Source organism: Homalodisca vitripennis, chromosome 5 (genome assembly GCF_021130785.1).
Source record: "Homalodisca vitripennis isolate AUS2020 chromosome 5, UT_GWSS_2.1, whole genome shotgun sequence".
Taxonomy (NCBI): Eukaryota; Metazoa; Arthropoda; class Insecta; order Hemiptera; family Cicadellidae; genus Homalodisca; species Homalodisca vitripennis.
The window spans coordinates 173,069,168-173,347,085 of record NC_060211.1 but is presented as its reverse complement, the minus strand read 5'-3'; the positions used below and the strand labels follow the sequence as shown (position 1 = coordinate 173,347,085).

The following is a 277,918-nucleotide window of genomic DNA, read 5'->3' as shown; positions in this document are numbered from 1 at the left end:
GCTATACACTATCATAAAACTCGATATTACTTATGTATAAATTAAGCATTATGAGATATTTCAAGTCTAATACTCAGTTCGTTTTTAAAATATCGTGCGGAAAGACAGACAGAAATTAATTTTTCGAACTACTCGAGTGATACAGGTAGACCTCGCTAACGCTCAGCCAATAACATAAATAAACTAATTTGGATGTATCCATCGTTAATTTAGATCATTCCAACTAATTGGTGAAACGATGAAAATCATTAGCTATGATTGTAAGAGAAGCTGTTCTTTCCCGTGTGGTTGTTTGTCTTTTTAGAGATTGTAAATTGAATTGAAACAAAAACTTATACGACCGGTTACGTTTCAGCACTGCTCCCGCTTCAGTGACCGGTGCTGACGATCGTGTTCAGCATGCTGAGTGAATTATAAATGGCGGCTTATTTAAATGTTGACGAGACGATGGCTTGGTTTGTTAAATGGAAATGCAATTGTCTGTGCACGCACTTTGAGTTGGTCATTACCAAAAAGAATCGCGACCGAAAACACGTCTTTCGCATTTTAGTTCGCATTTTTACCCACAATAAATCCTTCGTGGTTGCATTTGGATGTTGCTCAGTGTATTTCAGCACAACGTCAAAGGCGTCTTTAGCAGCAGAATGACTCACTACGTTGTTACTTGTGGTGTCCTCTTCATCCGAGTCAATTTCTTCTCCCTTAGATTCGTTTTGCACAAGAGTAATCATTTGGTCATGGCACTGATCTTCATTGGCTGTTACTTCCGGAACATCACCTTCAACAAGCCACTCTTCTACATCTGTCATCTGGAGATCGTGCTGATACACTTGTAGATTTTGTAATGTTTCTGTTTTGCCTGTCCTCAACTTCTGCTTCTGTGGAAGTTGGCTCATGATCGGTCTCAGGTTCTCCTTGTTTCAATGATGGCCAAATGTTTTTCCAAGCCTTCTGAAGGGCGGTTTGTTTAATTTCATTCCAAGCTGCAGCAACGATATATATGGCATCTTTTATATTTAACCTTTTCATTGCCTCAAAAAGGTTACATCCATCTTCGGTTTTTTCCACAAGAGAGCAGACGTATTTTCTTCTGTCTCTTCTCTTCAGCCACTCAATGACGCCCTGATCCATAGGCTGTATTAAAGGTGGTCAGACACTAGACAGACGGTCGAACACTAGGTCGGATATCAGGAGGAGTCGGATGTGGGAAGATCGGATATGAGAGGTCCTATTGTACTAGAAAAACCATGGATTTATCAACCAGCCCTATGCAGAAATTCAAGACGCTTAAAGGTTGTGAAAGTCTGAAAGAATTGAAAAGAAACATGACATAACCACATCTCTATATGTACCTAGGGACACAGTACTAGTCCAGTTTCTTCTTCAGTAAGATATACATTATGTAATATAAAAAGACATGCTTTTCTAAATGTCTTTCTTTATCATCAAGAAATAAAAACATCTCTGAATCTATGTTCTTATACTTAAAAACATTTTAATGCCTTATGTGTACTACATTGGACATAAACGCCACAAAACAATTCTCTTGTGGAGACACTTATATGTTTTAACGGCAACAAGCTGAAGAAGAACGTATGAGACTGGCTTGTAGACCACCCCATATGACTATGGCTGAATTCTTTTACCTATTTTAACAGTGTCCATGAACATTATTGTGTTTTTATCCAGCATGCATCTAATTTGTTTTAGGTATAGGATTTGTAGGAAATCACTTTAAACCTGGGTAAAATGTTTTACAAACTTTGACTTTATATTTAAACATTTATATTGTTTATAATAGTAAAATTAATAATAATACTGTTAATTATCGATTGCCTTTTAATTATATCAATAAATTTATATTTTATATATAACAAGAATGCTTTTACTAGTATTGTATATGACGCAACTGTCCTTAATGAATATGTGTAAATTAGATTTTTGAAGTGTCTTGAAGTCCAGTGAATAAAATGTACTGTTGTAGATTAGACATAAAATCTGTCATAAACAAAAATATCACGAATCGTTGAAGAATGTTAGTACTGAAAACACTTAATCTGTTAACAAGGTCTGACAATCAATGTAAATCACTTTCACAACAACATTTTTGATGGGCAAAATCAATACAACGCAGTATCGGAGGACACAGCAGGACCCATCATAAGTTAACGCACAGATGGACAACAGACAGAGAGACAGACAGACTGTCCTTCCACCTCCTGACTCCAAAATTAATAGGATATTTTCTTCAACCAAAAGGAACCTATATACGAAATTTTCAGTTTCTAGGACCTTATAAGGTCGTATCGGACTGACAGACGGGTGGACAACGATACGTTTTTAAAAAAACTTCATTAATAGCTATGCCAAGTCTTAATAAATACAGTACAAAGTTATAAAATTGATTGAACTATTAAATAGTATGTATTAAATACATTTCCTACACATGTTTTAATTTTTAACGGTATAAAAAACAAAAATGTAATGTTAGATATCGTACATGAAACACGCCTTTACATAGTATAACTAGAAAAATATAAATAAATGTATAAATTGTGTAAAATAAAAATGTCAAGTTTTCCAAAAATTACCATGTTCTTGTTGCAAACCATTCAATTTTTACTACCAAAATAGTATGAAAAATTATTTTTAGTAGTTAATATTTTTTGTAATTAAAGTACAGACCTCCCTTATTTGTGGGTTCCTCAATACCTTCCTCTAAGTAAGGGAAAGGTACCATTCACACGAAAAATAAGAGCCCCCATTCGTTTCTAGGATTCCTGACCGCCCTTGACTTGTAAATGAATTGCTTTGATTATTTAAAATACAGTTTACACCTATTAGAATAAAGTAGGTAAGGGGCAACCACTTATTATGCAGCACCATCCTATTATGTCTAGCATAACCACATCTCTCTCTGCACCTGGAGACGCAGTTCTAGTCAAGTTTCTTCTCCAGTAAGATGTACATTATGTAATATAAAAACACATGATTTTCTAAATGTCTTTCTTTATAGTCAAGAAATAAAAATATCTCTCAACCTATGTTCTTATATGTAAAAACATTTGAATGCCTTACGTGTTACAACTTTTAAAATTGTATCAAATATTGCGGTGCATACTAATCTTTATTATTTAATGGAATAAATTCCAATAATATAAAAGCAATTTATTTTATGCCCTCTTGTGTGACCAGGACTATTTCTATGTGTAGTGATTTTTCTTGAACAAGTCGTATAAAAAAAAAGAAAAGAAAAAGTAATTCAATTACTTTCCTTATTATGATATAATGATTTGGTAATGTCCCTCGAGCGCCCCTTCAAGGGCAATGGGCACCCGAGGGTGAGCACACATTTCCCGAGCGAATTGCTGCCCAGATGTACTGGCAGCCTCGGGAGTTCGCTTGTCGCCTGAGCGAATTGATGGCCGTCGTCAACTGTCCCACAAGGTGGAACAAAACCTTGGAACCTGTGCTCAACAGGCCCCAAAGTAGGGAGTCTTTTTATACTCCTCGACAGACCATAGGTAGTTTAAATATGACAACTGTGCTGTCAATCGTCAGTCTTATCATAAAACTCATACGTTTCTGCTTTCGAGAATAGTGTTATTTACACAACTATAAATGCATTCTAGAACAGTGTGTTTATATATGGTTATTTATTAAACATTAGCTATATTAAATGCGATCTTAAAGTGGTGTAAAATCAATGTTAAGTAGGAAATTTGTATATTTAATACAATAACTAACTACAGTTTTGGGTTGTATGAAATCAATGAATGAGCGCTGGACATAGATTTAATGTTTGAAGTGTTTCTACGAATTGGCAATAGAGAGCGAGAAAAGCTAAAGGACGGCTGTGCATAGTTTTATCTCATGAAGCCTAACCTTATACTCGGGCTGTGTGCATTATGGATAAGTAATAATAGTTTTCATGATTTATCAGCCTTATAATCAAGAGTAACAGTAGATATCATCTCTAATGGTAATATATTTTTCGATTGAAACGTTCTCCATCATGCGGCAAAGGTTAGAAACAGTAACTTTGTGATTAATATATTAAAATGTATTGAACATGTAATTTTAAACTTTGGAAAGAACAAAAATACTCAATATTTATATTTAATTTATAAAAATTAGATCGTTATTAAAATATAAAAGAAACTTATTAAAACTTAAAGAAAATGTGCTCGTTTCGTACAAAATATCTGTCACGCAATCCTCCAATCCTTGTGTGTGTGTGTGTGTGTTTTATATCTTGTAAAGCCAAAGATAACAGGTAATGGATTGCTATTTAATGGTATGAGGGTAAAGAATTCGGTCTGGATTGTTAAAATTGTTATGGTACTTGACCATTGTGATTTGTATTTTACTAGCCTACTGCAATTAAAATTTTAATTTAGAGAGCAACCTAATAATTAATTTTTAATTGCTCTTTAACAGTACTATATTTAAATGGTTATTATCCTTCTCCCGGCTTGAATATCTCATTGCTGTATATAAATAATTAATGTACAGTAGTATAGTGCAACTGAGGGTTATTTCAATACTTCCGAAAGAAACTAGTAGATGAATTTTTTTAGCTTCCACATCTATGATGCATTTGGCTTTGGTAGCCCTCTTGCTACCATTTGCATTCAATGCAATAATTCTGTATTGTCGTTAACTTAACAATTATACAACATTGCATGACATGCGTAAACTAATCCTATTTTTGACGTGACAACGTCTTAAATTAGGTTGCGGCTCGGAGTCACTCATGAAAAAGTGTAACGCCCGGTAACGTTACGATGCCCGTCCAGTGGGTCCGCCGCACGGGATCCGCACGGGATAAAGCAGATAACTGTGGGTCCGCCGCACGGGATAAAGCAGATAACTGTGGGTCCGCCGCACGGGATAAAGCAGATAACTATGTTTATTCGTGAAAATGTGGAGTGCTTAGATTCGTCATTTACAACAACTACAACAATAAAGGTAAATAATTGTACACTGATATTTCATTATCGTAAACTATGATTGATTGATTAATTGTTAGATTGACACAAAAGTTGAGAAACTGAGTTTATAGGTTATGTCATACTATTGACAAATGTTGATAGTGTTAAGTAAATTATTAGTTTAAATCACTCTGCAATCAATCGTAATTCAGTCGATTGAGAAGAAACAGCGCGTATTGCTAGTCAAACATTTAAAATAACAAATTATAACCTCTAACCTGTCATAACAGTGCGACCAAACAAACGAACTAAACCGACCAATCACCACGCGCGGAGTTAGAATTTAACTGTGTTTAGCAAGAATTTCAAATTCCAATTTTAGTAAATGTTTTATTCAACTTTACCATTTACAATAACAAATTTTAATTAATTTCAAATTATGTACAATGTTTTAGTAAACAAAATATATTTCTATAGTTAAAATTTGTGCAATTCTTATTTTCATTCAATTCCTTGTTCCTATTGTGCAATTTAATAATATTCATATCAATAAATATTCTACCGAGAAAAAGACGTTGTCACGTAAAATCTTCGCCCGTAAAACCGACTTTACAGGCAACCATAATTTTTTTTTGACAATATCCTTAGTCATTTATGCGAGTAAAATATTTCAATAAAAAAAAATTAAGTCTCAAACTAAAAGATAAAGGTACAAAAATATAAAATGTATTCAATGAATTTCACAATTACACGTATACATTATACATATATTTTAAAATCTTTCACATCAACTGAGTCGCACACCTTTCAGCTCCCCACATTGTTTATAACGTTGGTTGCTGTGTTGCAGGAACTCGACCACAGAATAAAATGTGTGTTTGCTATTAAATATTCCTTCCAAGCCTTTTTTGAATTTTAATTGATTTGTGATAGATCTGATTTGTTTCTGGTAAACAATTTAGGTTAAAAATTTGATACCCATCTGAGATGGGAGGTACATTGCATTGCATGTTCACACGTTATCGAGTTAGGAAGAACGGAACATTTGTATGTATTACAGTGTGTGTGTGTGTGTGTGTGTGTGTGTGTGTGTGGTGTGTGTGTGTGTGTGTGTGTGTGTGTGTGTGTGTGTGTGTGTTTTATATATATACATTATACATATATTTTAAAATCTTTTCACATCAACTGAGTCGCACACCTTTCAGCTCCCCACATTGTTTATGAATATGCCGATTCTGGCTCACTTTTGGGACAGTCAGAAAATCAATGTAAAATACTGTCCATTGAACCATAAACAAATCTAAGAAATCTAACAGGAAACCACGAATGGAAAATAACCGAATCTATAGCTGTTTTACTGTTCATTGTAGGCTTCTACATTTATAAGCTGTTTTAATGAAAAAATCCAGAAATCTTAATGAAAAATCTATAAACGGAAATAATGAAATTTGCTAACAATCACTCGAGAAGTCGGGGAGAATGTGAGTAAAACCGCATTCTTTTCACGAGGTTCTTCATTTACTTTCTCCAAATGTACTATAAAATCATCAAAGATTTCAGGTTTAAAATCGTAGTTAAATTCAATGTCTAAATAGTGAAAGATTATAGGTAAAATCTTCTCATAATAAACGTGTGTATTTAAACCTAACAAACCTAATGTATTCTTTGAAAAGGAAAATAATTTTGTCAACGGTTCCAAGAGATAAGTAAAAATTTTTGTTCTTTTTTCTAAATTCTGAGACAAATTTTGTTTGCTTCTTATCTCCATATTGTAATTTTCTAAGCAGATTATTCAAATGTGTTAGCTTATTTCGAAATTTCTTAGGTTTAGGTCTTTCATACAAAATTAAATTACAATCTCTACAAACTAATCTTTTATCAATAATTTCTCCTCTATTATAACACTTGTAACAGTTGGCATTATACTCTTCCATTTTTACAAAAAGAATAAATGGAAGCTATGGAACTAAGTCTGCCGAGATATAAATTTTTCAGCGCAAATGTTTATGTTTATATTTCAACTACCGAGATAAAAAGAAATGATTTTATTTTATTATTCAACTATTTAGGATATTTTGTCTATGATTACAAAGATTATTACGGAAGAAATCGAGATTTTTCATCAGCGAAAGAGTATATTTTTGAAGTTTTAGAAGGAATGAAAGAGAACAATATGAACATCATTAACTACTGAATTTCTCTAATATCGTTCTTAATCACGTCATATGATAAAAATTTCTCAGAAACCACAACCACATAACAAATCGCGTTTGTAACAGCATTTTGAAAATCCATATTGATAATTATATCGTTCTTTGAACTAGAAATATTTGTCAAACTCTTTGTTGTATCAATGACATAAATGGGTCTATTTGCTATAAATTCTTTGGGGTTGTAATACATTTCCATATTTTTGTAGTAAACTTTCTTAAAATCTTGATACATCTGATACATGATTCTGAAAAGACCACCGGAAATGTTTAAATTTTGTAATTCATCTGGATAATAAGAACCATTCAATTTTACTCTGATATTTTTCACATTCAAACTATCGAACTTTGAAGGATTTTTTTCTTGATTATTCTGTCTATCTGTTTGAAAACCAATGATAACGAACTTGGGATTGAAGATATTTCTATAAATATTTGTGATATCGAACGAATAAGTTGTTCCGGAAATACCTTTTTGCTCAATACATTGCCAATCTAGAAAATTAAACGTGATGTTTTGAGATTTTATAATTTCATCAATCAACTGAATTTTACTCGTGGTTTTGTAATCAATCATCGGAACTCTAATGAAAAACTCGTTAATTGTAATTTTGCCATCAACAGGCATAACATTTCCAGTTGCAGTCTTCAGAATCACATCATCGTCTTCTGCTCTTATAAAACTTAGATAAAATCCTCCTTTATAGATCGGAATAGTAACATTTTCAAAAAATCCTAAGCCGAAATGTGCTAAATCACCGACCGCTTCAAATTGTCCAAATTTAAAAGTTGATTCAAAACTGTTTGAAAATACATCACTTTTGGAATAACAAATAGTTTCCTTTAATTGTGCTTAATTGACCACAGTTTTCGACTTCTTCTATCAATTTATTGTGTTTTCTTACTTCAATCTTAGAAAATAAAAACGGTATAAAATTATCGATTAATCTAACATTATCAGTTCCAAGATATGCTTGACCATCTTGTTTTGTTAAAGTTCCAGAAATATAAAACTGGAAGTTAGACGAGCAAAAGTTATCTCCAAAATCAATATTAAACTCAGTTCTTTTATTCGGTTCATTCAAATGTTGTTTACTAATTGGATAGAAATTTTTAAACTCCGCCCTTTCAATATCACTAGCATATTTTTCTGTAGTCCGCCATTTAATAAGAGAAATTTTAAACATCGTGTATCATTTTTTCATCGATCTAATGTACGTTTTTATAAGAAAAGATATAAATTTTAGTAAAATAATTAAAAAGATTAGAGTCATTTTTAATGATCTACTTCGTCATATTCGGGATTCTCTTCCTTAAATTTTGCGATCTCGGTCACATATTTCAATAAAATTTGCACAGGATAGTAACCGCTATCTATAATATTGTTCCAATCAACTGTATCTTTATTTTCATCATCCAAAAATTTTATACTCAAGTGTTGATAGAGACAAAGAACAGACATTTATGATCTTTTAATTGATAATGTATATTTTCTTGAATGAACTCTGGGGACAGATTTTTGATATTTTGCAATGTTATACCAATTCAATTTGTTTACGTATAATCTCATCATATCTTCGGATAATTCATATTTTTGAGAAATGTCATCCCAATGTTCTTTTTTCAAATCTCTTTCGTGTTGCATTATAAAAAGATCGAAAGCACTGTAATGTCCCGCCATCTCTATTTATTAAAGAAAAAATTTCAAGTTTTTATAAATTGACTCTTTTTTTGCGTTACATTCAGCACATTTTCCAGAAATTCTCTTAACTCCATTGATATTTGCATAGTATTTTATATCATTTGTTTCAGTTTTTGCCTTACACCTCACACAGTATATGAGCGCCATTTATATAAGGAAATTTTATCATGCATAAAACCCTACACGAATACCTATTTCAGTAAGATCTTCCTCCATATTATTAAGTTTTTCTTGTAATTTTTGAAATTTGACAGCATAAGAATCATTGTATTCAACAAATTTATGACCAATATTCTCAAAAGTTTTCGTAGCATCTAAACTAAACTTATCAAAAGACTCTTTAAAATTAGTAAGTTTTTCATTAATTTCACCAACATCGTCTACTGATCTTCTATTTCTGGCTTCTAACTTGTCATAGACTTCTGTTGTAAAATCTTTAACATGCTGTTTATGATTCTCATAATTTTGTTTTAGTTCATTAAACATTTTAATAGGATCTTCTAATTGAATCATTACAACAACATCAAATGGATTAATTCCTTTACTAACACCGCTAATTCTTTTTCCTTTAAAAATCTAAGGCATTTTTAACATTCGGATCATGTAAATCAACAATATCGATGTTTTCTGATAATTTTAGAGGTTTTAAAATTTGTTCTTTAACAACAACATCATGTTTGTCAATACCAGGTCGAACACCGACAATTCTTTTCTTATTAGCCAAACTAACATAATTCTTTTCAACTTTGATCGCTTCAGTAATTTCATCAGCTTTTTCGATGTGAGACATTAAATTGGTAAATAATTTTTTTACACCATCATCAAACTTCTTTTTCCAATGTTTTTATTTTATCAGCAACTTCATTTGAACTCATGAAATTTGCAAGTTTGTTATCATATTCTGCTTTAAAATCTTCAATCTCGACAGCCAAACATATCTGAATCTGGAAGGTTTTGTAATAAATTTTCTAACTTGTTATCAAACTCATTTCTCAAACTATCAAAATTCAAACTATTATCTACATTTTGAATAATTTGTGTTCCAAATACGTCAAAAATTATTTTTGTGAATCCATATTTATTAAGCAATAATTTGTTAACAACTTCTTTAAAATCTTTACCATTACTCAGTTCATTCAAAACAAAAATACACAAATGACCACAAATTGGGGGATCTTTATAGTCTTGAATCTGAGAATCATTGTAGTAGACGCTTGATTTTTTCAAATATTTAATCAATTCTATAGGTGGTTTGTCCTCAATTCTTCCATTACGAATCAAAATAACATGCATTCTTATCATTTTTATAATAACAAATCCAATGCGTTCCACTTCCCATAATCGAGTCTAAATTCACAATTCCACATTCAAATTTCTTAACTTTTTCAGGTAATGTATCTCTCATGAAGATTCCTCTAAAATGTTTAATATTTTTGCAGAGTTCTTCCAATTCACCGAATGTTAAAGGTTTAAATTTTTTTTTCAATGTTTGATTTCACGTAATTCAAAGTTTTTTCATCTAATCCAGATCCTGTAACATCTTCCAACTCTTTATCTAACCAATTTAAAATGTTTCGAACAATAGGAATCACATCTTTTTTAACGATTGGAGCAGCTTTACGAACATAAGGAACAACATTTTTAACAACTGGAATATTTTTTCCAAAATCTAATAAATCTTTCAAAAGTCCACCATTTTTAAGTTCTTTCAACTGATTATAAGAAAATTCTATTCTGGTTCCTTTATTGTTTTTCTTATGTTTTTCGAGTTTATTGTATTGTCTATTTGTTAAAAATATCTTATCTTCGCCATTTTTTAGTTGATCTATTTTAAATTGAATACTAACGGGTATTTTTTTCTTAAAAGCGGATTTTATTTTTTCTTTCTGATTTTTGCTGAAATTTACGTTCACCTCCATTTATATAGTTAAAATTTCAAATTCTCTTCAATTCCCATTCCTAGTTTTCTCTTCAAAAACATTGCTCCAACTGTTGGAAGTGCAACAAATCTTTCACCTAAACTAGCATCTTTTGATAAAAATCTATCCATTGCCTTATCTTGCAAAACTTTATCTGCTATATGTCTGGAATTTGTGTCACTATGTTTTGCATAAAAAAATATCGTGTTCCATAGCAGCTTGATCTAATTGATTTATACCAGGATCTCCTCTTTGTAGTCTTTTTTCGAGTTTTTGTGCCAGGCCCCAGATACTGATAAGTTGGTACGTGTAATTCAAAAGGTAAATTGTTGATAAAATCATTCAAAAGTCTGCTACCTTCAATCATAGATGAACTTATTGCTGGCAAAACTCGCTTTAAATATTTAATTCCATCAGGTTTTTCAATCAATTCATCAAGTTTGTTCGAAATAAAATATTTAATCGCTTTCTTTTCGTTCAAAAAATTGTTGTTTCCAGCCTTCTCTTGAGCATAAATATAATTTATAATTCCATCGAGTTTTGTCAAATCGTCGATATATCTGTACTCAATCTTATTATCATTGTATTTTCTTACACCTGATCCTTCGATTCGTTTTTTCCCCAAATTGGTTTAATCAAATTGATATATTTTTTTACCTCTACTTGACTTAGGCTTCTTAGTAGATGGATCATTATTTTTGTAAATTGAGTCAGATTCCCATAAAATTTCTGTATACTTTTTCAAATCTTCTTCAGAATATAAACCGTCTTTTGGAACGTCATTGTCTGTTAATAATCTCCATAAACCTTGAGTACCTTCGTACATTTTTTCATTAATAATTATATCATTTTGTTCAAAATTAACGGGTAAATTTCCAATCATAAAACTTTTCTTTTTTCTATCCCAATACAAACCAAATTTATCATCCTTCGCTCTAGGAAGGAATTTTTTACCAATTTCACCAATTATTATATCCGTTGTTCCAGGACTTATTGGTTCAACTATGGTAGAGTCTTCAATGATTCGAGGTCTAAATGGTGTCGACGATGGTAATTTTGGCAATTCAAACTCAGATTCTGGAATCGAAATATCGGCAAATTGTCGTACAACTGGAACCAAATTCATTAAATTTTGATTATCGCTTAAAACATTTTCAATTTTGCCCTCAACATTTTTTATTGCAGAAGTTACAGGTTGATTAATTTTTTGAATAAGTTCTTGTTCTTCTTCATCAATTCGAATCTGTTCTTTAAATTCTTTGATTAATTTCTTTTCGATTTGATCAAGTTTTTTCGCTTCTTCAGAAGTTACGTTCACCATTTATTTAGGAAAAATTTTGAAACGTGGAACACGAAACGTGGAACGTAAAACGTGGAACACGAAACGTGGAACGTAAAAACGTGAACAGATTTACCGTTTTTCAGTTGTTTTCATAATGTAAATAAAAAGTAAAGATAATGTAAAAATAATTGTAACGAATATTTTATCGAGACCACTGAGCAGCATTTATATTAGAAAATTTATTCAAATATTTACCATTTTTAGGCTTCAAAGTTAGATTAATAGTTAAAAATCCGTAGTCTTCCTTCCAAATTTTATCACACAGCTCATTAAATTGGTTAAAACTCATATCAGATCCCACATAATTGTTATAAATCTTTCTCGAATAGTGATCATCTTGCTTAAAAATACACAACATATTCAGATTATTTCTTATAACTTGTTTATCAACCTTTGAAAAGCATTGGGAAAGATAGATACAAGATATGTTTTTGTGACGAGACATTACGAAATATTCCTTAATAACGTCCTGATTTTCCAAAATACAATCATCAAAAACGATTAACGAATTGGGTTTACACTCGCTTAATGGAACTATGTCCTCAGAGGCATTATAAAAATGTGATACCTTTTTGCTTAAGTTTTTCTCAATATTTTCAAATCTTTCTTGCAATTTTTTATAAGCGTCTTGTTCTAAAGATTTACTAAAAACATACAAATTGGAATAAGGAATCAACCTATTGTAGATAAAATTCAATAATAAAGTTGTTTTTCCACATCCACTTGAACCAACAATTAACAATCTGATTGGTTGATCTTTCTTATTTTCTTCAAACGTTTGAAGTTTTATCTGATCTTTTTGCTTTAAAAATTTCTCCATTTAAATAGCTAAAATGAAGCTGTTCAAGTTGACTTCAGAAAGCTCTAAATTAGTTTTAAACTTGGAACATCCTATACACTTAGAGGAAGAATCAAATTATTTTATCGGTTTAAGCGGTTTTTATTCTGACAATTTTGTAATAAATATTAGTGAAAGTTCTCCTTATTGTATAGGATTTAGTGAGAAGAACATAACAAAATATTATGGTTTAAACAAAGGATATTATACTTTCGATCAAATTAAAAAATTCCCTTAAAAATTATCTGAAAACATTCAAACAATCAGATAAATCTTTAAAACTTTGACGAAAACAAGTTTGAAATGCAAAAAAATTATCTCTCTAATAAAATTCAAATAAAATCACCAATAAGAATAATGTTTTCAGCAATTATTGTAGATTTGTTAGGGTTTGTTCAAGAAACTATTGAGCCAAATCAGGTATATTTAGGAAATAAAACGCCAAAATTTAGACCTTTCGATGTAATTGAAGTGCACTGCAATCTCGTTGAACCTAGTTTTGAAAATCATACCGAACATTTACACAAAGAATCTGAAATTTTGTACACTTTTTCCCAAATGTTGCTTATGGATCAAAAATCAGTGAAAACCCGAATGAAATCGATTATATTCCAATTAGAAAAAATATTAAAAGAATTCAAAAAATCGTTCTAACTATACAAGACTCTGAGGGAAATTTAATAAATAATGAGAGTAAAACAACAATATATTTAAGATTGTCGAAAGAATGATGAATCAAGGGGGAACGAATCGTTCTTACCTTCAAACTTTCAAAACGAGTTGATAATGATGATAAATACCAATACTTTTATCTAAAAGATAAGGTAGCCCTCGAGGGCCACCTCACAAATATTCACAAAAAATACGAATAAAGACAATGTTAAAGAAAAATACAAAAAAAGCTTTGAAAACATAGATTCTGACAAGGGCGTCGATTCGACGCTCTTACAAAAATTTTAGAATATGAAAACACGAGACAAGCAATAATATTAAACGTTGATGATGATAAATCAATGTTTAAAGACATAAATCAAGGGGGTCTATTGAATAGACTACCTTTAAACTTTCAAAATAACACTGTTTTCGTTAATGAATCTGGACTTTATACTCAAAATAAAAAATTGCTTGTTAAATTTTTTCTATCTAAATGGAGTCAGTTGTAGACCTACTCAATAATCAACTTATATTCAATAACAAACATATCTTTACGATTGTTGACGAAAACAATGTGATCTGGTTTAAGGCTAAAGACGTAGCAAAAATTCTAGAATATGAAAATACTATGCAAACGATCAGAATAAACGTTGACGAAGATGATAAAAACTTCTATTTTAATCTAAATATAAGGGGGCTATAAATAGCTTACCTTCAAACTTCCAAAATAACACTGTTTTCGTTAATGAATCTGGACTTTATTCTTTAATTTTGAGATCGCATAAACCAGAAGCGAAATTGTTTAAAAATTGGGTTACGAAAGAAGTATTACCTTCCATTAGAAAATATGGTGAGTACAAACTCAAAAACGAAAATAAGCAGTTAAAAGATGAAATAAAACAGTTACAAATTAAAGATGAAATGAAATCATTGAAAATAGAGAATCAAGAATTGCGAATGGAGTTAATGAAACCAGATCTTGTTTGTAAAGATTTTGATAAGAAAAAACACCATGTTTTTGTGTTAATTAAGAAGAATCACATGTGGGAATATCCTTATTACGTTATCAGAGCTCAGAAACGAGAAATACCAAACCGATTAAAACATCTAAAAATAAATTATCCTGAATTAGAGATTTTGTTCATTGATGACGAACCAAATTCTATCAATCTGTATAACCAAATGAAAGAATCTTTGAATATCTTATACAACGGAAATCATTTTACCACAAATATGACTGAATCTCGACTGATTTATAGAATATCTAAATTACACGATGAAAATGTTACTCAATTTTACTAAAAACTCTTGAATTATGATATTTTGTTTGTAAATGTTTTTGATAATTATTTAACCATTTTATAGTTCTTCCACATTCACATTGAGTATCTTCATAATATAATCTATGGTGATTCTTCTTTACACAATCTTTACAATATGAGTCTTTCTTATCTCTACTATAGTGATGACTATTAAACTCTGAAATTTTTTTAGTTTCTTTACATTTAAGACATTCTTTCTCTTCCAAAGTTAATTTTTCTATTTTATCATACAGCTCTTTATGATACTTCCTATAACAATCTTTACAATTATAAATAATTCCATCTTTTCTACTTTTATCTTTATAAAAAGCTTCAAAACCTTTTATTTCTTTGCACATTGAACATTTCTTTTGAGCCTCCATTTATATAGAAAAAATCTTTGACTTTCTCAATTCATATTCATAAAACTTTCCGGTTATTTCTTCATTATTTAAATCTTTTATACTATAAGTTACAGGATCTGTGTTATTAATTTGATAAATCACAAAGATTTCTCTTGACCAATTGTTCTTATATTTGTTCGAAAATGTTTGTTTTTTACTAACAATTCTTACATGATCATTGACTTTAAATTTAGTTTTCGTGTGAATTTCTGGTGGAACATACTTGAAAACGGTCTCTAATAACTCCTTTTCTGCATCCTTATCTACGTCTTTGGGCTTCATTTTGATTGTGCTGTGAACTGTATCGTTATAATTGTTTACGATTTTTTGAAGAATATCGATCCATTTAAAGTTTTTATTAATCTCAAAAATTACTTTCATTCTCTCATTTTGAGTTCTGTTATATCTCTCTACAATACTTGATTTCTCTTCGTTTTCAGTATGATAAATCTTAATGTTGTATTTTCTCAAAACTTCGTTAAATTCTTTATTTTTAAACTCTAAACCCTTATCTGTATGAAGTAGATTTGGCGGTTTGTGATTGATCTTTATCGCGTCTTTTACTATATCTTCGAAAGCTTTTGAAACATCTTTACCGTTTTTTCTTTTGATAGCTCTTGACCAAGCATATTTTGAGAAAGTATCAATAACATTTAACATATACTTGAATCCATCATTTTGATCCGAATAGTTAGACATTATAACTAAATCTGCTGCCCATAAATCGTCAATTCCTAATGTTATAATTTTTCTCTTTTTAAACTTTTTTCGTACTGGTGCATGAATTTCTCGAGCTTCAATCTCTATCTCATCTTTAGTCTTCAATTCTTGCTTAACAGGTTTTGGATTTGGATTCTTTATAAACTTACTCTTGTTTGTCTTACATTTTGAACATTTTGCAGCAATTCTATACAACCCGTTTTGAGTTTGAACGATTTTTGAATCTATATTTTTCGTTTTTTTCTTGCATTTGTGGCAGTGAATCAAATCATCTTCCATTTACATGTCAAAGTTTCCAAGTTTATTTAACTAATCTAATATATTAGATTTTGCTTCGCCTTTATATCCATACGGTACTGTATCGATCTTATTTTCTAGGACATTTCTCTTATCATCTTTAGCGTTCAGTGCCAGCTTGTTTATGGTGATGGTATACAAATCATGTTTATAGCTTTTGATTACTGTCATCTCTCTAAATTCTTCTTTATCTTCAAACAAACATCTCTTCAAGTTTTCGATATTTATTGTTTTATTTACAACGCTTCTCTTAATTCCTTTACACCTAACTGGATTTTTGTCTAGATATTTGTACGAGTACATCTTTGACCTCAAACCACAAAATTCTTCTAAGATTTCCCCATTTAGTTCGTCTTTGAATTTCCCTATTACCTTCTTGTTTTTAGTAGCGAAACATTCGTGATCTTTTGGATAATCGCTCGTATCGAAATCATCTATATTTTCTTTAATAATTTTGTAAGGATCACGTTTCAATTCTAGGAAGTAACTGTCTGTGTCCATGTAACACAGATTCAAATCTGGATCAAACTTCTTTAATTTGTTGTAATAAAACTCGTACATTAACAATTTTGAAAGGTCAAGAACTGAAAAACCTATGTAGATTGGCTTGTTAAATTTAACTTTCTGCTTGTACATGTGACTTGCTATACAGTTGTCGTCAAAGATGTTAAAGCATTTGAAATTTGTTTTCTTAGCTTGTTTCATTGAAAATTCTTCATTTCCTAGTCTAATATCACATCTGTTTTCTCACATTTTCCATAGATTTTCCAAAAACAGAGTTGTTCATCAGCTTGTAAAAATCTTTCTCAAAGTCGCTTGTAGCTTTGGTTCTCATACTAGTATTAAAATCGATATATTCTTTCATAAAAGGCTTCTGATCGAATGCAATAACTCTATTCACATGTTTTAACACCATTCCTTGTTCCAGATAGAATTTCAAATTTCTCGAATGAACAACATATTCTGTTTTGTTTAAAAGAGTTGTGCAAAGTTTGTTGTTATAATGTTCTGGAGCAAGAGGCAAATCTTTATGATTTTCATGTAAATTCTTCGGATATTCTAGATCGACTTCGAGAATATAGCCATAATCTTCGTCGCCAGTGAGTTCCAAAATTGTTTCTCTCCATTCTGCAGTAGTGTAAGTTTTTGGATCCATCCACTTGATTTCGTTATATGGTAAATTTTGCATAAGTCCATACCCATAAAGGTTGTTTGCATCGACGTACAACAAATAGTTTTCGGGCTTTGTCTTATCAAAATCTTTTAAATATTTGTTATTTGCTTTCACATATCGTTTAATACATTGAGAAATGCCTCCGCGAATACCTTTTTCGATCATCAAATACATGTTATAATCACTAATTAATTGTAATTCTATCTGCGTTAATTTTAACATAGCATCCCAAGCAAGACTGGGAGCTGTTAAATAGTGTGCTGGATCAAGCTTATAGCAATTCAAACAAATGTTTCTGAAATTTTCAAAGATATCAGCGAGCAATAGAACATCTTGAATGTTATAGAGATCGGAGTAATTTCCTAGATTTTTTACTTTTAATTTGTTCCATACATTTAAGTAGTGTTGAAAATCTTTCTCAGATATGCTCTCGTCTGTCAAAAGTGAATAGAAATCTTGAATTCTCAATTCTTCTGTGTAATCAAGTTTTTCAATACTATCGATAAATTCATAGGGAAATATTCCTTTTCCAGATAGAATTTTAAAGATTTCTTCTTCGTCATTTGGTTGTCTATCTAGAATTGCGTTCAGACCATCTTGTATAAAATGATTTGTATGTTTGAAGTCTTCTCTCTTTAGATTTTTAGCTAACTTTTCAATAGACGATGCCATAAATCTGAACGTGTCTACGAAAGAAAACTTGATGAACTTTCTTGGTTTATCATCTTCAAACTCATACCCATATCCTGAATTTACTGAATAATTTATATATTTCTCATCGGTGTTTGCGATCAAATCAACATTACCATACTGTTTTGCCAACTCTTTTACGTACAAATGAGTATCATAACTTGACATATTGTGACAGAAAACTGGAATATTCTGAGGAAATTTGAGATTCAAGTTACAAGATAAATGAGCTGAACCTCTAAATTTACCTGTTAAATGACAATGATCTCGTACTTTTTTTCTTGTTTGATTATCAAAACCCTCACATTCACAAATATGGCAAAGATTTGAATTTTGATATGCAATTTCTTCTTCTTCGGTCAATTTCATAGGTATTTTATTCTTAGAATTATACTTTTTAGCTATGTATTTCGATAATTTATTAAGTTCTTCAAACAATTTTGCAGGAACATTTGGCAAATCTTCTTCATTTTTTGCTCGATAACATATCGGCTTGTACATACGATTGGTCACATTAGACACTAAGTATAGAGTAAAACCATATGGAATGTGCTTCTGAATCTTGGTTGTGATCGATTTTTGCGGATTGTTTTTGCATGTGGGAATCTTCTCTAATATGCTTTCAAAATCCATATAAATAACGTACGGATGGCTAAACTTCTTTTGATAATTAGTAAATTTAGTTGTTTGACCTGGAAATGGCATAATTGGCTTACAAACTTCGTGATTTTTACAAATTTCTAAATGGTCTGCTAAATCTACAGATTTGTAGAAATGGCTTAAACATCTCCTACATAGAAAATTTTTATGTCCATGTTTGGATGTTTGAGAACTCACTAACCTACTTAAATCGGTTATCAAAACAAAATGAGATTTGTCTTCTTGTTTTACATACAGTAGATCAATATTTAATTCTGCATCATATTTTTCAGAAATTTGCAACGGAACAATGTTAAATTTCTCATCATAACTGTAGATATTTATTGACATTTTCGGATACTTGTACTTAGAATTGTAACTTCGTTTTTCAAATGATTGTATATCTTTTAAGGACATTGGATACTCGAAACCTGAAAATATCTCGTCATTTACAAATTGTTCGTATTGTTTTGCTCTATCAGCATTCTTTTCAGGTTTTTCAATAGCACATCGGATAGAATAAATAAAGCAATAATCATCTTTATTTTTTATATTTATACAAGCTTTTTTATCTTTGATTTTCTTTGGTAAATCGATATATGATCCTGCGTTCATAAATTCGTGTTTATTAAGGCTCAAAATCAGTTGTTTACAGCGTTTTAATGTCCATCCAGAACCTCGATTTGGATGATTTGTCTGTTCTCGATGTGTTAATTGCTTAGTAATAAAGTCGTTTATGTCAAAGATTTCGTCTGCTTTTATAGTAAAGTACATTGGACAAGTTTGTGTTTCACCGTTCACTAAAGTTCGTTCGTATTCGCATTCTAAAGAGAGATATCCTTTACTATTTTTCACAGTTTCTTGAAATTTTTCGATTAAACTTTTAATTTCTGGGCGCAAAATAGAAAGATATTTGTAAATTGACATGGAATTATCGTTTAAAATTTGTTAAAATGTATTGCTTGAAAAGACCGTGTATTGAGGATAAAACTTCTACATCAATGATATTTTCAGGTTTCTCATTAAGAGTTTTGTCAATTTCTTCGATCATTTCAGACTTAGTTTTATCGTTTGTTTCAATGGACAATTTCTCAGCGATTGATTGAATTTTTTCATCTTTAAATAGATTGAGATCTTTTTTAATTTCCTTAAAATTTTTCTTTAGTTCACGCAATTTTTCTATATTGTACATCTTTTCATGATCGACAATTTGATTTTCTTTAGCCCAATTCCTCAAATAATTTAGTTCATTATCGTAAATTTGCTTGTTTTTTTCGTGACTTTTAGAATTATAATGTCGGGTAAAATGATGTTCGAAAACATCTTTTTTGCAGTACGGGCAGGATATCTTTTTCCTCTCCATTTAAATAGGGAAAATTTGAATGTGCCAAGTTTTACTATTTAGTGAAATATCTTTTTATTAAGCTGAAAAATAGCAATAATTCAGTAGATTTCTAAGGATTTTTATCAAAATTTGATAAAAATCAGCACAATTTATGGTTAAACAGCCTTTGATTCTTCTATTTAAAGAAGAAAAATTTGTTTAACTAACACTTTGAAAAGTGGAGAATTTTACTAGAATTTTACACAAATCAGCACAAATTGTAGTAAAACAGCTGTAGATTCTTCTATTTATTATAGAAAAATCTGTAAACTAAGACTTAAAATTATTGAAAAAATAGTATAGTTATAGTAATAAAAGTACTTTTATTACTATATTGGTTTGTAGGGGGTAATTTAAATTCTATAATACTATTTTTTCAATATTTTTTTCTTTAACTTTTCCAAGATTTTTCATTAAGATTTTAATATATTTACAACAGAATTTTCGAGAAATATCGTTCACATTATCAACTTTAAAGCTAAAAATTCGCAATAATTAGAGAAATTCAGTAGATTTTCAGGATTTTTCAAAAAACTCTAGTATATGCACCTTAAGAGCTGTGGTTTTGACCCTAAAAAACCGTGTTTTTAGGGTCAAAACCCCGGTTTGTTTTGTGTATTTTGGAAGTATAGTTTTGATTTTTCACCTTAAAAGTGTAGAAGTATTAATTTTTTTCTATGTAAATGGCGCTGTTACAAGAGTTGAATAAGGTTGGTGATTTAAAGTTCAAAGAATACAAGAGATTAATAGAATTAGAAGAAAATAAGAAATACAAAATTTTGAATCTGGAGAAAATGAAAGATAAATTCGGGTTTACAATAATTGCCGAGTTGGAAGATTATAAAGTACACTTACCGAACAGATTTTTGACTGTTTTGGATGAAAAAAAAGATTAAAGAATTGAATAAAAATGAAAAATTACACTTGGTTGTTACTGGAAAGAAGACTATTAAAGATAAAGACTGTGTTACAATTAACTTTGTAGAATAAAGATTTTTCATTAAGATTTCTGGATTTTTTCATTAAAACAGCTTAAGAAATTAGAAGCCTACAATGAACAGTAAAACAGCTATAGATTCGGTTATTTTCCATTCGTGGTTTCCTGTTAGATTTCTTAGATTTGTTTATGGTTCAATGGACAGTATTTTACATTGATTTTCTGACTGTCCCAAAAGTGAGCCAGAATCGGCATATTCATATCTACTTATATATATATATATATATCTATATTATGAAACCATTATCAATCATAGTCAATCCAATATATATTTCTCTACTGTGTATCATTGAATAAAACGAAATGCTAAATACTTCAAATAATATCAATACGGGACGAGTTGGCCCTTAAAAAAATACAAACACGAATATCTTCTCTATGCCCTACAACACAGCATAGAGGCAGTGAAGGTAAGATTATCCACCCATTATCCATCAATCAGAGTTTTGATCATTCGTATTCGTCTACAAAGTTCACGTTGAGTTTCTGAGATCTGTGATTAATTAAAATTGTTAATGGTTTCTAGTGTTTATTGTAATAGTATTTGCTTGAATACCTTTATTTCATCATGGGTAAAGCGAAGAAGGGAAAGAAGTTAGACCATGAGGAAGAAGTGTAAGTTTATTTACTTCAATCTGTCTCATTGGGGTCATATTCTAACCTAAAAATTGTACTATTTTAATATTCACCGGGTTTCAATAGTTACTTTAGGTATCTATTTAACTAATAAGGGTGATTGATCATTACTAAAATTTCATAGGAAATTAGACTAGGCTATGTCTTAAAATCTCTATTATTTTCATGATTAGAAATTGCAGTATTGTTCACTTTAAAACTTTGATAGGAATGTTTAACAAAACATTACTTTTTTTGGTTAAGTAGGAATGATGCAATAGTAATGCAGAACTTATTCACAGCTTAGCTTAAAACTAACAGCTACCATCAGGAGTGTCAATCATAATACATCACTACACTAAGTTAAAATAACAAATCTAAATATGGACTGTTGAAACTAGTAGTCTAGGTATCAATTTACATTCACGTGACCATGGAAAGGTATGTTCATTTTTTTTCCTAAAAACAATAATGAAGAAAAAATTCATCGGCAACGAAAATCAAAGGAGCTACGATTTTTTTTAAATCCTCTGAAAACTCAGTTTTTGACAGTTTCCTATAACTCCATGTCTGCTCAAACTCAGTAAGTTATAGCCAGATTTTAAAAACCGATTATCATACCAACAACGAGAAATTATCGTACTTTTATATAAAATAATCGTACCAAACACATTTAATGAAAAAGTATGTTATGTTCGTATAATAAATTATGTTATAATTAACTTTTGGTTTGTTACTTGTATAAATTTGTCAAAAAACTTTCATGGTACGATAATAACTACCCATCTTGTATCTTACCGGCACATAAAATCAATGTACCTCTTGCAACACTAACCATATTTGACAGTTTGGTATTACTCCGCGCCTTCTCAAATAAAGAAGGGGAGCCATTTTGAATTACTGTTGTTCCTCCGCGTCTATTCTTAAACTCCTAGTTCAGTAGTGGTAATGGCACAAACTTTGTGTTGGATGTTCGGTATCTCATGTGGAAGCAATTCGTAAAGACGATTCAACGATAATTCAAAAATTAACTCGAGCTTGCAAAAGTCGAATCCCAGATCACGTGATGCCCCTACTCCTTAACGCAATAATGTCCGAAAGGCATCAATATAATACAATAATATACTTTCCCCCCAGTTTCATATGCACCTGTGATAATAATACTTGGGTACTTAGGGATTATACCGACCACACCCAGACATGAATCATTATTTGACATTTTGCTTCTACTGATTACTAGATTAGCGTAGAACAATATTTCGTCAATATATAGCAGGAATTGTCTTATCGCAAACCCCTCCCCATCCTCAGACAAAGGTCAAAGTCGAGCGGTCTAGTAGATAACGTGACTGCAGAGTCTCGCCGCCCGTTCAGCTGGTGCCATCGATACAATTTTGTCGACCCGGAAACTGGTGCTAATACTCAACAGGTTGAGCGAATGTGGGGTTCGGCTAAATGGCGTAATAAAAAACAACGACGAACAGCACGACACCATCTTGACTCAGTCCTAGCTGAATACATGTGGCGGTCGGCAGTTGCGGAAATCCACTACACTCACTCATCCCTGATATTGCTGCATTCTGGGCATTACAGGAAACCCAGAATTGATAATCATTGTAATTTTGTAATTAAAGAGTTGCTTTTCCGTTTTATAATGTTTGTTTTTATAAATTTATATTTTTGTGTTCCTCATACTGGTGTGGTCGGTATAATCCCAAAGTACCAATACTTGGCTATAAATGCCCAACCCATGAAAAAAAGTCCATTTTCCATGGTCACGCTAATATAAATAAATACCGTAGTCTATTCACCAAAAAGCATTACCAGTATTTAAATTATCAGTTTGCACTTTTTCAGGCAATAACACTAGAGTTTAGAGCTTCAGAAACAACTAGTTTACAAGACCCACTTCATATAATTTATAAATGGAAAGTGCAATGAATGACTAGCATACCTTAATACATTCTTCTTCGCCTTTAAGCAGCACTGTGGGATTAGTTGCGTCAAACTAACCTAACTTAATTAATATTTTTAGTTATCAAAGTAACCAAAAGTACAGTGTGGTTCCAGAGAATTTATGATTGGTATTTATAGTGCCACCTCACCAAAAATAAAGAAACGCATACCTCAAGATAGTACATAAATTAAAGGTCAGATCATGTAAGCGCTACCATACAATTGGCAAACAATATTACTTAATCATAACCATCGATATAATCAATCGATACTGATTAATTATTTTGAACAATAAAATAAAATAATCTATATCAACAGCTCTAAACACTTTAAAATAATACACTTAGGGTAATATTTCAATTTCACATAAGTTACATTTGATTATTAAAAATGGCAGTCAATTTTATAAAACTACACGACATTGCATTGAATGATGATAAGACGTGTTTTTCGTGGCGTCAACATGTAGGACTCATACCGAAAACCCTATTATGTGAAATTGTGGGAAAGAAACAACGGTACTTTGGGATTATACCGACCACACCAGTATGAAGAACACAAAAATATAAATTTATAGAAACAAACATGATAGAACGAAAAAACAACTGTTTAATTACAAAATTACAAGCATTCCCAGGTATTGTGATCGGTATTGTTGTCGCTGTTACCTTATCTTTCTCGAGAATCCCGATTAGGGCAGGGCGCGGCATCACATCATTTGCACGGTACATAATTGCCTTTCCATTACAATTCAATTTATATTTCTGATCAGCCCCTCTAGAATTTGATATTTTACTGATAGGTACTATCTCGAGGGATGTTTTTCTTTCGTCGACATCACCTTTGGTGCTGCCCCGCGCTGATGGCCGGAGGCACTCGCATTTTGGCTGGCGGAGTGTGATCAAGAATAAAAACAAGTTTTGAGTGGTTTTTCAATAAAGAGTTTAGTTTTAGTTTGGTAATGTTTGTTTTTGTTGAATTTTTGTGTTTGGAGAAATGTAGAGGTAAAACACGGAAGTACAACAAAGCGATGTACCAGCTGAACGGGCGGCGAGACTGCAATCACGTTATCTACTAGACCGCTCGACTTTGACCTCTGTCTGAGGGTGGGGAGGGGTTTGTGATAAGACAATTCCTGTTTTATATTGACGAAATATTGTTCTACGCTAATCTAGTAATCAGTAGAAGCAAAATGTCAAATAACGATTCATGTCTGGGTGTGGTCGGTATAATCCCAAAGTACCGAAACAACTGTAACTGTGAGAGGAGCAAATATGGTCATCTTCAGTTTCCCTAATTTTGGTGATAATAATGTGTTTGATCACTAAATATTAAATTCATATTTTAATTTAAAACATATGATTGAGGACTATAAATACTTTTATATCAATTGATAGTCTAGGATTTGAGATGCGATTAATTGGTATCGATGATTACATTCTTCAATATAAAAAACCGGGTCCGCTTAGCGTACCCTTAGAAGGTCCTTAGTCTAATTCCAATAAAAAGTAAGCACTTTTCAGGCAACATTAATAAAGTTATCTTGGAAATGCTGTATTATTCTAATCTTTGGCTACCAACTCTTTAACTCACTATTTAACACTTTTCATATGGTGTAAGCATTAATAAAGATTTAGCTTCAAGCAAGTAACTCTTAATTAATTTTGTTAATATACGACCTTGCCTAAACCATTAGGCATTAAGAAACTTTGGCTATTCAATTCCGTAATATATGGGCGGAGCATTATAAAACTTGGGTAGAGTACTATAAGCGGACCCGGTTTTTATATTGATTAGTATAATCATCGATACCTAATATTCATATATCAAATATATGAGTCTATCAATCATATCAACTTATCTACGTTCGTAATAACAATCATATTTGAAATTAAAATAATTAACTTTAATATACATAGTGTTGATAATCTCATAAATAATAAAGGAATAACGATCAAACTTGCAATTAGAACTGAAAATAGGAAAAGTCGTTAATAATAAAGAACAAATGATAATACTATAGCAAACATGTTAATTAAACTAGTAAGATGGGAATTTGTACTTGCAAATCGTTCTGCACAAGGCGTGATATTCTGGCAGTGCATAATAAGTTACCAGTTCAATTGCATGATTACGTCTATGTCCCCAGATAGAAAGGTTGGATCAACCCTGTATGGATTTGCTGGGAATACAACTTTGCTTTCTGTTGTGCCAAAAAAGAATAAGGCAGTAATCTTGGTGTCATCAATGCACCACAGCATTGAAACCGGGGACAGAAAAAACAAACCTGAAATTGTATGTTACTACAATAAAACTAAAGCAGGGGTTAACCTACTGGACATGAAATGTGCAACTTATTCATCTAGCCGGAGAACAAGGATGGACCCAAACAGTTTTCTATCAAATGTTGGATATTAGTTGTGTCAACTTTTTGTTGAAAACGTTGTTTCAATTTCCATTTCCATATACATACAAACAAATTATTTTAAAAATTGTACAAGTTAAAAAATGTTAAAGCAATTTTAATGATCAATTCTAATTCACAGATACATGTATTATATGCTACATTGAAGTAAATCTTGAGATTCAAGTCAAAACTAAAACTTAAGTGTATAAAAGTATTTCCGGCCTGAGAGACCGGATGATACTGTTAGTGAATGAAAAATTGATACTGTTAAAGTGTTAACAGAAAATATGAAATACGCCAACTATTTATGTTTTCTCCTCGATAGCAATAATTAACCACTTTCAAGAAGTATTGAAAGCATTCTCTGTAGAAAATCGTACTTCACTTCTGTACAAATAGAGAGATGATCTGCAAGCAGGTTAGCTGATATGCCACTTTTTAAACTTCATTTCACGATCCGCAACGAGCTATTTTATACTAAAATAATACTTTAAATTAAAGTATTGGTACTTATGCTTTATACGGACCTCCCCAATTTTTTTTACAAATTGGGCATAGTTAGGAGGAAAAAACATGTGTAGCATGAATATGAATATATTTACAACAATTAACAGAGAGAAAAAGACGGTTACTGTGTATTGGCGTCATCCCAGAAGTCCACGATGTCCGCTAGCAACGTGTCAAACCTATCGCCTCCGGTCTCAACTACTGCCAACCGCCACATGTATTCCGCCAAGTAGATATCCATATGATGCCGAGCAGTTCCCCTTTGGACCTTATTGCGCCACTTCGCACTGACCCCCACATTCTTTCTACACGCTGCGTGTTGACCCCAGTTTCGGGATCTACGAAGTTGGTGGTTGACCGAAAAAATGTTCAAATCCAGCTCACCAGTTTTTGTATCCTTTCCAGCAGTCAGACATAATCGTACTACCTGGTTCAATATGCTCCAGAATAGAAGCCATAAATGTAGCTGCACAACGGTTCAGTACCTTAACCAAAAATCTAGTATTAGTTTCCCTGCAGAGTACAACAGGTTCAACACATACATCTCTCATGTAATTGTTCCAGTCCACTACTGTGTGAATAGACATTCCCAACTGTCAGCCACACCACTTATCTGAATTTAGTTCCTCGCTCCAACAAGACATAAAACGCAAATTTGTTACGAAAGGTAACCTACTGTGTCCAAACCACATACCGACATGAAACCCCACTTTCTTTTCGCACAGTCTGACATTGCATTTCCAAAAAGAGTATTGTTCGCCGAAATACAACCTTATAGCATGTCCTCCTTCGCATAATTTCATCACGGGCAGCAGACTTCGCAATTAGAAAAAACCCACGGCTTCTTCTTCTGTAGACGGCAGCTCCCAAATCAGCATAGCAACGGCTATGGAATAACTACTGTTGCTGCGTGCCGGCGGCTTGTCAAGCGTCTGTCAGACAGTGACAGGACAGTGGCTCACGCGCCTGCTCTGCATGTCCACTCCCTAGTCTCCTGACCTAGGTTAGGTCAGGTTATGATAGTAATTTAACATAACATAACATAACCTTACTCTACCCGTTTTGTAAAAAAAATTGGTGGGGTCCGTATAGTGCATAAGTTCCAAAGTATTTATACAAGTTTTTGTAATTCAAAAGCAGTATCGGTTGGTTATATTGATAGTTATAATTAAGTACCTAATATCGTTTGTCAATACCAATATAAATAACCGGTTCCACTTATCGTACTCTACCCTAAAACTTGATACCTTGGTACTTAAAACTTGCTCAGGGGTTGGTAAGGGTTTATGTTTAGATACGAGAATATTATTTATATTACTAGTGGAATAGTTATGAACATCACTTTGGGTTCTAAGACAAGATAAATTGTCTTAACATATAAAATTACATTTATAAACCATATATTATTTAAAAAATTCTAAAGTAACGAGGTTTACAATAGTCATGATTATGCAAACATATTACAGATCATTCTAATTGCTCCTTTTGCAAAGTAAAGAGTATTTGCTGTCTGGGAGTAGCCCCAAAAAGTGTTTCCATATGTTTAAAACGTTTGTAAAAAACATTTCTTTTGTTCTTGTCATACACTATTAGTTTAATACTTTTTATGTAATACCTTGCAAATAAATTAATATTGATTTAAGTAACTATTGTTGTATTTTAGCCATGGAAATTTCTTTTAAAGGCCATGGCTTCTTCGTCATCTGCTACTTCTCTTTGGGTATTGTGACCTGTCCAAGATCTTTTATTCGGACATGTACTTAAGGCAGAAACTATAACAGCTCACTGTGGGTGCATTTTCCAGTTGTCTTAAACAGAAACTGTTTGATATTTCTAAGATTTCAGTTGTTGGAAGTTTCTCTGCGATTATAGGTCAACATGTTTTCTGCGTCTGTTGGTATTTTAGTGTTACAAGCACTCATTTGGTTGACCTCCACGTCTATTTCATGTTCCTATAACTTTGTTTAAAGCTAATAAATGTATAATTAACTAGGAAAATGAAGACGTTCAGTCATTAAACAGGCTGTTAATCATATACCTGAAGTGATATTGTGTAGTGTATGCATTGTCTCTACTATACAGTGTCATCGAAAAATAATACCTAGATTTAATAAAATTATAACATCAAAACCTTTCATGTTAAATGAGTAATTCTTTCACTGGACGATAACTGGTGAACGCAAGTTTTGTTTTTAGTTCGTCTGATTGTGTTTCCCTGTCTTTGTGATGCGCAGACAAGCTGCGCAATCGTCAAGGTCAGCCGGCCACAGACGCGCCGCCGCCGCTCAGTACGATGTTGACCATGCAACAAAAAGCACAGTGCGTTATTTGGTACGCGGAGTCAAAGTGAATTGTCAGTTTACAGCGGCTCTTTCAGAGAACATATCCGGGTCAAACAGCACCTGATAACAAAGCTATCGTTCGATGGTTTTAACCAGTTTAGGGAAACAGGGACCGTCGGCAAAAAATCTAGACCAGGCTGACCAAGAACATCAGAAGAGAATGTTAAGCGTATCCGGCAATCTTGTGTTAGGAGCCCAAAAAAATCCATTGCTCGACGAAGTCTTCAACTAAACATTCCAAAAACAACAATACAAAATGTACTGCACAAACGGCTAAGACTTCATGCGTATAAAATTCAGATAAAACAGCAAATAAAACCTACCAACCGCCCTAAACGAACTGAATTTGCAAGTTTTATGTTAAATGAAATTGATGATAATCCAAATTTTCTACAGAGAGTGTTGTTTAGTGATGAAGCTACGTTTCACATAAATGGATGTGTAAATCGTCACAATTGCCATGTATGGGGATCGCAACAGCCAAACGAAATCCACAAGTATGTGCGTGATTCTCCCAAACTCAATGTGTGGTGCGCGTTATTTCATGACAAAGTTATTGGACCTTTCTTTTTTGTAGAAAAAACCATTACAGGCCTAGTTTACCTGGACATGCTTGAACTGTTTGTGTTCCCAATTAGACGATATTGAACAACAGACTGGACACTGAATCATTTTTATGCAAGATGGGGCTCCACCTCACTACCATCGCGAGGTACGCGCTGCACTAAACGCACGCTTCCCAAACGGTTGGATTGGTAGAGCAGCCCCCATTTCATGGCCTCCTAGAAGTCCTGATCTTACCCCTTTGGATTTATTTTTCTGGGGGTACATAAAAAATATAGTTTACGCAGAAAAGATTCGGGATTTGGACCATCTTCGGGAGTGAATTTCTTCCGCAATCTTAACTGTTACGCCAGATATGATTGGACGCACGTGGCAGGAAGTTGACTACAGACCTGATATCTGCAGGGCAACGAACGGTGCTCACATTGAAACATACTAAGGTATGAGAAAAAAAATTTATTTCTTTCCGCACATTTTAAGACTACAACCTTTAAATTACCTTTAATAGTTTTTTTTTATGACAGTTATTTAAAATCTAGGCATTATTTTTCGATGACCCTGTATTTATCTTCTTCCAGAAGGTGTTCAATATTGGCAAGTTAAGTTATTTCAGAGAATTATTGGCCAAAGAATGGATCACAAAATTTAGATCAGATATATGAAATTGAAGAGTTACAACATTTGGAGAAAACATGGTGAAATCATTTCAATAAAATATTATAGACAGCATTTATTGAGGTTAAGTGGTAGAGAGGACTTTTAGGCCTAACTTCGCCTCTAATAAAGACATTTTTCATTTTAGTTAATTTCATTTCATTATTAAATTCCCTCAAAAATAAAGTAGTAATAATTATGATTGAGTTTATTAATTATGTGTATTTTTCAGTGATGGAGATGATATTGAAGTTCCTGAAGATGTCAGTGCCAACAAAACAAAGGAAACGAAAGGGAAAACAAAGTAAGTTTTTAGCTTGTGAATTGTTCCTATTTTATTAGCACTGTTTATAAATTAAACTCTGAAGAAACCTAATGTACAGTATTCATGGTCTTAAATTCAAGAGAGTTGAGAAGTATTCTTTGAATGCCCCCCAAGAACAACAACTTTTAAAAACCAATACATTGGAGTATCGATGGATAAAACAGAATGTAACAAAAGTCTAACTAATCAATGCAGTAAAGTAACTTCAACAAGTATGTTACTATGTCACGTGATAAAATGTTATAAGATCTTCTGTGATTTTCTTATTATCATCAAGAATAGTGAGTTACCACTAAGACCCATATAAAAATGTTAGAACTTTTTATTGCACAAGTCTCAAGTCTCTTGGATCTTTCTATTAAGAGTTATCGGACAGACTGACACACAATGACACGATTTTAAGAAGGCCTTGTCAAGTCCGTAATAGGGGAATCTGTTATGTCTTATAAACACTTAGGCTACATAAGTCAGTAGCCTATCTTCTATTATATCCTGGCGACAACTGAGTGTCTTCAGTGAATCACTGTCGAGTCCGTAATAGGAGAATCTGTTATGTCTTATAAACACTTAGGCTACATAAGTCAGTAGCCTATCTTCTATTATATCCTGGCGACAACTGAGTGTCTTCAGTGAATCACTGTCGAGTCCGTAATAGGAGAATCTGTTATGTCTTATAAACACTTGGGCTACATAAGTCAGTAGCCTATCTTCTATTATATCCTGGCAACAACTGAGTATCTTCAGTGAATCACTTTTGAGTCCTTAATAAGGGAATCTGTTATGTTTTATAAACACTCAGGCTACAAAAGTCATCCTGCCTTCTATTACATCCTGGTGACAACCAAGTATCTTCAGTGAATCATTGTCGAGTCCTTAATAGGGAAATCTGTTATATCTTATAAATACTCAGGCTACATACAAGGTCTGTCCAAAAAGTATCCGACCGCCAACCAGTAGGCAGCCGCGGCTTAACCGACCGGTACGAACCGGTTATTGGATGGGAGGGGCGAGCCTACTCCTTCCCATATTAGGCATTGAATACGATCCGGTCACTCATTGAGTCACAGCACTTTGTTCCGTACAGTACTGCCGTGTGTGTGTGTTGCATTTCAATATGACTGAACGTGTTGAGCAGCGCATTAAATTTTGCCAAAAACTTGGCCATTCAGCATCAGAGACGATTACTATGATACGGAAAGTTTATGGTGACGTGTGTATGGGTGATACACAAATAAAAGAGTGGTTTAGGCGGTTTAAAAATGGCCGCATATCAGTGGAGAGTGATGACCGATCTGGCAGGCCTTCAACGGCCAGAAACGCTGAAATTGTAAAAGTGTTTGTGCAGCAATTAATGAAAACCGTCGATTGACTGTCTGAGAGCTGGAAGAAGATTTAGGAATACCAAACTCGTCAGTTTGTAATATTTTACATGAAGATTTAAAAATCAACCGTGTTTCGGAAAAATTTGTTCCTCGGCTGCTGAAAGAAGACCAAAAGAACTGTCGACGTGAAATCGCACAGAACAATCGGGATTTCATAAAAAGTGACCCAGAGCTATTTAAAAAAGTTATTACTGGTGATGAGTCATGGGTTTATGGCTACGACCCTGAAACAAAGGCTCAATCTTCACAGTGGAAAACTCGCAAAGAGCAACGTCCGAAAAAAAGCAAGACAAAGTCGAAGCAATGTTAAGACAATGCTGACAGTTTTTTTTGACCAGGACGGTGTTGTTCATCACGAATATGCTCCAAGAGGCCAGACAGTGAATAAGGAGTATTATCTTGAGGTCCTAAGGCGGCTACGAGATGCAGTGCGAAGGAAACGACCTGAACTATGGACAAGCCATGACTGGATCCTGCACCACGACAATGCACCAGTTCATTCCTCAAATCTTATTCAGTTTTTTGGTCAAACACGACATCAACCAACTACGATGTCTAATGTTACTGTAAAAAGTACCATGAGCTAATTTTCAATTATTTCACAACTTTGTAGAACTACACAGCATATTAGTAAAAAAATTCCTTAATATTTTAGTCTCTTACAAAATGATTTTATTGCTTAGATAGTTGTGATCTAATGCACTATCAAGCTTATTAATTCATTTCTCAACACTTTAACTGCGACTAATTAGTGCTACAGACTTAGTTCTGGAGATTAGTTCCATACATTGCTCTACAAAACATGTGTCAATGACCTTAATAAATGTGCACTGGAAAAGGTGGGCTCGTACTGAAAAGGTTTTAATATTTGAAAATACATACTACTGAGGTTAAACTCATATGGAAAAGATTTGATTTCGCGAAAATACTCCAGTAGAGGTTAGAGTTTTGACCTGAATGTGGGAGAAAAATACTCTGTGCTATTGATGTTTAAAACAAATAAAAGTCATGCTTTAAACATAAATTGTTATGGCGATTTCAAGGGAATTAGAAAAATGCAAGTGTTATCAAGAAAGTTGTGCTGTTTGAGGGTTGTTTAGTGAAGGTCAACTGTAGTAAGTAAAAGAATTCTTTATTTCAAAATCTCCTCTACAAAAGTCACCAAAATACCGGTCTCTTAGTTGGAGGATAGCGTTATACCCCTTGGGACTGCTGACAACTGTTGTTAAATCTCCAAAACTAATTTTTTATTACATAAACACTGATAAAATGTTGTGTTCTACCTTTCACAGATATCTTTTCGGAATAGTTCTAAATATTACTATAATTTAACCAGCAACTTTAATCTGTTATAGGATTATATTTAAAATCCTTAGATTATATTTATTGTTATACTGGAAATTGACTGAGGTATAATTTGAGAAGTGTGTGAGAGGAATCTAGAATACGAGTTCACAATACTGGCTGCCTAAATTGTATTATCTAAATAATTAACTTTTTAAATTCTGTGATGAATGTTGTAAAGATAATATTTAATCTTAGCCAATTTGAGTAAACATCGTTGCCTGATGTGAGTCTAAGGAAGCCATAAATATGTCAGTAGCAATCAGTAGATTTTTGTGTCACGGTTGCCGCTACAATTTAAAATGTCCACTACATGGTTAAATTGGCAAGCTTTATCATATTGGCAATGTGAGTCACTGGTGACTTATAAAAAAGCATCAGTACGTTACAGTTCACGGGTGACTTATGGCAATGGCTTATTTTGTCATCTGATAGTTTAGTGTAGGTTAGCGATAAAACGCTCTAGGTCACCCATGACTCATTCCGCATATTATTTATATTAATTTAGTTGAATATTGAATTACTTATTAGGTAAAGCTGCAAAACATGACGAAATAAAGATTTGCTCTTTAGATTGGAGGCCGATGATTAACGTAGGAGACAATGACAGCAGCTGAAATGAACATGAACAAGAAATACATCTGATCATGTCTAAAACAATAACTGTGTAAGCAAGATAAGTCATGTGGTACTTATTGCCACTTAAGTGTCCAATTAAATCGTTAGACAATTGTTAATAATTTACGTTCTGCGAAATAGAGTATGTTACATGAAATCTGGTAGGGTTCTCGATTACAATTGTACTATGAGTCATCTGTAAACATGACTCATCTGTTTTGGTAGCGTAATCTGTTCATGGTGTAGTGAATGTGCCAATCCTTGTATTCATGCCAATCAGATGATATATCCATTTCATAGCTGTCATAGTTCAATTAGTTGTGGTTATGTGTGTATAATTATGTGTATTCATTTGATTTGATCCTTTCCTTCGGAAGTTATAATGGGTTCATTGTAAGTCTTTTTATTTAAAACTGTAATTGTACTTTTCATTATGTAAAAAAGTATGTACTGGTATCATGAAAACAATCTTGGTAACTCTCCAATGTGGATGTCATTTTATTGTATACAAGGTTGGAGTAGCCACATCTTGTATCTCGTAACAGGCTTCGCTAAGGTTGCATGCAAATTTCAAGGCTATAGCTCATTTTATTCTCGATCATATAGACAGACAGACATCATACAGAAAAGAAATTTCTACATTCTCTTAGCCTACAAGAAAAGAAATTGTGTCAGTAAAATAAGTGATAAGCTTCAATGACGCCCAGCCAAATTCCATGATCGGACGTGAACCATCACAGACTCATTTTTTTCTACGTAGAAATGAAGTTTCTTGCAAAGTTTTAAGTCTGCTCATGATCTGTATTGAGATATCTTGCCATGTAATACATTCACATTTTTGTTCATTGAGTTAGTTTTCAAATTAGTGTAAAAGTACTACAACGAAATAGTGCGGTAAAATGAGATCTTGTTACCAACTTTTAACATTGACTTTCACTTTATGAATGATCTACATTTGTTAAGGTGTCAGATGTTAAATTCACATATGTTTGTACTCAGTTTGTTTACAAAATTATTTATTCTGCAATTTTCTTGTCGCCATCTAGGTTACGTATAAGACCAATCCATAAATATTTGCTAACACTCAGCCAAATCCTATGGAGTGACAAGCACCATCATCAAACTCAGTGTTGCTAATAAAGTATATAAATGAACCTTCATGGAAATTTTCAAATCTGTAGGTCAGTATGTTTTTCAAGATATCGTGTGAAAAGACAGACAGACAAAAATGAAATTTTTCTAGCCCCACGAATGGTAGGCTTCACTAATGCTCAGACACTAACAAACTCAGATATTTTTGTATTTTATTTTATGGTGTCGGAAGGATATTCCATATCACTTCCTGTGATGTAAATAATCTTGAACAGTGACAACCATGCTTTAACATCATGCAATGAGCAAACAATTGATTGTGGATATAAAACTCTTATCAGAACATGCAAATCATTACTATTGTTTCAGTTGAATTTTACTGTTATCATCTCAATGTCTTATGACAATATTATAATTGCTCCAGTATTTTAAAATGTTCAATCCAATAATATTAACCTTTTCAAACTAATTTTCAGAGGTAAAACTGAAGACGTGGAGAACAATCTGATTGAAGATGAGGACGACGTGCAGAGCAAAAAGAAGAAAGTAAAGAAAGAGAAAAAGAAGAAAGGTGATGATGATGATTATAATGAGGACGTGAATGAGGTTTCAACAAAACTCCAGGAAATTTCAACAAAGGGAAAAAAGGAAAAGTTGAAGGTATAAGACCTGGAAGGTTTATTATGTTAACGAATTTGCTAACATAGGCTAACCATACTGCTGGTTTTAATATTACAAGTCACAGTACTATTTGGTATCTAAAATATTAACCCTTAAAGCGCTAATTTAAATTACTGTCAAACGCTAAGACATAAAAAAATATTTTTTTTAAAATTTCCCAATGCTAATTTTTGTTTCATATTCCTTGGTATTACCTTTATAAAGAAAAATAATAAACATGTCATATTAAATTTTTTTGAGAATTTTATTAACGACCAACACACACGTAGTTAAACAGCTGAATGAAACGAACGCGTCTGTAGGCGTATTCCGCGTCACGGGCCATACAAAAAATGGCGGCGAATTCTTTCAATCCGAGTAGATACCGTTACAATGTCCACCAACGGTGACAAAGCGTTTTGTCTAGTCCTGACTGTCGAAAGGAACATCGATCTGCTCTCTTACGATAGCTTTACTACTAATTCTTCGCCATTTCAAAAGTAAAGCTTTTGCGTTTGTAGACGTAATCCGCGTTTAAAGCATCGGCAGTTCCGCGTCTACAGGCGTAAGCCGCGTTGGATAGGGTTTAATGATCAGCTAAAGTTCATTGTAGCTTAGATTGTTCTTATATCTGTTAAAGTCAGTTTGTGTGAGAAGGATAACTTTTTTGTACAGTTAAAAACACTATATGTATTAAAAATGTATACATTCTCATGTAACGTGTTAATCCCCGGTGACGTTATGCACATGTTACACCACTAGTACTGACAACGCCAGCCACACTAGCGTCAATCAAGTACAGGCGTATTTTAAGCTGCTGAATTGTTTACTATTTAATAATAAATCATAATTATCACTATATCAAATGTTTATTTAGATTTCTAAGAATACCAAATCGAACTTGGTTTTCATAAATCAGTCTTCAAGGTATTGATTATTTTTTAACCTTTACCACTTGAGTGACAGCTGATTTTTAGTCAGCTGTTCTGATTACCAGATTGAGATTCCCATTATTCTCTCACTATTATTATCTGGTATAGATATTTGATAAGTATTTTGGATGTCATCACCATTAGTACCGATGACGCCACAGTGTTACCAGGATACCGTTTATTATAAAAATACAATTTATTTATAAAAGTGATTATATTCCTTAATTATGGGGCTAAATGAATACAATAGACCAACAAAATTTGAATTTCGAGTACTATATTATGCCGAAATAGCACAGAGCTTGAATGTAATCATTCTTTCCAAGAAAAGTCAAACTTCAATCTATACTAGTGTATCCCTGCAAAATAAGTGGCTAGAAATATCACAGGCCCCAACAAAAAAAAGTCTTGAAATAAAATATAAAAACAATTCTATTTATTGCTTATATTTTTAAATCTCTGCTATATCTATGTTTTTGTAGTTTTTAAATTTATAATGAGAAAAAAAGTCAAATTATTTTTCATTTTTCTGTTCCCTCTAACTGAAAAATGTAGTGTTTGTAAATATTTTAAGTAATTTATATATTATAGAGACAGTTGCGTTTCAGAGAGATTTTATTCAGTTGCAGATTTTTTTATTTGTTTGTTCATTTTTCTTGATAAGGAATGGATGCAAAAAATGATACTTTTTAATAATTTTTTTGTTCAAATCATACTAAAGCTCAAAATGAGTGTATGGGGATATACAGCAGGGTAAAGAACAAAATACTCATAATGTTTTATATAAAAGGCTGTTTTTTTATCATAGCACTATGTACTTCTTGTAGAATTTCTCTCTTCCATGGAAAAGGTACATTTTTATCTTCAATTAAGACTTGTCATTTCAATTTTTCTTGAGTTATAGTATCTATCACAAAACGTGTTTCAAATTTAAGCTGTTCAAATATAGTTGAAGTTTTGAAGATTGTTTGATTAATTAGTTTCAATCAGATAAAGTAAAATTTTAGATATATATATATATATATGTCTACAATTTACTAGATTGAGTTTTTAGATTGTACTTTTTTATTTACTTTTATATTTGATCTACTGTTTATAATATCAGTACTATAAAAACAATTAATGAACAGATGTATATAAGAAAATATAATGTGTATTTGTTTGTTATATTTTGTATTATGATAACATATCACAAATACCTCAGTAAAAAACCAGTTATATGTGTTTCAGAAAAAAGGATCTGTTGAGTCTGAAGATGAAGACGGTGCTGAGGAAGGAAAAAAAGTCTCTAAAAAGGATACTGAAAAGAAGAAAAAGAAGAAGAACAAGAATGACTCTGATAGTGATAGTGAAATTGTATCTGAAGTGCGGACTAACAAAGGTGCTAAAAAACCGGGTTTTGCATTGTTAGCAGTGTCTGATGAAGAGGAGGACAAGCCAGAAATAGATGTTAAAGAAGATTCGGAAAGTGAAGTAGTAGTAGAAAGGACTAAAGTGAGTAAAAAAGGAGAAGGATAAGAGTGGTAAGAAAGGCAAAAAGAAGAAGAAAGATGAGGAGGATGATGAAGATATCGAAAAAATGTTGGCGGAGTTACAGATTGAATACTCAGGAGGTGTTGTGCCAAAAGAAGAAAGCGTTGAAAAAGAAGCTCCAGTGAATGAAGAAGTAGAAGATAAAAAGAAGAAGAAGAAAAAGAAGAAGACGGAGAAGGATGTTGACGAGGAAAAGATTGAAGAAACAAAAGATGAGGGTGATGGTGATAATTTTGAAGGCGGCACTGTTAAGACTGCTGCTCAGAAGAAAAAAGAGAAGAAAGAAAGGGAGAAACAAAAGAAATCAGAAGCTAAGAAAAAAGGTATGTGACTGGTCTAATATTTGAGCTTCTTAAGAAACATATTGTTATATTGCCTGCAGTAATACCCTTGTTAAGTAATTGTAATCAAAGTCGGTAAATCGTAAGATCAGCGACACTACCGCTCCGATCACCGTAATTTTTTGCACACTAACACAGGTTAACGTAATTTCACCGCAAAAAATAGTTCCAATTGTCGCCGGGGCCGTTTACCCCCTCCCCCCAAATTGAAAAAAATTAAAATTAAACAAAATTTTAATAAAAACAATTAAAATTTAAAAAAATTTTTACTTACCTTAATGGTATTTTTTTATATTTCTGATCAGCCCCTATAGAATTTGATATTTTACTGATAGGTACTATCTCAAAGGATGTTTTTCTTTCCTTGACATCAGCGCGGGCTTTGGCAGCACCACTTCGGCAAGCCCACGCTGATGGCCAGAGGCACTCGTCTCAACTCGATAACAACTAATTAATTTGTAGCTTGTCTTCGTTGGAAGCACAAAACACATTAACCCTCTCCCACTCGCATTGTTTCCAGGCGCTCACGGTGCTTCTAACCTGAATTAATTCGCTCTGCCGGTCGCGCTCGGTCAAAATACGCTGCGTCTCAACTTACATACGTTCTGTCATTGTAATTAACTATAATTATATATATTAATTATTTCACTATATATTGATTCAATGAAGTTAATTGTACGAGACCAGGGAGGGGGCACACGGACAGCTGGGCGCCGGGTTGTTTGTTGCGCAGTTACTTGGTGAAGGTCATTGTCTTGCTCGCCGTCACTGCCACTGCCACTGTGATCACTCCGAACTACATCCTCAATGCCAGCAACCACTTCACAAAGCTCTGGTACATTACTACACTCACTTGAATCGTCGCAATCACTACTAATAACGAGATCGATTTTTACTGTCACAAAGTGCACGACTACAACCCGCCATTGTTTCCGCACAACTAATATAAATAGCAAAATAATGGAATAAATCTACTGTAAAAGTAAAGTAAATGGTCCTCCTGATAGCAAACAACCCGTAGTAGTACAAACTATTGCTACTCGAGAGCAGCACTTATCGGCTCTAGTAGATAAAGCAGTGCGTGCCGATCTGTGCCGTTTAGGCTGCAGTGGCTATGTTGTGGCTGTGCCGATTCATGCCTTGCGAGCGGGAGAGGGTTAATAACACGCTTTTCATCAAACAAACATGCTTCGAAGTATAGCGTGTGACAAGAACCATCGCACGCCATGTTAACAACTTCACTAATTATTCATTGTCCATGTGGGTTTGTTTTTTGACGTCTGGCGGTCAATTGAAGCCGTCCTATAGGTCACGTGATCTGCCCGGCCAATCGGAAACTTTCCTGTTTGTCACGTGACTACTGTCAACTCATCAAAACGACCATGGTCGGCCATTATTTTTAGTTTGGTAGTCGAAAATCTTGTTATTTATGTGTTTTGTATTGCCAACATTGTACTGCCGAAAAAAACGGTTTTTATATGTTAGCGACAATCGGGACTATTTTTTTCGGTGAAATTACGTTAACTTGTGTTAGTATGCAAAAAATTACGGCGATCGGAGCGGTAAGTCGCTGATCTTAATATTTAACTTACCTCAAAGTCATTTTTAAATTATCAATTAAGAGTCAGATTTTGTTTGATCTTAACCCCATATGAACAATGTTAAAACTTGTGCAATTTTGAGTATTATTTTTAACTGTAGAACTATGTGACGTCTCATTGTAAAGATACAATTAATTGACATCCAAAAAGTATTTTAGAATATTTTGGTAGTTTATTTAGAAAAAAATAACATTTTTTGTACTTCACTGTTTAAACATTAAGACAAGTAAACACTTTACCAAAAAGTCTTTGAGTCAAAGAAGTAGGTGTTAACCCTGCCTGCCTGACTGTCTGAAAGTATTAGATGTTCAGCATTTAGATCTTTGTGTGATCCTTCTGGTGGATTGCTTTCTGCTTGGAAGACTGTGGCATATATCCTTGAGAGCATTACCAATGTGGCTCCTGGCCCAAGTACTCCAAATCCTGCCCTGAAGTCTAGGCATGAGCGATCAGTGTAAATCTTCAGAGCACCTTTAGTAAGATAGGCCTCCTTTGTATTACTTTTATCTCTACTTTCTATGGAGACAAAATATGGTTTAATCAAAGGAGTATTTGCCTGACGATGGAATGTTTGATTCTGAAAGACGTTACAAAAATAAAATTAATATTTGAACATTTGTAGTAATTACTAGTGGTATTAAAAAGAGTATTTCTTTACCATGCACTCCATACACATAAGTTATAAGCCTTAGAACATTCTGTTATTATTGCTATGTATCCTTCTGAAGAAAATAGGCTTTATCTCACCTTTCTACTCAACAGCTTCATAGCACTTAATGCAGCTGGCTTTGTCATCTCTGCCCCAGAGGAGTGTATCCCAGTATCACTTTCAGCAGTGCCAGAGTTGGACAGGAGCTCATTCCTCTGGTAATGCTTCTCTTACACATGCTAGCGTCTAAAGACTAGCCTCTTGGCTGCTGTATTTTATTTCTAGCTTTGGCCACTACACAAGAACTGCATATGCTACATTGCTTTTATTTCGGCTTCATAGATTCAATATATCATCCTAGGTTTCAATCTCCATTTATATCCAAAGAATCCTATACAAAGCACCTTATCGTTGCTTTAGATAAAATAATTTTTTCAATATATACTCCTCGGTACTTGACCACATTGAAATTCATTATTCTATTACCTTCCAGAACAACTTGAGCTAGTGTAAAGTTACTTGTTCTGTTGAAGGTTATTATACATGTTTTTGATGTGTTAATCCTCAGACCCTCCCCATGACACCAGTTGCTTATAAAGTTAAGGGCTTCTTGAGTGAGGTATTTCGAAATACCTGTATTCCTTCCCCTCACCATAGTATTCCTCCCTGGAGGGGAACTCTTTTCGGATCATAACTGTGGCCGATTTCTCTCTGAGCTTTGCTCTTACTTGGCAACTTTTTTAAGAGGGCTACAATCTACTTGATGGTATCTGAGGGAACTCCAATCCTTTTCAATGCTTCCTATGTGGATTCTTGTACAACTCTGTCGAAAAGCTAGTTCAATGTCCATAAAGAGACTAACTAGGGCTTTCTTTTTCCTTGAAGACGTCTTTCAATTCCTCCACTAAACTATGGATAGTGGTAGTGGTTGACTTAACTTCAACATGTGCATGTAGAAATAGACTGAGTGGGCTAACCAACAAACTTTTCATCTCTTATGTGTCTATTTATTATGTATTTCATTGTTTTCACTATGAAAGAGGCTAGGCTGATCAGCCTTATGACTTAAGAGAATATCTAACCCTTGTCTCATAATAGGGCCGGAAAGATTCCGTTCAACTCCGATGATTTAATGGGCTTTATAAGAAGTGACAACACATTTAACCCTTTCTGCTGAAAAGATTTTTCTTGTTTGCTATCTGGACCTGGCAACTTCCCGACTGGACCCCCTCCCCTGCCAGAGGAGAATACAAATTCTTATCTCGAGGCGAGAGTCCGCCCCAGAATGTGCGTCTCCAGCAGCAACTCTAAAGTCTCCTGCCTATTCTTACTTAGACTACTGTTTGCCTTATCAATAACCCCAAATGGTTAGAGTACTAATTTTGGGGACAGTGTTATAGAGGCTGGTAGCTTCTGGTAAACAGTTTATATTTTTACAGAAGTTTCTCTCCAATTTCTTTCTTTTGTTAAGGGCTTTTTATATAGGTATCATTCACCCTGTTCTTTTTACCCATAACCTCTTTGTCCACCAAGGCACATTTTTCTTAAGCTCATTGCTTCTATGACTTTTTCATAAGGCTTTATTTTCTACCGTTTTTTCCAAACTTGTAGCTGTTTCAGGGACCCCCTGTTTTTCAGCAGTTTAGTTCACAAAGGCACAGTCTGTAGCTAAGAAAAGAACACAAACCTACTCTTGTCACTCCTACAGTTTCACTCGGTCCCACCAAAAAGTCTTTACTGTGCTTTTAAATACTTAAGAATTGGAGTCGTTTGTGTTGTTTGGAAAAGTAGGTAGGCAGTTGCATTTCTTGCGTGAAGAATCTCTCCCTCTAACACAATCCTCAAAACTTGCCCACTCCCAAGGCCTGAGAGTTTCCTGTGTGTACAAGTGATGATCAAGATCTCTTTTGTCTTGTTGATCACTGGAATTTTGGGGAGTTTGGCTCCTCTTCTTCTTCCACAATCCCTTCCAGAATAGCATTCTGAATTGCGTCCATTTGTTCCAGTGTAAGGAGGGTTTCAGAAAAACCCTGGAGTCCAGTATTCTTACCGTTATTTCCCTCAGTAACCCCTGGCCGGTAGCTCATTAACCCCTGTCTTCACAGGCAAGGATTGTTGTTAATGACATCTCATCAACAGTTTGTCAAATGAAATTTTAAAAAAATCTCGCCTATGTTCAAAGCTCTTAAAAAACTCATTTTAAATAACTGTTTAGTACTGAACGTACTTATAGCATGGAAAAATAAAACTTGGGAACTGTCCCATTCAAATCATTGGTACACAAACTTTTTTGTGTTTCTGCCAAAGCTTCAAAGTCAACAAATATGTCCATAACCTTAATGATCTTGTCTAACTTATTTATTCATCATCACAAGTATTTTTGTACTATAAATATAGTTTTTTAATTATGTTCAAATGTTTAATTATTTTAAATATTTTAAAAAGAGTTTCATCACCATTATCACAATATGAAATTGTAGTTTTTAAGTAAGTAAATTATATTTAGATTTGATACAGTTGCATAAAATGTGAAATATAATAATTGTAATGATATTGAATTGTTTTTATTGATTCATATAATGCAGGAATTTACCGAGAAGAAAGATGTTGATGAGGCACCTGAGGTTGAGGAGGACCATCCACCTGCACCTGTAGAGCAGAGGGAGGACAAGGCTGAAAGGTAATGTCTCATTTATGTGTTTTATTTCTAGATCTTTGAAACACTTTATTGTAGGTTGATATGTTTGTCTCAAATATAAACAATAATATTAAAAACTTTAATTTGTTGTCGTACAAATTTTACTGTGGTTTTTTTTTCAGGAGAAGATGACGATGACAAAAAGAAGAAGAAGAAAAAGAAGAAGGGTGAAAAAGAAGAGAAAGATTCAAAGGATAAAAAGGGGCCCGGTAAGAAAGCACTGGCAGCAATGAAAGAAGCTCTGCAGAAATTAAAAGAGGAAGAAGAAAAAGCGAAAAAAGAGGAAGAGGAAAGGTTGAGAAAATTAGAGGAAGCTGAAAAGCGTAGAGAGGAGCAAGTAAGTTGTAGCAGACATAAGAATGTATGAGTATAGAGTGGCATTTTTGTGTTATTTACTGATTTGTTGTTTTTCACTTCAGTTGAGATTAGAACAAGAGAGAAAAGAGAAGAAGAAGCAACGAGAGAAGGAGAGGAAAGAAAGACTGAAGGCAGAGGGGAAACTCCTGACGTCAAAACAGAAGGCAGATAGAGCAAGAGCTCAGGCGACTCTGGAGGCACTGAAGGCTCAGGGACTGGACGTACCTGATGCGACTGTGGAACGCAAACCCAGACCAGGCACCAGGATACGGCCTAAGAAGGCCAAACCTGAACCTACAACCCCAGAGCTAGGTAACATATCCGATTAATCTTGGTTTTTTTTATTTGATTACTCATAATACAGCCTCCAGTACTTTTAAATCTTTTTCTATATCATGTTATTAACTCCACATTATAGGGTTATCTTTATGTTAGAATAATGAATCGTGCACTAAAACCCTTTTTGAAAACTATTTTATTTCAGACACGTGTTTCGGTATAAACCATCTTCAGTGTAAACATTTACCTCTAACTAAATAATAAACAAACAACTAAATACACACATGTGGACCATTTACAACTGATGTTACATTTATATGACACAGTTGTAATTTTGAGTAGTATTCTCGGTTTAATATTTTTTCACAGATAGGGATTTGTCTTATTTTTTAGATTGCTGTTTAATATGTTGTGAGATTTATTGGCCTTATGTTAATATGCTATTTTCTATATATTCATATTTTCCTGTCTGAAACTGGGTGGTATTAGTCTAATGGAATATTTTGGGATTCCAGAGTTTATCAGAATGTGTAAATAGTTCTTTAAGTTAGAAAATGAGTTTCAATTAATAATTAACTATAAATAATAAATCTTCTCTCCAGAATCTATCTAAAAAATTATGAAAATATGCTTAAGTTTTTAGCATTAATAATATTCTATATTTATCAAAAAGTTATGACTTGAAAATTATTCCATCTTCATAAGACATAATCTTTGTTGTCATTTCCATACATTATTATTTAAATACTGTGTACTGTAAAAACGAGTAAATATATGTTAGGTGTTCTTTTGCTGTATGGATGGAAAATCAATTCCAATAAATGGGGGGGGGGGTGGGGGGGGGGGGGGGTGGGGGGGGGGGGGGGTGGGGGGGGGGGGGGGTGGGGGGGGGGGGGGGTGGGGGGGGGGGGGGGTGGGGGGGACTCTTTATCTCTAGGAGAATACATTTAGAGAAGACACGTGATGCTAACGACTCCCGTACTATTGAGCTGCCCCTGTTGAAGTTTTGCATGCAGTTTTGTTGACGTAATGGTCCCTGTATTCCATCTATCTGGAAATCGAATTCTGAAAATGATTTGCGTTTTAGATTGTTCGGGACGAACCCTCTTTATCAGGAGAATAACATTTAGAGAAGACACGTGTAAATGCTAACGACTCCCGTACTATTGAGCTGCCCTGTTGAAGTTTTTGCATGCAAGTTTTGTTGGACGTAATGGTCCTGTATTGCATCTATCTGGAAATCGAATTCTGATAATGAATTTGCGGTTTAGATTGTTTCGGGACGAACCACTCTTTATCAGGAGAATACATTTAGAGAAGACACGTGATGCTAACGAACTCCCGTACTATTGGAGCTGCCCTGTTGAAGTTTTGCATGCAGTTTTGTTGACGTAATGGTCCTGTATTGCATCTATCTGGGAAATCGAATTCTTGAAAATGATTTGCGGTTAGATTGTTCGGGACGAACCTCTTTATCAGGAGAATACATTTAGAGAAGACACGTGATGCTAACGACTCCCGTACTATTGAGCTGCCCTGTTGAAGTTTTGCATGCAGTTTTGTTTGACGTAATGGTCCTGTATTGCATCTATCTGGAAAGTCGAATTCTGAAAATGATTTGCGTTTTAGATTGTTCGGGACGTACCTCTTTATCAGGAGAATACATTTAGAGAAGACACGTGATGCTAACGACTCCCGTACTATTGAGCTGCCCTGTTTGAAGTTTTGCATGCAGTTTTGGTTGACGTAATGGTCCTGTATTCCATCTATCTGGAAATCGAATTCTGAAAATGATTTGCGGTTTAGATTGTTCGGGACGAACCTCTTTAATCAGGAGAATACATTTAGAGAAAGACACGTGATGCTAACGACTCCCGTACTATTGAGCTGCCCTGTTTGAAGTTTTGCATGCAGTTTTGTTGACGTAATGGTCCTGTATTCCATCTATCTGGAAAATCGAATTCTGAAAATGAATTTGCGTTTAGATTGTTCGGGACGTACCTCTTTATCAGGAGAATACATTTAGAGAAGACACGTGATGCTAACGACTCCCGTACTATTGAGCTGCTCTGTTTGAAAGTTTTGCATGCAGTTTTGTTGACGTAATGGTCCTGTATTCCATCATCTATCTGGAAATCGAATTCTGAAAATGATTTGCGTTTAGATTGTTCGGGAACGTACCTCTTTATCAGGAGAATACATTTAGAGAAGACACGTGATGCTAACGACTCCCGTACTATTGAGCTGTCCTGTTGAAGTTTTGCATGCAGTTTTGTTGACGTAATGGTCCTGTATTCCATCTATCTGGAAATCGAATCCTGAAGATGATTTGAGGTTAGGTTGTTAGACTCAGGACGTGCCTCTCTTCATCTGGGGAATACATTTAGAGAAGACATGCGATGCTAACGGATTCACGGACTAAAGAGCGCTAATCTATTTCTTCGAGCGTCCCAAGCCTCGCAAAATATGGTGGTGGACTCTCCGTCCGACCGCTAAAACAGGAAAGATCTGGTGGTTTTACGATTTGGACTCCTAGTCCTGACACTCCAATCTACCTGCTCTGGTCCCGAGCCCTCGTAAAAATGTTGGGGAACTCTGTCGATCCGCTAAAAGATGAAGAAAAATCGTACGAATTTGGACTGTTAGTCCGGATTTACGATGCTAATTGAAGCGTGGCTCTATTTGAATTGAGTGGCATTGATAGGAAATTCATGTTTTTTGTCGATAGTATGAAATCTTTATAAATAGAGATGAACCCACCTAAGGTTCAGCTAAAGAAAAAAACGTGTACTTTCAGCTTTATATGTGTTATTTGTATAATATGTGCACACATTCTCTGGGGATGGGAAGGGTCTGTGGTAAACTGATTGGCATTTTTTCAGAATCTGAATACATGCTTGTATTTGAAATTAACTTGTAAAAAGTTTCATATTATACATAAATATTTATTTGTTAGTATTAACTTTTCTCTAGGAGGATTGTTTCTGTGATATCCACCTACCTCATGGTTACGCCTCTGGTACAGGGCTTCTCCAATTCATAGGAACATATCATTAGGGATAAAATAAGAGGTTTCTCCATTTTGCTTTCAGTTCAACTCCTAGATGGTTCGTCTCTGCTTACAAAGATTGCATGGTATCTACTATACAAACTGGAATTTCGATTCCAATATTCAATTTGTGCCACGCTGCGGTTACCATCGTTTGTCCGGACTAAGAGCCCAAAATCGTAAAGCTACCAAAAATTTCCCTCAGTTTTTCAGTGGTCGGACGGAGAGTCCAGCACATTTTTTACGAGCTTAGGGACACTTGAACAAGTATATCTGAGGGGAATCGTGAACTTTGCATGTCTTCTCTAACCACAAAATGTATTTTCTAGTATAAAGTTTAAACTCAGACGAAGAAGAACGTCTAGATTCTAACAACCCTAATCTCAAATCATCTTCAGGACTCGACTTCCTGATGAATATAACACAGAAAATTTAATCAATAAAGCCATGTGCAAGACGTCAAAAGGCCAGCCTAATACAACAATTCTATAACTTTATCTGTGTATTATATTTCAATATGATAGAAAAAAGAGCTATAAAAAATCTGTGTGCAAAAATATTACTATAGACCCGAGAACATAACGCAGCTATGGTGGGAAAGGTTGATTCAATGCGAATGTAGTGTTTAGCTCAAGTTCACCTTCCTCTTACTGCAGCATCTGAAATCTGATGTTGTTGCAGACTTGACTCCTGAAATGTAAAGTCATGTTCGTCTGAAGGGATCCAAAAACAGTCGGCGACGAAGAACGAAGACGCTTAAAACGAAACCCCCTCGTGTCGTTTCGACATCAGAGACACCCAGACTATAAACAATTGTGCAATTCAGGTGAAGAGGTATTCTCACTGTCACATCAGGTGCACAAGAATTTGAGCTTGTTCGTCGGCATCTATTTACGGATCTCTTGAGACAAACATGACTCCAGATTCCAAGAGTCAAATCTGTGACAGCATCAGATTCCAGCGGCTGAACTAAGAGAAACATGAACTGGAGCTAAACTCAACATTGACATTGTATCAATCTTTCCCACCATAGCTGTATTATGTGTAGAAGACTCGGTTGCTCCACCGTGCTTTGGGATCGTCATCGTAGAACTTAACATTCGCAGAACCAAGGAATGTATGTCATTTCAGTGGTTTATTATGTGGAAGTATTTACATTACTATACGACCTTTTTTTGTTCAGAATATTACTTTATTAAGTTCGCCGTCATAATTTGTTGATTTGCTATTTTTTGTATACAGTTCTAGAGCATAATAGTCTACAATCAAGAGTGGTAGACAGTTTTGGATTGGGACATGGTGGGATTTGTTATTGGAAATTGGATTTTCAGCAAGCTAGTAAAGCACGATGGTACGTGGTTTTAAGACCTTCTTTGTTGGCAACAGTAATTGGTAAATTGATCTGGTATCGGCTTGAGATTTATTGAAGTTTGCCTATCACTCGGAGGTTAAAAAATTTCATTTATGTCAGTCTGTGCCCACGATATCTCGAAAACAGACTTATAGACTTGAAATTGTGCACGAGGAATACTGTCGTGGAATTTATATATGAGGAATACTGAGTTCGATGATGGTACATAGGACTTGGCTGAGCGTTAGCGAATATTTTTACATCACTTTTATGGGTAATCGATGATGGAAAGGAGAAAATAGCTGAAAAATAAATGTAAACAAACTGTGTTAAACCATATGAAATGTTAACAGGTGAGACTTTTATTCATTGAGTAAAAAGAATACATAATAGACGAGTCAATTTTAAAAGTAATTTTCAATATTTCACATCAGCGCACTCTTACCATTGTTATCTTACCGAAACTTTTATTTGAAAGCTGCTATAAAACATAAGTTAGTGAATAAAAATGTGAATCAACATGTGGTAAGATACTTTGAGAAAGATTTCATCTGTACACTTTCAATTTTGAACCAAACTTCTTTTTTTACATGGACAACAATGAGTTCTATGATGGTACATATCCAAACAATGGAATTAAGCTGAGCTTCACTGATGTCTTAACACAATTTATATTTTGTCTGCCTGGAGGATGTAAACATTTCTTTCTGCATAATTTAATTAGGTCTTTCTATCTACTCGTAGGACATAAAAATTTAAAGACCTTAAAGATTTCAAATTTTTTCACGCAACTTCAGCGAATCCTTGGTGTGGCGTACTCTTTCATTGTTAATAGCGCTTTGTTAAAAAGTAGTCAATTACCATCGACGTCAATTCATATCACAATAAAATAGAACCGAAAAGAAATAATTATCCGATGGCGCAGCATTAACGAATATCAATTCTATCAAAGAGCTTTGTCTCGCTATGTACTTTCAACTTACTAATCTGTGTTTATCGGGCGATAATGATTTCATTCATGAAATTCGTCAGCACAATGTCAGCTTATCTTGAGTTGTATGACGCGGTGATGTAATAATTGAATCATTTCCTCTGCTTACATCACCGCTCGGACTTCCTGTTCCATATCCCTGACTGAGAGATCGATCTGACATCAGCGCGTGTCCATGATGTACACATCCTGCCGCTCCGTACTCGTATATCTCGTGGTGTCACGCCTGTCAATAGACACTGCGAGATCGCCTGACATCAGCGCGTGTCGATGATGTAGGCTACACATCCTGCCGCTCCATACTCGTATATCTCGTGGTGTCACGCCTGTCAATAGACACTGCGAGATCGCCTGACATCACCGCGTGTCGATGATGTACACATCCTGCCGCTCCATACTCGTATATCTCGTGGTGTTCACGCCTGTCAATAGACACTGCGAGATCGCTTGACATCAGACATCCTGCCGCTCCATACTCGTATATCACGCCTGTCAATAGACACTGCGAGATCGCTTGACATCAGCGCGTGTCGGATGATGTAAACATCCTGCCGCTCCATACTCCGTATATCCCGTGGTGTCACGCCTGTCAATAGACACTGCGAGATCGCTTGACATCAGCGCGTGTCGATGATGTACACATCCTGCCGGCTCCATACTCGTATATCCCGTGGTGTCACGCCTGTCAATAGACACTGCGAGATCGCTTGACATCAGCGCGTGTCGATGATGTACACATCCTGCCGCCTCCATACTCGTATATCCCGTGGTGTCACGCCTGTCATAGACACTGCGAGATCGCTTGACATCAGCGCGTGTCGATGATGTACACATCCTGCCGCTCCATACTCGTATATCCCGTGGTGTCACGCCTGTCAATAGACACTGCGAGATCGCTTGACATCAGCGCGTGTCGATGATGTACACATCCTGCCGCTCCATACTCGTATATCCCGTGGTGTCACGCCTGTCAATAGACACTGCGAGATCGCTTGACATCAGCGCGTGTCGATGATGTACACATCCTGCCGCTCCATACTCGTATATCTCGTGGTGTCACGCCTGTCAATAGACACTGCGAGATTCGCTTGACATCAGCGCGTGTCGATGATGTAAACATCCTGCCGCTCCATACTCGTATATCTCGTGGTGTCACGCCTGTCAATAGACACTGCGAGATCGCTTGACATCAGCGCGTGTCGATGATGTACACATCCTGCCGCTCCATACTCGTATATCTCGTGGTGTCACGCCTGTCAATAGACACTGCGAGATCGCTTGACATCAGCGCGTGTCGATGATGTAAACACATCCTGGCCGCTCCATACTCGTATATCCCGTGGTGTCACGCTGTCAGTAGACACTGCGAGATCGCTTGACATCAGCGCGTGTCGATGATGTACACATCCTGCCGCTCCATACTCGTATATTCTCCGTGGTGTCACGGCCTGTCAATAGACACTGCGAGATCGCTTGACATCAGCGCGTGTCGATGATGTAAACATCCTGCCGCTCCATACTCGTATAATCTCGTGGTGTCACGCCTGTCAGTAGACACTGCGAGATCGCTTGACATCAGCGCGTGTCGATGATGTAAACATCCTGCCGCTCCATACTCGTATATCCCGTGGTGTCACGCCTGTCAGTAGACACTGCGAGATCGCTTGACATCAGCGCGTGTCGATGATGTACACATCCTGCCGCTCCATACTCGTATATCTCGTGGTGTCACGCCTGTCAATAGACACTGCGAGATCGCTTGACATCAGCGCGTGTCGATGATGTACACATCCTGCCGCTCCATACTCGTATATCACGTGGTGTCACGCCTGTCAATAGACACTGCGAGATCGCCTGACATCAGCGCGTGTCGATGATGTACACATCCTGCCGCTCCATACTCGTATATCCCGTGGTGTCACGCCTGTCAATAGACACTGCGAGATCGCTTGACATCAGCGCGTGTCGATGATGTACACATCCTGCCGCTCCATACTCGTATATCCGTGGTGTCACACCTGTCAATAGACACTGCGAGATCGCTTGACATCAGCGCGTGTCGATGATGTACACATCCTGGCCGCTCCATACTCGTATATCACGTGGTGTCACGCCTGTCAGTAGACACTGCGAGATCGCTTGACATCAGCGCGTGTCGATGATGTACACATCCTGCCGCTCCATACTCGTATATCTCGTGGTGTCACGCCTGTCAATAGACACTGCGAGATCGCTTGACATCAGCGCGTGTCGATGATGTACACATCCTGCCGCTCCATACTCGTATATCCCGTGGTGTCACGCCTGTCAATAGACACTGCGAGATCGCTTGACATCAGCGCGTGTCGATGATGTACACATCCTGCCGCTCCATACTCGTATATCCCGTGGTGTCACACCTGTCAATAGACACTGCGAGATCGCCTGACATCAGCGCGTGTCGATGATGTACACATCCTGCCGTCCGCTCCATAACTCGTATATCCCGTGGTGTCACGCCTGTCAATAGACACTGCGAGATCGCTTGACATCAGCGCGTGTCGATGATGTAAACATCCTGCCGCTCCATACTCGTATATCCCGTGGTGTCACGCCTGTCAGTAGACACTGCGAGATCGCTTGACATCAGCGCGTGTCGATGATGTACACATCCTGGCCGCTCCATACTCGTATATCTCGTGGTGTCACGCCTGTCAATAGACACTGCGAGATCGCTTGACATCAGCGCGTGTCGATGATGTAAACATCCTGCCGCTCCATACTCGTATATCCCGTGGTGTCACGCCTGTCAGTAGACACTGCGAGATCGCTTGACATCAGCGCGTGTCGATGATGTACACATCCTGCCGCTCCATACTCGTATATCTCGTGGTGTCACGCCTGTCAATAGACACTGCGAGATCGCTTGACATCAGCGCGTGTCGATGATGTAAACATCCTGCCGCTCCATACTCGTATATCCCGTGGTGTCACGCCTGTCAGTAGACACTGCGAGATCGCTTGACATCAGCGCGTGTCGATGATGTACACATCCTGCCGCTCCATACTCGTATATCTCGTGGTGTCACGCCTGTCAGTAGACACTGCGAGATCGCTTGACATCAGCGCGTGTCGATGATGTAAACATCCTCCTGCCGCTCCATACTCGTATATCCCGTGGTGTCACGCCTGTCAGTAGACACTGCGAGATCGCTTGACATCAGCGCGTGTCTATGATGTAGGCACACATCCTGCCGCTCCACACTCGTATATCACGTGGTGTCACACCTGTCAATAGACACTGCGAGATCTCCTGACATCAGCGTGTGTCTATGTTGTACACATCCTGCCGCTCCACACTCGTATATCTCGTGGTGTCACGCCTGTCAATAGACACTGCGAGATCGCCTGACATCAGCGCGTGTCCCATGATGTACACATCCTGCCGCTCCATACTCGTATATCTCGTGGTGTCACGCCTGTCAATAGACACTGCGAGATCGCCCGAAATCAGCGCGTGTCTATGATGTAACATCCTGCCGCTCCACACTCGTATATCTCGTGGTGTCACGCCTGTCAATAGACACTGCGAGATCGCCTGGCATCAGCGCGTGTCTATGTTGTACACATCCTGCCGCTCCGTACTCGTATATCTCGTGGTGTCACGCCTGTCAATAGACTCTGCGAGATCGCCTGACATCAGCGCGTGTCTATGATGTACACATCCTGCCGCTCCATACTCGTATATCTCGTGGTGTCACGCCTGTCAATAGACACTGCGAGATCGCCTGACATCAGCGTGTCTATGAGGTACACATCCTGCCGCTCCACACTCGTATATCTCGTGGTGTCACGCCTGTCAATAGACACTGCGAGATCGCCTGACATCAGCGCGTGTCTATGTTGTACACATCCTGCCGCTCCGTACTCGTATATCTCGTGGTGTCACGCCTGTCAGTAGACACTGCGAGATCGCTTGACATCAGCGCGTGTCGATGATGTACACATCCTGCCGCTCCATACTCGTATATCTCGTGGTGTCACGCCTGTCAGTAGACACTGCGAGATCGCTTGACATCAGCGCGTGTCGATGATGTAAACTTCCTGCCGCTCCATACTCGTATATCCCGTGGGTGTCACGCCTGTCAGTAGACACTGCGGAGATCGCTTGACATCAGCGCGTGTCGATGATGTACACATCCTGCCGCTCCATACTCGTATATCTCGTGGTGTCACGCCTGTCAATAGACACTGCGAGATCGCTTGACATCAGCGCGTGTCGATGATGTAAACATCCTGCCGCTCCATACTCGTATATCCCGTGGTGTCACGCCTGTCAGTAGACACTGCGAGATCGCTTGACATCAGCGCGTGTCGATGATGTACACATCCTGCCGCTCCATACTCGTATATCTCGTGGTGTCACGCCTGTCAATAGACACTGCGAGATCGCTTGACATCAGCGCGTGTCGATGATGTAAACATCCTGCCGCTCCATACTCGTATATCCCGTGGTGTCACGCCTGTCAGTAGACACTGCGAGATCGCTTGACATCAGCGCGTGTCGATGATGTACACATCCTGCCGCTCCATACTCGTATATCTCGTGGTGTCACGCCTGTCAATAGACACTGCGAGATCGCTTGACATCAGCGCGTGTCGATGATGTACACATCCTGCCGCTCCATACTCGTATATCACGTGGTGTCACACCTGTCAATAGACACTGCGAGATCGCCTGACATCAGCGCGTGTCGATGATGTACACATCCTGCCGCTCCATACTCGTATATCCCGTGGTGTCACGCCTGTCAATAGACACTGCGAGATCGCTTGACATCAGCGCGTGTCGATGATGTACACATCCTGCCGCTCCATACTCGTATATCCCGTGGTGTCACGCCTGTCAATAGACACTGCGAGATCTCCTGACATCAGCGCGTGTCGATGATGTACACATCCTGCCGCTCCATTACTCGTATATCACGTGGTGTCACACCTGTCAATAGACACTGCGAGATCGCCTGACATCAGCGTGTGTCGATGATGTACACATCCTGCCGCTCCATACTCGTATATCTCGTGGTGTCACGCCTGTCAATAGACACTGCGAGATCGCTTGACATCAGCGCGTGTCGATGATGTACACATCCTGCCGCTCCATACTCGTATATCACGTGGTGTCACACCTGTCAATAGACACTGCGAGATCTCCTGACATCAGCGTGTGTCTATGATGTACACATCCTGCCGCTCCATACTCGTATATCACGTGGTGTCACACCTGTCAATAGACACTGCGAGATCGCTTGACATCAGCGCGTGTCTATGATGTACACATCCTGCCGCTCCATACTCGTATATCTCGTGGTGTCACGCCTGTCAATAGACTCTGCGAGATCGCCTGACATCAGCGTGTCTATGATGTACACATCCTGCCGCTCCATACTCGTATATCTCGTGGTGTCACGCCTGTCAATAGACACTGCGAGATCGCCTGACATCAGCGTGTCTATGAGGTACACATCCTGCCGCTCCACACTCGTATATCTCGTGGTGTCACGCCTGTCAATAGACACTGCGAGATCGCCTGACATCAGCGCGTGTCTATGTTGTACACATCCTGCCGCTCCGTACTCGTATATCTCGTGGTGTCACGCCTGTCAATAGACACTTTGAGGTCGCCCGACATCAGCGTGTCTATGAGGTGCACATCTTGTCGCTCCATACTCGTATATCTCGTGGTGTCACGCCTGTCAATAGACACTGCGAGATCGCCTGACATCAGCGCGTGTCTATGATGTACACATCCTGCCGCTCCATACTCGTATATCTCGTGGTGTCACGCCTGTCAATAGACACTGCGAGATCTCCTGACATCAGCGTGTGTCTATGATGTAGGCTACACATCCTGCCGCTCCATACTCGTATATCTTGTGGTGTCACGCCTGTCAATAGACACTGCGAGATCGCCTGACATCAACGCGTGTCTATGTTGTACACATCCTGCCGCTCCACACTCGTATATCTCGTGGTGTCACGCCTGTCAATAGACACTGCGAGATCGCCCGGCATCAGCGCGTGTCCATGATGTACACATCCTGCCGCTCCATACTCGTATATCTCGTGGTGTCACGCCTGTCAATAGACACTGCGAGATCGCCCGAAATCAGCGCGTGTCTATGATGTAGACATCCTGCCGCTCCACACTCGTATATCTCGTGGTGTCACGCCTGTCAATAGACACTGCGAGATCGCCTGGCATCAGCGCGTGTCTATGTTGTACACATCCTGCCGCTCCGTACTCGTATATCTCGTGGTGTCACGCCTGTCAATAGACTCTGCGAGATCGCCTGACATCAGCGTGTCTATGAGGTACACATCCTGCCGCTCCATACTCGTATATCTCGTGGTGTCACGCCTGTCAATAGACACTGCGAGATCTCCTGACATCAGCGTGTCTATGAGGTACACATCCTGCCGCTCCACACTCGTATATCTCGTGGTGTCACGCCTGTCAATAGACACTGCGAGATCGCCTGACATCAGCGCGTGTCTATGTTGTACACATCCTGCCGCTCCATCCGTACTCGTATATCTCGTGGTGTCACACGCCTGTCAATAGATACTTGTGGATCACATCGCCTGACTCGTGACGTGTCAATAGATGCGAGATGCATCATTATGATGTACACATCCTGCCGCTCCATACTCGTATATCTCGTGGTGTCACGCCTGTCAATAGACACTGCGAGATCGCCCGAAATCAGCGCGTGTCCATGATGTACACATCCTGCCGCTCCACACTCGTATATCTCGTGGTGTCACGCCTGTCAATAGACACTGCGAGATCGCCCGAAATCAGCGCGTGTCCATGATGTACACATCCTGCCGCTCCACACTCGTATATCTCGTGGTGTCACGCCTGTCAATAGACACTGCGAGATCGCCCGAAATCAGCGCGTGTCCATGATGTACACATCCTGCCGCTCCATACTCGTATATCTCGTGGTGTCACGCCTGTCAATAGACACTGCGAGATCGCCCGAAATCAGCGCGTGTCCATGATGTACACATCCTGCCGCTCCATACTCGTATATCTCGTGGTGTCACGCCTGTCAATAGACACTGCGAGATCGCCCGAAATCAGCGCGTGTCCATGATGTACACATCCTGCCGCTCCATACTCGTATATCTCGTGGTGTCACGCCTGTCAATAGACCACTGCGAGATCGCCCGAAATCAGCGCGTGTCCATGATGTACACATCCTGCCGCTCCACACTCGTATATCTCGTGGTGTCACGCCTGTCAATAGACACTGCGAGTTCGCCCGAAATCAGCGCGTGTCCATGATGTACACATCCTGCCGCTCCACACTCGTATATCTCGTGGTGTCACGCCTGTCAATAGACACTGCGAGGCTACAGGGCGTAAACAGATGCAAGGCCAAGAATGTGCTTTCAATAGAAGGGTGAGGACAAGCCCACCAACTCCTATTTCAACGTGGTGGATGGGGGAGGATCTAACAGACTATGAAACATACAGGATGTTTGAAAAATATAAACTAAAACTGTACGAAATTGTCTTTATTTAATACAAAGTTTTCTCTTACACTATATTTTTTATTAAAATTTCATTACTGATGATTTGAAAGGTAATATAATAGAATAGACTAGCTGTTTCCCGCGGCTTCGCACGCGTCTCTTAAGCTTTGCCCGTATATTTCTTTGCCTTCAAATAGTGTTTGGATATTTTAATATACGTAACTACTGTGTTGTAATTGCAGTTTATAATGTGCAGGCGCTTTGATAACTTTTATATCTTGCAGTACAGCCTGGTGGTTAGTTACATCAATGGGCATTGCGTATAAACCTTCTACATAGAAAAAATACAAATTTTCATAGTGATCGGTCCAATAGTTTCTGAGTCTATAAAGGACAAACACACAAACATTCATTTTTATATATTATGATTGCAGAAACAGTTTAAACAAAATTTGTCGTTTCTCTTAAGCTTACTCTATGCTTTAAAACTATAAGTGTAAAGAAATTTATATATAAATATATTTTTTGTCGCATTATATATGTTTACAAAGAACAGCTGATTAAAAATTTGAAAAGACTCTTTCACTTAATAACATATGTTTGCTGCAATGCATTTCTTACGGGTATTTCTGTAACCAGTGGGGCGGAATCCTGAATCGGGAAAGGGATAAAAAGTATCCTATAACCTTCTACAGATCAAGACGAACAAATTTAAAAAAAAAATTAGGCGAATCCGTCCAGCCGTTTGTGAGTGATGCTGTTACACACGAACAGTTTCATTTTTATATATATATATAGATAAAAGAAGGCACTTAGTAGCCAGGGAAGCCTCTCCGTCCCTATCTACTACTCGTTATTACGCGATATAAGTAGGTTTAGATTAGGTTATCACAAATATGGTACTAGTAGTGCCTAAGTTATAATTAACCTTTACAACCGCTCACGTGATCTGAGCTTGAATTTGGTCGATGAATGTTATTCTTTATTTTCCAAAGCCCGCACTGATAGCCAGGGGCTTTTCCAATCGGTATTTCTCCGACGTCAGATCACGTGACAGATACTGCAGCGTAACCCTGACATCGGAGAAGTTGTACTTCTGGTGAAAAAAGAACAACATCCCTCGAGAAAGCACCTAAATTTAAGCTCAGAACACGTGAGTGCTTGTAAATGTTAACTTTAACTTGTATTTGTAATACGTACGTGTGCATTTACGCAAATATTCATTTAATCAAACATCTATTCGCTTCCTGTGTACTTTATTTACGCCATTTTGTTCAGGATAAAATTTACTACAAATTTTATTAGTAAATCTGACTTGTTCCTGGTGAAATAACAAAGTTATTATTGTCCAAAGTTGAAATAATGTGTTTTTCACTCCATTTTTTGCATTTCACGCTGACTTTCTCAAAACCTACTAAGTTACAGTTCTGGGACCCGTTTTATTCAATTTATCTAAAACCATGAGAAACGATTGAATTCGCCCCCTAATCTACTTTACCAGATTTCAGGAAGACCTCGTTTTACAGGGTGAGCTATAATCCAGGCGAAATCATTCGCTAGTCGTAACTCGCTAACGAAGCATTTCCGGACCCTTGTTTATATAAACTGGTTTCATTATTTTTGAATATAGAATGAATTCCCACAGTTTCTGCATATCTCCGTGAATCTCCCTGTGTAGCCTTATAACAAATAGTAGATAGGGACAGAGTGGACCGGTTAATGCAACAGTACCGGCATGGCTACCAACTCCTATGTCAATGTGGCGGAGGGGGCAGATCGACCTCATCTTTATCAATCCTAGTTAGCCCATTAAAGATACAGGAAAATATAAACCAAGGCTGTATTAAATGCGCTAGATGTAACGAAACGGGTTCGTTAACTATATACGAGTATTCCTTTTTTAAAGTTGATTATTGATCGTGGACGATTTAAAGTAAAGTTAGGATGTCTTGTTTTACCAGGCGAAGTTAGGGATGAGAAGCGCTCTCTAACACTTAATCTGAGGACCTACGGCTTAGAGATAACTTCCGAACCACCACCACCAATGGCCGGACAGGCTGGCTGCTTGCAAGGACAGGATCGCTCAACGGTCACCCATCCAAGCAGCAGCCACGCTCGGCGTTGCTTGATCCGGTATCTTGCGATAACCGTTGTACCCGCTACACTACGCCATTGGCATGATTTGTAAGGATAATGGGTGTTCCTGAATTTGCTGTCGTTAAAGTTACAAAGATAAAAGCCTATGTTCGAGGAGTGAAATCCTGTTCTTTAAGTGTCAACTACCTTAGGGTATTAGGTTAAGAGCATAGACATATTTAAAACAAATTAATATGTGGCGATGGATTTACTCAAGTCATGATCAATAACAGAACAACTTGTATGTACCTTCAGATACGATGGAAGGCTGAAAAAGTATGGTTTATAAATGTAAGACTAGGTAAATTGACGCCACGTAAACTATACGTATAAACAAATGTTTTGTTTTTGACGATGGAAAAATTATGAAGTAAACAGGAATTTCCGGACATCTACAATACAAGTTCAACAATACAAAATATCAGTAAGACCACGTTTAGAGATCTGCAATCTGATCTCTTCCTCAGGTGAATGGCTATCTTAATAAATAGCTACAATCTAGGTTTTAAAAAAAACCATACCAGAGCATAAGGCATCACAACCACAATGATGTGTGTCAACTCCATGCAAATTGATCCTAAAATATGCACTTAATACAAACAAAACACTAACTATTATAACTGAACTACAGAATACAGGTGAATATGTCTGCATTAACTTGATCGTAGCTTGTGTTAGGTTAATTGTTTCCCTGATGAAGAGATTGCAGATCTTGAATTGTAGTGTTACTGATTTTCTTTTTGTATCCCCAATCAATGGAAAATGTGCGGAAAATCGTTTATATTTTTTTGGTTAAAAATGGATGAACGAATTTGTTAAGAGCAAAAGTCACTTGTTGAATTCAATGTCAGAAAAATGAATATCGTGAATTTAACCTGAATCATTTGATCTTGATCTTAAAATGTAGTTTAGATGTAGGCCTATTATATTCTACAGTTGATCTATAGAGGTTGCTCTTAAATAATTCTTATTCTTTAGCAGTGTGTCCATTGTACAAAGATGATACACTGTTAAATAATGAATTGTTGTGAAATAGATACAAGAACTGTAGTAATGGCTCGACTAGCCATTCTTAAAGAACGTGAAGTTAACTGTCCGTCCGCCTATTCGATAACTTGTTACAGATAAGCTCTATGACTTAAAACTTGGTACATTGATTCCTTAAAGGAATTTAATTGGAAAAAGTCACATAAGTTCAGTAAAGATTCGTTAAATTATGTCGGTCTTCGTTTAATTGTATCGGTTTCTTTTAATGAAATAAATTCAATGACCTTTTCGGAAAACACACGTTAGACCACATGTAGCAAATTAGCGATCAGAAATATCTCTCTAGCTCATTTTTACGAGTAGAACCTACGTTTGAAATGTTTTTTATAATCTCTGTCAGTCCCTTAATTAGGCCTGGGACATATTTTTAGATAACGATCCAATAATAAAATATCATATGGCTAATTAAACAACCATACGTTTAATTATAGTAATTATGGTTCGATAATGAAAATAGAACGCTGTACTTGGACCGATATGACGTTTCGTTCCATTTTGGGGCAGAGTTTTCTACCATGGAAAGGAAAGAGGGACTCTTCTTAGATCTTTGGAGGATGTCTATTTAGAAAAATATGATTAATACTCATCGAAACGCTTTTTGGGTTTTCGATATTTCTATGTATTAGACAGAAAGATGAATTACTATTAATTACTTATAGTGCCGTATATAGAAAATTATTTTGGGGGGCTAACACACTGGTGGTGGTTTAGGAGGTATAAACCTCCCTCCAAGAATAGGGACTCTGGTATCTTCCCCTAGGGAATTGTTGAGCTTTAAGATCTCATAAAGGTGTTCTAGCTTAAAACGAAGTCGCCTACTGGGCGCAATTTAAGTTTTTGTCTTTCAATATTTCTGGAGGGGTGCTGGCACCCCTGAGTCTCCCTTTATACGTTATATTAGTATTAATCATATGTTTATTATGGGACATATCACATAACGTTACGATCAAGGCCATTTTACTACAGTTCGTAATACTCCTATTGCAGCGTACACTTGCCACAAACCGAGTAAAAGTTTTTGAGACGATAAAATCTGCGATAAATGGAGAGCAAATGTCACCTTAGATACCCTTCGTATTGTGCGAACATTCGAATAATTACCAGCAGATCTCGCATCGACAATCTTTGCGCCTGTTGCGCCACCACGCTGCTCCAAGCACTTGGACTGTTTGCCACGATAGCAGACAGGAAGTCCAAATTACGATATCTGTGTCCATTTCCTGTTCTCGCCTCCGCGCCATTCATGCCCTCTCCTTTCATTCATAACGGTCACTTACACTGAGCGCTGCAGCGTACATCCATACCACGTGACATTTCCCGTTATATCATTCATTTTCGGTTTAGCGTCAGTTCATCGCTTCGCGCTACTTTTTCTCTCGATCGACTATCGAATGGAACCATACATCGTATATAAGGTGTGGGGGGGGGCTCAGAGGGCTCCAAATCGGTTTTATGCTAACAAATTAAGAGTAAATAATGAAAAACTGAGGTAACTGTCTTTAGTTTAAGCTCCAATGTGGGCAGTAAACTGCTTGCCATAAAGCTGAATTCTAAACTGAGCCAAAATCTAGTTATTGATCCTTAATGAAGAATCTTGGAGCATTGTAAAAAGTTTTACTATCACTGGTAAATAAATATATATTGTCCATCTTTTTTGTTTGTTTTTTATTCAAGATAACAAACAAGAATTCATTTGTACAACATACAGTAATATTTCAAATGTTTAAGGTTATTATAATATATTTCACACACTTTGATAATCTAGCGAGGAATAAGAACAAAGTGCACTCTAAGTAATCATAATGGTGTTATAAAAAGGATAAATTATTACGAGGGGCATAACAATTTTCGGAGTACCACAAGGATCTGTATTGGGACCAATTATGTTCATTATGTAAAATATAAAAATTTTAGTATAGTATGTAAATTGTTATTAAACGTACACCATTTTTTACAAGTGGTTCCAAAATTATTATTTGTATTAAAACAGTTGTCAGATTATGTTTACGAAGAAAAAGTCCATTTAAAATGTCTAAAATGTCTTAATCGATACTTCATATAACTTTGCAGTGTATCCGTATGGGATAGTACGTGGGAAGTACATGGATTAGTGGTTGTTCACAGACAGCTTAGCCTTCTCTCTGATATACGCCGCTGATTTGAACGAAAACTGAAGGATCGTTGAAGCGATCGCAGGATTGAGCCCAATGACGCTCAGTTACAAGAAGTGGACGCTGAGTCAGACTGGAAGTCGGCAGAAGTGTAAAAGGCTGTTCTTGGTATTGATGTCACGTGGTAACTATGGCCTGTCATGTGATCTATATAGTACGGTTGGTAGACCTGGCCACTTTGTGAATCAGGAGTCCCAGGTAACTGAAGGATCACTCACCACTTAGAAGCGTTTACCTCACGCGAAACCGCAAACCGTTCTTGGGATCGTGGATAACACATCGGATGAGTACGACTATCTCCAAACTCAATCAAACCCACTGACACAAACTTCCCAGATCCGGGTTCCTGTTATTTTCTTACGTGGTTAATTAATTGGAATACTAACTTATACAGGGTTATTCACGAAGCCATGCAGAATTTGTTATACCCAGGGCCGCATTCTTCGCGGACCCGGGAAAATATATTCGGCCGGGCCCCGTCACCACCCACAAGCTCCCTTCAAATAGAGCGGTCTTCAGGGGCCCGGGACCCGGAAAAATGTCCTAAAAATGGTCTGAGTACGGGCCTGGTTATGCCATAATGTTTATACCCTTATGGATGAGAAAATTTAAGACATTAGATTTATAACTTAGGTTATTTTAGGTAAAGGTACGCTACAAGCCATTGGTAAGTCAACAAGAAAAGTGCAAGTTAATATTAAGTACTAATGAATAACTCTTTAGCCATAATGTACTATATATCATTTTCACTCAGTCACTCTTGCCAATTGGTTTCCGTCTAAGCTTATCCGCAATGGAGCCGTTTATGATGTCCTCATGGTTGACTTGTCTCAGAATGTCGTGTTTTATACTAAGCAAGGCCGTTTAGTTGTATTCTGACATAGAGGTCCGGAGTCTGTTCTTGATCAGCTTCAGCTTAGAGAATGATCTTTTTGCAATCCCAAGGAAGAAACTTTCTTAACGCCACTTATACATTAATAAAGCAATCTTTTACATTGTTTTCCAATATAAATTTATATATCCACCTTTTTTTACTAATGTGCCTTTCACTTTTCTCATATTCATTTTGAAACTGTTTGGAAAAAGTCTTGAATTGTAAAGGTTCGTTGCCCAATTCTTCGTCTAGATTTTCGTTGTAGCTGTCTACTACCGTTTTACTTGCTGGTAACGCCTCATCATTAGAGAGCATGTCCAATTTGTTAAGGAACTCAAACCTCGTATTGATAAGTTCATATGTTTGAAGATTCTTTGTCAATGCACCTTCAAGTTCATCTATGACAGTAATGAAGCTTTGGGTCCAGAATATATCAGATGGGGTTAGGTCAACTTCCGGAGCTTGTACTCAGTCAATAGGAGCTACATTTAGATAGCTTTCTGTTCATAGTCCTCGAAACTTTTCCGTTTACCTTGAATCAGGTTTCTCAAAGATTTCAACAATAATGCGGCTGTGTTCACGTCGATTCTAGGGCTTTGTAAAGAGTCACTTGTTTTATTTACTTGACCTAAAAATATATCGTCCTAAAAACGGCATATAGCCCTGTCTCCGACTTGTCCATTTTTAGAACTAAACCCAGAACAGCTAGTTTTGATATCCCTGAATTCTCCATATATTCTAAAATCTTCACCAGTGCCTGCTTTATTTCTTGATATCCTTGCAAAAGAGCTTTGGTAACATCATATCGACATGACCATCGTGTTTTCTAGTTTCTGCTCGTTAAAAGCACTCGGTTAGAGTACGGTATCTGTTGGTTGAGGAAGTAAAATATTCAAAAATCTCTTCCAAAAAATCAAAAAACTTACAGCTTTAAGACAACAACTGGCAGCAGCTAGTAGTACCAAAGCTCAATAAATGTCCAGCGCAAAGCACTCATGCTGCTAAACTGTTTTCTTCTAAACGAGCGCAAGTACCAACATGAACTCATGCTCACACTCACGCAGGTGCGACACCCGCTGCCCGCTCCTCGCACCGGTGAGAGATACTTCAAACGCACGCCAACCCGCTACTCTGCTCCCAATATCACCATACACTAGCCCTGTACATTCACAATCATGGTCTTCAGCAAGCAAGCATGATCGTACAGCAGAGACAGCTACCGAACTGGAAGACACAGAATGGTTGCTTATGAGCATTTACCCTCATTGTATTTAATCAACAGATTGCCAGATTCCATCAAAAGTGCCCCAACGCTCAAAGCATTAAAAGTTCGCCTCAAACGCTTTTTAGCGTCAAAATAATTTTATACTGTTTTTGGCGAAATTATGGCACACAACTGGGAGACCGATCACTTACAAGACCTGACCTCGAAGTGGATAGAATTGGCGTATGAATGGCACTGAAAGAATGCAAAAACTGTATGTAAGAATGGATATTGCGGGATAAATGACAAAATTATTTTAATTTGCATTTTAGGCTTTTGATATACATGTTAATATGTTTTCGCAATAAAAAAATTTGAATTTGATTTTGACAACCTACTATCTACGATAGTAAAACATGACCAGTGACTTTATTTTGTGATTCGCAATTGTACTTGTGGGGGCCCCTAGGCTTGCGCCTATGTCGCCTATGCATTCAACCATGATCGTGTCCTTTCATAAGAGTTGACAAATTTTCTATCCAATATCAGAAGAGTTACAAAAGAGAAACATATCTTAAAGTATGTGGTTTTTTGTTTATCGTTGACAGCAATATCATTCGTTTCTTCCTTATGTGAAAGCGAATTATCAGATTATGACGAAAGGACCCCGATTACTGGCTTGAGCCCCGGGCCTTTGATTGGGAAACGTCCGGCCAGTGAGCTGGCTGTAAGGCGAGTAAGCGATGAATGCGCTAATGGGGGTTAGTGTGATAAGGCTATCAGGCTGTGACCACCGATAAGCTAATTGTTGAACTCGCTTCCGGTTCAGAGCGGAAGTGAAGTCACGGCCTACGCGATTGTCCACCGTGGCGTCGCGTAGCCGTCCCTTTCACAACCCCCACTTCCGGCCCGCATCAGTTATCTAATTTATAAATTGGGGACATCTAAGCGTCAATAAAAGGGGTCCTGAGGAGGAGTCTCCGCCTGACGCGCCTGTGACGAAGAGGATGCTTAGAGAGAAAATGCTTCAACAATTTCATATCTTTCCCTTACTTTGGACCCAACAGGTTCCTCTTAAAATCATACCGCTGTCTGTCTAACCGTGTATGCTTTAACTCTCAATAGGAAGATCCTAAAGACTTGGAACTTCGTACACAAGATCCTTTTGGTCAAAGGAAGAACTCTGTTGATTTTGGGGTAAAAAGATCCAGTAGCTGTGAATTTTTAGTAATCCCGCAAAAGTCAAAATCATTCGGTGGACTTTCATTGAATTCTGTTGTGTCCTTCGGTACCCCGTTGAATCAATGTGTTTAAATTGTCATTTGAGTTGCACTACTGATAAAAGAACATGGATAGACTTTGCTTAGATTTGTATATTTCTTATACTCCGCTACAATACGATTTGTTTTTTTATTTAAAAACTCGTCCGATTTAGGATCAAGAAGATGCAGAGATGATAAACAAAGGTTTCTCGGAGGAGATGCACGATGCTGGGCTAACAATTCTGTTGCATCTTATATCACATTGCTACCTTATAAAAAGGACTTACTATTAGAAGAGCAAAAAGGCTATATTTTTCCTTAAACTTGTCATTCAAAATGCAATAAGCAGGTTGTATAGTTTTTTTTTTGAAAAATATGTATATCTGATAAGTCAGAAGACGTAACAGCTGTCAGTCTTCAGACTTTAATGCTCTTAGTTTGAACTTTTACTCTGAGGAGTTTTTACTTTGAGTTTCAATTGGCTCTTTGATTGAGGGATGAATCAATCGTTTCACACTTTTGGACTATCCTACGTGGTTCTCCTTTCCTACGCTATTTCTCTTCATTTTCTCCCCTTTCCTGGATACCCAAACTTGGGAGTTCTGGAGTCTTTTTGCGGGATGAAGTTCCATAGCTACGTTTCCCTCTTGGAAAGAATTTTATGAATCCTGCACGAGCACAGCTTTTAAATGATTACTTGACTTTTAAAGCGTTCCAAAGGAACACTTTTTTAATAAATAATTCAATGTTTTAGTCTTGTAAGATTATTTACAACTCTTGTTATTCATTCATAAAAGGTGATACATTTCAAAAGTAAACGTGTATGTAATTTACTTATATGGAGTACATTATTCCTTTGTAATTAAATTTAAGGCTTTTTTAATCACGGGCGGGGCATAAAGAGAAGGCTCAAGCCCCCTCCCCCCCCCCGACATTTTGAAAGACAAAAATTAAATTGTACATTTACGAGGTCGTAAAGCTCAATAATTTTCCTGGGGGATATTCCAGAGTCTCCATTTTTAGAGGATATTTTATACCTTCCTAAACAATCCAGTGTTTGCCCTCTTCCCCAAATACGAGTAATTGTCTACATGCCACTGGTTTTTAATACAACTCATCGATGTTCGAGAACTTGGTACGAAACGTTTATAACAGGTGTGATTGTCTTATATTAACAGATAAAGCGATAAATTGTTTACTTCGTGTTGGAAATCGATGTCCGTCAAATATTTTGTTACTACTATCGTTAATAGCAATTATTGTTCTTTATATTTCATTTTGTTTTAACCGTATTTGTGGTAGTCGACGGTTATTCGCTAAAGAACAACCGCTGATTCTTTCAATAATTCTTACAGTGCAAAATGTATATCGATGTATTAAGTGTATACCGACCTGATTGATACACCGTTAGAAACTTCATGAAACATCCTAACGTTGTCACCTATATTGTTCTCCTCAGTTGTTTGTATACCATTACGTCATGACCTGTTGAAATACAACATTGTTTTGCAAGTCAGCTGTTTTTGCCAGACGTTTGTTGACTTGTAATTCGGCTAGCGAATTTAAATTGCGTTTATTTCTAATTGCGTTAACTAATTACAAAATGTACAAACTAAATAAAATTGTGTCACAAACAAAATAATTCTTTCCAAATCATAGTATCTTCTGTTTACATGAAAATGTCTTTGTTTCAAAGATTTAGAAATAAATTAAATCGCCACCTCTCACAAAACAAACGATATATTTTTCACAGTAATTTCTAAAGATTCATTGAGAAAAAAGTTATACACCACACGGAAACAATCTAGAAACGTGGATTATTGTTCAGTCTTTTATTTTTTATACGTGGACATTTTTGGAAGCCTAAAATCATCTACCACGATGATTGTAAAATTAGATACATTACATACGTCTTATTGGTCGAAAGGTTTATTTTACGCGTGGGCTGCTATTGAAGACTTGATTACGTCAATTTAGTAACAAGAACATTACTGGCAAATGTAAGCTCATAAAAAGACTAGTATTACAAGTAGACAATTAAAACGACTGACAGCTACGACGTAGGTACACAAGAGGCCTGGGATTGGCTCCGTGCTCGTTGATCACGTCCCGAATAGATATGACGTATTGTCGCTGGCTAGACGAGGTGTGGCGTGAACATTACAGGTATAAATAGCCGCTCAGGTTAAATGGCAAAGTGATCAAGTTAAAGTCTGGCACAGGTCGACGACTAGGCCTTCATTCATCCGCCCTTCATTGACTGGCTGTGATACCAGTCTTCTGGCACTGTGTGGCTATGATTGGGGACTGATTGATGCAATCGATATATTCTACCCTGAAAGATACAGTAGAGAGTGCAAGTAAAATGGCAAAGTGATCAAGTTAAAGTGTGGCACAGGTCGACGACTAGGCCTTCATTCATCCGCCCTTCATTGACTGGCTGTGATACCAGTCTTCTAGCACTGTACGGCTATGATTGGGGACTGATTGGAGCAATCAATATACTCTACCCTGAAAGATACAGTAGAGAGTGCAAGTAAAATGGCAAAGTGATCAAGTTAAAGTGTGGCACAGGTCGACGACTAGGCCTTCATTCATCCGCCCTTCATTGACTGGCTGTGATACCAGTCTTCTAGCACTGTACGGCTATGATTGGGGACTGATTGGAGCAATCAATATACTCTACCCTGAAAGATACAGTAGAGAGTGCAAGTAAAATGGCAAAGTGATCAAGTTAAAGTGTGGCACAGGTCGACGACTAGGCCTTCATTCAGCCGCCCTTCATTGACTAGCTGTGTACCAGTCTTCTGGCACTGTAATGGCTATGATTGGGGACTGATTGGTGCAATCAATATATTCTACCCTGAAAGATACAGTAGAGAGTGCAAGTAAAATGGCAAAGTGATCAAGTTAAAGTCTGGCACAGGTCGACGACTAGGCCTTCATTCAGCCGCCTTCATTGACTGGCTGTTATACCAGTCTTCTGCCACTGTGTGGCTATGATTGGGGACTGATTGGTGCAATCAATATATTCTACCCTGAAAGATACAGTAGAGAGTGCAAGTAAAATGGCAAAGTGATCAAGTTAAAGTGTGGCACAGGTCGACGACTAGGCCTTCATTCAGCCGCCCTTCATTGACTAGCTGTGTACCAGTCTTCTGGCACTGTATGGCTATGATTGGGGACTGATTGATGCAATCAATATAATATTCTACCCTGAAAGATACAGTAGAGAGTGCAAGTAAAATGGCAAAGTGATCAAGTTAAAGTCTGGCACAGGTCGACGACTAGGCCTTCATTCAGCCGCCCTTCATTGACTAGCTGTGTACCAGTCTTCTGGCACTGTATGGCTATGATTGGGGACTGATTGGTGCAATCAATATATTCTACCCTGAAAGATACAGTAGAGAGTGCAAGTAAAATGGCAAAGTGATCAAGTTAAAGTGTGGCACAGGTCGACGACTAGGCCTTCATTCAGCCGCCCTTCATTGACTAAGCTGTGTACCAGTCTTCTGGCACTGTATGGCTATGATTGGGGACTGATTGGTGCAATCAATATATTCTACCCTGAAAGATACAGTAGAGAGTGCAAGTAAAATGGCAAAGTGATCAAGTTAAAGTGTGGCACAGGTCGACGACTAGGCCTTCATTCAGCCGCCCTTCATTGACTAGCTGTGTACCAGTCTTCTGGCACTGTATGGCTATGATTGGGGACTGATTGGTGCAATCAATATATTCTACCCTGAAAGATACAGTAGAGAGTGCAAGTAAAATGGCAAAGTGATCAAGTTAAAGTGTGGCACAGGTCGACGACTAGGCCTTCATTCAGCCGCCCTTCATTGACTAGCTGTGTACCAGTCTTCTGGCACTGTATGGCTATGATTGGGGACTGATTGGTGCAATCAATATATTCTACCCTGAAAGATACAGTAGAGAGTGCAAGTAAAATGGCAAAGTGATCAAGTTAAAGTCTGGCACAGGTCGACGGCTAGGCCTTCATTCATCCGCCCTTCATTGACTGGCTGTGTACCAACCAGTCTTCTGGCACTGTGTGGCTGTGATTAAGATTGAGTGACAATTCTCGGATGTGCTTTGAATTTTCTCACACGGTACAGTGATGAAGGTGAGGATTTGTTTTAAACAAAATTGTGACAGGTGTTGAAACTTGGGTCCGTCATGTCACACCAGCAGTCAATGGAGTGGTGACACACGCAATCCCCGAAGAAAAAAAATCAAGACGACAATGTCTGCACAGAAAATCATGTGTACTACCTTTTGGGATCGGAAAGGTGTTTTGCTGATTGAATTTCTCCCAAGTGGTGTTAATGCGGCAAGGTATTATGAAACCTTAAGAAAACAAAGGCGGACAGTTCGAAACAAACTGAGAGGAATGCTCAGTAATGGAATTGTGTTGCTCCATGACAATGCTCGGCCCCCATACCGCTGGGGACACCCAAACATTGGTCCGACAATTTCCTTGGGAGCAGTTCTATCACCAGCCCTACAGCCCGGACTTGGCACCGTCTGACTATCACTTGTTCCTACACATGAAGCGCGAGCTAGGCGGCCAACGTTTTGAGACCGACGATGAAGTGAAAACTGCCGTGGCTACATTCGTTGGCGGGGACATTCTACGAAGAGGGTATAGACAAATTGATCACCTGCTATGGCAAGTGTTTGAACATTGGTGGAACTATGTCGAAAAATTTGTTTAAGTTTTGGGCTTTCATGTAGAAAATAAAAATTGTGTTGACAAAAAAATGGTTTCACTTGTTTTATCAACGGTACTTACTTTCTGAACACGCCTCGTATATTCTACTGTGGAAGGTAAAATATTTCATGACAAAATGATTAAATTAAAGTCTTTGTGGCGATAATCGGTTATCGTTAAAAAAAATACTACTGTTGATGGACAAATAATGCAGGCCTCTAAGGTAACGCATAGGGTTCAGTTTAAACGACAAAGTGATGAAGTTAACTGAAATAAATATTGGCCCTTAAAGATTTCTCGGACGTCTCGGGGTACCTTTTATTCCCAAGGTCCGGATGTGGGTTTTTATTAACCTGTCTGCTTTTGTTAGTTGGGCAGGGGGGATTGGAAATTACTGGATGTTGTCATAATAGTTTTTTCTTTAGTTTCTAGATTGGAAATGAGGTAAGCTGATGCAGATTTCTCTCCTGGCCGCCTCCCATGGCATATTTTATTGGATCTGTCAGACTTGTAATAAAAAGCCTAATTTAGGTGCAATCAAAAAATTCCACTCCTCTCCCAAATCCACCCATACCTAATATCGTTAAAAAATCCTCTGTTCTACATGAGTTTTTAATGTCTGAATTATTTACGACCTTTCTCATAAAAATTGTCCAGTGTACAATTGGACAAAATCAGATATATTAAATGAAAACATTTATGTCCAGGAAGGTCCAAAATGTTATATGGAAGAATTAACTTTGATGGTAAGGAAATATACGGTGACTGCAAAGGAAAAAAGTTCAGTTTATAAATCAGCTTCGTTTTGAGATCGTCCCTGGTCAATTCTTTTATGCAATCAGGACGAAGGTCGTGGTAGCAACTCAGAAACTTGCAATCAGCTGGAAATGTGTTCTTTTTCCTACATTCCTTTTCAGAGTCCACCCTCAGTACAAGCACCCTTCAGACTTACTGCATAAATGTCAACTTTACCAAAATAAAGACAGATCTCCTGAGTGGTGTGTCTTGTCCATGGATCTTCTATCTACTATCGGTTGTTTGTGCTGTCAGTTCAAGCTATCTGTGATTAGAATTTCAATACCTAGATGTCTTGTGTCAAGTATGTATTTATTCTATGAATGATCGTTTGGCAAAGAGACAAGGAAGTTATTCCTGCAAAAGTCATTGCGTAACTTTGGGATCTTAAAGGATAATAGGATTCCAGACATTTGCCATCGTTATATCTTACAAAATGTATAACACGTAATAAGGAGGAACTCAGGACTGTAACAATCCTTGGGGAAAGATCATATAGTAAAAATCTTACCCACAGACAAAAGAAAACGCTACTGTTGTACTAGACACAGTAACGTTCAAAGGGAAAATTGCTGAAACTTTGAACGCTAGCAAATATACTATGCTAAATAAAAATTTGAGTGGAAAATAGCCTAAACCCTTCATAAAACATGGAGAAGATTGTTCACACGAAATTCAGATCTAACTTAACTCCTCATCATTCTAAAGTCCCACACATGCATGGCCTTCTTAGAATTCACAAACCTGCATCCCTCTATGACCAATAATTAGTTCCCGAAATTCACCATATAGGGGAATATCTAAAGTCCTCTTGGACATCCTGACACCACTTGTAGGCAAAACTAGCTCTTTTATTAAAAATGTCAATGACTTCGTTGATATTAAACGAGAGAATAAAACGTACCATCCAAGTAATTATGGAACTGTTAGAGCTATACATTAAATGTTACTATTTTGAACTAAGAGTAAAATTTACTGTCAACGACGAGATCTCCTATGTGGCCCATTTATGCCAATGCCTTTATAGAATAATTTGAGCAAAAAGCCCTGGCTTCAATTCATTTCAAACTGAGGATCTGGTGGAGATACATGAATGACACTTACATCGTCTTCTCTCATGGAAACACTGAAATCTATCCCACATAAGCAGAATTTCTCCCTCCATTCGCCTAACCATGGAAGTCTAAGTCTAAACCATGTTTAAGTCTAAACAAACTCCCGTTTTAGGTACTTGTAGTAAGAGATAAGGACACCATTCAGAGTTTTATGCATTTTGTAACATATGACCATGGCAAATCTCCGAAATCCCATAATTCTTCCTATGATTTTATTTTATTCTGGAGCAATGATTATTGTTATTTCCGAAGTACCATACGAGGTAGAAGGAGAACTGCAGAAAGTTCAAGGATCTACTGCACAATAAAAGCTGATTGGTTCAAAATATATTTGTGGTGTAAATTCCTTACATCAATTAATTTTTATTGCTGTACAAATAAGTAAATTTATAAATTTCTTCCATTGTTAACGTAATTTAGGTTACTGTGACAGGTATTATAAAATATGTATTATGTTCAGATATTGCATTTTTTAAAGACCTAAAAGAGCAGCATTTAGGAAACTGTCTTCAACCCTTTCCACTTTTTGATAATTGCCTTATTTGCACCATTACAAACAACACAAGACATCACGTGGTATTATCTAAAATTCCATTCCAGATAGCACTGAACTCTCGCTCTATTGCGAAAGCTGCAGTTGACTCCTATGAACCTTCATTCTGAAATGGCTAAACTGCAGTTATTTAGTGAAATATATCGAGACCGGATGTGGCTTTTGAACTTTGTATAACAGTGGCAGCGATATGCTGTGTCAAGTTAGACAAGGTTAGTAGACGTACATCCGTATATAATCTCTCCAGATAACGGTACACAATTGTAATTATATTTAACCGGAAAACTGGTATGACACACAGAAATTAAGGTCGAGCGTTGGATGCAGCAAAAACGGTTACATCGATTTTTTAAATCAATATCGTTGTCAGTTACAAAAAGAAACCTAAAAAATCAAACAAAATATGTGTTTGTAATAAACCAATATAGGCTACAACCGTATCGTTTTGCGAAGTTTTGTTTAGAATGAACCATTACGAACACTACTTCCGTTCTCTGGTTTACAGCCATCTTGTCTCTGCTTTGGCGACCGCCATTTAGTATTGGCCACAGGTCAGTTGTCAATGGTTGGTTCGTGCGTGCAGATGTATTGTGACTTGTATTATTTGGCTCAGCTTTGAGTATTTACTGCATTCCTTAGAGACAGTAAGAGACTCGTTTCTTTTTATTTGTTTCTTATGGGTGCCAAAACGCTTTGGTATAATTTGTTTATTTAACCTAGATTGTTAATATATGCTAGGCTAGTTATCCACCCTGAGGAAGTGGTCGGATTGCAGATTTCGAAACCTCGTGTTAATGATTTCTTGTGTCACTGAACAATGGCATATTTGTGATAAAACACTGTTACCTTGACAATCCCCCAAAATTAAAAACTAACTTTAAACGAATGAAAACACCGTTGGAGCTGTTCCAACTTCGAATATTTCTGTCTCGAATGTTCACTTCGATACCGGAACTAGGGTGTACATATTCGCAAAACTTGTTCAATATAAATGATTTTATTTATTTATTTCCAACGGCAGCAGCCAATTTACAAAAGACAAGCATAGATGGTAGAATACAGCAGAAAATAAAATTAATACAATCAGATGAAAAATCTACATAAAGTAACAAAATAGGTATACAAAAATATGATAATAAATAATAAGTATCCAAAGATATAACAAACGATAAATATCCAAAACATAACAAAAAATAAAAATAAAGATTAACATACAACAATAATTACTCAAGTATGGAAACAATCTCAGAAAATTAATTCAAATAAATTGTACTTTACATAAAAAACAAATAAAAAACAACTAAAGTATAGGTAGATATCAACAAAAGTAGAATAATAAATAATTACGTAAAGGAAAAAATATTTATAAAAACTGTCTGTGCAACAGGAACAAGCAATCAACTAGCTAACGAAATTATGAGATTGATAAGAGCGAACATAAAATAAATAGTGCTAATAAATTAAAATATAATATATAACATTTAATAAATAACAGTAGAAATTAAATAAATACAACATATAATACAATGAACATGCACTTAAACACAGCTTAAAGCTAAACTAGGTCCCAATTTCTAGTCTTTCACAGAAAGAAGAAGAGAGGAGGCCTGCCGACGAACCTGGTGAAGTCCATCGAAGAACAGGTCACACCCAGACGCAACCTGATTTCCCAGGCGAATAAACCTTGCGAAAGGACTGTTGAAGTCGAAGTTGGTTGAGTGGTATCTTCGACCCAGCAGATCTTGAGATCTTGTGTTTGCAGGAACTCTGAGGTCGATTTCAGCTAGGAGATCTGGACAGTTTCATGTGACCATTCACTATCTTCCAGAGAAGAACAACATCAGGCACGTCACGTCGCAGGGCAAGAGATGACAAGTTCAGATTGCTGGACAGTTCCTCCACAGGCACATCAAGATAGGCAAAACCCAGCTGGACAACCAATCAAGCAAAGAAAACGCCTTTGTAGAGCCTCCAGTCTCGTCCTATTGCCAACAGTGTAAGGCGACCACACGGGACAATACAGAGAGCGAAGAGCAGAAGGGTTTGTTCGATGCCTCTGGAGAATGCTTGCTATGAAACCAAGCATCTTGTTTGCTTTGCTACTGGAGATGTGGTCCTACTATGTCCCAGAAAATCCCCATGTCGCTGGCAAATATATACGCCTAGGTCTTTTATACACTGGGGACCCGTGGAATTGGGATGTACCAGAAATGGAGATATACGTATATGGACTGGGGATTTGAATTGCGGTTGATAGGTTATACAAGAGCACTTACTGTGGGTGGGGGGGGGGGGGGGTGGGGGGGGGGGGGGGTGGGGGGGGGGGGGGGTGGGGGGGGGGGGGGGTGGGGGGGGGGGGGGGTGGGGGGGGGGGGGGGTTTGTTGTGACTCCTGACCTATGCATGTCACAACACTCTGGTATTATTTGTTTATTCTGACCTAGATTGTAATGATACATGTTGTTGTGACAGCTTGTTGTTGGAAATTGCGGTTACGTGTTAGGTTGGTTACTCACATAAGGGAGACATCAGATTGCAGATCTCGAAACGCAGAGTTTTTAATTTTTTCATCGCTGAACGATGGAAAATTTCCCGAAAAAAGTCAGTTTCCTTTACAATTCTCCCATCGCCAAAAACAAACTGCAAAGAACAAAAAATGTTTTCCATTAAAAATGTTTTTGTCACGTTAACGTTTTATATCGAAGCATTATACGTTTTTAATAACATGTTCCGTATTAGCTTACTTAGAACTGTTTTACATCCATTCGTATTTATTGATTTTACCATTACTTACACGGGTTTACACGAAGGGCATAAACACCATTACTGTATTGATTTTGAAACGATTATATTAAAAAACATACCAATAAGTGTGTTACTAACCACAAACGTTAAGTATTTATATAAACGTTCGGTAAATTTTTTACATGCAGATTGAAAGTCCGAGGAAAAATTGATGTTTTTTTTGGTAATTACTTAATAAATAATAATGCAGAGTAGAATAGCATCTGAAAGTTATTTTATAATCTTGTTGTACCTATTTTAATTATTTCTTATTTCATAAGAAGAGTATACGTATATTATAATTAGCAGTTTTAAAATATATAAGGAATAATTGAAGAAATTTGGTTTTCTTAAATATTATTATTAATATTCAAATAACAAAATTTTCTAAACTTAATAATAATAGTTTAGTAAATTATTAAACACAAATCTACAATTATTATCACACACTAGACCTAAAAGTTTCAATGTCATGGTTTTCATATGAATTCACACACAAAAATATACAAAACGGAATTTGATGTGTGTAATTCTATTATATAAATGTATGTTACAAGTGAAGTTACAATAGCCAGCTTGAAAGCCAAATCTGGACTACACAGATAACATTGTTCCACCGGCTGTTCAAGCTTAGTGCTCACTGTGCCTGTTTTATTCTTCCCTATAACAATTTCAATTTGAAATTTACAACTAACTGATGAAAATTGGATTCTAAAATGATTTTTTAATGATTGTGTAATAATTAAACGTTTGGGTAATAATTATAGCATTGGACATTCATTCATTCATTCCCTCTTATAATGCTTACACCTTTGTTGAATAACCGTGCATTGATTAGAATGAACTGATCGTAAACCTGACCTGTTATTCAAAGAGAAGCAGAGTTGTCACGTAAGTGGTTTTGGATAGTTGATAAACTCAAAATCGTCCGACGAACGTTGAATTATTGACCTAAAAGGAAAAATATTATTACGATAAGGAATACGTAGAAAGTCTGCAATCTTCCCAGTGTAAAACACAAGAGTGTTAAAAGCTAGATGCACTATTTATTCTCACTCTGTTTTACAGTAACGATAGGTTCTTGTCTGGCATATCTCTGGTAAGCTATTAGCAATCATCAGATTAAAGTTAATGAGAGTGTTCAATTATAAGAGACTTCAAAAGTATTAAATAAGTTTAAAATTTTATGAATACCACGAAATATTTGAGTATTCTACTAAATTCACAAAGACGACTATTTGAAAAATTATAAGAATTTACACATTGTCTCTTTCCAAATCAAAATGGACTATTTAAGAGTTGTTTATGTGGCGGATAGTGTAAACGGTTCGACCGAGAAATTTAATATGTATAAATATTGGGTAGAACTAAAATAATACCGGTCGCTGGAGATCGCTAAAATTTTAAAAAATTTCATATTCTGACTTGAACGCGTTCTAGAGGGACACGTATCCAACCAACTTAATCGTTAACAACGAAATATGAAATAACGCCAAATAGTTGGATACGAGTTAAAAATTGATAATGTTGAAGTTTTTTAATTTATGGTATTTATTATACTCAAAATGTAAAGAGTATATTTTAAAGACAGTCATAAACGATTTCCCAAACAAACTTTTTAATTTATTGCAGATCGGTTGTTTATTCTGATTAGGTAACCAAAATTCGTTTACTGACCTATGAAATCTCTTTTTGTGTTGGTTCATAACTTAATTTATAAACGGTTACGAACGGAATTATTTCATTGTAAAGTCGTTAATTATTATATTTTTAAAACCAATATAGTAAAGTCTATGTATATCCATTTTTGGTGCAACCCGACTGTACTATTTATTTCATTATTTATTTTGTATATTCTCATACATACATCTCTGACTCTTACAGTTCTGAATTAGCCAGAAGACTATGACACTTTTGTATTAATGATATATACCAGTAGTTCTTATAATTTTTTTTAATATTCCCCAGTCCATGACTTAAAATTTGTTGTGAAATAAAAATAGCAGTCGTGAAAATAATATCAACAATGTATAAATTATGCATTACCTTAGAAACAACAATAAAAGTATTAATTATTCAATACTGTACGTTCTTGATGTTTGTTAGCTGGCCTATGATCAACACTTACTACGTGAAGACATCTACGAGGATTGGAAATGGATGAGTTACCTTTTTGATTTTACTATCTCATATATTCTATCTTAATATCTCTTGTTGCCCAAGTGTACATTAGTTTTAAAAATGATTAATCACAGCATGTAACGGTAATTTGAGCAGCTTTTATACCATAAATCAAATATTATAAGAAGATGCAACGTTAAGAGATTATTTAAAGTGATTTTTTATTTATTATTGATGTAATGAAAACGTTATGTCTCTTCTGTTTATAAAAACTAATACATTATTTGTACGAAAGCTGCCAAATGCATGTTTAGAGCTGTTTTTAATCCTCTCTGTACCCAAAGTGTACAGGGAGAATTGGTAAGGTGTAATGATGATAACTAAATTCCAGCAGTAAAGTTCAAACTTAAAAATCCCATTGTTAATAAACAATAGCTATATAATTATTGGCGAGATTAAATTTTTTACTTCATTCTCACACTTCTATTAATATACTTTTCAAGCAGTCAAATTAATGCCAATAGTTCAAAATGTAAAGAGTATATTTTAAAGACAGTTATAAACGATTTCCCAAACAAACTTGAAAATTTATTTTTAACTTTTTCTTAAGATGCTAACATTATTCAATATAATGTTGTTCTTTAATTCAGATATTGCTCCATTTGTTACATAAATTTACACAAGAGTGCTCTACCGCCATTCATACATTTATCCCATGACCAGTGAAGAAATCTTATTTCTTCTCTTATCAACACTAGAGTGCCGATATAAATATATAATTCTATTTCACTATAAACCCAGCTGTTAAACCTTCTATTATATGTCCAGATAAACCAGTCATTATAGTGGGGATGGAAGCTTGGGAACTCCCTGAGTTGAGCGACAAAGTTTGTTGAAGACGACCATGATGACTACTAGAGAGCTTGACAACTGATGAAATTATAGGACGAAAATCATGGGGAACGAGTTGTATAGAAGAAATTGCAGTTTTTGAACTCCCGAAGTTGAACAACCCTCTTGTTGAAGACTTTCTTCACGTCTCCTACAGAGCCTAATTACTGAAGAAATTATAAAATGCAGTCAAAATGTGTAATAAATTTAAAAACACACAACAGTATCTGTTTTTGGTTATATATTTTTCTGGGTTAGGCAGTTTACTTTTGAGCAAAAAAGATAAAGAATATATTATTTTAGTAGGTAAAGTTAGCGCCCGAGAACTCTTAATGAATACATAGGAACATTTTAAATTTTTATTTCGAAGCCTCCCAGTAATAGCAGGGCAGGTAGACTGCAAGGACAGGATGTTTGCCATTGGCAACAAGCAAACAAACAATAATCTGTTTTTAGTAACGGTAAAGGCTTTAGCTATGCAAATTCTGCTACCATTTTTGGTACTGAATTTCATTAATAATAAAGTCCAAAATATACAATTATAAATTGCAATAAATAGTTTAGATATCCATGTTTGAAGTTTACGGTATTGATTTCACATATTATTGTAGGTTAGTGTTTTTTTATATTTGTTAATGTTGTTCATATAATTAGTGGTTCATACATAATCACATGATTTATTCGTTCAACCTACATTTTAAAGTCATGAACATGTTAGAAATACAATAGTTGGGTTAAATCAATGCTTGTCAAAATAGACAACATATCAGATAAAAATATTGACGTTATTAAAGCTCCTAATTTGCTAAGAAAAGAGGTATTTTATCGTACACGGTATTTCCATGAAGAAAGTTTTTGATTTTCGTTTAAAAAAAAGGTATTCTTAATATCAGTATGCAAGACGTTATGAATGCCTCCCGTATTGACCGAGTGATAAGACTCACTGACAGTGAAGGGGCTGGGTGTTTTCTGCAAGCAAGCCCACAAAGGTCAAAATGTTAGGTACTTGAAATTGGGCTTGCATGACTCTCTGCTTTTAAGCTTTAAAATAGCTCTATTGCACCATCTCTGCATTCTAAAAATTCTAATAAAGTTTCGTATCATTTGAATTCCCCAAAATATTCCCCCAGATCGTAGTATATATTCTAAGTTAGAGAAGTATACGGTAATGAGCACTCGAAGACTACAGACCGGGGAGATGCGGCCCAGAGTAAAGCACATGAAAAAAAAACGCCGACAAACATGTTTTACGTGGATGTAAGAACTGAGTGACTCGTTCATGTAAATATATTTTTTGACATCACACCAAAAATCTTAAAATACAAATAATGTAGGAGTTTTTATTCATCCACAAAGAATTACGTGTTAAAAGTAGGAGATGTGGGTAATTTTGTAATCAGACCACAATGATATAGTAAAAATGTGAAAATCTATAAAAGATATGAGCTTCAGGAAATGACATTATTGATGTAGGACTCAATTTTTTAAAATTTAAAATATCAAAGTAAATTATGTAATGAAGTAGGCTAAATACAATTTTTTAATTAAAAAACGCCATTGTGTCTAGCCATCTACATCATGTACACTGACACACACAGTTGTTTTCCCCAAGTCTTTATTACAATAAAACAATTTTAACGTAAAAACTCAAACATAAACCTTAGAGTGAGTTTGAACAGATTAAGAACCAACCATGCCACTGGACACAGAACATCTCATAGCCCCCATCAGAGGCAATGAAAGACCGATTAAAACATGTACACAAAGTAAGGATAGAATCTTTCTCAGCAACGAAATAATACTATGCTACTCGATAATTGTACAGTTTAAAGATGTTTTTCTACCATTATCAAGTACGGAATTACCATAGTAGCCTATTAACGAATCCTGTCAGTCGATAAACTGGAAAATGTTAATTACTCTCTGACTATTGAAAAATGTTTGAGAAAGTGTACGAAATGTACTTTAAATTATCTATGAAGCTTAATTTTTATCTATGGAACATCGACTAGGATGATAGTACAAGTCACTCCATGCTATTTTTTTATGATATTGTTTTAGAATAGAACATAATATTTCCTTGGTCTTATTGGTAGTTATGATGGTGAGGAGAAAAGTAGAGAATAAATTAATTTGTACAAAAAGTGAGAACAGTCTCCTGACATTCTAGCACGTCCAAAAATTATATTCTAAATATCCACAAAATATTTCGAAACGGCTTTTATCTTTAAAATATGTAAGCAAGAATTATTTCTATTGTATCTATCAATAGGGTACGACAGGCATCATTGAAGCCTCTCATTTATTTATTTTTCTGTGAAGGGGAGGTGTAAAAATGTGTTTACGTATAGTATAAACATATGTCTGAGTGTTTGTTCGCAGAGTATATTATAAAGAATAAATGAGCTACATACATTTTGTATACATTCTCAAAGAAGTAGTAATTATAATTAATTTCTAATAACGTAATCTCAGTACAATCCTCTACAAACTTAAAGGTTTCCTTAAACTCACTCAATAACTTTATATTATGATAATTAAAAATCTACATAATGTAAAATTCATTCCCTACTCAATCTTATCCTCCAAGAGGCTTCAATTAAAACAGAAGATTAATATTATTGCTGTTTGACGTCAGTGATTAATTACAATAACTTTCATTAGGAAGCGTTGTAAGCTGCACAGATGTAATAGAAACATTACTTATTCAGGGGAAATTCGTAAAAATCTTTCAATTAAAACAGAAGATTAATATTATTGCTGTTTGACGTCAGTGATTAATTACAATAACTTTCATTAGGAAGCGTTGTAAGCTGCACAGATGTAATAGAAACATTACTTATTCAGGGGAAATTCGTAAAAATCTTTCAATTAAAACAGAAGATTAATATTATTGCTGTTTGACGTCAGTGATTAATTACAATAACTTTCATTAGGAAGCGTTGTAAGCTGCACAGATGTAATAGAAACATTACTTATTCAGGGGAAATTCGTAAAAATCTTTCAATTAAAACAGAAGATTAATATTATTGCTGTTTGACGTCAGTGATTAATTACAATAACTTTCATTAGGAAGCGTTGTAAGCTGCACAGATGTAATAGAAACATTACTTATTCAGGGGAAATTCGTAAAAATCTTTCAATTAAAACAGAAGATTAATATTATTGCTGTTTGACGTCAGTGATTAATTACAATAACTTTCATTAGGAAGCGTTGTAAGCTGCACAGATGTAATAGAAACATTACTTATTCAGGGGAAATTCGTAAAAATCTTTCAATTAAAACAGAAGATTAATATTATTGCTGTTTGACGTCAGTGATTAATTACAATAACTTTCATTAGGAAGCGTTGTAAGCTGCACAGATGTAATAGAAACATTACTTATTCAGGGGAAATTCGTAAAAATCTTTCAATTAAAACAGAAGATTAATATTATTGCTGTTTGACGTCAGTGATTAATTACAATAACTTTCATTAGGAAGCGTTGTAAGCTGCACAGATGTAATAGAAACATTACTTATTCAGGGGAAATTCGTAAAAATCTTTCAATTAAAACAGAAGATTAATATTATTGCTGTTTGACGTCAGTGATTAATTACAATAACTTTCATTAGGAAGCGTTGTAAGCTGCACAGATGTAATAGAAACATTACTTATTCAGGGGAAATTCGTAAAAATCTTTCAATTAAAACAGAAGATTAATATTATTGCTGTTTGACGTCAGTGATTAATTACAATAACTTTCATTAGGAAGCGTTGTAAGCTGCACAGATGTAATAGAAACATTACTTATTCAGGGGAAATTCGTAAAAATCTTTCAATTAGTTGTTTAAAGGAATGGTCGTGATTACTAGTTTTTAATTAATTCATCAGAACTACATTTAACAGAACTCGATATGCTGGTTTACAAATGATGCAATCTTCATAATGCTTACCAACACGACCTACTCAGATATACTACCTAAGATTGCAACTTATTGGGTACTGTTGTTATAAGCTCAATATTTATGTATTTTTACACATAAAATAAAAATAAAACTACAGTAATATTAATTATATTAAGTTTGCCGTCTCGTTATTAGTACTGTAAGCAACGCACCCAAAGGTAATTTAACCTTACCTGGTCCCAAACCTTACCTTATTGGGTACACAGTTCCAAGGGGTTCAATATTCATAATTACGAGACAAAATTGCCTACCTTTTTGAATTGTTACCCCAAAAGGACTGTTACAATCTCTACTCTGTAGTAAAAAGTCTTAAAAAGGGCAGAAAAAGACACTTTAGTGTAAGCCTCAAAACTATAACAATATCATAAATATAAAACTCGTTGAATTATATAATAATTATATCTACTTGACATCAAACCAGTATTAAAAACAGATATTAGTAGATAAGGTAATTAATTGCGACGATAATCCAAGGTGAACAAGGAGCAAGTTTAATTGAGATTTTGTTTATTTTCAATTTTTATGAGGTTAAAATGGATGACTGTAGTTCAGAAACTAACATAATCAAGAGAAGTTATAATAAATGTCCTCAAAACAATTCGAGTTAATACAAAGGTAACCCCACACTGTCAAATTAATGTAAAATGAAATATTTTTACGTATATTATGCAATATTATTTAGATATGTACTTTATAAATTAGAAATACAGTATATCAGGCTCTTAAATCATCAATGTGGAACAACATAGTTACTTTTAAGACAGCAATAAAAGATAGCAATGAATTTATTTGTTACAAATATAACAGTTAAAGGAAGTCAATTTACTATATTTTTTCGGAGATTATAGAGAAAGGTAATAAAATAACAGATAAAAATCAATGTTGTTTACCGCATCGTAAAAACGTAGTCAGTCTCTGTTGTTTAACTTTGCTACAATTCTTCCGGAAAGTACGATCACGCAAGTCTTCAAAACCTTGGGCTTCTCCACTTTGTAAAACCAAACCGGATAACCCGGACATCCGGATAAGTGAGGTACGAATAAACGGGGTTGTTATGTAATTGAATCTTTACTAGCCAACTTTAATGTCTATTGAAACCTAAACAACGCCAAACCACATTATTGTCTTGGGAACAGTGTAGATAATGTTATAATAAAACATCCATCTTCCAGAGTTTAAACTCGGTACCACATGAATTACAAAACCTCATTGTGGTCTCACACAAACAGGACCTCGGAACTCGACACTCAACATCCGCTCAGTGCTGCCACCTGTAGGGAAAACTATCGCGTTAAATTACACAACCAAGGTAAAAAACATGAAAATCGTCTAAACTGTTTTTGTACAACTTCTCTCGAACAAATCTTCTTTTCTTGTAATTTCCATTCGGATAAATGTCGATGGCACGGTTTATATTCGGTTTTGGCGATAATCACTTTACAAAGATTAGTCCTTTTAAATGTTATAGATTATCCAGGTTCGTCTGTACAATGGTAGTAGCGCTGTTGAGTGTTGAGGTTATAATGACGGACTTTCCCGCCATTTAATGCTTGTGCAACAACAAACTAAATAACTGTCCTTGGCATAATAGTTGTGGGAAATCGTGTCACAGGAGTTGTAGTTAAGTCAGCGAAGATAGTTTATTTTAACAATTTATTACAACAAAATTACTGAAGCTAGTGCAACTTTGATTTTCTGTACACAAAGCAAATCTCTAACGCTTCAAGGTTATGTCGACATCGCACCCGCGTCCTGTTGATGTTTGACGAATGGCCGGTTGGTACAAACAATCAGCTGATTGTGTACGGCTGCCCGGTGACCTTGAAATATTACTCACGGCCGGCTTAGTATACGCCTGTGGTTAATCTGTCTTCAATAAAGAGAATAACCATAAAAATAAATGAATTTCCCAATTAGATTTTTTTTAAGAGCGCACTGCTTGTTTTATATATAAATATAATTGGACCATTGTTATAAAGCGTACCTTATTAGATATTCAATGTTGTGTCACTTTTTGGGACTTCATATACCAATCGATAAACGTAAAACCTTTTAGAGCTTCAGTATAGATCATGTGGTCAAAAGCTTTTGGTACTCCAATATCAATCAATACAGAGGAGACCTAAGCTCCATTTACATATTGAGTAAACAAAATAGGTACGAAAACAGAACTATGAGGGAGACCATACTTCATGTGGTTAGAAATGTTTATTATATGATCAATTTAGTATTGATCAACCACATAAAAACTGTTCTCTCCATTAAAAAAAATAGTAAAATATTAAAGAAATATTCTGTAAATACAATAATTTTTGTAATTTCGTAAAATCGACCGTTGATCTTTCTCTTATATTGTAAAGCGCTGAGTTAAAATTCAACCAATTCAACAGCATTTATAGTATTTTTATGATATTTTCGCCGAAAGAAAACGAACTTCTTGTGAATTAGGTCGAATAAAAAGTTGAAACTGAGGCTTATAACAATTTAGCCTAAGCAAGAAATTTGTTCCAAAAATTTATCAAAATATAGACAAAAACGGATATCGGTCTGTAACTATTAATACAGGAATTGTGTCTTTTTATTGTATCAGTGTGGTTAGCTTTAGGCGATTTTATATCTGGAAATATTTTGAAAACAAGAGTTAACCTTGTCAGCCAGTGACTCACCATTACATATTATGGATATAGTAGTACTAGGGTTTTAAATCAATATTAATCGATACCATAAATATCACTTGACTTACTGAATGTGCATTTTTAACGTTCGTATTTATTATTTTGTCATCAATAGAGAATTATTTTGTCAATATAGACGACAGGATAAACATTGTTATTTCAAACTTACATTGATAAAATAAATTGGGCGTAACTTATATGTTGATTGTGTAAAAAGTGAGAAAGAAAGTTAAGATATTTCTTCGAATCAATGATGAGACTTTTATTTATATAGGTTTGAAGTATATCTAACAATGTTGCCATACATTTATTTTATATATTTCTTAAGTTTTTATTTTTTGTTTGTATGTTCCAACTAGTTTTCCTTATTGCTAGTTTTTATAATATTTTTGCATTTAATTAATAACACAAATTGTGTATAGCATAAGTGACACTGTGAATGTCAAATTTGCTCCAGTTCACCTTCCTTTTAGTGCAGCGTCTGAAATCAGAGGCTGTCAAAGGCTTGACCTCTGGAATCTGGAGCCATATTGTTCGTTAGAAGAGATCAAAAATTCCTCGACGAAGAAGCTCAAAGTGAACTCTGATCAGACAATGAGAACCACTTGACCTAGATTACATAATATTTTGTAGTCTATGTGTCTCTGGTGTTAAAACAATCTAGAGAGTTCACTTTGAGCTTCTTAATCGACTCTCTAGATTACAGTACTGTTGTACCAATGTATATGATAACTTTGTCTTAATCGGATCAAGCATTTCCGAGCTTAGAATTTTCAGAGTTTGGTCGAAAAGCGCCAAAAACTTGTACATGTTTCGTTTTTAGACGTAAAAACTGGAAGTTACTTTTTAAACAATTTGCTTTATATGGGTAAACGCAGAAATGAACAAGCTAAATTTTAATGTAAATACCGTTATTGTAGATCTACTGGTTAGTTTGTGGATCTATACTTTTAAATCCGAAGTTAAACTGCTGTTAAATTACTGTCACAACATTCAAGTGATTTTAGTATTGGATAAAATGTCTCCACATGATACAATCAAAGGCTGAAGTGTATGTGTGGTAGGCGAGTGAAGAGTAATCAATGCAGGTATACAGTACAAGCAGGCACGCACCTAACCTATTGTGCTCTTATACATTGTGTTGCTCCATTGTCAACACAACGCCTGCAGCTTTAAACCTGATAATTCCAGAACAGTCTTGTCCTGTAGGAATAGTATTTTTTGTTTGAAGGCGCTGTGTAAAATGTACGCTTTATTGAGTGAGAGTTAGATAAGGGGTAGAAAATGTCATTATGGTCTGTCTGTCTGACCGCACGATATCTCGAAAAAACTTACCTTTAGCAATGACGTAGCCAGTGAGGGAGTCCAAGGGGTCTGCCCCCCCCCAAATTTTCAATCGGTTCAATTACTTTTTTAGCAAACGATTATTATTATCACTGACATGTACTGCTGAAAGATCGTTCTCAACATAGATACGGGTCAGGAACTAATTAAAGAAAATGGAACCTTATTTTCTCTCCACTTTGGGAAAATGTCAGTTGTCTTGATCCCCCTCCCTATTTTTTTCTAGCTACGTTCTTGACCTATAAATTTAAAACTGTGCATAAATAAAGCTTCATTTGTATATGACGAACACGAGTTGAAGCAGTACTTAAATTGTGGATAATATACTGATATCACACGAAAAACAATTAAGCTAAGTAAGCTTAGTACTCTATTTTAACACTTTGAAGCCCAAAGTATTATAGGGGTATCACACCTGTGGTCCAAAAAACGTTTTTTTGTAAATTGTATTTATCTAACCTTATTGTCTGAGTGTTAGCGAAGCCTATTATTCGAGGAGTTGGAAAATTTTCATTTCTGTCTGTCTGTCTATCCGCAGAATATCTCGAAAACGAACTGTACTATAGACTTGAAATTTTGCATGAAGCCTTTTTTCTATTAGTAACACTGAGTTAGATGATTAGAATTAGGTCATCTCTTTGGATTTGGTTGGGTCTCTTGAATAATTTACGTAGGTCTTGTGGGTAACTATGAAGGCAGCGAAAAAATATCAGAATAGATTTGTAAAAAAAACTCACTCAGTATAATCATGAGATTTTTACATGTGACATATAAACACATGTAGTTAACTATACCAACACATCTAACGTCATTTTATGGTGACTTGGTATGTAAACGTTTATTATGTAAACACTGATATGAAACCCAATTTAATGAAAAAAATATGATTGTATCATATGTTAAGATATCTTAAGAAATATTTCATCTACAGACTAGAAATTTATCATGAAATTTTATTTCTACATAGACTATAATTATGTAATGGTGTATGTCCAAGTATACTATTTTGCTGGGCATCATTGAAGCCAGAATTTCTCTTTTGACTTTCCTTGGGGTGAAAAATGTCTTTTCTGTATGATTGCCTGACTATTTATTCACAGGATGTCTCGAGAAAGATTTCATCTGTAGTCTTGAAATTTTGCATGAAATTTCATTTCTACATAGGCAAGAATGAATTCTATAATGTTCCATGTATAGCCATATAATTCAGCTGAGTGGTGTTGAAGCCTATCACTAAGTAGGTTGGCACAATTTCTCTTTTGATTGCCGGGAGATGTAAAAGTGACATAGCTCTATGTTCATCTGTCATTCTATCTGTCAATAGTGAAAGATCTATAAACTTGAAATTTTGCACGCAATCTCAGCAAAGCTTATTACACGACACTTGGTACGGCGTACTCCTGCCTTGTATAGACAAGTATAGTTAGATATGATCTGCGATTTCGGTTTACCTTCGTTACAATCAGTTAATAACTACGGTGGACACAAAATTGTTTATAAATTTTGTGATACCAATGTTTGAAATGCAAACAATTATTATTAATTTGTTATTTCTGTTCCAGAGGTGATGGGGTTTGGTTCGGAAATGAATGGCTGCGGCCAGTTCGTCAAGTATGGAATGTTCGTCTCTAATTTTGTTATATTTGTAAGTATTTTGCACGTTATAAAAGTGTATGTAAATTTGAGTACGTACTTAAAATTAGTAAATTTTCGCTTTTGACATTTTAATCAATGATAAGCACAATTTTTATGTAGCAATACTGTGTTATGTCTTGTGCGAATAATTATTAACTATTTTACAATTTTGACTTGTAGGAAAGAAGACAGATTATATGTAAAACTATATTAGAGATGCATTAAAATGTGTGTTAATATATTAAATTAAAATGTAGATTAATCCATAAAAGTTCATTTCTACAATTAATTATTCATAATGGTAAAGATTTTAACATGGCCTTTCAATAATTTAAACTCACACTATATTAAAACTTATAAATAGTGTGTTTTAAATATTTAAGTTCAAAAATACCTTAACTGCTTTATATGGGATTATAACCAAAATAAAAATGTCATGTTTTTGTAATTTCCATAATTGAAAATTTTCTTATTCAAAATACTTATGTAATAAGTTATGCCAGGTAGCAAGTTGGCAAATTAAGGTAAAAATATATTCAATTATTCTATTAATAGGCCTATATCATAGTTGTGTTCACAAACTCATGTTATATCTTAATACTCAATTTTTCAACTGAATATATAAAAGTATAATTATATATAATAAAACTTCGAGGTGGTTTAAATATATTCAATTATACTATTAATATATCATAATTGTGTTCACAAGCCCATGTTATATCTTGTAACAATGTTTCAACTGAGTACCTATATAGAAATATAATGATATATATTATAAAATTATATAATAACATTTTGAGGTGGTTTTTGGAGTGATTCAATGAATACATGGAGAAATGGTTTGGAAATTAGACTACGAGGGTGATTCAAAATCCAATTTCTATGAACTCTATCTAAAACTATGAAATCGTTTATAATTTTAATGTATTGTACAATATCTCTTTATTGACCTCTCAGAAGAGTGTCAGGGACTAAGATACTATAACATGTGAGCTGTCTTATAGTAACAAACAGTATATGAGAGGTACTGCCTTAAATTCCTTAAATTAAATTAAATTAAATTCCTTAATTGCTTAAATTCCTTTTAAGCTTATTAAAAAAAACTACTTTTTGTCTTGATCTTTGGGACTGTTATTAGTAATTTATTCCTTGTATTGAAAAAAACTCTTTTGTACGAAGTTCAAACATTTTTCTTTACTTTTGATTCTTCTTTAGAAAATAGAGTGTGCTGTGGTCTTACAAGGAATTTACAAATTCAGTTTCAGGTGGTTTTAGATCTGTGTTTTTACAGGTGGGAGGAATCACTGTATTCGTGATCGGAATATGGACACTTATCGACAAATCGTTCATCAACGAGCTCCTCGGCACGAATCTTTTCATGGGTGCCGTCTACATCCTGATAGCCACTGGCGCTCTGGTCACCCTCGTCTCGTTCTTCGGCTGTCTAGGAGCCATCAAGGAGATCAAGTGCATGCTGCTTACGGTCAGTATCTTTATGCCTTGCAAGGAAGCATTTTTTGTCCACGACATGAATATTATTAATATAATCAAGAAGCTTTATTGTCATTAAATACACATGTTTAAAATAGACGTAGTCATAAACATAGTAAGCATGTACTATAACTAATATAAACTAGATAACACTAAAATTATTTTCCTTCAAACTGTTCACATATTTGTGGTCTGAAGAAAAATGTTATTCTAGTTGTAAAAATTAAAATTTTATCAAATAAAACACATAATTTATTAAATAAAAATGCACAAAAGAGGAAGATAAAACAATTTAGTACCATCAGTGTGACTAGAAAGCTTCAACACTTAAAATTAAAATGATCACTTAAACAACATTAATAAATAAAAAACAAATTTACAGATACAATATTTTTTTAAATAACAAAGTTTACAGTTAAAATATATTAAGGTACTAGAATCACAGCCAAAGAATTCATTAACAGCATGTAAGGAAGCTATTTTAAGCCAATTCTTAAGAAATATTTTTAATTTATTGGTACTTGTTGTCCATCCACTATCAGGCAACTTATTAAAAAGTTGAACCTCCATAAAGCAGTGACTTTTTTATTTCTCAAGTCTTAAAGGAATTAAATTCAACAAGTGGAGTAATTGTCTGAGGCAGTTATAAATTTATTAATTAGGGTATTGACAACAATATCCATCTGCCAAATTTGATAAAAAGTCATCATATAAATTGGCCATAGCTTACAATATGTAAAAAACGTATTTTTACAGATTTAAAAAAAATTTGAGTTGTTTTTAAATAAATTTTTCACTAAAAACCAAAACTAAAATTTTGGACCTTCACATCATTTTTTAAACACTGAAGAAGCCAAGTACTAAGAAATCTTTTCAAGAATTTCCATCGATCTTAAGATGAAAAGTTCTGATAATATGACTTGTCCTCATCTAGATTCTTTTCTTGAATTTCAAAAAAGAATGAGAAATTGGCATGTGAGTACCGTAATTATAATATGACTGGAAAATCGTGATTCTATTAAGATACCTATTTTCATTAAGTGTTATAAATTTTGACCTCATGATTTTTTTAGAACCCATTCTGTTTAGATATAGCTCAAAAAAGGAACAGTAGGAACCGAAATATAGGTTTTAAAATGTTCTGTTCAACAGGAAATGCTATTTGAATTGTTGAGCAGTGTGTTCTTTACCATTTTTATGCATTTTTCATGTTGGCAAAAATCCTACTTTAAAGATGTTCAGTTCTGTTCAATAGAAACACAGGTCTACAAATCATAGTCTTAATAGCTTGTTTGGTCTCCCGTTGCAGTATTTCATCATGGTGCTGATCATCCTAGTGGTGATGCTTGTGGGTGGTATCCTCGGGTACGTGTTCCGCGAGAAGGTGCGGTACTCCATGGAGCAGGAGATGTACAGCAGCATCAAGTCCTACAACGAGAAGAAGAGTCTCCGTCGTGCCTGGGACGACACGCAAGAGAACGTAAGTGAACATAGTACGTTTAATGATCCTTTATATCTAGGGCACGTAAACATGCTCATAACCAGAGCCAGGTTGCGAGATAGCTTTCTCCAACAGCAAAGCTCTTGTAAAAGATTGGGAAAAGAGGATAAGAAAATTTAATTGGAGTAGAGCCTCAGGATTAAGACAATCTAAAATGTTTATCTTTCCTTACGCTAAAGGGTGGGCATCTCTCCTAGATCAGAGTAAGGAGGATAAAAGAATGATATTAGGGATGTTGACAGGACATGGCCCTCTAAGAAAACACCTCATGAAGGTAGGCCTTAGCCAGACTGACGAATGCAAACTCTATGGAGAAGAGGAGGAATCAGCGGAGCATATTTGGTTAAATTGTACTGCCATATCAAAAATTCGGAAAAGATTCCTGGGAGCATATCTCCTCAGCTCCAAGGACAGGAATGAACAGGAGCCCTCAAATCTGTGAAAGTCCCAGATTCTGAGGAGACAAATATAAGTAAGGGAGGCACAAAGGTCCTTTTTAGGACTAATCGTGGCGACAATCATCTCTTTCCCTCAGGATTAAAAAATCGTAATCTCTAGAATGGACGTAATGAATCAAATTGTTAAGATTATATATTTGTAATGAGATAAAATAATTCATGTTTTTGGTTAAGTTGCGGGCAGGCCCTACAACGTATTGTGATTTGTTGAATTGTAAAATAAAATAATACAAAACTCAGTTGGAGCCATCAGATGCAACGGTTTTATTCATAGAGTAAAACGGAAAAATAATAGAGGGAAAGTCTATGTGAAAAGTTGGTGACAAGATTTGATTCCAGCGCTCTCTTGCATTGTAGTACCCTCCCTAGCTCGCCAGAACTTCTATTATCTTAACATTGATATGAATCTTAACTTAATGAACAAAAAAGTGAATGTGGCATATTGCAAGATATTCTCAGCAAATTTTCATCTGTAGACTTTTGATGAAACGTTCTTTCTACATAAACAAGAATGTTCTATGATGGTGCATGTTCAACCATAGAATTTGGATAGAATTTCTTTTCTATACAATTGCTTGTCTCCGTCTCTCTACCCAGAGGATATCTCGAGAATAAAATGAGCTAATAGATCTGAAATTTTGCATGGGACCTCAGCGAAGCGTGTTACGCAACACATGATGTGGCATATCCAAAATGATAGAAAACTAAATGATAATGTGTGATTGCAGTTGCATTGCTGCGGCGTAACGAGCTTCACGGACTGGCGAGGAGTCATCCCTGACAGCTGCTGTAGGGATCTGGCAGGCAAGGTAATACATATATTCTTCTTCTTACTTTTTTCCAGATGTCATGTAATGTTTTTGTGGGTTTCTTTCTAAAAATGGCATTTTTACTTTTACTTTTGTATTAACCCTCCCTTTCCTTCAAACAAACCCTTTATATATCGGTTAGAGAGCCAAACAACAAATATTTTACAAATTACAAAGTACAATTACATTTATTTTATTAAATAATTTAAGTTTGGTTACTTTATACTATTTTCTAAAAGTTCAACATTTTTATGATAAAGCAGAAAACCGTTCTATGTACTCATTGGAAATCAATGAGACAAATTTATATCATCACACTCAGTAAATTGCTTTTGATTAAACTTAAATTTTAGTTTCAGTCCCCTGTTGACAGTAGAAATTTTAATTTTATTAACTGAATTTTATTTAATCAATTACTCGTACTTTTAAGGAATTGTAATGCTTATTTTGATGCATCTCGCTCCAATTGTCCAATCTCATGAGCCTCAGATATGCACATTGTGAGTGCTCACATGTCCTCTGAGGTGAAATGTTGATTCATCACTGAACATGACATGATCCAGACTTCATTGTCTTGCAACATTTTTTGCTAAATTGGCACATAAACTATAGTTTGCAGGCTGCAACAACTGCAAATGATAAGGACGTAGTTATAAACATTTCTGAAAAACTTTCAAAACAGTCGTCACTGGAATTGCTAATTCACAAGTAGCCATCTGAACTGAATTCTGTGGGTTTTGCGTTAAAGTCTCTTTCATTCGCTCAACACTCTCTTCACTAACCATTGGTTGTCCCGTACTCTTTCCTTTGCAAAGGCACCCGATATCTTGAAGCTGATGATACCATCTATGGATGTTATTACAACATGGAGGATCACAACCGAACTTTATACGGAACGCAAGTTGCACAGTTATTACAGATTTGGTCTTTGCAAACTGCAGAATATAAAAAGCCTTTTGTTCACAAGTTGCCAATTTTGTTACTAGCAGTTTCTAACCGATGGCAGAAGAAACATTTTGTCCGCATGCGCACAGGTGACAACAAACAAAACTGTTGGAATTGTTCGTTGATTTGATGTATGAATTATAATTTTAAGTTATATTTAAAACAAGCTGCAAAGCGTTAAAAACCCCAATATTTATTTATAAACACCCAGTATAGTATGGTCGGTTTGGACAAATAGTATACTGTGAATAAAAGTAGATACACTTCATATTATCATAATAGATGGTAGCAGAAACAAGTCAGAAAGTCCTTTGTGAAATCCAAATTGATATTATATCTTAGATAAGCACCACACTTTCATGAAGTTTGGCGTTTATGTTGTTTTAGTTGTATAATTTAATGGAAAAAATAGTGAAATTTCTGAAATTAATTTTGTTAGCTATTTGGAAGTTGAAAATTAAAAGTTTTAATTTGTTATTTCTAACTTGATTTAAAAATCTCCGAGGATTATGAGCTGAGGTAGATGGTGATGTTTTGATATCCAAGAAATGATGAATCCATTTGTTGTAAGGTTTTTGTATTCCAATGTTTCATCACGGAAAACAAAGTCGGTGATGTGTATTTGTTTTGTCAAAATGCAAATAAAGTTTTTCGTTGGATATTGACAAAGAGACAATAGACAATAGACAATAGACAATAGACAATAGACAATACACAATAGACTTTATTTACATAATCTTGGAGATTAGCATTAGCGTCAAGTTACAAATCATTAAAAAATGTTACAGATTTTTCTGAAAGTTATCAGTTTTGAGATCGACCTGTTTTATTCAGATATTCTTCTAGTGAGTAAAAAGGATTCTTCAGTAGCCAGTTTGTTAATTGTTTCTTTAGCTTCTGGGGGGGCACATTCTTCAGGTTCTCTGGTAGAAGATTAAAAAGTTTTGCACCAATGTATGATGGTTTCTTGCTGTATAGAGTGCGGTGGTGAGGAGGTAGGGCAAAGTTTGCGGCATGCCTGGTGTAGTGATGGTGGATATCTCTGTGTCTTTGTTGTTCTGTAGAGACTGTGTGCAGGATGACCTCTTGTATGTATAGTGACACCACTGTGAGAATGTTTTGCTCGACAAATGCCGCTCGGCAGCTCTCTCTTTGCTCGAGCCCTGCCAGAGATCTTATAGCTTTCTTTTGTTGAATGAGGACTCTATCCAGGTTTGTTGCAGACGTTCCTCCCCAGGTTGCTATGCCGAACCTTAAATGGGTTTCAAGGAAGGCATAGTAGGCGGTCTTTGCTGCCTCTGGCGTGCTTATTTGACGGAGTCTACGGATCAGAAAAGCTCCTGAGCTGATCTTCCTACATAGTAGATCTATGTGTGTCTTCCATGAGAGGTCGGAGTCGATTGTGACGCCCAGGTACTTTGTGTTGGTTTTATACTCATGTAATCTGCCTACTGATGTTTCAGTGTTTTTTAATCTAGTGTTAAAAATTATTTGTACAGTTTTATCAACATTAAGGACTAGGTTGTTTGGAGCGCAGTACTCTTTGGTCCGGTTAAGAGCTCTTTCGGTATTTGTGGTGAGTAACTCACTGTCGTTTTCTGCGAGTGTGATAACTGTGTCATCTGCGTACATTACAGTGTGACAGGGCCCTTGTAGGTACGTTGGTAGGTCATTTGTCAATAGGATGAATAGTATTGGCCCCAGGACAGATCCTTGTGGTACTCCTCGTTTTACTTCCAGCAGATCAGATTGGACCCTTTCTGATGAGTTATTAACAGTATGTCGCAGCTCTACGAGTTGTTTTCTATCACTCAGATAGCTAAGAAACCATTTTGCTGATTGTCCATTTATTCCCAGTGCTTTTAATTTTTCTATCAGGCAGGTATGACTTATGCAGTCGAACACCTTGCTGAAATCTAGAAAAAGACTGGTGACCATATGGCCTTCCTCTAACATGTCTATAATGTGCTCGACGAGTTGTATTATGGCCGTGGCTGTTGATTTGCCCTTTAGGAAGCCATGCTGCTGGTTTGTGAGTAGTTTATTTTGGTTCAGATAGTGTAGAAGTTGTTCCAGTACAATTTTTTCTATGACTTTAGAAAAAGTTGGTATGAGAGAGATAGGGCGGTAGCTATTAGTTTCTGTTCTTGGTCCTTTTTTGTACTTGGGATATATCTTGGAGATTTTTAGTTTGTCTGGAAAAATGCCTTGCTGCAGGGATTTATTTATAATGTTGGTCAGCGGCATGGTTAGTTCGTTTTTGCAGTCTTTGGTCAGCTTGGCAGATATATCATCAATGCCGGCGGAGGTTTTTGGCTTAAGGGTATCTATAGTTTTCTGCACCTGTGTTTCTGTTATTTGTTGAAATTTGAAACTATTGTTCGTTATTGGGGTTTTGTAGTTGGTAGTACTATTTGGGTTGATGTTTTTGTTAATGTATATTGAGAGTGGTTAATGTATATTTTGGAGACAAGTTGTAGATCTGAATTTGTTGTAATGTGCTTTTTTTTATTTAAAAGTGATTTGTAATTTAATATAACTTGCCAGGAAACGGATATGCTTCAAAGATTTCTGACACAATGAAGTCAAATGAGTCTATTATTATTTTACAAGCATTCCTTGCAAGCTTGTCTAGATTCTGTAAGAGCTCTAATAGCATTTTTAACACGTTGACTGCGGCAGACATCTCAAGCCACATAAGCAGAGTGAGAGTACCTAAGATCACTCATTTAGAGCCGCAATGAATGTGTTTTTTGTAATATGAAGCAAAAACTTGCGCAGCAGATGTGACAAGTATGAATAAAAAATAAATATTAAATCTGCAGTTTGAATGCTAAAGTTGGAGTACATCTGCTTTATTTACTCCTACATATTGATGATTTTCTTCATCAATCCTGGAAGCCTTTATCAGAAATCCTGAAATGCACACCTGTTTTAAGGGATTTTACAGACTTAATTTGTAATAAAAAAATATTAATCTCTTTAGATATAGTCTGTATATTATGTTATATACCATTTTTCTTATCAAAATTTATAGAATCAAATTATATAAGCTTTTTTATTAGTGGCTTCTAAAAGTAAAGTAAAATAAAATAAAATAAAATCTTACATATATAAAAGTATTTAAATGTTAATAAAATATTAATATACAAAATCCAGAATAGGGAAATCTTAGCAAATGTAATCCTGACAGTAGAAATATAGGTTCTTTTCCGTTAATTCACTACCATTAGTTTTATGGTCTGGAATTCCGTTAATTCACTACCAATGATGTTTGTACTTAAATTAGATTAAATTTTGGTTTTCTTTAGCCAATTTTGTTAGTTAATAATAGTAAATACCTGGAATGAAGTGATTTAAATAGCATCTAAAAAACATTTTACAGTAGAACCTCGGTTAACCGAGGTAATTGGGACCGAGGGTACCTCGGATACGGCGAACCTCGGATTAACACGGAACGGAAGTAACTAAAAAATCGTTACCGGGGCTAAAAATAGCTCAAGATATACTAAAACATGAACAAAAGTTATTAAACTGAACTGTTGTTTAGTTTATTAGTACAAGAAATGTTTATTAGTACGCAATAAAACGTGAGAGGAAACGGTAACACTCACAATACTAAACACTGTTTTAATATAACACTCAATTTATTGCACAACTGAATACGTATGATATAGGCTACACAATGTACAGAAGTTTAGTTACAGTACAGTATTTCCTGTTTACAAAATTAAATCAAAGAAATGAAAATTAATTTACTGTACATTGTACAAAAATAAACAAAGTAAGCTAATCTTTTTTTTCCCAAAGAAATCAGTTATTGTTTTTTTGACCTTAGATTAGAGGATCTTAGGCTAGCCGCCCTGTTGCGCCAGCGTCGCAGCCAAACTAAATCGTTTGTTGTTGCGGTTTCTTGTTGTTCAATGTATGCCAGTGCTCCCTCGATCGTTCTTAGACCTTCTGTATGTGATATTTTCTCAGTCGCCCCATCAGGTTCATCGCTGTAAAAAAAAACTTTTGTTTTACGTAACCGTAACGCAATCATAAGGCAGCAGTTGGAAATTGGTATGAAAATTAGTTTTGGATTGATGAATGGCGCAACATTTAAACTAAAGTGTAACAAATATACTGTAGTTGTGTTAAAAAATTGATGTTGGATTATGTTTTTATGTTAAAATTTTGCATAAAAATAAAAAATCAAAAACATAACTTGTCATCATCTTCTGGTTGGTTGAGCAATCTGGATAATCACGTCATCAGTTAGGGCCTGATCCTCATCTCCATTGATCCATTCACTGATGTCCTCTGCACTGATGGGCTCAGCCACTGGAAGGTGGTTACAAAGATTCACAAGCTCTTCATTTTCAGGAGGACATTGCTCTTGGCTGGTTTTCAGGAGCCTGCTGTCTCTTGGCGGCTTGCCTTTTCAATTCCGAAAAAGTTTGCGCCATGACCTTCTTATAGTGTCCTCCCTAACGTTATCCCAAGCTTCTGACACCCAGTAGACAACATCTTTCATTGTGATTAACTTGAGAGCATCAGTGACACCCAGCCCGTCCTCTAGCTTCTCCAGTAGATTTCTAAGCAGCCTCTTTTTGTAGTTTCGCTTAAAAGTTTCTAGAAATCCCTGGTCTAGAGGCTGGATGAGGGCAGTAGTAACGTTTGGAGGCAAAAATAAGGCTCTAATGCCATCGCTGACTAGCTCATCAGCATCTGGATGGGACGAAGCGTTGTCAAGAATAAGAAGGGCCTTGCGAGGGAGTTTTTTGTTCTCCAAGAAAGCTTCAACGACTGGAACGAATTTCCTCAAAAAACCATTGTTTGAAAATCCGCGAGTCCATCCATGCGTTTTTCTGGTTTGTGTATGTGCTGGGAAATGTGTCCACATTAGTATTTTTAAAAAGCACGTGGCTTTTTTTACTTGCCTATTACAACTGGTTTGAGTTTCAAACTTCCTGCAGCATTGGCACATCCTAAAACTGTAACTCGATCTTTAGATTTCTTATACCCAGGAGCTGATGTTTCCTGCTGACTGGGCTAAAGTTTTTTTGAGGGCAACATTCTGAAGTTAAGGGCCTGTCTCATCACAGTTGAATAATTTGATCGGATGTAAGACCCTCACTCAAAATCAATTTTCTTATTTTTTCTTCAAAAACTGTCACATCAGTTTCATTACCTGAAAGTTTTTCCCAGATATATTAAGTTGCCGCACTCCATAACGGTTCTTCCATCGCATTAACCACCCGGAACTAGCGGTAAAAAGGTTCATCGCCATCGCCAAAAGATTTATGGAAAAATCTAGCGCTTTTGCCTGCAAAATAGGCCCACTTATTGGACTTCCCCTTGCTCTCATTTCCGAAAACCCATAAGAATAAAGCCTCGGAAGTTTTTTTTCATACTCACACTTTTTAAACGTTTTTCTCTCTGAATTGCAATTGGAATTTAAGCTCTGAGCCACCCCATTTTTCTAACTCAGCCCTCTTCCTCCTCCAATCTCCGACGGTAACCTCACCAACACCCAAGTCTTTAGCGACTGTTCTTATTGACTCACCATTGTCCAGACGACGAATCGCATTTAGTTTAGTCTCTAAGGAACACAACGACACGTTTTGCGTTTAGCACTCATTTACACCTACTGTAACTGCACTTAAACACACAATAAAAAAACAGTGATAGACACTTGACTTGTAAAAGTAAACAAAGGAACTGCCACTGAGAACGAAATGGCGTCTTCGGGCAGACCGATGATGCACGAACACATCCGAGATGAAGCTGTACACCAGGACCAGACCCACTAGATGCGCAATAAGCTACGGAGTCGAATCGGTGGTGGTGGGGAGAGCGAGTGGCTCAGTCGCGACTCGGCATTGAAAACAGTTCGCATTGGTCCGGGCGGCGAGCGGTGTCGGGTTACAACACCTGCAGCTGCTCTGGCGAGCGGTGTCGGGTGACAGTGCCGTATGCATTCGGCAAAGATAAGCGCTAAGCTACGCAAATATTTGGGCGAGGAAACACAACAGTTGCCAACAATTTACTGTACAGTAGTTTTAAACGCATTGCAGGCTAGCGTGCGTATTGCGATAAAAGGAGCACCCAAACGCTCATTACTGTACGTAGTTTGTGCGTGTTTCTTTTGCTTTTTAAATAAAAAAAAATCGTCCGAGGACGGCCTCGGTTAACCCGGAGTCTCGGTTAAGCGAGGCTCGGTTAACCGAGGTTCTACTGTACACGCCTTCATATGTTTTATTTATAATTCAAAAGGATACAAATAATCCAAAACTATTGCCTGTAATGAAACCTGCGTTAGTTCTGTCTGAGTTTTTTGTGTGTAATCAATCATGGCGTTATTGATCTGGGCTTGGACTTTACAAGCTCGAGTTCATTTTTTTCTAAAAGAGCAAGCAGCGGGCAAGCATCGCGTGATCTGAGTTTTGAATAGGCAAGCTAGGGTCTTTTGTTACTAAAGTAATAGAGATATTATTTATATACACCGGGGGAAATTTCTGGCAATGTTTCTTTTTTTGGAATTAACGGAATTCCAGACCATAAAACTAATGGTAGTGAATTAACGGAAAAGAACCGAAATATATAATGTTACAAGGTTTTAATTTGTTGTTAACAGTCTACATTTTCAAGGAAAACCCGCAAAGTCAAATTGTATGGACATTTACTGTTGTTCGGTCATGTAATTAAAAAAATAAAGATCATGCAATATATTGTGTTTTTATTACCTTTCCACAGTAATAATAACTTATGGCCTTTTCATTCATGTAGTCTAAAATTGGATGTCACCCTTAATAATATGACCTGTAAAATGATTTTAACCGGAGATTACAGGTTGCCATAATTTGTGCTCATGGCACTTTTGAAACAACTAGGTCATAAAAAATTATGACGATGGACACTTGAAGAATTAAACATTAGTTTATTGGAATAATTTCCCCTTTTTCATTTTCATTAGCTTGTTTTTAAGGTTTCTAAGAACAATCATAAAAAAATTAAATTTATTTAAAATTATGGCCGTTTTAAAAATGTTCAATTTTCAGAAACTGCCTTGCAAGTCATTCCAGTCGGATGGAAACATCTACACAGATGGATGTCTTCGTGCGGCTGAAGTGTTCGTCAAAGACCACGCTTCCGTGATTGGAGGAGCAGCTATTACAGTGTCTTGTCTCATGGTAACGTAATATTTTGTGCTTTAGTTCACCAATCTTAACCATTTTAGTAATTTCCCTGTAGACCACACCATCTTGAACTGACTTCGAGTTACACCTGTTGTTAATAGACTAGTTTTCCGTTGCTTCTAAATGACCAAAGTCTTTAGTATCACTACTTGACAAATGAACTATGGTTGAAACTGTATGATTAACGTACACAATTTGTTTAGAGTAATTTTGTTTTATCAAGATAGGTATTTTTAAACCAACAAAATAAAAGAATATGATGGAAAATAAACATTTCCGTTATAAAATCATCATTTTCGTTATGGTGGAAATAAAAATCTGTAAAACTTGTTTACAATGTTTAGTTAGTGCAGGGTGCATTCCTATAATATTTATAAGAAATTATTTAAACTTCCGCCCATTTGTTTCCTACACATAATGTTTTAATATAAGAGAAGTCTATCGCATAGCTGTACAAAATGGCGGTTTATCTTCTTCACTATATCTGGTGTCGATTGTTGGAGTTTTTCTATTGTAACTAATTAAAAAAGCTGTTATCAGCAAGCATATGTTTATAGATTCAAACCACTACCATTTTGTATAGATTGGACCGTTTGAGGCTGAATTTGTGGCATTGTATTCTCATATCAGAGTCCTTTAATTTGATGTAGGCCTACTATCCAATCTATGACCCCATTTAAGATTTTCTTATGACTCCATGAGGGCCGTCCACTGATATGGTAAAACGTACAATAATTGCATGAAAAAGTAGATATTCATATAGTATTGATGTGTAAAGTTACTTTATCTTCAATGGCTGAAAAAATTCAAAACATGTTGTTTTTAAAACTTTAATTAGCTGTAGACTCCTAAATGAGTAAGTTGAAAAGAAATTTTCCAAGGATAAGATAATGTTTTAAAATTTTGTATCATATCCAAAAATTGCAAGAAAATACAGTGTCTCTCAAAAAATGTTAAAGTCGGCCACCATATTGGAAAGTAGAGGCCAAATTTTAAATTAAAAAATCCTATTCTTAATTACCACTAAAAAGTAGGTGGTTACCGATTTAAACTTACTGGTAAATTTAGTCATTTTATAGATACCATTGATAGAATTTTAAGTAGTACGGTATGGTGTTAATTTTTTTTTTAGTTTCATATGGATTAGATTATAATTTCAATTTTGTTTCAGATATTTGGACTGATCTTTGCGTTTATCCTGTTCAAAGTCATATGAGAAGAAGAAAAGGTCTACTGAGGTTGCTGTGAGCTGGAAAAAAATAAATCAGCAATGTTATTCTTGTAATGCGGCAAAAAGACTAGGACTTAGGTTAAGAAAAATGTCTGAAAAGCAATCTCACAATCAACATTTAAAATTGAATTGGAATATATTGTGTGTTGTTGGTAATATGGACAAATTCAAAATATTGTTTCTTGACTATTTTCTATATGTAATCTTACTTTTTGTATATATGTGAGTGTATTTCTTGTTGGTAAACTTATAAAAAGATTACCAAAATTTTAAAATCTATTTTGAGGTTTGCTAAAAGAGTTATGGTGCTTATAACAACTGGTTGGACTTTTTTTATATTCACTGACCTATTTTTTACTAATTATTTTGTGACATCATTACTTAAGATTAAAGAATCACAATGACCAATCTTCAAATTAAAATATGTTTAATTACACATTTCCAAAAAATTAAGAATGTACCAAAATCAAGGAGTGTAACCTTCCATGAAAAAAGGGGTAAGAAAGTTTTCCCCCAGAACATTTTAATAATATGAAGTATCTTAACAGTGTTTATGCATTTATAAGGTTCAGGGAAAATTTAGTGTGCAAACCAAAAGAGAGTATATTTATATAAAACCAACAAGCAGAATTCGAGCAACTATAAACCAAATTTTATGCTTGTAAGGCACTTGTAAATGCCTGTAAATTGAAAAATTGTGATATATCTATTACAATACAACATTTTTTGAAGGGAATTGACATATTATTATGGTATAAAATATAAACATTCAAAACAAACCTCAAAAGTTTTTAATTATACTAATAATTTTTTTATGTTTTACTCGTGCATAAGTGCAATTTTACAATGTATAGTACTTGTAAATGTATAGTTTTAGTTTTTGTAAATATGATTGTTTTTAATGTTAGCATAGCTAATTATTCTAAAATCACAAGTTAAATTATTCTGCATCCATCGAATTATTGTGATTTATAAAATATTACCCATACAAGTATCATAAATTATATAGGTTTAGAGGAAATCTTCACATTAATAATAATATTTTTTAAATATAAGCCTAAAATCACAAGTTAAATTATTCTGCATCCATCGAATTATTGTGATTTATAAAATATTACCCATACAAGTATCATAAATTATATAGGTTTAGAGGAAATCTTCACATTAATAATAATATTTTTTTAAATATAAGCTATATTGTAACCTAGAATGTCGCTGGTAGCTAGATTTTCTTTGAAACAGTGAAGAAACACTAAATGGTTGTTGTTAAAAAAAATAGAATATTGTTATGAATCTATTTTGACTACTACAAACTGTTTGCCTATAGCTACTTATTAGGCAATATATTCAACATAAATAATAAGGTTAAAAATGTAAGTTTAAATTAAACATTTATATTTCTTATTAGGTATGAACTTAAAGATGCAAACATTATTTATGTATATAAATATTTTTATTTTGCTTATTTATGCAAGGTTTTTTAATTTATGTGACAAAGCACTAGTATTGCCAACTGTAAAAATATGTAATAAATAGATCAAGTTTTAGGCCTATTTATTTTTCTAACACACACAATAACTTTACAATTATCAATTTCTGTAATTTTTCCAATGTTGTTGAATATTTTACAGTTTTTAATAAGTTAATTTCCTTATTTCATTACAGATGCCTTTATAAATTCTTAATAACAAAAAATGATCATCACCAGCTGTACATTTATTTATAAATCTTGTTTTACATAATATGATGTTCATTATCACTGTCGTACTGTTCCTTCACTTTCAAAAACGTATAATTTAAAGTATTTTGTAAATAGTAATATTATATTTATTGTAGATATAGCTAAGATAAGGTACTATTAAGTTGGATAAAAGTGTCTATTTGCCATGGGTTAAACAAAAGTGAGAGAATTTACTCGGAATTAATTTATTGGAAGTATTAAAAAACAATAGTTATAAAATTTCAAAAAATACAAAATTTATATATATACACCAGGTATATATATAACTTCAATAAGCATTGAATCGCAAAAAGTACTTGCTCCGCCAGGACAAGTATATGTATATAAACATATAGTATACATTGTCATATAATGTTTATATAAATTATATATAATCCAGAATTTATTTACACTAATAAACGTCCAAGTTACACACAATAAAACATGTTTAATTCCTTATCTGTTATATAACGAAAAACCAAAAAAGATTACAATAAATATTAAAGAATTGATTGTGTTGGTTTAATTAGCTTAAATGACATTTTTGAAATTTTATAATATTTAAATAGTGAAGATCTTGGCCATGTTTATTAAGTGTATTTTTATGTAACATAACAAGTAATTATTTTAAGTAAGTACGCACATTATTTTGTGTTTACTCTTAAACAAATTATCTAAAATAATATTTTGTATGTCTTGCTGTGTATTGTACCTTAATTTTAAGAATGTTCTGTAATTGTGGGTTTTGATAGTTGTATTATTTTTCTATAAAATGTGAAGTTTTTTTGTTACCATGTCAATCATTAGTGATATATAATAAACCGAAAGTATGTAATGCGTTCGTTTTTGCCTGCACCATTAACCCTTTTTTCCACATTCAATCTCGGACTCACGTCAATAAGTTTCAAATTAAAAATTCAATCTCCGTTTGTAAAACACGAATTTATTTTGTAATTGTTATAATTCGATTATTTGAATTTACTCCAATACTAGTTATTTAATTTTTTTCCCTATTAATTTATTTTAACACTGACACATGGTTTAATGTCACCGTTAACGATGAGGCTATACTACACGAGAAAATTGAACTAGATCCGCCAATTTGTTGCGAACATTCACATGTTTGAAATTTGTATTGCTTAATGCCGATCTGTCACAACATGGTAAATATGCCCATACCATGATGACAAGGAATACTCCCTAGTGAAAGGGGGTTGGCATGGGGGTTCTACCTAGAACATTTTTTATCTGTAGCAGCACATCTATTTACAAATCAAATTTCAGCCTAAAAATGTGGTTAAAACCGTTTTTAGGCAGCTTTTAATGATGATGTGATACTTAATTAGTAAAGGTTTAATATTCCTGTTTATTCCTTAATTCTGTTTAAAACCACTATCCATTAACTATTCATCCTGCCTCTCAGTATATATTCTATTTTTGCTAGCAGTGACCGTGATCTTGCCTTATAATGCAATGTTTTCCTACAAGATTCAGGAACTGTGTGTTGTTTGTAGTTCTTCTAATGTTGGCAACCAATTAAAATTTTATTAAAAACTAAAGTCTCTTTCAAAATGTGTGCTGCTTTACAAAACTTCTACTTTAAATTTTTTTTACATGAGCTGATTTTATGCACTTATCTCAGCGCTCACATGTGCATTTGCGTTTCCTCATAAGTAGAAAAGAACTTCAGAGCCCTTTGTAATGCATTTCAGAAATTTCAAATAGCCTTCCTCCGTAAACCAATCACTCAGAAAGAGGTAGCTCAAAATTATAGGAAATCTCCAACAGTGTATTATGGTTTTCCTAAGCAATCAAATTATAAGTAAATTAATTTTGGAAAATAATGGTGGTTTTGAAGTCTCAAAATTAACTTTAAAAATCTGTGGAAATATAGCAATAATTACTCTTTTATACATTTATCAATTTTGAAATACCAGTACTCCCCGAATAAACAATAGCACTCTAGCGTGAAGTATATTTCAATTGAGCTCCATTTGAAATAGTTCTAGACTTGCCTCTGGTCCTTACTATGATGATACTTTGCGGCCCCAATAGCGCAAGGCCAAAGGCATAGGACTTGAGATTAGGTTAGAAGCGTTGCAGGTCAAAACTTGCCTGAACCTGTACCATTGTTATCAGTACTGTACACCTGATACTAGTTTACCCACTGAATTTAACAGCAAATGAGGGGTATACGATTGCTGTTTCGATTTAGGTTGTGATATTTGAATGTACAATCATAGAGGAAGGTTATATATGTTACAGTTTTGAAAACATAAAAAGCACATGCGAACTTCAACAAACTAATTTTTGTTTTGTTCAGCACTAATTCTTTTATTTCACACGCACACTGAATATTAGTAGTCATACACTTCCCTAAATACTGTTTGTATATCACTCTCATGTGTAATTAAAAAATAATTGTATAAAATGTTGGAAGTATGGCAGACCTCACACCATCATAAAACTGCCTATGCTTATGCCCTGAGATGTTTGGTTTCAGTTTTACTATCTTTCCCATATCTATTTATTACATTCATGATTACATTTTTAGGAAAATCTGTGTAATAGATCGGAAAACGCCACAGAGGTTGAACTTCTTCAAACTCAGTTCTAAGTTGGAAAATAGGATTTTTTGCTTCATAATATTTTTCCTATAAACACGTGATTTGGCCATCAACAACACGGGTTAAAGGGGTATAAATTTCAATGACTTATTTATATTTACGTCAGTACAAAGTTCTCTTTAAATCAAAACATAACAAGTAATTATCTTAAAATCAAGTATAATAATTATCAAGTAATTATTATAAAACACAATTATCTTTTAAATGAAAAATTACAATAAAATAGGAGGGCTAAAAGCTAACAATTAGGCTACACCAAATGTTATGAAATACATAATTATAGAAAATGTAGACTATAGTTTACATGGCCTTTCTAAAACAAGAATGTTTATTGTCCATCTTGAAATCTTTTATGGAGTTTGTGACTGTAATCACTGAGTATTCATCATATTTACTAGTATCTCAAAGAGGTACATTTTTAATTACAATGAGTAGTTGCAGGTCTTACCGTACAATTACAGAGAAAGGTCTGTACTACAGTCTAATCATTCTACCAGAGAAGGTCTGGTTATATCTTCGTGGCACAACCGTGCAGTTACAGAGACAGGTCTGTAGTACAGTCTAATCATTCTACCAGAGAGGGTCGGGTTATATCTTCGTAGCACAACCGTACAGTTACAGAGAAAGGTATGTAGTACAGTTTAATCATTCTACCAGAGAGGGTCTGGTTATATCTTCGTGGCACAACCGTACAATTACAGAAAAAGAAGATATATCTCCTCTATGATACAGTCCACTCCTCTAACCAGGGACAGTCTGGCTATTTCTTCAAGGGTACAACCATAGAGGTTGTATAAGAGTGTTAAAATTTGAGTTCTTGATACTATCAAGTTACAGATAATAGCTACAATGAATGAAGGACATTTACTCAGAAATTATTGTTTCTCATCATTCACATTCTTAAATGGAATACTAGGGCTACATTGACAATATCAGAACCGCTGGTCCTCCAACAATGTATTGAATGTTGTGAACTTTGGAGGGACTCCTCACCTGGAGGTTACAACAGTTCAGCAATTACTTAATCTAGAGCACATCTGGTAATTGGTACTTGCTAATCAGTATTAATTGACAATTGTCTACTTCTTCTTCTTCTATAGGGCGGCCTATTGTCATGCACTTAAGTCCAAGGGCCTTTTGCACATCGCGGAAGCACACCATGAGGCCTACCAGTTTACGGTTTCTGCAGTTCCACAAACCGCCGAAAATGACCTATCAGGTCATCCTGGGGAAATTCATCACTCTTGTCCAAACTACCAAAGATGGCGTAGCGCTCCCTTGATATTGCAGGCCAATTAAAACGCTCTACTTATAAACTTATTGTACAAAATTTGTATTTCCATGTCGGTATGTTCAAAAAATATCCTCTATCAACTGGTGCAACAACGGTGTAAATCCACCAACAAACAAGCTCAGTACCAAGTATAATGTGTTTGCCACAGGAAAGAGTTGGAACAAAAAGGATGTAGCTCTAGGAGTTGACTTTTTCTTGTCCCAAGCAAATAGGGACGTTTATAGAGGCATGAATACAGCTGGCATTCTACACCTTTGTTTAGGGACACAGACCTCCTTTATCTGGGAGTTGTTCGATACCTTCCTCTAAGTAAGGGAAAGGTACCATTCACACGAAAAATAAGAGCCCCCATTCGTTTCTAGGATCCCTGACCGCCCTTGACTTGTAAATGAATTGCTTTGATTATTTAAAATGCAGTTAACACCTATTAGAATAAAGTAGGTAAGGAGCAACCACTTATTATACAGCACCATCCCATTATGTCTAGCATAACCACATCTCTCTCTGTACCTGGAGACGCAGTTCTAGTCAAGTTTCTTCTCCAGTAAGATGTACATTATGTTATATAAAAACACATGATTTTCTAAATGTCTTTCTTTATAATCAAGAAATAAAAATATCTTTCAATCTATGTTCTTATATGTAAAAACATTTTAATGCCTTATGTGTTACAACTTTTAAAATTGTATCAAATATTAATTTGCCGTGCATACTAATCTTTATTATTTAATAATGGAATAAATTCCAATAATATAAAAGCAATTTATTTTATGCCCTCTTGTGTGACCAGGACTATTTCTATGTGTAGTGATTTTTCTTGAACAAGTCGTAATAAAAAAAAACACCAAGCAATTCAATTACTTTCTTTATTATGATATATATTATAATGATTTGGTAATGTCCCTCGAGCGCCCATTCAAGGGCAATGGGCACCCGAGGGTGAGCACACATTTCCCGAGCGAATTGCTGCCCAGATGTACTGGCAGCCTCGGGAGTTCGCTTGTCGCCTGAGCGAATTGATGGCCGTCGTCAACTGTCCCACAAGGTGGAACAAAACCTTGGAACCTGTGCTCAACAGGCCCCAAAGTAGGGAGTCTTTTTATACTCCTCGACAGACCATAGGTAGTTTAAATATGACAACTGTGCTGTCAATCGTCAGTCTTATCATAAAACTCATACGTTTCTGCTTTCGAGAATAGTGTTATTTACACAACTATAAATGCATTCTAGAACAGTGTGTTTATGTATGGTTATTTATTAAACATTAGCTATATTAAATGCGATCTTAAAGTGTTGTAAAATCAATGATAAGTAGGAAATTTGTATATTTAATACAATAACTAACTACAGTTTTGGGTTGTATGAAATCAATGAATGAGCGCTGGACATAGATTTAATGTTTGAAGTGTTTCTACGAATTGGCAATAGAGAGCGAGAAAAGCTAAAGGACGGCTGTGCATAGTTTTTATCTCATGAAGCCTAACCTTATATTCGGGCTGTGTGCATTATGGATAATATAGTAATAATAGTTTTCATGATTTATCAGCCTTATAATCAAGAGTAACAGTAGATATCATCTCTAATGGTAATATATTTTCGATTGAAACGTTCTCCATCATGCGGCAAAGGGTAGAAACAGTAACTTTGTGATTAACATATTAAATGTATTGAACACGTAATTTTAAACTTTGGAAAGAACAAAAATACTCAACATTTATATTTAATTTGTAAAAATTAGATCGTTATTAAAATATAAAAGAAACTGATTAAAATTTAAAGAAAATGTCCTCGTTTCGTACAAAATATCTGTCACGCAATCCTTGTGTGTGTGTGTGTGTGTGTGTGTGTGTGTGTGTGTGTGTGTGTGTGTGTGTGTGTGTGTGTGTGTGTGTGTGTGTGTGTGTGTGTGTGTGTGTGTGTGTGTGTGATCTTGTAAAGCCAACGATAACAGGTAATGGATTGCTATTTAATGGTATGAGGTTAAAGAATTCGGTCTGGATTGTTAAAATTGTTATGATACTTGACCATTGTGATTTTTATTTTACTAGCCTACTGCAATTAAAATTTTAATTTTGAGAGCAACCTAATAATTAATTTTTTAATTGCTCTTTAACAGTACTATATTTAAATGCTTATTATCCTTCTCCCGGCTTGAATATCTCATTGCTGTATATAAATAATTAATATACAGTAGTATAGTGCAACTGAGGGTTATTTCAATACTTCCGAAAGAAACTAGTAGATGAATTTTTTTAGCTTCCACATCTATGATGTATTTGGCTTGATAGCCCTCTTGCTACCATTTGCATTCAATGCAATAATTCTGTATTGTCATTAACTTAACAATTATACAAAATTGCATGACATGCGTAACTAATCATATTTTTCTGACAATATCCTTAGTCATTTATGCGAGTAAAATATTTCAATAAAAATAATTAAGTCTCAAACTAAAAGATAAAAGTACAAAAATATAAAATGTATTTAATGAATTTCACAATTACACGTATACATTATACATATATTTTAAAATCTTTCACATCAACTGAGTCGCACACCTTTCAGCTCCCCACATTGTTTATAACGTTGGTTGCTGTGTTGCAGGAACTCGACCACGGAATAAAATGTGTTTGCTATTAAATATTCCTTCCAAGCCTTTTTGAATTTTGATTGATTTGTGATAGATCTGATTTGTTTCTGGTAAACAATTTAGGTTAAAAATTTGACACCCATCTGAGATGGGAGGTACATTGCATTGAATTTTCTCACGTTAACGAGTTAGGAAGAACGGAACATTTGTATGCATTACAGTGTGTGTGTGTGTGTGTGTGTGTTTATATATATATATATATATATATATATATATATATATATATATATATATATATATATATATATCTAGATCATGAAACAATTATTAATCATAGTCAATTCAATATATATTTCTCTACTGTTTATCATTGAATAAACGAAATGCTAAATACTTCAAATAATATGAATACGGGACGAGCTGGACCTTAAAAAAAATACAAACACGAATCTCTTCTCTATGCACTGCAACACAGCATAGAGGCAGTGAAGGTAAGATTATCCACCCATTATCCATCAATCAGAATTTTGATCATTCGTATTCGTCTACAAAGTTCACGTTGAGTTTCTGAGATCTGTGATTAATTAAAATTGTTAATGGTTTCTAGTGTTTATTGTAATAGTATTTGCTTGAATACCTTTATTTCATCATGGGTAAAGCGAAGAAGGGAAAGAAGTTAGACCATGAGGAAGAAGTGTAAGTTTATTTACTTCAATCTGTCTCATTGGGGTCATATTCTAACCTAAAAATTGTACTATTTTAATATTCACCGGGTTTCAATGGTTACTTTAGGTATCTATTTAACTCATAAGGTTGATTAATCATTACTAAAATTTCATAGGAAATTAGACTAGGTTATGTCTTAAAATCTCTATTATTTTCATGATTAGAAATTGCAGTATTGTTCACTTTAAAACTGAGATAGGCATGTTTAACAAAACATTTATTTTTATGGTTAAGTAGGAATGATGCAATAGTAATGCAGAACTTATTCACAGCTTAGCTTAAAACTAACGGCTACCATCAGGAGTGCCAATCATAATACATCACTACACTAAGTTAAAATAACAAAACTGAATATGGACTGAAACTAGTAGTCTATTCACCAAAAAGCATTACCAGTATTTAAATTATCAGTTTGCACTTTTTTCGGGCAATAACACTAGAGTTTAGAGCTTCAGAACTAGTTTACAAGACCCACTTCATATCATTTATAAATGGAAAGTGCAATGAATGACTAGCATACCTTAATACATTCTTCTTCGCCTTTAAGCAGCACTGCTGGATTAATAGTTGCGTCAAACTAACCTAACTTAATTAATATTTTTAATTATCAAAGTAACCAAAAGTATGGGGTGGCTCCATAGAATTTATAATTGGTATTTATAGTGCCACCTCACCAAAAATAAAGAAACACATAATACCTCATGATAGTACATAAATTGAAGGTCAGATCATGTAAGCGCTACCATACAACAATTGGCAAACAATATTACTTAATCATAACCATCGATATAATCAATTGATACTGATTAATTATTTTGGTAAATCTTAAGCTCAGCGACTACCGCTTCGATCGCCGTAATTTTTGCATTCTAACACAGGTTAACGTAATTTCACCGAAAAAAATAGTCCCGATTATCGCCGTAGCCGTTTACTCCCCCCCCAAAAAAATTTTGGAATAAATAAAATTTGAAAAACCTGACTGACAATGCATTTATTTGTTTTTTTTGGTGTTATTAGTTCGTAGGGTAGTAGTCCATGTACTAATTCTAGTATAAACTCGTCATCTTATCAGTAATAAACGCGCGCCGCTTATCTTTTGCCTGTAATGAAACCTGCGTTAGTTCTGTCTGAGTGTTGTGTGTCTAAGCAGTCATGCGTGATCTGGGCTTGGACTTAGCAAGCTCGAGTTAATTTTTTTTCTAAAAGAGCAAGCAGTGCGAAGCGCTGCGCAGCGGGCAAGCATTGCGTGATCTGAATTTTGAATAGGCAAGCTAGGGTCTTTTTAGCGTGTGTGACAAGAACCATCGCAAGCCATGTCAATATCTTCACTAATTATTCCTTGTCCATGTGGGTTTGTTTGTGTACGTCTGGCGGTCAATCGAAGCCGTCCTAGGTCACGTGACCCGTCCGGCCAATCGGAAACCTTCCTGTTTGTCACGTGGCTACTGTCAATTCATCAAAACGTCCATGGTCGGCCATTGTTTTTAGTTTGATAGTCGAAAATCTTGTTATTTATGTGTTTTGTATTGCCAACATTATACTGCCGTAAAACTGGTTTTTATATGTTAGCGATAATCGGGACTATTTTTTTTTTTTTTCGGTGAAATTACGTTAACCTGTGTTAGTACGAAAAACCTTACGGCGATCGGAGCGGTAGTCGCTGATCTTAATATTTACCATTATTTTGAACAAGTAACTTAAATAATCAATATCAACAGTTGTAAACAATTTCAAATAATAGGCTACACGTTGGGTAATATTTCAATTTCACATAAGTAACATTTGATTATTAAAAATGGCAGTCAATTTTTTAAAACTACACGAGATTGCTTTGAATGATATAGACATGTTAAGACATGTTTTTCGTGGCATCAACATGTAGGACTCGTACCGAAAACCCCAATATGTGAAATTGTGGGAAAGAAACAATTGTAACTGTGAGAGGAGCAAATATGGTCGTCTTCAGTTTGGTATCAATCTACATTAACGTGACCATGGAAAGGTATGTTCATTTTTTTCCTGAAAACAATATTGAGAAAAAATTTGTCTGCAACAAAAATCAAAGGAGCTACGATTTTTTTAAATCCTCTGAAAACTCCGTTTTTGACAGTTTCCTATAACTCCGCGTCTACTCAGACTCGGTATAGCCAGATTTTAAAAACCGATTATCATACCAGCAACGAGAAATTATCATACTTTCATATAAAATAATCGTACCAAACACATTTAATGAAAAAGTATGTTATGTTCGTATAGTAAATTATGTTATAATTAACTTTGGTTTGTTACTTGTATAAATTTGTCAAAAATCTTTCATGGTACGATAATAACTACCCATCGTGTATCTACCGGCACATAAAATCAATGAAATTATCGTACCTCTGGCAACACTATCCATATTTGACAGTTTGGTATTACTCCGTGCCTCCTAAAATAAAGAAGGGACGCCATTTTGAACTACTGTTGTTCCTCCGCATCTATTCTTAACCTCCTAGTTCAGTAGTGGGAAAACTGTACCCACCTGAACATTAAGGTAAGTGATAAGTTACTGAAATGATGCTGACTAATACGTTAATCCTGTCAACGATGCCTGCCCACTGCGCACTGCTTGCTCTTTTAGAAAAAAAATTAACTCGAGCTTGCAAAAGTCAAATCCCAGATCACGTGATGCCCCTGCTCCTTAATGCAATAATGTCCGAAAGGCATCAATATAATACAATAATATACTTTCCCCCCAGTTCATATGCACCTGTGATAATAATACTTGGCTATAAATGCCCAACCCATGAAAAAAAGTCCATTTTCCATGGTCACGCTAATGTAAATAAATACCTTAAGTTTTCCTAATTTAGATGATAATGATGTGTTTGATCATTAAATATTAAATTCATATTTTAATTTAAAACATATGATTGAGGACTATAAATACTTTTATATCAATTGATAGTCTAGGATTTGAGATGCGATTAATAGGTATCGATGATTACATTCTTCGATATAAAAGAACAGGTCCGCTTATCTTACCCTACCCTAGAGCCTTTGTCTAATTCCAATAAAAAGCAAGCACTTTTCTGGCAATATTAATAAAGTTATCTTGGAACTATTGTATTATTGTAATCTTTGGCTACCAACTCTTTAACTCACTATTTAACACTTTTCATATGGTGTAAGCATTAATAAAGATTTAGCTTCAAGCAAGTAACTCTTAATTAATTTTGTTAATATATGACCTTGCCTAAACCATTAGGCATTAAGAAACTTTGGCAATTCAATTCCGTAATATATGGGTGGAGCATTATAAAACTTGGGTAGATTACTATAAGCGGACCCGGTTTTTATATTGATTAGTATAATCATCAATACCTAATATTCATATATCGAATATATGAGTCTATCAATCATATCAACTTATCTACGTTCGTACTAACAATCATATTTGAAATTAAAATAATTAATATATATATATATATATATATATATATATATATATATAGTGATAATCTCATAAATAATAAAGGAATAACGATCAAACATGCAATTAGAACTGAAAATAGGAAAAGTTGTTAATATTAAAGAACAATTAGTGATAATACTATAGCAAACATGATTAACAGAAAATATGAAATATTCTAGAACTACTATTTATGTTTTCTCCTCGGTAGCAATAATTAACCACTTTCAAGAAGTTATTGAAAGCATCCTCTGTAGAAAATCGTACTTCTCTTCTGTACAAATACATAGATGATCTGCAAGCAGGTTAGCTGATATGCCACTTTTTAAACTTCATTTCACGATCCTCAACGAGCTATTTTATACTAAAATAATACTTTTAATAAAATTATTGGTACTTATGCTCTTTACGGACCCCCCCAATATTTTTACAAATTGGGCACAGTTAGGAGGAAAAAACATGTGTAGCATTAATATGAATATATTTACAACAATTAACAGAGAGAAAAAATGGTTACTGTGTATTGTCGTCTTCCCAGAAGGCCACGATGTCCGCTAGCAACGCGTCAAACCTATCGCCTCCGGTCTCCACCGCCACACTACTGTCGACCGCCACATGTATTCCGCCAAGTAGGTATCATATGATGCGGAGCAGTTCCCTTTGGGCCTTATTGCGCCACTTCGCACCACCCCACATTCTTTCTACACGCTGCGTGTTGACCCCAGTTTCGGGATCTACGAAGTTGTAACTGTGGTTGACCAAAAAATGTTCAAATCCAGCTCACCGGTTTTGTGTCCTTTCCAGGCAGCCATAAATGTAGCTGCACAATGGTTCAGTACCTTAACAAAAAATCTAGTATTAGTTTCCCCGCAGATTACAACAGGTTCAACACATACATCTCCCATGTAATTGTTCCAGTCCACTATTGTGTGAATAGACATTCCCAACTGTCAGCCACTTAGTTCCTCGCTCCAACAAGATGTAAAACGCACTGTTGTTACAAAAGGTAACCTACTGTGTCCAAACCACATACTGACATGAAACCCCACTTTCTTCTCGCACAGTCTGACATTGCATTTCCAAAAAGAGTATTGTTCGCCGAAATACAACTTTATAGCATGTCCTCCTTCGCATAATTTCATCACGGGCAGCAGACCTCGCGATTAGAAAAAACCCACGGCTTCTTCTGTAGACGGCAGCTCCCAAATCAGCATAGCAACGGCTATGGAATAACTACTGTTGCTGCGTGCCGGCGGCTTGTCAGGCGTCTGTCAGACAGTGACAGGACAGTGGCTCACGCGCCTGCTCTGCATGTCCACTACCTAGTCTCCTGACCTAGTTTAGGTCAGGTTATGATAGTAATTTAGCATAACATAACCTTACTCTACCCGTTTTGTAAAAAAATTGGTGGGGTCCGTATAGTGCATAAGTACCAAAGTATTTATACAAGTTTTTGTAATTCAAAAGCAGTATCGGTTGGTTATATTGATAGTTATAATTAAGTACGTAATATCGTTTGTCAATACCAATATAAATAACCGGTTCCACTTATCGTACTCTACCCTAAAACTTGATACCTTGGTACTTTAAACTTGCTCAGGGGCTGGTAAGGGTTTATGTTTAGATACGAGAATATTATTTATATTACTAGTGGAATAGTTATGAACATCACTTTGGGTTCTAAGACAAGATAAATTGTCTTAACATATAAAATTACATTTATAAACCATATATTATTTAAAAAATTCTTAACCTAGCAACGAGGTTTACAATAGTCATGATTAGGCAAACATATTACAGATCAGTCTAATTGCTCCTTTTGCAAAGTAAAGAGTATTTGCTGTCTGGGAGTAGCCCCAAAAAGTATGTTTAAAAAGTTTGTAAAAAACATTTCTTTTGTTCTTGTCATACACTATTGTTGTATTTTAGCCATGGAAATTTCTTTTCAAGGCCATGGCTTCTTCGTCGTCTGCTACTTCTCTTTGGGTATTGTGACCTGTCCAAGATCTTTTATTCGGACATGTACTTAAGGCAGAAACTATAACAGCTCACTGTGGGTGCATTTTCCAGTTGTCTTAAACAGAAGCTGTTTGATATTTCTAAGATTTCAGTTGTTGAAGTTTCTGCGATTATAGGTCAACATGTTTTCTGCGTCTGTTGGTATTTTAGTGTTACAAGCACTCGTTTGGTTGACCTCCACATCTATTTCATGTTCCTATAACTTTGTTACAAGCTAATAAATGTATAATTAACTAGGAAAATGAAGACGTTCAGTCCTTAACAAGCTATTAATCTTATACCTGAAGTGTGATATAGTGTACACATTGTCTCTACTATATTTATCTTCTTCCAGAAGGTGTTCAATATTGGCAAGTTAAGTTATTTCAGAGAATTATTGGCCAAAGAATGGATCACAAAATTTAGATGAGATATATGAAATTGAAGAGTTACAACATTTGGAGAAAACATGGTGAAATCATTTCAATAAAATATTATAGACAGCATTTATTGAGGTTAAGTGGTAGAGAGGACTTTATAGTCCTAACTTCGCATCTAATAAAGACATTTTTCATTTTAGTTCATTTCATTTCATTATTAAATTCCCTCAAAAATAAAGTAGTAATAATTATGATTGAGTTTATTAATTATTTGTATTTTTCAGTGATGGAGATGATATTGAAGTTCCTGAAGATGTCAGTGCCAACAAAACAAAGGAAACGAAAGGGAAAACAAAGTAAGTTTTTTAGCTGATGAATTGTTCCTATTTTATTAACACTGTTTATAAATTAAACTCTGAAGAAACCCAATGTACAGTATTCATGGTCTTAAATTCAAGAGAGTTGAGAAGTATTCTTTGAATGCCCCCAAGAACAACAACTTTTAAAAACCAATACATTGGAGTATCGATGGATAAAACAGAATGTAACAAAAGTCTAACTAATCAATGCAGTAAAGTAACTTCAACAAGTATGTTACTATGTCACATGATAAAATGTTATAAGATCTTCTGTGATTTTCTTATTATCATCAAGAATAGTGAGTTACCACTAAGACCCATATAAAAATATTAGAACTTTTTATTGCACAAGTTTCAAGTCTCTTGGATCTGTCTATTAAGAGTTATCGGACAGACTGACACACAATGACATGATTTTAAGAAGGCCTTGTCAAGTCCGTAATAGGGGAATCTGTTATGTCTTATAAACACTTAGGCTGCATAAGTCAGTAGCCTATCTTCTATTATATCCTGGCGACAACTTAGTGTCTTCAGTGAATCACTGTCGAGTCCTTAATAAGGGAATCTGTTATTTCTTATAAACACTCAGGCTACATACGAGGTCTGTCCAAAAAGCATCCGACCGCCAACCAATAGGCGGCCGCGGCTTAACCGACCGGCACGAACCGGTTATTGGAGGGGAGGGGCGAGCCTACTCCTTCCCATATTAGGCATTGAATACGATCCGGTCACTCAGTGAGTCACAGCGCTCTTCCGTACAGTACTGCTGTGTGTGTGTGCGTCGCATTTCAATATGACTGAACGTGATGAGCAGTGCAGCGCATTAAATTTTGCCAAAATCTTGGCCATTCAGCATCAGAGACGATTACTATGATACGGAAAGTTTATGGTGACGTGTGTATGGGCGATACACAAATAAAAGAGTGGTTTAGGCGGTTTAAAAATGGCCGCATATCAGTCAAGAGTGATGACCGATCTGGCAGGCCTTCAACGGCCAGAAACGCTGAAATTGTAAAAGTGTTTGTGCAGCAATTAATGAAAACCGTTGATTGACTGTCCGAGAGCTGGAAGAAGATTTAGGAATACCAAACTCGTCAGTTTGTAACATTTTACATGAAGATTTAAAAATCAACCGTGTTTCGGAAAAAATTTGTTCCTCGGCTGCTGACAGAAGAGCAAAATAACTGTCGACGTGAAATCGCACAGGACAATCTGGATTTCATAAAAAGTGACCCAGGGCTATTTAAAAAAGTTATTACTGGTGATGAGTCATGGGTTTATGGCTACAACCCTGAAACAAATGCTCAATCTTCACAGTGGAAAACTCGCGAAGAGCAACGTCCGAAAAAAGCAAGACAAAGTCGAAGCAATGTTAAGACAATGCTGACAGTTTTTTTTTTACCAGGACAGCGTTGTTCATCACAAATATGCTCCAAGAGGCCAGACAGTGAATAAGGAGTATTATCTTGAGGTCCTAAGGCTGCTACGAGATGCAGTGCGAAGGAAACGACCTGAACTATGGACAAGCCGTGACTGGATCCTGCACCACGACAACGCACCAGTTCATTCCTCAAATCTTATTCAGTTTTTTGGTCAAACACGACATCAACCAACTATGACAGCCTCCCTACAGCACTGACATTGCTCCTTGTGACTTCTGGCTATTTCCGAAATTAAAAATTCCTTTGAAAGGAAAAAGATTTGACGATGTTGAACAAATAAAACAAAATGTGACGAAGGACCTGTTAGCCATTCCGCAAAATGAATTTAAGCAGTGTTTCCAGAAGTGGGAGGAGCGTTGGAATAAGGTAGTAGCTTGTGGAGGGGAGTACTTTGAAGGGGACCAGATTGCCGTTGCCGCCGAGTAACGTCAATTCATGCCAGACGTCAAGGTCAGATACTTTTTGGACACATTTTGTAAGTCAGTAGCCTGTCTTCTATTATATCCTGGTGACAACTGAGTGTCTTCAGTGAATCACAATCACATCTAAAACTGTTCAATAATACATTGTATACTCTTTGTTTAAAGTTTGTTATTGACAATGGAAGGCTTGAAAGGATAACAGGATTTCAGACAAATGCCATCATTATATGTTACAAAAGGAATACTGTAACACAGTGTTTCAAGGACTGGAATCTATCCTCTTCATCAGGTGGTTCGAGCTATCAAGTAATTTGTAGTGTGTAATCTTAAAATCGTGCTATTGAGGTCACATTGATTTATCTGCAATCTTTTTATAGCAAGTACTTTGGATGATCCCTCGCTAACAAGTTTTCTATGAAAAATGTACATTTACAATACAGTAGTGTCATAGTACGTTTAATATTGTAACAATTTTAGTAATTGAAACTCATTTTAATGTGCAACATATTATTTTTAATTGTTCAGAAGTTACATTGCCCTTCAAAACATGTGTCAGTGACCTTAGTAAATGTGTGCTGGAAAAGGTGGACTCATACTGTAAAGGTTTTAATATTTGAAAATACATACTACTGAGGTTAAACTCATACAGTATACTATATTTGACTTCGCGAAAAGACTCCTGTAGGGGTTAGAGTTTTGACCTGAATGTGGGAGAAAAAACTCTGTGCTAAAAACAAATAAAGGTAATACTTTAAAGATACTTTAAACAAAAATTGTTATGGCAATTTCAAGGGGATTAGAAAAATGCAAGTGTTATCGAGATAGTCGTGCTGTTTGAGGGTTGTTGTAGTAAAGGTCAACTGTAGTAAATAAAAGAATTCTTTATTTCAAAATCTTCACTACAAAATTCACCAAAATACCGTCTCTTAGTTGGAGGATAGTGTTGTACCCCTTGGGACTGTTGACAATTGTTGTTAAATCTCCAAAACTAATTTTTTTATTACAAAGACATTGATAAAATGTTGTGTTCTACCTTTCGCAGATATCTTTTTAGAATGATTCTAAATATTATTATAATTTAACCAGCAACTTCAGTCTGTTATAGGATTATATTTAAAATCCTTAGATTATATTTTAATTGTTATACTGGAAATTGACTGAGGTATAATTTGAGAAGCATGTGAGAGGAATCTAGAGTACGAGTTCACAAATCCTGGCTGCCTAAAGTGCATCATGTAAATAAATTCTGTGATGAATGTTGTAAAGATAATATTTAATCTTAACCAATTTGAGTAAACATCGTTGCCTGATGTGAGTCTAAGGAAGCCATAAATATGTCAGTAGCAATCAGTAGACTTTTGTGTCACGGTTGCCGCTACAATTTAAAATGTCCACTACATGGTTAAATTGGCAAGCTTTATCATATTGGCAATGTGAGTCACCGGTGACTTATAATAAAGCATCAGTACGTTACAGTTCACGGGTGACTTATGGCAATGGCTTATTTTGTCATCTGATAGTTAAGTGTAAGTTAGCGATAAAACGCTCTAGGTCACATGTGACTCATTCCGCATATTATTTATATTAATTTAGTTGAATATTGAATTACTTATTAGGTAAAGCTTCAAAACATGGCAAAATAAAGATTTGCTCTTTAGATTGGAGGCCGATGATTATCGTAGGAGACAATGACAGCAGCTGAAATCAACATGAACAAGAAATACATCTGATCATGTCTAAAACAACATATGAATATATTGAATCTCCTTTCTGTATTTCTGATTCAATTTATGGTAGCAATAACTGTGTAAGCAAGATAAGTCATGTGGCACTTATTGCCACTTAAGTGCCCAATTAAATTGTTAGACAATTGTTAATAATTTACGTTCTGCGAAATAGAGTATGTTACATGAAATCCGGTAGCGTTCTCGACTACAGTTGTACTATGAGTCATCTGTAAACATGACTCATCTGTTTTGGTAGCGTAATCTGTTCGTGGTGTAGTGAATGTGCCAATCCTTGTATTCATGCCAATTAGATGATATATCCATTTCATAGCTGTCATAGTTCAATTTGTTGTGGTTATGTGTGTATAATTATGTGTATTCATTTGATTTCATCCTTTCCTTCGGAAATTATAATGGGTTCATTGTAAATCTTTTTATTTAAAATTTTAATTGTACTTTTCATTATGTAAAAAATATGTGCTGGTATCATGAAAACAACCTTAGCGATAACTCTTCAATGTGGGTGTTATTTTATTATATACAAGGTTGGAGTACACGCCACATCTTTCTCTACGGCTTTGCTAAGGTTGTATGCAAATTTCAAGGCTATAGCTCATTTTATTCTCGAAATGTCCTTCAATATAGACACACAGACATCATATAGAAAATAAATGTCTACATTCTCTTAGCCTACAAAAAAAGAAATTGTGTCAGTGATAAGCATCAATGACGCCCAGCCAAATTCCATGATTGGACATGAACCATCACAGACTCATTCTTGTCTACATAGAAATGAAGTTTCGTGCAAAATTGTGTCTGCTCATGATCTTAATTGAGATATCTTGCCACGTAATATATTCACATTTTTGTTCATTGAGTTAGCTTTCATATTACTGTAAAAGTACTACAACAAAATATTGCGCTGAAATCGGATCTTGTTGCCAACTTTTAACATTGATTTTCACTTTATGAATAATCTACATTTGTTAAGGTGTCAGATATTAAAATCTCATATGTTTGTACTCAGTTAGTTTACAAAATTATTTATTCTGCAATTTTCTTGTCGCCATCTAGGTTACCTATAAGACCAATCCATAAATATTTACATTATAAAAAAATAAAAAAACTCAGCCAAATCCTATGGAGTGACATGCACCATCATCAAACTCAGTGTTGCTAATAAAGTATATAAAGGAACCTTCATGGAAATTTTCAAATCTATAGATCAGTTTTTCGAGATATCGTGTGAAAAGACAGACAGACAAAAATGAAATTTTTCTAGCCCCACGAGTGGTAGGCTTCACTAATGCTCAGACACTAACAAACTCGGATATTATTTTATTTTATTTTATGGTGTCGGAAGGATATTCCATATCACTTCCTGTGATGTAAATAATCTTGAACAGTGACAACCATGCTTTAACATCATGCAATGAGCAAACAATTGATTGTGGATATAAAACTCTTATCAGAACATGCAAATCATTACTATTGTTTCAGTTGAATTTTACTGTTATCATCTCAATGTCTTATGACAATATTATAATTGCTCCAGTATTTTAAAATGTTCAATCCAATATTGTTAACCTTTTCAAACTAATTTTCAGAGGTAAAACTGAAGACGTGGAGAACAATCTGATTGAAGATGAGGACGACGTGCAGAGCAAAAAGAAGAAAGTAAAGAAAGAGAAAAAGAAGAAAGGTGATGATGATGATTACAATGAGGACGTGAATGAGGTTTCAACAAAACTCCAGGAAATTTCAACAAAGGGAAAAAAGGAAAAGTTGAAGGTATAAGACCTGGAAGGTTTAATATGTTAACGAATTTGCTAACATAGGCTAACCGTACTGCTGGTTTTAATATTACAAGTCACAGTACTATTTGGTATATAAAATATTAACCCTTAAAACGCTAATTTAAATTACTGTCAAACGCTAAGACATAAAAAAATATTTTTTTTTAAATTTCCCAATGCTAATTTTTGTTTCATATTCCTTGGTATTACCTTTATAAAGAAAAATAATAAACATGTCATATTAAATTTTTTTGAGAATTTTATTAACGACCAACACACACGTAGTTAAACAGCTGAATGAAACGAACGCGTCTGTAGGCGTATTCCGCGTCACGGGCCATACAAAAAATGGCGGCGAATTCTTTCAATCCGAGTAGATCCCGTTACAATGTCCACCAACGGTGACAAAGCGTTTTGTCTAGTCCTGACTGTCGAAAGGAACATCGATCTGCTCTCTTACGATAGCTTTACTACTAATTCTTCGCCATTTCAAAAGTAAAGCTTTTGCGTTTGTAGACGTAATCCGCGTTTAAAGCATCGGCAGTTCCGCGTCTACAGGCGTAAGCCGCGTTGGAAGGGTTAATGATCAGCTAAAGTTCATTGTAGCTTAGATTGTTCTTATATCTGTTAAAGTCAGTTTGTGTGAGAAGGATAACTTTTTTGTACAGTTAAAACACTATATGTATTAAAAATGTATACATTCTCATGTAACGTGTTAATCCCCGGTGACGTTATGCACATGTTACACCACTAGTACTGACAACGCCAGCCACACTAGCGTCAATCAAGTACAGGCGTATTTTAAGCTGCTGAATTGTTTACTATTTAATAATAAATCATAATTATCACTATATCAAATGTTTATTTAGATTTCTAAGAATACCAAATCGAACTTGGTTTTCATAAATCAGTCTTCAAGGTATTGATTATTTTTTAACCTTTACCACTTGAGTGTCAGCTGATTTTTAGTCAGCTGTTCTGATTACCAGATTGAGATTCCCATTATTCTCTCACTATTATTATCTGGTATAGATATTTGATAAGTATTTTGGATGTCATCACCATTAGTACCGATGACGCCACAGTGTTACCAGGATACCGTTTATTATAAAAATACAATTTATTTATAAAAGTGATTATATTCCTTAATTATGGGGCTAAATGAATACAATAGACCAACAAAATTTAAATTTCGAGTACTATATTATGCCGAAATAGCACAGAGCTTGAATGTAATCATTCTTTCCAAGAAAAGTCAAACTTCAATCTATACTAGTGTATCCCTGCAAAATAAGTGGCTAGAAATATCACAGGCCCCAACAAAAAAAAGTCTTGAAATAAAATATAAAAACAATTCTATTTATTGCTTATATTTTTAAATCTCTGCTATATCTATGTTTTTGTAGTTTTTAAATTTATAATGAGAAAAGTCAAATTATTTTTCATTTTTCTGTTCCCTCTAACTGAAAAATGTAGTGTTTGTAAATATTTTAAGTAATTTATATATTATAGAGACAGTTGCGTTTCAGAGAGATTTTATTCAGTTGCAGATTTTTTTATTTGTTTGTTCATTTTTCTTGATAAGGAATGGATGCAAAAAATGATACTTTTTAATAATTTTTTTGTTCAAATCATACTAAAGCTCAAAATGAGTGTATGGGGATATACAGCAGGGTAAAGAACAAAATACTCATAATGTTTTATATAAAAGGCTGTTTTTTTATCATAGCACTATGTACTTCTTGTAGAATTTCTCTCTTCCATGGAAAAGGTACATTTTTATCTTCAATTAAGACTTGTCATTTCAATTTTTCTTGAGTTATAGTATCTATCACAAAACGTGTTTCAAATTTAAGCTGTTCAAATATAGTTGAAGTTTTGAAGATTGTTTGATTAATTAGTTTCAATCAGATAAAGTAAAATTTTAGATATATATATATATATATATATATATATATATATATATATATATATGTCTACAATTTACTAGATTGAGTTTTTAGATTGTACTTTTTTATTTACTTTTATATTTGATCTACTGTTTATAATATCAGTACTATAAAAACAATTAATGAACAGATGTATATAAGAAAATATAATGTGTATTTGTTTGTTATATTTGTATTATGATAACATATCACAAATACCTCAGTAAAAAACCAGTTTTATGTGTTTCAGAAAAAAGGATCTGTTGAGTCTGAAGATGAAGACGGTGCTGAGGAAGGAAAAAAAGTCTCTAAAAAGGATACTGAAAAGAAGAAAAAGAAGAAGAACAAGAATGACTCTGATAGTGATAGTGAAATTGTATCTGAAGTGCGGACTAACAAAGGTGCTAAAAAACCGGGTTTTGCATTGTTAGCAGTGTCTGATGAAGAGGAGGACAAGCCAGAAATAGATGTTAAAGAAGATTCGGAAAGTGAAGTAGTAGTAGAAAGGACTAAAGTGAGTAAAAAGGAGAAGGATAAGAGTGGTAAGAAAGGCAAAAAGAAGAAGAAAGATGAGGAGGATGATGAAGATATCGAAAAAATGTTGGCGGAGTTACAGATTGAATACTCAGGAGGTGTTGTGCCAAAAGAAGAAAGCGTTGAAAAAGAAGCTCCAGTGAATGAAGAAGTAGAAGATAAAAAGAAGAAGAAGAAAAAGAAGAAGACGGAGAAGGATGTTGACGAGGAAAAGATTGAAGAAACAAAAGATGAGGGTGATGGTGATAATTTTGAAGGCGGCACTGTTAAGACTGCTGCTCAGAAGAAAAAAGAGAAGAAAGAAAGGGAGAAACAAAAGAAATCAGAAGCTAAGAAAAAGGTATGTGACTGGTCTAATATTTGAGCTTCTTAAGAAACATATTGTTATATTGCCTGCAGTAATACCCTTGTTAAGTAATTGTAATCAAAGTCGGTAAATCTTAAGATCAGCGACTACCGCTCCGATCGCCGTAATGTTTTGCATACTAACACAGGTTAACATAATTTCACCGCAAAAAATAGTTCCAATTGTCGCTGGGGCCGTTTACCCCCTCCCCCCAAATTGAAAAAAATTAAAATTTAAAAAATTGTTTACTTACCTTAATGGTATTTTTTATATTTCTGATCAGCCCCTCTAGAATTTGATATTTTACTGATAGGTACTATCTCAAAGGATGTTTTTCTTTCCTTGACATCAGCGCAGGCTTCGGCAGCACCACTTCGGCAAGCCCGCGCTGATGGCCAGAGGCACTCGTCTCAACTCGATAACAACTAATTAATTTGTAGCTTGTCTTCGTTGGAAGCACAAAACACATTAACCCTCTCCCGCTTGCGTTGTTTCCAGGCGCTCACGGTGCTTCTAACCTGAATTAATTCGCTCTGCCGGTCGCGCTCGGTCAAAATACGCGGCGTCTCAACTTACATACGTTCTGTCATTGTAATTAACTATATTTATATATATTAATTATTTCACTATATATTGATTCAATGAAGTTAATTGTACGAGACCAGGGAGGGGGCACACGGACAGCTGGGTGCCGGGTTGTTTGTTGCGCAGTTACTTGGTGAAGGTCATTGTCTGGCTCGCCGTCACTGCTACTGCCACTGTGATCACTCCAAACTACATCCTCAATGCCAGCAACCACTTCACAAAGCTCTGGTACATCACTACACTCACTTGAATCGTCGCAATCACTACTAATAACGAGATCGATTTTACTGTCACGAAGTGCACGACTACAACCCGCCATTGTTTCCGCACAACTAATATAAATAGCAAAATAATGGAATAAATCTACTGTAAAAGTAAAGTAAATGGTCTCCTGATAGCAAACAACCCGTAGTAGTACAAACTATTGCTACTCGAGAGCAGCACTTATCGGCTCTAGTAGATAAAGCAGTGCGTGCCGATCTGTGCCGTTTAGGCTGCAGTGGCTATGTTGTGGCCGTGCCGATTCATGCCTTGCGAGCGGGAGAGGGTTAATAACACGCTATTCATCAAACAAACATGCTTCGAAGAATAGCGTGTGACAAGAACCATCGCACGCCATGTTAACAACTTCACTAATTATTCATTGTCCATGTGGGTTTGTTTGTTGACGTCTGGCGGTCAATTGAAGCCGTCCTACAGGTCACGTGATCTGCCCGGCCAATCAGAAACTTTCCTGTTTGTCACGTGACTACTGTCAACTCATCAAAACGACCATGGTTGGCCATTGTTTTTAGTTTAGTAGTCGAAAATCTTGTTATTTATGTGTTTTGTATTGCCAACATTGTACTGCCGAAAAACGGGTTTTTATATGTTAGCGACAATCGGGACTATTTTTTCGGTGAAATTACGTTAACTTGTGTTAGTATGCAAAAAATTACGGCGATCGGAGCGGTAGTTGCTGATCTTAATATTTACCTCAAAGTCATTTTTAAATTATCAATTAAGAGCCAGATTTTGTTTGATCTTAACCCCATATGAACAATGTTGAAACTCTTGCACTTTTGAGTATTATTTTTAACTGTAGAATTATGTGACGTCTCATTGTAAAGATACAATTAATTGACATCCAAAAAGTATTTTAGAATATTTTGGTAGTTTATTTAGAAAAAAAGACATTTTTGTACTTCACTGTTTAACCCTCTAAGTGGCAAGCGCCGTCTGAGACGTGTGATTCACGCCGCCGCTAAGTGGCAAGCGCCGTCACAGCCGTCGCTTCACATTTAAGGCCGTTGCTCCGCAACCGTCCATTATTTTTAGGCCTAGTTTGAACTATCGTATTCTCCATGAAATTTCCTATACATATCATATAGTATAGTGTGTATTCATGTTACTAATGTTTGCTGGCTTAAATGATTTCGACGGTTTTCGTATGACCTGGCGGCAGACGAGAGAACAGCTGTCTACTCGTCTCGTCACTGTTTTGTTTGGCGACTTTGCGTACTGTTATTGTCAGTATATTATTGTTTATCACGTTGTTCGAGTTACCGGTAAATGTTTAGGTTATTCATTCGTCATTGGAAATGTTGGGGTACTTTGGGATTATACCGATTACACCAGTATGAGGAACACAAACAAATAAATTTATAGAAAAAAAAAACATTATAGAACGAAAAAGCAACTCTTCAATTACAAACTTACAATGATTATTAATTGTTAATGGGTTTCCTGTGACGCCCAGAAAGCAGCAATATCAAGGATGAGTGAGTCTAGTGGATTTCCGCCTTCAGCAGCAACTGCCGAACGCAACGCATATTTTAGATGTAGGCAACTAGTCATGATCTTGTAAAAAACGAATGGGTAAATCCCAAATTCTCATAGTGTCATCCATCACCAATCTATTACACACACAGTAAAACACGGAAGTACAACAAAGCGACAGACACTTCGGCACGAAAAGTACAAGAATGCGGCGCACAAGCTGAACGGGCGGCGAGAATCTGTAGTCACGTTATCTACTAGATCGCTCGACTTTGACCTCTGTCTAAGGATGGGGAGGGGTTTGCGATAAGACAATCCCTGTTTTATATTTACGAAATATACTGTGCTATGACAAACTAAGCCACTATTATACTATTATAGGCCATACACTACTGGGAGGAAAAGACAAGCCCATTCTAGTGACTCGGGAGTAAAAAAACCAGTTTATATATAGATTTAGTTTTTCCCATATAACTTTTTTGTTCTTGTAAATAGAAAAAATGTATAAGAAGTAATTTTTTTTTAGAATAAAAATTGTGTATATTCTGTGAATTTGACATTATTTTGTAGCTCCAGTAGTTTCAAAGTGACGGACAGTAGAACTTAAAAATTATTTTTTCTAAAAAAAATTGTTTTACACATCTACAATGATATTAATCTGAAAATAATGGTAAGGCGCCAAATATTATATTTATTCTTATTCTATAGTTCATAAGAAAAACAAAAATATATAATGTTGCTAGGTTATCACTTAGATAATATTTTCTAAAAATAAGTTTAACGATCACAGCAATTTACCCAAAAACGGCCTGCCACTGAGACCACAAATGACCGCCACTTATAGGGTTAAACATTAAGACAAGTAAACACTTTACCAAAAAGTCTTTGAGTCAAAGAAGTAGGTGTTAAACCTGCCTGCCTGACTGTCTGAAAGTATTAGATGTTCAGCATTTAGATCTTTGTGTGATCCTTTTGGTGGATTGCTTTCTGCTTGGAAGACTGTGGCATATATCCTTGAGAGCATTACCAATGTGGCTCCTGGCCCAAGTACTCCAAATCCTGCCCTGAAGTCTAGGCATGAGCGATCAGTGTAAATCTTCAGAACACCTTTAGTAGGATAGGCCTCCTTTGTATTACTTTTATCTCTACTTTCTATGGAGACAAAATATGGTTTATCAAAGGAGTATTTGCCTGACAATGGAATGTTTGATTCTGAAAGGCGTTACAAAAATAAAATTAATATTTGAACATTTGTAGTAATTACTAGTGGTATTAAAAAGAGTATTTCTTTACCATGCACTCATACACATAAGTTATAAGTCTTAGAAAATTATGTTATTATTGCTATGTATCCTTCTGAAGAAATAGGCTTTATCACCTTTCTACTCAACAGCTTCATAGCACTTAATGCAGCTGGCTTTGTCATCTCTGCCCCAGAGGAGTGTATCCCAGTATCACTTTCAGCAGTGCCAGAGTTGGACAGGAGCTCATTGCCCCGGTAATGCTTCTTACACATGCTAGCCTCTAAAGACTCTGTAGCCCCTTGGCTGTTGTATTTTGTTCTACCTTCGGCCACTACATAAGAACTGCATATGCGACATTGCTTTTATTACGGCTTCATAGATCCAATATATCATCCTAGGTTTCAATCTCCATTTATATCTAAAGAATCCTATACAAGCACCTTATCGTTGCTTTAGATAAAATATTTTCAATATATACTCCTCGGTACTTGACCACATTGAAATTCATTATTCTATTACCTTCCAGAACAACTTGAGCTAGTGTAAAATTACTTGTTCTGTTGAAGGTTATTATACATGTTTTTGATGGGTTAATCCTCAGACCCTCCCCATGACACCAGTTGCTTATAAAGTTAAGGGCTTCTTGAGTGATGTATTTCGAAATACCTGTATTCCTTCCCCTCACCATAGTATTCCTCCCTGGAGGGGAACTCTTTTCGGATCATAACTGTGGCCGATTTCTCTCTGAGCTTTGCTCTTACTTGGCAACTTTTTAAGAGGGCTACAATCTACTTGATGGTATCTGAGGGAACTCCAATCCTTTTCAATGCTTCCTATGTGGATTCTTGTACTACTCTGTCGAAAGCTAGTTCAATGTCCATAAAGAGACTAACTAGGGCTTCTTTTTCCATGAAGACGTCTTTCAATTCCTCCACTAAACTATGGATAGTGGTAGTGGTTGACTTAACTTCGACATGTGCATGTTGAAATAGACTGAGTGGGCTAACCAACAACTTTTCATCTCTTATGTGTCTATTTATTATGTATTTCATTGTTTTCACCATGAAAGAGGCTAGGCTGATCAGCCTTATGACTTAAGATAATATCTAACCCTTGTCATAATAGGGCCGGAAAGATTCCGTTCAACCCCGATGATTTAATGGGCTTTAAAGAAGTGACAACACATTTAACCCTTTCTGCTGAAAAGATTTTTCTTGTTTGCTATCTGGACCTGGCAACTTCCCGACTGGACCCCCTCCCCTGCCAGAGAATACATATTCTTATCTCGAGGCGAGAGTCCGCCCAGAATGTGCGTCTCCAGCAGCAACTCTAGTCTCCTGCCTATTCTTACTTAGACTACTGTTTGCCTTATCAATAACCCCAAATGGTTAGAGTACTAATTTTGGGGACAGTGTTTTAGAGGCTGGTAGCTTCTGGTAAACAGTTTATATTTTTACAGAAGTTTCTCCAATTTCTTTCTTTTGTTAAGGGCTTTTTATATAGGTATCATTCACCTGTTCTTTTTACCCATAACCTCTTTGTCCACCAAGGCACATTTTTCTTAAGCTCATTGCTTCTATGACTTTTCATAAGGCTTTATTTTCTACCGTTTTTCCAAACTTGTAGCTGTTTCAGGGACCCCTGTTTTTCAGCAGTTTGTTCACAAAGGCACAGTCTGTAGCTAAGAAAAGAACACAAACCTACTCTTGTCACTCCTACAGTTCACTCGGTCCCACCAAAAAGTCTTTACTGTGCTTTTAAATACTTAAGAATTGGAGTCGTTTGTGTTGTTTGGAAAGTAGGTAGGCAGTTGCATTTCTTGCGCGAAGAATCTCTCCCTCTAACACAATCCTCAAACTTGCCCACTCCCAAGGCCTGAGAGTTTCCTGTGTGTACAAGTGATGATCAAGATCTCTTTTGTCTTGTTGATCACTGGAATTTTGGGGAGTTTGGCTCCTCTTCTTCTTCCACAATCCCTTCCAGAATAGCATTCTGAATTGCGTCCATTTGTTCCAGTGTAAGGAGGGTTTCAGAAAAACCCGAGTCCAGTATTCTTACCGTTATTCCCTCAGTAAGTTCTAGCTTGGGAGGAACCGGAACAGGCCGGTAGCTCATTAACCCCTGTCTTCACAGGCAAGGATTGTTAATGACATCTCATCAACAGTTTGTCAAATGAAATTTTTAAAAAAACTCGCCTATGTTCAAAGCTCTTCAAACTTGTTTTAAATACTGTTTAGTACTGAACGTACTTATAGCATGAAAAATAAAACTTGGGAACTGTCCCATTCAAATCATTGGTACACAACTTTTTTGTGTTTCTGCCAAAGCTTCAAAGTCAACAAGTATGTCCATAACCTTAATGATCTTGTCTAACTTATGTATTCATCATCACAAGTGTTTTCGTACTATAAATATAGTTTTTTGAATTATGTTCAAATGTTAATTATTTTAAATATTTTAAAAAGAGTTCATCACCATTTAATATCACAATATGAAATTGTAGTTTTTAAGTAAGTAAATTATATTTAGATTTGATACAGTTGCATAAAATGTGAAATATAATAATTGTAATGATATTGAATTGTTTTTATTGATTCATATAATGCAGGAATTTACTGAGAAGAAAGATGTTGATGAGGCACCTGAGGTTGAGGAGGACCATCCACCTGCACCTATAGAGCCAGAGGAGGACAAGGCTGAAGGTAATGTCTCATTTATGTGTTTATTTCTAGATCTTTGAAACACTTTATTGTAGGTTGATGTTTGTCTCATATATAAACAATAATATTAAAAACTTTAATTTGTTGTCGTACAAATTTTACTGTGGTTTTTTTTTCAGGAGAAGATGACGATGACAAAAAGAAGAAGAAGAAAAAGAAGAAGGGTGAAAAAGAAGAGAAAGATTCAAAGGATAAAAAGGGGCCCAGTAAGAAAGCACTGGCGGCGATGAAAGAAGCTCTGCAGAAATTAAAAGAGGAAGAAGAAAAAGCGAAAAAAGAGGAAGAGGAAAGGTTGAGAAAATTAGAAGAAGCTGAAAAGCGTAGAGAGGAGCAAGTAAGTTGTAGCTGAAATAAGAATGTATGAGTATAGATATACTACAGTCCCATTTTTGTGGTGTTTACTGATTTACTGTTGTTTTCTCTTCAGTTAAGATTAGAACAAGAGAGAAAAGAGAAGAAGAAGCAACGAGAGAAGGAGAGGAAAGAAAGACTGAAAGCAGAGGGGAAACTCCTGACGTCAAAACAGAAGGCAGATAGAGCAAGAGCTCAGGCGACTCTGGAGGCACTGAAGGCTCAGGGGCTGGACGTACCCGATGCGACTGTGGAACGCAAACCCAGACCAGGCACCAGGATACGACCTAAGAAGGCCAAACCTGAACCTACAACCCCAGAGCTAGGTAACATATCTTATTAATCTTGTTTTTTTTTTTTTTTTTTTTTTGATTACTCGTAATACAGCCTCCAGTACTTTTAAATCTTTTTCATGCTAATTCCACATTATAGGGTTATCTTTATGTTAGAATAATGAATCATGAACTAAAACCCTTTTTGAAAACTATTTTATTTCAGATACGTGTTTCAGTGTAAATATTTACCTCTAACTAAATAATAAACAAACAACTAAATACACGCATGTGGACCATTTGAACTGATGTTACATTTATATGACAGTTGTAATTTTGAGTAGTATTCTCGGTTTAATATTTTTTCACAGATAGGATTTGTCTTATTTTTTAGATTGCTGTTTAATATTATGTGGGATTATGCTTATTTAATATGCTTTTTCTATATATTATATTTTCCTGCTGAAATGGGTGTATTAGTCTAAGGAAGATTTTGGATTCAGTTATCAATGTGTAATAGTTCTTTAATAGAAAATGATTAAATTAATAATAACTAAATAATAAATCTTCTGTCAGAATCTAAAAAAATTATGAAATATGCTTAAGCTTTTACATAAAATATATATTATGAAAAGTATGACTTGAAAATTCCATCTTCAAAATAATCTTTGTTTCATTTCCTAATTATATTTAAACTGTGTACTGTAAAAACGAGTAAAATGTTAGTGTTCTTTGCTGTATGGTGTAAATAATTCCAATAAATTTTGTTAATTTTACTGTTCAACATTAATGTTGGTCATAGTTAGTATATTAGAAAAATTCCAATTTTCTTTTTTTTTGTTAAACATGGAATTGTAACCTCAGATTTTTTATGTCTACATAATGATTTTTTTAATAAAGCTGTGATATTGGTCTGTCAGGACACATCTGTGTATTATTTACATAAGTAAAGTTGTTTTTCTTTAGAAAATTGTTTGATATCATGTTATGTTACCTCAAAACTTTAAGTTCCCAATATAACAGCTCACGTTTGTTAAATCTACTACTGGTTAAGTAATGTCTGTTGTCTGACAGTAATAAATAAATTGAAGTGTACAAAAATAATTAAATATTTCAATTCAATTCAAAACCTTATTTATTTCCAAATAAAGAAATTACAGTTCCATAATAGAGTAATATTACTATAGTAATTTTCAAGTATGATTAAAACATTAACATTACTTAAAATATAGGAAAAAAGTACCCACATAGGCAAGCCTGTGCATGGGCACGAGTCGTTGAAAAGATAGGTCGACCCACATTGCCGATAAGTTTTAATCATATATAACTCAGATATGTAGCACACTTAACACACTCACGTACATACATAAATACATAAACCTAGCTCCCATTACAATAGAGCTAAAAAAAAAGTAAGTAAAGTAACGGGCATAGGCTAGTAACAGACATGAGCTTGAAGTAAAAGAAAAAGAAAATCCTATCTATAATTGGATGCAATAACATTCTTCGTTGCCTCCCCTCCCAAATCCGTGAGCCAATTAACCAGTAGCTTCTTAAATATTCCAATTTTTATATTATAAAAATCAGTTAATGGTCTCGGTAAATTTCTAATCAAAATTTGCATTATATAATGAGAATTAGTTAATGTAAAGCTTTTAGTTAATCTATCTGTTACAATATTTACTGAAACCGAAATCCTAGTTCCGTACCTATGGTTAGTTCGTCTAAAAATTGTGTTATTGTTTTTATACATATACAAAACCAATGTTTTTACAAATAACATTGATATTAAATTATTTTGAGTTTTATTGTGTGTAGTTAAATGAAAACAATCATGAAGATTTTGACAAAATTAGCAAATATAATGAAAATTTTTTAATATTGAAGCTTTACTCAAAATTTAGGAGTCAAAAGCAAAATTCCTCTTCGTGTGATTGGCAACAGTACTGGCAAAAGGATATATTTAATACATCATATGATGATTTTTTGTGGCTTTATAAATTTTGTAATTCTTAAGGACATCGTGGATGGGCCTTTTTTACCTTAGTGCAACTTTTGAGGTTATGGTCCTCATTAATCATATGTTGTTGCAAATTGAATTGCTGTAAATTATGGCTTTGGTGAATGGTCAAATAATTGTTTGCGGAATGGTCAACGATTTCATTGTCCAACACGAACCTTTGAACAGTTGTTACAAAATAATTTTCAGACACCTGTACATCTAAATCATTCTTAGATTTGAGTTAACTTTATTGAAAAGCCATTCAAACTTATTTAAGGTTTCCTATACCAAATTTAGCTAATACAAAGGTACTGTTTGTTTTTCTGGACTTTTTATTATTTCTAGTTGTTAATGATTGTATCGCTCTGGTAACCATTAAACCAGCTATATGATTGAAGATGGTATGTCAGTTAATTATTCATTACCATCTCAGCAAACTACAGCTTTCAACAACAGCTACAGTAGGAAACAGCAGATGGCTCTCTGTTCTCATTAGCAAAACTGCCAACTGTTGTCACATTTAAACAGTTAGCTCCTCCAAAATTGTGTTCTCCAAGTATCATTTTCATTGAAAATTTTGTATGTTTGATCGTTGTTACCAATAATTCAATTCAGTGAACTGTACCAACACAAATCCTGATTCGAATTTTAATTTTTTTATGTCAATAAAAAATGTATTCTTCCTTGTCATTGACTCGAATTCAGAGTTTATGTATAAATTAGTATGTTAACTAAATCATTCACTGCCACAATAATTTTACACGTGACAGTACATTTTGATGGTGTGAATCAAAGATAATTTAGTTATTGTCAAACTCAATAGTTCCTGACACACCGCAACTGGAGCAACCAGAGCAGCCCGTGGTGGAGGTCCAGATAGTGGATCCTGTGAAGGAAGAACCAGTCAAGCAGGAGGAGGAAGAAGACACTGTGAAGGATTCCTGGGATTTGGAATCATCGGAAGATGAAGATGAAGGTAAATATTTCATAGTCATAGTCAAACCACTTTATTCTATAATCTGTACAAGGTACAAAGAATAGCGTCACTACAATAAAACTAAATACTAATATTAGTTTTAGGATATATAAAAAAAAATGGTAACATTAGTTCATTTAAATGATAAAGATTACATCTTAACAATTTATCTTCAATTCTTCTTTAAATGAATTAATCGGTTTTTGTATTGAAATATTCCTCAAAAGAATATAGAGGCAAGTTAGTTAAATAATCCTTTACTATTTTTTTACATTTTAACAGATCTGTTTCCATTATAAATTTTGTTGGTAAATTATGTAAATATCTCACACCTCTGTAATTTTTTTTTTTTTTATTAGAGATTGTGTTGATCAATATGTCTATTAAAACGAGTATTATATGTACCTTTATGAGTTTTTAGTATAGGATCAAAAAGTAGTTTTACATAAATTATTGATTCAAATATGTGTAAACAATATACTGTCAGAATTCCAAGTTTAGAAAAATATGTTGACAAAATCAGTATATCTTAAATGTTTCATGACTCTTAAAGATTTTTTTTGTAGGACCAATAGCCTATCTAAATTGTTTATCGTTGTTGCTCCATAAATGCTTATTCCGTAAGCTAAATTTGGGTGGATCAATGAGAAATATATTAATTTCAGTGTATTTAAATTACTAATTTTGGCCATTTGTCGCAACTACTATAGACTAGTAGACATCTCATTAGTAACATGATCTACATGTTTATTACCAATCTTACTTCGGGTGATTTCTTGAAATAATATGAAAGCCATTATTGCTTCACTATTGTAAAAAATCTTGCTTAAGTACTTTATAAAAAATTGTTTCAACTTGTAACTCTTTGTGCAGAAAAGTCTGAAGAAGCTGTGAAACCATCTGGACCACCGCCACCGACTGCTAAAACCACACAGCCAGAGGCAGATGATGATGACGAAGACGAGGATGATGAAGATGAAGACGATGAAAGCTCTGAGGAAGAATCGAGCTCTGAGGAGGAAAGTGATGATAGTTCTGAAGAAGAAGACGAGGAGGAAAAGAAAACGGATGCGCAGCGTAAACGTGAAAAGGCTCTAGCCAGGATACAAGTTAGTTTTTCCAGTGGCTTATAGCTTGTAGTTGGCTGCAGTGCTAAGTAAAACGGTACTTATTCGCCTAATTTTGTTTTAAGAAATAATTTTTTAAAATAACCTATTATTGACATGTAGTTCCTTCAAGTCATACTTATTTATCAAATTGGAATTAGTTAACAAATAAAATAAAACAAAATATTTGAAAACTAAATATTTACACTTGAATTATAGCTTTATTGATTAATACATTTGAAAAGTTTTGTCTATATTTCATTTATAGTGAGTAATATTCCTGCTTTAACAGTAACGTTATTTATGAAATAAATGAATGTCAACTGAATGAAACAGATTAGAATTTTAAGTTATTTAAAAATTGTGTTTTTTTTTTCAGAAAAGACGTGAGGACGCTGAAAAGAAGAAGAGTTTGGATGAGTTACGAGCAGCTGTCGTGTGTGTATTAGGACACGTAGACACGGGTGGGTCCTGTTATATGTAATATATACTTTTTAGTTTTATTTCCCTTACTCCTTTCAATCATAAATGCAAGTTATCGTAGCATTCACCCAAGTTTTAGTATCAATAATATACAGAGTGAAGTTTTTAAAGTTTGGCGTTTCCCTTGCACAAACCAGTTTTTAATTTGAAAGGAGTGTGGAAGGAGCTAAATGTAAGGAAGTATAGTTGTGAATAAGGAAGTTATTTTATAACACCATATCTGCAGATGGATAACAATATGGATAATAATAGTGTAGAATCTGTGTCGAAGAAAAATGCAATCAAGTGAGCAATTGACATTACCGGTCTTTCTGTTTAATTTTTTAAACCACATTTATATGAAACAAAACTTATTATATCTCTTGGACTTTTACTTCTTAAAAAAAATTGTACAACTTTTAATTTATCAGATTATTTCATATTTAAATTTAATTTAACTTCAACTCGTAAGTTATATCGAGTACTTTACAAATTGTTGTAGAATTTTAAAGTTGCCTTTGAGTGGTTTTTTTGTTCTCTTAAGACAAGAAGCTTACAAATTGCACTTAGTCCTATAAGGACCTTAGCACTACTTCTAGACGGGCAGGATAATCAGGATGGGTAAGGTTGGGGGTAGGGGCCACCTCCTATTGAGATCCATGAGGAAGAATTAGGGCACTAATCTCAAAGTCATGTCTCTCTGGAAGAAAGGGAGGCCAGTTCTGAACCAGCATCTCAAGTAAAAGCAGGCAGGGGGTGGCACTCCCTTGTTGAGGCTACCAAGAACCTTTGATACTTAGGGAACGAATCCCACCAACTCCAACATTCATCCTGGAGTAGACTAAACTTATTGAATTACCCGTGCACTCCAGAATCTCAAAATTTGCAGTTAGCGATGTGGCACTCCTGGACATCCATAAGGATGCCCAGATTTAAGTGGCACATCAGTTTTTGCTGTGCCCAGTGGAAGGTATAAATCATCCAGAAGTGATCCCTGCTGGGTGTTTGAGTGGGTGTACTAGGTATTCAGAATAAAGAGATGTTCTTTTTTAATTACCTGAATTATTTTTAAGACATAATATTGGGAAATTGTACATGTTCAACTGAACTTAAATAACATAGCTATGGTGGAAAGAGTTGATTCAATGCGAATCATGAATTTCTCCAGTTCACCTTCCTCTTAGTGCAGTGTCTGAAATCTACCCTTCCCACCTCTTTAACACTATAACTACGTTATGTGTCAAAAACTAAGTTGCTCCGCCGCGCTATGGTATCGTGTAACATCATCGTAGTGCTCTCAGTTGTGCACCTGATGAGACAATGAGAATACCTCTTCACCTAGATTACACTATATTTTGTAGTCAGGTGTCTCTAATGACAAAAGTTGGTTCTAGTGCAATGTTCGTTACAAGCTTCTTCGTCATTGAAGGTTTTTTTGGATTTCTTCAGATGAACATTACTCAAAATAACAGGAGTCACGTCTGTTAGATTTTGGATGCTGCACTAAGAGGAGGGTGAACTAAAGTAAACTCAACATTCACATAGAACTTAAGTCAGACAATTATTGTTATTTTTTGTAATTCTGATTACAGTAGTATGTAAAAGACTATAGATTTGTCATACTTTCCTTACATATCAACAAATGGTTTTTAAATATCTAGTATGATTTTGTTTAGGAGGTACTCTTCAACTGTGATATCTTCTGTAAAACAATATTAAGTAATTTTGTTCTCATCATAGTTACAGTATTCTGAACTGTATCAAATTAACTCTTCAAGGACCAGGGGTTTGTTTCAGATTTCCCATGAAATTTTCTTAATTGAATGTTACTCATTAACATTTTGTACAATTAAAACTAACAATATATTATTAGTTAGTCGTAAAATATTTTAAAAAATCAAACCTTTTTAACTTTGAAAAATATTTTTTGTTGGTAGCTCCAAGTAAACGCTAATATAACTTACCTTGAAAAATCAGGGTGTAACATTGTTAATGAATGCAGTAAATGAGAGTATGTTGTTATTCTCATGGTAAATACAGGAATCCCTTCCTTCGAATCTGCATGTAAAGCTGATTTATTTGTGTGCAAACCATAACAGAACGATCTGTAAGTGCCCAGTAATCTGTTTAGGTAAGACCAAGATCCTGGACAAGTTGAGGAGGACGAACGTACAGGACGGTGAGGCGGGCGGTATCACTCAACAGATCGGAGCCACCAACGTGCCCATCGATGCGATCAAAGAGAACACTAAATATGTTAAAGGGGTGAGTTGATACTGAATATTATCAGATTATTGCGGTTTTAGTCCTTCATTAATAGTTTTTTTCTCTGAGCGGTGCACACCGACAAATATCAGTTTTATACAAACTAAAGTATATTGAAATGAAGTATTTTTAGTGATAGGAGATTGTATGTAATTATTTTTCAGCATTGAGCATGTTAAGGTACTGTACGCTCATACTTGTTCAACCTTTGAATATCGGATGTTGAGCCTCTTAACCCTTTGTGCTCTCTCAAGCCCATACCACTGGACATGATGGATTTGTCACCTCTGTGTTGTTTAGCCATTATTTGTCCTGGCAGCTCTCCTATGTAGTACTAACTGATCTTGGCAATATCTCTCTCCCACTAATAAAAGAGTCATCCATCATTCCTGTACAGCTTGGATTTAAATTTGCAAGTGCATTAATGGCTTTATTGATTAATACCATTATAGCTTTATTGTTTATTTTTTAAAGATTTTGCGTGTCTTAATCAATTTACTTACAACTTTCATGTTATAATACTTTAAAATCTTATTTTCTTTCAGCCTGTATTATATAACCTTTTGAGTGCCAACGTCTGATTTTACCGCACGTCAAAAGTTGGCCAAAAAGTGCCAACGTCCGATTATACTGGAGGTTTGGGGAAAACATCACTACAAATTGAAAACTTTATATTTTAAAACTAATATCATAATAAATTGTTCATGAAGAACTGTTCTTTTCAAAATAAATTGTTATAGTACACTTCCGATTAATTGACTTTAACGAAAACCAATATAGAACTCACATATAAACATTTATGGTTGACATGACTACTGGAAACAATGTGACATTAGTTTCTTAAATGTTGTATAACTTACTCATTATTGAAGATTAAAATATAAATTTTCAAGATTTATTGACAATTGAATACCCTTTCCAGTGATATTGGCAAAGAAAAGGATATGAATTTTTTGGGTAATGATAATTTGGTTGAAAAATTTAATTTAAATAAATTCTGGAATTCTTCTAGGTAAGTCCATTTTTGGTACTGATAAATTTAATTTAATGATACTTTGTTATTTGATGTTAATTAGGCAGTTAAAAAAAATTAAGGTTAATAGCTTATTAAATAATTAAACTGTGAATTCTTTACTGAATCCTTGCAAAATGCCTTCAAACTTTTAGTTGGACTTACTAGATAAATACCTGGCACTTTTCAGTACTCCTTACATACTTGGCACTCAAAGGGTTAAAAATGTGTTATAAAAAATGTACTTGGTTTTTTTTTTTAATCAAAGTGATGCTTGCTTACAAAATGCACCTTAAATGTTATAGATTATAGGCATATATTGTAGCCATGTTAACAGCTGTTATTTGTTGTAACAGTTTGCAGAGTTTGAACTGAAAGTGCCCGGGCTGCTGATCATTGACACGCCAGGTCACGAGAGTTTCAGCAACCTTCGTAACCGAGGCTCGTCCCTTTGTGACATTGCCATTCTTGTGGTGGACATCATGCACGGTCTCGAGCCCCAGACCATCGAGTCTATAAATCTCCTCAAAACAAAGAAAACACCCTTTGTCGTCGCCCTCAATAAAATTGACAGGTAAGACGAAAATAGGATATTTATTGTTTTTTCCTGCCTAATCCAAAACATAGTTACGTGTGCCTACAACAGATGTCCTACAGCCAAGTCCCTATTATCCAGAAAAATTAAAAGGAATAAAGATGGTACATAATCAAAAATCACAGTTGGTTTATTGCATTAAATGTGACACAAGCACCTTGGGAGCAATTTCTTTACAGATTTAAAGAAAAGTAAATATATATTTGTATACAATGGAAGTTGTCTCTCAGCTAGACTACATTCAGTGGTTATATTTAATGTCAGTACAAGATTGAAATTTACTGTTTACTAACGATTAATTATGGGCGAGATTGTTTAAAAACTTTTAAGATTGTTATAAGATGTTGACTGATATAATTTCCAGGCTGTACGACTGGAACACTATGGCTCGCAGAGACGTGAGGGACATCATCAAGAGCCAGGCAGCCAACACACAGCTGGAGTTTGAACAGAGGACAAAGGAAGTGGTGCTTCAATTTGCAGAACAGGTTGTTACAGTAGTCTGTTTTTGTTAAGTTTAGAAACATTTAAAACTTAAAATATGTAATGACAGTAGTTAAATTGTATTGCAAAACAGATACAAATACTTGTGTTTTTTTATTGTGCAGAAAGTGAATTAATTACTTTAAAAATTAACACCAAATTGAAGACCTAAAACAGGCTGCCCTCTAAAAAGTGTCCAGTTTTTCTTTCATTGTAGAATATAGTCAATGACCTCATCTGTAAAATTTATGTTCTTGAATTTTAAATCGTGTTTCATCACTCAGATTTTATATGCATTTGTATGTAAGAAACTGTTGTGAATAGATCCAAAGCATTTTGCTTCCTGGAGAATTCGATCTGAAGAATTTCCAGGTCTCTGAGAATCCCTCAACTTTTATGAGTTCGCTAACTATGCAAACTCTGTACCTCTGGAAGGTTCTAGCTTCTAGAAGCTCTCTTATTCTGGAAACTTGGCGTATGGGAATCTTCAGCTGATGAGAACTTAAAAGCATTCGGTCTCAGAACTCAAGGTTTAGAAATTCTTTATCTGAAATAGCTCCTGATCTCCTTAATATCGTAACTTATGCCAGTTTCCTTAGGAGTTTTGGTCAGTGGAGATCAGCAGGTTCTCTGACTCAGGACAGGAAGATCTTAGTATATGGAATAGTCCATCTCTAAGAGTTCCTTTCCTTTAGAAGCAAGCTACTAGTCTCTGGGAGGCTTCTGTCAAGTGGAGTTCCCATCTGTTGATAGCTTCCCACATCTAGAAGCTTTCACAGCCTCAGGAAGGCCATAGTATCTGAAACATTTAAGGCTCTAGTAGCCTCTGGTTATGGGAGCCTTTGTAAAAGGGGTTTGACCTTGTACCTCCACCATCTTTGTTCCAATGATAATGGTTAGAAAAGGTGAGAATTCCCAAGGTTTAGATCTATGCGAATCATTCTCTATCCAACTTAACTGTTCCAGTGTTGGTTAGTCTTAGCTTCTTCAGAGGTGTTTTCTGTTCCTTGGGGTCTTGATAGCCTTCAGATGTGTTTTCTGTTCATTGAGGTCTTGCTAGCCTTCAGAGGTGTTTTCTGTTCCTTGAGGTCTTATAAGCTTCATAGGTGTTTCTTGGGGGTCTTGATAGGCTTCAGAGGTGTTTTCTGTTTCTTGGGTTCTTGATAGGCTTCATAGGAGTTTTCTGTTTCTTGGGGTCTTGATAGGCTTCACAGGAGTTTTCTGTTTCTTGGGGTCTTGATAGGCTTCATGGGTGTTTTCTGTTTCTTGGGGTCTTGATAGCCTTCAATGGTGTTTTTATTTTCTTGGGATCTTGATAGGCTTCATAGTTGTTTTCTGTTTCTTGGGGTCTTGATAGGCTTTAAAGGTGTTTTCTGTTTTTTGAGTTCTTGATGGGCTTCATAGATGTTTTCTGTTTCTTGGGGTCTTAACAGCCTTCAGTGGTATTTTTATTTCTTGGGTTCTAGATAGGCTTCATAGAAGTTTTCTGTTTCTTGGGGTCTTAATAGCCTTCAGAGGTATTTTTAGTTCTTGAGATCTTGATAGGCTTCATAGCTGTTTTCTGTTTCTTGGAGTCTTGATAGGCTTTAGAGTTGTTTTGTTTCTTGAAATCTTTATAGGCTTCATAGGTGTTTTCTGCTCCTTGATAGGAAGCGTTTGGTTTTTAAGTACATGGAGATTTTTATCCTTGTGCTGTACAGAACATTGAACAACTAGATATTTAAACATGGATAGGTAAATAAACAGAGATATTTGAAAAGAAAACATGAATTGTTATTCTGTTTCCCTGTACATTATAAGTGTTACATTAATACAAATCTTTCAGTTTCCAAACTGTTTATTATATCACTTATTTTAACTACCAAAAAACTACATGTGTTTAAGTACTCAAAAGTATTTTACATGACAGGGTCTGAACGCGGCTCTGTTCTACGACAACCCAGATCCTCGCAGTTACGTATCACTGGTACCAACATCAGCCATCACCGGTGAGGGCATGGGCAACCTTCTGGCTCTCATCGTGCAGAACTGCCAGACCATGCTGGCCAAACGCCTCATGTTCTGTGAGGAACTTCAGGCAAGTGATGGGTGTTTGTCAATGAAATCTCTGAATTATTGGATATTTCCATAAATTATCTGGAATGTTACACAATTGTTGGCTCATTTACATTCATCAGTTTAGTTAAGAATCTCTTTTCTTTATCCAAATAATTCTCATCTTCAGTTTACATTGAATATGTGCTTAAACTGTTATATTCAGCATCTTATGGAGCTTATTCTATTCTACCAAATCAAATTTGCAGAATTTTCCAATTAGAAATTATATTCACCATTATAATACTAGAGGTGGAGTTAAACTTATATACTTCCTCACAGACTGGCTAAAACTGGCACCTCTTTCAAATTAGACTGAATTAATTTTTGTAATAGGCTGTCTGATAGTGCAAAATATGTTATTTTTAGACTTTTCAAACATAATATATATAACATAATATAATTGGCTTATTCAAAACTCATTTTATAGTACAAATGAATTTTTTAATTGGAATTTTGATGTACAATTTTAGCTTCTAACTGTTGTGATTAAGTAGTTTTAGAAAAAATATTAATTTATACTGTTTTATTTAGTATGCATTAAAGTATATTTTAAATTATATATTTTCAAACTGTACATTTTTAATAATAATTGTAGCTATATATTATATATTTTGCAGTATATTTTAAACTGTATATTTATAAATGATCAATTGACCTAAATTAACTATTCTTAATAGTTATGTGTAATAGATCTTATTTTGCTGTAACTACTGATTTTTTTTCAATAATAAAATCGATTAAGTTTGTGTAAATTAGAAAAATAAGTTGACTTTGCGTATTCAATGTAAAGTTATCAATGGCAATAAAATTCTTTGTCTTCATACAGGCTACAGTACTGGAAGTGAAGGCCATCCCTGGGCTGGGAACAACGATAGACGCTATTTTGGTCAATGGCTACCTGCGAGAGGGTGACACCATGATCCTGGCAGGCACGGACGGTCCAGTTGTCACTCAGATACGCTCACTACTCATGCCCCAACCTATGAAGGAGCTTAGGGTTAAGGTGAGCGGTTGGTAAAGCATTAATGTTAAGGTGGTCGGCAGCATTCTGCAGGATTGTTAAATTTGATCCTACACTTAAATAAATAACTCAGACTATTGTGTATTCTGTCGGGCACATGATTGGTTGATTTTTTTAAGGTAAATGAATTATTTAGGTACTCCTTGGAGTAAATGAAGAAAAATTGGTAAAACATATTGAAATGATGTTTTTTTTTGTGGAATTTGCAAAGCTTACATACTTTTGTTGTTATAATTGGACATTTAAAATCATAAAATCGATTATGGTCGTCGTGAACTTGTTAATTAATCACTTATTAAGTTGCACAATTTTTTCAAGTGTCATCTAAAGTCAGTTCTAACGATTATTGTTACTTTTACAGAATGCCTACATAGAGCATAAAGAAATCAAAGCCGCTCAGGGAGTGAAGATAGCTGCTAAGGATCTGGAGAAAGCTATTGCAGGTGATAATATTAAATATATGTCACTAATAATATATTTGATGTAACCTGTACTTGGAAGCAAAACGTTAGTGTTACCCAACAAATTTTTCAACTGATATTTTTTTCCCTTGAGTCAAGAATGTTTTATTAGCCCAACAATTGATAATTCGTTTAATTTGTCATGTGTGTAATACTTTTTTTTAATTTTCTCTTATCAAAAATGTTGTTTTCATCATTTTCTTCACCATACTACATTACATTACAACTACATAAGTGCATTCAGTTTAAATCCTTGAATGGTTTAATTCGTATGCCTTATACTAGCATCCGGTCTGGCTTTACACAAATCCAATACAATTTTTATTTTGTGTTAAATATTTCTATATTCAATCATAAAGAATCATTGATTTTTATCTTAAAAATTCTGATATTGATCAGAAATTTCTGATAAAACTTAAAAATAATATAATTTACTTATCTGGATAATAATAACCAATCACCCCCACCTATCAAATGATATTTTGAAATTAGATATTTGAATCTATGTACCATTAGTGTATTATTACTATTAATAACTAAATAATCTTTATACACAATATTTACAGCAGTGTTTTTCCTTGTACAACACAAATTGGTTATTCTTGGATGTTATCAGTGCAAATGCAACATATAATTGTTCATGTGAAAAACACTGAACGCTTAAATCTAATCCTGGAACAATGAATGTTTGACCCTCTGACTGAAAATGAACAGGTTTCAGGTATTGTGAAACTGTTATTGAAAAACTTAATTTCACAGGAATTGCAGAAATTGGAATGGTAGGTCTCTAGGAATTAAAGGAATCCGAGGAATCAAAACCAGTTCCACATCCAGTTAGTATTATGCATTCTGTTATGTAGGTTTTTAAAGATTTTATCAGTAATCATGTATCATTGCATAATGTAGGGGAATTAAGGTTAAGAAGTAAAATGATGGGACACCCTACCTTCAACACAAGTTATGCAAAGGTATTCCAGAGGGCTGCATGAATTTCAGGAATTCTGTAGGAAAATGAACTGCCTCAACAAGATTTAGCACAGTGTCTACAGTGTAGTATGTTTATATCTGTGAATTAATTTTTGAGAGAATTACAGTATTTACTTTGTCTACTTGTTCGTTTTTAGATTATAGAATTGTATCCTTTTGTCCAGTTTGAATAATTAGTGTTTGTTTTATTAAATCCATACTTTAGACAGAGTGAGTGGAGTTGACTCAGAACATATTTGCTTTGATTCCTGACATATGCATGCCACAACACTTTAGTAAAATTTGTTTATTTTATCCTAGATTATAGCTACGTGATGGGTTAGTTATTCACCTGAGGAAGAGATCAGATTGCAGATATCGAAATGTTGTGTTACTGATTTCTTGTACCACCGAACACTGCCAAATGTCTGAAAAATCATGTTGCCTTCACGACTCATTACTTATCCTCATTTAACAAATATCAATATAACAGATTATCGAGTAAAGTTCAAGATTCAGTTTAATCATTGAACAATTTATTATTATTATTATTGAACGTGTGTGTCTTGTGGCAGGTCTGAACCTGCAAGTGGCCCAGAAGCCGGACGAGGTGGAGATCCTGCGTGATGAAGTGGCCAAAGAGCTCAAGAGTGCGCTCAGTGGGATCAAGCTGAGCGAACGAGGAGTGTACGTCCAAGCATCTACACTCGGCTCTCTGGAGGCTCTGCTGGAGTTCTTGCGCACGTCCAAGATACCGGTGAGTCTCTTAAGTGTTGAGTGATAATGTTTATACTCATAACTTGCGTACAGCTCAGCTTGTTGCAACTTACAGTTCAGAATCCTCGTATCTGAAGGTTAAACATGCGTAAGGGTGGAAAACCTTAACCCTTTACCAGTCTGCCCCCTCAGCTCGTATTTATTTTAGCATATTTTCAGTAAAAACCCATTTTTAGCAAACTGGAAGTCAATAAAGTATATAGATTATTATATTGTATAATAGTTTTATTTTATTTGTAATTTATAGCATAGAGATATAAAATTTGATACTTACACTAATAATTTTATATTTTAGCACGGTATGGTATCGTTCAAAACACTCTGCAGGATGAAGACCAGGATTTTTTGAACAGGTTTTACAATAGTAAAGTGTTTCCTTTCTTCCTCCTGGCACCTTTCTATTGCTACAAACAGCACAGTCTTTAGATTTTTTTTGTTGGTTGAGCTGGGTGTTTGTTTAGCCTTTCTTCTTTTTGTACTGATATTGAATAAGGACGACCCCGCTTCAAACTCATAGGGTTACGGACATGGCCTACAAGTTCAGTGATGAGGATTTCTCTGAAATTCCTGTGTTGAATAGTTTTTTCTCCATGGTTTTGTTCATTCGTGTTTAACAAGAGAAAGCTATTTACTATTCCCACTTCCAACATCCAGAAAAATAGCTTTCTCCACCATTTCAGAGATTTACAGGAAAATTTGTAGGAAGCAATATAGTGGTCTGCTTGGTCCACGCCACCCATATATTTGTTATACTGACAGATAACTGTTGGCTTTTGTATGTTTATTTGATGTTCCTTGCCTCTTCATTCTAATTCAGCAATAACTTCTGAATCAGAAAGAAAAGATGTACTTGTTAACATATCAAGTCACTAATGCGAACGTGTTTGAAAATTGGTTAGGAAACGTGACTACAATGACAAAGCAAAATAAATCAGCAGCCAACCAATCGTAGTTCAGCTGTCATTTATTAGTTCCTGAGAATGCCGTGAGTTCGCAGCACAAATCGGAAACATCGTAGTCCGCCTAAAATAAAGTAAAGCTGACGTCATTGCAATGTCGGATGGCATCCGACATACGAGTGGAACGGTAAAATAGCAATGTCGGACGGCGTCCGACAAACGAGTGGAAAGGGTTAAAACGTCCTTTTAGGATCAAGTGCAGGATCCTAGGTCAATGTGATTGTTAGAGAGGGCCAAATGCTAAGTCTCATTAAATGAGAAGTAAAGTGTCATTACACCTAACATAGCTATGGTGGGAAGAGTCGATTCAGTGTGAATGTTGAGTTCAGCTTCATTTCACCTTCTGCTTCTCCTGGAATCTGGAGTTAACGACCGTATGTAGTGATAGAAAAATTTAGATGACAAAGAAACTCAAAATGAACTCTGAATGAAAATTGTCTCATCAGCTGTACAATTGCACTGTAATATTCCAGACAAGATTCCAAATCACAGTGGAGCAACCGAGTTTTCTACACATAACGTAGCTATGGTGGGAAAGGTTGATTCAATTCAATTTTGATTTTACCTTCAGTTCACCTTCATTTTATTGCAGCGTCCGGTATCTGACACTGTCTCAGACTTGACTCCTGAAATCTGGAGTCATGTTCGTCTGAAGGGATGTGAAGAAAATCGATGACAAAGAAGCTCAAAACATTTGCATCGTTTCAACATCGGAGACACCTAAATAGGTGAAGTGATAGTCTCATTGTCTCATCAGGTACACAATTGAGTGTACAACGGTGTGATAAACACGATCTCTAAGCACGGTGGAGCAACTGAGTTTTTGTACACACAACGTAGCTATGGTGGGAAGGGTTGATTCAATACGAATGTTGAGTTCAGATCCATTTCACCTTCCGCTTAGTGCAGTGATTGTAATCTGACGCTGTCTCAGAATTGACTCTGGAATCTGGAGTCAACAACGTCTGTATGAAAAGATTCAGATTCCAGGAGTCAAGTCTGAGACAGCGTGTGAAATGGAGTTGAACTCAACATTCGTATTAAACTCAACTTAATGTTTAAAAGTTTGAGGGCTTACTGAATCCTTATAGAATAACATTATCAATTTATATGAATTATTTTAAAATGTTTATATGAAAATTAATGTATGAACAAGATTTTCAGCTCAAGACCACAAGATTAAAATAGTTCATAATGACTTAGTTCTGACACCCATTGCACTGAACTACCTGACTCTTGAAAGCATTCGATTTCTGAGTGTGTAGGGGAATACACAAATAGTTTTAATTTCAACTTTTCATTCAAGCTTATTATAACTGTAAGCTGTACATGTAATGCTACTCGTATAAAAAAATTAAATTAATAATGAAGGTAGGGCACAAGTTGATTTTTCAAAACATTGCAATTTGTCTATCACAAAATTCAGTCTGAAATCTATTTATAAATCTAAGGATGACTATGAATAAAAAAAATCGTTATTATCCTTAGAAATATACATATATATATATATATGAAAAACTGTAGGTAAACGGCCCAGTCGATAAATGTTCCGACTCAACTGAACACTATGGAGACCACTGTGAGACACTGTAAACTATGGAAGTTGGCCCAAACCTATATGTTAAATACGTGTGTTACATGATTAAAGTCTAGAAGTCACGGTGAACTCACAGGAATTGGGTGTTGTGGCAGCACTGTCAACTGTTTAAACTACGTATTAGATAATGCATTGTAGTGTTGCCCCGTTTACTTTTAGGAGTTCTCTATAACTTAGAAAAGATCTATAATGGATGCAAAAATTTGATTAACCAAAACAAAATTCCCATTTGTCCATTTCTAACAATTTTTTTAATACAAAGAAATGTCACGGGATTAAAAAAATAGTTTGAACTATCCAATATTTTTTATTCAAAATGTGTAAATTATTCACATTTTATTTATTTTTTAATCTTTGTTACATAGTGCCATTAACAAAGATTTGGGATTAAAATAAATAAAATAATAATTAGCATGTTTTAAAATAAATTATTTTTTGTATTTTATGTATAAAATTACAATTAAATTGTAGACTATATTTACTCATATTATGAAATTGTATATCTAGTCTTGTAGAACAAGTTGTGTTCAAAATATCTTGCCACTACATAATGTAAATGAGTGACAAAAACTTAACAACACTTAAACGTTGTTAAAAAATACCGTGACTTCTGGCCACTACATAATGTAATTGATTGACAAGAACTTAACAACACGTTGTTAAAAAAAAGTACTGTAACATCTTGCTATCGCACAATGTAAATGATTGACAAGAACCTAACAACACTTTAACGTTGCTCAAAAATTACTGTAACATCTTGCCACCGCACAATGTAATGATTGACAAGAACCTAATAAAACTTAAACGTTGTTCAAAAAATACTGTACCATCTTGCCACCGCACAATGTAAATCATTGACAAGAACCTAACAACACTTAAACGTTGTTCAAACAATACTGTGACATCTGTCCACTGCACAATGTACATGATTGACAAGAACCTAAAAACACTTAAACGTTGTTAAAAAAAACTGTGACATCTGGCCACTGCACAATGTAAATGTTTGAGAAGAACCTAAAAACACTTAAATGTTGTTAAAAAAAAACTGTGACATCTGGCCACTGCACAATTTAAATGTTTGAGAAGAACCTAACAACACTTAAACGTTGCTCAAAAATACCTTAACATCTGGCCACTACACAATGTAAATGTTTGAGAAGAACATAACAACACTTAAGGCCACCACACAATGTTAATGATTGACAAGAATCTAACAACACTTTAACGTTGCTCAAAAATTACTGTAACATATTGCTATCGCACAATGTAAATGATTGACAAGAATCTAACAACACTTTAACGTTGCTCAAAAATTACTGTAACATCTTGCCACCGCACAATGTAATGATTGACAAGAACCTAATAAAACTTAAACGTTGTTCAAAAAATACTGTACCATCTTGCCACCGCACAGTGTAAATCATTGACAAGAACCTAACAACACTTAAACGTTGTTAAAAAAAATACTGTGATATCTGGACACTGCACAATTTAAATGTTTGAGAAGAACCTAAAAACACTTAAACGTTGTTAAAAAAACTGTGACATCTGGCCACTGCACAATTTAAATGTTTGAGAAGAACCTAACAACACTTAAACGTTGTTATAAAAAAACTGTGACATCTGGCCACTGCACAATTTAAATGTTTGAGAAGAACCTAACAACACTTAAACGTTGTTATAAAAAAACTGTGACATCTGGCTACTGCACAATTTAAATGTTTGAGAAGAACCTAACCACACTTTAACGTTGTTAAAAAAAATACTGCAACATATTGCCACCGCACAATGTAATGATTGACAAGAATCTAACAACACTTTAACATTGCTCAAAAGTTACTGTAACATCTTGCTATCGCAAAATGTAAATGATTGACAAGAACCTAACAACACTTAAACGTTGCTCAAAAAATACTGTAACATCTGGCCACCGCACAATGTAAATGTTTGACAAGAACCTAACAACACTTAAACGTTGCTCAAAAAATACTGTAACATCTGGCCACCGCACAATGTAAATGTTTGAGAAGAACCTAACAACACTTTAATGTTGTTAAAAAACAACTGTGATATCTGGACACTGCACAATTTAAATGTTTGAGAAGAACCTAAAAACACTTCAACGTTGTTAAAAAAACTGTGACATCTGGCCACTGCACAATTTAAATGTTTGAGAAGAACCTAACAACACTTAAACGTTGTTATAAAAAAACTGTGACATCTGGCCACTGCACAATTTAAATGTTTGAGAAGAACCTAACAACACTTAAACGTTGTTATAAAAAAACTGTGACATCTGGCCACCGCACAATGTAAATGTTTGAGAAGAACCTAACAACACTTTAATGTTGTTAAAAAACAACTGTGATATCTGGCCACTGCACAATGTAAATGTTTGAGAAGAACCTAAAAACACTTAAATGTTGTTAAAAAAAAACTGTGACATCTGGCCACTGCACAATTTAAATGTTTGAGAAGAACCTAACAACACTTAAACGTTGCTCAAAAATACCTTAACATCTGGCCACTACACAATGTAAATGTTTGAGAAGAACATAACAACACTTAAGGCCACCACACAATGTTAATGATTGACAAGAATCTAACAACACTTTAACGTTGCTCAAAAATTACTGTAACATATTGCTATCGCACAATGTAAATGATTGACAAGAATCTAACAACACTTTAACGTTGCTCAAAAATTACTGTAACATCTTGCCACCGCACAATGTAATGATTGACAAGAACCTAATAAAACTTAAACGTTGTTCAAAAAATACTGTAACATCTGTTCACTGCACAATGTAAATGATTGACAAGAACCTAAAAACACTTAAACGTTGTTAAAAAAAAACTGTGACATCTGGCCACCGCACAATGTAAATGTTTGAGAAGAACCTAACAACACTTTAATGTTGTTAAAAAACAACTGTGATATCTGGACACTGCACAATTTAAATGTTTGAGAAGAACCTAAAAACACTTAAACGTTGTTAAAAAAACTGTGACATCTGGCCACTGCACAATTTAAATGTTTGAGAAGAACCTAACAACACTTAAATGTTGTTAAAAAAAACTGTGACATCTGGCCACTGCACAATTTAAATGTTTGAGAAGAACCTAACAACACTTAAACGTTGTTATAAAAAAACTGTGACATCTGGCCACTGCACAATTTAAATGTTTGAGAAGAACCTAACAACACTTAAACGTTGCTCAAAAAATACTGTAACATCTGGCCACCGCACAATGTAAATCATTGACAAGAACCTAACAACACTTAAACGTTGTTCAAAAAATACTGTGACATCTGTTCACTGCACATTGTAAATGATTGACAAGAACCTAAAAACACTTAAACGTTGTTAAAAAAAAAACTGTGACATCTGGCCACCGCACAATGTAAATGTTTGAGAAGAACCTAACAACACTTTAATGTTGTTAAAAAACAACTGTGATATCTGGACACTGCACAATTTAAATGTTTGAGAAGAACCTAAAAACACTTAAATGTTGTTAAAAAAAACTGTGACATCTGGCCACTGCACAATTTAAATGTTTGAGAAGAACCTAACAACACTTAAACGTTGTTATAAAAAAACTGTGACATCTGGCCACTGCACAATTTAAATGTTTGAGAAGAACCTAACAACACTTAAACGTTGTTATAAAAAAAACTGTGACATCTGGCTACTGCACAATTTAAATGTTTGAGAAGAACCTAACCACACTTTAACGTTGTTAAAAAAATACTGCAACATATTGCCACCGCACAATGTAATGATTGACAAGAATCTAACAACACTTTAACATTGCTCAAAAGTTACTGTAACATCTTGCTATCGCAAAATGTAAATGATTGACAAGAACCTAACAACACTTAAACGTTGCTCAAAAAAATACTGTAACATCTGGCCACCGCACAATGTAAATGTTTGACAAGAACCTAACAACACTTAAACGTTGCTCAAAAAATACTGTGACATCTGGCCACTGCACAATGTAAATGTTTGAGAAGAACCTAACAACACTTAAACGTTGTTATAAAAAAACTGTGACATCTGGCCACTGCACAATTTAAATGTTTGAGAAGAACCTAACAACACTTAAACGTTGTTATAAAAAAACTGTGACATCTGGCCACTGCACAATTTAAATGTTTGAGAAGAACCTAACAACACTTAAACGTTGCTCAAAAAATACTGTAACATCTGGCCACCGCACAATGTAAATGTTTGACAAGAATCTAACAACACTTTAACATTGCTCAAAAGTTACTGTAACTGCTTGCTATCGCACAATGTAAATGTTTGACAAGAACCTAACAACACTTTAACGTTGCTCAAAAATTACTGTAACATCTGGCCACCGCACAATGTAAATGTTTGACAAGAACCTAACAACACTTAAACGTTGCTCAAAAAAATACTGTAACATCTGGCCACCGCACAATGTAAATGTTTGACAAGAACCTAACAACACTTAAACGTTGCTCAAAAAATACTGTAACATCTGGCCACCGCACAATGTAAATGTTTGATAAGAACCTAACAACACTTAAACATTGCTCAATAAACAGTGTACTATAAGATTTAGGAAAAAAGCCTGGCTCACTCCAAACTAAATGAAACAAACCCACACGATCTTACTTCTATTGCAATTTGCTCCACCGAAGCTCCCAACCTAAATGATTCCTGAGTGCATAATCACACAGCTTCAGTTTTATGCAGCCTATTGATGCCATAGCTAACACCTGGTTTCTAGTTTCTAGAGACCCCAAGCCATTATATGTCCTGCTAATAATTATTTAGACTAATTTTCCAACCACACAACAGTTTGGGCCCCTAGGTGAAATTTTACTTGGCATTTCTCTTCTCCTTCCCACCAACCACCTTAGTACCAACCGTTCAATATGACTTTCATTTTTATATGAGCTGCCTGTTGGAAACATGTTTCACATTTTCATAAACCAATAAACCATGTGAAATTCTTAATGAAACTAGATAAAGTTAATCATAAAGACCTTTTTATTAAACAAATGTCTGATTATGATTATGAATATTTCTCACGTAGTTGTGCTTTTGAGATGTTTAAGCTGTTCAAAAAGGAATAGAAGACTCATGGTGATGTTAGATTTCTTCATCATTCATAGGATCTTGTTCGTGGAACGATGCGTGGAATAAGAACTATTATCTTGAGGTCTTATCTACACTTGATGACCTGAGTTGTGGAAAAACAAGGCATGGTTCTCATTCCAGGATAAAACTCTGGCCCATTGTGCATATTTCTTTAATTACATTGTACACTTAACGTAGCTATGGCACACTCACATTGAATCAACCCTTTCCACCATAGGTCCGTTGTGTGTAGGAAACTCGGTAGGCAATGACAATACCTCTTCACCTAGATTAAACTATACAGGGTGTAACAAAAAGGCTATGCATTTTCAGATTTTATGTGTGATTCTAAGCTAAAAATGAACGATAACTTTTTTCCAATTTCCACTTTGTTTAGCCACTATCCGCCATTTTTTATTTTTTATTAACAAATTATTATCTCTAAAAATAGTTAAGCTAAAGAAACCAAATTTGGCACATAGGTTTGAATAGGTAAAAGGAAAATTAAAAAAAAATGGTGTTATTTTCTTAATATTAACAAAATGGCTTCTGTTGAAAATGTTTAAAGTCAAATAACAAAAACACCAGTATAGTTGCAAAAAATGTACTAGACACCAAGTATTTGTAGAATTTTATTGCAATTCTAATGGTACTAGTTTCAACAAGATCCGCCAAGGCATAAGAGAGCACGACCACTTTAAAGATACACTTGCACAAGCCAGAAGCAGCAAACATTTTATCATCTGATTGTATATTGTTGTCTGGGTGTCTCTGGTGTCAAAGCGATGTAAAGAGTTCATGTTGAGCTTCTTCCCACCGACTTTGTTTGGGTCTCTTCAGACGAACATGACTCCAGATTCCAGACGATGCACTAACAGGAATGTGAACTGGAGCTAAACTTCACATTCAAATTGCATTTTGCTAAGTATGGCTTGACTGTGTCGTTTCTTCTAAACCTCGACCAGACATTTTTTCTTAAAAGCGAAATGTACACTGAAAAGGAACAAGATTTGAGACAGTTGGAGTTGTTAAGAAAAAGGTACAGAGAGTATAAACTTGCTCTCAGAAGAAGACTTTAACGTTCAAATTGCTTTCCTGATGGAAAACTTGTAGTAGTGTATGGAAGGGACAATGTTGAAGTTGTTGAAAAATAAAAATAAACAATGTTTTTACTCAAATCTGGTTATTTGTTTAGATAGATCTCATGTAACTCTAAACCTTAGCAATCTCCAGGACTGGCTTCTGGGAGCCTACTCATCTTCTGAAATCATATGCTCACGGAAAAGTTTATTGCAGACGCTTCAGCAATTTAACATTTGTTGTAAACAGTCAACTGTAGCCGTGTCCATACTTCATTGAATGCATTATACTCGGCACTGGTAGAAACCGTGTATAGAAATCTCTTCTTTCAGGAACCGACTTATATTGAATAACAGTTGTGGCACAAAATAAAACTGCTCAAACAGCAGTAGCTCTTTTACATAAAAACATTTTTTGCACTATGCATTAGTGTAATGATTTGTACATATCAGTTCATAGAGTTGATATTGTTCTGAAATTCATACATATTGTTTCAAAACAAATTTGAAAGTTAAAGGTATTTTGTGATTTTTCCAGTTCATTTAGTGACTGTGGAAGTGTGAAATGAAATGTAATGTTTAATAATACTTTAATACTCTATCTGGTAAATTTTTTTTAACTACATGATAAGTAATTTAAAAGATCATATTAGAATTGTATGAATTTTACAATTCGATATAAAATATTGGAATAAAATTATTTTAAATAGTGCATATTTCCTGTCTAACTTAATATTGCTAGGAGTTCTTTTTAATGATCCTGCAAATCTTCTAAAATTGCCTGAACCATATGCAGTTGTACAGTGAACTGTTCACTATTATTAAATTAACTTTCATGTCAATTGTTTTCAGGCATTCCAGCTATTTTTGAGCCTATATGTGGAGTAGATTCTCAATAATTTTAAAATTAGACTTATAAATTTGTTAATTTTTTAGATTTTCAGTACTTTTATGAAAAGCTTGTTGATTAGTCTAATATCAACTTGTTTGCAAAAGATTTGGTATCTTAATCCATGATATTGGATTAAAAATTGTTCCAACCTCTACATTTCATTTGGGTTAATATGAATGCTACAAACTAAACAAACATTTCATCAGTAATTATGTAGATATAACTTCAAACAAATACAATCCAAACAGAGTCAACAATCACACCTCTAAAAAACTACAAATTTGGTGTAGCTTCATGCAGAATTTAAAGTACAGATAGCCAGAGCTCTGACCAAGGATGGATGTGTGGAAAGGGCAGATGCAGGTACAGCTCAGTGTAGGGCCGACAAGTCTATAGCCACAGATAAGCCTGGACACCCTGACCAAGGGTGGATGTGTGGCAAGGACAAGTGCAGGTACAGTTCAGTGTAGGGCCGACAAGACTATAGCCACAGATAAGCCTGGACACCCTGACCAAGGGTGGATGTGTGGCAAGGGCAGGTGCAGGTACAGTTCGGTGTAGGGCCGACAAGACTATAGCCACAGATAAGCCTGGACACCCTGACCAAGGGTGGATGTGTGGCAAGGGCAGGTGCAGGTACAGCTTGGTGTAGGGCCGACTAGACTATAGCCACAGATAAGCCTGGACACCCTGACCAAGGGTGTATGTGTGGCAAGGGCAAGTGCAGGTACAGCTTGGTGTAGGGCCGACTAGACTAAAGCCACAGATAAGCCTGGACACCCTGACCAAGGGTGGATGTGTGGCAAGGGCAAGTGCAGGTACAGCTCGGTGTAGGGCCGACTAGACTATAGCCACAGATAAGCCTGGACACCCTGACCAAGGGTGGATGTGTGGCAAGGGCAGGTGCAGGTACAGTTCGGTGTAGGGCCGACAAGACTATAGCCACAGATAAGCCTGGACACCCTGACCAAGGGTGGATGTGTGGCAAGGGCAGGTGCAGGTACAGCTCGGTGTAGGGCCGACTAGACTAAAGCCACAGATAAGCCTGGACACCCTGACCAAGGGTGGATGTGTGGCAAGGGCAGGTGCAGGTACAGCTCAGTGTAGGGCCGACAAGACTATAGCCACAGATTAGCCTGGACACCCTGACCAAGGGTGGATGTGTGGCAAGGGCAAGTGCAGGTACAGCTCGGTGTAGGGCCGACTAGACTAAAGCCACAGATAAGCCTGGACACCCTGACCAAGGGTGGATGTGTGGCGAGGGCAGGTGCAGGTACAGCTCGGTGTAGGGCCGACTAGACTATAGCCACAGATAAGTCTGGACACCCTGACCGAGGGTGGATGTGTGGCAAGGGCAGGTGCAGGTACAGCTCGGTGTAGTGTCGACTAGACTATAGCCACAGATAAGTCTGGACACCCTGACCGAGGGTGGATGTGTGGCAAGGGCAGGTGCAGGTACAGCTCGGTGTAGGGCTGACTACACTAAAGCTACAGATAAGCCTGGACACCCTGGCTAAGGGTGGATGTGTGTCAAGGGCAGGTGCAGGTACAGTTCAGTGTAGTGCCGACTAGACTAAAGCCACAGATAAGTCTGGACACCCTGACCAAGGGTGGATGTGTGGCAAGGGCAGGTGGAGGTACAGCTCGGTGTAGGGCCGACTAGACTAAAGCCACAGAAAAGCCTGGATACCCTGACCAAGGGTGAATGTGTGGCAAGGGCAGGTGCAGGTACAGCTCGGTGTAGTGTCGACTAGACTATAGCCACAGATAAGTCTGGACACCCTGACCGAGGGTGGATGTGTGGCAAGGGCAGGTGGATGTCCAGCTCGGTGTAGGGCCGACTAGACTAAAGCCACAGAAAAGACTGGACACCCTGACCAAGGGGGGATGTGTGTCAAGGGCAGGTGCAGGTACAGCTCGGTGTAGTGCCGACTAAACTAAAGCCACAGATAACTCTGGACACCCTGACCAAGGGTGGATGTGTGGCAAGGACAGATGCAGATACAGCTCGGTGTAGGGCCGACTAGACTAAAACCACAGATAAGCCTGGACACCCTGACCAAGGGTGGATGTGTGGCAAGAGCAGGTGCAGGTACAGCTCGGTATAGGGCCGACTAGACTAAAGCCACAGATAAGTCTGGGCCGACTAGACTAAAGCCACAGAAAAGCCTGGACACCCTGACCAAGGGTGGATGTGTGGCAAGGGCAGGTGCAGGTACAGTTCAGTGTAGTGCCGACTAGACTAAAGCCACAGATAAGTCTGGACACCCTGACCAAGGGTGGATGTGTGGCAAGGGCAGGTGCAGGTACAGCTCGGTGTAGGGCCGACTAGACTAAAGCCACAGAAAAGCCTGGACACCCTGACCAAGGGTGGATGTGTGGCAAGGGCAGGTGCAGGTACGGCTAGTTGCACACACACCGATTTTGGACGACCGATTTTTTACCGGCTTCCAAATTCCAATGTGAACCGGCGCCGATCAGCTGTCGGCGTGTGTGCCAGGTTCCGTTCCCTCATTCAGTTCACTATTGGAATTTGGACGGCCGGTAAAAAATCGGTCGTCCAAAATCGGTGTGTGTGCAACTAGCCTACAGCTCGGTGCAGTGCCGACTGGACTATAGCCACAGAAAAACCTGGACACCCTGACCAAGGGTGGATGTGTGGCAAGGGCAGGTGCAGGTACAGCTCGGTGTAGGGCTGACTACACTAAAGCTACAGATAAGCCTGGACACCCTGGCTAAGGGTGGATGTGTGTCAAGGGCAGGTGCAGGTACAGTTCAGTGTAGTGCCGACTAGACTAAAGCCACAGATAAGTCTGGACACCCTGACCAAGGGTGGATGTGTGGCAAGGACAAGTGCAGGTACAGTTCAGTGTAGGGCCGACAAGACTATAGCCACAGATAAGCCTGGACACCCTGACCAAGGGGGGATGTGTGTCAAGGGCAGGTGCAGGTACAGCTCGGTGTAGGGCCGACTAGACTAAAGCCACAGATAAGTCTGGACACCCAGACTAAAGCCACAGATAAGTCTGGACACCCAGACTAAAGCCACAGATAAGTCTGGACACCCAGACTAAAGCCACAGATAAGTCTGGACACCCAGACTAAAGCCACAGATAAGTCTGGACACCCAGACTAAAGCCACAGATAAGTCTGGACACCCTGACCAAGGGTGGATGTGTGGCAAGGGCAGGTGCAGGTACAGCTCGGTGTAGGGCCGGGTAATTGTAGCGGGGGAAGTGGGAGTTAACAGGCCCTGATGGTTTGTATCCTGCCGACAAACAGGATGCCACTTCATTACAGCGAAGTGGCAGGAAGAGCAATCTGTACAGTAGCGTTGGGCCGCGACACGCCGTCAACTTTGGCCGAGACAAATTTGGTAACTTCTAGTCTCCCAAAAGGTCGATCACTAGTGTTTTAGTGGAATATTTTTCTCCTTACGAATTTTTCATCATCAACTTTGTTATGCCTTAGTTTTAGATCTCCAATTTTCGCGATTTGTTGTGTAGCAAATACGTATCATGTGACTAATAAAAATTATTTATTTATTTTTTTTTTTTTTGTATACTTATGTTTAACTCATAAGTTAGGGGTGTCTCCAGAAAATTAAACCATCCTACAGAACTGATTTAATGCCACGTTTGAGTTTGTTGTACGATGTAAATAATGTTGGGACAATTCATAACATTAGCCACGTCCACAGCACGACACTTCACACGTGTCTCCTGAGTGATGTCGTTCTGACCGTTTTTCAACAAGAGGTCCGCAAATTGGTTTTTAACACGCGGACAATTCGGAGACGAAGGTCTGACGTTGTGGGGGCGCAGGAAACATAAATATTGCGCGCCGTGGCGAACTCAGTTCGGGTAGGGTAAGGTAAGGTAAGGTAACTGGGTTAGAGACAGGAAGCTCTCCCACTGAAGTAATTAGAGGCAAGTGTAGCATATGGTGCGGTGTGGGAGATACCTGCCAGGCTGCCAGTTATGTCAACTCACGTGGGATTCTGTGTGGGAAAATATGTCTCTGGGAGTGGCACACCTGTTGTACTAACGTACGCTGGCCGCTGGCCGAGGCCCGCTGCGCAAGGAGTCGATCAGGCATCAGAATGGTTAATATGGGGCATCAAGTTAAAAAGAAATGAAAAAACAATAATACGAGACGATATACAACTAGTTAGTAACTTGTGACGAAATTGTCGTAGAAAAATAGAAATTCGAAATTGTGCACTATATGCCAATTTCGGTGTTAAGGCAGCACAATTTTTTGAGGTAATGTTTCCTTTATTCATTTTGTGATATAAAGAACATTTTTCAATAGGATATAATTAAAATTACATGTTTATTTCACTGTTCCCATATTTTTTACTTATCACGTGAAATTTATATTATTACGAGATAAGAAAGAAAAGTTTCAACAAGTCAAACAGAATCAGTATAAAAACGTTGAAATAAGTATAGGTTCCACTACACAATCATATTTTTAATATTTAATCGTTCAGTTGGATTTACAAATAATATTTTTAAACTACTTTCCATTTTCATTTAATTAAAATTGAGTGCATTAAAACGCATAATATTGTACATAAACATAAAATAGTAAAATGGACATTTTGTTAGTAATTTATTGTAACCATCTGAATGTAGTTTTCAATGCAAAATCACTCAGGTATAGTAATGAAGAACATTTTAATGTTATGCATTTGAGAGTAAACTACGATGATCAAAGCATCACAGTTTTATGAATTTGACAGTAAACTACGATTACCGGGCGCTGATCAAATCATTATAGTGTTATGCATTTGAGAAAAAACTACGATTACCGGGCGCTGATCAAAGCATTATAGTGTTATGCATTTGAGAGTAAACTACGATTACCGGGCGACGATCAAAGCATCATAGTGTTATGCATTTGAGAGTAAACTATGATTGCCTGGTTTTGATAAACAAATCATAGTGTTATGCATTTGAGATGTAACTACGATTACCGGGCTCTGTTCAAAACATCACAGTGTTATGAATTTGAGAGTAAACTACGATTACCGGGCTCTGATCAAAGCATTACAGTGTTATGAATTTGAGAGTAAACTATGATTACCGGACGCTGATCAAAACATCACAGTGTTATGAATTTGAGAGTAAACTACGATTACCGGGCTCTGATCAAAACATCACATTGTTATGAATTTGAGAGTAAACTACGATTACCGGGCTCTGATCAAAACATCAAAGTATTATGAATTTGAGAGTAAACTACGATTACCGGGCTCTGATCAAAACATCACATTGTTATGAATTTGTGAGTAAACTACGATTACCGGGCTCTGATCAAAACATCACATTGTTATGAATTTGAGAGTAAACTACGATTACTGGGCTCTGATCAAAGCATCACAGTGTTATGAATTTGAGAGTAAACTACGATTACCGGGTGCTGATGAAAGCATCACAGTGTTATGAATTTGAGAGTAAACTATGATTACCGGGCGCTGATGAAAGCATCACAGTGTTATAAATTTGAGAGTAAACTGCGATTACCGGGCGCTGATGAAAGCATCACAGTGTTATGAATTTCAGAGTAAACTACGATTACCGGGCGCTGATGAAAGCATCAAAGTGTTATGAATTTGAGAGTAAACTGCGATTACCGGGCGCTGATGAAAGCATCACAGTGTTATGAATTTCAGAGTAAACTGCGATTACCGGTCGACGATCAAAGCATCATACTGTTATGCATTTGAGAGTAAACTATGATTGCCTGGTTTTGATAAACAAATCATAGTGTTATGCATTTGAGATGTAACTACGATTACCGGGCTCTGTTCAAAACATCACAGTGTTATGAATTTGAGAGTAAACTACGATTACCGGGCTCTGATCAAAGCATTACAGTGTTATGAATTTGAGAGTAAACTATGATTACCGGACGCTGATCAAAACATCACAGTGTTATGAATTTGAGAGTAAACTACGATTACCGGGCTCTGATCAAAACATCAAAGTATTATGAATTTGAGAGTAAACTACGATTACCGGGCTCTGATCAAAACATCACATTGTTATGAATTTGTGAGTAAACTACGATTACCGGGCTCTGATCAAAACATCACATTGTTATGAATTTGAGAGTAAACTACGATTACTGGGCTCTGATCAAAGCATCACAGTGTTATGAATTTGAGAGTAAACTACGATTACCGGGCGCTGATGAAAGCATCACAGTGTTATGAATTTGAGAGTAAACTATGATTACCGGGCGCTGATGAAAGCATCACAGTGTTATAAATTTGAGAGTAAACTGCGATTACCGGGCGCTGATGAAAGCATCACAGTGTTATGAATTTCAGAGTAAACTACGATTACCGGGCGCTGATGAAAGCATCAAAGTGTTATGAATTTGAGAGTAAACTGCGATTACCGGGCGCTGATGAAAGCATCACAGTGTTATGAATTTCAGAGTAAACTGCGATTACCGGTCGACGATCAAAGCATCATAGTGTTATGCATTTGAGAGTAAACTACGATTGCCTGGTTTTGATCAAAGCATCGTAGTGTTATGCATTTGAGAGTAAACTACGAATAACGGGACCCTGATCAAAGCATCACAATTTTATGAATTTGAGAGTAAAGTACGATTACCGGGTGCTGATGAAAGCATCATAGTGTTATGCATTTGAGAGTAAACTATGATTGCCTGGTTTTGATCACAGCATCAAAGTGTTATACATTTGAGATGAAACTACGATTACCGGGCTCTTATCAAAGCATCATAGTGTTTTGCATTTGAGAGTAAACTATGATTGCCTGGTTTTGATCACAGCATCAAAGTGTTATACATTTGAGGTGAAACTACGATTACCGGGCTCTTATCAAAGCATCATAGTGTTTTGCATTTCAGAGTAAACTATGATTGCCTGGTTTTGATCACAGCATCAAAGTGTTATACATTTGAGGTGAAACTACGATTACCGGGCTCTTATCAAAGCATCATAGTGTTTTGCATTTCAGAGTAAACTATGAATAACGGGACCCTGATCAAAGCATCACAGTGTTATGCATTTGAAAATAAACTTCGATTACCGGGCGTTGATCAAAGCGTCATACTGTTATGCATTTGAGAGTAAACTATGATTGCATGGTTTTGATAAAAAAAATCATAGTGTTATGCATTTGAGATGAAACTACGATTACCGGGCGCTGATGAAAGCATCAGTGTTATGAATTTGAGAGTAAACTACGATTACCGGTCGACGATCAAAGCATCATAGTGTTATGCATTTGAAAATAAACTTCGATTACCGGGCGTTGATCAAAGCGTCATACTGTTATGCATTTGAGAGTAAACTATGATTGCATGGTTTTGATAAAAAAAATCATAGTGTTATGCATTTGAGATGAAACTACGATTACCGGGCGCTGATGAAAGCATCAGTGTTATGAATTTGAGAGTAAACTACGATTACCGGGCGCTGATGAAAGCATCAGTGTTATGCATTTGAGAGTAAACTACGATTGCCTGGTTTTGATCAAAGCATCATAGTTTATGCATTTGAGATGAAACTACGATTGCCTGGTTTTGATCCAAGCATCATAGTGTTTTGCATTTGAGAGTAAACTACGTTTTCCGGTCTCTGTGTGTATAGCAAATTCTCACTCAATCACAAGGAGTACAATTCTTTACTTATAGGTACCGACGAGTAACTTCTGATGTGTTTGAAGGTTACAGCCAGTTCGAGGACGCTGGTGATAAGATATTCCGTGAAGAAGCCCGGACAATGTACAGGAAGGGGTTCCGGTCGGTACGGCCTGACAAAGCTCGAGTATCCGGCGTTTGTGCATCCCCGGACACAGTCATCTTCTTTGTGCCATCTTACAGGACTGGACGCATCTTACATATCGCATTAAGAAGTACGGCAGTGTCCGCGACTGTGGACTTTGGAAGGGCGGAAAGTTGAACTGAGTTAATCTGAACTTAGTAGAAATTTGCTACTCTCCGATTTTAATATTTTATTACGTCTGTTTGCCTCGTCCGGAGTACACCACACACGGTACTCAAAGAAGGAATTGAACTGACGATGTAAATAAGTCAGCTGTCTCCAGCTTCTGCGCACCAAACTTGCGGGAACCGCTGGACGATGCCATATCGTTTGTCGGAAAGATTCGAGGAGTAACGGGAATTTCTGTTCCTGAAGACAAAATCCTGCAGTCCTTCAATTGCAACAAAGGCAATAATTTTATTAAACTTCCCACATCCCTCCCACAAAAGCCGTTCTTAAAACATATTCTCTGATTTTGTACAATAGATTAATGTAAAATATATCAATGTAGTCGTTACACAACAACGGTATCAGCACAAGTATGTAATTAGCTTTATAGAGTTGTAAGATCTGAATTTGCACTGGCACAAGAATAGTTACTGTAGCTGACTTCACTGGAAACAGAACTAAAACTATCTAATATATTTACAAAAGTAAATATTTATTGTTATCGAAAACAACACATAATTCAACGTGTATCGTATTAAAACACACACTTAAGCAGCCTGCAGTGCATTTCGGTTAGTCCCAGTTATATATAAACAATTTGGAATAAAAATCTATTTGTTTTTAGTGTGATTAAACCTAATATTTTGATGTGGTAAAGATCGAAATTGTGTAACTTTTCTTCGCTGTTACATAATTAAAAGTACGACTCTCTCGTTGCGTTCTATTCCATATTTTTCTATTGTTTGCGTGTAAGATGAAGTTACTGTATCTTTTTTAATTTGTTTTGGAAAGTGATGTGTCTTTACTATTTGTCTGGAGTGCTGATATAAATGGCAATGGATCCAAACCCACATACGTAGAGTCTTTGCAAAAACGAGAAGTAAAAGTAAGAAGACACAACAAGGTTCTAAACCAGGAAGTGGCGCTGATTGATAAGAAAGAAAGAGGAGGAGGAAAGAGGCATTTCTTGCAAAATATACTTTGTCCTCATCCGAATGTTTATTTATAATCAATGTTTTATAGACGAATAGTACACAGTGGGCACGTAATGGGGAATTGAGTGACGATAGGAGTATCTTTTATTTCTCCCTCGCCTCTAACCGGGTACAAACGATCAATTTCGGACAAACGATAAGCCCCCGCTACAAAGCGTGCAATGGCCCTGTGTTGTGTGATGAAAGATAAAACTAGGTATATTTTTAGATTCGCACTTTTAACATTAAGCAACGAGGTTGTTTGCACAACTTAATTTAATAACAATAGAATTTTAACGTCACCCAAGTATATTGCACGATATTTATAAGGGCGGAGGTGATTTTTCCAACGTTGTGCAATTAATTCAGAGATAACAATCTCCGAAGTTTATCCCTGATTAATTAACCGTCAGTTTTATATAACCACCATGTCTAAATTATTTTATTATTAGAAAAGGAGGACGTTTAGTTAGCACTTACCAAAACCATTTAATCTCTTCTTGGGGTTTGTACACATTCTAGTATTTGGTTGCTCTCTCAGCCATCTGTGATCATACCCTTTAGAATTATATTCTGTTACGTGATGGCGTTATCTCGTGCTGCCGCAATCTGCACTGATGGCCGGAGGCATTATTAGATAAGATAAGATAGGAATGTTATCCGTCCACCGTTCTTGTAAAACTATGTATACCTCCGTATAATATTAAATCTCCTTACCAACGATTACAGTGTGATGGCTACGTATGCAAGATTTCGCAAGGTTTGGTGCGGTTTAACATAATAAACCTAGACCACCCCAGCTTGAAATAAACGATTGAATGTTACCGTTACCAATATTTGATTATCAAAACGTTTCTCAACTTTCATTGGAAGACATCGGTCTGTAGAAGTCGAATGTAGAATTTGATATATTTACGGTACGGGGATGCTTCGAATTACCGACTTCCACCAAGAGTCGTCAGAGTATGACAAACCTAGTACGATTACACCAGAATACAAGTCTAGTCCAAGACTCCCTCATTGGCCGTACTGTTAAGACATGAACAGGTTATAAACTATCCCTACCTGTTCACAATTCAGTTTTCTGTAAATTAATAAAGTGTTGCAGCTCACACCAGTTACGTACTTTCTTCTCTACCGATTTTCTCTAAACCGCCGTCGGCCTGCTCCGTCTAAGGCATGCGAAGTACGGGGGCGAATGTCAACTAGACACAGCGGATGTGTATCCTGTGGTGGCCATCAGTATGCGACGGTGGCATGCAAGGGTGCCCTCTCACATATCAATACCGCCCATTGTCACCGGCCGGTGCCGCATCAGCGCGGTAGTTAAATATCTGTCTGACCACTATCTCTGTCCTGCGGAAATATTCCTCAACACCCTCCCACCTTCCTCGCAGTTTCTGGATCCCATCTGGCACGGGGATAAACTGCCTAGTGCAACTCAGACGAATTGCTTGTCAGTGATGGAGGTCAAGGTTAGTTCCTCGAAGGGTGCCACCAAGCTCTGGTTTCGATCCTGCTACCCTTTCCTCACAAGCAATCATGGAGTGGGGTGGGAGATTTTCTCTGTCCCAAGGGTGTACTGGTGCATTGTTCACCTTCGGATGGCCTTTGAAGACTCTTGAAAGAGAATGGTGTCGCATCCTAGTATCAGACTGACCAAGCTGGATCACGAGCCAATTGAGTCAGATCTCTCTGTCTATCCATCTGTCCCCTTGATATCTCGAAAAAGAAATGATCTGCAGAGTTGAAATTTTTCATAACGCTTTATTTCTATATAGGTAACAATGAGTTCGATGATGGAGCATATTACTCCACTAGATTTGGTTGTGCATTAGCGAATCGGTCATGGATAACCATGATGGCGACAAGAAAATATCAGGATACATGAATTTGTAAACAAACAGAATACAATCATTTAAGATATTAACATGTGACATATTAATACGGTCATGTAGCTTAACAATCCCAATACATACGTCCTGTTTTGGTGACTTAGTGGTTGGACTGTTATTACTAAACACTGCTATGAAAACCAACTTCACGTAACGTAGCTATGGTGGAAAGGTTTGATTCAATGTGAATGTTGAGTTTCACGCTGCGGAAGGTGAACTGGAGCTGAACTCTTCATTCACAAACCCAACTTAATAGGCAAAAATATGAGAGTATCGTGTGGCAAGATATTTCAAAAGATTGTCATAGCATAATGGTTGTTACATGTCCATCCATTGAGTTTGGCTGAGTGTCATTGAAGCCTATTATTCAGTTTACTGGACGCTTTTAAAAATTTATTCTCTGTTCGATTATCTATCCGCAGGACATGTCGACACTGAAATGAGTTTGAAATTTCTCATATAACCTAAGCGAAGCCTGTTATGCAACGTGTGGTGTGGCGTACTCCTACCTTCTTCTTCTAAGGGACGACCCTCAAGGGCCTTTTGTGCACTCCAGAAGTATACCATAAGGCCAACCAGTTTACGGTTTCAGCAGTTCTACAAACCGTCGAACAACCAATGAGATCCTCTTGAAGAAATTGACTACGTAAGATGGCGTAGCGCTCCATTGCTATTGCAGGACTGTCAAAGAGCAGGTACCTCCTGTTCGTCGCACATTCTACAGAGCGAATCCTCCTACTCGTACCTATTAATGAGTTGTGATGTTGTTCCAGTACTCCAACATCAGGATCGGGCCTGTTGTCAAGAAGGACGTCATGAAGGCATCAACCATGCTTGAGCACGAGAGCCAGTAAGTTCCTGTCACTTTTTCTTAGAATTAGTAACTACTGCATAAAGGTAACATCATAGAGATCTGTCTCATATAAAAATATTACCCAGTACTGTAATATCCTCAATGCAAATACTCAGGCTCACCTTCAGTTTATTGATCATCTGACTCAAAAATTCTAAAAAGATATTTTCATTCTAGGTTGAAAAATAGTAAATTCCTCCGTAAAAGCCCTGTCTGCACTGGCAGCCATCTTGATTGTAGCGACCTAGAACAATGTTAAACCTCATTCACTTTAACACCTTATTTTTACTCACAAATTTTGGGAGGGTCCTAAAAATATAATTACAAAGCAACAAAACGCTTTTTTTATTCAACAAAAAATACTTTCTATGGGTAAACTAAAAAAAACTCTCACCATCTTTTTGTACTTTTTCATTGAAATACTTAAAATGTATACCCTTTAATAGAGAGAAACTAATCGTTTGAATGCATATTTATTATTCCTTTAAAACTAAAATCTCCCATAAAGTTTTGATGAACAATAAAGGCAAAAAAGTGCGGAAGTGTGACATAGATCTTATGGGGAGAAACCCAAGGTCATTTCACTGGTTTTTCTTATGTTTAATTCTAGATCCATGCCATGTTAATGTTCCAACCAATCAAAGTGCTATACGGTAAATTGTTCATTGTCTATGTACTACTAATATTCCAATGCTTCCAGACAGTGGCGTTAAAATATGTTATGGGTTTCCTCTTTCCATTTGTAGTGAAATAAAATATTTTCCAATAATTTATAAAAAATCTTATTACAAATAATATATGACATGTCAGGCTGTATTGTTTGTATTATATATATATATATATACATACTAGCTGTTTCCCGCGGCTTCGCACGCTTTTCGTAAGTTTTGCCCGCGTATGAGCATTTCTGGTTGAAGTAAATTATATTTCCAACCCCGATGTAGATTTTACCTTGATGTCACGATCAAGAAAATATGTCAAAAATGTATTGTACATGCATAATGTATTTTATTACAAAGTGGTCTACCACTCAACCTTTAAGTTCAACCAAAAATTTAGTTTAGACAATTATACATCATAACTTAGCGCCTTCAAATAGTGTTTCACTGTTTAATATACGTATCTATCTCGTAATTGCAGGTTATAATGTGCAGGCGCTTTGAAAACTTTTCTTCATTTTATTCGTTTATATTCACGACATAAGCGAATAATTCAGATAATAACTATCCTATCTTCTAAGTTAGACTAAATTACGGATACATGTGAAATTTGATTGAAATTGGTTCAGTCGTTTTGGAGTTTATTGGCAACATACATCGTGACTCAAGATTTTTATATATATATAAGATATATATTTTAACATTCAGGCCCATGGTGGCAACATGAAAGTAATACGTGTCCAGCATCAATGTAACATGTCTTTTTTTATGTTGCAATATTTTCATTATTTAAAGTTGTATCTTACTCAGTGCTACTTAACGTGTATTAAGGCCCTTTTAAGAATGCCAAACTGGCTGTGTTTTTTGTCTAAAACAGTTTTGAAATGATTGTAGGTTTTTATTGTTTCTATTTCTAACATGAGTTTCTGCTGCTGTAATCAGGTGTTCAGTTCAACTTATTTGAATTTCCACCTGTTTCCCAGTTAGTTGCTCAGTATTTCCTTTTCCCAAGCATGTGGCAAATAACAATGTTTGCCGTATAGTTTTCATTGTGAATATTACAATAAGTTATGTACGTTTACATTCTGCAGTAAATTCTAACGATTTGCGTTTTATGTGCTGAAATCATACAGTTTCATAGTCAGCTCTATGAATAGTAGCATGAATTGATACCATTTTGTAAGCACTGTATAGAATAAAAATAATCTATGCAATATAATGTAACATATGTTCTTAAGATTCAAATTTTTATTCATAATGTTAAGTCAGTTTGAGGAATGACATATTGTCAGTACCAATGACACCTTAAAAACATCATAGTTCTTTTTATGTAAAATACATTTTATTTATAAAAATTATTATATTTAGGAATTGTTATACTGCATGAACTTTAATAAATAAACAATAAAACATGGCTTTATTGGAGGGAAATTTAAGACAATAAACATGTTGTTTAATATTACACATAATATACTAATAATTTCATCACCAATATGCATTAGCATTAGTACCAACGAGGCAATCATAGCATCATAGTGGCAACCATGACATCATGGTACTTTTTATGAAAATCAATACATTTTTTATTCATAATAACTAGCAAAACATTTTTTGGAACACACCTCACACCTCTCACATTATTTAACCTGGACTTCAAACTTAGGCTCCTTAGGGCCAATAACAAAGATCCTAGATTTTTTGTTATAAAAATTCATAACCATTTTTATTTAAGTTGATAACTTTTCGTTATGTTATTTTGATAAAATCCAAGTTACCACATTAGTAACCACATAACGATATGATGGTGTATCAGTTAATTCTCTCAAACATTACATGTCCTGAAATAGTCTACTTATATTTGGGTTTCAATAATGCAATGCGCCAAGTCCTCATGACACTACAGATGGTTTGACACTATCCAATTTGTAGCAAATACGCAACGATCCTTGCGTTTGACGTGAAGGTCGAGTGAGATGCACAAGAGCTGGCTAACACGGGTTTCAATAACACAATGTAGCAGTCCTCATGACACTACCGACGGTTTGACACTATCCAATTTGTTGCAGATACGCAACGATCCTTGCGTTTGACGTGAAGGTTGAGCGAGATGCACAAGAGCTGGCTGACACGTTGGGAGTGAAGATATTCCAGGCAGACATCATCTACCACCTGTTCGACAAATTCATGGCCTATCGTGAAGAGCTCAAACAGAAGAAACGAGACGAGTTCAAACACATCGCCGTCTTCCCTTGCAAGCTCAAAGTGCTACCACAGGTAATAACTGTGACACCTTAGTCAAATAAAGCAGTTTTGTCCACAATTCATGTGTAAAATTTCTCGAACAATTTTTGCATGTATAATGAAGACAAATTTTAAATATTAGAAAAATTATTTAAAAATGTTAATACCAAGGTTAGAAAATACTAATCAATTATATTAATTGGTTAGCAATTGAAAGCAAGAATGGTTTGTTCTTTTTAGACAAACGTAAACCAATTCAATCATTATATGTATTATTATAATATGCTAAGCTATATCCGGTGTTGGTTCATTTCTCATTGGCCCTTTTTATGGGTGTTCCAAGTAATTTTTAAAAAACTATTATACATGTTTAGCACATGTTTTAATACCAACTATCTAATTTAAAAAAACAAACATTCATTTAGCAATGTCTCATTTGAATATAGCAACCACTCACCATTGATGTTCCTTACGCTGATGCAATACATTGCACACTTGATGTTCATTACGCTGATGCAATACATTGCACACTTGATGTTCATTACGCTGATGCAATACATTGTACACTTGGTGTTCCTTACGCTGATGCAATACATTGCGCACTTGATGTTCCTTATGCTGATGCAATACATTGCGCACTTGATGTTCCTTACGCTGATGCAATACATTGCACACTTGATGTTCCTTACGCTGATGCAATACATTGTGCGCTTGATGTTCATTATGCTGATGCAATACATTGCACACTTGATGTTCCTTACGCTGATGCAATACATTGCACACTTTGAATCTGTAAAAAATACAGGTTATGTCATATAATTCAGTCAAAAACATCGGTGCTACAGGTTCTGTGTTGTTTGGAAGTTTTGTCATTACAGAAAGCTATTGGACCTGCTCTCGAAATGTTAACAAAATAATGTAATCAAAAATTAGTTACAAAGATTTTCCTGTATACGCTGAAATGAATAATCTATGTTTTGAGAAAAACTGTGTACTTTGTTTGATATTGGGTTGTTTTTCTAATTGGATTAAAACTGAAATTTTGGTTTAGCTTTTTATCATAGACTTTTAATAATAAAATTATAAAACAATTATCAATTTAAAACGAACCCTCCAATAATATACTTTTTGATTATTTCTGTGAGGCCTTTCGTTCTCAATGGGCATATCATCAGACCCACATAACTGAATAAAATTTGTTACAATAACAATATAAACAATTTTGTACTAAATAAAAACATATGTCATTAAAATACAAAGAGATAATATTCTGACAGGACAGTATGTCTTATGTATATATATATATATATATATATATATATATATATATATATATATATATATATATATATATATATACTGTGTATGATATTTGGCTAAAATGGATAGTTGGAGATTTAGTTTGAAATTTGTAGAACGTTATTTTTCAACAAAGTGACATTTAGAATACTTTTTTATAAAAATTAATGGTATAAACTTTTTATTATATTATTCTTGATGAGGAATGAATGTGGTGTAAAAGTGAATATGTTCAGTTTGGTGGTGTAAAAGTAAATATGTTCAGTTTGGTGGTGTAAAAGTAAATATGTTCAGTTTGGTGGTATAAAAAGTAAATATGTTCAGTTTGGTGGTGTAACAGTAAATATGTTCAGTTTGGTGGTGTAACAGTAAATATGTTCAGTTTGGTGGTGTAACAGTAAATATGTTCAATTTCGTGGTGTAAAAGTAAATATGTTCAGTTTGGCGGTGTAACAGTAAATATGTTCAGTTTGGTGGTGTAAAAGTAAATATATTCAGATTGGTGGTGTAAAAATAAATATGTTCAGTTTGGTGGTGTAACAGTAAATATGTTCAGTTTGGTGGTGTAACAGTAAATATGTTCAGTTTAGCGGTGTAACAGTAAATATGTTCAGTTTGGTGGTGTAACAGTAAATATGTTCAGTTTGGTGGTGTAAAAGTAAATATGTTCAGTTTGGTGGTGTAAAAGTAAATATGTTCAGTTTGGTGGTGTAAAAGTAAATATGTTCAGTTTGGTGGTGTAACAGTAAATATGTTCAGTTTGGTGGTGTAAAAGTAAATATGTTCAGTTTGGTGGTGTAAAAGTAAATATGTTCAGTTTGGTGGTGTAAAAGTAAATATGTTCAGTTTGGTGGTGTAAAAGTAAATATGTTCAGTTTGGTGGTGTAAAAGTAAATATGTTCAGTTTGGTGGTGTAAAAGTAAATATGTTCAGTTTGGTGGTGTAAAAGTAAATATGTTCAGTTTGGTGGTGTAAAAGTAAATATGTTCAGTTTGGTGGTGTAAAAGTAAATATGTTCAGTTTGGTGGTGTAAAAGTAAATATGTTCAGTTTGGTGGTGTAACAGTAAATATGTTCAGTTGGGTGGTGTAAAAGTAAATATGTTCAGTTTGGTGGTGTAAAAGTAAATATGTTCAGTTGGGTGGTGTAAAAGTAAATATGTTCAGTTTGGTGGTGTAAAAGTAAATATGTTCAGTTTGGTGGTGTAAAAGTAAATATGTTCAGTTGGGTGGTGTAAAAGTAAATATGTTCAGTTTGGTGGTGTAAAAGTAAATATGTTCAGTTTGGTGGTGTAACAGTAAATATGTTCAGTTGGGTGGTGTAAAAGTAAATATGTTCAGTTTGGTGGTGTAAAAGTAAATATGTTCAGTTTGGTGGTGTAAAAGTAAATATGTTCAGTTTGGTGGTGTAAAAGTAAATATGTTCAGTTGGGTGGTGTAAAAGTAAATATGTTCAGTTTGGTGGTGTAAAAGTAAATATGTTCAGTTTGGCAGTGTAACAGTAAATATGTTCAGTTTGGCGGTGTAACAGTAAATATGTTCAGTTTGGTGGTGTAACAGTAAATATGTTCAGTTTGGTGGTGTAACAGTAAATATGTTCAGTTTGGTGGTGTAACAGTAAATATGTTCAGTTTGGTGGTGTTATGTTCCAGTTTGTGTTCAATTCCCGAGACCCTATCGTGATGGGTGTGATGGTGGAGGCCGGCATAATCAAGGAGGGTACTCCGATCTGTGTGCCAAGCAAAGAGGTCAGTACTCTACTGATATTGTGTCCATACCATTATTTTACATTGTATGTTTATTGCATGGTCTTTGGTTTTATATTCAATAAACTATTAATGGTAAAACATGTTGTCTTGTTCGACATAGTATACAGGTTCTATGATTTTCCCTAGTATAGTCAACCATCCATCACATTAATGTTGATCTTTTAAAACTTGATCAAATAATATTTGGATTCGTTTATTGCCATTTATTAACCCCTCGTAGAAGGCTGAAAATCAGCAAAAATTGTTTTTAGGCTCAATACCTTTTTTTTCTAACATTTTGATATAAAAATTGTGGTAGTTAATTTGAACGAAATAATATTTTGACGGTTTTATTCAAAACATATATACTACATATATATATATATATATATATATATACTACTGCAGTGTTGCCAACGCACAAAAAGATTTCCTTAAAAAATAAACATTCAATTCATATTTAAGTTTCATCTGATAAATACGGGTTTCAACAATTTCTTAAATAATTTGGTGTGGATTTATCCTAATTATATAAGCAAACTGTCCACGAAGGGTAATTGTTATTGTTAACAATATTGTGCAGGCACTTGATTTATTAACAGAAATATTCATGTTAAATCTTTAATTATAGATGTGTTGTATTGACAGTCAAAAACATCAGTGTTTATAGAAGCCGGGTTTGTCACACTGCCATCTTAAATGTAATTGAAGATTTTTCATAATAGCATAAATTTAATAAAAGGAAGATGCTTTTTTTTACCAATCAAAAGAAGACATTCCATAATATTATGTACTGAAATCTCACCTACCTAGATCCATAAGAATTGTTAAGTAAAGAAAACAAAGGTGATTTTAGTTTATAAATTTTGCCGCCTGCAGTAAGAAGTTTGCAGTTTTCACTGGATTGTTGTGTGAAGCCATAATGTATCTTCCAAAGGCCAATACCAACATTGGAAAATTAAATTCTTCCTCTTTCTTTTGCTCCAAACAGAACTGTCTAAACCTTTGGTGTTGTAAAAATTATCTTATACATATTTATAAGTTGTAGAGTTGACAATGGTGCTTCAATGCAATCATAAAAAATTATTGAAAATGAAATGTTGAAAATGTTTTCAATTAATTGAAATACGACAAAAGTATTCTACTTTACACTGTGGTAACAGTTGTAAGACTTGAAGTTGGCAGATGTAAGGATGTAATTCCCATTGCCCTTTTTTTTGTCATCCTCACGTTACTTCCTCAAGTATTTTTTGTTTGGTCTATTGTAATTAAGTTGAGAGATAACTGATTCATTGTTTACTTTCGCCTTGATTTTACCAGCTGGCTTACTACTACCGTTTACTACTTAAACAGTTATGCCTCAAAAATAGGCTCATCCTTGGAGGTTTATTTTCTAAGTTTTTTGTCTTTTGGAATTTTAATATTGTCTAATGCCTAGTAAGTTTTTGTTAATAGGAAATATTTGTATGACAATATTGTAAAAACTTTGTAAATTTTGTTTGTTTGTAAATATGCAATATTCAATGTTTTCACAGGTCATGTATTGCACATGGTATCAAAGTTTCAATGCAGACCAGCCTAGACTTCATATTCCCAAGAATAAGCTATTTGACATATATTTAAGTCTCTCTGCTTCTGATTGGCAATATTTTTAATCTATTTTTGATGACAAAAATCCAGAAACAATGTTAGATTTTGTATTTAATATTTTAATTAACAATTTAAATTGTTTTAAAACATTGAATAAAGTTAAATAATACCAAAAAATTACACTCACTCAAAAGTGGTACACTAAGGGAATGGCAGAAATGAAATATGAGCGTTATTCCTTTATAAATTGCTGAAGGGTATATGTAACTAACAACAATAACAATAAAAACTAATAACAAAGCACTTAAATGTAAGCATGATAAATTGAAGTATAATTTTAAAGTCACTAAAAGATGCAAAATAATTCAATAACATTTATTATATTGAAAAAAGTACTAATAAATGCAAAGCAGTTTGGAGTGTTATTAAAAATAATACAATAATATATTTATAAATATGTTTATAAAGAAAAATTTATGTCAGATGTGGAGCCTGATTTTCTTAATAAATATTTCATTAATTCTGTAAGTAATATATAACAAAAGAAAAGAAGATAACTCTACTTGTAACAGTTGTGAACCTCTCGATGAGAGAAATAACAACACTGTAAGTTTTAGCTGGAATAAAATCACACCAAAAAATGTCCTGTCTTTTGTGAGAAACTGAAAAGATCCAAAATATTGATGTTTACAACACGTCAAATAATCTATTGAAATACATAGCTCCAAGTTTGGCTGATATCTTGCAAAATGTATAAATAGTCTATTAAATAAAGGCATTTTTCTAGATGTTCTTAAAGTCTCTGGGATGTGTCTGGTCCACAAAATAGGCCCTAAAAACCAACCCCAGAATTACCAACCTATTTCAATCATTCCCTTTGCTATGCAAACTAAAAGAATCAATGGTATAGGAACAAATTAGCACTTTTTTCGAAATAATCTCTTAAATCTAACTCAGAATGGCTTTAGAAAAGAAAAATTAACTGTCTGTACACCTGATCACTTAGTCAGGCAATTTTATGAAACTTTTCGAAGATAACACATATAGTTAGAAGACTATTTTGTATGACCTGAGCAACAGTAGCGTAGCCAGAAATTTCGTTCGGGGGGGGGTCCGAAACCGGGGATCCGGAGGACGTTTTTGTGTGTTATTTGCCAATGAGTTTCACTGGTAAAAAGGTAAATACCAAAAATATGGACTTTAGTAACTACGCCTTATAGAAAGTGGAAAGATATAATAGGCAAATTCAACTCTCACAGCAACTCTAGTACCACAAATTTTCTTGTATAGCTACAGAAAACTTTACGAAGTTCGATTCTGGCCGAGTAGAGTAGAAGGCACCAATGTGATGTTTGCATTCACTGGATAAGAAAGAAGAAGAACAAATTAACACAACTATAATCTGTGGAGAAAATGAAATACCCCTTCGGAGACATTGGGGCCACTGAACGGCCGAAACCCCTTTAGAAAAGGAGGGCAATTTTCTAGCGTTTGCTCGGGTACGGGTACAGATCAAACTAACGGTCGGAAAATGCACCGGAAAAACTCTACTGATTAGAAGTTCAGCTGCTTTGGATTTCACTTATTGAGGTATTTATGAATTAGTTATAATGACGATTTTTTTTATTTTTTTTTGTAACATTACACTGTAGACGAGTGCATAATTATCGAGGAAAAATAAAAAAAATCACTTTCGGTCGAAAATAAAAATGCACATGAAAAACTCTAATGATTAGAACTCAACTACTTCGGACTTCAGTTATTGAGGTAAACGTGGTATTTTTTATTGAGTTAGGGGCAACGATTTTTTTTGTTATAATTGTTATCATTTTTGTTATAATTAATTATATAGTACTCGACTAAACTATATAACTATAAGAAAAAATCACTTCCGGTTTGGTAAATACCGAAGAAAAACTCTACAGATTCAAGTTTTGAGACGATTTTGGATTTCACTGGTTGAGTGGTGAGGTAAAAGTAGTACTTATAATTATGTTACAACACATTGATTTTAGGTATTAATTCAACGCTAACTAATAAATATATAATTATCGAGAAAAAAAACAAAAATAATCACTTCCGATCGGACTATACTACGGAAAATGAAATAATACCTCAGTCAGTGAAATCCATAGTAGTCGGAACTTCTTATCAGTAGAGTTTTCTGGTGTATTATCCGACAGGAAGTAATTTTTTCAATTTTTCCTTCGATAATTATATAGTTATTAGTCAGCGTTCAATTGATACCCAAAATCAACGTACTAACATAATTCTAAGTACCACTTTTATCTCAACCACTCAACCAGTGAAATCCAAATCGTCAAAACTTGAATCTGTAAGAAAGCTTTTCCTCGGTATTTTCCGTCCGGAAGTGATTTTATTGTTCTGTTTCTCGATAATTATATATGTAAAATTATATATGTATATAGGTTAGTCGGCGTTGAATTAATACCTAAAATCAACGTCCTAACATAATTCTAAGTACCACTTTTACCTCATCCACTCAACCAGTGAAATAAAAAATCGTCAAATCTTGAAATCTGTAGAGAGGTTTTCCTTCGGTATTTTCCGTCCGGAAGTGATTTTATTGCTTTGTTTCTCGATAATTATATATGTATATATGTATTAGTCGGCGTTGAATTAATACCTAAAATCAACGTCCTTAACATAATTCTAAGTACCACTTTTACCTCATCCACTGAGAACCAGTGAAATAAAAAAAATCGTCAAATCTTGAATCTGTAAGAGAGGTTTCCTTCGGTATTTTCCGTCCAGAAGTGATTTTATTGCTTTGTTTCTCGATAATTATATATGTATAAGAATATGTATTAGTCGGCGTTGAATTAATACCTAAAATCAACGTCCTAACACATAATTCTAAGTACCACTTTTACCTCATCCACTCAACCAGTGAAATAAAAAATCGTTAACACTTGAATCTGTACAGAGCTTTTCTTTGGTATTTTCCGATCGGAAGTGATTTTATTGTTTTGTTTCTCGATAATTATATATGTATTAGTCGGCGTTGAATTAACACCTAAAATCAACGTCCTAACTTAATTCTAAGTACCAAATTTTACCTCAACCAGTGAAATCCAAAAATCTTCAAAACTTAAATCTGCAGAGAGCTTTTCCTTCGGTATTTTCCGTCCGGAAGTGATTTTATTGTTTTGTTTCTCGATAATTATATATGTATATATGTATTAGTCGGCGTTGAATTAATACCTAAAATCAACGTCCTAACATAATTACTAAGTACCACACTTTTACCTCAACCACTCAACCAGTGAAATCAAAAACGTCAAAACTAGAATCTGTACAGAGCTTTTCTTTGGTATTTTTCCGTTCGGAAGTGATTTTATTGTTCTGTTTCTCGATAATTATATATGTAAACATTATATATGTATATAGGTTAGTCGGCGTTGAATTAATGGACCCCCCCCTTCGCTACGCCACTGCTGAGCAATGCCTTTGACTGTGTTGACAGCAAAATTCTCATTATAAAATTAAAATACTATGGTTTCCAGGACTTGTGAAATATGCCAAGTTACTGTTTATTTACAAGTTGAAATACTTTTCCAATTTATAAGAAAACTTTCTGTAAGGATCTGTTTACATATTATATTATCTTTTAGATATACTTCTATCAATACAGAACATTATAAATATGATTTATAACGCCAAACTGGAATATAATAAAATAAATTAAGTTATAAATATAAATAAAAATATTAAAAATTGTTATGTGGAGCTGAAATATGTTTTCCTTAAAAACAATTTGATGATCTAAATAAAAAGACCAATTTTAAGCAAATATTGTGTGATTAAAAAATAAATAAATTTAAGTAGAAGACTGCAAAAGGCTAATTTGAGTTGAACAATTTTGGGATGTTAAAAATTTTTGGAAATTATATTATTTTTTGAACACCCAAATAGTTATAGGGAGTCGAAAGTCTGGACAATGCCATGTAAAGTTCCCTTATGTTGAGGATTTCTCTGTTATTTCAGTTTCAGTTGTTATTTCATGTTTGTTGCAGCTGTTAGTATAACAGAAGGCGTGTCTGAACTGACTGAATAGTTATTGATTCAACTTGTCTGCTCAGAAAGCAAACAAACGAGCACCAACACATTAGTTATCAGACTCCGAAGAACATCAAAGCTGAGGAGTTGTGATGTTTTCTGTTTCACCTTTTGTAGAATCCCTTAGCAACACAAAAATACAAGTCATATGATTTGTAGTATGAAGAGAATAACATTGTAAATATAATTATATAATTTTGATTTCTTTCTAATTGCTACCATACCACAATACTTCTCTCATTTCTTCTTTCATAGTTATTTTTAGTAAATTTAAAAGTTTATTTCTGAAGAAACAAAATTAACATGTGAATATCCTAAAATGGTGATTGCAAAATTTACAAGTATGGGTAAATAAAAAAACCATAGTTACAGTAAAGTGTTAAATTTTGGTCATCTCACAATGAAATTATCCAGGTGTTGTAAATTGCTAAAAGTGCTGTGTTTCCCTCCTTGTTGCCCGAGAAACATAATCGAACACGCAGCCTTCCAACCTCCACCACCCACGTACAGCCTCCATCACAACCCACAGACAGGTGAAGATGAAGTGATCACCGATAGACACGTGGAGAGCAACTTCTTCAATAGACATCCCATTGTATTAACAGATATTGAATTTACACATGTCTGCACTAAAAGTGGCACAAAAATAGCTTGTATGTATTATGCTGTAAAGCCGGGTAAGAGAACCACTATTTTATATTCCCACGGAAACGCCTCTGATTTAGGAACTGTGATCGGAGTCGCAATTTGCATCGCGAAGCAGGTCAAATGCAATATTCTCGCATATGATTACTCAGGATATGGTGTGAGTTCAGGGAAACCCTCAGAGAAGCAAATCTACATCGATATCGAAACGGCTTTTAATCTGCTGTTGACAAAGTACAACTGTCAGCCAGAAGATGTCATCCTTTTCGGACAGAGTCTGGGCTCGGCCCCTACCATCGACTTGGCATCACGTGTGGAAGTGAAGGCCGTCATCATCCAGTCAGGCTTCGCATCCGCTCTCAATGTTGCGTTTCCTCGAGAGGACAAGCAGCCCATGTGTTGCGACATGTTCGAGAACATCGACAAGGTGAGCCGTGTGACTTCACCGACGTTAGTGATCCACGGGACAAAGGACGATGTGATCGACTGGTCCCATGGTGTTGCCATCTACCAGCAGTGTCCGGGCACGCAGACCGTAGAGCCGCTCTGGCTGGAAGGTGGTGGACACAACGACCTCGAGTTATACTCTCAGTTCTTTCACCGTCTTCGCAAGTTCTTCAAGAAGGAGTTAACACGGAAACCACAATACTGAGCTCCAGAGACGAGATATGACAATGTTATTGCATCCATTAAAGTTTATTTTTAACAGACATTTGATAAGAAACTTGTTTGTCACTCTTTGTCTCTATTTCGGTTGCATCATTCGTAAGGAGTACTCTCAAATTTAATTACAATATTATACTATGGAATTCTTGAAATAGAAATTAACATGCAGAGACGAATGTTACTGTTTTCTTTCCGATCTCCTTTGGGATAGCTAGTAATAGACTGAAGGCTGTTGAACTTTTTCATTTCTAATGAAAAACCTTATCGTGTTAATTATCCTTTCTTTGTTATATCTATTCAACATCGTATATTTTTTAAAGATATTGCACCTTTCTCCCCAATGTTGAGTGTTAGAAAAATTATTGTTGTGGTAAAAATTATGAATTTGGTCTAGCAATAATCTGTAGAAGTGTGGTGCATTAAATGATGGTTAACGCCAATTTAAGAAAAGCCAAACTTTAACAGTGTTGAGAATTTTTTCAAAGGCCTATGTAAGTCAGAGTAACGATCTTTCAACCTTTTGGATACAGACTCCAGATATTCAGACATGTAAAAAAATGCTGAATAATACTAATGCCCTTGTAAAATTGTATTTCTATTAAAAAACAAAAATTGTGATTGTGTAGAAACAAAAAAAGAATCATTAATTTTTACAAAATATGAGAGTTATAGGCAAACATGTAATATAGTACACAAGTGCCTAATGACTAAGTGTATGCAACTGACAATTTGGCTAAACTGTCCTGCCATATCGAAAATTCGGAAAAGATTCCTGGGAGCATATCTCCTCAGACTCTGAGAACTTAAATATAAGTAAGGAAGGCACAAAGGTCCTTTTAGGACTATGTGGAGAGACAATTGTCTCTTTCCCTCAGGATTAAAAAAAAATGCAACTAACAAGTGTCTGAGACAATGTGGGTTAAAGGAAATCCGGAGGGTATAGATTAATAATAATAAAAATAATACCTAAAACCGTAAGCATTATTTCCAATGGCCTGCTGACACCGGCTAAGGATTGCTTAGTGTCTTGTCTGTGGATCAAGTTTCTAGGGTCATTTCACACGGACAAACTCAAGGGAACCTTAATATCTGACAGGTTCCTAGGAAATGTCCTACTCAGACACACCCTTTGGAACCTCAGTCGACCTTCACGTAGCATACAGCTGTACAACGAGGAGGTCACTGATTCAATTCCCAGAGAGTTTTAATAAGAAATTACAAACTGGTTTGAATCGTTTTCTCCTGATTTATTTAGTATAACCTATGAAAATACCATGATATTAAAATTACCTTATTTAACCCTTTGAGTGCCGCAGCGTCTACATAGTAGATGTTGTGAAATGTGCATAAATTGCCGGCATCTACCCAGTAGACGATTTGTATTTAATTAATATCACATATAATTCATTTTTGTTTTGACAAATAACTTATTTCACAGCAATCTACAAGTTTCAAACAATCGATTGTGATTGATTTTTATTGTTCACCGCCTCCTTGTAGTTATTTGCCATCAGAAACAAATAGATGACGCAATAGTTGGTCAGCTGCTACTTGTTGCCATTAACTACACAGTTTGGTTCGTTGGGTGTTTACATTGTGCTAGTTTCGTGTTTATGCTGAAAACTGTTGTTATTGCTATTCTGCAATTGTGTTCAGTAAAACTTACAATGCATTTATAAATTTTTTTTTTCGTGTTTATTTGTTTAGTGATGTATATTTTATTGTTGGATTGGTGATGAAGTAAAACGCAAGTTCCAATCAAACTATTGATTTTAGGTGAAGTAAGGTTATATTGTAGGCCTGTGTATATTTTTATAAATATATATAAATAAAATATATAAAATATATATATAAATATTTTTATATACTTTTTATATAATTAGTATTTTACAGTCGTCTTACTTCATTGAGTGAAATAGAATAGTTATAATATTGTTTCTAAACTTTTGACAAACTTGAACAAAAATTGCTTTTTGTTGTATTTTGTATATATTGCAGTATCTGGTTAAATATTACTGTAACACACCATATTATGCATGATTTTTGTTCAGTTTTTCATGCTCTTTCATATGGTATAGCTAAAAAAATTTAAAAAAATATTGTATATATAATTTTTTGGTTCAGACTTGAAATGTATTTTTTTTCATTTTTTAGTTTTTTGTTATAACCTATATTCTTTTTGTGTAAATAATAATAAAATTATAATATTATATGGAAAAAATACCTTGTTTTATAACTCACAAACTGTAAAAAAATTATTCAAATCGGTTTGAATTGTTTTTTTTTTAATATAGTTTTTTTCCCCACACGATTGCAAAACAGAAGGAAAAGCTCCGGCAATTTATGCGTATGACTTGGGAAAAATGCTGTGGCACTCAAAGGGTTAAAAGGTCCAAACATGTATTATGTAGGACGCCATATGGAAATAAGAACAAATTCGACTATGTGGCATTTACAAGTTCCTGTTCAGTTGGTCCTAGAGGTGATGTTGAAACATCACAATTCAAAGCAAAGAGAAAAAATTAGAAGCTTCACTGGAACACTTGAACACAGCCCAATCTGATGGTCAGACCTAGAGTCTACAATTGCTGGGATAGCGCATCCTACCACAAACAAATTCCGTTGACTGGTTCCTAGTTAAAATCAGTGACATTGGACAGTATTTTTTCAAATTGAAAATTCCTGTCTAAAGGAATGAACTTCTATTGCCACCAGTCTCGTCGGGAATAAAATTCTCAGTACAACAAATGGTGTATCTAGGAGAAGACAAAGAGGTTAGAACCCCTCTGAAGGCTTGAAGAATTTTGAAAATTTACAAATAATAGCAATCCAACTTGTTTTAAATACATCAGTTAAATGTTTTACTTGGAATTGGGCCTATCTAATTTATTTAAATTTAGATTTATTCATATTTATGCCGGCTAAAAAAAATGTGTGGTGTGGTCTTCTATTAGAATTATTCCCCCCCCCCCCACATAGTCAGGTCCTAGTTACGCCACGAATACAAAATTTGCATGTTACTGTTTTCTATTTAATGATCTGGTGTATTGGATAAATTGATTTGTACATTTTCATCTACAAATCTGCAAGCTCACCAATATAAATTGTCTAAAATTGGAGACTTTATTGTTTCCACTAACTTTCGGTTCGGCAGACGAAATAACCGGATGTTTTACCGTAAGCTAAGTTTCTCATAGCAGCGTTCTGCTCTAAAAGATGACCGGTAAGACATGTACCAAGGACACCCACCAGATAGGTTGACACAGAGTGAGTTATGTTTCTTGTCTGACAGTGTGACACAGTTCAAGATAACTGAGTCAAGGTTAACATTGTGCTGATAAATTTCAATATTATTTTGGACAATTTCCATGTGTTTTGTGCCAAATTGCGATAACACTGTATTATTTATCATAAATTATAGACTCAAAAATCAACAGAGATTTTACAAATTTTATTTATAAAATTAAATGGGGTCTTAAATGTTTGTGCAAAATATGTTATCCATAATACCACCAGAAAAGAGATGAGATAGAAAAAAGGTTATTTTAGAACTTATCTTTATAGAATTTTTGTATTTTGATCTATGAAATAGTATCCTACTGTTTTTTTTTTTTTTTTTTTTTTTTTTTTTTTTTTTTTAATAATCCTGTATATACTTGTACAACACCTGTACATACCTTTTTATAATATTGTACAACAATACATTTGCCATAAGCAGTTTTAAAATTAATAGAGATTAATTAAATTCCCTTTGGAAGTTTTATTGGTTTAATTAGTGGATATTTAATTAAATCCACATTTCATTCACCAGACAAGTATATCAAATAAATTAATATTTCATTGTAATTTAAACTTTGTTTACGAATTTTTAAGGAGCTCGTTGTTATGTTTGTCAATATTGTTAGTAAATCTTAACACTTTCTGAATTTAGTTCCGTTTTCTCAAAAACAGTTGTTGGAATAATAACAAACATTTTAAATGAATTTACTCTTGTTACTGAATTGTAAAACTTTGGTCACAAAAACTATTCTTTTGTGGGGGAGGGGCTGTACCTCCAGAAGAAAGCAATCAGTGTTCACAGGAAAAAGATGATTTGTTTTGAATGTTCAAAGTAGAGTTGTGCCATTCATGAACACTGTGCAGAAGATCATAAAAGATGTTTTGAGGAATTTATACTGTAGTTATTGGTGAAAAATCAGTGCAATAAACATCTAACTGTAACATAGATGATATCCGAATTCACTTCCAGGCTGATCTGTTATAAAATATTTATCCTCCTTATGGTAGTAATTCTCCTTTTTGTTGGTAGGTCTTTTGTGACACATGCTGTATATAACGTATAAAACAATTTATATACATATTATGAAACGTAACATTATCAAAGTACTTGTCCACGCGCTAAATAAGCAAAATGTTTTTGCAAGAATGAGCTGCCAAAGCAAATTCACAACAACTGATAACTTCATAAAATCATTGACATAGAAGAAAAGAAATGTACACACAGTTAGATAACTTTTAGATTTCCAATGGTATATGAATCATGTTAATAGTTTACATTTTGCACTATAACAAATGCGAGAGTTCCCACAACATGTTCACTCATTAGAAGTTGGAAAGTGCGCTAGAAAGACAGTTAAATATATTAAAAATTTTTAGTTTTATTAAACTGTTGTTGTAACTTTTGTGACCTTTTTTAATAAGATCTTTAAGGTTAAACAATTTTTTCAATTGATTATTTTTAAAATTAATTTAAAAATATTGTTTATTTTCAAATGTTTAAGAAACTTTTACAAAAAATCTCTTGAATAAAAAAATTAGAGCCTATACAAACATTGGAGTGTTTGTTTTTTTTTTTTTTTTTTTCAATGAATGAACTTAATTATAAAAATTTTAGAATAGAGGAAGTTTATTTAAAAGTATATGAATACGTTCAAGTGCAGTAATTTTTTGTTGTGTGGTTGATTATAATTTCAAAATCCTCACTCTTTCCTCCATATAGCTCAGAACATTCCTCCTGATTCGAGTCGAACATGTCCTCCTGATCGAGTTCCAAACATGTCCTCACTGATCGAGTCGAACATGTCTTCCTGATCAAGTCGAACATGTCCTCCTGATCAAGTTGAAACATGTCCTCCTGATAGAGTCGAACATGTCTTCCTGATCAAGTCGAACATGTCCTCCTGATCAAGTCGAACATGTCCTCCTGATCGAGTCAAATATGTCTTCCTGGTCAAGTCGAATATGCCTTCCTGATCAAGTCGAACATGTCCTCCTGATCGAGGTCAAACATGTCCTCCTGATTGAGTCGAATATGTCTTCCTGATCAAGTCGAACATGTCCTCCTGATCGAGTCGAACATGTTCTCCTGATTGAATTGCGTAGTCTGGGGGAGAAGTGTCTTGTAAGGGAAGAGATGTTGAAGGCTGAGGTGTGACAGATGAGTCTTTGATGGTTGTGCAGTCCTCGGGAATTGAGTCCCAGAGTCGTCAGTTTGGGGGTGTAGGCAGGTTTCACTCTGTCGATGGTAACTTGGACATTTTTTACATTTAATGAGTATAGTGAGTTTTCTCATCACGGCTTACTACGGGGGTAAAAAGGCCGGTGTTGTAGAAGTTTTCTGACAGTGTCATCTCAAAGTAAAACATGGCTGGATTTCAAGTCTTGAAATACAAATGTTTTTCTTTTTACCATGTGGAGATCCTGGAGTGTGCCGGAGGTGGCGACGAATTTTACTGACAAAATCGGTTGGATCTTTCTCGTAGATGTGAAGTTTTTTTTTTTAAGAGAGAGGCCGATCCCCTTTTAAGCCTTATTCTGTCCGTCCTCATGGGCCACTGGCCTGTGCAAGGATCTTATCAAACAGAATGAAGGGGAGAGAGTCGATACAGTATGAGGTTGATTGTACTGATAAAAAGTGCAACGGTCTGGGATTTGAACCAGCGCTATCTCTAACTCAGACCCAAAGTCCAACGGCTTAGACTGCTCGGCCATCGGCACTCCCTCAGGTGCAACTGTTAGTTTGCTGGGAATGTGTAGTAGGGGTTCACCGTACAACAGCTCAGTAGCAGAAGAATTTAGATCTGGTCGGAAAGTACTGTGGATTCCAAGGAGAACAACCAGAAGAGCTTCTAACCATTTAGAATTTGGGTGGCACAGCCTTCAGTTGTCTGAGAAATTGTTTCTACCATGCCATAGGCACGAGGGTGATAGCTGCAGGAGCGATGACGTTGGCTGCCAAGGAACATTCCAAGGTGGCAGAATAGATTAGACTCGAATTGGGGTTCCTTGGTCTTTTTGTTGTTCAAGTGTTCTGAAGCGAGAAATGCCCAAAGAGAGATATTCAGCAATTGATAAGGGGGGCCAGCGACTTTTTGAGTCTTTGAGGGGCTACGCTTATGGTCTTTGGTGAATCTATCTACTGCGGATAAGCAGTAACGATAGGGACCTGCTGGTGGAAGAGGTCTGATGAAGGTCTATGTGGACATGTTAAAATCGAGCTGAAGGCAGTGAGAAAATCTTGAGAGGAGAATAAAAGTGTCTGGTCATTTTGGCTTTCAGGCAATGTTGACAGGCACGGGTACAAGATTGACCATCACAATTGCATGTTAGACCATACAAAATGTTGAGATGAGTTTTTTTTGTAGCTTTGAACACGGGAGGTTGGTGTGTAGCCGTGTCACAGTAAACTTGTAGATCAGGTCCTGGTAGTGTGAGGCTGAAGATTCATACTTGTTGTCTTGTTTGTGAGTATTTCCTTGAGTTCTGAGTGATCCTTTTGAGGAGAAGGAAGAGCTTGCAGGTCAATCGGTGTGGATATAGATGGAGTATAGATCTGAGATGTGAAATCTGCGCACATGTTGGATGGAAACATCTGTAACCCTAAGTATAAAACGGGTAGTCTTGACTGACTTCCTACCTGCTTCATCAACGCCCAGCAAAAACCATGAAAGGTAGAGACATGAAATTTTGTATGATTTTTTTTGTGCCCTAGAGGCGCACTAAGGAAGGATTTTGTCACCGGCCTCAGGATTCCACTCACTGGCAAATGAAATAAAGACATTTTTCATTCCATTTTACTGGCTTCTAAAGTTATTTATTCATTAAAGAAATGGGTTGGAGCAAACACATGTTATTAATTTAAAGATTTTGTTGAATATGATCAGCTGTTGGATGTAAACGACTTCCAATACTCAATACATGACTACATTGATAAGGATTGACGATTCTCAATACTGTCGCTCATTTTATTTGATTCCGATAAAAATACTTTCAAAATATTTGAATACAGAATAATGAATAAATCTGACAGAAATGCTTAAAATATATTTTGAAAGTGAAAATATTTTATTTCTGTGCTTTCATCTATATAAGTAAAAAAGAAATGCTTTTTGTTATTGAGGATATCACCTAAGGATGGCTGGACCAATTTGCTATTTTTGTTTTAAAATGTTTATAATAATTCAAATTAGGTTTTTTTGGAAAGAAAATTCATAGAAATCAAGAAATAAAATCTAAAGTTGTAGTATACCTTAACTATGAATGTCAATAATATTATTTACCTCTTACTATAGATCGTATCATCAACAAATTCAAACTAACTTAATCTATTATGAATATTTTTTTAACATTGATTAAATATGTTCCTCAAATATGGCAGTTCCTTTTCAAAATTATCATAGGACTCCATATAACATCATAAGTGCCTCACTAAGAAAGCTAACAAATCCTAAAGATTCCTCTTCCTGACCTTAAATAGCTCAAGTGCTTCTGAAATCTATTGAGCTGTTTAATAAAACACCGTGGAATGTTGCACGGAAGTTCAAATAGGAATATTTTCCAGTGGCCATCACTTATCTCCTGAATGCAGAAACATTTAGGAAAGGTATGTCTGTGAAGTCCCTGGTATTCAGCAAGAAATTGTGTGCGAAGTCAGAGGTAGCAACTAATTTTTTGATAATAATGGGTTCTTCATGTAGAAAGCTCTAAAAGAGAAGGATATTGTGCCTAATAAGATGAAATTCAGGGTATGGTATTTTAAAAATAGTTATTTTATTAATCTAAGAAATATTAAACCGTTAAAACAATGAATAATAATGACCTCGGAAGATTTGTTCACAGTTTTGTTGTTATTTGTGTGCCGCTGATGGTATGGTTCTAGAAAATTGATGATCGAATGAATGAAAATATGATTAGCTCTCAGGGTCAGTCACACAGCTCATTGTACCAACCCAACATGATTCCTAAATAGGGAGTCCTAAGTAGGTTTATTCCATAAGTTGAGGAATGGTGGCTCCTAGTCTGACTGGTTCGGAATCCTCTAGAGATTGGGCTTCCAGCAGTCTCCTGCTCTTAGATGCCAGCGCTACACAGTCAAAGAGGATATGCTGAACAGTTTCAGTTTCCTGGCTGCAAAGACATCATGCGGGTTCGTAGTAATAGAATTCTTGCAATGGCGTAGTGTAGCGGGTACAGCGGTTATCGCGAGATAACCAAATCAAGCAACGTCGAGCGTGGCTGCTGCTTGGATGGGTGGCCGATGAGCGATCCTGTCCTTGCAAGCAGCCCGCCTGCCCAGCTATTGGTGGTGGTTCGGAAGTCACCTCTAAGCCGTTGGTCCTCAGCATACGTGTTAGAAAGGGCTTCTCAGTCCTAACTTCACCTGGTAAAATAAGATATTACTCTATCTTTGTCAAATGACTCCTGAAGTGGTCATTTCCAGTAGGGAAGCAATTGCCCTCCTCATGTTATCTTTACAAGCGCAACATTGGGATTCCCGAGAAGTTTCTGGCAGAGTTGACTGCCAGGCTGACAGTACCACCTACGACTGTTTCCGTCATAAACCCATCTTTTACTGCATTCACAACCTGGGAATAGCTAATCTTGCATACTGGTCAAGGACCCACAAATGTAGCCTGAGCTTCTTTTTTAGGCAAGAGGTACCGTAGACGACTTATATGTCATAATAGATCTTTAGAATGGGATCTGAATATGAATTTTTAATTTTCAACTTTCTACTATTGCGGCGTTTTAGTCAGTTTTACTGAACGTAATTGAGGGAAACTGTCCAAATCCATTAGCAAATCGCAATGGTCTCCCGGAAAATCGAACCCCTGACCTCTCGCGGGTCAGAATGCCGCAGATTTGTCCCTACGCTGTGTCGAAGGTCATTGTAACAATAAAGGCACTAGAGTTTGGTGAACCAATATTTTGCCGTAAGCAATTATTTAGCATTGTGAAACCGGAGGTTTTAAAAGAAAACAACCACGCCCGGCTGTTCCCAGGCCAGGTTCAGGAGACTGATGATAATTACGACCCTCTCAGGCCCCCCTCTTAGGTGGTCGCGGGCATCTTGGACAAAACAATTACGCGTGCCCAGAAATACAGACATTGCCCTAGGTCACCGATAACGATCGTGCTAATTTGTGACACTTATTTCGACAGTTTTCAAAGATGTTCTTAATGAGTAATAAGACTGGTTGTCTTGAATACACCAGAAATACATAAGAAATAATTCTTTAGTTTAAATTAGGCTTTTACAGCCGATGCCGTGGCTACATTGTACATTTTCCGGTTCACACTTTGTTCATTGCTAACACAACTAAGCTCAATAATTTCACTCGTGTGAACCGGATAACGTAGTAATACTCGTACAAAATAAAACTAACCGACCATCGACAGTTATGGAGAAAGTGCCGTTGCACACTAAGCCATGCCCAGTCCTTAGTGTGTATGCATTATTGTTTATTCCGCAAAGAATTTGTTCGTAATCTATCAAAATATTCACGTCAATGCCGCTTATCAAAGTTGTAGCTGAGGGGTCGTTTGCACATGTAAACATTTAACAAAATGCTCCCCTATGCATATGTGTACATAATCTTGTCTTATCTGATCATCTCGCCAATGCTTTGAGGTTAAAACTTATTTTCACGGAAAAATACACCAATCGTATCCCTGTACGGAGCATGTTGGGGACGTGATTTATGTTGCACTTGAAAGAGGACGTTGCTCTCTTATCAGTGTGTTCCAGGAATTGACCTTTTGATATATAACTCAGATCCATTTCCTACGCATTATATAAATATTTTCTATTTACACACACACACACACACACACACACATACATATATATCAAATATTATGCACAGTATTTGTGCGTATTTTCTGGACTACCTGAAACCTTGACGATTCAGGTCTTCAGGGATCCTTCATTGTAAATACAACGGTTCTGGTTCTGTCATATAAACAATAGTGTTTGTATATCGATGGGATCTGTAAAGTGACATAGTCACAGCAGTTCTGATTCTGTCGTCAGTATATAAACAATATTGCTAGTATATCTGTGTTACAGTACGTGGAGCTGGGCGTGGTGACCAGTATCGAGAACAATCACAAGTCTGTGGAGAGCGCATGGAAGTGCCAATATCTCTGCAAAGTGAATCTCTTCGTGAATCGTAATAATCTTAGTTTTCGATACTCTGTCCGCCTAAAACAGCGTTGTTTGATTGTGTTACAGTTCGTGGAGCTGGGCGTGGTGACCAGTATCGAGAACAATCACAAGTCTGTGGAGAGCGCAAGGAAGTGCCAATTTCTCTGCAAAGTGATTATCTTCGTAAATGCTAATAGTCTGTAGAGTGTTCGATACTTTGCCGCCTAAAACAGCGTTGTTGGATTTTATTTCAGTTCGTGGAGCTGGGCGTGGTGACCAGTATCGAGAACAATCACAAGTCTGTGGAGAGCGCATGGAAGTGCCAATATCTCTGCAAAGTGAAGCTAATGTCTGTAGTAGTGTTCGATACTTTGCCGCCTAAAACATGATTATTTCAGTTCGTGGAGCTGGGCGTAGTATCGAGAACAATCACAAGTCTGAGGAGAGCGCATGGAAGTGCCAGCAAAGTGATTATCTTCGTAATGTAATAGTCTGTAGTTTTCGATACTTTGCCGCCTAAAACAGCGTTGTTGGATTTCATTTCAGTTCGTGGAGTTGGGCGTGGTGGCCATTATCGAGAACAATCACAAGCCTGAGGAGAGCGCATGGAAGTGCCAATTTCTCTGCAAAGTGATTATCTTCGTTGCTAATCTGTAGTGTTTCGATACTTTGCCCGCCTAAAACAGCGTTGTTGGATTTCATTTCAGTTCGTGGTGGAGCGTGGTGCGTGACCAGTATCGAGAACAATCACAAGTCTGTGGAGAGCGCATGGAAGTGCCAATTTCTCTGCAAAGTGATTATCTTCGTAAATGCTAATAGTCTGTAGAGTGTTCGATACTTTGCCGCCTAAAACAGCGTTGTTGTGATTTTATTTCAGTTCGTGGAGCTGGGCGTGGTGACCAGTTATCGAGAACAATCACAAGTCTGTGGAGAGCGCATGGAAGTGCCAAATATCTCTGCAAAGTGATCTCTTCTGGAATCGTAATAAATCTTAGTTTTCGATACTCTGCCCGCCTAAAAACAGCGTTGTTGATTGTGTTACAGTTCGTTCGTGGAGCTGGGCGTGGTGACCAGTATCGAGAACAATCACAAGTCTGTGGAGAGCGCATGGAAGTGCCAAATATCTCTGCAAAGTGATTATCTTCGTGAAAATGCTAATAATCTTAGTTTTCGATACTCTGCCCGCCTAAAACAGCGTTGTTGGATTGTGTTATTTCAGTTCGTGGAGCTGGGCGTGGTGAACCAGTATCGAGAACAATCACAAGTCTGTGGAGAGCGCAAGGAAGTGCCAATTTCTCTGCAAAGTGATTATCTTCGTAAATGCTAATAGTCTGTAGAGTGTTCGATACTTTGCCGCCTAAAACAGCGTTGTTGGATTTCATTTCAGTTCGTGGAGCTGGGCGTGGTGACCAGTATCGAGAACAATCACAAGTCTGTGGAGAGCGCAAGGAAGGGCCAAGAGGTCTGCATAAAGATAGAACCCATCCCCGGCGAGGCGCCTAAAATGTTCGGTAGACACTTCGATGAAAAAGACTTCCTGATTAGTAAGGTAAGTTTGTCTTTGATAGTCTTTTGAACAAGTGATTTTCATGCAGTGTGGGTCTCCAAATGATTTCATAGCTCATAACGCCAGAATATTTGACTATGATTAATTTTTCTACCCTCCAAATGTATGTATATGAATAATTTAAATTTTTAATCTGCGAACAGGGAAATCCGGGAACCGTTCTGTATTATTTGTTTCACGAGGACAAGTTTTCCAGCACGGCCCGGGTTTTCATTGAGCTCGACATGACGTCACCGCCAAAGGGTTAGACACGTGCTTGGCCCAGAGGTCGACCACCCCTGCGCGACGCTACCCCTGACGTCAGCGATGGGCACGTGCGAGCCCCGTAGCCCATTGATTCACTTCCATTCACTGTCGCTTTCGGTATTTCTGGGGCAAACCTATATTTAGCCGCATTTCTTTTAAAATATACCACTTTGCATACTTCTACTTATTGCACGGGCTGTAAATACATTATGGAAAAAACTACCCCTCCGCATTTTCGGACGAGAATTTAAATTCTCTGCTTGAATACCAAAGTTACTTTATGCTAAAAAAAGGAATTGTCGTCATTATTTCTAAACTACACCATACACAGCAGCTTGTAACCTTTTACAAAATCATAATGGAGTTTAGTTCGTGTTGTTTTTTTTCCAACTTTCACTTTGCCTTTGAATCCTGATTCAATTTTCTATACCCAGTATAGCTATGTGATATTTACAAACTACTGTTGTGACAGAGCGTCAACGCCGTGCGTATATTTATGGATTCAATACAGTATCGACAGTTATGTATCGATTAAGGCAGTCGACTCTGTATATCAAATCAAAGTACTCTAAAGGCCCCTCGTTAAATCGTATCGTTCAAGTCCAAAAAAATCTTTATTTATTTTATAATTTACATATATTATTCTTTTCTTATGCCTTTTCAACATGGCACGTGCGAAATGAATAAAAAAGAATTTACACACATTTATGTTTATATGAGAGTCCTGCAGTTGTCTGTCTGTACGATAACTTTAGATAGGAAGATCTTAGGGATTTGACACTTGGTTCAAGGAAGTATTCCTTTGATTTTGGAATCAAAAGGTCAAAGGTCGGCTAACTTGCCCTTACAGTCATTTCGTTAAAGACATCGCTTAAGATCTGTCTGGTTCTTCGATACTTCGTTGTAAGGAATATTTAATGATTATTTCTTGGAACACAGTGACGTTTTCTCTGTAAAATTTTCTTGTTTTGGCCTTTTTGAATTTTGTATTATTTTTAATTGTCTCGTTTTATTACTGGTTGTATAGACTTTAACAGTGTTAAATTCCCTTGTAGCGCATTATGGGTGTTTGTTCCAACAGTGATGTTAATCACAAAACTGTAGACACTGCAGCTCTCCAGCCTGCCTTCAATTCCCGAGACCGTTCCAGTTTATATTCAAGAGACTTGGAGGTGCTGTTTGCTTTAATGAGTCAATATATATTAACCACCCGGCCTTCTCCTGTCCAAGACTCGTCGCCTTACTGCCTCTGAAATATGAACGACATGTCTTCATGAGTACTTGACCACCCCACTGAATGATCATTAAAGAGACTGTAAATAAAAAAAATAAAAAACACTTTTTTAAACATTCCTCTTCACAAATCAGTGTGGTGTGGTCATGCTCACCTTAAAATTGTTAAATTATATGTTCTGCCTAAACCTATTCAGATCACATCGCGGTGAACGTCCGAACTTCGGGAACTTTCCGACCAATTAATTGTAAAGAGCAGCCGTGAAAAGTACCAGTGAACTGTGCGAATTCCTAGAATTTCAGTCATTCTCACCTTGCCCTTTTATTAAGAAAATGGTGTCCCCTAACGATTTTAAAGAGGTTGACGTTAATTCAGGGGTCTATTACAAGCGATCCCCCAGTCATGAAACGTGTACTAACAGTATAAAGGATAAAGCAGTAGAACTGACGCTGTTGGTGACCGCATGTGAAACAGTGTGCTCCGTCACGCGGGGGTGGGGGGTGCTTCACTCTCAACACTTGGTGAATCCAGTACTGTACCTTTTAGAAAATCCCTTTCATCTTTAGTATCAAGAATTAGTTGTAGAAAGCGTATCACTACTCTTATAGATTGCTGGGTAATCAATATTGTGACCGCATGTGAACCAACCTGTCCACGTCACGGCACCGGTGGGGGGTGCTTCACTCTCAACACCCGGTGAATCCAGTACTGTACCTTTCGGAAAATCCCTTTCATCTTGAGTATCAAGAATTAGTTGTAATAAGCATATCACTACTCTTATAGATTGCTGGGTAATCAATGTTGTGACTGTATGTGAACTAGCCTGTCCACGTCACGGCACCGGTGGGCGGTGCTTCACTCTCAACACTCGGTGAATCCAGTACTGTACCTGTCGGAAAATCCCTTTCATCTTAATTATCAAGAATTAGTTGTAATAAGCATATCACTACCCTTATAGATTGCTGGGTAATCAATGTTGTGACTGTATGTGAACCAGCCTGTCCACGTCACGGCAACAGTGGGCGGTGTTTCACTCTCAACACTCGGTGAATCCAGTACTGTACCTTTCGGAAAATCCCTTTCATCTTGAGTATCAAGAATTAGTTGTAATAAGCATATCACTACTCTTATAGATTGCTGGGTAATCAATGTTGTGACTGTATGTGAACCAGCCTGTCCACGTCACGGCACCGGTGGGCGGTGCTTCACTCTCAACACCCGGTGAATCCAGTACTGTACCTTTCGGAAAATCCCTTTCATCTTGAGTATAAAGAATTAGTTGTAATAAGCATATCACTACTCTTATAGATCGCTGTGTAATCAATATTGTGACCGCATGTGAACTAGCCTGTCACGTCACGGCACCGGTGGGCGGTGCTTCACTCTCTCAACACTCGGTGAATCCAGTATTGTACCTGTCGGAAAATCTCTCTCATCTTAATTATCAAGAATTAGTTGTAATAAGCATATCACTACCCTTATAGATTGCTGAGTAATCAATGTTGTGACTGTATGTGAACCAACCTGTCCACGTCACGGCAACAGTGGGCGGTGTTTCACTCTCAACACTCGGTGAATCCAGTATTGTACCTGTCGGAAAATCTCTCTCATCTTAATTATCAAGAATTAGTTGTAATAAGCATATCACTACCCTTATAGATTGCTGAGTAATCAATGTTGTGACTGTATGTGAACCAGCCTGTCCACGTCACGGCAACAGTGGGCGGTGTTTCACTCTCAACACTCGGTGAATCCAGTATTGTACCTGTCGGAAAATCTCTCTCATCTTAAATATCAAGAATTAGTTGTAATAAGCATATCACTACCCTTATAGATTGCTGAGTAATCAATGTTGTGACTGTATATGAACCAGCCTGTCACGTCACGGCACCGGTGGGCGGTGCTTCACTCTCAACACTCGGTGAATCCAGTATTGTACCTGTCGGAGAATCTCTCTCATCTTAAATATCAAGAATTAGTTGGAATAAGCATATCACTACCCTTATAGATTGCTGAGTAATCAATATTGTGACCGCATGTGAACCAACCTGTCCTCGTCACGGCACCGGTGGGGGGTGCTTCACTCTCAACACTCGGTGAATCCAGTATTGTACCTGTCGGAAAATCTCTCTCATCTTAAATATCAAGAATTAGTTGTAATAAGCATATCACTACCCTTATAGATTGCTGGGTAATCAATATTGTGACCGCATGTGAACCAACCTGTCCACGTCACGGCAACAGTGGGCGGTGCTTCACTCTCAACACTCGGTGAATCCAGTATTGTACCTGTCGGAAAATCTCTCTCATCTTAAATATCAAGAATTAGTTGTAATAAGCATATCACTATTCTTATAGATTGCTGGGTAATCAATGTTGTGACCGCATGTGAACCAACCTGTCCACGTCACGGCACCGGTGGGCGGTGCTTCACTCTCAACACTCGGTGAATCCAGTACTGTACCTTTCGGAAAATCCCTTTTATCTTGAGTATCAAGAATTAGTTGTAATAAGCATATCACTACTCTTATAGATTGCTGGGTAATCAATGTTGTGACTGTATGTGAACCAGCCTGTCCACGTCACGGCAACAGTGGGCGGTGCTTCACTCTCAACACTCGGTGAATCCAGTATTGTACCTTTCGGAAAAATCCCTTTTATCATGAGTATCAAGAATTAGTTGTAATAATCATATCACTACTCTTATAGATTGCTGGGTAATCAATATTGTGACCGCATGTGAACCAGCCTGTCCACGTCACGGCAACCGGTGGGCGGTGTTTCACTCTCAACACTCGGGTGAATCCAGTATTGTACCTGTCGGAAAATCTCTCTCATCTTAAATATCAAGAATTAGTTGTAATAAGCATATCACTACTCTTCAAGATTGCTGTGTAATCAATATTACCTTAACTAGGCACATCCAATCACAAATTTAATTCACAAATTACCCGTTCTTTCTGTTATGCAAAGAAGACTTACGATAGGTCTTCATTGATAGATATTCTATCACTCGAGCGGATTCAATGTTTGTTATAAATATCGTATCTAATTTTTGTAGTTAATTGCGATCAATCTAATACCCATTTGTTATGGAAAAGGAGCAGTTGAAGTGTTATTAAGGGTCTATCTGGTCCTTAAAATCGTGTGGCATTATATCTCTCTGTCAATTTTGGAGTCAAAAGGTCGAAGAGCAGAAAATTTTCACTAAAAAGTCCAAAGATCTATCGGTAACTTTTGTGGCAACGAGAAAAACTTACAATAAACACATTTGTTCTCAGTTTACAATGGAAGCCAACATGTTGCGCACAGAAAGATGTTACCTAATCACCCTGTTGTTGACTCAAGGAGGACCGTGGTACCTGGCTTAGAGTCTATTGGTTTGACTAACGAATAGTTTCACAGATGGATGAATCACCAGTTTGTTTTCATAGGGATGATTCACTCAATGTTTGTCAATGAATCAATCCGCTCTCCTGGCACAGTGTATTGCATCGTAGTATACTCCTGTTCGTTTCTCCCGGTTTGAAGAAAATTTTGTGTTTTTTGTTCTTTCCGATTTAAAGTAGAATAATTTAAACTAATCACTAAATATATAATACAAATAAATTCAGTAAAGAAGATGCCATGCATGGATAATCAAATCTAATATTCTATGTTCTTTGCTGTGAAACTAAAGATCTAAATATATTTAAATTCCAAAAGAAATTAAACTGCTTTTACAGTAATTTGTTATCAGATGAATGGAAAAAGATCGCGAAGTATGATTCATAATTATAAAATTAGTATTTATACAAATACTGTAGTGATTTTGTAAAATTAATTCATTAATGCTCAAATTAATAATTTAATCGCCATCAAACTGTTATTCACACATTAGGTTAATGTATTACTCACCCATAAACTAATGGATTATTTTACCCAACAAACTAATAACTTGTCAAATCTGTATGCCTTTGGAACGGTTAGATCAATTATGTAATTAAAGAATGAGTTATGTAGATAAAACTCCGAAATAACGTTATATAGGAGTCAGGAGTTAGAGACAGACTTTAATGCTGTAAAGACCATTCAGAACAAAACGAGCCCTTTGTTGGGAACGGAGCGACAGAATGAGGTTACCAAAGCATTCATGAGCAATCTATATTTTACAGATTGAAGAGAATGCATGAACGGGGTTGGCTGGTTGAATCAGCTGTGCTGTAGCTAGTCAATGGGACAGTAGGCCAGGTCAACCACGCGCTCCTCCCACTTCGCCACCCCCGACACATCTAGGCCATACTGTATCCAAGGCATGAACGGGGTTGGCTGGTTGAATCAGCTCTGCTGTAGCTAGTCAATGGGACAGTAGGCCAGGTCAACCACGCGCTCCTCCCACTTCGCCACCCTCCCCACATATAGGTCATACTGTACCCAGGGATGATCGAAGTTGGCTGGTTGAATCAGCTCTGCTGTAGCGTATAGCTACTCAATGACTGTATGAAAGATCAATCACGCGTATAGCTAGTCAATGACTCTGTAAGAAAGATCAACCACGCGTATAGCTAGCCAATGACTCTGTAGGAAAGATCAATCACGCGTATAGCTAGTCAATGACTCTGTAGGAAAGATCAATCACGCGTATAGCTAGTCAATGACTGTAGGAAAAGGCTATAACGCGTATAGCTAGTCAATGACTCTGTAGGAAAGGGCAATTACGCGTATAGCTAGTCAATGGCTGTAGGAAAGGGCAATCACGCGTATAGCTAGTCAATGACTCTGTAGGCAAGATCAATCACGCGTATAGCTAGTCAATGACTCTGTAGGAAAGGGCAATCACGCATATAGCTAGTCAATGGCTGTAGGAAAGGGCAACCACGCGTATAGCTAGCCAATGACTCTGTAGGAAAGATCAACCACGCGTATAGGCTAGCCAATGACTCTGTAGGAAAGATCAATCACGCGTATAGCTAGTCAATGACTGTAGGAAAGATCAATCACGCGTATAGCTAGTCAATGACTCTGTAGGAAAGATCAACCACGCGTATAGCTAGCCAATGACTCTGTAGGAAAGATCAATCACGCGTAATGCTACTCAATGACTGTAGGAAAGATCAATCACGCGTATAGCTAGTCAATGACTCTGTAGGAAAGATCAATCACGCGTATAGCTAGTCAATGACTCTGTAGGAAAGGGCAATCACGCATATAGCTAGTCAATGGCTGTAGGAAAGGGCAATCACGCGTATAGCTAGTCAATGACTCTGTAGGAAAGATCAACCACGCGTATAGCTAGTCAATGACTCTGTAGGAAAGATCAACCACGCGTATAGCTAGCCAATGGCTCTGTAGGAACGATCAATCACGCGTATAGCTAGTCAATGACTCTGTAGGAAAGATCAATCACGCGTATAGCTAATCAATGACTCTGTTGGCCTTGTATACTACTCGCCTCTTCCCCTTCGACACCCTCCCCACATTTGGGAGAGCTGTGCCCCTCTACCGCCTTCAATGTGAATTATTAATAATTTATAAATCAATGATTTATAAGTACTCTTTTACCTTCAGAATCCCTTACGCACCATTATGCGACGTCTAAACTTATGTTTCTTACCACTATTTGCAACTCATTTCCGTACTGTTGCTTTAGCTAGCCAGTGACTCTGTACGAAAGATCAACCACGCGTATAGCTAGACAATGACTCTGTAGGAAAGATCAATCACGCGTATATAGCTAGCCAATGACTCTGTAGGAAAGATCAACCACGCGTATAGCTAGCCAATGACTCTGTAGGAAAGATCAACCACGCGTATAGCTAGCCAATGACTCTGTAGGAAAGATCAATCACGCGTATAGCTAGTCAATGACTCTGTAGGAAAGATCAATCACGCGTATAGCTAGCCAATGACTCTGTAGGAAAGATCAATCACGCGTATAGCTAGTCAATGACTGTAGGAAAGGGCTATAACGCGTATAGCTAGTCAATGACTCTGTAGGAAAGATCAATCACGCGTATAGCTAGTCAATGACTCTGTAGGAAAGGGCAATCACGCATATAGCTAGTCAATGGCTGTAGGAAAGGGCAATCACGCGTATAGCTAGTCAATGACTCTGTAGGAAAGATCAATCACGCGTATAGCTAGTCAATGACTCTGTAGGAAAGGGCAATCACGCATATAGCTAGTCAATGGCTGTAGGAAAGGGCAATCACGCGTATAGCTAGTCAATGACTGTAGGAAAGATCAACCACGCGTATAGCTAGCCAATGACTCTGTAGGAAAGATCAATCACGCGTATAGTAGTCAATGACTGTAGGAAAGGGCTATAACGCGTATAGCTAGCGAATGACTCTGTAGGAAAGATCAATCACGTGTATAGGTAATCAATGACTCTGTTGGCTATGTCTACTACTCGCCTCTTCCCCTTCGACACCCTCCCCACATTTGGGAGAGCTGTGCCCCTCCACCTCCTTCAATGTGAATTATTAATAATTTATAAATCAATTATTTATAAGTACTATTTTACCGTCAGAATCCCTTACGCACCATTATGCGACGTCTAAACTTATGTTTCTTACCACTATTTGCAACTCATTTCCGTACTGTTTCAATTTCCACTATTAATTATATGCATCTCTATTTTTATTTTGCCTTTATCTAAACCTTTTAAATATAAAGAATATATTATTAATTGTACAGTGTTAAAAAAGTGAAATAACCGCTTCCTTTGTTTATGGGAACCAAGTTTCCACTTTTTAGTCACTTTTCTCGTCTTATTATCCTTTTAAATAATACGAAAAATAGGCTTAAATCAAAATTCCCTACATGTATCTCTTTTAGTAGAAGGTAACAAGATTGCATACACGATGCATTCATACATAATTATAGTAGTTCCATCCATAACATGCGCTTGCACTGGTTATCGAAACTAATAATACTGTCGTCCCATAGCCTGGTATACCGTGTAAGAAGTATTAGTTTTAATCGTGATTTGGAAAGCGTTTGGTTGGAGATCTCTCCCATTCTTATTGTTTATATTAAGTGTCCAAGACGGCCGACAGACTTCTACACTAGAGACAAAGTACGCATTTATAGTCAAATGGTCGAAATTAGCATACGCATATATTACTTTTATTTACTTCTCTTTACGTTCGGGTTAAGTATTTAAGCCAAAAACACTGTGGCCTGAGAAAAATGTAGAATTTAGCACTTTCAACCGCCATCTTTGATCAGAGTTTCACAAGCGCGTGCGGCCCTCAACTCCATTGTCTCGGGGTGAACCAGACAAACTTCAATCGACGCTTTTTTGTGAAAACATAAAACGACAGTCTAATAATATTGCTTTCACAAATAAGACTTGGCTTAATTAAAACTTTCTCGAGACTTCGCGTGGCAGCGCCAGTCATTGTGTGGACAATACGAGGAGAGGAAGATTTTACACGCTTCAGCTGTTCTTGTAGCCACGTTCCTGATAATGTTTTATTAAACTTTGTACTGTTTCTTTGTACTCAGGTTGTATAAATAGGACCCGACTAGCTTACATTGTAATCGATTTGAAAGGCGTTGGGTAGCTTGCACGGAGGAGTGTCTTGACTTCAATACATTTTTATTATTTTATTACATATTTGTATTAAAACGTTAAATTATACAGTTTTGTGCAATAAAACATGGTTCCATCTCATTGAATAAATCAATTCATATAATAATTAAATGTTTAATTATTGGAACGGAGGACATGTTTCATAATATGTGGATTAATTATGTCATAAAAAGGACCGTTTCCAAAAACCTCTGTAACAGTTTTTTAATAGTTTTTTTTTAAACATTTTTGGAAGAATTCTTGCGGTAATTTGTTAAAACTCAAGCATAGACCAAAACAGTTCCTCTTCGTAACCAGTTATGGAGTGAACCTCCTACCCTCCCATACGAGAGAAATGATTCGAGGTTTGATTTGATAAACATAAAATACTCATAACCCACCATCCAGCAAACATCAGTAAATTACCCCGTGAACAAAGATTTAGAAGAGGTTCTCCTGTTCGCTTAAGCAAAGGCTCACAAGACATTTATGTGGTTTGAAACCTCTGTCAACATTTCTTTGGCTTGATAGGTCCGAAAATATTTCACCATAATGTAAAATTGACTCAAATTAATTTGTAAAGTATAATGCAAGATAACAACGCTGCATACCTGGGAATAAACTGTTGAGATCAAAACACAGAGCGAATTTGGTTTCAAAAGTTAACTACACGCCCACCCCAATTGACATTATCATCGAGGTGGAGGCTAAGTAGATAATCCCAGACTCCCCCACATATAAAAATGTACTTTTCCAGAAATTAGAGAGAAAAATTAGAACATATAAAGTGTGTTAAATGATAATCTGGTTTAAAAAATTCAGTAAGCAGTATCCATAACGATATTTGCTAAGGAGACTGTCACCGAATACTGAGTAAAAGAAACAAGAAAAGATCAATTTACCAGCGTTTATTTTTTGGTGAACATTCAGCTGGAAGTCTTTTTGTAAATTATAAGAAGGTGGCATCCGAAATAGAAAATTGCGGAACACCGCTTTTAAAGGTTCGGGATTGGATCGGGAAGTTTCAGGTGGGTTTGGCATTTCAACAATGCGGAGTTCTGTTACTCGGATAGGATTTAAACAAGTATTAAATGCGTAGTCACGCATGCCTTTCAGCAAGCTGACTCTTTGATGAAGTCACAGATGATACATTGGAAAAAATCTTCTATGAAGTGAAGAGCCAGTAGAATTAGGCTTAAAAATAGCTGAAGACGTAGGCTACATTTGTCCATCATGTTAGTGTTCCGTTTGGAATCCTGTGAAATTATCTTTCAGTGACCACGAATAGAATACTGGTAAAATATAAATTGGTCTGTAATTGTCTGTTAAAAGAGAATCTCCAGAATGGCAAAGATCGTAATGGTAGAGTTAATTTATAGGTTTTAGACTGTGGTATATTCCAGAGGATGAGCACCTTAGTATACATCCATCCCGCACCCACCACTGTGTAAAGCCAGGCCTTTCCCAAGCCTGAGTCCCGGCGAGCTGTAGCTACTGCGGCGGTGGCAGTGGTTGCTCCGGTAGCCTAGAGCACAAATATTGATGCGCTCGCGGCAAACACAAACACTCCGGCGGAAATCGGACAGAACAACGCTGATAGCTACTGTTTGTTATCTGTGGCTACTGGGACCGCTTTGTCGCTCGCTCGAGGTTTCTGGTATCGCTCGCGGCTGACGTCACACATACCTGTACTTCTCGCTTGTATCCCCCTATAGGGTGGAACCTGATAAAACAGGTCCAGATTGGTGATACTCATTGATGATAAGGTATCAATTAATTTACAATAACCGTGACCATGGAAAGGTATGTTCTTTTTTTTTCCTGAAAACTACAATTTTTCCTGAAAACAATAGTGAAGACAAAATTCGTCGGCAACGAAAATCAAAGGAGTTACGATTTTTTGAAATCCTCTGAAAACTCTGTTTTTGACAGTACCTCTGGCAACACTATCCATATTTGACAGTTTGGTATTACTCCGCGGCTCTCTCAAATAAAGAAGGGACGCCATTTTGAACTATTTTGTTCCTCCGTGTCTATTCTTAACCTCCTAGTTCAGTAGTGGTAATGGCACACCTTTGTGTTGGATGTTCATTAAGGTAAGTGATAAGTTACTGAAATGATGCTGACTAGTACGTTAATCCTGTCAACGATGCCTGCCCGCTGCGCACTGCTTGCTCTTTTAGAAAAAAAATTAACTCGAGCTTGCAAAAGTCGAATCCCAGATCACGTGATGCCCCTGCTCCTTAACGCAATAATGCCCGAAAGGCATCAATATAATACAATAATATACTTTCCCCCCAGTTCATATGCACCTGTGATAATAATACTTGGCTATAAATGCCCAACCCATGAAAAAAGTCCATTTTCCATGGTCACGCTATTGTAAATAAATACCGATGATAATAATAATCGTCTTTGTTGCAGTCAATGTACATAGTATACCAAGCGTGATTGTAATTCATTGTTTGAGGTTTGTTTTTGACGAATAAAGCATTGTGAAGGAAACAGGATTTTTCCCGACATTTGCCATCGTTCAGTGATAAAAAAAATCAGTAACACTACGTTTCGAGATCTGCAGTCTGATCTCTCCTTCAGGTAATTAACTAACCTAACACATAATTACAAACTAGGTTAAAAATAAATAAATCATGCCAGAGCGTCGTGACACGCCTAAGTCAGGAATCACAACCACCATGCAGTGTGTCAACTTCACTAAGTCTAAAACATGCACTCAATAAAAAACTAAACACAACACTGATTATTAAAACTGAACAACAGAATACAGGTCACAATACGTCTGCATTCGCGTACCAACCACCTACCACCTACGACTGTGATTGTAATATAAATATCAAATTCTTGTTTTATACAAAAATAAAACAATTCTTGTTACTTCAGTCATAAATGATAAGACCGTTCGTTCACTCGTTACGCTATTATGGGATCCAGATTTTATGTGGACTTCTGTCTTAGCTCAGAACTCTTCGACAGCATGAAACACACCTGACACCAAAAAGATGTTTTAAACTAGCTTTAAATTGAATACAGTTTTGAAATGGATTATCAAGAGAACCCACATAACAATCCGATTTTCCCGCTTTTTTACAATTGACAGTAGTTTTTAAATGAAACCAACAAATGAAAATCAACTACAGGATTAGAGAGAAATGGTGCAGAAGAAGGTCTATGGTGCCTGAAACACTTTCTTCGCCAAGTCAGTTGGGAACATGAGACTGGAAATAATAGGTATTAATCTTTCCAGTAGAACGTTTCCGTTTAGAACACGAGATGGAAAGACCAATTTGGGAAAGTTTTAAGTGTTACACTGTAGCGCAGTGAAGGGGGTGTAAACTAAAGAATAAATCTTTCAGGACTGATAATACTGATGTGAGATACTGTACTGTAATCTCCACTGGGATGACTGACTGACTGATTCGAATAACATAATCCTAATGTCCCAATACTGAACTTCCTTTGACACATTGCAATGGTCTTGACTACGGCGAGACGGCCACACAATGTTTCTGGTACAAAATATTTACTCGTGAAATTCTGACCACGACTCGCCCAAACTAGTTAGATCTAGCTGAGACATTAATAATAATAAAATAAAACCTGCTTCACCACAAGAGGTAAGGCGTGTGCAACTGCACTATTGACTTGAAACTCGTTTACTGTACAATAGTTAGTATTAATATTTACAATATTACTGTGTTTAATTAATTTAACAAGTAATATATTTGTTACTTGTTAGGTATCTAGATATGAGTGGAAGAAACAGTCGTTAAATTCTGTAATGGAAAATTACAAGATTGTGCAAAATTAAAAGATTGTTACATTTAGTATGAGACAGTCCAGTAAGGTGAAGTAGTAAGTACTACTAGAAATGAAACCGCGGCGGTTACACTACCGCTACTGCGGCGGTAATCACTAATTATCAGACACACGTGTAGTGTATGAATGAACACGCAAGTACAGTAGTAGTACTGTAGTGTCATGTACAGTGTACACGGCTCGGCCCACACTTCCATTGAGGATATCCTGGGCCTAGCCATTCACTGGATCACTCCTGTCACCACCGTCCGTCCAGAACTGTGTACACTTGTCATTCCGCTTGTTTGTCGTTGTACAATATCAGTTGTGCAAAATTGCCTTGATAATCAGAAATTTTGCAACCTTATGAGTGTATAGCCCATGAAGAATACTCAAAACCTTACTGTGAGTTTTGTCGCTTACTTTTTGTAAGAGACTGTTAAATATCCATTCTAGGTGTACGTTTCACTGACGCTGGTTCTTCTTACGCCTCCCTAGTACACTCTCGAAAACGAGTGTTTTCTCTCACTTCGCCGTAAAAAAGTACATTATAACTTCGCCAAATTAGAATGAAAAAGTAATATTAGCATCCATAATTCACATACTTACAATATGCATCCGTTGTTGCTGTCCACAACTATTTTATCGTAGCTGCTGAAGATTTAGAATTTATTAAGGACCTGACTGTGCAATATTTTTTGACTTTGTACATCGCTTCCTCTTTGTTCAAGTAGAAATGCTATTGATTTTGGGGTCAAAAAGTCAAATGGCAATCCGTCAGCCCATATTTACTCCTGATAGAATGGTCCTAGAAATTTGAAACTTTGGTACATAGATTTCTCTTGGTCCAAGGTAGAACCCTAGGTAGATCTTTTTTCTATTGGTCCAAGGTAGAACCCTAGGTAGATTTTTTTCTCTCTGGTCCAAGGTATAACCCTAGGTACAGGTAGATTTTTTTTCTCTTGGTCCAAGGTAGAACCCTAGGTAAAATTTTTTATATTGGTCCACGGTAGAACCCTAGGTAGATTTTTTCTCTTGGTCCAAGGTAGAACCCTAGGTACATTTTTCTCTTGGTCCAAGGTAAGATCCCTAGGTACATTTTTCTCTTGGTCCAAGGTAGAACCCTAGGTTCATTTTTTTCTCTTGGTCCAAGGTAGGAACCCTAGGTACATTTTTTCTCTTGGTCCAAGATAGAACCCTAGGTACTTTTTTTTTCTCTTGGTCCAAGGTAGAACCCTAGGTACATTTTTTTCTCTTGGTCCAAGATAGAACCCTAGGTTCACTTTTTTTCTCTTGGTCCAAGGTATACCGCTATTGATTTTTGGACTAAGGGAAGTTTCTCAGTCTGTCTGTCCGTCTGTGCGATAACTCTGAATAGAACGACCCTATAGACTTGACCTTGATACAAAAATTTCTCTTGACCCAAGGATTGGAATGATTTTGCGGTCAAAACGACAAAGGACAGTCCGTCCGCCTGCATCAACCATCTGTACAATAACTCGTTCGATACTCTCTTATAGTCTGTTGGTTTATTTTATTTTCACTTGTATTGTATTTTTAATGTATTGTAATTTCTTTTATTTATTATGTACAAAATTAGTATTAGTTGGCAAACTCACAGTAAAGTTTGTTATGAATACAATTGGCATCATTTAATTTTGAGTTATTTTGTAATGATACCTGACATGTCATTCTGGTATTCAATCGGAGAATTTCACAGCCAATCAATGCGGGGTGAAAGTATGAATGGACAGAGAACATGCCGGGTGGTGGTGAGTGAATGTGTGTCTGTGTGACAAGCAGTGAGGCCGGGGACCGTGGGTAGGAGACGAGACAGCCAATCAATGCGGGGTGAAAGTATGAATGGACAGAGAACATGCCGGGTGGTGGTGAGTGAATGTGTGTCTGTGTGACAAACAGTGAGGCCGAGCAGGAGACGAGACAGCCAATCAATGCAGGGTGAAAGTATGAATGGACAGAGAACATGCCGGGTAGTGGTGAGTGAATGTGTGTCTGTGTGAGAAGCAGTGAGGCCGGGGACCGTGGGCAGGAGACGAGACAGCCAATCAATGTAGGGTGAAAGTATGAATGGATAGAGAGAACATGCCGGGTGGTGGTGAGTGAATGTGTGTCTGTGTGACAAGCAGTGAGGCCGGGGACCGTGGGCAGGAGACGAGACAGCCAATCAATGCAGGGTGAAAGTATGAATGGACAGAGAACATGCCGGGTGGTGGTGGTGAGTGAATGTGTGTCTGTGTGACAAGCAGTGAGGCCGGGGACCGTGGGCAGGAGACCAGACAGCCAATCAATGCGGGGTGAAAGTATGAATGGACAGAGAACATGCCGGGTGGTGGTGAGTGAATGTGTGTCTGTGTGACAAGCAGTGAGGCCGGGGACCGTGGGCAGGAGACCAGACAGCCAATCAATGCGGGGGGTGAAAGTATGAATGGACAGAGAACATGCCGGGTGGTGGTGAGTGAATGTGTGTCTGTGTGACAAAGCAGTGAGGCCGGGGACCGTGGGTAGGAGACGAGACAGCCAATCAATGCAGGGGTGAAAGTATGAAATGGACAGAGAACATGCCGGGTGGTGGTGAGTGAATGTGTGTCTGTGTGACAAACAGTGAGGCCGAGGACCGTGGGCAGGAGACGAGACAGCCAATCAATGCGGGTGAAAGTATGAATGGACAGAGAACATGCCGGGTGGTGGTGAGTGAATGTGAGTCTGTGTGACAAGCAGTGAGGCTGGGGACCGTGGGCAGGAGACGAGACAGCCAATCAATGCGGGGTGAAAGTATGAATGGACAGAGAACATGCCGGGTGGTGGTGAGTGAATGTGTGTCTGTGTGACAAGCAGTGAGGCCGGGGACCGTGGGCAGGAGACGAGACAGCCAATCAATGCGGGGTGAAAGTATGAATGGACAGAGAACATGCCGGGTGGTGGTGAGTGAATGTGTCTGTGTGACAAGCAGTGAGGCCGGGGACCGTGGGCAGGAGACGAGACAGCCAATCAATGCGGGGTGAAAGTATGAATGGACAGAGAACATGCCGGGTGGTGGTGAGTGAATGTGTGTCTGTGTGACAAGCAGTGAGGCCGGGGACCGTGGGCAGGAGACGAGACAGCCAATCAATGCGGGGTGAAAGTATGAATGGACAGAGAACATGCCGGGTGGTGGTGAGTGAATGTGTGTCTGTGTGACAAGCAGTGAGGCCGGGGACCGTGGGCAGGAGACGAGACAGCCAATCAATGCGGGGTGAAAGTATGAATGGACAGAGAACATGCCGGGTGGTGGTGAGTGAATGTGTGTCTGTGTGACAAGCAGTGAGGCCGGGGACCGTGGGCAGGAGACGAGACAGCCAATCAATGCGGGGTGAAAGTATGAATGGACAGAGAACATGCCGGGTGGTGGTGAGTGAATGGGAGTCTGTGTGACAAGCAGTGAGGCTTGGGACCGTGGGCAGGAGACGAGACAGCCAATCAATGTGGGGTGAAAGTATGAATGGACAGAGAACATGCCGGGTGGTGGTGAGTGAATGTGTGTCTGTGTGAGAAGCAGTGAGGCTAGGGACCGTGGGCAGGAGACGAGACAGCCAATCAATGTAGGGTAAAAGTATGAATGGACAGAGAACATTCCGGGTGGTGGTGAGTGAATGTGTGTCTGTGTGAGAAGCAGTGAGGCCGGGGACCGTGGGTAGGAGACGAGACAGCCAATCAATGCGGGGTGAAAGTATGAATGGACAGAGAACATGCCGGGTGGTGGTGAGTGAATGTGTGTCTGTGTGACAAACAGTGAGGCCGAGCAGGAGAAGAGACAGCCAATCAATGCGGGTGAAAGTATGAATGGACAGAGAACATGCCGGGTAGTGGTGAGTGAATGTGTGTCTGTGTGAGAAGCAGTGAGGCCGGGGACCGTGGGCAGGAGACGAGACAGCCAATCAATGTAGGGTGAAAGTATGAATGGATAGAGAACATGCCGGGTGGTGGTGAGTGAATGTGTGTCTGTGTGACAAGCAGTGAGGCCGGGGACCGTGGGCAGGAGACGAGACAGCCAATCAATGCGGGGTGAAAGTATGAATGGACAGAGAACATGCCGGGTAGTGGTGGTGAGTGAATGTGTGTCTGTGTGACAAGCAGTGAGGCCCGGGGACCGTGGGCAGGAGACCAGACAGCCAATCAATGTAGGGTGAAAGTATGAATGGACAGAGAACATGCCGGGCGGTGGTGAGTGAATGTGTGTCTGTGTGACAAGCAGTGAGGCCGGGGACCGTGGGCAGGAGACCAGACAGCCAATCAATGCAGGGTGAAAGTATGAATGGACAGAGAACATGCCGGGTAGTGGTGAGTGAATGTGTGTCTGTGTGACAAGCAGTGAGGCCGGGGACTGTGGGCAGGAGACGAGACAGCCTATCAATGCGGGGTGAAAGTATAAATGGACAGAGAACATGCCGGGTGGTGGTAAGAGAATGTGTGTCTGTGTGACAAACAGTGAGGCCGACCGTGGGCAGGAGACGAGACAGCCAATCAATGCGGGGTGAAAGTATGAATGGACAGAGAACATGCCGGGTGGTGGTGAGTGAATGTGAGTCTGTGTGGCAAGCAGTGAGGCCGAGGACCGTGGGCAGGAGACGAGACAGCCAATCAATGCGGGGTGAAAGTATGAATGGACAGAGAACATGCCGGGTGGTGGTGAGTGAATGTGTGTCTGTGTGGCAAGCAGTGAGGCCGGGGACCGTGGGCAGGAGATGAGACCGCCAATCAATGTAGGGTGAAAGTATGAATGGACAGAGAACATGCCGGGTGGTGGTGAGTGAATGCGTGTCTGTGTGACAAGCAGTGAGGCCGGGGACCGTGGGCAGGAGACGAGACAGCCAATCAATGCAGGGGAGAAAGTATGAATGGACAGAGAACATGCCGGGTAGTGGTGAGTGAATGTGTGTCTGTGTGACAAGCAGTGAGGCCGGGGACCGTGGGCAGGAGACGAGACAGCCAATCAATGTAGGGTGAAAGTATGAATGGACAGAGAACATGCCGGGCGGTGGTGAGTGAATGTGTGTCTGTGTGACAAGCAGTGAGGCCGGGGACCGTGGGCAGGAGACGAGACAGCCAATCAATGCGGGGTGAAAGTATGAATGGACAGAGAACATGCCGGGTGGTGGTGAGTGAATGTGTGTCTGTGTGACAAGCAGTGAGGCCGGGGACCGTGGGCAGGAGACGAGACAGCCAATCAATGCGGGGTGAAAGTATGAATGGACAGAGAACATGCCGGGTGGTGGTGAGTGAATGTGTGTCTGTGTGACAAGCAGTGAGGCCGGGGACCGTGGGCAGGAGACGAGACAGCCAATCAATGCGGGGTGAAAGTATGAATGGACAGAGAACATGCCGGGTGGTGGTGAGTGAATGTGTGTCTGTGTGACAAGCAGTGAGGCCGGGGACCGTGGGCAGGAGACGAGACAGCCAATCAATGCGGGGTGAAAAGTATGAATGGACAGAGAACATGCCGGGTGGTGGTGAGTGAATGTGTGTCTGTGTGACAAGCAGTGAGGCCGGGGACCGTGGGCAGGAGACGAGACAGCCAATCAATGCGGGGTGAAAGTATGAATGGACAGAGAACATGCCGGGTGGTGGTGAGTGAATGGGCTCGACCGACCAGTCGATACTGCAACACTGTCTCCCTCTCCGCTCAGCGTTCTAGACTGTTACGATATTGATTACGATTCTCCCTCTATTAAATCAAATCAGACTTACAAAAAGACTAAAAAAAGTCATACCAGCTAGTGATTTGGAGCTGAAGTAAGAAGCTTATTTATTAGATCTAGAGTACTGCAGTACATTCATACTAAATTGATGGCTTGTCAACTGAGAATTTGTGGATCCAGATACGTATAATTTAAATATTCTTTAATTCAAGGAATACCTGGTGAATTTCTAGATTCAATTAGGCTACGATTATGACGCTCTTATGGTTGAGATTGCTTTTCCAACTGGAATGTAATTTAGCGTTGCATTCGATTTTCAAATTTTAAGGATCCAAGGTGAAATTTAAAGTTAAACGAGGCTGTAATTATGAAGCTCTTATGAATGAGAGTGTTTTTCCAGCTGGAAGTCTCTGATCCTAATGTAATATAGCGTTGGGATGCCAATATTTTTGAGTTCTAGAAATCTATGGTGAAATTCAAAGTTTAATGAGGCTCCTAGGTTTCAGTGTGTAATGTTTGTGTTCTAATTTAATATGGCACAGGATTGTTACGATTCTAAAACTAAGTGTTCTACAGTGTTGAGGTTCAAGGCTGAAGGCGTTCTTGGGTTGAGACTGGCAGGTTCTCCACGTATTCTTGTAGAAACAGAATGCCACTAAAGGAAAGCCCCCCCATTAGTTGTCTTCAGCTGTCTGGTCTTACGTTGATGTTTGAACTGCTGTACACCTAGTTAAAAGATAATGAGATCACTCACACTCCCAAAGTAAAACTCGAGAAGCCGAAATAATTCGTTAGACTAAGAGGAACCTAAGCACTATGTTTCTTGCCTCTAGAACCTTTCTATCAAGAGTTATCGATTTGCATGGACGGAGGGACGACGACACGATTTCAAGAAAGAACTTTCGGCAGAACTATTTGTCATTTATACACCTAATGGTTTTGTTTAATCGCAAACTACAAACATAGAGTGTTTATCATGTGTTTTAGTCACTAACGGACCGCTTTGGTAAAATAGTTTGCAGTCCTATCTCAACGTGTGTGCTCTATTATTTTGCTGAATTTCATATTGTACAATTATTAAGTCTTTGAATGTTCATGTCTTAAGGAACTTAAAATTAAATTAATTTCCTTTGTTCCAATATTTGTGACAAAACCACAAGAATTTAAATCCACTCGTTTAACAATCGTTTGAATAAATACAACCCGTCTTAATTTAAATTTCACTGGTTAATTGAGCAAAAATTCAATAATTTAACTATTTTTATATAAGTATCTGAGTATCGTCAATTTAGTTTCATGTTCTGGAATTATTGTGATAATAATTAAGAACTTGGGTTAATGCTTTCAAATATTAACCCCTCATTTCTTAAAGCTTTAGTATGTAAATTAAACTAGTTGGTAATGTGCAGACGTTTGTCAGTTGGTTTTTTTGTTTTTTATTTGATCGCTTTTAGGACAAATAAAGACAAGAAAAAATATTTACTTCTTCATGATAAGAAATGGCAGACATTACAGGCGATGTATAAATAGTACGTCCGTACTCATTTTTTAGACTTTGGGGAATTGTACATTTTGATTAAAGTGACTTTTTTTATACAAGCAAATGGCGTGTTTCTTCGTGTAATATAACTTGTAATATCACTTGAACTTTCTCAATTTGGCACGACATTTTAATTAGTCAAGTGAGTAGTTGTAAAGATTGACTCCTGGAGTCGTTCTCAGAACAAGAAAAAACCTCCTCTAGTGCAGTACCCGGTCAGAGTGCCCCGATATGACGTCATAAGACCTAAGGCACGTGTCTGACCTCACCCTGCCTCTGCCGCGTCCCATTCATGTCCTTTCATTCTCAGGGTTGAGATCTTCATTGTGGACAGCTTTCTCTGTATATATCCACCACTCTTCCAGGATGTAATATTAGATCATTAATTGAACGGGAGGCGGATCTGTCAAAGTAACACTGTTGTTGTTACAAACCTCCCTCCACTGCTGTGCCCGGCCAGTGTCCCGATATGACGTCATAGGACCTAAGGCACGTGTCTGACCTTACCCTGCCTCTGCCGCCCCATTCATGTCCTTTCATTCTCAGGGTGGAGGTCTCCATTGTGGACAGCTTTCTCTGTATATATCCACCGCACTTCCAGGATGTAATATTAGATCATTAATTGAACGGGAGGCGGATCTGTCAAAGTAACACTGTTGTTGTTACAAACCTCCCTCCACTGCTGTGCCCGGCCAGTGTCCCGATATGACGTCATAGGACCTAAGGCACGTGTCTGACCTTACCCTGCCTCTGCCGCCCCATTCATGTCCTTTCATTCTCAGGGTGGAGGTCTCCATTGTGGACAGCTTTCTCTGTATATATCCACCACTCTTCCAGGATGTAATATTAGATCATTAATTGAACGGGGGGCGGATCTGTCAAAGTAACACTGTTGTTGTTACAAACCTCCCTCCAGTGCAGTGTCCCGATATGACGTCATAGGACCTAAGGCACGTGTCTGACCTTACCCTGCCTCTGCCGCCCCATTCATGTCCTTTCATTCTCAGGGTGGAGGTCTCCAGTGTGGACAGCTTTCTCTGTATATATCCACCGCACTTCCAGGATGTAATATTAGATCATTAATTGAACGGGAGGCGGATCTGTCAAAGTAACACTGTTGTTGTTACAAACCTTGATCCAACACTCACTCACGCCTCTCTTAAGCACTTTATTTTGTTCACTAATTTCTAATTTTGTAGTGGATCTTTCAGAAAATCTCTGCGGCAGAGGCAAAGAGTGATCGTTTATTATCTGTTTATCCGTTGATTGTGACGAAAATATTAGGATTAAAATGACGAAAATGATCGGCTCCTAGGATAAAGGTTGTTGTTGTCCCCAACGGGAGCCTCGACACAGTCTAACAACACGGGAATACAGTGTGCTAACACAACACCTCGGCTCCAAGGATGAAGGTTGTTGTTGTTGTCCCCAACGGGAGCCTCGACACAGTCTAACAACACGGGAATACAGTGTGCTAACACAACACCTCGGCTCCAAGGATGAAGGTTGTTGTTGTCCCCAACGGGAGCCTCGACACAGTCTAACAACACGGGAATACAGTGTGCTAACACAACACCTCGGCTCCAAGGATGAAGGTTGTTGTTGTCCCCAACGGGAGCCTCGACACAGTCTAACAACACGGGAATACAGTGTGCTAACACAACACCTCGGCTCCAAGGATGAAGGTTGTTGTTGTCCCCAACGGGAGCCCCGACACAGTCTAACAACACGGGAATACAGTGTGCTAACACAACACCTCGGCTCCAAGGATGAAGGTTGTTGTTGTCCCCAACGGGAGCCTCGACACAGTCTAACAACACGGGAATACAGTGTGCTAACACAACACCTCGGCTCCAAGGATGAAGGTTGTTGTTGTCCCCAACGGGAGCCTCGACACAGTCTAACAACACGGGAATACAGTGTGCTAACACAACACCTCGGCTCCAAGGATGAAGGTTGTTGTTGTCCCCAACGGGAGCCCCGACACAGTCTAACAACACGGGAATACAGTGTGCTAACACAACACCTCGGCTCCAAGGATGAAGGTTGTTGTTGTCCCCAACGGGAGCCCCGACACAGTCTAACAACACGGGAATACAGTGTGCTAACACAACACCTCGGCTCCAAGGATGAAGGTTGTTGTTGTCCCCAACGGGAGCCTCGACACAGTCTAACAACACGGGAATACAGTGTGCTAACACAACACCTCGGCTCCAAGGATGAAGGTTGTTGTTGTCCCCAACGGGAGCCTCGACACAGTCTAACAACACGGGAATACAGTGTGCTAACACAACACCTCGGCTCCAAGGATGAAGGTTGTTGTTGTCCCCAACGGGAGCCTCGACACAGTCTAACAACACGGGAATACAGTGTGCTAACACAACACCTCGGCTCCAAGGATGAAGGTTGTTGTTGTCCCCAACGGGAGCCTCGACACAGTCTAACAACACGGGAATACAGTGTGCTAACACAACACCTCGGCTCCAAGGATGAAGGTTGTTGTTGTCCCCAACGGGAGCCCCGACACAGTCTAACAACACGGGAATACAGTGTGCTAACACAACACCTCGGCTCCAAGGATGAAGGTTGTTGTTGTCCCCAACGGGAGCCTCGACACAGTCTAACAACACGGGAATACAGTGTGCTAAACCTCGGCTCCAAGGATGAAGGTTGTTGTTGTCCCCAACGGGAGCCCCGACACAGTAAGCTAGGCTACATACAACACCGGACACTCGTCCTGTCACGTACACAGTAATTAAACAATCAGATCACATACACTCCACACCTCCTACATAGCACCTGTCTCTCGGACGTGTCTATACATATGTTGCTGGTAAATTCCACAGGGACTGTTTAAATAAAAGGTTGCTGCAAGTTGCATAATTTTGTGTGCGCGCCAATTTGAAGAAAATTCTACGCTCCATAATATTTTTGTTTAGTAATAACACCCTGGTACTAATAATAAGTTTATAAAACTTCAATGATTGGGAAATCAGGTGACGTTGGTTGTAGCAATTTGTTTGAAATCTAAATTGTAACACGTTGAATAAAACAAACTTAATCCCCACGTTTGAACTTTGATCAAGGCAGTTTGCTAAATTTCAAATTAACTTTAAAATAGTAATTTATCTTTTTAATGCCCAATATACTTGCATTTTAGATTATACAAGTCGTCTAGTTTCAAAATCATGTTGATACATTTTTTAACTTTTCTTTTTCCAAACACAAAAAAAACCAATAAAAATCATTGTTTGTCGTAGCATATGAAAATGCCCTTTTTCTGCAAGCCCGTAAGGGATACACACATTGATTAGGTTTCAATCTTTTATGTGTAATACTTTTAAAGCAAATACCTTTTTTCAATCTATCAGGTTTTTGCAACAAAGCTTTGTGATCGTTCTGGTATTCTGAAAATCCTCATCTATCATTGTTTTTGTCAGTGGGAATTGCAACTGACTTTTAAATTTATTGATTTTTTTATATGGGACTCCCTCAATTTTTTCAATTTCCTTTTTATTAAACGACTATTATTGATTAAATAATTCAGTATTACTGATATGTACTTCTGAAAGAACGTTCTCAACAAATCTTAGATCAAGATTTGGGTCAACCAATATCCTGGGTCAAGAACTTTTTAAGGAACAAAATGGGGTCTTACTCTCTCTGTCCATTACGGAAAATATCAGTTGTCTGGATTTCCCCCCCCCTCATCTTTTTCCTTACTACCTTCTTGTCCACAGCCGTGTCAGAGGATATCTTTTACACGACAAAATTGTAAATTATTTTGCACACTTTTCATCCGGGTTTGTAAGTCAGCAGAAAAAGTACAGTAAAGAAACACTGCTAAATAATGTATCTAGGCCGGGTGTATGTGAGGCTTGTATGTCCCTAGTGCCACATAACGCGTAGTGTATTGCTGTCATAATGCAGCCCTGCTGCTGCTGCACCTCTGCAGCTACGCACTCCGCTCATGTAACACTCATGATCTGATTACCGTTCTTATAATATTATCGGACCCAAGGATAGGTCTTCCAAGCCCCTCAAATCCAGTTGCATCTGGGAGGGGTTGTTGGGGTGTACCACCGGTCGAAGCTACCCCATTGTTCCGATTGGAAACGAACGGTCGAAGGTGTGTGGATTGTGAAAAGTTGAACAGTCTACGAGCGTGGCTGGCCGCTCACGACCGCGGAGAAGTTCTCGGTCATGTATCGGTGTTTGCATAATGGTGACCGAGGGCTTCCTGCGCGGCCGGGCCGTGGCCACGGGAGGGTGTAATAAGTGCGGCAGTATCTGAATAATGAGGCGAGAGTGTGTGGCCTGCGGTGAGGGAACCCGCAAACAAAGATCTCGCCGGTTAATGTGGGAACAGGCCGAGCGCTAATTGGGGAGCACTGCACACGCCACAGCAGTCGCCCTTCTGGCAGTCGGAGGAGGTCAATATCGTCCTTGATCGTTGGGTGCAACGATATTTGAATCGGAAGTGGTCCTCAGTCCTGTGTGAGGATTTGATGCTGAGGTCGCCACAGCAGTCGCCCTTCTGGCAGTCGGAGGAGGTCAATATCGTCCCTGATGGCTGGGTGCATCGATAGTTGAGTCGGAGCGGTCCTCAGTCCTGTCTGAGGATGTGATGCTGAGGTCGCCACAGCAGTCGCCCTTCTGGCAGTCGGAGGAGGTCAATATCGTCCCTGATGGTTGGGTGCACCGATAGTTGAGTCGGAGCGGTCCTCAGTCCTGTCTGAGGATGTGATGCTGAGGTCGCCACAGCAGTCGCCCTTCTGGCAGTCGGAGGAAGTCAATATCGTCCCTGATGGTTGGGTGCATCGATAGTTGAGTCGGAGCGGTCCTCAGTCCTGTCTGAGGATGTGATGCTGAGGTCGCCTCAGCAGTCGCCCTTCTGGCAGTCGGAGGAGGTCAATATCGTCCCTGATGGTTGGGTGCATCGAGAGTTGAGTCGGAGCGGTTGTCAGTCCTGCCTGAGGATGTGATGCTGAGGTCGCCTCAGCAGTCGCCCTTCTGGCAGTCGGAGGAGGTCAATATCGTCCCTGATGGTTGGGTGCATCGAGAGTTGAGTCGGAGCGGTTGTCAGTCCTGCCTGAGGATGTGATGCTGAGGTCGCCTCAGCAGTCGCCCTTCTGGCAGTCGGAGGAGGTCAATATCGTCCCTTGATGGTTGGGTGTATCGATAGTTGAGTCGGAGCGGTCCTCAGTCCTGTCTGAGGATGTGATGCTGAGGTCGCCACAGCAGTCGCCCTTCTGGCAGTCGGAGGAGGTCAATATCGTCCCTGATGGCTGGGTGCATCGAGAGTTGAGTCGGAGCGGTCCTCAGTCCTGTCTGAGGATGTGATGCTGAGGTCGCCACAGCAGTCGCCCTTCTGGCAGTCGGAGGAGGTCAATATCGTCCCTGATGGCGTGGGTGCGTCGATAGTTGAATCGGAGTGGTCCTCAGTCCTGTCTGAGGATGTGATGCTGAGGTCGCCACAGCAGTCGCCCTTCTGGCAGTCGGAGGAGTCAATATCGTCCCTGATGGCTTGGGTGCACCGATAGTTGAATTCGGAGTGGTCCTCAGTCCTGTCTGAGGATTTGATGCTGAGGTCGCCACAGCAGTCGCCCTTCTGGCAGTCGGAGGAGGTCAATATCGTCCCTGATGGCTGGGTGCACGATAGTTGAGTCGGAGTGGTCCTCAGTCCTGTCTGAGGATGTGATGCTGAGGTCGCCACAGCAGTCGCCCTTCTGGCAGTCGGAGGAGGTCAATATCGTCCCTGATGGCTGGGTGCGTCGATAGTTGAATCGGAGTGGTCCTCAGTCGTCTGAGGATGTGATGCTGAGGTCGCCACAGCAGTCGCCCTTCTGGCAGTCGGAGGAAGTCAATATCGTCCCTGATGGTTGGGTGCAACGATAGTTGAGTCGGAGCGGTCCTCAGTCGTCCTGAGGATTTGATGCTGAGGTCGCCACAGCAGTCGCCCTTCTGGCAGTCGGAGGAGGTCAATATCGTCCCTGATGGTTGGGTGCATCGAGAGTTGAGTCGGAGCGGTCCTCAGTCCTGTCTGAGGATTTGATGCTGAGGTCGCCACAGCAGTCGCCCTTCTGGCAGTCGGAGGAGGTCAATATCGTCCCTGATGGTTGGGTGCATCGATAGTTGAGTCGGAGTGGTCCTCAGTCCTGTCTGAGGATGTGATGCTGAGGTCGCCACAGCAGTCGCCCTTCTGGCAGTCGGAGGAGGTCAATATCGTCCCTGATGGTTGGGTGCATCGATAGTTGAGTCGGAGCGGTCCTCAGTCCTGTCTGAGGATGTGATGCTGAGGTCGCCACAGCAGTCGCCCTTCTGGCAGTCGGAGGAGGTCAATATCGTCCCTGATGGTTGGGTGCATCGATAGTTGAGTCGGAGTGGTCCTCAGTCCTGTCTGAGGATGTGATGCTGAGGTCGCCACAGCAGTCGCCCTTCTGGCAGTCGGAGGAGGTCAATATCGTCCCTGATGGTTGGGTGCATCGATAGTTGAGTCGGAGTGGTCCTCAGTCCTGTCTGAGGATGTGATGCTGAGGTCGCCACAGCAGTCGCCCTTCTGGCAGTCGGAGGAGGTCAATATCGTCCCTGATGGTTGGGTGCACCGATAGTTGAGTCGGAGTGGTCCTCAGTCCTGTCTGAGGATGTGATGCTGAGGTCGCCACAGCAGTCGCCCTTCTGGCAGTCGGAGGAGGTCAATATCGTCCCTGATGGTTGGGTGCATCGATAGTTGAGTCGGAGCGGTCCTCAGTCCTGTCTGAGGATGTGATGCTGAGGTCGCCACAGCAGTCGCCCTTCTGGCAGTCGGAGGAGGTCAATATCGTCCCTGATGGCTGGGTGCATCGATAGTTGAGTCGGAGCGGTCCTCAGTCCTGTCTGAGGATGTGATGCTGAGGTCGCCACAGCAGTCGCCCTTCTGGCAGTCGGAGGAGGTCAATATCGTCCCTGATGGTTGGGTGCATCGATAGTTGAGTCGGAGTGGTCCTCAGTCCTGTCTGAGGATGTGATGCTGAGGTCGCCACAGCAGTCGCCCTTCTGGCAGTCGGAGGAGGTCAATATCGTCCCTGATGGTTGGGTGCATCGATAGTTGAGTCGGAGTGGTCCTCAGTCCTGTCTGAAGATGTGATGCTGAGGTCGCCACAGCAGTCGCCCTTCTGGCAGTCGGAGGAGGTCAATATCGTCCCTGATGGCTGGGTGCACCGATAGTTGAGTCGGAGTGGTCCTCAGTCCTGTCTGAGGATGTGATGCTGAGGTCGCCACAGCAGTCGCCCTTCTGGCAGTCGGAGGAGGTCAATATCGTCCCTGATGGTTGGGTGCATCGATAGTTGAGTCGGAGTGGTCCTCAGTCCTGTCTGAGGATGTGATGCTGAGGTCGCCACAGCAGTCGCCCTTCTGGCAGTCGGAGGAGGTCAATATCGTCCCTGATGGTTGGGTGCATCGATAGTTGAGTCGGAGTGGTCCTCAGTCCTGTCTGAGGATGTGATGCTGAGGTCGCCTCAGCAGTCGCCCTTCTGGCAGTCGGAGGAGGTCAATATCGTCCCTGATGGTTGGGTGCATCGATAGTTGAGTCGGAGCGGTCGCCAGTCCTGTCTGAGGATGTGATGCTGAGGTCGCCACAGCACTCGCCCTTCTGGCAGTCGGAGGAGGTCAATATCGTCCCTGATGGTTGGGTGCGTCGATAGTTGATTCGGAGTGGTCCTCAGTCCTGTCTGAGGATGTGATGCTGAGGTCGCCACAGCAGTCGCCCTTCTGGCAGTCGGAGGAGGTCAATATCGTCCCTGATGGTTGGGTGCACCGATAGTTGAGTCGGAGTGGTCCTCAGTCCTGTCTGAGGATGTGATGCTGAGGTCGCCTTATTTCACCACAATCCACACGGGTCACTCATTTGTTTAGTTCTTAAATTGCCTTTCGTATCAGTGCTTCAATAATAAAATCTACACACCAGTTAACCGTATGTGTTGGGATAGTTAAGTTGCATGTGTTAAAATCTGTCACATGTTATGCTTGTACTACATTTTTTTACAAATGTATTTATTCTGCTAATTTCCTGTTGCCATCATAGTTACCCGTAAGACCAATGTAAAGATATTCGCCAACGCTTAGCCAAAACTCTATGGAATGACATGCACCATCATCGAACTCCGTGTTCCGCATATAGAAATAAAGTTTCGTACAAACTATACGAGTCAGTTCGTTTTCGAGATATGTACGGACAGACAGACAGACAGAAATGAAATTTGTCCATCTCCACGAGTGATAGGCTTCGCTAACGCACATTTTAATAAAATTAAATGTCGCCTCGAAAATAATTCTGGACCTGTTTCAATAAATCAGTCGTAAGTCTTGTACCTATATGATGGTTAAAATTAGCAAGAATATAGTTTTTTAATAAATGTTTTATGTATTAAAAGCACTATTTCTAGGCTCCAAAGTGTGGTATAACCTAATTTTAAACACAAATTGTATATTCTCGCTGTGACAAAGAACGAGGTAGCGGGTGGCTATGACGTCAGTAGGTCGTGCACGTGCCAGTGGTGACGTCACCACCCGATGGTACACGTGGGGTTCCATTCACCCTAACGCTACTGGGTCACCTACCCCCTGCCATTCTTCGCTTCTCCCGTGAATTACCGCCGATGCCATTGAAGACGGGGTTTTTATTCAAGCCTGTGTTGAGTTTCTATCGCAGGGAAACTTCCTTAATTACGTAGTTTCCAATTCAATTGATGGAACGGGAATTTAGTTACGGTATATCAAGATATAAACCAACCGTTAAAGTCATAATACCGGTACGTTGTGTATGTATAAATAAATATAATCGGTTGATATTGATCAAGGCTTCATGTTCCCTTCTAAATAACTCGCACTTAATATCATTTGCAAAGAATGATTTCGCAGCTGTATGAATGCTTATGCTTAAAGTATATAAGAGAGCTTTTATAAATACGTTATAACCGCATCACGTTCTCATTTTGCGCACTTTTCGTACAAACTGCAGGATTTATTACGTCTAAATATCCGAGTGAACTATTGTATGCTATATATATATATATATTTCTTGTGTGCGTGTGTGTGTCACTAACTCCTAACGACTGGACCGATTATGTCGAAAGTTTTTGTGTGTGTTGAAGGATATTCGAGAATGGTTTAGCTTTACCACTCTGTCCAATTTTAATTTTTTATTTAATTAATGTTTTATTTATATTTTATTTATGTTTTACCTTCGGTCCGGCAGACTGCGCTACGACACGTAATACAAAGTGAACTTATACTTAACTGCTGTTAATACTTTCAACTGAAGTTCATCAAAGAGGCAAAACATTTGTTTACATTTAAAATTTAGAAAATTATTATTTTAAAGTGCTTGATCAGTAGTGTAATGCAGATTGCATGGAAGGCGTTATTGCCTAATTTTAAACTTAGATTGCACCAATGATCTATCAACTATCTAATGCAATGAAAATACTATGAAACGCTGTTATAAAACCCACCTCATTGTACAAAGCCGTGAATGTTTGCGCATAAGGTAATTTAATTTCGTTAGATCGAAATATAATTCTGGAAATATCTTAGACAGACAATTAGTTTTAACAGACCGAATTTGATTCTTTTTATTCTAATTAGTTTATCGAGAATCATCCATATAAAAACACCTAGCAAACACCACGAAAGATATAGGCAGGAATTATGGTACATACCTTCGTAATGGGCCCAAGAGGCTCACGAAGGAACGACTATTAATTATCTCAAGAATGTTTAAAATGTGATAGAAAATGAATACGTGAATATAGTGTAATGTCTTTCAAGAGGAAATTGCGTGCGAAGCCGCGGGAAACTGCTAGTATATAATATATTAAAAATACGAATCTTGTCACCGATTTCTCTACGTGGTTTTTTTTTATTTTAAGCAGCTAATGATGATATGATAGGTAAAACGTTTTAGGAAATGACTGGAAAATGACAGGGTTTAGAACAAAACCTTGTGGCACCTCTTATTATTAATATCTGATCCAGTTATAGTAGACAGTGACAGTGTAGTCTGTAGACAGGCCAGCCCAACCCACTGTGTGAATGAAAGGACCTCTTGTCCTGTGTTGGTGTGACAGAACACTCTGTGTAGGCTAGCCGGTCCTGCCTACTGACACTCACTCACACCTTACACTCACCACCAACCACACCAACCATTTCATCATTACCATTCCAACTTATTTTTACAACCATTCATAGTTCTCGTGGGGCTGGGAGGAAAAATCGTTGTTGTTTATAATATGCAAAACACGTTAGGAAAATCGTTTCTGATTTTGTGCTTACTGCTCACCTCTAAACTACTCTACGATCACAAGCGACTGCACCCTCTAATATGTGGCAATGAAATCTTCAGAGTTTTTGTACGTGTTCATAGTTCTATCCACGATATGGAAATGCTCTGTAATTTAGTTATTAACTGTTCGTTTCTGTTTGGCAGAGGATACTCAAATATTTAGTACTGTACCTATTTATAACCTTTAATAATTGCAGATTTAGTTTTCAACTGTTTATCTCCAAAATTAGGCGATGCTCAGGTATTTAGACCCTACCCTTCATCTCCACGTTTACCCCTTTTCCTCGGTTTATCCTCACGTTCACTACTTCCTACTGTTTATCTCCAAGAAAAGGGAGTGCTAAGGTATTTAGAGCCCACTTATAATCTCCACGTTCAGTGCCTTCCACTGTTAATCAGGCAATGCTTAGATAACGTTTCATCTCTACGTTCACTACTTTCCCCAGTTTATCTCCACGTTCATTACTTGCTATTGTTTATCTCCAAGATAAGATAATGCTCAAATATTTAGAGCCCACTTTTCATCTCCACGTTCACTACTTTCCAAAGTTTATCTCCACGTTCACTAATTACTATTGTTCATCTCCAAGACCAGGCATTGGCCAGATATTTAGTATCCAGTATACATCTCCACGATCAGTAAATACTCGCGATGTAGTAACTACCGACCGTCTTCTCGCTCTCATATATGTGTTGTGTTCTCAGATAAGTCGACAATCAATAGACGCCTGCAAGGACTACTTCAGAGACGACTTGCTCAAGACTGACTGGCAACTCATGGTTGAGCTCAAGAAGCTCTTCCAGATCCTTTAATACCAGGTGAGCTATTCAGAATTGATGTAAGACACTAGGCCTCTATTTATTACATAAATCCTCCTTCAGAATTGTGTAATGTACTCGTAATGGTTTTCTATGGTTTCTAAATCTTGTAATATCGATTTACTATATACATAACGTAGCTACGGTGGGAAGAGTAGATTCAGTGCTACTCTGGGGTTCAGCTCCATTTCACCTTTCACTTAGTGCAGCTTGAGTCCTGGAGTCTGCAGTCCACGTCCGATTGGAGAGATCCAAAAATGTCGGTGACAAAGACGTCCTCCTGATGTAACAAAGAGGACACAATGTTCATGTAGATCACATTAGATGGATGCTGGTAAACGAGACATACGTATTTTGTAGTTTAGGTGTCTCTGGTGTCGAAATGATGGTGTTCGTTTCGTCGCCGATTTTTTTGGATCTCCAGACAGACGTGGACTCCATGTTGCAAGAGTCAAGTCTATGACAGCATCAGATTTCAGACGCTGCACTGAACGGAAGATGAAATGAAGCTAAACTCAACATTCTGTATTTTAAAAGCACCACATCAAAGAAAATTTCCTGGTTCCTAATTGATTTTTGGGAAGGTCAAGATGCATACAATACCTACTTTGGATTAGAAATGCAACGGTAGGGTTTTACTCTTAGTTTTTTAGATTCACAAGAAGGGTAAACTTGAAAATTCAGTGCATCAATCAAATTTTGAGGACGGATGAAAATGTATTTTAAAGGCAACGAAGTCGTTGCACAGTTTACCGAACGCGTTCCGAGAATGAGTTGTAGAACTTGAACTACGCTGCTTGGGTCGGATCACAAATAATTAATTAGTTATCAAACAGGAGACGTAGACAGTCTGAGTGGTGGGCGGGGACGAGTGGGAGCAGCATTTAATGAGATTGTTGTCTGAATGACGAGCCTTGGCCTTGTGTATCCATTGATGCAGCTGCTGGCGGTGTAATAATTACAGTGCACTCGAGGCCTGCCGGTGCATCTTGTCCATATATCAGAGTTATGTTATAATTAAAGTAGCGCTGAACTTGTACTATTGTACTTTACGGACATTGTTCCGCGTGATCTAATAGAGTGTTTAGTACACCAGCCGGTATGCATGTTCTAGAAACCGCGCTAGGGTCCTTAGAGATTCTCAGAGTCGTTTTGTGGACTGTCCGTCTGTCTAACCGTCGTGATAGAAAGGTCGTAGCGACATGAAACTCGACACATATGTCCTCTTGATGCAAGTTACAACAGTATTGTTTTTTGGGTTAATAGATCAGTATTATAGGTAAAATAAAATTCTAACATTGTTTTACTGGTTTTAAGGGCAACCACGGTCTTATGCTAAATCCTCGATTATTGTATCCACGAGTAAACAAAGTTTTTCTTTCCCCACTTTACCCTTGGTGATTTCTACAGGGTAAATAAAAAGTCAGGAATCCCCCTCAACGCTGTGTATTTATTTTTGTATGCTTTTCAAAATGAGGTATTACTTTCGATGTGGTTACATTAACAAAATTTTAGTTGCTCCCAAAATCCCGTATTTTTGGGGACACAACAATTTTCTAAATTACCAAATGAAACTTTCCATATTGCACCACCATCCAAAGTATATCTCCTTATATAAACTTGCAATAAAGAGACGGGTCCCGATTTTTAATTTGCCTTGTATAATATTGCGTACTCCTGGATTGTAAATTTCATATCTTGTTAGATATACATGTTGTACATATGTTAGAGTTCCTAAGGTAACGAACGTGTAAAGGCGTTTACAGTCATGTCAGTATTTAATTTTAAGTTTAGCTCCAGTTCACTTTCCTTTTATTGCAGCGACTGGTGTCTGACGCTGTCTCAGACTTGACTCCTGGAATCCTGGAGACATGTTCGTCTGAAGAGATCCAGATGTTCGTCTGATAAGAAAGTCGACGACGAAAAAGCTTAAAACGAAACATTATATCGATGTCGTAACGATGTAAATGTTTCGTTTTGAGCTTTTTCGTAATCAACTTTCTTTGTATCCCTTCAGACGAACATGACTCCAGATTCCAGGAGTCAAGTCTTGAGACAGGGTCAGATACCAGACTCTGCAATAAAAGGAAGGTGAACTGGAGCTAAACTCAAAGTTCAATTGAATCAACCCTTTCTACCATAGCTACGTTATGTCAGTATTGTCTGTAATCGTTGTGTAAGGCAGAATTTTGATGTTGAGGGGGGAGTCAGGGTACAGGGCGTTCAGGGGGGGGGTTCCACTTGCGTAACTCTGTCTGGCGTTATAGCAGTAGGGCTGAATAGTAAACTGTAAGCCGCCATTTTGGTATTTTATAGTGTACCTCTAATGGAACCTACTTTTGTAATGTGTCACCCACACCTAGCACATTATCTTGTTAACACATAATATGTAAGTGGGGCTGACCTTACAGCCCACTGAACAAATGCGTTGACTTGACCGATTTTGATCCGGTTTCGTTTTTTCTTAGAACCTTTTCAGGCGAATTCCAAAAAATGTTTCCTTTCAAGATGGATCAGGGATGCTACAGGTCAGGGAAATCAGGGAAGTCAGGGAAAAGTCAGGGGAAAAAACAGGACTGGAAATCAGGGAAATGTCAGGGAATCCGGTCTCAAGTCAGGGAATTTCATTATTGGACTTCTGTAGCAACCCTGTGGATAGGCACTTGTAAACTTATATTTTGTGGAATTTGTCATATTATTGTATGACTATATATAGACGCGCGCGCGCGCACGCACACTCACACACATGTACCTTGAATTATTTCCACCTTTAAAACTTGAAACTTCTGACCCTCCATTGTTTTGTAGGTGTATTTTCTCTGTTAGAGGGAACATTTGTATTTATAACATGTCTGTCCTTTCCCGAATAAATCTTGAATTTGTAGCGTTGTGATACGTACAGTAGCCCGTTTAAAATAATTTAGATTGTAATTTGAATATTGTATTCCAACATGGATTCTGGTTTTACGGAAACTGGCACACAGCTAACATGCTATTTTGAAAGCAGTTTAGTTAACCCTTAAGTAAAATGTGAATGGCAGTAATGCATTTTACAAAATAATCAGGTTAAGTTTGTTTATTTATGTATTGAATTATTTGCTTTTAAATATACGTAATTAATTATATCAACTGGTATTCAAGTAAATACTAAACATAATCTGAGCTGAAACTTTTAATAAACTTAAAAATATACTTATACAATCTCCTAGTTAAACTGTATATTTAGGGGTATATCATCTAAAAACCTGACGATGCTACATAACATTTAAAACTACTAGTAGTCCAAAATTGTTCTTTTATGAAGATTTTGGGAACCTTTAATTAGAATTATACTAATTGCTATTGCTTCTGAGTGTAAAATCTTGCAGAGGTCACCATTTTCCTTTGCAATTAAAGTAGTTGCACAAGAGTGAATATTAATGTGACACACCACCCTCTCTGTTCCTGTAAAGTGACAAATATCATTTTCATAATTGACAGCAGTAATTCAATCAGACCTTGCTCGTACCTGTTACTTACTTGAATTAATTAATTAATTAATTATCACCTCCTAAGATAGTCACCACTCAATCCACATATCGAATATCTCGTACTTGTAAAGAATGGCGGCTCGGAAATAGATTCTGAAAAAATTCATTATAAATTATGGATCTATTTAGTTTGCATGTTGTGTAGCCAATCCTTGCTGACTTTCATATACGAAGCCTCACCCAGTAACGAGGTTTTGTATTCTGCGGGAGCGTAATTTACCTTTTATTACAACAATTGGGGTTGGGTGAAGTTCCTTATCTTATCTTATCTACTAATGCCTCCTCTCCGCCATCATTCCGGAATGCGGCAGCAGTCCCGCACTGATGGCGACGAAAGCAAAACATCCATCGCGATAGTGGCTGTCTACCACGTAACAGGATAAAACTGTCGAGAGTCTTGATCACAAGTTGCTGAGAGAGAACAATTCAATATTATAATATACAGGGTGTATAAAAAAGGTTGTGCTGGCTATGCATTTTCAAATTTTGTGTGTAATTCTGAGCTAAAAATTAAGAAAAACTTGTTTCCAATTTTAGCTTCGTTTAGCCGCTAGCTGCCATTTTTTATTTTGTTATTAACAAATTATTATCTCGAAAACTAGTTAAGCTAAAGAAACCAAATTTGGCACATGGGTTTGAATAGGTAAGAGGAAATATATAAAAAAATGTTTTGATATTAACAAACTGGCGTCTGTTAAAAATGTTTAAAGTCAAACAACAGAAAACTAGTATAGTTATAAAAAAGTACTAGACATTAACTATTTGGAAAATTTTATTACAATTGCAACGGTTCATTTTCGAGGGAATTTTTCAAAACTACTGGTTTTTGTTGTTGTTTGGCTTTAAAAACTTCCAACAGACGCCATTTTGTTAATATTGAAGAAAATAACACAATTATTTCCTCATTTGGTTTCTCTAGCTGAACCAGTTTTAGAGATCATAATGTGTCAAAAAAATACAAACGGCGGCTAGCGGCTAAACGAAGTGAAAATTGGAAAAAAATGTTATTCTTTATTATTAGCTTAGAATCGCACATAGAATCTGAAAATGTTTCATATGGCTATGGCCAGCACAGTCTTTTTTGTTACACCATCAATACAAATCTGTAGTGAAGTTTGAGTGGTTTGGTGAGGGATAACAAAACATTCCATAAACTTTGATTATTAATGTTTTGTGTCTTGAGTTTCATTTAGAAGTCAGTACTGACTGGTGATATGTAAAAAGTGTTCCTTGACTTTTACTAAGTGATTGTGTTGTGTTGCGCAGGTGTGGAAGGACGTCTGGCTTGATAGCTCGTTCATGATGGCTGCGTTTACCGACACCCCACATTCATTGACTTTTACTGAGTGATTGTGTTGTGTTGCGCAGGTGTGGAAGGACGTCTGGCTTGATAGCTCGTTCATGATGGCTGCGTTTACCGACACCCCACATTCCTTGACTTTTACTAAGTGATTGTGTTGTGTCTTTGCGCAGGTGTGGAAGGACGTCTGGCTTGATAGCTCGTTCATGATGGCTGCGTTTACCGACACCCCACATTCCTTGACTTTTACTAAGTGATTGTGTTGTGTGTTGCGCAGGTGTGGAAGGACGTCTGGCTTGATAGCTCGTTCATGATGGCTGCGTTTACCGACACCCCACATTCCTTGACTTTTACTAAGTGATTGTGTTGTGTTGCGCAGGTGTGGAAGGACGTCTGGCTTGATAGCTCGTTCATGATGGCTGCGTTTACCGACACCCCAAATTCCTTGACTTTTACTAAGTGATTGTGTTGTGTTGCGCAGGTGTGGAAGGACGTCTGGCTTGATAGCTCGTTCATGATGGCTGCGTTTACCGACACCCCACATTCCTTGACTTTTACTAAGTGATTGTGTTGTGTTGCGCAGGTGTGGAAGGACGTCTGGCTTGATAGCTCGTTCATGATGGCTGCGTTTACCGACACCCCACATTCATTGACTTTTACTAAGTGATTGTGTTGTGTTGCGCAGGTGTGGAAGGACGTCTGGCTTGATAGCTCGTTCATGATGGCTGCGTTTACCGACACCCCACATTCCTTGACTTTTACTGAGTGATTGTGTTGTGTTGCGCAGGTTGGAAGGACGTCTGGCTTGATAGCTCGTTCATGATGGCTGCGTTTACCGACACCCCTACATTCCTTGACTTTTACTGAGTGATTGTGTGTGTGTTGTGCACAGGTGTGGAAGGACGTCTGGCTTGATAGCTCGTTCATGATGGCTGCGTTTACCGACACCCCCCAAATTCCTTGACTTTTACTGAGTGATTGTGTTGTGTGTTTGCGCAGGTGTGGAAGGACGTCTGGCTTGATAGCTCGTTCATGATGGCTGCGTTTACCGACACTCTACATTCCTTGACTTTTACTGAGTGATTGTGTTGTGTGTTGTGCAGGTGTGGAAGGACGTCTGGCTTGATAGCTCGTTCATGATGGCTGCGTTTACCGACACCCCACATTCATTGACTTTTACTAAGTGATTGTGTTGTGTGTTGCGCAGGTGTGGAAGGACGTCTGGCTTGATAGCTCGTTCATGATGGCTGCGTTTACCGACACCCCAAATTCCTTGACTTTTACTAAGTGATTGTGTTGTGTGTTGCGCAGGTGTGGAAGGACGTCTGGCTTGATAGCTCGTTCAATGATGGCTGCGTCTACCGGCACTCTACATTCCTTGACTTTTACTAAGTGATTGTGTTGTGTGTTGTGCAGGTATGGAAGGACGTCTGGCTGATGGCTCGTGCAATGATGGCTGTGTCTACTGGCACCCCACATTCATTGACTTTTTCTGAGTGATTGTGTTGTGTGTTGCACAGGTATGGAAGGACGTCTGGCTGATGGCTCGTGCAATGATGGCTGTGTCTACTGGCACCCCACATTCCTTGACTTTTACTAAGTGATTGTGTTGTGTGTTGCACAGGTATGGAAGGATGTCTGGCTGATGGCTCGTGCAATGATGGCTGTGTCTACTGGCACCCAAATTCCTTGACTTTTTCTAAGCGATTGTGTTGTGTGTTGCACAGGTATGGAAGGACGTCTGGCTGATGGCTCGTGCAATGATGGCTGTGTCTACTGGCACCCCAAATTCCTTGACTTTACTAAGTGATTGTGTTGTGTGTTGCACAGGTATGGAAGGAGGTCTGGCTGATGGCGCGTGCCAATGATGGCTGTGTCTACTGGCACCCCAACATTCCTTGACTTTTTCTAATTGATTGTGTTGTGTGTTGCACAGGTATGGAAGGACGTCTGGCTGATGGCTCGTGCAATGATGGCTGTGTCTACTGGCACCCCAAATTCCTTGACTTTTTCTGAGTGATTGTGTTGTGTGTTGCACAGGTATGGAAGGACGTCTGGCTGATGGCTCGTGCAATGATGGCTGCGTGTCCCGACACCCCACGCGTGCGTCGAAACCTCCTTCACTTATTTTATAGATTTATTTCTATATTTTTGCGACCAATTGTATTCAAGAGTTTGCATCTCATAGATATGCGACAAAACCACTTTTTATATATATTGTATTTATTTTTGTTAAATATATTTGTCGAGTTATATTTGAATTCCGATACCTTGCGAATGGAGTTTGTGGAATAGGATCGCGTGGCCGCGCGCGTACGCGGTTTTGTGTTGCCAAGCAAAGATCTGCACAGATAAATCGCATATAATCTATGAATAAAATATTCTATTTGGCATAAAATCTTGAAAGTGTTTGTTAAAATGTTTTTAACAGAAGTAATTAATCGGTTGTTTACTAACATAAGAAACTATATGTTGGGGTTAAGTGGATCAATAAATAAGCTGATATCTGAATGTTGTGGTTTTGATTTTCACAGTTTCTTTCCACTTCCTTTTCCCTCGATTTGGGCAAGTAGGTTTCTTCAACATCAATGAAATTGTAACAACAAGAAATATATAAATATAAATATTCATCTTCACTTTTATGACTCCAACATTTTTCAAAAATCCCATGTGTTAAGTTTGCTAAAAGCTCTATTTCTTGTGCTAAGCAGTATTTCTTAGAAAAGGTATCTTACATGATTTACAACTAGTGGTTATTGTATTTTGGCATTGATAATTCTACTAAATGTTTCCATGTAATTGATTAACTTATTATACTGTAAATACAGTTCAAAATACATAATAAAAAATTACTTGCACAAAACGCTAAAATATTGGCTCTGTCTAAAGTGTTAAAAATGCTAGCTTAATTTTGTTTGTTAATGTAAATATGGGAGTATCCCTGATCACTTTGTCCACCAATCCAAGCCTCTACATTTAACAATTTCAGTACAGAGATTGTAAGTAATTAACCTAGTTTGTAATTATGTATTAGGTTAGTTTTTTACCTGAAGAAGAGATCAGATTTCAGATCTCGAAACGTAGTGTTACTGATTTATTGTTTCACTGAACGATGGCAAATGTCCGGAAAAATCCTGTTTCCTTCACAATCCTTCCATCGTCAAAAATAACCTTCGAACAAAGAACAGAGATTGTATTTTTAATTATAATTAAAATAGAGAAGGACACTCAAGATATTAACTGAACTCATATAATTGCAGATAAACAAAGGAATGTAAAGTTAATCAGTACTAACTGTAGTACTAAAATGTAAATTTTATTATACGAGTACTTCGGACTGAGGGTGTGAAAATGTGTTTATTAACCCTTTGAGTGCCGCAGCGTTTTGCTATATGGTATGCATAAAATGCCGAGCAAAAATGCCTGATTCTGCAAGGGTCTGGTAAAAAATTCATAACAAATTTATTTATTGGTAAAATGTCTTGGGGTTTTTTTTTTCAATAAATATATTTTCTTTATACATATAATACATTGATCACTTATTTAACTTTTTATACAAATAAAAAAAAATCATTAAAAAAAACCTTAATGAGCAAAAACTTTTAGTTTTTTTATTTTCACACAACTTAGTGTTATTGAAATATTTTATTTTTTCACTTTTGGTTATTCTATCTTATACTCCATTTAATCCTTTACAAAAAGACGTATAAACATTTTTTTTATACTTATAAATAAAGTTTGGAAAATAAATATGAAAATATGAACCACTACAAAACTAGAAATTTTCTAACCTAACCTAACACTCTGTGTATTGTCTACACTGATAATGCTTAAATCTAATGCCTGCTATACGAGATCTTCATTGTCGGCAATGTTTTTTACGGCTCATTGTTTATAAATATCACTGAACAAACACAAAAACAAAAACTATACAAACGTATTTAGTAAAGTACTAGATGCTTACGATCGCCGTAACTCGCGGCCATCATTGTTCTACTTACACACAGACTAGAACAACATACACAAACGAAATAATTTGAAGATACTAACACTACAAACCCATTTACACTTAAAAGCTTTCAATATCATTTGTGAAATAAACAGCAGCGCAAACAACACATGTGACGGATCGTCCGCGTAGCGGCCGATTCTAAACGCGTCTCACTTTACAACTGCGCCGTAAAAATCAGAATCTAACCAAAAATGCAACAAAACCTACATAAAAACTTACGTTGAAGCCTTTGGAATGCGTATGTATAGTCATTGAGCCAATTTAGATAAATACTATATAAAATATAAGCGTTACTGCAGAAGTCGCTAACAGCGATTCTGGCATTTCTTGCATATAATGCGGGATCGCTGACAGCGATGCTCCGGCACTCGAAGGGTTAAGGACTTTTTACACTACTGTGTACATAACAAAGTGAGTATTACTTTACAGTTATGAATTTATTCACAAAATTGTTCCAGTTTTACCATGCCCTATTAGATATAGACTAATAGATATTCAACTCAAAATGACCACCATTTTAATCTTGTAAAGTACTGTTAATACTATTGCAAAATTTAGGTGAGAGACTCTTTGAGGAAAACCTTATTGTATTGTTAGTAGGATTCTCTACAAACAGTGTATAAGCAATGATAAGTATTGATGCTGCCTATGTATAAATCTTAAGAAATATTATAAAAATTGTAATTTTTTACAATTTTCAAATTGTGTTTCTTCTCTGTAGAGAAAGCACAATCAGAATTATCTACAGAGATATTCTCTGTAGAGTACGTGATGTATCAGATACTGAGATAGATTATATGACTTATATGATTATATGATATTAGATGTAAATAGAATAGTAGTATCCCTACATTGTGAGTTTGTAGAGGACATCAAGATAGTCACAGACACCTGGTGGGGACAGTAAGCAAAGAAAATAATAAACAAACAGAAAATAAACATTTTAAACCTATATTATTGTTTACTATGTTGCAAGATCTCATTTAAATGCTTGCACATGACAAAATACATATTAATGTTCTCATTGTTATCACTAATAGTGAAACGATCTTGAATTTTTTTTTATAAAATCTTATATCTGAGTTCTTATAGTTCTGAAGCATTTTGCTAAATTACCTATGCAACTAAATAATGTTATGGAGTAAATTGTTGGTTTATGGTGGTGACATTGCTGTTTTAAGACAACACTCAAAATCTCTAATGTACAGCCAGCTGTGAAACACCGAATCCAGAGCGACTTAAAAAAGTTTGTTTACTTGTCCAAGTTAAAAATATTGCAAGGAATTCTAATTTTTGTAAATAGCAATCCTAGAGGAAGACATACGGATCTCCTGTAAACTAGATTGTGTTTAGTTTTTGTGTTCTTTAATGTAATGAGTCAAACTGTAGTGTTGCATAGTGCATAACGTAACCTTTCGAGGATGGAAATCTGTCCTCTTCGTCAGGTGAGAAGACAGTACATAAAAGTTACAACAAGCAAGTTAGCATGTTATTTTCTTGTTTTAATGCACATCTCCGTTATTTACTAACCTATGAATAAATTTAAAGTAAGTAGGCAAAATTGTTTGCATTGTAAGTACATGTAAATCTCATGTAAGAAATGAATAATATTTAAAATGTTACGGAATCTACTTACATCTTCCACTAAGCTGAAAGGAATATTTTGATATTTTGTTAAATTTTTGGTTTGATTTTGCAATGTTCTGTCCATGAATCTTAGAAGAGCACGTTTGTATTAAGCTCATTGATTCGTACACTTTCAAGGATATTTTGGGTTCTAGTTCATTTTTAAATGCACGATTGTATTTTTTTTTTTTTTTTTCTGGACATAATCTTTTCCTCTCAAGCATTTAAAATCGAACGTGTTGAAAAAAGACTATTATGGCAAGCAACATTTGTATGTATTTGTATTAATCCAAGAAGTGTTTTTTTTTTTTTTTTTTTATTATTTATGAATTTCCATTGCACGGCGACTTGACATTTTCAACAAATCACGGTTGGGTATGAACGGGTCGGTCTGTAACTCGGGAAAATGTCCAGATCGGAAGGGTTAAACTCGATTTCACACGGTTTAATAAAGCACTCTCGAGATAAATAAACGTCGGTCGGTGCGTCATCAGTTTCAGTCGTTACAGAAACAGTTTCTCATAAGTCTTCCACAAATGCGCCCAGCGCGGGCTAATCTGATTTATATGTGAGGAGGAAGTGGAAATACTCGACACGACTTCCGGTATAATTTCGAAACCAATCTCTGGTGTGAAGCCGTCAGTCAGTGAGTGCGGTGACGCTAAACATAGCACCGGACGTGGCTATGAGAGTCGCTGTCTGCGGTCATGGCTGCGACACAAGTCGTCCAGAGACATGAATGGGAGGCCACCGCCACTGTCTTATGTCGCTTGCTCGGTATTATATAAATCCGAGAGAAAACGTAAAATTTCTACCTAGACACAGTAACAACTCGTTGTGTATGAAGAAATATTGGTACTTTGGTGTTATACGGAGCCCACTCTGTCCCTATCTACTACTAGTTATTACGCAATATAAGTAGATCTAGATTGTGTTATACTAACATGTGTTAGTAGCAGTACCAAAAAATTAACCTTTACGAGCACTCACGTGGATCTGAGCTTGAATTTGGATACTATCTTGAGGATGTTTTCTTTTTTTCGCCATACCCATTCCGATCTGCATTTTTCAGACCTCAAAGCACGTGCTTCTGGGCCTTAGAGGTGCTTGGGCGTCACCTCGCACTTCCGGTAAAGGAAGAAAAATATCCTTCGAGATGGTACCCAAATTCGAGCTGAAATCACGTGAGAGCGTGAGGTTAACATTAACATTTCCCTACGTGCATAAGTATTTACCTACTTATATACAGTAGTGTAATAACGAGTAGTAGATAGGGACAGAGTGGCCTCCGTATAATACCGATATGCCAAAATATTACATAAATTTGGCAGATAGGCTTCGTTTTGTCACATTTGACGACGACTGCATGGCTTCAACTGTACTTCGCAATGAAAATTGCCTATAACTGCTTAGAAAAGTGCCTATTTGGAACGCCTACAATTTTTCGTATAGGGATAAAAAAAGACTGTTGCCTTCAAGGAATAAAAACAGCGATTATAACATTTAAATTAATCAAAACTAGATAGCTCCATAAAAGCAATTTTCAGGCTTTCTATATCAAAATAGTATTCCATTTTTTTGTAGAAATCGCAATAATAATGTTTCAGAAATGGTGCCTACCTAAGCCTAGGTTCACACATTTTGCAAATCTGCCACAAGTCGACACTGAAGCAGTGACATTGCCGCGAGGCGGCGAAGCTGTATAGGAGGGAGTACTAGTCGATGAATGGAGGGCAATCTTCAATGGCGCCTTTCACAATCTCGCGAGTGGGGTGAATGGGCGATCTTGATTAGACCCACACATTCGCGGGAAACGAGTACTGAGGCGTTTAATTGCTTTTATTGCGGGACACACATCGTCCTGGCTCTTAACAAATTCAGTTTACTAAATAAGTAAATTGGGTAGATGACTTGAAGACAGAATTGAAGGGGGCGATTGAGGCGGAAAGCCGGAGTCGTGTTGTACAGGGAGTAACACAATGAAGGTGGTTCCACGGCGTGCAGCGGGATCAATACTGTACTGGGGTTAAATCAATAAGTGGGTAGTTGACTGTCTCAGTCGTGAAGTAGTGGACAACTGAGGCGGGAAAGCCGGAGTCGTGTTGTACCAGGGAGTAACACAATGAAGGTGGTTCCACGGCGTGCAGCGGGATCAATACTGTACTGGGATTAAGATCAATAAGTGAGTAGTTGACAGTCTCAGTCGAGACGTAGTGGGCAACTGAGGCGGGAAAGCCTGAGTCGTGTTGTACCAGGAGTAACACAATGAAGGTGTTCCACGGCGTGCAGCGGGATCAAATGCTGTACTGGGATAAGATCAATAAGTGAGTAGTTGACAGTCTCAGTCGAGACGTAGTGGGCAACTGAGGCGGGAAAGCCGGAGTCGTGTTGTACCAGGAGTAACACAATGAAGGTGGTTCCACGGCGTGCAGCGGGATCAAATGCTGTACTGGGGTAAGATCAATAAGTGAGTAGTTGACTGTCTCAGTGGAGAAGTAGTGGACAACTGAGGCGGGAAAGCCTGAGTCGTGTTGTACCAGGAGTAACACAATGATGGTGGTTCCACGGCGTGCAGCGGGATCAATACTGTACTGGGGTTAGATCAATAAGTGAGTAGTTGACTGTCTCAGTCGAGACGTAGTGGGCAACTGAGGCGGGAAAGCCTGAGTCGTGTTGTACCAGGGAGTAACACAATGATGGTGGTTCCACGGCGTGCAGCGGGATCAATACTGTACTGGGGTTAGATCAATAAGTGGGTAGTTGACTGTCTCAGTCGAGAAGTAGTGGGCAACTGAGGCGGGAAAGCCTGAGTCGTGTTACACTGGGAGTAACACAATGATGGTGGTTCCACGGCGTGCAGCGGGATCAATACTGTACTGGGGTTAGATCAATAAGTGGGTAGTTGACTGTCTCAGTCGAGAAGTAGTGGACAACTGAGGCGGGAAAGCCTGAGTCGTGTTGTACACTGGGAGTAACACAATGATGGTGGTTCCACGGCGTGCAGCGGGATCAATACTGTACTGGGGTTAGATCAATAAGTGGGTAGTTGACTGTCTCAGTCGAGAAGTAGTGGACAACTGAGGCGGGAAAGCCTGAGTCGTGTTACACTGGGAGTAACACAATGATGGTGGTTCCACGGCGTGCAGCGGGATCAATACTGTACTGGGGTTAGATCAATAAGTGGGTAGTTGACTGTCTCAGTCGAGACGTAGTGGGCAACTGAGGCGGGAAAGCCTGAGTCGTGTTGTACCAGGAGTAACACAATGATGGTGGTTCCACGGCGTGCAGCGGGATCAATACTGTACTGGGGTTAGATCAATAAGTGGGTAGTTGACTGTCTCAGTGGAGAAGTAGTGGACAACTGAGGCGGGAAAGCCTGAGTCGTGTTGTACCAGGGAGTAACACAATGATGGTGGTTCCACGGCGTGCAGCGGGATCAATACTGTACTGGGGTTAGATCAATAAGTGGGTAGTTGACTGTCTCAGTGGAGAAGTAGTGGACAACTGAGGCGGGGAAAGCCTGAGTCGTGTTACACTGGGAGTAACACAATGATGGTGGTTCCACGGCGTGCAGCGGGATCAATACTGTACTGGGGTTAGATCAATAAGTGGGTAGTTGACTGTCTCAGTGGAGAAGTAGTGGACAACTGAGGCGGGAAGCCTGAGTCGTGTTACACTGGGAGTAACACAATGATGGTGGTTCCACGGCGTGCAGCGGGATCAATACTGTACTGGGGTTAGATCAATAAGTGGGTAGTTGACTGTCTCAGTGGAGAAGTAGTGGACAACTGAGGCGGGAAGCCTGAGTCGTGTTGTACCGGGAGTAACACAATGATGGTGGTTCCACGGCGTGCAGCGGGATCAATACTGTACTGGGGTTAGATCAATAAGTGGGTAGTTGACTGTCTCAGTCGAGAAGTAGTGGACAACTGAGGCGGGGAAAGCCTGAGTCGTGTTACCACTGGGAGTAACACAATGATGGTGGTTCCACGGCGTGCAGCGGGATCAATACTGTACTGGGGTTAGATCAATAAGTGGGTAGTTGACTGTCTCAGTCGAGAAGTAGTGGACAACTGAGGCGGGAAAGCCTGAGTCGTGTTACACTGGGAGTAACACAATGATGGTGGTTCCACGGCGTGCAGCGGGATCAATACTGTACTGGGGTTAGATCAATAAGTGACTGCACAACCCAAAGCAGCTTCCATAGAGGAAGACGGCTCAAACTTCAGCTACGTATGTGAACATTGCATATCTTTTTGTTGAAAGAGTATTCACTGTCGACTACTGTGATTTTTACGCCCGAAAAATATAATATACGCCAGTTAAATATAATTAATAAATTACTGGTAGTGTTTAATGCCTATAAGAAACAAAGTTTAAAAGAAATTGTTGTCCTTCACCACAATTTTATACGTCGATAAAACTTATATTTTATAAAAAATATAAACTCAAAAATAGTGTTTATTTTTTTCTTTCTTGTTCAAAGAGGTATTGCTTCGTATTTGACAACTAGACGAATCTCTACCAACTAAAATATCTTTACAGCTTTGATTGTTTAAATGTACAGAATGCAATCAATGGACCACAGGATAAACAGAGTCTCTCTATGTAGAATGGAGATTAAAGATTATAACTAATGTAGTTTTTGTCATTTAACCGACATTTCGCAACCATCGATATACTTGGCATTGCCTAGCTTTCTAGGGTTTGGTCTGGAATCGCAAAATCTTCGTGTGTTTCAGAACTTAAGTGTTCCAACTTTGACGTTTCTCCAGCCTTACGTTTCTCTGTGTATAAGTACCATAAATGTTTATAATTTGACACCGCATAGTAATAATTCATTCATTATTGGAATTGTGTATTCTTTCCACGTTTGTTATTTATTTATAAATGTACTGAAAACATGCACTTTTTATCAAACTCGATCTTGTATTTATTTATATAGAATAAAGAAATAAAGTTTCATACAAGATTTAAAGTGATGGCTCAATTCCTACTCATATGCTTCTAATTAACAAGCTATATCCAAATCACATACAAATCGAACTGGTTCTTCTGTATGTAGAAATGAAGGTACTTGCAAAACATAAGTAAATAGTTCAATTCATTCTCGAAATAGCCTGCCAACGGACAGAAGAGGTTTAGCCAGCCCTTTGAGGGATTACATTCTACTAATAATTAAGGAAATATAAATTGAAGCTTTTAAGAAATTGCAGAATATATTGCCTTTCTCATTTTCTTAAAATATTTTACTACAAAGATAATACGACACTAAACTCAAACCAATCGTTTTAAGAAACTACATCGTTAATTAAAATGACTTATTCAACGAACTTTAGTAACAATCCTAATAAAGATCATCACACTAACACATATTTTCTGTATTGCCATATTGATTTCGTAATCATTAAGTAAAACAGATCATATATTACATAATTTAACAAAAAAGTACATCCGTCATAATCAAAATGACAACAACCCTTTCAACACAAGGCTAGAAATAGGTATATTTCAATAACATACGCCAGAATTAGATAGATTTTCAGTACTGACATTAGGATTAGGTAGATTTCTAATCGAAGTATGCTTTGTGGTCTAGTTTTAGCATCTTTGTCCTAAATATGAAGTTAATTACCAATATATCCAGCATAGACACTGCAAGTAGACAGATTCTAAAGAACTTTGTGGCCGAGTTTTAGCGTTAATGTTCCCAAATTAACAGTTGCTTGACATTTTAATATGAGATCTGTTTAAAATAATAAAATAGCCAGTTATGCTCTTGTAGGAAGGTTTTAATATTCATTAACTAGCGAAAAATTGGGGATCCCCTTTACTCAGGCTTATTTTTAAATTGAATTTAAGAAAAAGATAATTATTGACAAAGTTAACATAACATAATAATTATCCAATACTGTATCCGTTGTTTGCAGCTAGATTTCTCCAACGGAACTTCTGGAGAGAGATTTTAGAATTGGATCTTTGTATTGAATATTACATACCTAAAGCTGGAACGAAAATATATTCATTTGGTCTTGGATTGAGGAAAGGGCTCGAATCGTAGAAATATAATTTATCTATAACTAATAACGAAAACTATGTAGCAAACTCGACTGTGGGTAAGGGTCGAGTTCGAGACGAGTTCTAAATCTTTTATTATAATTTTCTGTCAGTGTAATCTGTACTTGAAGGAGTACTAAAGTACAGTCGAATATCTTATAACCCTCGCTGTAAACATAAGTACAGTGTTTAAAAGGATACGCTGCATAGTCAGCAAGTACCATCAATGAGTATTTTCTACATTCAGTGTGTAAGTTTATGTTTCAATTAAGGATGGTAAGGAGCTGTGTATGTTTTGCTGTGACAGTCACACCAACGGAGGGGAGCGAAATTCATCAGAAGGGAGCTGAGGGAGGGATCTATAATACTGGCATCACTGACCCATTCACCCACATCCCATTGCGCATGCATGGCGGGAGTCCGCGCAGCCTCTGCAGCTCTGATCGTTTCTCCTATTCAGTTTATGACTGCTTAGTCCTCGTAGGAACCATCCATCTCTGCAGTAAAAATATAATTTGCCAATAGCACAGTGTAGCGGGTACAGCGGTTATCGCAAGATAACCGGATCAAGCAACGTCGAGCGTGGCTGCTGCTTGGATGGGTGACCGCTGAGCGATCCTGTCCTTGCAAGCAGCCCGCCTGCCCGGCCATTGGTGGTGATTCAGAAGTCACCTTTAAGCCGTTGGTCCCCAGGTTGTGTTAGAAAGGGCTACTTAGCTCTAACTTCGCCTGGCAAAATAACACATCTTTACTTTACTTTAAATACAAGCCCCACACTTTTCGACAGCTGTTCACTCTTGTTCAGGCTAGTCGAGAGGTAATTTTCGTTCTATAAGCACACAAACTGAGTTTCTTGGTGTCAAAAGAGGGATTTTTTTAAGAAAGAAGTCTATTGTCAGCCGCGCTTGTTTTTGTGGTGGTAAAAAAATGATAGAGTATCAAAAGGGTTAAAAAATATGAAACTATAGTTTTTTTCTCAGACGATATTTTTTAGCTTAACATATTTAAAACTAGTCGTTAGACAAGTAAATAAATGTAAATCAGCGTCAACACAGAATACACAGTAACTAAAAAGTTGCGACTTTCATACTCTTTATCTAGTTTTCTGGCGATAATATAATATTATCTATATGTCTGATGTTCGGTTTTAGGTGTACAGAACTAAGACAAATTAAATCTGAGAAAACAATTAACGTTTCATATTTCTAACACTTCCCTAGAACTGACATGAATTGTACACCTTTTTAACTTCTTGAGCAGAGTTAAACAAAACATTAACTGCAAAATCAGTTACTACTCAAAACATGAGGTGTTATATATCATTTTATTCAGAATAAAATACAGTTTATTATAAAATAAATACAAATTGGATATATCTTTTACAATCATGGATGTATCGTGCTATTATTTTCTAAAAACAGCTTATTTTGTGCAGCCCATATAAATCACTAAATACCTTCAATTTAAAAATCCAAAATATAAAAAATATCCGGATTGTCATGCTGATCAAGAAATTTTTTTTCTTTCTTCTCTAATGGTTAACTATAGGTTAATAGGCTTCGGGAAATCCCATGCCGCCTCAATGTACTATTTGTTTCTTGACGTAGGAGTCTTGTAAGGATCTAGCTTATCTTCTAGCTAAGAGTCCATCAAGCTTCTTTGGTTGAAGCATCTTATCCAGGTTGCATTTCTGGTACCAGTCTAGAAAGAGTTATTTTGTTTTAAATATATTTCTTAATTGAGCTCAAAATTCAAGTAATTCTTTAAAAATCTTTTTAAAAAGTTTTGAAAATTCATCCCACACTTATTCTTAATTAATTTTAAACCTTGGTTTCTATCATATGCAGGGTACGTAAATAAGATATGTTATAAAGTCTTAACTATGACCTAAAGTACATCTCAGACATAATGGAGTGAAATACTGACCAATAGTATATAGGTTTATATTTATATTGGCGTGACCAAATCTTAATCTTAGAATGTTGATTATTTCCCATCTTTTCATTTAAACATTTTTGAACCATTTATATTTTGGCATCGTTTCAACAACCTCTTTATACCATCGGGCTTTATTTACTCAAAGAAAGTATCTACTTATAATATACAGAACGAAAATAACGTAAAAGTGAACAGACCAGAATCCAGCTGATTTCAACAGCAACAGCTGTAAAAATCGCATAATGCGTTAGACATCTTTAGCTTTTACCAGCCAGTAAAATACAAAGAAACGTTCTATGTATGAAATTAAGTACATTAAAAGAAAGCGCGGAATCTGTCGATTACAATGGCACAACTTTTATTACGATTCAAACGCGTGATTGTTCAAAACATGACGTAATTAACAGATGATGTTTAATGCGGCGCAAATTACGACTCTACCAGTCCACGGCGATAAAAAATGCGGCGTAAATTACGACTTTGCAATTGCAGGGTTTTCCCTACCATTTAACTTATACAGTGCAAATTGGCTGTCAGCTTCTAGACTACAATAGTGGCAGTAGTGATTGCGTTCTTTATTGGTATCGCAATTAGCGATCCGCTCTATGTCTGCTAACACGTCATTATCAAAACAGAGTATAGAGTTTGCGATGAGTGAATCGGTGGGTCGCCGAGAAGAGACACTAACACCCCCACCCCCGCCTGGCTGATGTAATTTCGGACAGACATACATGAACGAGTGGGTGTAGTGCGGGGGGAGGGGGTGGTATGAATGTGTAGTATTGATCTGGCGAGACCGGCCCATTCACGAGGCGGGGGTGGTGGCTCAATGGCAACCCTAGCACAAGATCTAGATTAGCTACTAGTGAGGGATAACTCATAACTATCCTCATTCGTAGTCTAATAATGAGGCAGCCTGATTCATGGTGTTTTGCCGTTTATAGCCCGCTTTTGTCGCATTATATTGAGTTATAACTAAGCAATACAAGTGTCTTGTGTACCAGCGATTAGTTGGACTGTAAAGATAAGAGTACACAATATTAATAATTTCAATTTTATTTTTTTTACTGTTTTAGACATTTATGACAAACGTCAGTAGTCCATTATTGTAACTTAAAATATAAATTACAGTATTTATACTAAAGTCAAGAAGAATGAGAAACTAAACATACATTAAATTATAAAATCAATACGAATGATTAATACAATAGAGTTTAGGGTAGAAACTACCCAACTGAATAAAAACAACCCTCTAAAGTTTATTATTTAATCTGTCACCAGGGTGTCTTTGCCTATATATAATTCGAAAACAGATTTTTAAATTCGAACTGTACATTATCCATACTTCATGAAATATCAAAAAATTGTATGCGCCACGAGGAGAAGGGAGTCACACTTCATACATTTCTAACATCACCCTCCTTAGCGATAAATAATTGAAAAGTGAATAAATACGAAGTATATGGTGGGAAGGGTTGATTAAATGTGAATGTTGAGTTTAGCTCCAGTTCAACCTTCTCTTAGTGCAGCTTCTGGAAACTGAAGGTGTCACAGACTTGACTCCTGGAATCTGGTGACAATGAGACTACCTCTTCACCTAGATTACACTATATGTTGTATAGTGTAGTCCGTGTGTCCCAGATGTTAAAACGATGTAAACAGTAAAGTTCGTTTTGAGCTTCTTCGTCGCTGACTTCTTTTGGATCTCTTCAGAAGAACATGGCTCCTGGAATCTAGACGTTGTGACAGCGTCAGATACCATACTCTGCACTTAGAGAAAGGTGAACTGTAGCATTCTAAACATTCAAAAAATGAAGTACCTCTAACGCAAACTGTAGATTCATTTTCTAGATTTTAAGATAAAAATAACTTGACATTATTAAGTCTTGTTTTAACATCCAAAAAGGAGAAGTAGTTGAAGAGAAATTTTCAACGTTAGAGGCAAAAGCTTTCCTTAAAATTTCTTCAACATAGACCACTAAAAATTTAATCTAACTTTATTGGTGGCTGGTTAAAATTCTTAATGTTGTCTTGTTCATTTCCAACACTGAACATTTTTCAATCATGTAGTTCGCTTCTTCATGTTTTGATAAGACTTCTAATTTTTGTGTGATGAATTGTAATGTTGACCTTTAATATCTAAATGTATTTTATCCTGTCTGAGATTATGCACTATATTCTAATTAAAGTTAATTCTGTGATCAACACGAGACAAAATTTAAAAGTATGTCCAATATTTGGGATATAATTAAACAATGTAAAACCCTATTTCAATGGGCTATTACACGAAAGTGGATGCATCCGAAAATTCACGAAACAACAAAGGGCAGTGTTTCACCTTCGTTAGTTCGAGTGTTACGTGTTATTTGTGCTCTTGGACTCATTCATTCTCTCCAGTATGGATTTCATGGCGTTCGTCTGGTTTCACTTATTCATTATTATAACTTTGGGTGGCAGTACAATGTTACATCTTTTAGTCGTTAATGTCTTAGGACTTTTTATACTTGAGGAAGAGGATAGATTTCAATCCTCGGAACGTAAAATATAACGATGGCAAATATCTGGAATCGTACTATCCTTCCAAATCATCCATTGTCAATAACATATTTTAGACAAAGAACTCGTTTACGTTTCACTTAACTCAATGTGTGTATTGATTGTACAAAATACAATACACTACACTCACTAAAAGGTTCACTACAGTAAATACTCTAGACAATTGTACAGCGCAAGAACTAAGATAAAACTAAGACCGTAGTTTATAATTGCTTTGTACTGAGTGTGGCTAAAAATAGACATTTATCACTTCCTGGAACAGCGACGGTTAAAGCGATAGGCGGTTAACCCGAGAACGGTTAAGAGGTGCCTAATGTATCTTCATTCTGTAATTAAAGAAGAAGCTACAAATATATTTAACAATTGATTACAATATTCGCTTTTACTATATTCCTTCCACTATACCCTACTACAATCCCAAAGTTCCCATCATAGTGTTTCTGCCAGTTCATCGTGACAGAAATATGTACTAATTGCTTTGCTAGGTCTTAGTCGCACACCCATCTGCTCTAGTCACGAATTATGTAACGAAGTCATTACATCACTAGTGGTGTATGAGTACATCAGTTACGGTTACATGAATCATCGATCAGATGATTATGAATCCATCAAATGAATCATCGCGTATACTCCCAGTCATTATGATGTTTCTAAGTAAAAACCGACGTAACAGATGGCCGTTCATAATTTCGCAAATTATTTTCATTTGAAACATAATCTATATTTTACACTAAAGTCTTTTGCATCTTTCTTTTAATACAAATTGTATGCGATATAATTTCTTAAATATCTTACTACGGTGCATCTAAAATTAATTTATTATTTTAATTGTTAAACTACCAACCATGACGGTCCTTAGGGAACAAAACTTACTTTTTTGCTATCAATGTTTTACAATACGCTATTATGGTTTATGTTGTTAGATGGGACAGTATACATAAATATAAAATGTATGCGTTATAAATTATGTTTAACAAAAGAAACATTATATTACAAAATATTATGTTTCACAAAATATAACTTATAATATGTATATAATAGTAATAAATGAATACTGGACTTAAGGTTTTAAGGTTTATATTAACTGTTTATTAACTTTATTATTATTAACTATTATTAAGGTTTATAGTTATTAACTGTTTACATCAAATATTGTTTGTTTAAAATAATGCACATTTTGGGCTATGCTTACATTAAAATTAATATTATTTAAACGAACAATATTTAATGTGAAGAGTCAATAACTACCTTAAAAACGATTTCTTAAGTCCAGTATTCATTTACTAAGTTTAACTTTCACAACTTAAGCCAGGACAATTAATATTAATTAATATTACACTATCTTAAACAGGACCTACATGTTTCAAACTTTAAACCTGCATAATTTTTTAAAGAGTGAACCCTTTGAGGTCGGATTTGCGGCATTGTACTCTACTAATAAAACCCTTTATTTTGATGTACTACTCGACCTATTCTTTCATTTAAGGTTTCCTTCTGAATCCTTGCGGGCCATCCCCTGAAATGACAAAAATATGGTATTTACTTGAAAAAGAACATTTATAGATGCAGTAATGATGTACCAAGATTTTACACCCTGTATAATACTCTACATCTCCTAACTTTGTTGCACAAGTCCAGTCAGAATTGGATTTACTATAGTATTATTTCATTTTAACATGTATTTAAAAATGTACATCTAGACATATCGACCATAGTAAAAATGTATACCTACTTTATCTACTTAAAAGTAATGAAATAATGACCTGTGTCAATATTAACGCTGATAACACAACTGAGTGTGTGAACGCATATTTGATTAGCGTTAATCATGTGGCGTATACATTTCTAAAATAAAATACACTGTATGTACGTGTATGTATACGCAGGTCACACCATTCTTGCCCTCATAGAATATCTCCCCCCCCCCATAGCCCCCTCCATCCCCACCCACAGCTCTGGGTTTTATTGAACGTCTGTCTCTGATGTCTCGGTCAACAGATATTATAAACATGTTACACCTCGCGGTGATACCGCTCAGTGTCTGTACACGGGTAATAAATATTGATGTTTTTTTTATTTCATTGCAATAATAGAATACAGAGATATGCTAACAAGATGAGTGAAAATCACGTCTGGGGAACCGGTTCTGCTTGCAACCATGTGAACATCTCTATACGGTGTAGTAAAAGCTAACTGTTTATTACATATGATGAAAGGGGAGTCTGTAAAGCTAATTTAGAGGTAGATAGCAACTATAAAATACTCCGACAAATACAGTTGCCGTCACACATATTATTACGTTCGTAGTAGCCTCACAACCCCGCCATAACATTACCCCGATATATCGCTGCGTTCGTGTTAACCTCAAAAAACGTAACATGGTATATCGCTGCGTTCGTGTTAACCTCAAAAAACGAATCATGATATATCGCTGCGTTCGTGTTAACCTCAAAAAACGTAACATGGTATATCGCTGCGTTCGTGTTAACCTCAAAAACGAATCATGATATATCGCTGCGTTCGTGTTAACCTCAAAAAACGAATCATGATATATCGCTGCGTTCGTGTTAACTTCAAAAAACGAATCATGATATATCGCTGCGTTCGTGTTAACCTCAAAAAACGTAATCATGATATATCGCTGCGTTCGTGTTAACCTCAAAAACGAATCATGATATATCGCTGCGCTCGTGTTAACCTCAAAAACGAATCATGATATATCGCTGCGCTCGTGTTAACCTCAAAAACGAATCATGATATATCGCTGCGCTCGTGTTAACCTCAAAAACGAATCATGATATATCGCTGGTGTTATATCGCTGCGTTTTAACGTTTTAAAAACGAATCATGATATATCGCGGCGTTCGTGTTAACCTCAAAAAACGAATCGTGATATATCGCTGCGTTCGTGTTAACCTCAAAAATGAATCATGGTATATCGCTGCGTTCGTGTTAACCTCAAAAACGAATCATGGTATTTCGCTGCTCTCGTGTTAACCTCAAAAACGAATCATGGTATATCGCTGCGTTCATGTTAACCTTAAAAAACTTAACACGGTATATCGCTGAGTTCGTGTTAACCTCAAAAACGAATCATGATATATCGCTGTGTTCGTGTTAACCTCAAAAAACGTAACATGGTATATCGCTGCGCTCGTGTTAACCTCAAAAAACGAATCATGGTATATAGCTGCGTTCGTGTTAACCTCAAAAACGAATCATGATATTTCGCTGCGCTCGTGTTAACCTCAAAAAACGTAACATGGTGTATAGCTGCGTTCGTGTTAACCTCAAAAAATTTACCCTAACATACCTCTTCTAGGCTAGCAAGAACCATTGACACTTAGGGAACACCTGTCATCTTCCGCAGTAGACTAGACCTATCGAATTACCCTTGCGCCTCAGACATTTGCAATTAGTGATGTGTCGCTCCTGGACATCCATAAGGTTGCCCAGATTTAAGTGACCCATCCGGCTGTGAAGTAGGTTCAACTGGAAGGTATAAACCTGCCAGAAGTAATCCCTGCTGGAGATAATGGTACTTGCACTGGACACCCTGGTATTGTGTATTAACTGGCTTTAGTCGCCATGGTCGCAGTGCTCTACAGGTTGACGCGTCAAAGTTGCAAAACAAACAAGCTAGAAAACATTCCAGAACCCTGAGGAGCACCAAGGTACGTATCCCCATGCACAAGAAGTTGGTTGTACAGAAACAGATTACCTTTTATGATTACCACGATGTATTGAAATCGAAACAGACTTGAAATTTTGCTACACATTTACTTACACTTGGTACAAATTTTAAGTTCTTTATTTCTATACAAGGATTATCGAGTTCGATGATGGTGCATGTCACTCCATGGGATTTGGCGACCACTTGCGAATATTTTTACATGGGTCTTATAGGTAACCGTGATGATAACGAGAAAATCATAAAATAAGCAAATTTGTAAACTTACTGAGCTCAGTGACATTTTAACATGTGACATTTGGTGGATTGGTTGGTAAGACTTTCTTTATATTCTACTCTACGCTGCGTTGTATCCATTTTTTGTATTTAGAGTTCGATGATGATGCACGTCCGTCCTTGAGATTTGGTGAGCGTTAGCTATGCTATAATTCACCCACTATAAATCAGGGTGAAATCTTGAGAATTTGAAATATTCTACATCTTGCTAAGCTATCACTATTGGTACTGGCAAATAACTTCTTTTCCGTCTGACCAGCTGTCTGTGTTTTCCGCCGAGTATCTCTAGAGTAAATAGAGCTATGGACCTGAAATTGTTCATGCAACATCATTTCCACATAGGCAATATTGTGTTCGATGATAGGTGTTGGCAAAGCCTAACGGCATATGCCGGTATCTTAGACGATTTCATCTAAAGGCTTTACATTTTGCATGAAACTTTACTTATACATGGACAATAATTAGTTCGATGAATCATGGCTATCCTTGGGATTCGACTGGAAGGTGCATGTCTATCCTTGGGATTTGACTGACAACTGTATGTCTATCCTTGGGATTTGACTGGCAGGTGTATGTCTATCCTTGGGATTTGACTGGCAGGTGTATGTCTATCCTTGGGATTTGACTGACAGGTGTATTTCTATCCTTGGGATTTTGAGTGACAGGTGTATGTCTATCTTTGGGATTTGACTGACAGGTGTATGTATATCCTTGGGATTTGACTGACAACTGTATGCCTATCCTTGGGATTTGATTGGCAGGTGTATATGTGTTCTTAGGATTTGAGTGACGGATGTATGTCCATCCTTGGGATTTGACTGACAGGTGTATGTCTATCCTTGGGATTTGACTGACAGGTGTATTTCTATCCTTGGGATTTTGAGTGACAGGTGTATGTCTATCTTTGGGATTTGACTGACAGGTGTATGTATATCCTTGGGATTTGACTGACAACTGTATGCCTATCCTTGGGATTTGATTGGCAGGTGTATATGTGTTCTTAGGATTTGAGTGACGGATGTATGTCTATCCTTGGGATTTGACTGGCAGGTGTATGTCTATATTTGGGATTTGACTGACAGGTGTATGTCTATCATTGGGATTTGACAGACAAGTGTATGTCTTTCCTTGGGATTTGACTGGTAGGTGTGTCTATCCTTGGGGTTTGACTAGCAGGTGTATGTCTATCCTTGGGGTTTAACTGACAGGTGCATGTCTATCCTTCGGATTTTGACTGACAAGTGTATGTCTGTCCTTGGGATTTGACTGACAAGTGTATGTCTATCCTTGGGATTTGACTGACAGGTGTATGTCTATCCTTGAGATATGACTGACAACTGTATGTCCATCCTTGGGATTTGACTGACAGGTGTATGTCTATCCTTGGGATTTGACTGACAGGTGTATGTTTATCCTTGGGATTTTACCGACAGGTGTATGTGTATCCTTGGGATTTGACTGGTAGGTGTATGTCTATCCTTGGGGTTTGACTAGCAGGTGTATGTCTATCCTTGGGGTTTAACTGACAGGTGCATGTCTATCCTTCGGATTTGACTTACAAGTGTATGTCTGTCCTTGGGATTTGACTGACAGGTGTATGTCTATCCTTGGGATTTGACTGGCATGTGTATGTCTATCCTTGGGATTTGACTGGCAGGTGTATGTCTATCCTTGGGATTTGACTGGCAGGTGTATGTCTATCCTTGGGATTTGACTGGCAGGTGTATGTCTATCCTTGGGATTTGACTGACAGGTGTATGTCTATCCTTGGGATTTGACTGGCAGGTGTATGTCTATCCTTGGGAATTTGACTGACAAGTGTATGTCTATCCTTGGGATTTGACTGGCAGGTGTATGTCTATCCTTGGGATTTGACTGACAGGTGTATGTCTATCCTTGGGATTTGACTGACAGGTGTATGTCTATCCTTGGGATTTGACTGACAGGTGTATGTCTATCCTTGGGATTTGACTGACAGGTGTATGTGTCTATCCTTGGGATTTTACTGACAGGTGTATGTCTATCCTTGGGATTTGACTGGTAGGTGTATGTCTGTCCTTGGGATTTGAACTGACAGGTGTATGTCTATCCTTGGGATTTGACTGACAGGTGTATGTCTATCCTTGGGATTTGACTGACAAGTGTATGTCTATCCTTGGGATTTGACTGACAACTGTATGTCTATCCTTGGGATTTGACTGACAGGTGTATGTCTATCCTTGGGACAATCAATGATGATTTACTTGTCCGCAGGACATCTCGAGAATGAAATGAGCAAAGTCTACGCAACACGTAGTGAGGTGTGATTTTAACTACACAAATTTTAAAACTTAACCAGAAATAAATTTATAATCAGTACAATACCCTGTTAAGGAAACGGATAAATATTTAACTATATTAATATCCTGAAAAGCAGGATTGCACGGAAAAATTGATTTGTTTGCAAAGAAGGATTAAAGGTAAATAATACGTGTTGACTTATATCAATCTAATTTCCCATGCTCCTAACAATAGCAATATTATCACTGTAAAAACTTACACTTTTATTTCATACGTCAAGCAATATAATTTAATCGGCCTGTAGTTAATTGAATTTGGGCAGAACTGCGCAATAGTTTCTAAAATTATTAAAAATATTGAACCTCAAAAATGTAAACCCTGTCCTTATATTTGTTTCAATACAGTAAATGAAACAAATATAACCCACTATTTGGACAGTAGGGTAATTATGTAAAATAAACTAAAGGATGGATATCTTATTTTGAAGCTCAACCTGTAGTAACAGTAATAAGTATTTTTTAATAAAATTTTCTAAATTATTAAGGTGGATTTTTGGAAGGTGGAGCGCGGCAAACTGAGGAGTACCCAGATTGCCTATCGCACAGAATGAAGGAGCTGTAATAGACTCCGGGCTGTAGTGCCCGCGGTGAAGTCAATGTTCCACGCCTTCATTAACATTGCCTTCAGTTTCTATATTAGTTTGTAATAATTAAATTTGAATAATTTGTTTATCTGGTGTAACTTCTATTTTAATAATAACTTAGTAATGAAAGAGGTTAAATTTCATTAAAACAGATTTTAGGCACTAACACTTTTGCTTAAGAAGTAGAAAATAAAATTTGTGGTATATGTTTAAAACCAATATGTGTTTTATTTTCTTGACTTTGAGTATAATAAAAATTCATATATGTCTTAGTTTGTAAAATCAGATACTAATAAAGCTCATTAGTATTTCATATAAATATTATTTTCTGAATTTAAAAAACGTTGAGTAATACTACCTACCTGTAGCAAATATTTTTGGTATATAAAATTATAAATTTATATTTCTCTTCAATGTACAAAATTATTGCTTATTATATGTGTATTTATTGAATCTTTCTCGTACATACCTTACAATAGACAAAATGTAATACAATCATATTATTGTAGTCATAACAAGTTGGAAAAAACGTCTTCGTTCATATTTTGAACCAATGTTACTATTATGATTTGAAAAAATAAGTAGTTGGAGTAAAATAAGTACCTTACAACAATTTCTCAGAAAAAACAGACTACGATGTAACCTTCATAAAGAGATTGTATATAAAACTTGTTTGCCATCAAATAAAGACCTACACTATAAAGTAAATAAAGTCTGAATCTGTATAATATAACTACTAGTTGTAAAAATAAATTTTGTTATTATAAATATTTTGGGCTTTTGTTGTGATATCGTTTATTAGTAAACATTCAGATTTAAATATATTATACAATCAAAGGATATTGGTAAAATTGAAAAGTTCCAAGTAATAATGTACAGTTGTTATTATTATTTTACGGTATCTCTGAAACTAACTTACCTATAGAATTGAAGATTTTCATAACGCTTCATTTCTATATGGGCAACACTGAGTTCAGATGATGGTTCATTTCAATCCAAGTGATTTGGCTGAGCGTTAGCAAATACTTATCATTATTTTTTGGGTAACGCACCGAGAAAATAGCGGAGTAAATAAAGCAAAACTACCCCAACAGTATCGGACATCAATTTTTTGTGACTTAGTGTAGATTTTTATTATTTAAATATTGCTATGAGACCCAACTTATTTAACAAAAATGTGAACATACCATGTGGAGATATTTCTTGAGAAAGATTTCATTTGTAGACTTCAACAGTTGTTGACCGATGGGAGAGAAAACTTATGAATTACTCCGTGAATGGACTTTGAGGGAGGGTGTCTGAATGGGGGAACAGCGGACGGGACAATTACAACTGCTGTCTGATGATTGATAACTACGGCGCGGCGGCGCCAACTGGGTCGATTTCTATCAGCTGACAACAATGGTCCGTTTCCGGTCGAAGGAATGTGCCGGAAGGAACCGCTTCCTATTGGCCATATGTTTCCGGGTGGCCAACGAGGGCCGTGCTTCCGGTGTGGATGACATTTGGCATACGGCCGCCTTGCGCCGCCCTGCCCTGAAGTTTCGTGGCGCTTCGATCTGGCGAGAAAAAAAATCTAATTGTCCAAAGGAAAAACCATAAGCTGATTCATTTTTTTCTTTAATACGTTTTGCTATTAACCAATCTTCAACCAACACAATTTGATTCCTTGAATTGTAGATATTGGATAAGAAATCGTGTAACTTTCAACACCACAATATCGAAAAAGAAATATGCAGCGCAACTTCGGCAAGCCAGTCTTCGCCAGCAGGAAACTTGCCGCCGCTTCTGTTACATAGGTAGTCGGCCAGTTTTAGTCTCAAAGACCAATATCTAATAGGCCAGTTCCTTCTAAACAATCGTCTTCGGAAGGCATGTCCTCTTCGGAAGGAAGCTTTCCGCCACATCTGTTATGTAAGTAGTCGGCCAGTTTTATTCTCAAAGACCAATATCTAACAGGCCAGTTCCATCTTAACTGTGCAATCTAGCAATCCTATTACTTTCGTGGAAGCAGTATTGAGCAGGTCAGATTCAGAGTGCCCTGCACCATGCGCTGAAAACTGTATATGAGCCGAACAAACCAAAAGGGTGGTGTTATATTTGGAGTAAGTACCTACTCTTTCAACACTTATTTGAACAGCACATTATAATGCAGTATAATTTCTCAAAAATCCACGTATGCCTTTTGTATCTTTTTGCTTCCAAAGTACAGTAGAGTCCATTCTTTGTGATATACTTTGTGATATATATATTTTGAGACAGCAGGCTAAGAACGCAACGGAAGCAAATTGTCCCACGAAAGGAACAGGTGTGATTCCATGTTTTAGATTAAGTTCTAATTTGCTATAAACACAGAATGGTGTAAGGCAAGTGCATTGTAAATGTCTTTCGAAAATATATGTAAACTTGCAATTACATCCCTTAAGCTATTGAAATCATCTCAGGGTTTTGATCTTCTTCGTCACCGCCATGTTTGGATCCCTTCAGACGAGCATGACTCCAGATTTCAGGAGTCAAGTCTGTGTCGTCAACATCAGATATACCAGACGCTGCAATAAGAGGAAGGTCAACTGGAGCTAAACTCAGCATTAACATTGAATCAACCCTTCCCCTCCCCCATAGCTAGGTTATGTACTTAAAACAAATACAGTTAAAACAAAACCTCTACAGTTTACAAGCCCGCGCTTAGCCAGATCACAAATTAAAAAAAAAAAATACTTATGCTCCATCGGTGTACTCTCCAACCTGCAAACACGTTAGTTGACTAGCCAGATGAGTCAGACTATGACGCCGTTTGATGACGCTGATGCCATGAGTCAGTAAGTGTCGTGTACTACTCTACTTTAATCTATTTTGATCCTTGTCGCTACTTTCCTCACTTGACCTGCTTACAAATCGATGATCGTGATCGTGATTAGACACAGAAAGGTTTGGACAGCTTTGTGGACTGAATTTAGATAGCCGAATTTAGATAATTGCAGGACCCTACGATTCATGGTTAGGGTGTAATGTTTTAACGGGAGTCAGTAGTTGTAGGAGTAAAGGTGAGAAAGTGTCTAAAGGATGTGTACAAAATAATAAATAATTTAAAATACCAAAATATTTAATCGTAATGTGTTGCAAAGAGCTGTGGCTACTAGAGTTTCATCGTAAACTATAATTGGATTGACAATGATGTATTAAACATATAATAAATTACAAACAATTACTACCATATAACACACTCAATTTTGTTTTTGCATTGACATGTAGTATTTTGTGTTTACTAGCTTAATCTTATTTTACAACTAGCAGTTATCCGCGGCTTCGCACGCATTTTCGCAGGCTTTGCACGTGTATGAGCACTTCTGGGTCGAGTAATTTATATTTCCGACGTCAATGTTGAGTTTGCCTTGACACAAACAAGAAAATGCGTCAAAATGTTATATTTATGGTCACTGTAGTTTACTCCAGACTATCTATTTTTTGTGCCATATTTCATTTTAACTTTTCTTCCCGAGAAAGGAAATATATTTACATACACAAAACTGATAGGCCTACTTGTGTCAAAAGACATCTGGGTCTTTATATTTATAGTTAAAGTTAGATTGTAACTTTGTCTCCGATATCTGTAATACTGCCCAAGCACTGCATTCTTAATACTTGGTAAAATTTTCAGTTAAAAGAACTTTTTCACTAAACATTTTAATTTTCTTAACTGGATACTTTCTACTCTGTGCTCAACAGCAGTTGTATAAAAGGTTGAAATAAGTCTTGTTAGTACTAAGCTTGCTTTATGTTAAGTTAATTAAACATATGGCTGTGCCGTCATAAAAAAGGTTTGCACAGAACTGTTGATTACATTAAACAGGTTCATTCAATTAATAATATTGTTTGCTATAATGCAAATCTAATATTAAACTAACACACTTTTCGACCTCATTTTAAATTTAAAATATGAAAAATGTTCCCTCTTTGAAAGACATGACTTCTGAAAAAATGAACAATTTTGTTGTACTTTATAGTATAAAATATATTCTAAAAATAACTTTATAAGAAAAACGTAAAAGTACTTGGATACGTTTAAGTCATATCTTTAAAATAATATATCTTGCATAACTACAATAAAAAATAAGGTCGTTAAAGTGCGTGAGGTTTAAAGTTGTTCTTATGGGGTTACAATCAAGCTGGCTCTTTAGGCAATTACATAGTTATGTTAGAAAGGATAATTCAGTATTTATGTTCAGTTTAACTCCAGTTCACTTTCCTCTTAGTGCAGCCTTGAATCTGATCCTGTCACAGATTTCACTCCTGGAAACTGGAGTCTAGTTCGTCTGAAGAGATCCAAAAAAGTCACCTAGATTACCCTATATTTCATAGTCTATGTGTTTCTTTTATCGAAATGACGTAAAGAGTTCATTTTGAGCTTACTCGTCTCCAACTTTTTTTGGATCTCTTCAGACGAACATGACTCCAGATTCCAAAAGTCAAGTCTGCGACAGCATAAAATTCCAGACACTACACTCAGAGGAAGGTGAACTGGAGCTAATCTCAATATTCACATCAGACGGTTAATTGTACAATGAAAATGCATATTCCTAGTGGATAATACTAGGAATTTAAATACTGATTAAAGAAATTTAGTGAATAAGATGTAAAATCCCTAAAATGTGTAAAACTACCATAGTTCGGAATTACCCTGGTTATACCCGGGGTTTACAAGGGTATACACTGCACCTAGCAGGGGCGTAATCAATGTGAACAATGCATGATTAACATTTGGGCGGGTTGGAGGGAGGGTTGGTTGGGCGGTGACGTGTGTTGGTGAGGGTGGGGCCAGTTTCTTGGCAACCCCTCATATGGCGGCTTATTTGGCAATTTTCGGCGCCCTCATATTTGGAGATAGACTCGGGAGAAATTGTTAGTTGTCCAAATAAAAATTTGAATCTAGACGTTCGTTTCTCCCCTTTAAAAAAACAATAAAATTCAATGTATTCATTTGTAATCTAAGAATATACTCTATACATGCTTAAGTATTCTATATGCAGATTGGGAACCCATAAAAGTGTATTAGTTAACAGCTAGCCATGACCCTCTGGCAAACCAAACATATTTTTATTTTGTTCATTCCTGAATCTTACCAAAATGGGTAATACAGAAAGGTCATAGATACTTGAAACTTGGAACATACATACCTATAGATTCAAAGAATAACTGTCTTTGATTTCTTCCATGGATAACGACGATGGCAACGAGTAAAACAACTGAGTAGTCTACAGTCATAGGCAGTGGCGCACTCAGAAAATAATTATGGGGCGGGGGGGGGTCTGACCGGTATTTTAAGGCATTATGTTAACTTTATTTTAGCTCTTTGATTGCAAGTTTTGAGTAGGGACTATAGGAATGAATGATAAAAACCCAGCAGATTAAATAACATTTTAGGTTTTATTTGGACAACATCTTTTTATATCAGCTGTTTTAAAAAACAATTTGAGTCTTCTTCGTCAGTATGGATAACACACTGTCTGTGTCAACTGCAATTTCCCTGTGGATTTTTAGATTGGCCAAGCCATTTAGCCTATCCCCGACATCGTGTTTCTTAGGTATGTCTTGATTCTCCGAAGAACGGAAAAGGAGTGCTCTGCAGTGCTCAGTATTCAGTATGAGTAAAACATTTTTTCTACAGCCCCGTTAGCCCCCCCCCCCCCGTCTGGTCATAGGACATATTATCATGTGACACAGTAACACATGGGGGGGGGTCACATTGGGAGTGCCGATGGCCGAGAGATCCAAGTCGTTGGACTTTGGGTCTGAGTTAGAGATAACGCAGGTTCAAATTCTGTCTGTGACCATTGCATTTGTTTCAGTACCTTGTACTGTATCAACTCTCCCCCTTATTCTATTTGATAAGATCCTCGCACATGCCAGTGGCCCGTGAGGACGGACAGAATAAGGCTTAGAAGGGGATCGGCCGGCCTATTCTTAAAAAAAAGAAGAAGAAGAAAGAGAACACATGTGATGAAGTTATTTTATCGGATTGGATAGTGCAACTATTTCTTACATCCTGCCGAATCCTTCCATGCTCCTGTATCGGTTTATTTTTAACTGCGAATTAATCATAACCTGAAAAGTCGTTTCGGTAAAATAATGAATTAAACAAATTAATGGTTTTCAGCTTTTTTGTTCACTTTGGTGCCAGGATTGTAAAATAACTGGAAGTCTCCTCAGAGGAGGGTCCCCAATAGAGACGGGAAATACCGTTATTTGTCAATAAACTGTTACCAAAATAACGTGGTTATTTGGTATTACGTTCCGGTAATCTGTTACCAGTCGACCAATGCTCGGTCAGCATCAGGCTGTTACTGAACTGACGTTATTAAGTTTCAAGTATGAGTCAGACTAAATCTACGTGTGTGGGGCAATATAGACAAATTATACGAAAATTTAACTAAGTCAGTGAAATGCAATCTTAGACTACTTTCAAATTTACTAATTTTATTATAAACTGCTTATTTACATTTTTCACTAATTACTGTTTAGTGTACAAAAACTTAACTAACTCACTACAATGTAATATTTAGATTATTGGACTACTTTTAAATAGACTACCGGTACTTATAATATTAATGATAAAGCGAACAAAGAATTAAATAAGAATAGGCTAGGGTTTGTTGTAATTTATTCCAGAAACAAGTCTACGTTTCGATTTTCAAGAATACATTTTATTTATTTATCACTATTTATTTCAATCTGATATTTTATACCCTGCCTCTCCCCGTACCATCCAGCACACTCCATTACGTTATTGGTTTCTCAGTAACGTAATACCAGAAACGCGTTACGAGAACGTTTTTAGCCTCATTGCTTGCACAGTAATAGCCTCGGCTGTTCAGTAACGAGGTTACCGAGTAACCTAATACCAGAAAAACTTTATGAGAACACCAATCATTCAGCCCACCTGTTACTGAAATAACACTGTTACTGGTAACACGTTATCCTGGTAATAGGTTACCACTGAATAACGATGTTACCGACACTAATACGTTATACAGCGTGTATCAAAATGAATGACCTGATTTTAAAACTCAATATCTATTGCTAAAAATGTACTACAAAAATAATATTTATTGCAAAATAATCACAAAATCTTAAAGTTTTAGGTTCATTTTCCAACAGGATGGAGCTCCGCCTTCACTGGCACAACAATGTTCAGCAGCTTCTCAACAACACTCTGCCCCACCGCTGGATAGGGCGCACGGGACCTCGAGACAATGCCCTTCATTCTTGGCCTCCAAGATCACCAGACTTGATCCTATGCGACTTTTTCTTGTGGGGATATGTGAAGGAAAAAGTGTTTGTTCCCCCTCTAACTCATGACATCGAAGAACTAAAGAACAGAATAACTGTCGCAATAAGGTCTGTGAACGCAGATACGTTGTGTAAGGTTTATGAGGAATTTAGCTATCGTCTGGATGTTGTTCGTGCTGCTGCTGGTGGACATATAGAACATTTGTAATAACATACCTAAAACTTTTAAGATTTTTTGAGTATTTTGCAATAAATATTATTTTTGTAGTACATTTTTAGCAATAGATATTAAGTTTTAAAATCAGGTCATTCATTTTGATACACACTGTATACCACCCATATCTAGTCCCCAAGAGTTAGAACCTAGAAGGGTGGTAGCCCTGATCTGCGGAGGAAGCGACACGTCGAGACCGCAGTGACATTTACTTAATTTCCTTCAATAGGCAGGAGGCAGGAAGGGGCTTCTCGAAGACAGGATGTCTGTGTCCCGGACACGCCTCGCGCCAGCCCACTTCCGCACCTATCAATCCTTATTTCCGGAAATCCGTAGAGCCAATTCCGTTTCCTGGCCGATTGTTTGACAATTAGCAGTGTTTGAGGAGACGCTGAGGACGCAGGATGCAGGATATAAGTGTGCCCATGTGGTGAGGCCTGTCCTTGGCCGCATCCTTCCAATGGCTTTGCACTGATTCATCTCCCGACCTGAAGACATCTATCACCTCTCCGCAATATATTTTATCCTAACGCAATATATTTTACCCTAAACAAATTCAGGTATATCTTTTGTAATTTTAATGTTTCCAAGTTAGGTTCTTCGGTTAGTCTAAGAAGCCAAGAGCCAACTTGGCATGGCTTTTTCATCTGAAATCTATAGATGAGTTTTTCTAAAGCAAGAAATCGATTGTGAGCCACCCTAGTTTTGGTGGGGTCAGAATAGGAAGGTATCAAAATCATACAAAATATGAAACAATAATATTTTTCTCGCATTATATTTTTTTAGTTTAATGCATATATAAAACGAACGTCATACACAAAAGTAATAGCCTGGGTTATAGTTATACCACCGTCAGACAACTGGACAGACTGAAAGTTGCCCCTTTAAGAGTTTATAGTTAACTGATGCTGATTTAACAATTTATTTCTGTGACTGACGATTGGTTATAAATAACTCGATCTAATAAAAATATGATCATTTCATACGATTAACCCTTTTAATACTCTGCCATTTCGACCTCCACCAAAATTAGCTCACAATCAATTCACTTCTCAGAGTAAATACCTCTATACATTTCAATAAAAAACCTGGATGTATGTTTGTGCAATGCAGATTGGCTTTTTGCTCCTGGACTGTTATCTTGTTTTAAGGTTACTTCCAAGTCAAAAACCCCCAAAGTCAGATTTGGGAAAGAGTTATTCACCTTCCAATCTGTGAAACTTTTCCCAATTATTTACCCATATTGTGGGTCCGTAATATTTCAGGCGTCACGGTTGTCTAGAAAAAGTATGAACCTAAGTGCGTACGGCAAGATCTAAATTTTGGAGTTTGCGATTTCACTTGTCTAATCGAGATTTAAAACTCTGTACAGCAATCTCGAGTGCATGAAAACATTCAGGTCTAGAACTTTATTTTGACTTTAAGGGCAGTTCTTAATCCCTTGTTGGAGCAGTGTCTAAGGTCAGTACGGTTATTATCACTCAATCTAATACTGTCAATGACAACAATTAGGATTCATAGGATATCACTCATAGGTATAAAGCACTAAGTTAAATAATTTTCGTCCATTCACTGAATTTAATTTGATTAATGCTAAAGATTTTAGGCAAAATAATAAAATTGCTGAGAAAAGTAGGGTTCCATGAAAAATGAAAAAGATGTTCATTGAACAAGTTTTTTTTACTTTCGGCTCTGTAGAGGTTAAGTAGAACTTACTGTGCTTTATAAAGGACGCCCATTTGTGAGTTAATTCTTACTTTAACTCTTAAAGGTGTTTCTTTCTAATTTTATTCTAGCTAAACAACTGACTTCATTAAAAGGAAGCAGGATTTTTCAGGACATTTGCCATTGTTCAGAGAAACACAAAATCAGTAACACTACGTTTCGAGATCTGCAATCTGACCTCTTCTTCAGGTAAATAACTAACCTAACACATAATTACAAGTCTTCATTATTAGTTTGACTAATATTCCCAAGCGTACTAAGTCTTATAATTGATTGGACAATTTACTGATTTTAAGACACTTCTTTCGTTGTTGAGCGGTTTTTGTATTTTTATGAGTTTTTAATTTTTTTTAATTTTGTCAAAACAATTGTGGTTTTCTGTAAAAATTATGTTGCAAGCTTAAATGCAACAGTTTTAAATTATGAATTTCTTTTTTTTGTATATTGTACTTTCACCCCAAATAAAAAATTGTTATTCGAATAACAGTAAACCAATGCTGATGTGTCGTAGGAGACACCTCAGCTTGTAGACAATCACTCACTCACTCACGTACTATTATTAGAAGACCAGGCCCTCATGCGTACTCCCCATAACTCCTTTTTATGTCCAATAATTCCCGCCCTGCTCAGACTGCAATCACCTAACCTCAATCTCATCCTCAACCTTGTCGTTCCTATTCCGGTGTTCCTGTCACTGGAGCCGTAATCAGGTCCGAGTTTCAACATTGTATTGGAAGTGTTGACGTGAGAGACCTAGCCCAGATCCAACATTATGTTGCGAGGTCTTTGAACAGAGTCGATCTGATATATCGCCACCAATGGCGCAGTGTAGCGGGTACGGCGGTTATCGCGAGATAACCGAATCAAGTAACGTCGAGCGTGGCTGCTGCTTGGATGGGTGACCGCTGAGCGATCCTGTCCTTGCAAGCAGCCCGTCTGCTCGGCCGTTGGTGGTGGTTCGGAAGTCACCTTTAAACCGTTGGTCCCCAGGTTAAGCTTTAGAGATTCTTAACCCTAACTTCGCCTGGTAAAACACTCTTTACTTTTGAAATTAATAATTATGGAGTGTATAGAGAACGTAAATTTCTCTGTAGTATGGATAGAGTTACGTCAATTTAGTCTAGGATTTAGAACACCTTAATAAGCTTCATCATAAAATACTTATTCGTAAAAAATTTTGTTTCTTTATAGCGAAATACAGGTGTAAAAAATTAAAAGTGGGGAAATATTTCATTATATTATTGTTCAATACTATAGATTTCCCTGCGATTTTATATAAATGTTTTAAAATTTAAATTTTCTTTTCCTGCAGTCCGGGGTCAGGATATACAGTATTCTTTTGATTTTATTATAAGATTATAATGCATAAACAACGTAATAACCACGGTGCCATATTTAATTGTACAAAATAGGCTGGTAATAAGCAGATGTGTGACGGTCTGTGAAGTACTGTATACAAACGTAAACACTGCTGTCAATCATCATAGGCGTAATTACGGTGCCACCCGGCGCCTCCCCTTTGTAGGCTATAAATAACTCCTCTCATAAGTTGCGTCTCTTTACGGTACTACAGTCGTTTTATTCCCTCTTTAAGCATCGAGTCTCCCCTGTGGCACAGAAGACTCCAGTGATGAGACAAACTTTTGTCTGCCTACATCTTCCATTTTTAACTCTGGAAGAGCTTTGAAATTGTATTTGACTTATCTACTTACGCTATCTTTCCTTGTTTGAAGTTTGTGGCGATGGAAGGATTGTGAAGGAAACAGGATTTTCCGGAAATTTGCCATCGTTCAGTGAAACAAAAAATCAGTAACACTAAGTTTCGAGATCTGCAATCTGATCTCTTCTTTAGGTAAATAACTAACCTAACACATAATTACAAACTAGGTTAAAATAAACAAATCATACCAGAGCGTTACACGCGTAAATCAGGAATCACAACCACCATGTTGTGTGTCAACTTCACTAACGCTAAAACATGCACTTAATAACAACAAAATTAACACATCACTGATTATTGAAACTGAACTACAGAATTATTTTAATAATTAGTGTTGTGTTTAGTTTTTTATGTATGTATTGTACTAAGTTGACACACTACATGGTGGTTGTGATTCCTGACTTAGGCGTGTTAGAACGCTCTGGTATGATTTGTTTATATTAACCTAGTTTGTAATTATGTGTTAGGTTAGTTATTTACCTGAAAAAGAGATCAGATTGCAGATCTCGAAACGTAGTGTTACAGATTTTTTGTTCCACTGAACGATGGTAAACGTCCGGAAAAGTCCTGTTTCCTTCACTTCATCTTTACTCGATTTTTAGAATAATAATCAATTTTAAATACTTGAACCATTGGACTTATAACTTATTTGACTGTGCGTTATACTAAATGAATAAAGCCCTAGTCCAATATATTTTTGAACCAGCACAATCAACTACCCCGAGAACTTTTGCTCTACCGAAATGTGATCACAGGTAAATACATTTTTGATTATTTTATTGTTTAACCTATCTATGTAAATGAAACACTTTTAATTGTCCTCAGTTTCCTTATTTTTTGAATCATGTGTAGCATCAGTCTTAAGTTAAGTAAGAACCTAAGTAACGAAACTAGACAAATACCCTGTACTAATAATTAATCAAATAATATTTATTCACAAACATTTCACGTTAACCCTATCACAAAAATAAAAGAAGAGGTCTTGTCTACTTTCCACAATCCTGCTTTAATAGTTTGAAGAAAAAATCACATTTTGATCCTCTTTATGATGAGATCTCACAGTTTTAAAAGGATTTCGAGGTAATCACTTTAATTCTTTCTTTAAGTTTCTTATTGACGATGGAAGGTTTGAAAGGATAACAGGATTTCGGACATTTGCCATCGTTATAGGTTATAAAACATATAGCACAACGTTTCGAGGATTGGAATCTATCCTCTTCGTCAGGTGGATGTTAATACTTCTCCCACCTGTGTTACTATAATGTGGTGAACAGGAAAGCCGCTGGGAGAGGCAGAGATCCGGCCTCACGGATCGATATGTTTGTGTTTACGGTGATCAGAAATAAACGTACGCCACAATAACAGTGTACAGGTGTAGGCCGTGGCGGCAGGTATAGCTTCCTGCGACAGCAGCCACGTCACATCCGGTCAATTGTGGTTATCGTTGCCCTTGCCTAGCGCTCACCAAATTAAGATAAGAGCTGCCTGCCTTCACGCCCACTTCGCCACCTCGGCCAGCCAACGGGCTGTCTCAGACACCAGTACGGTACACAAGTGTCCACAATTTGGCAGTAGCGTAGTTAGGAGTTTTCAAAGGGCGATTTGTGGGGGGGGGGGGGTGAGAGAGGAGGATTGGAGTTATCCTTTTGTAGCAAGTGACCGCTCTGTCCCTAACTACTATTTGTTGTTACGCGATATAAGTAGGTAAATACATATTACGTATTATCAATGGAAAAGGTTAAAGTTAACCTTTACTAAGGGCCATCAGTTCTGAGTTCGGTGGCGCCTTTGGCGCCACCCTGTACTTCTAGCGGAAGAAGAAGGAGGTTGTACCTAAATTCAAGCTCAGATCATGTGAGCGCTCCTAAAGGTTAACTTAAATTTTTTTATTATTAGTAACATATTTGTGATAACCTAATCTAATCCTACTTCGCGTCATGACAAGTAGTAGATAGATACATATTATAACAGTGGTCTCCGTATAATACCAAAGTACCGACATAATAAAGGACCAAACGAATTTATGGAAGCTCTTCATTGTACTTTTTTACTTATTTGGGCTATGACATCCATACTGCTGTTCAATGTCAAAGATCCTACATTCTACCAGCTTCTTCTTATCTGAATATAATACTTAATTATAAACACTCCAATAATTATTGAATTTTATTTTTGTGAGGACTTCGTGTTCAAGGGAAACACCATCATGAAGTGTTTGTTTATAAATTAAGTGTTAAAGATCCTCTTTATTACAGCTCCAAAACTGTTTATGTCATGGTGAAGGACGACAAATTTAACCTAAAACTTAGATAAGCTTGTTCGAGATTTATTTTTCTTATTTAATCACTCCAATAATTGTTGAATTTTATTTTTGTGAGGACTTCGTGTTCAAGGGAAACACCATCATGAAGTGTTTGTTTATAAATTAAGTGTTAAAGATCCTCTTTATTACAGCTCTAAAACTGTTTATGTCATGGTGAAGGACGACAAATTTAACCTAAAACTTAGATAAGCTTTTTCGAGATGTATTTTTTTTTATTTAAATACTCCAATAATTATTGAATTTTATTTTTGTGAGGACTTCGTGTTCAAGGGAAACACCATCATGAAGTGTTTGTTTATAAATTAAGCGTTAAAGATCCTCTTTATTACAGCTCTAAAACTGTTTATGTCATGGTGAAGGACAACAAATTTAACTTAGAAACCTAGATAAGCTTGTTCGAGATGTATTTTTTTCTTATTTAATCACTCCAATAATTATTGAATTTTATTTTTGTGAGGACTTCGTGTTCAAGGGAAACACCATCATGAAGTGTTTTGTTTATAAATTAAGCGTTAAAGATCCTCTTTATTACAGCTCTAAAACTGTTTATGTCATGGTGAAGGACAACAAATTTAACCTAAAACTTAGATAAGCTTTTTCGAGATGTATTTTTTCTTATTTAAATACTTAAACTGAATAACACTAAAACTGTAAACTGTTTTCAGTTAGTTTCTATAATTATTATTATATTTCAAAATTCTGAAATACTGGATCCAAAAGACATTGTCTTAAATATTTATTACGTCTTATTATATCTATAAAAAACGTTGTATCACAATTTCAAGTACTTGTGGAAATTTTTTACGCAATTAATAGAGAACTCTCTTCTTACACATAAAAGAACAAAACTTATTCCATAAACTCAGGAAATACAAATATATTGTTTCAGGACAACAATAATGAAAAATTAAAAATCAATATGACTAAATATATTAAAAACATAACAAATATGAGGTAATAACATAGCAAAAGGATGTCGAAACTGAACAAGATATTAATCGTAAAAATTAAAAAAAATTAACTAATGCCATAAATATAAATATAGAGTTTCCCATATGAAAACAATACAGTTCGAAAAAATAGTACCATTACTGGAACATACAGGATGATTGCAAAGTAAGTTGCACCCCTTCTTAACTTTTTTGTTATTTTAGATATATAAAATCTCTTTGTGGCAGTCTTCCTAGATGCAAAAGGCTACAGTAATAACGATTATGGGATCACATAGATTAGCGCATGCGATATAATTAAAGGTAAACGGACTGTAGGTCCACGTCATAAAACTGCCGGAAGCATTTCTTACCTACTTCTTATAAGGGGTGGACAGTGGGTCCACGGTCCCGGCCTGGGACCCACTGTCCGACTCACGGGTTTCTTTTGACGAGGATTAAATCTTTGGATCTGAACTACATAAACTAAATTCATAAAAGTTAATTTAGTAAAACATGTGGCAGATAGTTCGAGAATCTGGGAGTGCCGATGGCCGAGCGGTCTAAGTCGTTGGACTTAGGGTCTGAGTTAGAGATAGCGCAGGTTCAAATCCTCTCTATGACCGCTGCAATTTTTATCAGTACCATCAACTTTGTACTGTATCGACTCTCCCCCTTATACTGTTTGATAAGGTCCTCGCACAGGCCAGTGGCCCATGAGGACGGACAGAATAAGGCTTAAAAGGGGATCGGACTCTCCTTAAAAAACATCTCCCTGAAAGTATGGAATTTGGTAGCAAAAAATTGTTGTAAACTTTAAACCGATTTGTATGTTTCCATGGATATTGCTTTACTCGTTTAGAATCATTATTTAGTTACAATTAATTGTCGTAATGTCTGTAAATTTAAAACTTTTTTTGTAAAACATTGGTTCCAAAATCATTATTCGATATTAATAAAAATGGTTATTATTGTTATTAAGGACCGGGGATGGCTTTCCTAGAATCAAGTCGTTGGTGCGTCCATTCGTGCGAGAACTCCTGATAGAAAAGTTCTTGAGACTAAACTTGGCGTAGCCTATAGGATCCTGTAGGAGCGAGGAAGAACATTATTGTTTTTGGAATAAAAATGTGGAGGAAAAACATTTTTACATTGGTGTTATGGATAACCATGGATGTATGGCAACGATAGATCACAAAAGAAACCCATTTGTCAACAAAGTGAGTACAATCGTATTACATTTTATAGTGTGACATAGTAGGCTAACTCATGTGATAATGTGAATGTTGAGTTAAGCTCGAGTTCACCTTCCTCTTAGTGCAGCGTCTGGGATCTGACGCTAATACAGACTTAACTCCTGAAATCTGGAGTCATGTTCGTTTGAAGAGATCCAAAAAAAGGTCAGCGACGATGAAGCTCAAAGCGAACTCGTTACATCGTTTCGACATCAGAGACACCTAGACCACAAGATGTACTGCAATATAGTTGACGAGATACTCTCATTGTCTCATCAGGTGCACATTACACGATCTCTAAGCACGGTGGAGCAACCGAGTTTTCTACACAATTCTGTAACAGCGTCAGATCCCAGACGATGCAATAAGAGGAAAGTGAATTGGAGCTTAACTCTTTCACGTGGAATCAACCCTTCCCACCATAGCTACTTTATATGTGACAAGTAACTTTGTTAGATTTATTGGTAGGACTTACTTTCTACCCGGTCCTTTGATACTCCCATGTATCGGCTTCAGTAGCGTAATCACGGGGGGGGGGTTATCACCCCCCCCTCTACGAGCGCTAAAAAATAAAATATGTTTGCAACACTGGTCTAAATTTTTTGAAATGCAATAGTGACATGTTTTACTTTGAATTATACCTAACTAACTAAAATAAATTTAGATTTATTCAAATCCACCTCGCGTATTGTGTCTTTAATCAGATTCATCCCCCTACCTCCCCCAAAGTGAAGTCTTAGTTACGCCACTGATCATTAATTGTAAATATGGACCTATTTGTGTTTCATTGTTAATTGTTCCTGATAGAATGTTTTCCTTACGGCTCTCTCCATGTGCTCGGGTGAGGGGAACATTGGAATGTAAAAGACAGCTCCTACCAGAGTAATCTAGCCCGGGCCAGGGCGTGTCCACGTCACCCTTGACAAGTACAGAGTCTTTGATTAGGCCCACTCAAGGGACATGGAGTAATGAATGAACCAGTGGGAGTCGCAGTTGTAGCCCGAGTGAGGGGTAAATTGGCGGGAGAGAGGTTATGAATGATGCCGGAAGCGGTGCCACCCCAGCTGGGCGCACCCATTCAGATTGTGGGAACTCGAGTTACAGTTAGTGAATCACCAGAGGGTAAAATATTCGTGGGCAGAAAGAGTTAGATGCAGTTCCAAGAGCCTACGTTCCAGTCAGATTTACTGAGGAAACCCAACTTGAGCTACATAATAAACCTTTGTATGAACTCAGAAATCTTTATTGGTCTGCATAGCGACAAGAAAGAATAGGACCACTTATTATAGATAAAAAAGCACATACAAATCAATAACATTTTTACAAGACAAGCGTGTGAATGGTGAGTTTAGCTCCAGTTCACCTTCCTCTTAGTGCAGCGTCTGAAATCTGACGATGTTACAGATTTGACTCCTGGAATTAGGAGTCACGTTCGTCTGAAGAAATCCAAAAAAGTTGGAGACGAATAAGCTCAAAATGAGCTCTTTAAGTCGTTTCGATATCAGAGACACCAAGATTATGAAATATACGGTAATCTAGGTGACTTTTTTGGATCCCTTCAGACGAACAAGACTCCAGTTTCCAGGAGTCAAGTTTGTGCCAGGATCAGATTCAAAAGCTGCACTAGGAGGAAAGTAAACCTAGAGTCAAACTCAACATACACATTGAAAGATCCTTTCTAACATAACTATGTAATTGTCTTGAAGTTCGTTTGAAGAGATCAAAAAAGTCACCGCCGAAGAGCTCAATTGTGCACCTAATAAAACAATGAGAAAAACTAACTCCTCACGTATATTACACTATATTGTAGGTGTCTATAATGTCGAAACGATACATAGTTCATTTTGAGCTTCTTCGTGGCTGACCTTTTTGGATCTCTTCAGACGAATATGACTCCAAATTCCAGAAGTCAAATCTGTGCCAGTGTAATTCCAGACGATGCTCGTAAGAGTTAAGTAAACTAGAGAAAAACTAAACATTTACATAGAATTAACCCTTTCCATTCCCTTTAATCTGTCAATCTGCCGAGCATGACAGAAATTCTTCGACACTATAATAGTAACGCCTCAAAAGAGGCTGTATTAACTTTCATGTCACAAGGATTTGTGTTAATTTCAAGCTTAACGTCTTCCGGCAGAGAGACGTAGAGCTTGACACCGTTAATTGATATGAAAATACAAATGTAATGTATCAACAAGATGGTAATTCGACACCAGTATGGTTTTAGTTCTAGCAACGTACTCGATAAGTACATCGGAAGACGTGGTACAACCGATTTGCCCCCAAGATCATGCGTCGTTACATTGTTTAAAGTTTGTTTTAGACGACGGTAGGCTTGTGAATGTGACTGAAGCTTTTGTAGGTTTATTGTTGTTTGTTATATTAACCTAACTGGTTGGTTTTCCATCTGAGGAACACGCTATTGCAGAACTCCTATGCGGAAAGATAGTATTTGTTGTTTTGTATTATTAAACGATAGCCAATAACCATAATACAACGTTTTCTTTATGACATTAGACTTTTTTCTATTTGAGAAATTGTAAAAATAATGTTTCTGCCCAAAAACTTTAAATTTGTACCGATTGAAAGCATTCATTGAAAACAAATTTAAATTGTGAATAGTAACAAAAAGTTGTCTAAAAATATCGTTTCAAGTGAGATATGGATTTTTACAAGTACTTTTACTTTCGATGTGACTGGTTAAATACGCTTCAAATCTACGCCTTTAAATAAATTGCACAATTAAAAAAAGTATGCTTAATTAAACTAAGAACTATTTTAATCCTAACAAGAACTATCCAAGTACTCAAAAGTTCTTATAGTAGGAACGGTTGATTCAATTGAATTACGAGTTTAACTCCAGTAAACTGGATCTAAACACAAAATTGAATTGAATAAACTCTTCCTACCATAGCTACGTTGTGTGTAGAAAACTCGGTTGCTCCACCGTGCCAGAGATCGTGTCTATCACATCTTAGTGCACTCAATTGTGTCCACGATAAGACAATGAGACTATAATTTCGCCTATTTATAGTTGCCTCTGATGTGGAAACGTAAATGTTTCGTTTTGAGCTTCGTCGTCGACTTTCTGTGGATCTCTTCAGACAAACATGACTCCAGATTCCAGGAGTTAAGTCTGACACGGCGTCAGATACCAGATGTTGCAATAAAAGGAAGGTGAACTGGAACTAAAATTAAAATTCAATCTACTCAAAAGTTATTCAAATATTCCAAAAATGGAGAACTAATGTAAACAGCAAACTGTCTACCTATTTCAATTTTACTAATATTTAGAAAAATTGTAAAAAAAGTTGCAATAATTGGTAGGTTTGTATTAAAAAGAAATTGAATTCGGCTTCAAAACAGGAACGAAATTTTCGTTTTTACTAACTGCCTATATTTTTTAACTACCTACTTCATTCAGCCGCCTTCTATTTTTACAATTTCTTGCAATAATTTTCATTCATTGCATACACAAAGCAAATCACGTAGTGTTAGTGGGTTTATCGGCTTTCCTACCACTAATACAACTAAGGACAGAATGTGTGGTACAGTAATATAAAGAAGATCAAAGCTACATTAAATCTTTAGATGAACATCCAGAAAAAGACTAACCTAATTGGATATGGTGATGAAGTGCCGCCACTTCTATTTCTGCGAGGACAAAGGTCTAGTAGTATTGAAAGTAAAAGAGATTTAAGTGGAATGAATGTCATTTAGAGAATAGAAGCTTCTCATAAAACTGGAATCCAGTAAGAACTAGTGGTGTGGGGGCCGCGGAGCCCACTCCCCACCTACAGGATAGAAAGTCGTACTGTATTTACATACATTATAATGTTAAATAAATCACATGTTATATAATTAGGCGAGTGGGATTAGTGGCAACTGACGTCGCGTCAGGTCATTTAGCTTCAATCTGTAGATGCTGCCTGATATACAGTCAATTTAACACTTGTAATTTAGTGCATCATATAAGTTCACCTGCTGCACCGCTCCTACATCCGGTCACATCACTTCAACCTGCAGGTGCACCATGATAACAACATCTGCAGTTACTCCACAGTCCAGGTATACACAACATCAACTGCTGCACCACTCCTACGTCCGGTCACATCACTTCAACCTGCAGCTGCACCGTGATAACACCTTCTATTGTTACTACACAGTCTCGGTTATTCACAACATCAACTGCTGCACCACTCTTACATCCGGTCACATCACATCAACCTGCAGCTGCACCGTGATAACACCTTCTATTGTTACTACACAGTCTCGGTTATTCACAACATCAACTGCTGCACCACTCTTACATCCGGTCACTCACTTCAACCCGCTGCTGCACCGTGATAACGCCGTCTATAGTTACTACACAGTCTCGGTTATACACAACATCAACTGCTGCACCACTGCTACATCCGGTCACTCACTTCAACCCGCTGCTGCACCGTGATAACGCCGTCTATAGTTACTACACAGTCTCGGTTATACACAACATCAACTGCTGCACCACTCCTACATCCAGTCACATCACATAAACCTGCTGCTGCACCGTGATAACACCTTCTATTGTTACTACACAGTCTCGGTTATACACAACATCAACTGTTGCACCAACTTTTCCACACGTGCTTTGTGTAGCACATGGAATTGTATTTTGTTTGTAAACTTGCTGATAAATAAAGATTTTTGTGAACTGTGAACTGTGAACTGTGAACTCCTACATCCGGTCACATCACTTCAACCTGTGGCTGCACCGTGATAACACCTTCTATTGTTACTACACTGTCTCAGGTATACACAACATCATCTATTGCACTACCCCTTCATCCGGTCACATCACTTCAACCTGCGGCTGCACCGTGGTAACACCGTCTATAGTTACTACACAGTCTCGGTTATACACAACATCAACTGCTGCACCACTCCTACATCCGGTCACTCACTTCAACCTGTGGCTGCACCGTGATAACACCTTCTATTGTTACTACACAGTCTCGGTTATTCACAACATCAACTGCTGCACAACTCCTACATCCGGTCACTCACTTCAACCTGTGGCTGCACCGTGATAACAACATCTGCAGTTACTTCACAGTCCAGGTATACACAACATCAACTGCTGCACCACTCCTACATCCGGTCACATAACTTCAACCTGCAGCTGCACCGTGATAACAACATCTACAGTTACTTCACAGTCCAGGTATACACAACATCAACTGCTGCACCACTCCTACGTCCGGTCACATAACTTCAACCTGCAGCTGCACCGTGATAACAACATCTGCAGTTACTTCACAGTCCAGGTATACACAACATCAACTGCTGCACCACTCCTACGTCCGGTCACATAACTTCAACCTGCAGCTGCACCGTGATAACAACATCTGCAGTTACTTCACAGTCCAGGTATACACAACATCAACTGCTGCACCACTCCTACATCCGGTCACATAACTTCAACCTGCAGCTGCACCGTGATAACAACATCTACAGTTACTTCACAGTCCAGGTATACACAACATCAACTGCTGCACCACTCCTACGTCCGGTCACATAACTTCAACCTGCAGCTGCACCGTGATAACAACATCTGCAGTTACTTCACAGTCCAGGTATACACAACATCAACTGCTGCACCACTCCTACATCCGGTCAGATCAAATCAACCTGCAGCTGGACCGTGATAACAACATCTGCAGTTACTTTACAGTCCAGGTATACACAACGTCAACTGCTGCACCACTCCTACATCCGGTCACATAACTTCAACCTGCAGCTGCACCGTGATAACAACATCTACAGTTACTTCACAGTCCAGGTATACACAACATCAACTGCTGCACCACTCCTACGTCCGGTCACATAACTTCAACCTGCAGCTGCACCGTGATAACAACATCTGCAGTTACTTCACAGTCCAGGTATACACAACATCAGCTGCTGCACCACTCCTACATCCGGTCAGATCAAATCAACCTGCAGCTGCACCGTGATAACACCTTCTATTGTTACTACACAGTCTCGGTTATTCACAACATCAACTGCTGCACCACTCTTACATCCGGTCACATCACATCAACCTGCAGCTGCACCGTGATAACAACATCTGCAGTTACTTCACAGTCCAGGTATACACAACATCAACTGCTGCACCACTCCTACATCCGGTCACATCACATCAACCTGCAGCTGGACCAAGATAACAACATCTGCAGTTACTTAACAGTCTCGGTTATACACAACATCAACTGCTGCACCACTCCTACGTCCGGTCACTCACTTCAACCTGTGGCTGCACCGTGATAACACCTTCTATTGTTACTACACAGTCTCGGTTATTCACAACATCAACTGCTGCACCACTCCTACATCCGGTCACTCACTTCAACCTGTGGCTGCACCGTGATAACACCTTCTATTGTTACTACACAGTCTCGGTTATTCACAACATCAACTGCTGCACCACTCTTACATCCGGTCACATAACTTCAACCTGCAGCTGCACCGTGATAACAACATCTACAGTTACTTCACAGTCCAGGTATACACAACATCAACTGCTGCACCACTCCTACGTCCGGTCACATAACTTCAACCTGCAGCTGCACCGTGATAACAACATCTGCAGTAACTTCACAGTCCAGGTATACACAACATCAACTGCTGCACCACTCCTACATCCGGTCACATAACTTCAACCTGCAGCTGCACCGTGATAACAACATCTACAGTTACTTCACAGTCCAGGTATACACAACATCAACTGCTGCACCACTCCTACATCCGGTCACATCACATCAACCTGCAGCTGGACCAAGATAACAACATCTGCAGTTACTTAACAGTCCAGGTATACACAACATCAACTGCTGCACCACTCTTACATCCGGTCACATCACATCAACCTGCAGCTGCACCGTGATAACAACATCTGCAGTTACTTCACAGTCCAGGTATACACAACATCAACTGCTGCACCACTCCTACATCCGGTCACATCACATCAACCTGCAGCTGGACCAAGATAACAACATCTGCAGTTACTTAACAGTCTCGGTTATACACAACATCAACTGCTGCACCACTCCTACGTCCGGTCACTCACTTCAACCTGTGGCTGCACCGTGATAACACCTTCTATTGTTACTACACAGTCTCGGTTATTCACAACATCAACTGCTGCACCACTCCTACATCCGGTCACTCACTTCAACCTGTGGCTGCACCGTGATAACACCTTCTATTGTTACTACACAGTCTCGGTTATTCACAACATCAACTGCTGCACTACTCCTACATCCGGTCACTCACTTCAACCTGTGGCTGCACCGTGATAACACCTTCTATTGTTACTACACAGTCTCGGTTATACACAACATCAACTGCTGCACCACTCCTACATCCTGTCACATCACTTCAACCTGCAGCTGGACCAAGATAACAACATCTGCAGTTACTTCACAGTCTCGGTTATACACATCAACTACTGCACCACTCCTACATCCGGTCACATCACATAAACCTGCAGCTGGACCAAGATAACAACATCTGCAGTTACTTAACAGTCTCGGTTGTACACAACATCAACTGCTGCACCACTCCTACATCCAGTCACATCACATAAACCTGCAGCTGGACTATGATAAGAACATCTGCAGTTACTTCACATTCCAGGTGTACACAACATCAACTGCTGCACCACTCCTACGTCCGGTCACTCACTTCAACCTGTGGCTGCACCGTGATAACACCTTCTATTGTTACTACACAGTCTCGGTTATTCACAACATCAACTGCTGCACCACTCCTACATCCGGTCACTCACTTCAACCTGTGGCTGCACCGTAATAACACCTTCTATTGTTACTACACAGTCTCGGTTATTCACAACATCAACTGCTTCACCACTCCTACATCCGGTCACATCACTTCAACCTGCGGCTGCACATTGATAACACCGTCTATAGTTACTACACAGTCTCGGTTATACACAACATCAACTGCTGCACCACTCCTACATCCGGTCACTCACTTCAACCCGCTGCTGCACCGTGATAACGCCGTCTATAGTTACTACACAGTCTCGGTTATACACAACATCAACTGCTGCACCACTGCTACATCCGGTCACTCACTTCAACCCGCTGCTGCACCGTGATAACGCCGTCTATAGTTACTACACAGTCTCGGTTATACACAACATCAACTGCTGCACCACTCCTACATCCAGTCACATCACATAAACCTGCTGCTGCACCGTGATAACACCTTCTATAGTTACTACACAGTCTCGGTTATACACAACATCAACTGCTGTACCACTACTACATCCGGTCACTCACTTCAACCCGCTGCTGCACCGTGATAACGCCGTCTATAGTTACTACACAGTCTCGGTTATACACAACATCAACTGCTGCACCACTCCTACGTCCGGTCACATCACTTCAACCTGTGGCTGCACCGTGATAACACCTTCTATTGTTACTACACAGTCTCGGTTATACACAACATCAACTGCTGCACCACTCCTTCATCCGGTCACATCACTTCAACCTGCGGCTGCACCGTGGTAACACCGTCTATAGTTACTACACAGTCTCGGTTATACACAACATCAACTGCTGCACCACTCCTACATCCGGTCACTCACTTCAACCTGTGGCTGCACCGTGATAACAACATCTGCAGTTACTTCACAGTCCAGGTATACACAACATCAACTGCTGCACCACTCCTACATCCGGTCACATAACTTCAACCTGCAGCTGCACCGTGATAACAACATCTACAGTTACTTCACAGTCCAGGTATACACAACATCAACTGCTGCACCACTCCTACGTCCGGTCACATAACTTCAACCTGCAGCTGCACCGTGATAACAACATCTGCAGTTACTTCACAGTCCAGGTATACACAACATCAACTGCTGCACCACTCCTACGTCCGGTCACATAACTTCAACCTGCAGCTGCACCGTGATAACAACATCTGCAGTTACTTCACAGTCCAGGTATACACAACATCAACTGCTGCACCACTCCTACATCCGGTCACATAACTTCAACCTGCAGCTGCACCGTGATAACAACATCTACAGTTACTTCACAGTCCAGGTATACACAACATCAACTGCTGCACCACTCCTACGTCCGGTCACTCACTTCAACCTGTGGCTGCACCGTGATAACACCTTCTATTGTTACTACACAGTCTCGGTTATTCACAACATCAACTGCTGCACTACTCCTACATCCGGTCACTCACTTCAACCTGTGGCTGCACCGTGATAACACCTTCTATTGTTACTACACAGTCTCGGTTATACACAACATCAACTGCTGCACCACTCCTACATCCTGTCACATCACTTCAACCTGCAGCTGGACCAAGATAACAACATCTGCAGTTACTTCACAGTCTCGGTTATACACATCAACTACTGCACCACTCCTACATCCGGTCACATCACATAAACCTGCAGCTGGACCAAGATAACAACATCTGCAGTTACTTAACAGTCTCGGTTGTACACAACATCAACTGCTGCACCACTCCTACATCCAGTCACATCACATAAACCTGCAGCTGGACCATGATAAGAACATCTGCAGTTACTTCACATTCCAGGTATACACAACATCAACTGCTGCACCACTCCTACGTCCGGTCACTCACTTCAACCTGTGGCTGCACCGTGATAACACCTTCTATTGTTACTACACAGTCTCGGTTATTCACAACATCAACTGCTTCACCACTCCTACATCCGGTCACATCACTTCAACCTGCGGCTGCACATTGATAACACCGTCTATAGTTACTACACAGTCTCGGTTATACACAACATCAACTGCTGCACCACTCCTACATCCGGTCACTCACTTCAACCCGCTGCTGCACCGTGATAACGCCGTCTATAGTTACTACACAGTCTCGGTTATACACAACATCAACTGCTGCACCACTGCTACATCCGGTCACTCACTTCAACCCGCTGCTGCACCGTGATAACGCCGTCTATAGTTACTACACAGTCTCGGTTATACACAACATCAACTGCTGCACCACTCCTACATCCAGTCACATCACATAAACCTGCTGCTGAACCGTGATAACACCTTCTATTGTTACTACACAGTCTCGGTTATACACAACATCAACTGTTGCACCAACTTTTCCACACGTGCTTTGTGTAGCACATGGAATTGTATTTTTTTTGTAAACTTGCTGATAAATAAAGATTTTTGTGAACTGTGAACTGTGAACTGTGAACTCCTACATCCGGTCACATCACTTCAACCTGTGGCTGCACCGTGATAACACCTTCTATTGTTACTACACAGTCTCAGGTATACACAACATCATCTATTGCACTACCCCTTCATCCGGTCACATCACTTCAACCTGCGGCTGCACCGTGGTAACACCGTCTATAGTTACTACACAGTCTCGGTTATACACAACATCAACTGCTGCACCACTCCTACATCCGGTCACTCACTTCAACCTGTGGCTGTACCGTGATAACACCTTCTATTGTTACTACACAGTCTCGGTTATTCACAACATCAACTGCTGCACAACTCCTACATCCGGTCACTCACTTCAACCTGTGGCTGCACCGTGATAACAACATCTGCAGTTACTTCACAGTCCAGGTATACACAACATCAACTGCTGCACCACTCCTACATCCGGTCACATAACTTCAACCTGCAGC

The 277,918-nt window shown here is 37.0% G+C and overlaps 5 protein-coding genes across 8 annotated transcripts; all 5 read left to right on the top strand.

The window, feature by feature from the left end:
• Window positions 1-21,617: 21,617 nt before the first annotated feature.
• Window positions 21,618-38,252, top strand: LOC124363189 (nucleolar protein 58-like). Its single transcript, XM_046818342.1, has 4 exons — window positions 21,618-21,820; window positions 30,483-30,554; window positions 35,488-35,671; window positions 37,834-38,252. Exons 1-4 carry the CDS (start codon window positions 21,774-21,776, stop codon window positions 38,119-38,121), a joined length of 591 nt encoding a protein of 196 aa, XP_046674298.1. The 5' UTR covers window positions 21,618-21,773; the 3' UTR covers window positions 38,122-38,252.
• On the top strand, window positions 38,183-43,411 carry LOC124363735 (protein PXR1-like). The gene is made up of 2 exons (XM_046818998.1): window positions 38,183-38,456; window positions 43,311-43,411. Exons 1-2 carry the CDS (start codon window positions 38,183-38,185, stop codon window positions 43,409-43,411), a joined length of 375 nt encoding a protein of 124 aa, XP_046674954.1.
• A 103-nt stretch (window positions 43,412-43,514) lies between these two features.
• Window positions 43,515-44,111, top strand: LOC124363734 (eukaryotic translation initiation factor 5B-like). The gene is made up of 2 exons (XM_046818997.1): window positions 43,515-43,762; window positions 43,845-44,111. The coding sequence occupies exons 1-2, from the start codon at window positions 43,655-43,657 to the stop codon at window positions 44,109-44,111; spliced, it is 375 nt and encodes a 124-aa protein (XP_046674953.1). The 5' UTR covers window positions 43,515-43,654.
• A 44,037-nt stretch (window positions 44,112-88,148) lies between these two features.
• LOC124363188 (CD151 antigen-like) lies at window positions 88,149-102,916 on the top strand. The gene is made up of 6 exons (XM_046818340.1): window positions 88,149-88,252; window positions 89,534-89,725; window positions 91,043-91,213; window positions 92,421-92,501; window positions 100,493-100,624; window positions 101,802-102,916. Exons 1-6 carry the CDS (start codon window positions 88,175-88,177, stop codon window positions 101,844-101,846), a joined length of 699 nt encoding a protein of 232 aa, XP_046674296.1. The 5' UTR covers window positions 88,149-88,174; the 3' UTR covers window positions 101,847-102,916.
• Window positions 102,917-110,601: 7,685 nt separating this feature from the next.
• LOC124363186 (eukaryotic translation initiation factor 5B) lies at window positions 110,602-231,188 on the top strand. 4 transcript variants are annotated; one of them, XM_046818336.1, is made up of 23 exons: window positions 110,602-110,788; window positions 116,932-117,003; window positions 122,205-122,388; window positions 124,572-125,195; window positions 131,397-131,490; window positions 131,628-131,842; window positions 131,936-132,185; window positions 134,957-135,109; window positions 135,983-136,218; window positions 136,595-136,679; window positions 138,809-138,942; window positions 140,311-140,528; window positions 140,914-141,037; window positions 142,942-143,109; window positions 143,956-144,132; window positions 144,512-144,593; window positions 146,153-146,334; window positions 167,622-167,698; window positions 170,427-170,634; window positions 173,551-173,646; window positions 192,441-192,602; window positions 223,734-223,847; window positions 230,718-231,188. In XM_046818336.1, the coding sequence occupies exons 1-22, from the start codon at window positions 110,742-110,744 to the stop codon at window positions 223,839-223,841; spliced, it is 3,696 nt and encodes a 1,231-aa protein (XP_046674292.1). In that variant the 5' UTR covers window positions 110,602-110,741; the 3' UTR covers window positions 223,842-223,847; window positions 230,718-231,188. The 4 variants fall into 4 exon arrangements, with proteins under 4 accessions (XP_046674292.1, XP_046674293.1, XP_046674294.1 ...); XM_046818337.1 differs by lacking the exon at window positions 230,718-231,188 and adding an exon at window positions 230,094-230,149; XM_046818338.1 differs by lacking the exon at window positions 173,551-173,646.
• Window positions 231,189-277,918: the final 46,730 nt, after the last annotated feature.

Bases quoted from the DNA above. Each gene is read 5' to 3' on its own strand.
- LOC124363186 (XM_046818336.1), top strand. From the start codon at position 110,742: ATGGGTAAAGCGAAGAAGGGAAAGAAGTTAGACCATGAGGAAGAAGT. The intron at 110,789-116,931 runs GTAAGTTTATTT...TGTATTTTTCAG, and splicing joins TTAGACCATGAGGAAGAAGT to TGATGGAGATGATATTGAAG. The intron at 136,219-136,594 runs GTTAGTTTTTCC...TTTTTTTTTCAG, and splicing joins AGGCTCTAGCCAGGATACAA to AAAAGACGTGAGGACGCTGA.
- LOC124363188 (XM_046818340.1), top strand. From the start codon at position 88,175: ATGGGGTTTGGTTCGGAAATGAATGGCTGCGGCCAGTTCGTCAAGTAT. The intron at 89,726-91,042 runs GTCAGTATCTTT...CTCCCGTTGCAG, and splicing joins TCAAGTGCATGCTGCTTACG to TATTTCATCATGGTGCTGAT. The intron at 92,502-100,492 runs GTAATACATATA...TTCAATTTTCAG, and splicing joins GTAGGGATCTGGCAGGCAAG to AAACTGCCTTGCAAGTCATT.
- LOC124363735 (XM_046818998.1), top strand. From the start codon at position 38,183: ATGTTGGCGGAGTTACAGATTGAATACTCAGGAGGTGTTGTGCCAAAA. The intron at 38,457-43,310 runs AAGGTATGTGAC...TTCATATAATGC, and splicing joins GAAATCAGAAGCTAAGAAAA to AGGAATTTACCGAGAAGAAA.
- LOC124363734 (XM_046818997.1), top strand. From the start codon at position 43,655: ATGAAAGAAGCTCTGCAGAAATTAAAAGAGGAAGAAGAAAAAGCGAAA. The intron at 43,763-43,844 runs GTAAGTTGTAGC...TTTTCACTTCAG, and splicing joins AAAAGCGTAGAGAGGAGCAA to TTGAGATTAGAACAAGAGAG.
- LOC124363189 (XM_046818342.1), top strand. From the start codon at position 21,774: ATGGGTAAAGCGAAGAAGGGAAAGAAGTTAGACCATGAGGAAGAAGT. The intron at 30,555-35,487 runs GTAAGTTTTTAG...ACTAATTTTCAG, and splicing joins GAAACGAAAGGGAAAACAAA to AGGTAAAACTGAAGACGTGG. The intron at 35,672-37,833 runs GTATAAGACCTG...TATGTGTTTCAG, and splicing joins GAAAAAAGGAAAAGTTGAAG to AAAAAAGGATCTGTTGAGTC.